Consider the following 243,946-nt stretch of genomic DNA (forward strand, 5'->3'; position numbering starts at 1 on the left):
AAGTCACCTCTATCTCTCCCACCAAACCATCCAACCAGCCAGAGCGTCCATGACGCCCAATATAATAGAGGAGACAGGTGTCTATACCATGATGTAAGTTGGCTTCTTGTCACCAGTTCACTTTGTTGGACTCTGGAAGGACGGGAGATACCTGGATAGAAAAACCGTTTTGTCAGAAGGTGTATGGGTGCTGTACAACAGGCTGAACTGATGTCCACTTGCGTCGTGCAAAAAGTACGAACACTTAACCCAAACCCAGATGCAGTGCCGTATGTCGGTCACCAATGGAAATGAAAAAGAAAAAACTAAACGAGACGAATAAAAACTAAGTTTAAAAAATTTCATTGCCTTTTTGTTTGTGTTATTTGGGTTGTTGCCTTTGTCTCCTTCCCTGTCCTCTCTCTCTTCTCACAAGGGTCAACACACAAACAAAAGCACGGGTGCTAAACTGGTCCTAACCCTTTTGATTGTAGAGGTCTTCTCCGCGTCCAGTTCTCGGTTTTGTCGACTCCGGAAGACACAAGCACCGATGACCTCCACCCGGCATCATTGTCGGGTAAGATAAGCGAAGAAAGACCGTGGGGGCACTATGTTGCAGTCGTGAATTGTTGGCCATTTGTAAAAGTACGAACATTGTACTCAAACCGAGGTGTACTTTAGGTCAGTCATCAGGAGGAATGAACTGAAAATATTAAAAATTTCCCTCTTATGAGTAAAGAAAGATGGAGAGAAAGATCAAGAGATGAAAAAAATTAATTGTTTTTAAATTCAGTTATCTGTATGATTGTCTAATTTCAGCTGTTCTTCCGTCTCATTTTTATATTTCTTTATTTCATGGAGAAAACATTTATTTGGCAGTCCTAACCACGACAGTATGTTTAGATAGAAGCCGTTTCGCCTCACCTTTCTCACGACCCTACAGCAAGTACTAGTGGGCTAACTCAGATGTTTTGTTGCCACGGCAGTCGGCGGTGTTTGTGTACCTCTACCCCTCCCACCTGTCAAGTGACCACTGCCTGTCGGCAAAGCATGTACACAAACAAACAAAACTAGAATAGACAAAGGAGAGAAGAATTAACAGCGCAAATGACACGAACATAAAAACAACTGAATTTTAAAACTATTTTTATTGCTCTTTTGTCTTTCTCTCTATCTCTTATCTTTCTTTCCTCATTAGGGGGGATATCAATATTTGGCTTGCAGTCCGTGCTTACATGCACGGTGTATGCATTCCACCCAAGTTTTGAGTGCGACGTGCATGTAGGCTAGTGTCCATACTGTAGTATTATTATTTTATTTTCCAGCTGTTATATATATACATGTACTTTGTTTTAAAATTCAGTTGTCTACCTTCCCTCGCACGGGCGAAACCATTTCAAAAACACGCCCACTTTGACTTCGGCCAATGACTTGTCGCAGCTCCACGCGGGAGGGGGAACAGAGGGGTGAGGAAAGCAGTGAATGGAGGGATGCGACACGATCACGTGCCTGGGCTGCAGAGAAAAAGCTCGATGCATACGTCACTAGCACCGCCCACAAGTCACGCCCTCTCTCGACTGTCGTCAGTTTAGCATCGCATCACACGTTTCCCTCCTGTTCGTCTGACTTCCCTTTAAATGTCCACCGCTCTTGCAGGCTGGAATGTAAGGTCCTTCATGGTAAATGTTGAAGAGTTTGTCTGTTGACAAAGTGGAGTACCAAACACTGCAAACTGCTGTCGCTGTTGAGAGCTTCTAAACGTAAGTACCCCAATCTATTTATATTCGTCAGACTATCTAAAGGTATGTAAATAAATTTGCATATTTGTGCTAGACTGTTTATTTTATTGTAAAATTACAATGCTAAACATTTTAGGGACATTGTGACATATGCAATCATTAGCTATTATTTTATATTTGCAACTCTTTGCAGGAAAAAATGATAAGAGAAGTTCACCTTGATTATAGGTCTCTGTAGAAGTGAATGCAGTAAATAAGTACACAATTCCTTAAATGACATTAATTATTTCTAGCATTCTAAAAAGGAGTGTAAAAATTACATTTCAGACATCTCACGTTATCAAAGCAGTGAATGTTTTTTACTTTCTCTTTAGCTCTTATTTACTTACAGCACATTACAGTACAGTCACTTAAATACAAGTGCACAATTAACTTATCTATAACAATAACATCCTCCCATTCTCTTACTTTTTGTCTCTCTCCTGCTCTCTCACGTTTTCTTGCATCTCTCTTGCTCTCCTCACACAGGCATGCAAACAAAACTCCACTTTCACTCCTCCTCATTGTATTCAACAACACATCAGGTTCATCCTATCTGGCAGTTTTCTTAGGACAGTGATGCCCAACCTTTTTCGGCCTGCGGGCCACATCCATTTCGGACAGCCGTGCCGCGGGCCAGGTCAGGTCAGGTCAATCCCATGCCCGGTCCGGGCGTAGGGGGGACCGTCTGGCAGCAGCAACAGACAGAATATTTTTATTAGAAGCAGGTCTGGCATCTCGCGTTCGGTCCATTCTTTGATGTTGGTGACCCAGCTTTTCCCGAAACCACGACTCCCTTCGAATTCCTTGTAGAATCGTCTTGGACAGACGTGACCGAACCAGGCGAGCTTGCGCCGCTTCACTGTTGCCAGAAGATGTGGGCCCACGAGAGAGGTTACACGTATTCGTTGGTCTTGTGTTTACGAGATGCGCAGCTTTCTCAGGCACTTGTTCTCAAAGCCTGGAGTTTCTTTTCCGTGCGGCAAGCAGCGTCCAAGTTTCGCAGCCGTAGAGTAGGATTGACACTACGAGGGACTTGTACAGGCTGTGCTTGGTACTGAAGCTGATTGAGTTGCTTCGCCAGATCCTATCCAGCCTGGACATTGCCGCGGGCCACTTCACCGCAAAAATACAAAAAGGAAAAAAAATAGAGCAGATACTATTTTTTTTATTAGAAACAAGTTGTACTTACCATTAATATGTAGTAGTTAGTGGGATATTTGAAGTTGTTTCCCCGAAACCAACTTCTGAATGTCCGGCCTCATCGTAGAGACAAATGAGCACTGAATCGAATGTTCGTCCATCGAAAAAAAGATTGGGAAACGCCCCTAGGTGGGATAGTTTTTTTTTTAAGGTCTTTTAAGATGCTCCACAGGCTTATAGTCCAGTGTGCAGATCCTGGGCTAGGCTACTTTCCAGAGCAACTTCACCCCCTCTTGCCATTTTTCTATTGTATAGTTTGTGGGTTCGTATAGTTTGTAACCACTAGGCTACAGAGGCGTAGCACACGGCCCGCCTCCTGTCTCTGACCGCCCAGCCCGCTGGCCCGCCCGCCAGTATATATATACTATATCTACAGTATTGGGTAAAACTGAGTTAACTTTATTAGTCCGGCCCTCTAAAACTATCCCAATTTCTCATGCGGCCCCTTGGGAAAATTAATTGCCCACCCCTGGTCTAGTGTTTGCTGCTGGCGAAGTATGAAGTCTTCGCTCTCATCCACGTGGGTTGCTGACGTGGCCTTGTAGATGCTCGAGGGGCGTGGCATGGTGACGGGGGCGGGGTAACCACCGCACGTGTATGCTGAATAGTTGTTTGAAATGGGATGAACGTTTAAGCAGAAATGTTGATTAGCATGTTTTATTTAAAGCAATGCCTAGTATAAAAGATATTTAATTAAAATAGCTTCAAATCTGAGTGCTACATAGAACTCTGGGGACAAAAGTAATATTATTCTACATGGGACTAGAAGATGATGATGTCTGCAGCCTTTGCATAGTTGCTAATCATTTCATGTCGTATTAAATATTGTTTTCAGAGCTACAATTAATGTGTGTCCTAGGGGTCACGTACATCTGTATGCTTACCTGTTATTCGCTAACTATTTGAAGGGAAGCAACTCTACAGAGCATTTTTTTCGAGTTGTATTAATTGCGTCCCATTTAAAATTTATATACCAGTTTTAATCAGTTTATACATACAATAATCATTCAGAACCTATGTGCACAATGGCTCTCTTTTTATTAAAAGATGATCTAGTATTTCTTGGCATAGTTCTGTACAAAATACTTATACAGTATTTTCTGCAAATGTAGCATTTAAATAAAACACCATGGAGATCATAAAACCGTGATGAAAATAAAATAAAATGGCTGACAATTTACGTTGATGATGGTAACTAAAACAAAATGAGATAAAATAAATTAAGTCGATTGGTTGTGGGTACGCACCCGATGTGAGACAGCAAACCTTCATAGTGAATCAATAAAGGAGGGTAAACTAAAGATAATGCCTCTTTCATATTTGGAAAGAAAAGAAAAAACTATATTTCTGTTTTTTATATTTTTCTTTGATTTTCTAGATCCGCATTCCAGCATGGCAACAGTATCTTGTGATCCACCTGACACAGAGTGCTCGGTGTGTCATAATAATTTCGTCCAGCCGAAGATTTTACTCTGTGGTCATCTCCTGTGCAGGGAGTGTATTGTCTCTATAATAAAGTCAGAGAACCACCCTGATTGTCCTTTATGCCTAGATCCCATCGCTAGCCCAGAGGCACTGGAATCTCAGAGTCCAGAGAGCATTGCCGACTCTCTGCCCACAGATTTTGTCATGGATGCGTTGGTGTTGATCGTCGCCCTGAAGACCCAGAGACCCGTCTATTGTGGGTGTCGTCGCGAAGAGGCCGACTCCATCTGTCTGCAGTGCTGGGAGACGTTGTGTCCAGCCTGCACCACGGCACACAACAACTCGTCGGTGACCTGTAGTCACGAAGTGAAGAGTCTAGGGACTGTAACAGTTGAAACGCTGGCTGCCAGCTGCGTTCCACTGTGTGAATGCCATGGCGAAAAAATAAAGTATTTTTGCTCAGATCATGAGATTGCTGTTTGCAGCTCATGTGTTGTGGAGACACACAAATCGTGTCCTGAGATGAGCGATCTGGACACCGAAATGAATGCAGCTAAAGAAGCAGTGAAAGACCTGAACGAAACTCTTTCTTCGGCGGAAAACAAGATGGAAAAAAGCATAAATGAGCTAAACACTTGTCTGATGGGATGGAATTCGTGTGAAAAGCTGTGCAATCGTCTGGGGACGTTTTTAAACAAGTACACCAAAACATTAAAGTCTGCTAGCTCGAAAAAGGTCTTAGAGTCAGGTGCGCGAAGCTAGTTACGACCTTCAAATGCGACTAGCGATGGTCAAATCCCACGCGAGAATTGTTTCACGCGCAGGAACACTGTGCCCTCGCGCCGAGCTCATCTACGCCAAGCAAACTTTACAGGACAGGATCAAGACTCTGGATTTGAGCACCACCTGGCCATCAGGGTCGACATGACGGCCTTCAGCAAAATGGTGGACTTTAACAATTTGTCCGACAAATAAAGTGTGAACTCACACTACAAGAGGACAGTCCTGAAGTAAGAAAAACTGTTTATTTCTAAATTTTTTTGTTAGCGTAGTTGTTGGGATAGAGGAGGAGACAAGGATTTATGGCATCTTTCACACAGTTCTTAGACTTTCTTTATTATGATATTTTTGATTTACATATGTGGCAAGTAGGAGAGACATGGTTTTGTCATTGTCATACTATTTAAAGGTCAAGTCAGGTGACTGTTTATTGACTGGGTTAACTCAGGTCAGGAACGCATTAACCCATAAATCTGGGTGAATTATCAATTTTCGTTTTTGGCATACACGCAAAGAAATATCGCAATTCACAAACTGCGAATCACTTTAGTCCACAGTCCCAATTAGCCTAATTATCACTTCTACTGTCAACCTCAACACAGCCCTACAATCCCAACATCAGTGTAGCTGACATATTTCTGTTCATGGATTTGCTTTTTAGATGGATACTTCGAGAACGGAAGGAAGACATCCACTAAGATTTAGAGAAATTGTATCTTGCATATCTTAGACTGAGATTTATAAAAGTAACTCTAATAATTTAATTAGTTATTAGAAAAAATATGACACTAGATGTTTAACAATACCATGTTCTTAAATCTCGCAGGAGATAGAACTCGTTTTCCACACAAATCGCGGCTCCAGCGTGATGCTCGGGCTGAAGGAGACGTTGGCCGAGTGTCAGGGTGCGTGTGGAGGTGTTGTGGTGTCACGTGATGCTCTGGTGTCGAATGTTTTGTATCAGGTAAAAACAACCCTTCGCTACTTAAGCACAACCGTTAAGGGCAACAATGATATTGGAGACGACTGTTGTTTAAAGGATGAAAAAAAAAACAAAAACAAAGAGACTGTCAAATAGTTATTAGTCTTCAATCAAAAAATTAATACTTAAAGTCATGGCGCTTTCATTCTCACCAGCACCATATAGCTTCCTTCGGTAGGATTTTATTTTTAGAAAACTTTTGACCCGACTTAAAGGGTGGTATAAGCCGACATAAAATGTAGCATTAATTTTTTGACTAGTCTTCTAAAAAATGCTAAAGGAAACCCAAAGCAATGGATGTGGTATCTTTGTACCAGAGCCATGGCTAGTTTTTAACTGTGCTAAATGTAAACAGATTTAATATTTGTCAACCCTTTGAATGAGTTTTTGAATTATTTTAGTATTTAAAGGTTGTGTAACTATTTTATCTCCTTCTCCAGGTATCGGTAATGGAAATGAGACGAGATTGGCAATCAGATGATATAAAATTTTGTGGAATAACACAAACATATCCCAACGATTTGAACATCAAACAGCGGATGTGTGAGATGGTGGATGTTCAGACAGCAGACTGGCCAGACAACGTTGTAGGTTTTTTTTCTCTCTCTCTCTCTTTCCTTCCCCACACTCACTCTTTTATTATCTCCCTCCCTCTCTCACTCTAAATAATGTTTTGTTAGAAATAAATGCTTGTAAAATTTGAACATCAAATAGTGAATGTGTGAGATGGCGGATGTTCAGACGGCATACTGGCCAGAAAACGTTGTAGGGACACTGTTTTTGTCTGATGGTTCAAATAATTTACAATAATAATTCCAGATTTCAGTTTTTGATTTAGATATTAAATTAGCAAAACACACCCTTTGTTCACCATTATCACTCAAATATTACCAACAGATGATTTAGTTGACGTGCGCGACGGTAAAACTGCTGAACCTGCTGCCTAGATGAGAATGTATGTGTTTTGACGATATTTGTGCCTCAGGATGAGGATGTTGACACATCAAAGGCCGTAGGATTGATGATCGACTCCACCGACAACCTTCACATTTTTCTCCAAGAACGGGACTTGGGCATCGCCTTGAGCAATGTTCAGCGACCTTGCTACGCAGTTTTCGACCTCAGCATCAACGTGTCACAGGTGAGATTCAGTCAGGTAAAAAGGTCTGAACAAGCTTTAAAGTATCTTAGTAAAGTGTGGACATAACATGTTGTGGACATAAGAAATAAAAGGATGATCGGATTTCTGTTACAGTTTTGGATAATACCACAGTCTTTTGAGGAATGACAAAAAAATAGTTTTAGCTACACTATACAGCAGCTGTTATTTTTTCTAACACTGTCCTTTCATTATTTAATGTTTACTGCAAAAATGGCTCGCAAGTTAAGATACTCGACAGTTGGAGTTCTTAGCACGTTTTACATCTATTTCTGTTCTTAAATTTCTATATTTAAGATTAAATTGTTTTGAGAAGTAAATGGAGGAGAAAGCGATGAATAGAGAGAGAGATGCCAGCCACGTTTTCTACGGTAAATTAGGCAGCATTTGTAGTAAACAAACAAACTCTTCTATAACTAGGTCTTTTTCAGGTTGTAACTATTGTAAAGGGACATAAATCTAAACTGAATATGCTGACAAAAAAATTTCTAATGAATGTCATCAAGTAAAAGGAGTTCTGTAAAAAGAAGTATACAATGCAGCAAGAAAGAAATTCTTAATATTTTACTTGTAGTGTGGGTGAAATGAAATCCAAAGCTGCTGTTCTAAAAGTTCTGTTTTCAAACTCTAATAAGTATATGACAAAAAGTAGTCCTTGTGAGCATCCCCGTTTATGTGAACTTGTACAGAGTGCACGAACAGGTACCTAGCGGGCAATCGAACGCTGCAAACCGGAGAGTGGTCCATTCGACCCAATGGATTAGGCCAAACATAATTCGATTTAACCATCGATTTGCATACAGCCAAGGAACTATTTGACGACAAATTTCAAAGCTTTTTAGTAATATCAGCATCCTTAAAACATGTTTGTGGTAGATAAGTTCTTTATCGTATGATATCAATTATCACCATTTCTTATTTAGCACACGAGTAGTTACTTTGCTGTTTTAATTAAATTTGTGGAGCTTCACGTGCATTGTTTCCCTTTGCTGTGCAGGTTCTTGCACTTTCTGCAATTATAGTATGAGAAAATGTCAGCCAGGGCACAAGCAGTCAAGGCACAAGCAGCCAGGACACGATTTTGACATGATCACAGTGGGATATATTTTACCTTTGCATTTGCCCTAACATACATCTTGCCGTTCACCTCTCCTTTCTTGAGCCTTACTCTTGCTAGTGCGCTCTCTTCCTGTTGTTTGTCCGAGTTCTTGGTGTCTAGCAGGTGTGACAAGCCTACATGGGGGTCTACTGCGATAGTGCCCCCTTTCCTGCTGTGGTCGTTTGCTATGGGTGCCTAGGAGGCCTGCCTAGTGGGGTTGTGTTGAAGTGGTTGCCAGACCCTTATGTAGCCCTATTTCTACACTTAAACTGTAATTTTGTTGTTGCTTTTTTTAGAGTTTTACTTTATGTAATGGGCTTTGCTTCTAGTTCTAGTTAGAGATGGAGAAGTTGAACAATTTTATTAACACATGTATGTAGTGTCTATGGCTATTATTTACGTTTTTAGAGGGTAATTTTATCCAGTTATTTCCCTTTACCCTTCTTAAATCAGTCTAGAGCAGCGGTTCTCAACATTTTACTTGTGACGCCCCCCGGACGAACAAAGGTACGTCCGCGCGCCCCCTTTAGCCAGCAATGTAAGCTAATTTCACCTGATACCGGTATAAGAAACTTTAAAAATTTTAAATGATCACCTTCGCGGCCCCCTTGTAAGCAAGTCACGCCCCCCAGGGGGGGGGCGCGCCCCACCGTTTGAGAACCGCTGGTATAGAGTTTGGGTGGCTTGTCACCATTGATTTTATCAATAATATTATTCTATATTCTAGTTCTTTAGGTGAGTTGAGGCAGTTATTAATGCTTCGCCCAATCTTTATTTATCCTAAAAATGTTTTAATTCTTCTGTTTCTGGTTTGTCTTAATTATTAAACTCCAACAGCACACGTGGGATACTAAGTCTGTCCCCACAGGTACATGACGGAGGGTTAATATTAAAGCTCCTTTTTTTTCAGAAGATAATGATTGCCTTTAACCATCGTTACTGACTGGTTGTTTTACATATTAATGTTGTGCATAGTTTTAATGAATTAATTATATGTTATAGTTCTGTATGGGTAAAGTCTAAAAGGAATGCATATCCCATACCTTAAATTTTGGATTATGAAGCGCTCCTGTATATAAGCCGCATCTATTAAATTTTTACAACTTTCTATTTTTTCCATAAATAAGCCGCAAATATATACAACATGAGAGTTGCATCGTACGCATTTCCTCTCGTTTTTTTTTTTTTTTTTTTTTTTTTGTTGACATGAGTTTTTGGCAACTGATCTGAATGCTCCAGTTGTGTGTTGCTTGATTTAAAAATGCGAACAGTTACCACTGTAACAACGTAAACAATTAACATTAACAATGTAAACAATTAACACTCTGATTAATTTTAATTTTTAATTTAATTTTAATTTTTTTAATTTTTAGTTAATTTAGTTAATTTGGAACTCATCGAAAATGTAATCAAAATATAAAAAACCCGCATCGCTGTGTTAACCTGTATATAAGCTGCTTCCATTAAATTTTTACAACTTTCTATTTTTTCCATAAATAAGCCGCAAATATATACAACATGAGAGTTGCATCGTACGCATTTCCTCTCGTTTTTTTTTTTTTTTTTTTTTTTGCTTATTTTTTTGTTGACATGAGTTTTTGGCAACTGATCTGAATGCTCCAGTTGTGTGTTGCTTGATTTAAAAATGCAAACAGTTACCACTGTATCAACGTAAACAATTAACATTAACAATGTAAACAATTAACACTGATTAATTTTAAATTTTTAATTTAATTTTAATTTTTTTAATTTTTAGTTAATTTAGTTAATTTGGAACTCATCGAAAATGTAATCAAAATATAAAAAATCCGCATCGCTGTGTTAACCTGTATATAAGCTGCTTCCATTAAATTTTTACAACTTTCTATTTTTTCCATAAATAAGCCGCAAATATATACAACATGAGAGTTGCATCGTACGCATTTCTTCTCGGTTTTTTTTTTTTTTTTTTTTTTTTTTTGACATGAGTTTTTGGCAACTGATCTGAATGCTGCAGTTGTGTGTTACTTGATTTAAAAATGCGAACAGTTAACACTGTAACAACATAAACAATTAACATTAACAATGTAAACAATTAACACTCTGATTAATTTTTAATTTCAATTTTTAATTTAATTTTTTTAATTTTTAGTTAATTTAGTTAATTTGGAACTCATAATTAATTTTAATTTTAATTTTTAGTTTTAACTTTTAATTTTTAATTTTAACTTTTAATTTTCATTTTTGATTCGGTTTTAATTTTTAATCAGTTTAATTTTATTAATTTGGGACTCATCCAAAATTTAATCAAAATATAAAAAATCTGCATCGATGTCTAAACCTCAGGACATAAATCTTGGGGGAAAAGTATCAGCTTATAGCCTGAAGTTTCGGTAATTAAACATCACTAGTTACTCATCTAATGTTTGGTAAATAATTCAACAGCTCTTACAGTATCGTGCACCCAAGGACATGCTTTTTCTTTGTGAATTATATAATTCATAATCAGCAAGTTAATCTATAACATTTTACATTTTTCTTTTTTCTGCATTATTAAATTTTTCGCTTTTATTTAAGTATTTGTTATTTGTAGATGGATGTATGGAAGGACAAGTCGAGTGTAAGATGATGATGTGGACAGGAAGACTGGTCAAAAACGCACATTATATCCAAGCAAGTACTCATACATACACGTCTATACGTATCTACTTTTCTACATACATGCATGTAATACTTTCATAATAATAATAAGAAGAATAACACAAAAGGGAATACAGATCCATTAAATTAAAATATAAAAGTAACTAAAATAATTCTAAAATTGGGAGGAGGACTACATCGTGGAAAAAGGTGACCAAATCCTTGAGGTATTCCAAAGAAGATCTGAAGTCCATCCTTATAAAGATCACTGGAGTACACAATAGGGTCAAGGCTTTCCACGTGCCCACATTTGTCTCGTAGACGGTTTGTGACGTACCATTCGAACTGCGCGCAGCTGAGCACAGACCACACAACAATGACAAAGACAAAATTCACGGTACCAAACAGATTTATTAACTACGTAAAATAATGCAAGAGAAACATCTTATGCATCTCTAACACCTACATAAAAAAAGGACTGATTAGAATAAATAAACAAAAATAAATAAATAAAATAAAACAGTTGCCCTGTGCACAGGCGAGATACAAAGTAATCACAAAGAATACACACCACCCGCACGCACTGCGGGGTAGCAGGTCAAGTGTCCGCTGGGCGGATGCTCGCCCTCTGGCCCTTAGTGCCGCCCAAGCGCTAACACCTACCCCCCCCCTCTTCCTCTCCTCCAGCTGGCCCCCAGCGCTCCCCCCTCTTCCTCTCCTCCAGCTGCCCCCCCCTCCTTCCTCTCGTCCAGGTACGAGGTGTGGGTAGGCCGCTGGTCACGTGTCCACGCGCCGATGAGACGATGCAGGGTAGACGGTTGACACAATGGCGGACGGTAGAACGAAAGAAAATGAAGAGACGACGAGAGGGATGTGTAAAGAAGATTTTAAACAAACACAGTTTGGCAGCTGTATGCAAGCAGCATTATCCTCTCAGACACAGTCAGGTCACCTGTATCAGTCCTTACAGCACGATAGAAATTCTCCTTTACCTTCAGTCATCTGCAAACTATTTACCACAATTCAAAAAGTCTTCGAGCGGAAGAGAAAAACATGTAACACTTTAGACCAGACCTGGGCAAGGGGCGGCCCGCGGGCCGCATCCAGCCCGCCTCCTGTCTCTGACCGGCCCGCCCGTTGCCCCCCCCCCCCGGCAGTATATCTACTATATATACAGTATTGGCTAAAACTGAGTTAACTATATTAGTCCGGCCCTCTAAATAAAAATATCAGGCAGGACTGTTGACACATACATATATATCTTATTAAAAAGAAACCCTCCTTGTTTATAATCCTTACTTCACCCTCCTGTAATCTCTCATCCTCAGACATTTCTTATTAAAGGTGGCATCATCCGTAATGCCTTTCAGCAAGCAAACAATTTCAAAGTTCAACCCCGGATCTTAAGTCCGTTGAAGCCACGTTAAATATTATAAAAAAAAACTGACCTTTACACTCGGTATCATGTGAAATCTCTCCTGTAGCTTGTCGGCTGCTCGAACTACACCTGTGAAGAGTAAAGTCCACTCAAAGATCCTCTTTGGTTATCGTGGGTCTGGCTGAAATTCTGCCGTGTCCTTCGTGTTGGAATACACCACCACCGGGAAATCATTTCCTTCTCTCCTAAACACTAGAAGAATTTTTCTCCTTCGAATCTGTAGTCATGATGCGAGGCAGTCATCCACAGTTGGTTTTAACAGACGACTGGAGTTCATCTTGTAGACGTCCCTAATTCTTGCACGTGTGGGCACGTAGTAAATTCTCCCCTAATTAATTCCTAAAAAATTCATCCGTGTTACTTCTCTAAATATAAAATTCGTTTCACTTTCGCGCCTCACTCAACTGTTTATCTCCCATCACAGTTTTGCTAGGAGCATAATACTAATTCGTTGGTTCAGCCACACATTAAATAGTTCCCAGTTACGAAATAAGCTATAAAAAATAAATAAACAGAAGTTTTATAAATGTTTCCTTGGCTAGGCAAGAAATTACTTCTCAAACACTGACCTCAGCAATGCATTCTCACTCACCTATTCACATGCTCGCAAGAGTGAACTCCCTTGACTAGTCCTCTCTTCAACTTTCACGCTTTCCATTCTGACCATACACGCTCATGTATGCGTCTAAACTTCATTTCTGACAGTCAGTATCTTTAGGAAATGACAATGAATACAAACTAACTCCATCTGAGTGTCGAAGAGAACATTAAACATCAGCACATCGTGTCCCGGTAGACTGCATCTTTCCTGTTCACATTCCACTCATGCAGACATACCCCGTGTTCGTCACTTCCTTTACGAATCCAGGTGTTATTAAGAAAAAATCTACAAAATATTTCGTGCCCCTTCGTCATAAAGTACCACCTAAATATGTTTTGTGATATTTTCTTCTCTATTTCCAGGGATTTTCGCTGAGCGCTCGAGTTAGCATTAATGCGATGTCTAAAGGACATTTCTGAGACCATTAACTTCTTTTAAGACTTTTAGTAGGGTAAAATATGTAACAATTGTTGGAAATAGCTCCTAAACTGTTTACTGGCATTTTACAAACCTTTCAGGAATGTTTTAAGATAGATTTTCTCTTTTAAAACCACTTGAATCTGTTTTAAGCTGAATAAAATAGTTTGAAAATCAGCTTAGTTATCGGAATCAGTTTCAGAACAAAGTTCATTCAAGCAAACAAAAGAAACTATGATAAAGTAAAACGCCAACGAATTTGTTTAGTGATTTGGATTTTAGCAAATCAATCAAGTTAGAATTATGAAAAATGACAAAGATTACCAGCAAAAGCACTTATCAAACCGCAATTTAAATAAAAATTTGGGTTTTGAGACACTTGAATGTTCATCGATCAACATTTGTCTTTTCAAACTTTAGACAATCGTATATCATGGTATTTTTGCACACAAAAAATTACTGTTAAGGCAGTGGTCGAGTCGTCTCTTCATGGTAATCATCTCTTGACACTGGTCGAGCTGGGTTCTCATGTCGCTTGGTGATATGGCTACGTGGTTCATATGACACAGTTCACACAGTACAGCTATACTAATCATATATGTAAGTGTACTTGTTATGATATTGTTGAATTTTCCTAGTAAATAAATTCAGTAATTCTTTTCTCTTTGTGCCAAAGAAAAATTATCCTTTGGGTAACTTTTGTACACTAGTACCTGCTGATGGTAGCAGATAACCATTTTAACAGTTTTATCCAATGTAAAAAGAATTAACTTAAAATTTGGGTCCTTTCTATAAAATTGTTTAACTCAATCAGAACTTCACGTGTTTTGAATTCGAAATGTGTTGAAGAAATAGTTGCTGCTTTTGTTTTCTTTGTGCTGTATAGTTTTAAAGTATTCCAATGGGAATAGAGCCCCATATTATCTGACCAATACCAGCCAGTGCCTATAAAAACCTTCATGATGAACACATATACGTACTCAGTCCTGAAGGGAAGAACTGCTTATATACTGAGGTTAAAACAGCTCAATACCACATCTTCTTTACAAAGGCATTTATTGCTGGTTAATTTTTTTGCCACCTTGTGTGGACATCTATCGTAAAAATTTCTTTCAATGAAGTTTTACTTTTTCATTAATTTCTTAAAAACACACACTGTGATCAACATTAATAAATAACCTACTGGCCGACTCTGATTTAGCAATCAACACTGGTATTCATTAATAAATCTGGTCACTAGACACTTGTAAATAAAAATACAAAAGGGTCAGGGCTATGAACTTTAGGTTTCATTGCATTTGATAACCTTACCTGATAACACTGCAAAGTTCAGTTATATCAAAGCGAAATGGATGACAATATTCTAGGACTGCACTAATCCGCGATTTGTTGACAATGTTTGGCTTCAGAGAGTGGCTGTGTCCGAGGAAGAGTTTATTCGCTCAGTAATGATGAATAATGATGAGATTAGACAGCAGCTAAACGGAAATGAGACTGCAAAAAATCTCCTATACTTATTTATGTATAGATAACATGGTGATTAAAGGATGCGTTGTAAGAAAAAATGGTTGAAACATCTTACTTTTCCAGCACTGACCGCAAAGTTCAATTATAGTAGAGCAGACATCACCAATGAAGAAATCAAATTTGGCCATTTCTCACTGATATCAGATTTCACAATATTTTATATCACAGATACATTCCCATGAATCATATCAAGGAAATTTGTCACTCGGCATTTCTCAGGTGAAAATCTGTCGCCTTCAGCAAACTTAAAGATAGTCAACAATAACTGTCAGAAAAACCATGAAAAGATGTAAACTTGTAAATGGTTGGGTCTCACACTTCATTGTGTCCCACTTCAGCACAGTGAGACTAGAATGGAAGGTTTTCTCTGGTCAAATCAGTTTTCTATCATGTCACTGAGAACGCGTTAGGTACAAAGGACTAATTATATAATTGCAGAACATGATAATTTATTCTCCACCGCAGCTTCTATATCTGTTAGATCTTCATGTGATCCTGAAATTCATAGTTATACACTGACACTTGAAAAAAAAACCTGTACTTTAACATTCATTTGTTACTAAACATATTGTTACCGCATTCTTAGTGGCAGGAAGTCTGAAGAGTTTTTGGAAATGTTTCCTGAAACGAGAGGAACGACAAAAATATATAAAGCACGGAATGCAGCTGTTGATTCCTGTAAGTACGTTTGCAAGTCCAGTCAAAGCGAGGAGCAGAAAGCTTTGGTAAACATAAAACAGATTTGTACCCTTGAAAACCAAGACAAATATTTCCCGAGCAACGAATGGCAGCATGGTTCCGATGTAGACGCAGGTCACTAAGACTAACATTACCGTCAGCGCCCTCTCGCGCCTGGAACTCTGATTATCTACAGAACTCGACCTTTGGCGCCACCTGTGCGCACCTTTCAGTTTAATTACAGTGACAGCTGTTGCCATGGTAACAGTTATGAATATGCCAATGGGAAATGTAAATCCCAATACGTTGTTAATAAAAATGACAACAAATTGTTTATTGTCGTAAAAAAACTGTGTTGGTAAAACAACTCTATTCATCTTTCCATTAATGATGGTCACGTCACCGTAAAATGACAGGGGCAAAGTCACGTGACCAAGCTGAAGACCGAGGAAAGTCAAAGCAATCAGTGTACCCATGGCGCGCGTGCTGAGAAGTGTTGAAGCTCGAAGAGGAAACATTACACAGACACACCGCTCCACCGCGATCACCATGGTGATGAAGGAGGAGGTTGATCGAAGGCCGTAGATGATGCCTCCCATAGCTATAAGCGCCTGGTTGTAGAAATTCCTAAAGACCCACTCGCTTACCCACTCAATAAAATAGGTGAGTGGATAGAGAGTGAAAGTTAAAACAAGGTAGGCGCAGTCGACGAGTGCCAGGATGAAGAGGCAGAGGTTCATCCGATCGTGTAGACTCTGACTCCAGAACACCAGACAGTTGATGACATTTGCTGGGATGCCTATGAGACACATCAGTAAGGGAAGAGCGACCTCTAGCACAATGTTTATTAATGTGCGAGTGTCCAGTTCTGTGATATATTGTGTCGTCCCTGTCGTTAGTCGCGGTGAGGTCACGTTCACGAAGACCATCATTCATGACAGTAACAAACCGAAAAAATTTCAAACTGTGTGATAGACTCGCCAGTGAAACTGGTCCATCGATTAATTCGATTTCGCACAATCAGGATGAACGGTGATAAACACTGATGGATGACACCCGGAAAAATAATTTTAAAAAAGTACGCCTCAAGAATTTGTGTAAATCGACGGGTATGGACTTCTTGTTCTACAGGTAACGACAAATATTTACTACTTGTGTTCTTAACGAGATTTATCAGAGAGTAGAAACTGTTTTCGTCCAGAAATTGTTTTCTAAGACAAATTTAACACTAGACGAGGATGATAGTAATGAGAAAAAAAAACTACAGAGACGATCTTACGAACGGTATAGCAAGTAGGTGAGACAAGTTCTGTTCTGATACCAAATCATCCTCAATGTATGACTCACAAGGCGGTGTCTTTCTTCTGTTCTGTAAAGTGACCATTATCTGTAGACAGTGTTTCCTCCTGCTATTTATTGAGCACAAAATAACATTAATTAAGGAGTAAGTGGTGAACCTCGATTTTTAAAACCCTAAAATTTGCTTCAAATCAGAAAGAAAAACCTAACAATCCATTAAAATAATTTTTAAATGTGGGATTCTTTCACCCGTTTACAATACGAAATTCTTTTTCTTATCTTAAAAAAAAATTTAGACTGAGAACGAATGAACAGGTAGATATTTTTTCTATACTTGTCTATTAATTTTCCTTTAATTCGCAGAATACTTTGGATTATTTGATCAAATTTGTCTTCTGTTGACTGTATTATTTTTATCTGTGTACTTTTATGACTTAATTACAAGTACAACTGTTAAAATAACACAACACGTAATAAGATGATTTAAAGTAGTATTTGTTATTATTTATGATGCATTTTTACAATCAATAATATTTCTTTTATATGTTCGCAGAACAATTTGTTATAAATATTATAACAATATTATATTATAATTTTTTTTATTAAATATTGTTTCTACGAGCTTAGTATAGAACCTGAACTTTAGGAAAATATAAGAAAAATGTTGTGATCCAATTATTTTGCAGGACTTGAGAAAAGTCAATAAAACGTGACTGCAACTTGCTAGCTTCTCAGTTTACCGTCGCTCACCTGGCGGCAAGATTCTTCTGGAATCGACATCTTGCAGCCTCCTTGTCCTCTTGACTATTGCGTGGCGTCTGTGGTACTATTCAGCTGTGACTATACATATTGTCACGAACTAGTCGTATCTAAACCAGATTGAAGCACTGCAGGTTAATTGAGAGAGGGGGAGAGTGATCAGTCACGAGAGAGAAAGAGAAAAGGTACTGCGGGTGCAAATATCTTTTTGTCCTTACCTTGATCTATGCTCGCCTTGATCTTCAATCTCATTGGTCCAGGGGATTGGAGTGTTATGATAAAAATGGGTTGTCCTATGAAAAAAAATAAATTTTCGGTGAGACTCCTTTTCCAAGGCGCTGTGGCCACCTGCCCTCAAGGACGACCGGCTGAGATAGAGAGAGAGGGAGATAGAGAAGGCTACAAAAATTCTTCAGATCGCCTTTGAATGCTTGTCCCCGATCACATGACCAAGAGTAACTTCTATCGATTTCAAGAGGTATAACAGGAAATAACAGCTAGTAAATACCGATACAATAATTTTTTTTCAGTTTTATCATGAAGTCACACGGGACTCAAATAATGTTTGTTAGTATTGAAGTGCATTAGTAGAATCAACTCTCTTCTCTCATAACGGGTAGGTGTCTGAGATGGGATGGGGAAAATGAGATTATCGAGTTCTCGCCCTTGTCTTCTGTCGGCGTCTGGCATTGCAGGTGAGGAAGGACCGGGTTACCTTCTCAGCATCCTTCAGTGTCATTATTCTGGGTCCTGGACAAATCCATATAATATTAGGAAGGGGGGAGAATCGCTATCCATGAGTTTGTTACAGGCCATGAGCACGTGAGAAATGGATTCAACGTACACAGCAAGATCAGATGACTGCTGCTGAACTGAAGTCGGGGCCAAAAATTAGGCAGTAAATACAAAAATTTAATTGTCTGGAGAAATTTATGCCGGAGGGAGAAAGAGTGCTGTCAGAACAATTGCATCCTTAAGACTCGCATTATGACAGTAGTCCTATAGCATATAAATCATGTACTGTGTGTTGATGACCACATGCCATAGTAGCCATGCAGTTTTCCGCATCAAGAAAACTAGTGTCACCAGCCTCTTCTCTAAATGAGAAACTAAGCCGCCATGATGAACTTCAGAAGTTTTCCGCTTTAAACTAAACCGTAAGAGAAACAAAGGATGATGAGTAATCTTGCATTTCAGATGCTCCTAAGTAACAACACTGTGCACAGACTTCTTCCTACCGCAGTTACCATGACGACAAAAGAAAGAGTCGATCAACAACAAAATATATGTATTCTGCGATCATAGCAGCGTCCGTATTTTTAACACATTACACACCAGTTGGTAAGACCACGTAGCACAGAGGTTCTCATATGATGAGATGGATTGATCTCTTTCTCTTGCTTACTACCGTATCTCATAAACTGGCGTTACCTCCATCTTAGAACATTTCTGTCGATACAACGGGGAAAAACTAAATATAAGTATTATACATTTATACCTATATATAATATAATATATATGCGGCTGGAATACAAAAATGTAAAAGTTAAGGCTTCCACTCAAATCAGTAAATGTATTTGAATTGCTGCCGTCGTACAGACATGAGATATGATGCTTCTGTAGTGAAGCAGGTGAACAATTATAATTGTGAGTAAACCACGCCAAGTGCAATACAAGAAGGGGTCTGCCGTGATTATTGCTGTGAAATCAATTTATGACTTTTACAGAAGCAAGTAAGTTTTCTGAAAACAATGTTAAATTTGTTATTTAATGCTTTCCTGACATTTTGTGGCTGTGTACACGAATGCATCTGTAATCCTGTGAGTGTGTAATCGTGCGTGTGAAAGAGAAATAAGCGAGGAAGAATGTCTTTTATTTCTTTTTGTTACAGATAATGTTTATTCCTAATAGTTTCTCAGGAAGGGTGCGATAAGTTACTGTAATTTGTGAGGTTTCTCGTTCTTAAAACGCAGTAAACGGGAAAATAACAACTCTTTTTGTTTCGAAACAGTAACTTTTGTGGAAGTAACACAGTTCAATCAATACAGTGCATTTCTGAAGAAATATTTGGCACTGAGTTCTACCGAGTCTTTCTTTATTTCTCTCTCTATAAATATATCTCCAGCACTTCTATTCTCGGATTCTCTCGTGAACATTAATTTAAAATAAAGTAGCGGTACTAATGTCGCAAGGCACTAAAACCGTGATATTAATGCGCAACAACATCAACGAATTGTCTCTTGAAATTTTGTATCCCTTTAAGAGAGTTTACGATGGAGTAAACATTTTTGACTAAAGAACTACATTCACCTTTATGTTTCAATTGTAATTTTTTTTTAATTTTTACACATGAAAAAAGGTTAACACATTACAAGTGAGCACGAGAAGCTGGAGCCTATTCCGGAGACAAAACTGTAGGAGAGCAGCAGGTCCTGACCTGTCCATTTCGTGTCTACGTCCACCCTGAGGCACTGCGCCGACCGGCTCTCCTGTCTTCACTCACATCTTTAACACATCATTCTATTTTATTTCGGTATCTGTGCTGGCTCTGCAATGTGTGGTCGTGTCTAGTCAGTGTGGGCAGTGGCTGTGCATGTGCGAGAAAGAGGAAAAGTATGTTTGTACATTCGTATGTATGTGAAAGAAATGTAAAGGGGTGTATAACCAACAAGGCCAGCAGCAGCGTCTGAATGTATGGGTGTTTGACGAGAACTCTAAATGATCAGCACTTCTGTTCCCATAACAACGTATACGATAAAAACATATCTAACTTAGTTCGTTTTTATGTAGATTCATGGGAAGGAATTAAACAGATTATAGATAATTATAGAAATGTTATCAGAGCAGTTTCTTACCTGGCGAACGATCTCCAGACTCAAGATGCTGAAACAATCAAACACCAAACACATTAATTTCTTTGTTTGAGTATATTTCGAAGAATATTTTGGTTTTTACATATAAAGTAAGGATTCAGTGATATAAGACACGAGTACAAGATTTAAAAACAAAATCAGACAATGCCTTTGTAAAATACTTCTCAAGTGTTATGTTTATTCCGTAAACACCAAGGCGATGTCCGTAGCTACAATGGAAAGGGAGGTAAGCGAGTGATGAAGATGATTATGTTTTTGCTTATACCCAAATAAGTAAGCAAGCAAGCGCGCACACACACACACAGACACATACGTGCATACGCATACCTACATCAATAAAATATTAAAAAGAGGTAAGAAAGAAGAAAGTACTCTGTTTTAAATTTTTATTTATATTAGGATATAATATATATATAATTTCCTTTTTCAAGTGAGCTCAATTCGATTAAACAAAAGCACAAGAAAAAATAGAGTAGCTCAGATGCAGAAAGTAAAAAATAAAGATGGAGGGGAAGGAACAAAGAGATGAGGGAAAATGAATGAAAAGAAGGAGACAACATGTTGAACACAGGGTATCTTTCTAAAAGTGAGTTTGATGGAGACAAGCATCAGGTCCCCATGACTGTCTTTTTAAAACTGCCAGCACCTTTGAATGTTGTTACCTCTAGTCAGGGGCGGCCTTAGGCATGTGCAAACTATGCACCTGTATAGGGCCGCCAAATTCCAGGGGCCGCCACGTCAATATATATTGAATAGAAAATAGAAAAATGAAAAAAAAACGACACCGCTAACGGCAGAGTGGATGAAAAAGTGTTCTTTGTCTGCTGTATGTATTCATGTTGCTAGGGTCAGATCAGCAATATAAAGCTATATATATAGTAATGAGAATATTATGGGCCGCCACTTGGTTTTATTGACATTAGCGGGTGAAAGGGACACCAGATCTTCCTCTGCTCTGGTACCCTTACAGTCCCACTACTTCTAGTATTACATGGACCACAAACACCACCATTATAGTATTTCCACTACACATAGCACTGCCAAAACTATTAATGCTGACTACTAGTCCTAGCACTACTCGAACCTCCGCCACTAACAGCTAGGAACCACCATCGGTAGTAAAGCCCCTCTAGCAGCAGGGACTTCAAGCATTTCTTTGCACGACTAACGTGTAATCTATTTTTCTGATTTTGACTAGACATAGCCTGTTAACTCACACCTGAAAACAAATAAAATTTATTGAAAACTAAAAAAGGCATTATCACGCTGTTGTACGGTGCTCTTTTTCTTAGTTTAGACTTATAAAGACACGTCAAGCATCTTTGAACACATTTTCGTGTTCCAGTTTGAGAAAATCCTGTCCGAAATTTCCGATTTACAGGAACAAGGTGTTTGTTACCTGTTCTTCTGACGTGAGTCAGAACCCGGATTTCTCCTAGGAGGCCATTAAAGTAGCACCTGTTACTTTGAGAGTTAATATATCAACCATTTTAAAGGGGACTCCAGTTTTACTAAATGTAACGTTTTCTTGAGAAGAGTGTTTAATGTGTCTGCGAGCGCGTGTAAACATCTGCATGTAAACCACGCTCGCCGCACTCTTCTCACCTTTTTCAACAAAAAGGGTCGGCCAACGATTAACACATTTAATGTTTTAGAAATTAATTAGTGAAGAAATGTAGATGAGACAAAATAAAAGAACACTACTCCCTCGTCGCCAACCCTCTTTTACGGTTATCAGACGGACTGGCGAGATGTCCGACTGGACCAGCAGGTTAATCCAATGAATTATTTCACGCAGTTCGTGAGGCTAAGATGATTAAAGCCGTATCGGCGAAGATGTTATAATCCGATGGAATCAATTACACCACTCGGAATACAAACGGTAATCCTCCACTGGAAAAAACGTTGGATATACGTTGAAGGTAGTTAACACACACTGTCTACTCTCCAACTGCTTGGTCTCCACCCTCTGAAACCGTTCGACCTCACTAAGTTAACTCGTCCTCCTCTTCCTCCTGACCAATCAGGTACCCTTAGCGACCAGGTAACTAGGACGACCTCTTGACAGTCTTTCTTGGAGACTGTGCCAACCAATCATAAGTACTACAGTGGCTTCTCCCTCCATTGACTACCGTCGCCCTAGTTACGCTGTGTCGAGCTCATTTACGTCATTCCATCCATGACGTAAGAGAATGAGTACGCAGAGCAGCGTCAGCGCTCGCGCGACTGCTCTTCCCTGACCACAAGGAGAAATAAAAATAAACTGAATCTAATTAGATTCACCTGAATCGCGAATCGTTACACTAAAGACGTTTGTAAGTATCCCTATATATATATAATTATATGTGTGTGTAAGCGTGTGTAAAGTGTGTGTGTGCATTTAATAAGACTTTTAAAACGCACTGATTCCACGAAAACCAGTTTAAGGCGCTAAGGCGTGGTTCAAGTTGTCGTGAAGGGCGTGGGAGTGTTTATAGGTCATATGAAAGAGGTGAGTCTTACAAACCAGACTGAAACTTGTTAAGTAGGAAGTCTAACCTAGGGAAAGGAAAGAATTTTTAAGTAGAGGGACAACCGTATGCAAACCTATGTATGCATACATGTGCTGTTTCTCTTGTAAGTTTAGTACGAATATAGTCCTTACGTCATCATTGGTCATTATATACTAACACAAAAATGGTCAGAAATGTGCAGTAAATCATCAGTGTTCATGATATACTTACCGTGATATTTCGATGTTTTGAAATGAAGAAAACTTTTACTCAGTCAGTGATGTGTTTTCCCCCAACAGCTTTGCATTCCAACATGGCAACAATGTCAGGCGAGCCACAAGACACAGAGTGCCCGGTGTGTCACGATAGCTTTGTGCAGCCCAAGATTTTACCCTGTGACCATCTCTTATGCTGGAAATGCATTGTGGCTATGATAAAAATCAAACGGGTACATTGTCCTTTTTGTAGAAATGCCATTTGTACACCACAATCACTGGCAGGTGAAAGTCCAGAAGTATTTGCCGACTCTCTGCCCACAGACCTTGCCATGCACAGATTGGCGTGGAGCGTTAAAACACTGTCAACGGAAACCACGTGTCGTGTGTGTGACGGTGTCACGGCAGAGTCTATATGCCTACAGTGCAATGACTTGTTTTGCTCGTCGTGCACCAATGTCCATAAAAAAATGTCGATAAGCCAAAGTCACGATGTGGTGAGTCTCAGCACTGTAACAGCTGAACGTCTTGCTGCCAGTGTCACTTTAAAGTGTTGTCAGCACGGACATATATTGTCCTTTTATTGTATCAACCACTCAAACCCTGTCTGTGCAGTCTGTGCTGCCACAGATCATAAAACCTGTTCTCATGGTAACAGACCTTACAAGCCAAAGTAAGTCAGATGAAGACGAGGTTAAAGGTCTTGCAAACACCTTGACTGACGTGGAGAGAAAGATGGAACAGAATATACAGGAACTTGACATTCGTCTGAAGGTAATCGATTCCTGCCAGAATCTGTGTGTCTCTCTGGTTACGATTTGTAACGAGCAAAAGAAATTATTAACATCACTTAATTGTAAGAGACTCATGAAGTCTATGGCAGACGCAAAAAAAAAATTTCGCGAGCGACTGGCCAGAGTTAAATTACTTAGAAGAATCGTGTCACGTACGGTAGTAGCGTGTCCGCCACCTTGGATGATGAGGGCCAAGAGATATCTTCAAAACAGAGTCAAGACTTTAGATTTAAGCACCTCTTTGCCAGCAGACGTTGAACGGACATCCCTACCACAAATAAAGGACTTCAACAACCTTGTCCGCAGGATAAGGAGCGAGTTGAGACAGCAGGAGCAGCGACAGAAGAAGCCTGAGGTAAGATTTTTAAAGTTTACGTTGTATCCATTCTCATGCTGATTTATCAATGGGTTTCTACAACCTCCATATTCTAGTTTTTATGAACTTTAATTACAGAATGAAGACTGAAAGAAATATATGGGTGTGTGATTAACAATGTTTTCTTAAATCGTGCAGGAACCGAAATTCACTTTCCACACCAACAGAGGCTACAACGTGAATCTGGAGATGAACGGACAGTCGGCTGAGTGTCAAAGTACTGATGGGTGTCGTGGTATCCAGTGACCCTCTACAGACCAATTTTCTATACGAGGTAAATGACTTTGCTGTTGAAAACACCTATAATAAAGACGACGATTATACTATGATCGATCAAAACAAAAAATATACTCCAGTTTGGAAAGTTGTAGGGAGTAAGGCATGGTTTTCACAATTTCATCCTTTTATGGGCAGGGGATATAGTTGTACCAGAAAGACTAAAGTTTGTTATAACCTTAGACATGACTTAACATAAAGTTATAGCAACGAATACATTAAAACTAGTCAACATGCTTTATAATAAAAAGATAAATATTCGAAACAAGAATTTTGTTCGAATTTATAACGTTTGTATGTAGATAGATTTTTTTTGTCGATTCTGTGTATATCTGTGAGAGAAAAAGACCTGGTGTGCATAACAGGGATGGCCTGTTTTGCAGAGGAATATACTTTTAAATGATTGTGCTACTTTGATTTGGATGTATTTGTGTAATGTTCTCTGTTTGATGTGTATTCTATATGTGTTCTGTGTAATAAAAATTCAACGTAAAAAGACAAAGCGGCACTGTTATAACGATCTAAACGCGAATATATTAAAACCACAGATTGTAAAAATATGAAGATGCTGTTATAATATTACCCATGTTACGTAGGTAAAGGTGGTGAAAATGAGCGGAGAGTGGGGCGAGGCGATAACACTTTCTGCGGAATAACAGGGACACACCCAAACGATCTCAACTTACGAAATTGGATATCTGAGATGGATGAGGTTCATGGTATCCTTAACGACCAAAATATAGTAAGTACCTAACATTCCCCTATCTCTTTCTCTTCTTGGAGGATTTCCGTTATTGCCGAAAGCAGAGGACGTATCATTTTCATCTCTGCTAAATTCCTACAAAATTATCTATACCGCTCCAAAATTAAAGTGCTAAAGTAGGTACAATTGTATCAGCTACTATACTTTCTAAAACACAGTTTGCGATGGTTTCGTGTAGGCTTTTCAACTGCTTTTATGACAGCCGTAATGTTGAGATTCGGATGTCAAGCTGTTTTATCTCTTTACTGGGGCAGCCTTCTCGTAGAACTGAACCCTTGACTCACTGGAAAATATGACACTAAGAGACCGACTTACCTCTGATCGTTATTCTTCACGATGATGTTATGAGAAGCGGCCAAGAAGCAACCTTGTGAGATGATCTCTGTTCTGCTGAATATATGAACTTAAAATTGTATGAAATCAAAATAATATCAAATTTTTACTCGACGCCTACTCTAATCTTTAAAACCAAAGTGCTAGAGATTTGTAAACAAAACTCCAACATGATCAATGATGTTGATCATCCGAGAGACAAAAATGACCATCTACAGAAAAGGAGAGGATTCACGATATTGAGGAGAGGTCAAAGAGGAATAATTTAATATTCTTGGCACATAACAGAAACAGCAGTGGAATAATGTGAGCTTACTGAACAATATTTTACAAGGTAAATGCTAGCTTATTTAGAAAAGTGAAGTTTAAACAAAGCAAAGGACCCAAGCAAAAGTGTCTTCTCAGTCTTCTTATGTTCTTCTTCTTCTTGATCAATGAAGTAGCAAAAAAATGAAGCAAAAGAGAAAAGTACGGCACCCAACTGTTCCCTAAAACTACAAAATTCATGTTGCATTGATTTCTTGATTGATGTTGGACTGTAAAACAAACTGAATATGCTTGAACAAGAAGCTGATATCTTAAAGCTGACTGTAAATTTGAATAAATCGAATGGATTTCAGTAAAGGCAGACATCTCTCATCACTAGAAAAGATTTTCTGGTAAAATATCCAAGTGAATGTGGCAAATAAATACAAATATAGAAATGTACATTTTAGCTAAGGGGAGTTAACTTCATCTCTGTCACTTCACCTCTCCAACTTGATGTTTGGTTTCTGTTGCAAGATGGTTCTAAAGCAAAAAGAAAAAATGCAGCACTTCTTTTATTGCCTGTTGTCTGAAATGTGCATGTTTAGGTTATCTAGCAAGACTTACAAAACAAAACAAAAAAAGAATATCAAGCTAAAGAGTGTCTCTTGAATTTATTGTGCTTTGTTTTAGGCCTAAGATATGTTTTAATATTGAGGAAGTGCATTATTTGAAAAGCAGACTAATTAGTAAATTCGTATTTTAGTAAATAAGACAATATACATAATATAAATAAATGTAAACATATTTATGCTATTTATGTCATTCAGCAGGGTTCAAACATGCAAACGGACAGCACAGTAGGATTGATGCTAGACTCCGGAGGCAGTCTTCACATTTTTGTCAATAAAGAGAAGTTGTATATTCGTACGAGGTTTCTCAACCCTGCTACGCTGTTTTTGACCTCAGCTTTGAGGTGAAAAAGGTCAGAAATAATTAACAATATTAAAGTATTTTAAAATCTTATAGTAGTCTGTAGTGTAAATTAGTTTGAAGACGCCAAATGAATAGTATACATTTGTCTAGCAAAAGTAAAAATGAGTCCCTATTGGGACTTAATGGAGTTTTAGGGTCGTTTTTTAAGAAAGGATGTGACCAATTGGTTATTACAAATATCATCATGATGAAGTTTAAATCGCGAAACAACTTGAGATGGTAAGTAGAATAGTAAAGAAAATGGTAGTAGGAAACATTATGCTATAATAGTGCTATTTCATTTAGTCTGTTTAATTTTGAACACAGATGTACAGGTTTCTTTCAACTGTTTGACAAGTAAAGTTACTTGAAGATAAAAAAATAACTTAGCAAGAAAAAAAGTTTACTGAATTTGTTTTCACACTAGGCAATGTGCTTTGTAAAACTGTTTGTGTATATATCAATAAGTGATTTCTGATTTTTGTTTTCTTTAGTTATGTTACACAACACATAGTGGGCCCTCCAGAAATTTTTACCCCAAAAATCTGTATCTATAAAAAAGAGATGGAAACTTAGATACACAAGATGAATCTTATCATGAAATATCACGCTAAATGTAAATATTCCACAACACAATGACATTATTGAGACCAAGAGAAACTATAAAGTAAGAAGAATAAGCAATTGTAGAAAAGACTAAGACTCTGATCATGTCCTGGTTTGCTCATGCTGGTGGTATAGTAAGCTTAACAAAAAGCTTAACTTAAGCAACTGTCATTTGACAAGAAAGTGTCTGTATTAACTGTATTTTTATCTTCTGGATTAAGTTTTGTTTGGGATGGATGATAAAGTTCTTGATATTTTTCTTACTGAACAGGTTCTAGCACTTCCTACAAGAAAAATGAACTAATTTTACGGATGCTCTTAAAGGAGATGGATGCCTAGCTCGTCGGCATCACTAGTCCACAAACAACTTTTCTTACTTACTTGATCTGTCCGCAGGTGATCTTAAAGTATAAGTTTCTTAACACTTGTTAAACTTTTCAAAAGCTGGTGACTTTCTGATGAGCCTATATAGTGTGTTGTCGTTTTTAAGGTTAGTCTTTCAGTATTTCGACTAGGAATTGTAGGATTACAGGAGTGGAAATGCTATGGTTGCTTAGATATTGACTTAGGAACTGTAACAGTAAGTATAAACTGTTGTTAGTTGGATAATTGGACACCTTGTAATAGTACCTTGATGACTCCGAAGAAAAGCTAGAAGTGCATTACTTATGTGTGTAACTTTGATCATTATTTCCTAACTAGAACTATTTGAGGTATACTCAATGTTTTGAAACACTACAATTAGCATCTACTGGTATATAAATCAATTTTAAAAGCTTTTGACTTCAGTGTTCTTTGGTTTGAGTATTATTATTTAATGTTTGATTATCATAAACAGGTGTCAATACTTGGGAATTCATGTAGCCTGGGCTTTGGTCGACTTTTGGTGTTGTTCAAAGTGGTTTTATGTGGAACAATATGGTTATGATGGCGTCCATTCGATTCGGACGTAAGGTTGATATAGTTGGGACGATATGGTTTTGGGTCGACATGACCGCCCCCACCCTCTCGTTTATTGTAGTCTTTGTCTATGACCGAATATCAATCAATTGTGCTTCATTGGCAAACTTTTGCACAAGTCACGTGTTTATAATAAATAAGACTCGTGTGAACTATTGTTTGTACTTTGCTGAAATGTTTTGCAGAAATCATATAAAATTTAGTGCATTTTAAGAAAGCGGTTTTTGTCGACCAATGTACACATGTATTTCAACAAATACTTTAAACTGTACAGTGTAATATAACAAACACACACTTACCTTGCAAATTCACGAAGTATTACACACACACACACACACAACTTAACGCACGACGAACCCGCAAATGACGATGGTGAAGAGATTTTTGGAGGTGAATCGACTCGAAGAGGCACAAGTTCAAAGGAATGTAACTGAGAGAGCAAAACGGCAAAGAAACACATTATGTGTTTTTTAAAGAACTTTATTTCTCTACCGTCAGACATTACAGACATTAAATCGCAAGGAAATAAGTAATTGTCTGTCTGTCTGACTGTCCTGTCTGTCTGTCTGTCTGTCTGTCTGTCTGTCTGTCTGTCTGTCTGTCTGTCTGTCATTTCTCATAACATGTGGCCATGCAGACGACAATCTACCCGCTACGTCATTCGAGACAAATAATCTTCAATTCCTTTTGACGTCACGTCATGATGCAATATTGTGAATTGTGTCACCAAGTCACGTGACTTCCAGGCGACTGCCCTAGATCATGACCACAGATATAATCACTAAAAATTAACACATGACAATAAATAACACATAGCAGCGTGTAATTGAGTCGCGAAGTCTCACAAAGACTTCTAGTAGGATTTCTATCACACCTGTCCAACTCAGGTGTGTCTTTTCAAAAATGGGGGAGGGACAGGGTAGCGTCAGTACGTTTCTTGTGACAAGGGCGTTGTCTTATAGACGCTATCAGTAGATATATGGTACTTTCGTTTTCGCTTTACTAGGGTATATAACTTGATTGTAAATACCTGGCTGACACGATGCTACTTTCGCTTTCGCTTTACTAGATGAGTTTCCAGTTAGCTTGACTCGAAATACCTGGAATACACTTACTACGGTGGCGTGTACTGCTCACCTGGACATCAATCACGTGAGAGTGTACCTGACGTGTCAACTCACATTGTAAGTGTAAGGAACCATTCCAGTTACTTAAATCACCAGTCATTTCAACCAAACTGAGGCTTTAAAGTGTACCTCGAGGGATAGTGAAGAAAAACAGTAAGTAGAGGTAAATATGTGTAAATGCATGTGTGAATGAAGGCTAGGATCTAGATTACACAGTGTCAATAACAGAAAATAATTTTCTGAGAAATAAATTTGATTTGAGTTTGAAGTCTGATTTCATTTGAAAAGGTTTATTTATGTTGATAATTTCTTCTTAATATTTAATGGATGATAGGTTAATATTTCGTCACAACTATCGAGTCAGAGAAGGGAGGCTACCCTAAAAGGCACTTTACATGTTTCTGGATTACCTCCCATTTTAACATGTTTGTACATCTCATACTATTTTCACTTTCATTTCAAGTACATCGCAATTTTGGAAACATTGTTAATCACTGAGGGATAAAATCAGTCGTAGAAAAGGAAGGGTTTTGTTCAGCAAGGAATGTTGTCTAAAACTTTGCAATGACACAATGTACGTGGTGTCTAATTTACACGCTTTACACATCAGTCATTTTGGGAACGTGTCAGACACATTTGATTTTTCACAAGCAGAGATACAATTTTAGCTGTTTGATACTCTTTACATTTCTTTTTATCTGATACCTAAATACAAACACGTTTAAAGCTGTATGATCTGTATAATTTTTAAATTTTAGAAATTTATTTGCTCACTGTCATGTTTTTTTCAGTTGATCTGAATTTCAAGATGGCAACGACATCAGGTACTCAGGAGCCTCATGAGACAGAATGCTCAGTGTGCCGAGGAAACTTCGTCGTGCCCAAGATTTTACAGTGTGGTCATATCTTCTGCAGGGATTGTATTGTCTCTGTTATAAACTCCAAGCGACAGCCTAATTGTCCTCTTTGCAGAAATGCCATCGTCGACCCAACAGAACAGGAGGCAGGAATAATTCCTGAAAGCATCGCCGACTCTCTGCCACAGGATTTTGCCATGGATGCACTAGCTGCAAGTGTAGAGGCACTGGCTCAGGAGCCCGTATGTTGCGTGTGTGATGACGTCAGGGCCGACTCCATATGCTTGCAGTGTCGCGACATGTTGTGTCCAGTCTGCACCAAGGTTCATAAAAAGCTGTCTGCGACCCGCGGTCACGATGTGGAGAGTCTCAGCACTGTCACAGCGAAACAGTTGGCCACCAGCCGCCCCACACCATGTGCTGATCACGTGGACCAACAGGCAGGTCTCTTCTGCACTCATCATGGCGTCGCTATTTGCGCCACCTGTGCTATCGCCAAACACAGAGCATGTCCAGATGTGAAGGACCTTGCAAGTAAAGTGCAATCAGCCGAAAAGGGGATCAACGGTCTGGTAGACACGCTTACTGCCGCGGAGACGATGATGGAACAAAGTATAGATCAACTGGACTTGTGCCTGAAGGAATCGGCTCCTGTCAACTTCTTTGTGACAGTCTGTTGACGCTTTGTAGCAAACAAAAGGAATTATTAACATCCCCTGATTCGAAGAGGTCCTAAAATCGGTTTGTGACACCAAAGAAAAAGTTCGCGAGCGCCTGGCGAGACTCAAATTACACAAGCGTGTCGTGTCACGCACCAAAGAAGTATGTCCGCGGTCTGCTCTCATTTTCGCCAAGAAATCTCTAAGGACAGAATAAAGACTCTAGATCTCACTGTCACTCTGCCTGCAGCTGTGACCACGTCATCTCTGAACACGTTTATCAAACGGATAAGAACAGAATTGAGACAAAGGGAACAGCAAAAGAAAATGTCTAATGTAAGAGCATTTAAATTTTTCAATGCTTGAACGTTTTTGATATTGTATAATAAATCAAGTACTTTTAAGATGTTGCATACAATACATAACTTTGTTATCTCTTATCTTGGTAGTATTTATATAACATTAGGGCCGATGAAATGTGTAACAATGTTAAACTCTTGAATGGCGCAGGAAAAGAAACCAACTTTCCACAAAAATCGCGGCTGCAGTGTCTTGCTGACATTGGAATGATACTTGTGCGGATTGCCAAGATCTTCTGGAGGAGTTGTAGTAACATCCTGCGCTCTGGAGTCACAAGTGTATTACGCGGTAAAGTTAAATCTTTGTTTTTTTCAACATTCAGAGCGCTATGGTAATGATAAGACAAAGATGGGAATCAATCAAAGCAAAATAAAAATGTAGCATAGCGTCAATATTTTGACTGTCATTAAGATTTGTTACTCAAAGCTTCACTTTAGTGCTAGGCGGTGTTATAGTATGGAGCAGAAGGCTAGTTTAAAAATGAGCTTAATGTAAGAAGTTTCTGCTTAAATATGTATGCAGTGGCGACCTTAACTATTGTTTCTCTTTTTTCAGGTAGTAATATCGCACATGAGACGAGAATGGCAGCCTAATGATATCATGTTTTGTGGAGTAACAAGCACACATCCAAACGATCTGACCATAAAGAGTTGTATATGGGACATGGAGGATGTGTTGACAGTGTGTCCTGAAAGAGACTACGTAGGTAACATCTCCGTGGCAATGGCCTATAACCTTTCCAATCTCTTTTTTTTCTCTTGAACTCTTTCCCCCACATTCTTTCCTTTTATTACTATTTATATCTCTCCTTCTCACTTAAGAAATTTGGCACTTTGTAAGGTTGTTCTGGAAAACATGTGAAACGTTTGCTTTATCTGGGCAAGTATCCGACTTTGTTTTAGATTCCCACCTGTACGTATAACAATAAACAGCAACCAATATGACAGTTTCCTTCCAAACGCTAGCAAGTTCTCATATACTACATAACACCAACGGTGAACACAGCTCTACAAAGTTAGCGGCACTAGACACCAAGTTCAATATAAAAGCAAGTTCTGCTCAGATACGTGTTCTCTACAGTGGCGTTCAGATGAGATAATAAAATAACACAACAGCAGTTAAATTTAAAGATAAATATAATTTGAAAAAAAATTAACCACCAATAATTATAATATCACAAGTTAAAAAATGAAATCTAAACTCATTAATGAACACCTAGTTCAAGCGCACTAACAATTCCCTTTCCAGTCAAGTTTCCAATGTTCATTCACTTCCGACAACGCAGTCCCTCACACGGCGTCCACTTTAACAGAAATACTCTCCACTTCTGCCGCTGCCGTACCCATAGCTCAGTACGATCCAACACCGACACCCGACGAACACAAATGGAGAACCGGAGGAAGAAATAAAAATAAAATAAAAACCTGGCATACCAGTCTTTAGAATCAATGCTTACAAAAGCATCTCCCCAACCAATAATCTACTCTCTCTCTAAAAACAAAAATTCCACCACTAATTCACAACATTCAAAACTACATCAACGACAGTCTTTAAATAAAAATTGACACAAACTCACCTGAGCAGGTTCAGTTTGAAAACTTTTCTCGGAACGTCTGATCAGGGTCAGCACTTTTACAATATCGAGGAGACTTCGCCGACCCAAGAAAGAGAGACTACTACACAAATGAAAAACGAAGTACAACAAAACACATTTTTCCATTCCTCCTTTTGTTTACACTTTCCATCTATTAACAGCCCTGAATTAAATTGTCGGCCCATCTTATGAGTTACAGGCAGACGCACACTCCGGTTGTCTCTAAAACTATTACACATAGAGCAGCAGTTTAAGTAAACACTTAAGTTGAATATATTGGCGTGTGTTGTCTGAAGAATCTTGCCTAATCAGGCTTTTCTTATCGCTATACAACAGTGTCTTGAGGAGAATGTACGAGACTATAAAGTCGTACACATCATGATGGATCTCACCAACAACCTTCACGTTTACCTCGACAACAAAGTACTTGGGTATCGTTTTGAAAGATGTTCCTCGACCCTGCTACCCCGTGTTTGACCTTTGCGTCAATGCAGAAATGGTGAGAATCATTCAAAGTGTGCTAAAGCTAAAGGGTACGGATACCCCTAGGTTTGTCTGACTTAAAGAAATTTTAAACTTCAAATGCCTTAATATAACATATAAAATTTGCAAAGAAGCACAAACAGACATCTAAGGATGAAACGCAATCTGTATATTTTAACTTGTGTGCTAAATCTAATGTTTGATGCGCCTTGGTTTGTCTCACTGAAGAAGAAATAAATTTTAAACTTCAAATTAAATAATACAAAATATTTGTTAAAAAGAAAAAAACATTTCGCGTTCACATTTCCAGCTACCATCACAAACGTCATTTTCTTCTTAATAGCTGTTACATCTTCACATTTGGTTTGAGGTTGTCATAGATTTGTCGTAAAAAAAACTTTCACACTAGAATACTGCACGTAGGGTATCATGAGGTTTAGAAAAGAGTACTAATAATGAGAAGCTTTTACTCAATTCCCAACGTTTAAAGCTATGTTTTATGACCGAAGAAAAAAATGCCACATCAATACATGTGACAACACCAGGTTTGAATTCAGCTGAAAGAGGAAACTGGATTCAACTTCTCAAAAATAAAAGACAAGTGTTACCCTGCTATTTAATTATTCTCCTTAAATGTATTGAAATAGTTGTGAAGAGTCTTCTGCAAGTACATCTGGATTGCTTGTCATTGTTACATTTATTGTAAAGATTATACCTACTGCAAAAGCTCAATAAGAAAGCGCCTGCATCTGTGACATTCTTCATTGACTATCAACTGTGTTTTTGTTTCACGTCCAATTATCTTTACAAAATAGTGAAAATATTAGAAATTTTTATTTATTTTTTTATTTTTTTTTCCTGGCAGATATTGTCTTCTTCTGTCACCAAAGTATCAACTCGATAATTTGAAGATCAGAGAAGGGAGCAGCCAGCAAGCAGTTTACCATTTTCTGTCTTGCATTCGCTCTGAAATTACTTTATTATGAACGCTTCTTGCGGTTACACCTGTGAATAATATTGGTACCTTTTTTATCTAAAGTTGTCAGTGTTTAGTATAGCACCTCTTCGAAATAGGAAATTATTCCCCTTTTCCATCATTATCGTTTGCACCCTTTTCCCATCTTTAGCACGACCTGACCAGGTATACAGAAAGTTGAGATGACATAGTAGAGCAGGGTAGTGTCCATCGACGCTGGATGCGGCACGGTACTGACCCTTTGTGGATTAACCTCGTCTAGACGAGGTATGACATCTTTTGGGGTTTGTGCTTATGGAATTGTAATAGAACTCACGTAGGTTTCAAAGTTGTAAACACAAATATATGAGAGAAAGATGTGAGGATTGGAGAATATGGGTTAGAAAAGTAGTATTGTGCAAACTCGGGTTACCAGTTTCTTCCGGTGTGGGATAATTGAATTGGAGCCCTTCTGAAGGAGGAACAATCACCTCCACAGACAATTCCGTCGGCCTAGTGACGTCACCGTGGAGTACCTTTGCTTTGACCCCGTGAACCTCCTCCCCGACACGGCAGAGTGCCATACGTCGCTGAGTTACACAGAGCGACCAAAGAGTTTCACGAAAAACCACCTCTAGTGGATTATAAGTGTATTTTGTGTTATTTATATTTAAGCTGACCGAGATACGAAGGGTGTCAACCCTACTCTAGTCAGACGTCGTACTGTGAGTATAGTTATAGGCGACTGATATTTTGAAAAGAGATTAAGATGAAGCTTAGAGAGGGTGTGATGGTGAGTCAGTGTACATGGTTAGGAACTGATTCTTCGAGGATTCGAACATTGGAAACTGTTTTTAAGTTATGAACTGAAAGATTGATATATATATACAATTACGAGTAGATGCTATTGCATTATCAGATGTTTACTAGTCATAGATGGTTTTGAGCTTCTTCTCTAAAGAACTGTACGTTGAGACATTTTTGTATAAATATATTTATCTGTATTGAAATATATTATTACGAGTAGATGCTATTGCATTATCAGATGTTTGCTAGTCATAGATGGTTTTGACCTTCTTCTCTAAAGAACTGTACGTTGAGACATTTTTGTATAAATATATTTATCTGTGTTCTATGTCGTAAAGTCCTGAGCAGCTTGATGACATGATGTGGACAGACTCAGGCAATCGTTGTATTGTGCGTTAAAAGACCGCGTGTGGACGTCGTGTGTGTGATGCTCTTGTGAAAGCCGGCGTCCGTGACACTGGTGACCCCAACGTGATTGCGGGGCTGTCTGCGCCGTGTGAAAAGTTGTTGTGTGGAAGGATTGTTTTTTGCCGAGTCTTGTATTTAACGGTTTAGCGGTCCAAGCATCGATGTTTTTGTTGATTTTCACTTTTTTCCCCATATCTAGTTCCACGGGTCTACGGGTCTGTAAAGTTCTACCCGTAGTAAGGGCATAGCCTCTGTCTCTACTGTATTCTGTCTTTCTTTCCCAGCTACCATTTCCTTACCACTTGGCATTGTGTTTATTGAAAGAGGGTTGTTAGTGTCTGAGTGTGTGATTATTTCCCCCTTTAGTTACCCTATTCTCTTGTTTAGAAAAAACTTGTGGCTGTTCCTCATATCTTTTTTCTAACTTTACACCATGGATATTCAGTAGTGTTGATATTGCATTTAAATAATCTGACTGCTCTTTGTTTGCTCGTTGATATTGGTAGTGTGTTTATTGCACCTTTAGATATTAGAGATTGGCATTGTGGGTTTTTTGGGTGTATACCTCTAGATTTGGATTTGAGATATGCTTATGTACACAGCTTTGATTGATGGTAAAGGATAGTTGTTTTTTGAATAACCATGAACTAGGGATTGCACTTTGAAGTGTTTGCATCTGTATCTGACCCAAGGATTGCTATTCTCTCTTTGAGTTTGAGAATCACTGTTAAGGCACATTTTGACATTGTGATTACATAGCTATCTGCTTGTATCTGGGAGATAATTTTATGTGAAATTTATTTTTTTTTTTTTTTTTTTTTTTTTTGCTAATTTTGTGGGTACATAGCCCGCCATTGTCACAAAAAAGGCTCATATAGAAACTAAAATTAACTTAGAAATCGTCCAGCTGTGTGTTAGAAACTTTGAGAAAACTTTGGAAGTGGGAAAAATCAGCTAACGATGTGTATTACGGAGCAGAGGAGGGTTTGACAAAACAATTCAGAGAACTGGAACAAAAATACTATGAGATAAAAGGAAGGAAATTTTATCTGAGAACAAAGCGTCAGTTTGAAGAGAAGTCATCGGCATCTTGTTTAAAGTCCATCAGAAGAACTTCATTAAACTCAAGACTAAACCTGGAAAGGTCCAGAAAAAAACAGTATTTCTAGCGAATGTGACTGCTTTCAACGAATTAGAATACCAGCTGCTGGACTTTTGTGGAAAATAAGAAATGGTATAGTAAAGCAAATATGTGAAAAATTTTTTAGGAGGGGAGGAGTGTCACGGACCTCCCGTTATCTGAAGTCTTTGTGACTCTTTTGTGGGTTTAATAAACATTTTACGGTGAAAACAAGTATTTGCAAGTTATGTATAGATAACAGATTTGTTGATGAATGGAAGGATTATTCGCTGCTGGTAATGATGAGGAAATTATAAAATGAGACTGAGAATGGCAGGCATGTTTACGTCGGTAGTACGTATAAAACCTTTTACAGAACATTTCAAATTTACTTTAAAAATTGTATGTACGGTATGTAAATTATATCCACACAGAAACACATAACCTAAACACACATATACACACATACACCCCTGCAAATACACATATATAAGTGCAATCGCACACATAAAATGTATACAAACGTGTTTGCATACATGCACACATATGCTTACACTTACATACGCGCAAATATGCATACAGAAAAGCGCATACAAGCACGCATGCGCAGAAAATGTGGATGGTAGTGTTGGGGAAGATAATTGCTCATAAAAGGACGTAAACTTTGACAATCCACCTTGTAGATTTACTTTCAGGCCATAATGGTTATGGCTATAAGTGTTTGAGAACCTCGAGCAGAAGTTGTTCTCAACAGCAACGTGAGGACAAAGTAATTAGGGAAGTAATCACTTTATTGTATGCAGGATTAACATTAACATTTACATTGTGTGGCTGGCATTTTTTTTCGTAAGCCCACGTATCAACATGTACATAGAAGATAAAGCTCGAACCACATCTTATCATCTCAAAGGGATTCGTGCTTGTGCGTATGTGTGTGTGTGCTCACTTACAAAAAGGAGGTCAGAGATGTGCTCCGATAGAAAGAAGGCAGCAAACAGGTCAAGACGGTGTTCGTTAAATGACAACCGCGGCACAGGACCAGGTAAGCTGCTTCAGGACTGTCATGTACACAGCTTATAACAGTCCATACGCTTTTCTGAACTCTAAAGTAAAAGAATGTTTCTGAGCAGAAAAATCCGGTGGAAGCGTGTAGATTGTGGGAATGGATGGAAGAAAGAGATAAAAAATTAAAGGGATGAAGTATGAACACGTATCCATTGTATATATGACCGCACATTGATAATGCATCGTCAGACTACAGACGGTACTGTATACCAACATGTATTAAATGCCATGAAGACTTTGGCCATGAAGACGACAACCTACCAGCTACGTCATTCGAGACAAACAAAATCTTAAAGTCCTTTTGACGTCACGTCATGATGCAATATTGTGAAATGTGTCACCAAGTCACGTGACTTCCAGGCGACTGCCCCAAGATCATGGCCACAGATATAATCACTAAAATTAACACATGACAACAAATAACACATGGCAGCGTGTACTTGAGCCGCGAAGTGTCACAAAGACTTCTACTAGGATTTCTATCACACCTGTCCAACTCAGGTGTGTCTTTCCAAAAATAGTCCCCAAAAGTGTAGCAGCAGTACGTTCCTAGTGACAAGGGCATTGTCTTATAGACGCTATCAACAGCTATGATGTACGAGGGTATATTCCAACTAGCTTGCTTGTAAATACCTGGCTTACACTATGCTACTTTCGTTTTCGTTTTACTAAATGAGTTTCCAGTTAGCTTGACTCGAAATACCCGGAATACACAAAAGACGGTGACGTGTGCTGCTCACCTGGACAACAAACACGCACTGAAAGTTTACTTAAAGTTTACATTTCAGTGTGTAAGGAGCCATTGGAGGAGTAGTCTCGTTAGTTGGACATCAATCACGCGCTGAAAGTGTACCTGACGTGTCAACTCACATTTAAGTGTGTAAAGAACCATTGCAGGAGTAGTCTGGTTATTTAAATCGTCATTACAACCAAACTGAGGTTTTAAAGTGTACCTCGAGGGATAGTGAAGAAAAACAGTAAGTAGAGGTGAATGTGTGTGGATGCATGTGTGAATGAAGTAACTCTAGGATGTAGATTATACAGTGTCGATAACAGTAAATAATTTCTGAGAAAAATATTGAATTTGATTTGAAAGTTTGATGTGACTTGAAAACGTTTTATAAGTTGATAACTTCTTCCGAATATTTAATGGAAGATTGGTGTATATGTCGTCACAGCCATCGTGTTGGAGAAGGGAGCCTACCCTAATGGGCACTTTAGATTTTTTTTGGACCACCTCCCGTTTTAACATATTTATGCATGTATGATTTTTACTTTTCATTTCAAGCACACCACCATTTCGAAACGTTTTTAATCACTGGGGATAATAAAAGTCGGAGTAAAGGGCTCGTATCAGCAAGGAATGTTGTTTAAAATTTCCTATGACACAATTCATCTCTGCGTGCAGTCTCTAATTTAAACACTTCACACCTCAGCCATTTTGTGGACGTGTCAGATACATTTGATTTTTCACAACCAGACAGACAAATTTATGATACTGTTAACATTTCACTTTATCTGATACCTATATACTTAAAGCTATATGATCTGTATAATTTTTAATTTTAGAAATCTATTTGCTCACTGTGCTATGTTTTCTTCACTTGATCTGAATTTCAAGATGGCAACGACATCAGGTACTCAAGAGCCTCAGGAGACAGAATGCTCAGTGTGCCAAGGAAACTTCGTCGTGCCCAAGATTTTACAGTGCGGACATATCTTCTGCAGGGATTGTATTGTCTCTGTTATAAACTCCAAGACACAGCCTGGTTGTCCTCTTTGCAGAAATGCCATCGTCGACCCAACAAAACAAGAGGCCGGAATAATTCCTGAAAGCTACGCCGACTCTCTGCCCACGGATTTTGCCATGGATGCACTAGCTGCAAGTGTAGAGGCGCTGGCTCAGGAACCCGTATGTTGCGTGTGTGATGACGTCAGGGCCGACTCCATATGTTTGCAGTGTCGCGACATGTTGTGTCCAGCCTGCACCAAGGGTCATAAAAAGCTGTCGGCGACCCGCGGTCACGATGTGGAGAGTCTCAGCACTGTCACAGCGAAACAGTTGGCCACCAGCCGCCCCACACCATGTGCTGATCACGTGGACCAACAGGCGGGTCTCTTCTGCACACATCATGGCGTCGCTATTTGCGCCACCTGTGCTATCGCCAAACACAGAGCATGTCCAGATGTGAAGGACCTTGCCAGTGAAGTGCAATCAGCCGAAGAGGTGATCAACGGTCTGGTAGACACGCTTATCGCCGCGGAGACGAAGATGGAGCAAAGTATAGATCATCTGAACTTGTTTCTGAAGGAATCGGACTCCTGTCAACAACTATGTGACAGTCTGTTGGTGATTTGTAGCAAACAAAAGGAATTATTAACATCCCTTGATTCGAAGGGAGTCCTAAAATCGGTTTGTGACACCAAACAAAAAGTTCGCGAGCGCCTTGCGAGACTCAAATCACACAAGCGTGTCGTGTCACGCACCAAAGCAGCATGTCCGCGGTCTGCTCTCATTTTCGCCAAGAAATCTTTACAGGACAGAATAAAGACTCTAGATCTCTCTGTCACTCTGCCCACTGTGACCACAATATCTCTGAACACGTTTATCAAACGGATAAGAACAGAACTGAGACGAAGGGAACAGCAAAAGAAATTGTCTGACGTAAGAGCATTTAAATTTTTCCATGCTTGCACGCTTGTGTTGATGTATCAATATATAATATCAAAAATCAAATACCTTTTAGATGCTTCCCACAGTACGCAGCTTTGTTATGTTCCAATCTGTGTGTTATATAGATATAATGTAATATTAGGCCGGAAGAAATGTGTAACAATGCTAAACTCTTGAATGGTGCAGGAAAACAAACCAACTTTCCACAAAAATCGCGGCTCCAATGTCCTGCTAAGATTGAATGATACTTGTGTGGATTGCCAAGATTCTTCTGGAGGCGTTGTAGTGTCATCCTGTGCTCTGGAGTCACAAGTGTATTACACGGTAAAGTTAAATCTTTGTCTGTTTTTACAACATTCAGAGCCCTATGGTAAAGTCAAACATGAGAATTATTCAAAAGCAAAAAAAAAAAAAAAAAAAAAAAAAAAAATGCAACCTAACGTAAGCATTTACACTGTCATAGAGAATTGCTCATCAAAATTTGACTTGAGTACAACCTAAGTGCAGTGGTATAGGATGGAGAAGAAAGGTAGTTTAAAAAAGGAACTTAATGTAAGAAGCTTCCGCTAACAAAGCAAGGATGTGTGTGCAAACTTTTTTTCTCTCTTTTTCAGGTAGTAATATCGGAAATGAGAAGAGACTGGCAGCCTAATGATATCATGTTTTGTGGAGTGACAGGTACACATCCAAACGATCTGACCATAAAGAGTTGTATATGGGACATGGAGGATGTGTTGACAGTGTGTCCTCAAACAGACAACGTAGGTAACATCTCCGTGGCAATGGCCTTTAGCCTTTCTGATATTTTTTTCTCGAACTCTTTTCACCACATTCTTTCCTTTTATTTATTAATATTCATCCCTCCCTCCCACTTAAAAAAAAATTGGCAATTTGTAAGTTTCGTTTGGGAAACATATGTGAAATTTTTACTTCATCTAGGCAAGTATTTCACTTCGCTTTGGATTCCCACCTGTACATATAACAATAAAAAAACGACCCGAATGACAGTTTCCTTCAGAAGTCCAGCAAGTTCATCGATGTTGGAAAGTTATCTCTAAAACTAGTACATATCAATCAGAAGTTCAAGTTTAAGCTAGGTAGGTATGTGTTGTCTGAAGAATCTTGCCTAATCATGCTTTTCTTATCGCCTGTACAACAGGGTCCTAGCGAGAATGTGCGAAAGTTAAAATCGTACAGTTCATGATAGATCCCACCAACAACCTTCACGTTTTCCTCGACCACAGATACTTGGGTATCGTTTTGAGAAATGTTCCTCGACCCTGCTACCCCGTGTTTGACCTTTGCGTCAACGCAAAACGGGTGAGAATCATTCAAAGTGTGATAAAGCTAATGGGTGATACCCCTTGGTTTGTCTCACTGAAGTAGAAATAAAATTTAAAACTTCACATTCATTAATATTGAAAAAAACACTTTCGCGTTCACACTTCCAGTTATCAGTAAAATCATTACAAACTTTATTTTCTTAATACCTGTTACACACATCTTGACATTTGTTTTCTCATTGTCTTTAAACTTGTCTGTAAAAACATTTTTACATCAGAGTACTGCATTCGGGTATTGAGAGGTTTAGAAAAGAGCACTTATAACGAGAAGGTTCACTAACTTCTGTGTTTTTGTTTCACGTCCAGCCATCTTAAAAAATATTGTAAAGAATGACAAATTTGTATAGTTTATTTTTTGTGGGCAGATACGGTCTACTTTCGTCACGAAATTATCAACTGGATAATTTAAAGACCAGAGAAGGGAGCAGCCGCACGTAGTTTATCATTTTCCTTCTTGCTTTAAAATTACTGAATTATGAACGCTTCTTGTGGCTCCACCTGTGATTACTATTGTTACCATTTCTATCTAAACTAATCAGCAGTTTTACACAAGTATCTAACATATAATGCTTTTTTGTTGAAAACTTAAATGTAATCTTTGATCTCTTAAAATCCTAGATTTTGCATTTAGAAAATCATTTAACATTAATTATTGTTTATGCTAGCGAAATATAAAAAATAAAGGGTTTGCATACAAGTGGAAGAGATAATGGATACTACATGACACTTCACGATGTTCCATATGTGACATCATGCCCCACTGTCTGCAGAAGGAAGTGTACTTTGCTAGATACTTTTGTTTTCTTCACTGTATAATGCGTGATCCTGGTATAACCAAATATAGTAAATAGTTTATTAACATTAGTGAATTTCAGTGTAGAAACGTCTATGGCACTAGGCACTAAAATGTATTAAGGTTGTTGTAAGAACCAAAATATTTTTAAATGACTGAGAATACAAGATATTTTCCCCTAAACACGAGTGAATAGCTGCCCACCCCTATCTGTCTCCCCCTTTTACAATTCACAGCAAGAAGTTGTATCTGTAAGATTGAGGGACCACGGACACACATTAATAAGATATGTCCCCATCTCTCCCAATGTTATAACTTATCGCTGTACAGTCTTGATGTCTGTGTTTTTATCTCAGTGTGCGGGCACTTGTAGACCTCTATCTTTATTTTCATTTACATTTGCAGAAATGATCATTTGCAGTTGATTGTGAGTGTAGTAAGTTTTATCCACTCGTAAGGAAAACGCTTGCATTGAAAACTGTAAATATTCTTGTAGAATTAATTAATATTTTGTGTAGTAGATTGTAATCATAAGAATATTATTTACGGTAACACAAACGATGTTATTCTTCCTTTGATGTATTTTGACTATTTTGTGTTTAATAAACTTTTCACTGTGAATACAAGTATTTGCAGTTTATGAATAGGCTACAGGTTTGTTGCTGAATGGAAAGATTATTCGATTATTCGATGCTGGTAACGATGAGAAAATAATAACATAGGACGGAGAATGGCAGCCATGTGTACGTCGGTAGTAGGTGTAAAACATTTTTATAGAACATTTCAAATAATTGTATTTTTAAAGACGGTCTATAACTATAAACACAAACACATAACCTAAAACACACACAGATACACACATACACCTTGCATATATATATATGTCCAATCATATACATACGATAAAAACGTGCATATACATCTGCACACATAGACTCACTAACGCCCCCTTAACTATAGCTTTAGTGGACCGCTCACAGTAGAGAGCTTGTTCAGACAGAGAAGAAGCATCAATCAGGTCAGGAGGTGTTTCAGCAGCCGTCCCTACGATGCAGGTAAGCTGCTTCAGGACTGTTATGTACACAGTTTATAACAGTCGATACGCTTTTCTGAACTCTTAAGTAAAATAATGTTTATGAGCAGAAAAATCCGCCTGGTCATAACAACATAACAACATATTCATAACAACAACGGTCTCCCCGTGAAAGGTGGAACTGATCTTCGTCTGTGTAGTTTCTGAGAAATTCAGGACTCGTGTTCGGCAACCAACACACCCACTGCTCCACAAAACTTCTCTGTTTTATTTTCTTACCTGGAATTTGTGCTTGCTTGGCCTTTGTGGACACACAGGTTTATTTATCAGGTTCAGATCATGTGCGACCGCACCTGGAAAAAGTTGTTGTCTACACGTTGTAAAACAAGTGATTGATAACATTCTTTTGATAAAAGGTTATCATTCTGATAAAGATATCAGTTAACATGGGGAAAATGTCACCTGTATTCCTCTTTGATGTCATTTAGATGGATGATGTTCGTGTTGATATTTGCAGTGTTATGTATAGGTGACTGGGATGGTGGAAGCGTGTAGATTCTGGGAATGGATGAGAGAAAGAGATGACAAAACTACAGGGATGAAAAATGAATACGTATCCCATTATATATATATATGACCAAACATTGATAAAGCATCGCCCGACTACAGACGGTACTGTATATCAACATGCATTAAATGTTGTTACATAAAGAGAAGGACATGTGTAACTGAAAAGCTTGTTGCTCTAACAAATGCAGTTGCTCGTTAAATTACAGTTTCAACAGCAACAGTTCTCTCTTGTGTTAAATAATATTGAGAAAAAAAGGATGTAAAAGGTGTCCCAAAGCAGTCTAATATATAATGTGCTTGTCATGCTGTCTGAAATCGCTCTGACGGGTCAGGAGATTACTCATGGGCAACACAGAGTTTAGTCTTGTCTCTGTATTATATAGGTTACACAGTGACTCATGAAAAACGCAGCATGTGACAAACTGTTTCTGAAGAAGTGGGAGCTTTGTGCATTGTGTGGAGCTATTTCTGCTGTATACAGTGTCATTCAACTAGTCTCGTGACGGGAAGATAAACTAGCTGACACCATTTCCACTTTACAATGATCCCCCTTTTCATTTATTTGTATGTTGCAAAGCTGGGCTCATGACATATTATATACATAAAGGCACTTTTTTGGAACTGAATGCACAAACATGCACACAATGGCAAACCGGTGTACCCCCCTCTGGTCACTAGAGTACCTCGATTTACTAATATGAAATGTATGCATCAAATCAGTGGTAGTAGCAGTAAATGCATCATCATCATCATCATCATCATCATCATCATCATCATCATCATCATCATCATCATCATCAGAGTAAATAAAGTTAGGTATAGTTCCTGTTATGGCATGAAAATCTCCAATTAGAAGTACACATTTATTATCCCAATTTGTTAACGTTTCTTCAATTTCATGAAAAGCTGATCTGCTAGCATAAACTGAGTTTGTGGATGACAACAACTCGTTGTAAATAAATCTCCGTTTCTGTATCTAAAACCTTTTCTATTTTTCCTATAACATGCAAAGCCAGGTCAACCTCATCCAAATCGTCTCGTTTAGGTCGACTCCTAGTATAATGGGCAGAGGGTTCGTGCCACGTGATCTTCGCGTCGTTGTGTCTGTCCTTGTATGGAGTCTTTTCACCTCGCCACATACAAGGCTGTCGGTGCATGGTCAGTAATATTTTGTTAAGAAACATGCTGAGTATTTTCTGAGAAATTTTTATGGGGATTCTCTAATGTGTTTTTCGGAACAACTTACAGCGATTTCAGTTGCTGAGTATTGGAATACTGATATAAAACACAGCCTTTGTGAACTCTGAACTTATTGAGACTAAGGAGTTGGTGGATCGGCTGCATCGATAAATAAATGGATGTATGTATGGACGAATGAGGGAAATCACGTACACGATGTAAGAGAGTGATGCTACAAGAGTAACGACAAACATGGTTGTTTCAACATTCCTAAGGTTGAGAATCTTTCTTGTTTACTTTTCGATTCCAATTTGCAGCTAACAAAATAAACTGTGATGTTCCTTCGTGGCACTAATGGCAAATACTTTGCTGACTTGTCATTTTCCCGAAGATGTTCATCACACGAAAAGAGACTTCACCGTCTACAAATACAGCAGTGATCGAAATCCAGGTGTGTGTTTGTTTGTTGTTTGTTTGTTTGTTTGTTTGTTTGTTTGTTTGTTTGTATGTGTGTTTGTGTGAGCGCGCGCACGTTTACTGTTTAATCGATTGTCTATTAATTAACTATAATGGATGATTTTTTTTTATCGTTGTTTGATCAACTGTAGCGTCACAACAGACAGCAAGACAAGAAATAGTGTATAATTTCAAATGTTTAATTATAGAGGGTAATTTGAAATAGATATTGCCATCCATAATATTTAATTTAAAATGCTAAAATATGTACAGCTGTTTGCTATCCGTCGTGATTTGAAACAGGGACATAACGTATTTACAGTTGCTTTGTATACATTAGCCAGGGCTTCTGCTTACGCTAAAAATTCCGTACAGTACGCATTAAAAGTTCGGAGGACCCGTTCAGTTTTCGTCAATGGGGTCCCATTCAAATTTGGGCGAAGAACAGGGACCCCTTAAAAATCTGAAGAAGGGGTCCCTGGGACCCCAAAGAATTTAGCCTTAGCAGAAGCCCTGCATTAGCAATCTGTCTAATAAACAACTGCGAGATGTTAGAATATTTTTTTTAATGGCCGGTACTTCTGCCCCATTCTGCTCTAATATTTACGTTTCTCGTGTTCAAGATGCTGTTCTGGACTGTTGGTGGTTGATGCAAAAATTAGAATGCTTCGTCGGGCAAGGATACAAATACGATGGAAGAATATCTGACAAACTGTCGCTAGAGATTCCACGAGTGTCAGCATCACACCTTGGCACGTACGCCTGTCAGCTCTCTAGCTACGGGTCTAACGCCATCAACACCTGCGATCTTACACTCTCCTCAGGTAAGACTTTCAAACGAAAAAGACTATTTTACAAGATAAGAAGTTCTTATAAACACATACTTCAACGGAAAACAATGCAATGATCCATAAAACATATTATTTATATCTCCTAGCCGTGGATAATGTTAATTCAGTAGCCATGCCAGCTAGGAAACCTTTTCTAAAATCTGTTTTTAATTTTTCGTTCCTAAGTTTTTAAATATGAATTCTTCACTTTCTCTTTGTTTGAAATGTTACTTATGTTAGTTGTGATACTTTGTGCGACAGTACAGCATAATTAAATATTATTGTTTACTGTTGCCAAATGCATCACAGAAAATGCTTACGTAAGAGGAATGGCGCTTACAGTTAGACACGGTTAGTAAAATAAACATTCCTTCAGAAATTATTGGCGCTCTAGATATGTAAAGGTATAAATAAATATCGGCTTACACATTTCAGTGGGACGATCAGTCTGTGAGGTCTCGTCTGTCAAACTAAAACCGCAGACTGAACTCGTCTGCTACTTCCCTGAGGACCTCAGCAAGACCAGAGCAGACCTCACGGTCTACCATTACTCCAAGGGTGCACAAGGTTTGTGTTCAACCATCATTTATGATGGAAATCTGTTGTTTTCTTATCAATGCAACAATTAAACTTAAAAGGATCTGTGAAGATTTAATTTTATTTTTAACTTTATGTGACCTAGTAAGGAAAGCCATCAAGGATGATATTTTTTCCCCCATCACATCTAATAATGTGGTGACCCTGAAAGAGCTATTCTAGGGCTCTAGAATAACAATTTGAAGCTGTCATTGAAGAATGGACATGTTTGAATGTTAAATATCTACATGACTGCAGTATGGTTTTTCAAGTGTTTGTCGAGTTGCCTCAACGAAGATCAAGTTTCAGCTTACAAAAAAAAATTTCTATGTAAACTTAAAAGACTCAAAAGAAACTTGACTGTATAATCCTATATCTGACAAGGTAGGTCTACGCTAGCTTGCATTTCTTTACCCTATACTTTTAGCCACTTTGACTGACGACTTACACTACTCGCCATTCCATCATATTTCATGTGCTTAGCTGCAAATGGGAGAGAGACGATGTGAACTGTAACACAACCCAAGGTTTCCAGTTCGACAGAAAAGTCTCTGATCATCTCACTCTAAGGATACCTCACGCCTCAGAGGCTCATGAAGGGACTTACAGCTGTCACCCCGGGTGTAAATATTTCACATATGAAAAATGCTACTATACACTACAGGAAGGTAACATAACAGTATAAACAAAGATGATTACCCTCTTTAACAAACCTTAACTCTTAAAGTTTTAAAATTTCTTGTGATGCACGAGTTCTACTTGAAAAACAACATTGAATCGTTTCCTAGTGTCATCCAAGACACTAATTAACCATATGTCTTAATCATTTCATTTGCTACCGGTTTTCCTAATTGATAATATTTTTTTCATCTTTTATTATTTATCTGTCAGTCCTTATTCATCATTATTCATTCATCTTTTATTATGTATTGCTATTGCAAGTTATCCCCATATGTTCTCTGTATTCAAACAGCTAAACTTCATCCTGTACAATTCCTAGTGTCAAGGAGATGGAACCTACAGAACTGACATGCATCTTAGTGTTGATGTCAGAATGACCAGACAGGACTTCAAAGTTGTCCGCCTTGATGATGGAGTATCTCTTTCGATACATAAACTCAGTTAAATGCGGTTGCGAGTGTACACATTTCGCATGCTTACCCCTCTTCTCAAAGACCACCACCACCACCACAACCTTCACACACACACACATCTTAAGCGAACGTGGTGTTGTCGTGTCCTAGGTACCATCGTTGTGAGTTGGCACCTGGCCAGACGACAAGCCTGTGTGCACCACTACACTGGATATCACTTTAATAACACCGTCACGGATCGTCTCGTCGTCAAGATTCCCCAAGCCACACCTGAACAAAGGGGAACATACTCTTGTCACCTGCAAAGCATTGATGTCCAGAACTTTGAATCGTGTGAATTGGTCATAAGTACAGGTAAATGTAACAACATATACAAATTGTTTTAGTTTCATAGTGTAATTGTTAGATTCTTTTTAAAAATTAATTGAGCTATTTTATTAGGATTTGAAGTATTTGCGCATGCTGTAACTTGAAATAAGCATGGTACACATAAACATGTTTTGAGTATTTTCACCAATAATATTTGATATATTCACATACAGGACTTTTTGTAATTATATTTTAGTCTAATTACATTAATAATTCAAAAGTATGATAGTTTCATTAAGGAAGGGATTACTTTAGCATTTGCACTGGCAGTTGCACAAAATATACACAAATATCAATTTTAAAGAACAAAAAAAAACCCCACTGATCTACTCATAATGTCTGCTGTCACCCCAGTCATCTGTCAAATAATAAGCATCCTGTGTCGGCTATTCACCCCCTCTTCTCCAGAAGGTAAAGATAATAATTGAGTGGATATGGATAATACCTGTATGACAGCAAACTTGCTTCAGTCCATCCATGTGACTGCCATAGGTACCTGAGTCAGCAGAGCGTTTGAGAGGGGACAGAGTGAGGGAGAGGAGATGGTCAACCCACCCTACCCTTACACATTTAACTGACCCCAAGAAAAAAGGTCCCTAACATCACTTCCCAACATCCTAGCAAAGAATAGATGAAGTCCTTTACCTTTTTCATATACTTCTTCCAACAAAACATATTTTAGTTTTAGCTATTCCTTTCTTGACTTTCAGACTTGGTTAACGCAGGTGTAATCGTAGGAGTAATTATTGGAGTAGTGGTCCTGATAGCGCTGGTGATCGCAATCATCATTCTTCTTCGTAAATGGGTATATATATATAGTTATATGTGTGTGAGAGAGAGAGTGAGAGTGTGTGTAGGAGTGTTTTTGCGGACGTTTAAGTGTGTGTGTGAGAAAGATTGTGTACGTGTTTGTGCGTGTGGTGTGTATGTTTGTTGGTGTGTGTATGAGTATGTGTGCATGTGTTAGAGTGAGTGTGCTTGTGTGAAGTGTTACTTAGCAACAGTTTTGTCTATTATTACTCTCTAATAACGTTTACTGTAAAGTCTTACATTGAAATTATTTGAATAAAAATACATTAACAATCGATCATGAACACATAGTACATACACACAGAAGCAAATAAAAGAACCACTTAATATTCAGAAAACGACAAAGTGATCCATGTTAGTTACACGTTTAACATGCCCCGTGTATGTGCAGAATATGTTCAAAGAAAGTAGTTTCCGAAGAGGAGTATGGGATGCTTCCACGGAAGGTAAAATAGAACCTTTGCAATTTAAATGCAATAGTTAATGTATCAGTAATGACCTGGTAGCCACGCTATAAAACGTAGCAGCTGGGCGACAGAAATGCCTGGATGAACACAATACGGGGCAGCAACACCATCAGCTACCATGTACAAACTGTCCAAGTCTCTCATAGCTTTCTTTATTGTGGTATTTTGTAAACATCAGTATACAGTTTTGCTTTATTTTGTTTGTTTCAGAACAAAGAGATCAAAATGGAATTAATAAACTTCTTGTCAACGTCTTGCAAGGAAATGTACGAGGACATTATGACAAGATTCTATTTTGTGCCTTCCCTATATGTCAATAGAAATACATACAAAGTCGTTGAGTTCGCCGGTAAAAAGGTTTTCATAACACAGGAATGCATTAAACCCGTCTTGAGTCACGACAAGGCAATGCAGACGATCTTACACAATCTTCACCTTTTGGCAGAAGACGAGAAAGAGGCCATGTTTGTGATTTCTCAGTTCAAATATAACAGTTACCTGACTACTTCAATAGATTCCTACCACAGTCACCAGCTGCCCAGGCCTGATACACTTAGAAAACGTGTTAAAGACTACGGGGACTTTGACCTCCTCATAGTCCATCGCCAGTACGGGCTTGTGGTGGCAGTGGTCGAGGCTTGTGTTGATGAGTCTGGAGACGAAAAGAAGACGACAGATGACACGAAGTTACAGGAAGAGATAAGGAATGGCGCTAAACGACTAAAGAATGCGGAACACATGATTCGGCATCTTCTGTCTGATACACAGTGGGACCTGCCTGTGCGCAAAACACTGATGTTACCGAATGTTTCACAGCAGACAGTGGAAGATGTGCTGAACAAACAGAATAAAGGGAAGACTAAAGGGAAAATAGCGCTAACCATGTCTAGTACAGACATGTCAAAGGTACTGGCACTAAGCTCTCAGCTTTTTATATTTCTTTGATAATGCTTTCTCTGTACCACACACACTCTCTCTCTCTCATTAAGTTTTTTCACAGGCTGACAGAGTTAATGATAGAAATGTGTTCTTGTCATTATATTTCATCCTCAAATCGGTCAACGTAGTCCATTTAGTCAAACGATGACCTTTAAACAAGTTAATTATAGAATTTACCTGCTAAGTTATCGTGTTTGTTTTCTTACTAACAACATCACAATGTCAGACAATATTTTCTCCATTGGTTTTCAGGATACCTGCTTGTGCAGTGAACAGCTGACTAGCGCTAACTCCACACGACTCTGAAACAATGGCTGCACGGTGCATTTACTAAGGACTTCACTGATGAGCAGTATCTAACAGTAATTTCCAGGTAACTGAGCCGTCGTTGAACAAAAATAAAACCCCAGAAAATTTATACTTTCTTCCTTTAAAAGTACTTTTACAAAACAGTTACACATAGACCAATGTAATAAAGACATAATTTCTGTAGGAAATGGTTACCGATCAGTCAATTTATTGCATAAATTAGTTTACTAACGCATACAGCACACCTACTAATAGTGGTAAAATATTAAAATATTAAAATATTAAAATCACATAAAATATAATTTTTCAGTATTAGGTCCTAAACTTAATAAACTGTTAAGTTCTGTATACCATGTAACGAAGAAACATCCCATGCATAAGCTAAAGGGGAAAAAAAGCTATACGAAATAGGGCATAGACTGGTAAGGAAAAACCGAATTAAGACCAAAACCAAATTTTCGGACCAGACTTTTCGAAGGAATTTAAGCTTAATAAATCTTTCAAACTTGTTTCCAGATTAAAGTTGTCAGATATTTCTAAAGACACTTTAAAGACGTTTTAAAAGTCAGCTGTCTGATTGAAGAGATATGATGAGATTACTTTTCATATGTGAGATGCAATATTTCCAGTTAAGGTGATGGAGTTATACATTGCCTTGTACACGATTTACATGGTATCACTATGTTTGCTTAACCATGCTATAAGAACTACTAGATTACTCGTAATAAAATGTTTAGCCCACTGAACCTCGTACAACTGTTGTCGTCACATGAAATGTGACCCTTCCCGTTAAGACAACAACGCAGAACTCTGCAGTCAACGTTTCCATGTCTTCGGGCTGTTACAGATTCTGTAGTCCAGCCTCAAGATCCCCACTTCCTGTGCCCAACACCATACCACGTGACATCCTGCCAGTAACACTGGAACATGCTGTGTGTCTCACTGGTGACCTCTTCACCTCCACAATACTTCATGAAGACCACATGGCTGTGTTAGGAGAGGCTCCACCTCGTGAACTTCTCTGTGGTCTGCCAGGTACAGGAAAAACTAGAATGCTCGTGCTGATAGGCAAACGATGGCGATCTGAGGGTCATCACGTGCACGTGGTCTCCACATGGGAAAATAGTCGCGCGGCGTCTCGCCTGCTGTTCGAGATTCTCAGCAAGGGCGTGAAGACAACAGGGTCAGAGACAGGGCGCGTTACTCTACACGACGTAGATATCAAGTCACAGAGTATAGCAGACGTTGTTGAAGAACTATTCCGACTGCAAAAGGAGGAAAGTTGTTCATCCTTTGCGACGAAGTGAATCCTGAGAGGTAAGATATTTGGTGTGACATCCAGTAATGGAATTTTCCAATCTTTTCGTACTCGTGTGTTGACATATTGACTATGCACCTATTTTCATATTTGATGTTCAGGTATGGTGGAGGTCAGATAAAGGTCCTTACCCGATTATTTTAGGGTTAGAGATAGAGATGTTAGACACCACATTTATCTCCACGAAGTCGATTGTGTTAATAGTGTAAAAGCATCATGTCAATCTGTCATAAACGTTTAGTAGATTTTTGTTGCTGAATTCGATCGACCCGAGTGGTGTAGGCTTGTAATTGTTAGGTTTGTAACATTCGCTCACAATCTGATTTTACAGCGGCTTTTATTAATACATACACTAGATGAAAATATAACGACGATTTCAATATTCTGTGTAATATGCCAGGGATTTTTTTCAACTTTGCAGAGATACTTCGTCATTGATTTCTGTGTGTGAGAAACTTGTGGAAAAAGTACCAAATCTGCATCTATGGTACGCGAGTTGTTTTCATTCAGATATGCCAAAAGGATGGACAGGAAAAGTTTTCACGAAACCGATCAGCATTCCACCCGCCATCTTGCAAGAGAAGGAAGTATTAAAAGCAGTCACTGACTGCCAAATCTTTGAGTGGGTATTCGATTCTAGAAGTCCACCGCCAACAGACGGGCCGGCAGTCAAGCACGTGCTTCACTGTGGTGTCGGTCATTCTGCGGGTGACCCTCATGACTGTGACACCTGCTCTACCCAAGTAGTCACATATCTTCAATCCTTGATTACAGGTAGCTGCTCTCTCTTTCAAGAAGTCATGAAACGAGAATTCACACTTTTGAAAACAAATAATGAATACAAATTGATCACCAGCTAACATTGTTGTATCTACTACCTTAGATAAAGCCATCACTCCAATCTCTTTGGTTTTGGATAAAAAAATTGGTCGATTACTTCTGTCTATTAAGATATGAAATAGAAATGATTGATTTAATCTAATAAGGTTTGTGGTTTTATTTATTGGTTTTATGTCATAGATAAAGCCCCTTCCACCTCCACGTCTACACCAGTCGCTGGCAATGTCCACTCTGTCTTTCGAAAGAAAACTAGACTTCCAGAACTTCGCCTTTGTGAGGGAGACGTGCTGGTGTTGACAGAAGGCCATTAAAGAAGGAGGCGAAGTTCTTAAAGAAACTGTCGGAGTCTGGTTTCAAGACAACAAAACTACAGGAGGAAACTTTTGATACTCTTTTTGAAGACAAAGTAACTGTGTGTTGATAGCAGAAGCGAAAGAACTGTATGGCTATAAAAGAAAAATTGTGATTTACTTGGAGGCCAAGTGTGTTCATTCAAAAGTAAAGACAGAAGGAAAGCAGGGACAGAGTGAATACAGCTCAGTGAAGCTGAACAGACTACGTGGTCTAACCAGCTGCACTTCCCAACTGATCTGGGTTAAAGCGCCATAGAACTCTACCTCATGCCTAAATAGTTTGTATTCGAGAATGGCTAAACTTAGAAGTGTAGTGAAAATAAGTATTCAGAAAGCTCATTTTCCTTTATATTTTACTTTAGTATTTTAGGGTGACTAATTCTAGCTTGGAAACGAAAGCGGAGTATGATGTCGCGTAAAAATCTCTGTTATCTTTATATTGTTATCATCGACTTCGTCTCAGTTTTTAATGATTGTTAGATAAGAGGTTTACTTTTAGACCTTCGTGTTGAGCCTCGATGTGTGTTGATATGGGAGACTGTGAAACACAAAAAAAAAGAAATGTCAGACTGGGGTTAATGGCAAAGAAATTATATCTGCTTTTTGTGCATCATCCGTTCATTCTGCAGGACGAAAAACCAGTGACTGCCTTTAATCTCGGGCGTCTCCCTTCGTTTTACTGTTTTCAGACATCAACCTTCTCACTCTACTGTGTGCAATATTTTTCTTCTTCTCATCACTTAACTGTTGCCCAAGTCGCCAGTCGTAGGGAAGACATGATGTTACACAGTAGAGGTGAACTCACGCCAGCGAGGCCGGTCATTCGGTGGACAGCATGTCCACCTTCACTGTCTTAGTGTTGAGTACAGCCCCCATGCTGTAAACATCTGACACTAGTTGGTTTAATGCTGTGCGAAAAAAGCATACACATAAGGAATAGAAGATGTAAGTATAAGAAATGTTGATAACATTGCACATGTGTGAGGAACAATATGTGTGAGTACAAATTGACAGAAAGCAAATGCTTGCGGAAAAGCACTTACATAAGAAAAAGATATATCACTTAATGCACTTTCCATTGTTTTCAGCTTTGACCGTCAATGAGCAATCTTTTTATATGTTTATCTGAACTGTGAAACGACTGTAAAACAGACATAGAACTCGTAATTTATGAACAGATTTGTACAATGTGTACAAAATACATGCTTTCCAGGCAAACCTTACTTTGTAAATGCGGAAAATGGTAAGAAAATTAGGATCAATACCTTGTGTTTGCCTACTTTTCTAACTGTATTCAGTTCAGTCACGTCCTTAAAGAAATATACTCAAGTTATTTAACAATGTTGATGTTTCGAGTTCATTGCCCTGCTTTACTACTTTTAATAAAGAAAGTCAAAAATAAATTCTTTGTAAACATTTCTCTGAGTAGTTTTTGGAGTAGAAAGTGTACATAATTGATTATTGATAAGAGTATGACATGAGAGTGGATAGTAAGTCAAGACAGACGTCAGCATTGTAGATACATACGATTACTTTGCGAATGCCTCAGCCAATCAGAGATCTGGACACATAAGTGTTGTCATGTTCGTGAAGGATGACTTTCCCTCAAAGTGTTCGTCACTTGTGCGCGGAGCTTGAACTGTGACCATCAGAGTGCAGCTTTGAGTCTGCGAGATACAAGTAATCCTCTGTATAAATGCAGTATAATCCACGTGTCATCTTTTTTTAAACCGAGATAAAATCATCTCAGCATGCAATGCAAAACACATGGACCTCTTTGTTCTTGAAGTCGATCCCTATAGTCAAGGTGGGACAACTCTGCTACTCACTGTGTTGCCCTATGGTGCACGTCCTCGAGCTCTCTGGGTTTCTTCTTGAACATTGATGACTATGCTACTGCCACCACTTGAGACCAAGCCGAACGACAATTGCAATTGTCTAGTTAAAGGAGCGCCTCTGAGACTAATTAGGCAACTGGCATAATTCATTAACCGCTTTTACTAAATACTGAGAGAACTTCAGCCACGCAGCATCTTTAATAGTGATCTTGGATTGACCGTCTCTAGTGTGGTAAGTGCAGTAACAAGCTAAATCTGTCGGGTAGTATACCGGGTATTCCCAAATGAGACGATCGCTCTCTAAATATATAACTGACACAATTAAATGACACTCACCTGACTGTCGCGGCCTGTGCATAACCTGGAAGAGAACTTCATAATCTGGTGACTTGAATCTCCGATCGCTATTGGAGAATTAAATGCGTGGTTACGCATTTAATTATTGAAAAGTAAGTAATAAGTTTGTTGCATTGTATATGAAGCTGATATGTACCACTCAAAAACAATTACTATGCTTCCTACCTTTACTTCATGCTCGAGATTTCTTGTTATAATAATGACCTTGACAACTTGGTAAAGCGAAACGTAGTTCGGAAATGAGTTAGTAAGGGGTTCCTTTACTTTTAGGTTTAAAAGTGATTTGATATCGTTTGAATAAGTTTTGCAGTATGACTGATTAGTGATAAGTAAAAAGAGAAGATACGTTGCCTTATATTTTCCGGTTATATGGCAAAACCCGGCTTCTCAATGGACTGAGTGGATTAGGACTATGCCCCATGTTACGATGGCGGCCTGCGCCTGTTATCAAACCTGCCAGGATTGGGTGTCGGGGTCAAATCTCTCTTCAGACACACTGTTGTTGTTTTTTTTTTTTCCTTTGCATGTATCATCTGTTATCATGGTTGCTTTGCCATGACATAGCCTTAAATGCTGGTTCGACAGAAAACACCAGTTCGCCCCTCCCACTTCATGATACTAGTGTCCACACACTTTTCAGTTTTAAAGTAGTTTGTTTGCTCATAGCCATTGTAAAAAAAAAATGACAACATGGAACAAATAGTAAATAATGCTAGAGTGAGTGAAAATGTCGGTCTGATTGTGCAGGACCTTGGATGGAGTCTCAAATATGACAAATTGCCTTCAACATCAAAAGTGATGCCCCATCGGGGTCATATTCAAACGAATGAAAGAAACAAGTCACCTTAGACGAAATAGCTACACATTTGCATGCCTGTATGCATCTGCGAGAACGCGTGTAACCTACACATAAAATTATGCACAAGAAGCACACAATCATGCTCATGCGTGCAACCTACTAAGATATCTACACGGGTACACACGCACTTTATATAAAATATCAGAAAGGGAGAGAAGCACAGACCTACACGTTTAATGTGTCTGTGCTTCCCTCCCTTTCTGATATATATATATATATACGTTATATATATATAGACGTATACACAGGAAAAATAATTAAACAGAAATTCTAATACATTTTCCTTAAACAACAAATTTCATGTTACAATCTTTTACTATGCTAATATTAACCACAGTTTCTTATTTTCTTTGTCAACTCAGTTTTCACGTCTTTCAAATCAAGATGGCGACAACATCACGTGATCACGAACCTCAGGAGACAGAGTGCCCAGTGTGCAATAACAGCTTCGTCCTACCCAAAATTTTACCCTGTGGGCATGTCTTCTGTAGAACTTGCGTTATTTCTTTAATAAATGCCAGGAAACAGCCTGAATGTCCCATGTGCCGAAGCGCCTTTGCTGACCCAGCCAAACAGGGAGAAAACATTGCTGATGCTCTGCCCACAGATGAGGCCCTGAACTCACTGGCCACAGTCGTCAACATACTGACTCAGGAACATGAGTGTCATGCTTGTGATGGTGTCAAGGCTGAGTCCATCTGCTCACAATGTCTCGTAAAGCTTTGTGCAGCATGTACTCGAGCTCACAAGAAACTTCCGGTGACCCGTAACCACGAGGTTGAGAGTCTCACCGCTGTAACTGCTGAACGTCTGGCTGCCAGCGGTCCAGGACTGTGTCCTCAACACGACCAACAAATATCGTACTTCTGCTCCGATGATAATCTTGCTGTTTGTGCCTCCTGTTGCATTTTGGACCACAAGGCATGTCGCCGCATAATACGTCTCGACAGCGAGATGAAGTCGTCAAAAAAGGAGATTTTAAACCTCGAAGACAAACTTACCAAGGCGGAGGCGAAGATAGAAGAAACCATCAATCATCTGGACATGCGGCTGAAAGAATCTACTCACTGCCAAAGCCTGATGGACACGGCGCGTGAAAATCTGATTAAGTTCTGTAAAAGAGAAGAAGAAAAGTCTAGAAACTTTCAAGAAGTAGTAAGGTCCGTGCAGAAGGTCAGACTTAAGCTGAGGGAGCGCCTGGCGAGGGTCAAATCCCACAAGCGCATCGTGTCACGTGCTGGGGCAGTGTGTCCGCGGCCAGGACTGGTCTATGCCAAAAGAGCTTTGCAAGACAGGGTCAACACTCTCGATCTCAGCGACACTTTGCCAGAAGATGTAAATGTGAAAGCCTTGTTTAGACATGCTGACTACAGTGACTTTGTCAGACAAATAACAAACCAATTACCGAGACAACTGGATCAGCAGAGCAAAAAGCATGAGGTAAAAATAAATCGTGCCCTTATTTTCTCATTCTGTATCTTTTCTTTTTTTTATATTTATTTATTTGTCTTTTTTTTTTTTTTTTTGACACCGTTCGAATGTTTATTTGTTTCTCGTAGAAAAGAGATAATAAATTTTCGATTTCTTATTATCCGATTGATGCATTTGGTGTAGGCTAAAAGATTATTAAACCAGTGGATATCAATAACCATGTAAATAAATATCTCTTGAATCGTGCAGAAACCAGGATTTACTTTCCATACAAATCGCGGCAGCAGCGTAGTGCTCACCAATAATGGGAAGTGGGCGGAGTCTGTAGGTCCAGGCGGCATTGTTGTGTCCAGTGGACCTCTCGAGACCAATGTCATGTATCAGGTAACACAAAAATTGAATTTTATTTTATTGAATTTTAAAATATCAAATCAATGTAAATGTCGACATGATTTTATAAGCGAGTCGCCAGCATTGCAGGAAGAGATATGGAACAATTGTAAACGAAGTTTTGTTTGTACGTGCGCGCGTGTCTGTGTATTTATATATGTTTGTGTTTCTTATAGATAATGTTGGTGGCGCTGGTTCAAGAGGGAAACACCTTTGGACGCATGGTGTACGGAGTAACTGCAACACACCCAGACAAGCTGCACATCAAGAAAACCATTGAAGACATGAAGGAGCTGTCACCTGTGCGCCCGGTGAGCAAAACGTCCTGTAGCACCTGCAATACACTCCGAGTACTCTGAGCTTACACAGTACACCCCAGTACACGGAAACATGTTCACTTTGGGTGGATTCTTAGCGACGGGTGTGTAGCAAGTGTACAGTCCAGCTGTCTGTCATAAAATGTAATTAAAGAGATTAAATTATTAATGCATGTCAGTCCATTGTCCTGCACTCGTGCGTATCACATTGTCCTTTGCCTGAACAGAGCTTACCGCGCATGAAGAAGTACAACACCCTGGGACTGGTGCTGGATTCCATGAACAACATCCACACATTTTCCAACGGAGTGGAAATGGTTATAAGCATAAAAGATGTTCCTCGGCCTTGCTATGCCGTCTTTGACCTGGGCTGTGATGTGAGAAAGGTAGGAAGTTTTATCACGTGACAAGCACGAATCACTTCCGTGTCACAAACCCTGTCATCAGCCCACGTGCTCAGTGTTTAAATACTGTGTTTATTCTCGTTCGGGACGCCATCCCACAAGTCACATTTATATCTGCAAGTGCCTATCATTGTAAGCATGCAAAGTAGTGGCTCAGCCAAATAAATGTTAAAAGTCAATAATAACATTGTTTTTGCCCAAAATTCCATTGACTTTTAACGATCTGCCACTGCGCATGCGTGAAAGCAAAGTACACAGGGTTTTGTTGACACTGTGCACGTGTTTTCCTCTCGTGAAAGATTGTGTATAACTTGTAAAAAATTGTATGCATTTTTAATATTGTATATTGACTTGTTTGGTTATTTATTTGTCTATTTATTCCTTGTTTAAACTGTGCAGATAAAAATACTTCCCACAAGAAAGTGGCATCAATCGAGGTAATGCAAGGGAGAGAAATGTGTCTGTACACCTACTGTCAGGATTCAGATCATCACAGCACTTTGCTTGAATGTTCATAAAAAACACAGAGACCGGTGATTGTAACTAAAGTATGTATAAATTAACTCCAAACAAGAACACACACATATACACATATATAAACTAACATAAAAACGTAAAGATTTTGAATTTTATTAACATGTCTTATTTACGTCTTTACATTTCTTCCAACAAACTGGTTCAAACGAAGAACATTGTTCTCGGCAAAGCAATGAAACTCTGACATCAAATTTTTGTGTTTTATCGATATTGACTGATATAATTTTCTCTTTGCCTTCATGATTAATGTGGCTTATTTACACAAGCGGCCATACTTTGTTGATGGAATGAAAGTGAAGACGAGATATTGACGATGCTGACGAGGGAGTTGGGGTAGTTTGTAATGCAACACATGGATGCACTGCTCCTCCTGCCTAAGTGTGTGTGTTACAAGCATCTTAATAATTACACTGGCATCCAGAGCGCGCGCGCGCACACACACACACACAAGCAAACCAAATGCATTTACACAATTGGTGGGACAACTCTATAGTCAAGGTGGGACAACTCTGCTACTCCCTGTGTTGCTCTGTGGTGCACGTCCTCGAGCTCTCTGGGTTTCTTTGTGAACATTGATGACTATACCACTGCAAAGGAATAGGTGCGTGTCTGTCTAGTTAAAGGAGCGCCTCTGAGACTAAGCAGCTGGCATAATTCATTAACCGCTTTTACTCAATGCTGAGAGAACTTCAGCCACGCAGCATCTTTAATAGTGATCTCGGATTGACCGTCTCTAGAGTGGTAAGTCACCGTAAGTGTAGTAACAAGCTAAGTCTGTCGGATAGTATACCGGGTATTCCCAATGTTACGTTTTCAGTAATGTTAGTAAACGGACACAAAAATATAACTGCTTGTTATCTCTCTTTCTACTTCAACGCTGCACCGACTCGCTATCTACAACCAACAGATAAAGCTGACTCCTGTATTTCCTTGTCGTCCGCCCGACAAATCCTGTCTTTCTTCTTCTTCAACCCAAACTTCCAGATGTTAACCACCAACTCCATGACACAACGCGTCTGACGTCAATACCTAGTTTCGTAACATAATGACGTCAATACTTAATTTCGTAACATACCCCCCCCCCCCACTTCAAGAAGAAACTCCTCAGGACTTTCTTCCACAAACATACGAAATTAAATGGACATTCTTAAGATATCATCCATCTTCCCAACCAAAAACCAAGTTAAAGCAGTATCTACCCTCACATCAAATACTAACCAGTTTCTTAACAATAGAGCTAATCAACAACACCAGAAACTTCAAACAGGTAGTTGCTAACCACAGTTTATCTTTCATCGAACTGTAGTTATATTCAGCTCAGTTCTGCTCACTGGGCGAACAGCCGTGGAGACTTTTTCCATCTAACTATAGCAGGGTGTGACGAAGTAACGCCTCCTGCCTTCCTCATCTTTCTCCTTACAACAGCCTGCTTCCACTTTGTTCGCTTCTTCTTTCCTATACTTCTAGCTATTGAGTCACTTCTGGAGGTTTCTGCACCTTCTGCAAAGACTATGGCGCTTAACTTGACGATTACCGTCTGCATATCTACCCCAACCTCTCCGTCTGTATTCGTTGTCGGCACTACAGGTCGTGTAGTCAAACTCGGCCCACCGTCTACTTTGATAGACCGGTCATAACTGATAGTATTCTCTCCTCCACTCGCACTAGTTATATCAACTGCCTGTGGCAACCCACAGACAACTGTCACCAGCTTTCCAGGACCACCATTGTCTCTCGCCAAGAATGGCGCTTCTTCGACAGCTAGTTTCTTTTCCCATTGCTCACTGCTGTTCCGTACCCTCACCGGCAATACCTCAACAGCTAGAGTCTGCACGTTCTCCGCTTCGAGCGGTCCTCCAGTTGCAATTGGCGTCCGCGTCTCGCGACTGCCATTGCCCCCTGCATATTGCAGTTCCGTTTCAGTACTCCGCGCTTGCGTCGAGCGCTCGCCACTAACACCCGTCTGCGGCGGTTCCATGGCAACACTTGCTATGCGCCCTTCACAATAGCTGTCACCACCCACCCGCTTCGGTGTCTCCTCGACAGTCAGCGTTCGCATCCCGCGATAGCTGCTGCCCTCCGCTTGCACAGGTATAACCTCGACAGCTGGTTCTCGCCACCCGCGATGGCCACTGTCATCTACCTGCAGCGGTTCCGCCGTGCTAGTTGGTCCTCGCATCTCGCGATCACTACTTTCAGCACCCTATCTTGACCCAGCACCTATACCCAGTGCTCGCGTCTTCCCAAGACTATGGTCATCTACCTGCCTTTGTTTACTTCCCTCGTGGCTTCGATTAGCCTGGCTCCCCAGGAGATCAGGAATATCTCCATAATCTGACTCTCCTCCAGCGCAAGTCATCAGTCCGTCGATGGCTCCCGCCCCCTCTCCACCAGAATCACAAACGCTAGTCTAAATCGCTGAACTCATCCTCGCTATCTATCCTGCACGCCTCATCATCGCTCTCGTCTACATCATAAGCCACGCCCTCGTTGGTTTCGTAGCTACTAATGCCTACTTCGCTGGCTTCCACGTCACTAACATCCCACTCTCTAGTGTCGCCCTCGCCAACATCTAATTCGCTTAATACCTAATTTCGTAACATAATGACGTCAATAATTAATTTCGTAACATACCCCCCCCCACTTCCAGATGTTAACCACCAACTCCATGACACAACGCGTCTGACGTCAATACCTAGTTTCGTAACATAATGACGTCAATACCTAATTTTGTAACATAATGACGTCAATACTTAATTTCGTAACACCCAAATGAGACGATTGCTCTCTAAATATATAACTGGCACAATTAAATGACACTGGATAACCTGACTGGCGGGGCCTGTGAATGACCTGGAAGAGAACTTCATAATCTGGTTACTTTAAACTCCGATGTCTATTGGAGAACCACGCGCTTAATAATTGAAAAGTAAGTAATGAGTTTGTTGCATTGTATATAAATCTGATATGTACAACTCTAAAACAACTACTACGCTTCCTACCTTTACTTCATGCTTGGGATTTCTTGTTATAATAGTGACCTTGACAACTTGGTAGAGCAACGTTGTTCGGAAATGAGTATTAAGGTGTACCTTTACTTTTAGGTTTAATAGCGATTTCATATCGTTTGAATAGTTTTGCAGCATGAATGATTAGTAATCAGTAAAGAAAAAAGAAGATACGTTGCCTTATATTTTCCGGTTATATGGAAAAACCCGGCTTCTCAATGAACTGAGTGGATTAGGACTATGTCCCATGTTACGATGGCGGCCTGCGCCTGTTATCAAAACTGTGAGGATTGGATGTCTTGGGGTCAGATCTCTCCTCAGACACGTTGTTTTTTTTTTCTTTTTTCGTTGCATGTATGATCTGTTATCATGGTTGCTTTGCCGTGACATAGCCTTAAATGCTAGGAAAACACCAGTTCGCCACTCCGATTTCATGATACTGGTGTCCACACACTTTTCAGTTTTAAAGTAGTTTGTTTTCTACTGGCCATTGTAAGAAAAGGAAAAAATAGAACAAAGAATAAATAATGCTAGAGTGAGTGAAAATGTCGATCTGATTGTGCACGTCCTTAGATGGAGTCTCAAATATGACAAATTGCCTTCAACATCAAAAGTTACGCCCCATCGGGGTCTCATTCAAACGAATGAAATAAAGGTCTCCTTAGGCGAAATAGTTCCACATTCGCGTGTATGTATTCATCTGCGAGAACTACGTTTAAAATTATGCACAACAAGCAAACAATCATGCTCATGCATGCAACCTACGAAGATATCTACACGGGTGCACGCGCACTTTATATAATTATATATATATCAGGAAGGGAGAGAAGCACAGACACACACATACAAAGAGGAAGAATACATGTAACAGAAATTCTAGCGTATTTTACCCAAACAGCAAAGTTCATGTTACAGTTAAACCTTTTACTACATTAATACTAATTACAGTTTTTTATTTTATTTGTCTGCTCAGATTTCTCGTCTTTTAAATCAAGATGGCGACAACATCACGTGATCACGAACCTCAGGAGACAGAGTGCCCGGTGTGCAATAACAGCTACGGCCTATCCACAATTTTACCCTGTGGGCATGTGTTTTGTAGCACTTGCGTTATCTCTTTAATAAATGCCAGGAAACAGCCTGAATGTCCCATGTGCCGAGCCACCTTTGCTGACCCAGCCAAACAGGGAGAAAACATTGTTGATGCTCTGCCCACAGATGAGGCCCTGAACTCACTGGCTACAGTCGTGAACATACTGACTCAGGAGAACGAATGTCATGCTTGTGATGGTGTCAAGGCTGAGTCCATCTGCTCACAATGTCTCGTAAAGCTTTGTGCAGCATGTACTCGAGCTCACAAGAAACTTCCGGTGACCCGTAACCACGAGGTGGAGAGTCTGAGCGCTGTAACTGCTGAACGTCTGGCTGCCAGCGGTCCAGGACTGTGTCCTCAACACGACCAACAAATATCGTACTTCTGCTCCGATGATAATCTTGCTGTTTGTGCCTCCTGTTGCATTGAGGACCACAAGGCATGTCGCCGCATAATACGTCTCGACAGCGAGATGAAGTCGTCTAAAAAGAAGATTTTAAACCTCGAAGACAAACTTACCAAAGCGGAGGCGAAGATAGAAGAAACCATCAATCATCTGGACATGCGGCTGAAAGAATCTACCCACAGCCAAAGCCTGATGGACACGGCGCGTGAAAATTTGATGAAGTTCTGTAAAAAGGAAGAAGAAAAGTCTAGAAACTTTCAAGAAGTAGTAAGGTCCGTGCAGAAGGTCAGACTTAAGCTGAGGGAGCGCCTGGCGAGGGTCAAATCCCACAAGCGGATCGTGTCACGTGCTCGGGCAGTGTGTCCGCGGCCAGGACTGGTCTATGCCAAGAGAGCTTTACAAGACAGGGTCAACACTCTCGATCTCAGCGACACTTTGCCAGAAGATGTAAATGTGAAAGCCTTATTTAGACATGCTGACTACAGTGAATTTGTCAGACAAGTAACAAACCAATTACCGAGACAACTGGATCAGCAGAGCAAAGAGCATGAGGTAAAAATAAATCGTGCTCTTATTTTCTCATTCTTTATCTTTTTTTGGTTTATATATATTTGTCTTTTTTGACACAGTGCAAGTGTTTATTCGTTTCTCGTAGAAAAGAGATAATAAATTTGTTGTTTCTATTTCTTATTATCCGATTGATGCATTTGGTGTAGGCTAAAAGAGAACAAAACTAGTGGATATCAATAACCCTGCAAATATCTCTCGAATCTTGCAGAAACCAGGATTTACTTTCCATACGAATCACGGCAGCAGCGTAGTTCTCACCTATAATGGGAAGTGGGTGGAGTCTGTGGGTCCAGGCGGCATTGTTGTGTCCAGTGACCCTCTCGAGACCAATGTCATGTATCAGGTAACACAAAAATTTCGATTTTTTTTTTTCAGTGACTGTTATGACATGTGTCTAAGACGATTCCTTAAACCACGGACGTGTGTAAGTGGACTGATGTCTGTCTACCGAGACCAAGCTTAACCTCTTGCGAAGCTCTTCGTTGTTAGTCTCAGCGATGCTGACGAGGGAGTTGGTGTAGTTTGCAATGCAACACATGGATGCACTACTCCTCCAGCCTAAGTGTGTGTGCAGCAAGTATCTTAATAATTACACTGGCATCCAGAGAGCGCGTTCACACACACACACACAAGCAAACCAAATGTATTTACACAATCTCTTTTATGTCGACTGACTGGCAAACAGCGAGCTACACAGGCAGGCACAACACAGTAGGAGAGAGAAACTTGTGCAACTCTCACTTCTTACTCCGTCACTCCGTCAAATAAATTCTCCTTTATGCTTCTCAAAACACAGACAACAGAGTCTGTCCTTGTGTCCCATTAACACTTCTGTTCCACATGCTCAGTCATCCTTAAACAAAAGTTGTATGATGACGGACAGTTTCACATGGCAGGTGAATAGCAAACAAGACAATCCAGACTTTGCAGGAAGAAGCACCTGGATGCACAGGTACATTCATCTGAAGAATGTGCAGATGTTTTTGTTGTTGGTGGTGTTTTTTTTTTTGTTTTTTTAAAAATTATTTACATACGTCCTGTGGAAGAGCAAAAGTTCCGGAGACTGGTTTACCTGTCGAGTATGTGGTTCAGGCAAGCAGTGTCCGGTGTCCGCGGGGTTTCTACTTGGCTGTCCTTGATGAAGAGGATCAACACAAGACCTGGAAGCCCAGAAACCATTCTGTTGATTACTTTCCAATGAACAGATACAAACACACAAACAAAAGAGTCGATCCACACCATTTCAAGTTCTAAAAATTACCATGAATATTATTTCGATATCATCACTGCATTCACCGCAAGAACTATCATTAAGACTCGTTTCAGCTTAAAACAAAATTTTTCGAAGAGCCGAATCAGACGGCAAAACAAAATGAAAAAAAAAATAATAAATTGCAGCAAAATGTGGTCTATTCAAGTGCTTGCATAAAGGTGATTACAATAAACAACAGACGGATTCCGAAGAAGGACAGATGGATGAATGGGCATCTATCATAGATATTCAAGCTAGGAAAGTAAACAGTAACCGATGTTTATATCTTATATATATATAAGAATAGTGTAATCATATAGGTGAGAAAGATTGTTCAGACAGAAGGAGGTGTGTTACTCTTATATTCTGACCAACAAAGTTGGCAACAGCCATGACCGTGAAAAGCGTGAACCAGTCTCGGTTCATGCCCATCAGCAAGCTGGTTAAGGATGGAGCTAAAATCCCAGCCATCATCTGCAAGAAGTGGAAGATGGGTGAAAGTAAGAAAGAATAAAAAAAATTTTTAAATAAATAAACGGCTCAAAAATAAACAAAGATGGATAAAGAGACAATAAAACGAAGAACAGATGTTCGTTTCAGAGCATGGGTGAGATTGTGCATGCTTTCACACGGTCATCACTACAGGAATAACAAACAATGTGAACACACCACAGCAGTGAAGGCCACAGCGATGTTGGAGAGGTAGTGCTTTAATCCAAAACTGCGCCCCACGGCCAGGGGAAAGAGCAGGTAACTCCCACTGACGGTCAGCGCCAGGATGCAGGCCCAGATCAAGAAGACGAAGCTCGGCAGACCGGAAGTCAAGTACCAGGAGCCGAACGTTACGCAGGACACGGCGCACAGGGCAATGCATGCTGTCTGTAGACACAAGGACAAAGGACAAGAGTAGACACAGGAACAAAGGACAAGAGTAGACACAAGTTAGCATGTCTAGCGTAGACGAATATTTCACAAAGAAAGTAAAAAAAAATAGAAATACAATTATAAGAAAGAAGAATGCCGGAGTTGTTGCTGCCTGATTATTTTCATCTTTCATTGTCTCTTAGAAATCATTAGTCTTCCTTTATCTTTACTGACGATTCTCGGACAGTGATTACAACAGACAACAGGGTTTTATCCAGATTATCCAGTGGAGACTCACTTTGAAAGAGGAGAGGTCAGCCAAGACCCCCCAGGCTGGCCGAAGTACTGCCCAACGAGGTTGGACAGGGTGCCCACGTGCGCCAAGAAATGATCATCCTTGATAAACCGCTGCCCGAAATTCTGAACATGATCGTGATAAAATTAGCATTATACATGCTTGCATTTTCATTAGCACATCGTCAAGACTCTTGACTGTGCCTCGATATATGAACATATGTCCTTGTACAAATCAGGGGGCTGGGAGATGATTTGTATTCTTGTGGGATGGTGCGATTGAAACATAGTTTATAGAAAAAAATGGAAAGTCTAAAGAAACAAAACTAAATTCACCAATCGCAGGAGTTAAAATGTTTGTGACGATCAGGCAGAATAAAACATTTATAAGCATTATAAATCCAATCCACATCCAATGACGATACACACAATGTGCACACACAAGACTTAGAAGTGAAACTCCCAGTGACCAGACGTGCATGTCTTGACCTCTCACCTTATACTCGGCCAGCGCTATGCACGTGCCAGTCGTTGACAAACAGAAGGTCAGCCAAATCAACAGGAACTGGCGGGTACCCAGCATGGCGCTGGGGTCAAGGTCTTGCACTCGGTCGAACATGTTGCAGGTTCGAAGTGTATCCCTTTGAAATACGCAGGGTTAGGGTTAGCTAATAATAGCGCTGACAATACCATGATACATGAACAGACAGACAAGTTAATCAACTCATTCTGCTAAATTCATGCCTCGATGTCTATACATCTACATTTCTATATCTATATGCAAATATACATTGAATCATACAACGAGCCTGAAGAATGAGTCCTGTGGGTGTTACTTGTCTGTAAGTTAATTTAATTTCAACGTGTCAAATGCCAAAAAAATATGGGATGGACTAAGAAATTTAAAAAAAGATGATGACCCGGTACTCCGAGAGGGGTTATCTCTCTTCTTAGCATCGCTTTCGTCACAGTACTACTTTTAGTACAACCAGATCTATCTTTCTGTACATTGCTTTACATACTTGCCGCCTTGTCTTGAGCCCAGAGGGATGTGGACTGTGATTTCCGGCTGCTTCGGCAAGCCCACTGACTTGGCCATCTACAAACACATTTACACGTACCAGAAACTCAAATATACTTAACTTCAAGCATTACTTCACATCTCCCTCGCACAAATTTTCATTATTTTTTTTTTTTCAGGCGCAGACGATGTAAAAGAAGATTTCTTGGTTTCTCTGCCCCTGCTATTTCATGGAGAGTGATGTCCCTTCGCCTTACCGGCTTGAGGGGACTAGTTCTCCGGATATCTTTGGACCTTGTCTTTGTTTGTTATTCTAAGTTAATTTTTATTTTGGAGCCCGTTGTTTGACCTGTCCTGATCCTAGTAATATACTGGACTATGTTTCTCGATTATGACATTTTGATGTACTTCTACGGCTTCTGCTGATTTATTGACTAACAGTCATTTGTTTTAATTTAATAGACTTGTTGGATCACGAACTACTATATTCGTTCAGTTGTTAATCAGATACTACTGCTACCACTACTACTACTACTACTACTACTACTACTACTACTAATAATAATAATAATAATAATAATCCCGTTTCCATGAATTATCACCTTTTATTTCCTGTCATCTTGGTGGTTTTCTTCATTTTCTATCATTATTTTCACTATTGTTATCATTAATATCATTTGTAAAGCGCCATGAGCTTTCTCATATGGCGCCATAAAAATAAACTTTATTATTATTTCTTGACAACTAGCCTACCCTGTAAAATGCATTATATTAGTCGACGTTTCCACCTACAATCGTTGATTACTACAGTTTTAGTGGGATTATTATTACCATTTGAGATGGGGAATGTAAACCGAAAGTATCTTACCTTGAAGCCACCGAACAGTGCAGCACAGCCTACGCACTGAAAGGCTAAAGTTATGCAACCCAGGATGATGAACATGCGAGGAGTCCGCTGTAAAACCACGGGATCAGTGAAATACCTGAACAGAAAAGTATCAGTACACAAAAATACCCGTGCAGCTAATTAACGGTACACTATAATACATATACAGTAAAATGCAAATATAATAAAATGTTTTATGCACACAAGTAAAACACAGAACACTAAAATAATTGAAATTACCAATACACTAAAATACTTGTACACTAAAATATATTTACATTAAAATAAACGTAAAATACTAAGAGTCAATAGTTTTACACTAAGCAAAATTAAATTTTAAACAGATGTGATATGTAGAAAAAGGACAGCTTGTCTGGGAGGAGATCCGAGCCCAGGATAGGTGATCTTCCCTGAAATAAGTTCAAGCTTGTTAACCGATGCGCCACCGCGGACCGCCCATAAGCAGACAGAAAGACAAAGAGACTGGAGGATGTTCTATACCAGTCTGCCAACCATTGATAATGTTTGAGATGGAAAGCTTATTGTACCGCGTGACCTGGAAGTTGTCTTACTTGCTGCCGTCGTCGCTGAAGGTGGTGACAGCCGCATTGTGTGGGTTGACGTAGGCCGTGGCGGCCTCGTTGTAGATAACAGCGCCGATGCCGTAGCCAGCGGTGATGATGCCACTGTTGAGGCCAGCTCGTGCAGGCCACAGCTGAAAGCACAACACACGAGAAAATACTTTTTTTTTTCTTCCATCTTTCTTGCTCCTAAAGCTGTTATACATATGCGTCTTAACAGCTCGGTGTTAGGGCAAGTATCAGCTGGATCTGACATTGTGCGACAAAGAAAAGCCAGTCCGCCACCTTTCTTGATTCATTGGAATGTTATACATTTGTTACTCAGTGGCCGTGAGCATGAACAGGAAGTAAGTTTAACGTGGAGGTAGGTAGCTAAGTGTCATGTGCTAACCCAGGATTAAAAGTCTTCAGGCATAAAGCAAGTGTATGATCCACAGAGAAGCCATACTTTGACTGAATGGATTTGATTGTGCTACCATGGCCAACTCCATCACCTACCTTAGCTACCATGGCCATCGGTGAAGCGTATGCAAGCCCCGTCCCAGCACCACTCAGCATCCCCAATGTCAAGGCCACGGCCCACACGTTACGTGACAAGGACACAGAGGTCAGAAAGAGGCCAACGCTGCACAATGTACATTATCTCCCTTTCAGTTTTTACAGACTCTGTCCCATCTTCTACATTACACACACACCTATTAACCAGATCGTCTAAAGAAACAATACACCAATAATAAAGCACACAAACAAACAAACGAATCCAAACAAGAACAAAATCCCGAATAGTGTGAAGCTTCACGTTTTCAGGAGTGAAAAAAATCCCACAACTCTTCAAAAGCGCCGAGAATGTTCGGCTACTACTACAAGCGAACATTGAAATTATATCTTTTAGAAGGGTTGAATTGGAAGCAATTTATTATTGTTGTTGTTGTAAATAGAGTAGAATCAGTAGATAGTGCGGCGAGGTCACGCATATAATACCTGCTGAGGGCGCAACCAGTCATGGTGCACGTGCGAGCACCCACGCCGTCGTGCAGCCAACCGGCGGCAAGCATTCCCATCACCTTAGCAACGAAGAAAAGCCCGAGAACCCACTGGATATCGGACGAATACCTTTCGCTGTAGGTGTCTTGGTGTTTCATGTACGAAACCATGTACGTCTCCAGATTGCCTGTCAACAAAGCTGTGAATGTATCGGAAATTGCGCGGACAAGGAGCATCACATACCTAGGTTACACATTACATCCCTGGGTTACAAGCCAGAGACTTTTGCTTCAACCCCGTGATTGTCTCCCCTTGTGTTGGAAGTGATAATGAGAAATTCATAATCTCACTTGACTGAATACATTGCTTGGCACTGTATTCCACAAATTCCGGTTTTTATTAGCTCGATTATACTGCCAATGCAAGCACATTATCATAAATAAGAGATAGATTGACAAAAAAGTAGATGGTGATTTTGAGGCAAAAGTCCAAATAGGCAGACAAACACCCAACCACCCAGACATTTCTCTGAAACACTTTCAAAAAAATTTTTATAAATAAATAACTCTAGAAAGTTACTAAGAAAATATAGGGTGTATAAAGCAGCCAAACAATGCCTTGGTTATATCGGTTTCACTTTCTAATTAATACTGAGCACTTACCGTGAGATTTTACGATTTACAGCAAATGTTTCGCAATATAGCAAAGTGAAGGACCTACCGAAGGTGTATGGCAGACACAGGGACACATGCACCAGAAATCCTCCCACAACCGTCAGCACCAGAGAGAAGAAGTCGGACCTTCTGGCCTGACGCCTCGCCATGGCCATCTGTCCAGGGTCCTCGGAATATCGTCTGGCAAGAAGATGAGCCTTCTGATCCATCGACACAGAGATCTGCTTGTCACTCCAGACTCGATATCTTACTAACAAGCTCAGTAAACGTTTTCTGTTACCGTGAGCTATCCCTCGAGGCAACTGCAGGTTGTAAACGGAGGATCGAAAAACTTCTGCACGAATACAACAGACGCCTCAATACTTAGTCCGACGGTTTGAGCTTAGTAGGAAATGTTGACTACTTCATGCATGATGTTGTATTGCTGTGTTGATTGTCAACAACGAATCTTACTTGAGTATTTGTACATCCAGGGTACTGATGTATCGCTAGGTTTCTGTGTCACCAGGTATGTGTACCGCTCTCTACAAATAATCACTCCAGCAGCCGAAATAACAAACTTGATTGTCGACATAGGTTTTAAAGAAATCACAAATCACAAATGAGATTTCAGTCCTGTATTGCCTCGAACTGGTTAGTGAGGAAACTTTCCACAGACATTGCCTTCAAATCCACAATATGTCGCCTTTGAATGATCCATAGTAAATGAGCATGCTCTTCGTGGCCAGTCTGGCAGCGCTAGAAAAGTGTCCAAAAGTATAAATTAAACTGAAAAAAGCAGATCGAATAATTATAAAAGTGTTTCTAAACCTGACAAGTTTTCATTTTCTCTAATTAGCAGTATATTCAAAATTTAAGTCAGAAAACTGAGATAATAAAACAGAAAATTGAGATATTTAATTTTGGAAAAGGAAATACAGATACACAAAAGAATGAAAGGAAAAAAAAAGAATGAAGAAATATTTCTCAAACATTAGCACTCACCTAGCATTACTCTCAGGTCACTGTCTGCTCTGAAGCTTCGCCACCTGACTGTTATGAGCGATAACCGTGGCCATGTCACAGGTGGCGCGTGGCAGAGAGTCTGACCTGACGACATCAGCACCGGCCCCCGCACGTGTGATGCAGCATCTAGGCCGGTGTCGTTACATCGCCAGGAAAGTTTTAACTACACCTCCCACCCTAACAACAACAACAACAACCACTTGCATTGAGTGTGAGTGCGAGCGCGAATTTCTTTTTAAATATTGATGATTTTCTCGTTTCCTTCAAACATCTTACTATAAAAACAAACAAACAAAAAAGAGGATGTTTGAAATTTGGTGCTTCCCGTGTTTCAAGTTCAATACACTCGTCGAGAGAGATATATATCATCTAGTAGTAACATTATTTAGTAGAATCGAGTGTAGAATTCGGCGTTTCTATTTTGGTTAAGACATAAAATATACCAATAATTCTTCGGCATCTTACATCAGCATGGTGAAAGTTAGGCGAAAGGACATCCCTTTCATGCACAAATTTGCGTGATTGTGTGCACATGCACGCGCTCGCGTGAAGGCAAGACAGAAGAAAGAGAGAAGGTTAGCATACAATGGTTGCCATACCATAAGTTACTCTGAGACCCGTTCATGGTGATGAGGCTTCCTCAGCTGTTGGTGGCAGGCTGACAAATGGCAGACATTCAGACACCTCGCACAACGTGTGGCGATTCCCGACACAACACATGGCGGCTATGATTAATTCTTAAAGACCCACTACAGCGCAAGCAATTTATTATTTTTTTTTCAAGTGACTGGAAATTTCCCCGAAACTATGGTGCATTCCTTCAAACGAGGGGAGGGGTCAACTTGTGAGGTCAGAAATGGGATACAATCAAAAGAACCTAGAACTATGTTCTAGCATATTTTCGCAAAGAGCACTGCGCACAGATAAGAAGACTTGAAGACTTAAAGCTTGTATTTTGCAAACGGAATTTTAGGAATGAACTTAAATCAGGAAACTTCTTACACTTTTAAGGAATTACTTCTCATTTAATCATTTTCTGGTCTAATACCTTCTGCAACACTCACATCCTCAATAATATAGCCCTCATATTTCTATCTTTACTTGACTAGTACCTTTTCTCACCACTTAAGCAGCTTCAAAGTGCTTTGTGTTAAAGTCCACACTTTAAGCGGGTATGAAATAAACCTCATTATCGTTCAAACTGAGCCACACACTCTGGCAGAGGAAACTGAAGTACCCTGAAAAAACCACTGACAACTTTGCAAACAAGTGTGAGATCGAGAGACAGACATAAAGGAACCCAGGTGAATACATCTCACCCGATTCTCGCGTTAAGCACACCACCAACCGACTCAAACATTTTAAAAATTTATATTAAACAAAATTTTTTTTTAAAAAGCGCACATTGCAATGGGGTGGGTCTTTAGCAACTCGTAGTCTGATAAAAAGTTTTCGACACTGATTTGTAGTTAGTGGAAACATCACATGCACTTTTTTCTCCTTCAGTTACATTCTTCGACTTGTGACACAATTATTGTCTTCATACACAACATTCTAGAGGAAAAGTGCGCGTATACGTGCACACTCTCTCTCTCTCACACACACAGACAGACCCCATTTACACAAACACACAGACCCACAATGGCACCAAAAGGAATTTAAGCACGTTTATTTCCCCTGATAAAGAAATGAACATGACTGAAAAGACACATGGAGCTCCTCCTCATAGAATACTGCTGTTTGTCATCTGTACAACATTGGACAAAGCCTAAATTCTCCATGCAGAGGACAAAAAAAAAAAACAACAAAAAACAAAAAAAAAAAAAAAGGCTTTAAAGTCTTGGAAGCTGGTACTTTATACAGAACCTACAGTTAAAATGTACACACCATACCAAACAGATCTGTTGAGAAAAGCAGAATGCCCTGTTATTATTCTCAACCCGTCACAGATGTTAATGCAATTCACACAAACAAGCGCACGCATACACACACTCTCTTTCCCCTTTCTCCATTTACTTTCAACAAAGTCCCTCGCTTTTCGTCGGCACAAAATGATTCCCACGCCAATAACTGTTTTTCATTCTATTCCTTCTTTTTGAATCGATCAAAAATGGCGTCACTTCCTGATTTACGATTGCCGTTTTTCGGGGTGAACTTCCGGTTCTGAGTGTCTCGCACCTTCTCTCTCATCTCCTGTTCCTTTTCTTTCTTCCCAAGCTTCTGTGCAGAAGAAAAATCAATCGACTATCAACAAAGCTATCATTTTTTTTTCCCAAAAGTATTTTTTGAATTTACAAGTCAAGCACTTTACAGGCATGACAGAAATATTTGTGACGGCACAATGCTATGGGTTGTTCTTAAGCAGACGAATATGGACAAAGGTTTGATCAAGTTTTGTATAGTTTCTACATAGAAGCAATACAGCAGAGAGGAACCTGCACACACACACACATATGCGGACAAAGCAAGCCTTAAGGGATGCCCTAAGGATCTTCGACACGCAATATTGAAATGTACTCACTTTATGTGTTGGCACCTGCTTCTGCCCACTATGAGAAGGCTGGCTGCTAATTTCCGTGACTTTGGTACTCAGGTTAATCATTTCTGGTGGGATCTGAAATTGTTAGTGAAAAGTGCTGCTCACATCATCTTTCTTCATAAACCTGGATCTTTCATTTATACACTAACTGCTCTTGTCTGTTAAGTGCATTAGTCTGTTGTAATGTAGGTACTCCAATGGAAACTAAATTTGTTTTCCAAATACACTTTTGACCATACCTTGTAAATACTATTTATGACATCTCAAGCTATTCAATACGGTATATGTGATCTACTATTTGATAATAAAGGAACTGAATAATAGGATGCAGATTTAGTCAAGTTAGATAAACATCATCACCATTATACTATATAACTCATGGACTTCTCTTTATATTTTTGTGCTGCTGCTATCAACATGTAATAGATGAACAACAACAATTTCAAAATCACACTTACCTTGTCCAGCAACATTCTGACTTCTGCATTTGCCCGCTGTTTCTTTGTTGCATATGGATTCACCTCCAAGGCATCAATGTTAGCTTCACCAGACCCTGCAGAGACCAGCATAAAGTTTATCTTCACCTACCTTCTTAACTTGTATTTATATTCTTACATTTACTACAAAAAAAACTTGTTCCAGTTCCACAACCAGTAATTGTTGCTTTTTAATTTTATGAATCACAAATATTACATTCTTGTCACCCACCCCACTCCTTTTGTGCAAGTGTAAAAGCTAAACATGCAAATCAGTTACCTGGTACTATCAAGGAAGAGAATCCCTTCAGATGACCCACACCAAGCACATCCTCAAAGGGACAAAACTGCACCCGCTGCACTGCTCCAGAGCATAAGTGGTTTAGGAAAGGCCCCTCAGAGTTTTGTAAGATGTCATTGTACATCTGTGGATCAGTTATGACTATAGTTTATGACTAAAAGTAATTATAATTACATTTAGAAGATAAAACACTTTTCCTGCCAATGAAATAAAAAGATATATAAAGGATAAATAAAATTGTATGGCTAAAATTAACAGAATAGAAGTCTTGATTTAAGACATATTCTATTGTACATTTACCATAAACAGTGATCTGAAAAAATTGTCTACTCTAAATCAAGCCTTAGCAAAATGTTAACATTTATAAAAAGTTAGCTATAACTGATTAAGGGCATCTGATATATGTCCTGTAATTATTCTAGGTAATGCACACACTTTAACATCACTCTGATGGTTCCGTTGTTGAAATTCAGATTTGAAGGAGAAGGGGTTAAAAAAATAAGAAAGAAAAGCTTTACAAACAACTCAATTTTCTCACTTGTACTAGGCTACCAGTAGACAAAGCAAGACATCCTCTCTGGCTGAATGCTATAGACTTGGCACCAATGGACAATTTGTAACTGTGAAGCATTTTATAGGTCCGAAGGTCCCAAAGACGCAGCTTGCGGTCTATGGCTGACGTGGCCATATAGCTGCACATAATTCAGGCTTTCTATTTATAATCACAGTAAAACAAATCAGCATACCAGTTTCATAAACTTTCCTACATTCTTGTCTTCTGTTTGGGACTGCAAGTGTTGGCAAAACCTGCACTTAAAAATTGTTTTGGAAAATGTTGTTTTGCATTAAAAAATATGCTTTGTTCAAGATTTCTCTTATGCCAAAACTAACAGCATAAAATTATTTTCATAATGTAGACATGATTTGTCCTGTTAATGAATACTTACTTTCCGGTATTGTCCACAGCAACAGATGTCACGCCAGATTTATGACAAAGCATTTTGACAAGAGAACCTTTTACATTAGGTGACCACATTGTTACTGTTCCTAGAGAAGAAACAGAACAAAATAAAAGCTCAAATATCACATGCTATTTTACACTTCTTTTGTACAAGAAAAAATGCATTCTTAGTACCTTAAAACTCATATAAATATATAACACAATACAAGCCAAGCTGATCCAAATCTAAAAAATTATGGATTTCAACTTTGGTTTTAAAGATTGTTAAAGTTAACCTTTTATATTGCCCTAACCTGGCATATACCTATGACATTCATAGATGAATGAAGCTTCAGATATACCTGAGAAGTGGCCTAGGTGAATGATGGCATTTGCTGGATTCTGGCACATCACATTCAGCCTACCCATTCCAGTGTTGTACCCAGAAACCTTTGTTCCCATTGATACGTCTGTGTATGCCATGTATCCTTTTGCATTCTGGAAGATGATGATTATCATTCATAATGTTGTCTACCACAGGTTTATTTTTGCTTTTCTTTCTCATATTCCAAAAATACAGGTACACAGTTATCTTACAAAGAGTATCATTTTAATTATTTAACAAAATTAATGAGTTGTCCTTTAACGCAATTTTTGTAAAGTGCCAGTTTCAGCAGGGCTTGAACATTTCCTGTTGACCAAAAGCTAGACTTACTGTTATCATAAAAAGTTTATACACAAGAACTATCTGTTGTTCTAATGAATGAACTTTTACAATTAAAAGGAGGGATCAATTTCTTACAGAAATATCTTATAATTAATTTTGTTCTCTGATATGATTGAGTAAAAGTTTTCTGATTATTAGATGTGTAAATACAGGGTTAGTGGTGGAGCACAAAGAAAGTGAAAACTTTTTTTAAAATTTCACATACTGCTGTGCACAGAAGAAAATGATAAGGCAGAAACTCCATGTTCAGTACAGAATCCAGGTCAGTAAGTGCATGCAGTTCGATTCCCTGGTTGTCGTATATATAAACACCACTTTTCTGTGCTGCAGCCAGCAGAGTCTCCTGGTGCAGCCACCTGTGAAAATGTTTCAAATTTCATATCTACTGGCATATATTGAAAACCTGATTAACTTTTTTAGAATACACTTTTCGTCTTTAAAAAAAAATCAGCTACTACATTATAGATTTGACTATCTATCGTCAACATAACAGAAGAAAAGTATTCACACCACTGTTACCCCCTACACAAACCCACTGGTGACTCTTACCTCACATCATGTACTGTTTCCATAGCGTTGAACTCACACAGCAGCCTTTTTGTCTGCCAATCAAAAGCTGCCATGTGGCCTTTAGCACCTCCAAGCAGCATGTGCCTATGCAAAAGAAATGAAAAGCAAGATAATGGTGATGTATAGCAAACTGATGAACAGACAGTGCTCATTGGAAAGTTCTTTGTACTGATGTTGGGTACAGAGTCATCAAAGATCCCCCAAAATAATAATGACCATGAGGATGATAATGAAAATGCCACCAATGACAATGTTGTTAGCAGTCATGATAATATTCCTACCTGCCATTGCGTGAATAGTTGATGTTGTATGGTCCAAACTGTGGAAGGTTGAGCTCAAAATACTGCAAGAAGTGGAAACATCATATTTGTAAAAACAAAACACAACAACAACAACAACAACAACAACAACAACAACACCACCAGGGAAAAAGAACTTGAAGACAATGTTGCTGTAATCTATGTGTGCATGTGAACACCAGGTAAATGGCCCTCTAGTTTCAAACTGACCTTCGTAGCACTTGTGACATCCACACTTTTGGCAATCTCATGCTGTGACAGACGAGAGGCATCCTCGCCCTCCTCAACCTCTAGGAACCTGTAACAAGCGTATTATTTGATATTGCGAACACTGATAACCAATTACAAACTTTGAAAAATATTTTAAAATAAACACTCAAGTATTGTCTATAAAAGATGTCATTTCTAATTAGTTAATCTTAGAGAATGTTATTATTCATAAGATTTTCCAAATAATATCAAAATCTGTTACAAAAAGCAGCAAAAGAAAATCAAGTAGCTTTCAATGAATGGAACTACCAAAGCAATATTTCCATTTAGCAGGGACTAACACATACCCTGCATCATCATTTAGTTGTTCTGCTTTAGCTGCTTGTATCTGGGCAAAATGGCTGTCTTCTTTAATGTGTTTGAGAACAGTAGCACCCAGGCCTTTGCGTGGTACCTGAAATATGTTGGCCCAGCCAGTATTTATTGTAAGATGACATGCAGTGCCAAATAAAAACTGCATTAAGATTAAACAATGAGTATAAGAGAAATTGAAAACACGACATACACTTGCATTTTTAATCTTTTTAACACATTTCCTTTCAAAGGATGAATTTAGCTATCCTCACCTGAATACTTCCTGCTCCATGATCATATTTTACCATTTTCTCCTTGGGAACAGGAGCATCGTCTGGATAAGGATCAACCTATAACCAAATAAATGTAGCAGATTGTATTTCCTGCTCACATCCTTCACATACATTCTCTTTTCTAATTTACCCCATTCTCAGTCTCAAATAAATCAGTTCTAAATGAGCACACTAAATAATAGTAATTCAAAATCAGAAAAGAGAAAATAGAGAAAACAGCATAAAATGCAATGTAATACTTAGCATGAGAACTGGACATGAGAAAATTTTTCTAAAAATCAGCTGAAATTTAAGATACATGGCCTGTCATGGCACTGTCTAACCCAGAGTTGGGGAACAAAATCCTTTGATCTGGCCCAGCCAAGCCAACCGCAGGTGAAACTTGAAGTTCAATAAATCTATAAGCTTGTTTTATAGTGACATAAATTGATATATCAAGCAAATCATAATTCTAACATAAATTTCGAGGACAAGCAAGAAATGTCCATTACAGTACAGAGAGGATACATACAAATACATGACGCAACAGACATATGCCTCTGGTGGGCTGTGGCCTACATGGATGATTTTAGAGAATTATGTGTGCATGTGACATTCACCCCAAGATGATGGTAGACCACTTCTGGTTTCGTGTCGGCCATTGATATGTGTAGGGTTCTTTGATATGTTAGCTCTTACAATTAAAACAAAAATGATTGTCAACGTTGCTGTGTACCTCAGTGTAAAGTTCAGGCCTCCAAATGTTCAATGTTATCTTTTCATGAATTTCCAAAGGATAAGCAATTGATAAAGCTCTGGGTGGTAAAAATTCGTTTGGTTTTATTAGTCTATTTGTGCATGTGCATGCACATCTGTGTGTGTATAATTTGTGAAGATACTTCATAAATGACATTAACTCCTCCATCAGTAATAAAGATAAAAAGGCAGTTGTGATGATGGTGACTTTGCTGTATCTTTATTTTTTTTTTCTAAGGGGTATAACTACTGACTGTGTCTATTCTTTCAATTCCCAGACTCTTTGGCACAGAGCAGTGAGGGCATTTGTTCTTTCCTCCCCACCACCCTACTTGACCAGCTCAGCTGGGGCATTATCAACACTGGGCAACTTGTTGATGTTCAATTATGCAGTAGTCTAGCTAGTACTGGTATAATTAGTTTACAGCTATTCAAGTTACTTTATTGTTTTCTGGGATAAATAGGAATTTATATTGTACTAGAGAGCATGAATACATGCATTATTTATGTTCTTCTGGCTACATAGACAAATTAATGCTTTCGCAATTTTTAATTGTTGTATGGGTGGCAGGACTGTACCTTTGAGGGGATTCCAATATAAAAAATAATAATAAGACTTTTTCGTGAAGAAGGTAATGTAAGCTGTAACTAAACATTGCACTAGAAATAATTGATACATGCAAAACACAAAGGTACCAACAAACAATCAAGAAAAACAACTCACATCTCGAAATCCATGTTTCCACTGTGCAAATCTTTTCTTTGCTGCTCCTTGGGAGAAGCGTTCAAGATTAGGGGTGATTTCCACCACCTGTGAGGGGGCATCTTTTGCCCCATCTTTCTGTGTCGCCTCTTCTGCTTGTGAGTTGTAGTACCTTTGCTGCAGCTGCCGTTTGACTTTATGATGCTTCTGCAATAACATACACAGTATGTGTGTTCATTTTGAAGATTTCCTCCCAAAAAAAAGGATAATTTAGCACACATGCAAATATATGCATGAACACACACACACACACACACCATAAAGATGAAAGTTTTAACGCTGACATGAAGATTAAGCACATGTAAAGACATGTCATTATATACTACCAAGAGTGCACAGACACACACACAATAAAGGTGAAAATTTTAAAGTTGACCAGAAGATTAAGCACATTTAAATGCATAATATCAAAAGTCATGACTCTCCTATATCAAGCATTTCACTCCAATTTATTAAGACTGGTAAAAAATGTGTTTTTCTGCAGCACTGTCTGCCACGAAATCACCATTTCTAGTATAAACCTTTTCATGGCACCTCTGACACCAGATAAAGACACAACACTTGGGTAGTCACAGTCCCCCACTTTGGTCATTAATTTACCACTTGCTAATTACATTCTTTTTATTCCAGGTTCATCTCTTAAATTAGTTCTAGGAAAAAACTTCCTTTTGCATTAATCACAAGTTTAACAAGAACAAATCAGTTACATAAAAAAATCAAGTTTATTTAAAGAGAATTACTGATTGTAACATCAGATAAAAAGATATAAAATATAATTAGTAGTTTTCGTTTTACCATTAGAAAAGGAACACTCACATAGCCACATTAGCTGCACAGTGGGTGTTAAGCATAATGGAGGTATGTTCTATTTACTTCTCATGCGGCATGTTTCGTAGATTGAAAAAAAAAGTGTGCTAGGAAATGTGATATTATTATTGTGTGGTTGATGTCGCAGCTGCGGCATAAACTTAACAACTCATGCAGATGCACTTCTTAAGCACATTTATCACAAATGCTTTCGAGCAAAGCGAAACAGACAAAAGTGTGTTACTCCCATTATACACTGTAGTCCTTGGAATCCTTGTACTTAAAGTATTCGTTAAAAAAAATGTTACTTGAAAGAAAGAGAGAGCAAGAAGAAAAAAGTAGATCAAAAACGATTGGTAGAGCGAGGTGGTATTCGCAGGTGAGAAACTAGAATGTTGCTAAAACCCTGTCCACACCTTGCTTCTTGCTCCTGCTGCTCCGCATGAAGAAAGTACATCTGACCTGATACAGCAAGTCTTCTCCTCACCTGCTGCCTCTCTTTCTCCTTCTCTCTCTCACATACACACGTGTGCACACACAAACACACATACATACACGCACGCACATAAGAAAAGAGAGCATCTACTTCCGGGCAGTAAGGCTCAGTATGGAGTGGTGGAGGGAGAAACTTTATTCTTCCATACTTAATCATTGTAATAAGTGCAGCTCACTCTTCTCCAGCCATCACTTTTCATTTCACACACTCTTGAGAGTAGGACTGAGAAAGTTGGCGTGCATACAAAACCAGCACTCATGTTCCTACAACTACTTTTTCTTAAGCTGACACTAAACCAGACTGCCCTCAGGACATGAATTAAATGTATAATTGCATGACTGAGGCTGTTAACAAACCTGCACTGCGCAGTCACTGGCAATTTTTCTGATCTCTAAAATGCTCATCGGGGTGGTGGGTGGGGAGGGCTGCACAGTTCCACACCCTTATTTATCGAAAAAGAAAGCCTGACATGTATGCCGCAGGCAAAATCAGCCACCCATCTCCTTTCTCCAAACAAGTGGGGCAAACTTTCATGTGCGTGCACGCCCGCTAAAGTACGGCATGACCGGTGAACGACCTCAGTAAAAATAGTCAGGTGGTGATTTGCGAGGCAAATATTTGCAACTGATTTGACAAACGTACAACGCATACACATCTGAGTGAAAAACATTCTATGGATATTAAGACGTTCGCCATTGACCGAGACACTGAACACGTGTCACCAGTCTGTCGAAAATGAAGAGAATGTTGTTCAAAATGTGTGAGGATGGAATGCAACCTTTATGCCATCTGTGCGCACAGTCGTACGAGTTCACGAACGCGTATGTGTGAGAGAGAGAGACAAATCTTTATTTACGACGGCAACAGTAAATAATCAAAAGTTATGCTTTTTTACATAAAGCACTGGGACTAAGTAGCTAAAATAAATAAAAACATTAATTAAAAACAAGGCAACAAAAAACATAAATTATGATATGTAGAAACACGGTGGTTGATATCTAAAACTGACATTTTTTAGTGTTGTTGTTGTTGTTTCTGGCTAGAGAGGTGTTACATGTGTTACATATTTGTTTTGTCGGTGTGAGTGTAGATGATTAAGCTAGATAGCAAGCCTCTGCAGGTAATCACAGGGTTTGGAAAAGGCGTTGTGGAAGTCCCACTTTGAACTTGTACAGACTGGATTCTGTTCTTTGAACATCAGAGGGAAGGTTGTTCCAAAGACTACGACTAGAATATTTCAGGCTCGTCTTGAATAGGTCAATTCTCTGTATAGGAATGCTGAGCTTGAGAGAAATGTTAAGGACGAGCATACTTTTGTTGACTTTTAGTCTGGTTAGTAGTAGAGCCCCTAGAGACAGAGTATCATGAGGGAGAGACTCTAGACTAGTGTGAAGGTCTAAGAGGCAACAAAAAAGAAGTGACAGCAAAGGACAGAGACAAAACGGGACAAAAAGACAATGACAATAAGAAAGCCTAGTTTTCATGTCGTTGGTAGACAAAACAACAGCTAAGCATGAATAGAAATCACTTGTCTTTCGCCTTAAACTTTTGACAACAGCCTGTCACAAAACCGAATTAAAAAAAAAAAAGCAAAAAAAAACAAAAACGGAAGAGCTTGACTAGCATTTTAAAGTTCACGACCACCGACGTGTAGCGGGGAACTAGGATAGAGGCACTTTACGAGGCCAGGTACTGGGGTCGGTAGCATAGCTGCGGCTAGCTTACATAGACCACATCACAAACAAGCCTCGAAGCTCAGCATCACAGCCACATAACCGGTGTTAAAATTCGGGATCACGTGTACTGTTCGTTGGAGGCCTTTCCTCGCACACCAGCGACAGCTGCCGCGACTGAGACATGGTCTACATTCTATATATGGACGGCGCCTCCATGACGATCGTTACAACACTCATTGCCACTCGCTGGGCCAATTTCTCGAAAGGCTATGAAATCATCTTGAGGTCATTCTTTGTTGTGACTGTCATCACCACACTCGTGATGGTCCCCTACCCAACTCTTCAAACAATTATGTAAGGGAAAAGATTGAAAGTTTCGGGGTCGCGCGCAACTTCTACAACTGCTCATGCATGACGGTCAGGACAAAAAAAGAGGAAATTATAAACTGTCGAAATATCTCCTGTCAAAAGCACTTTTAGAGAACTGTGATAAACAATGTCCGTTTGCATTTCATTATGAGCATTTGGCAAGTACTTCTTCACTTTCGTGCATATGACAACATGGTATTCATTATTTGGTTTAGGTTGACAGTCCCGATGCAATTTTATATCTTTCTGCAGTGACACTGTGTTTAATCAGAATGAAAAGTATGCCTACATAAGTATGTAAACGCATGTCTGAACAGCGAATATGTGGCAGGGAACTGGGCTTGAAGTTGGGTGTGATCTAAATTTGTCAACGACCGTGTATCAAATACTTAAGTTTTTATTTCCTTTCGTTTTGTTATTTTAACATTCAGTTGTTGTGCTCTGTGCTGTGACATGTCGACGTTTCTAATACCTTGAGCTGAGAATGAGTACAGATCACCATAATTTAAATTGCTGGAGCTTATTTTCGTAGCCTTGGTTATTAGACTATCAGGAAAATACACTGCTATGTTAAAATAAAATTTAGAAATGGACTATAAATATGTTTTAATCGAGGTTCCCTACTGCGATCTGTACCTATTTCAGACGAAATTCAAACCCTGTTTTGGATAGTTTCCCTGTCATAACCCCATCGTGTTATACCTTGCCAGAATGCCCGGAGTCTGTATGTTCAACTTCTTTAAAGAACGATTCAAATATTATGATGGGGACGAGGGTGAGCCAACTTGTCCTTCTCTTGGTCAGTCAGCATGTAGTGATCCAGATTTGCCCTGTGGTTCAGGGTTAGGGTTAGGGTTCATCAACCCCACATAAAATAACACAGAAAGAACTAGATGACCTGTTCGTGATTTGGACTTATCCAAGAACAAGGCAGAATTCCTACGTTTAATACTCCAAAAATGGAGCAATGGAAACCATCTTCCATTTCTTCCAGTAGCACCTGCTGTCCACATGAAGGAGACTTAAGATAACTTAAAGCCGCCACTGAATTCCATTGAGTATAACAAGTACAGCTGGCACCTCTGTGGTTATTTGAAGATAGTTCCCCTTTTAAAGGGACTGCAGCAGGGATATACAAAATACTGCTTATGTGCTTCTTATGTGAGTAGGATAGCCGAGCAAGGGAAATGCATTACTTGCGGAAGGAATGGACTCGCAAAACTGTAGCAGTTGGGGAGAAGAATACCCAGCACCAGCTCTGGTCGAGGCTCACAAAATGCTGCTACCACCCCTTCACATCAAACTAGATATGATGAAGAGCTTCGTGAAAGCCATGGACCGGACTTTGCCAGCTTTCCGATACCTGCATAAAAAAAAATTCCCTGGACTCAGCTAGTCAAAGATTTTAGATGGAGTTTCTGTGGGTCCTCAGATTCGAGAGCTCTTCAAAGATGAGCGGTTCCACAACTTGCTGCAAGCTGATGTGAAACAAGCATGGAATGCTTTTCGCCTAGTCTATAAACTTTCTCGGGAATGTTAGAGGCAGAAAACTACAAGGAACTAGTAGAAGACATGAAGAAACTTGGCTGCAATAGGTCTCTAAAGATCCACTTCATTACCACCTGGACTTCATTCTTGACAACTGTGGTATGGTTAGTGATGAACATGGCGAACGTTTTCATCAAGATATCGGAACAATGAAAAAAAAAGATGAAAATTCTCCACTACCATGCTGACTGACTACTGCTGCACACTCCTCAGAGATGATCCCGAACAGCTGTACAAGAGACAGGCAAAGAACTAGTCGTAGTCTATGACTTGATTTTTGTACAGGTGTTAACCAGAGGTCAATTACTATTAGCATGCACTTCGTAATGTTCACAATAATGATTGCATATTACAAAAAAAGCTACTTTTGCATTTTGAGTACATAAAAATTGATATGAGTTTTATTTCAGTAGCATGACTCTGTGCCAGCTTATTTATTATTTAGAAAAATTTGTTGACCAGAGCTATTTTTATTTTGTTTTTTTCATCTTTGCGATATGCTGCTTTGTTTCGGGAATCCTTCACCTTTTACCTTTTCGGAGGCTGGGTTTTCAGACGTCGAAACGGCGGAGTCAGGGAACTGCTCGTGGACAACAGTTCCCTGCTCACATGCCAAGCGAGTCGCCGACTCACTTCCTGAACTGTGTAACGCTGTGGTCGGCAGCTGTGACGTCGATGTCAACTGCTGTAACGCGGTCGTCGACGGCGGTAACCCTGTCGTCGACAGCTGTGTGGTCGACGTCGACTGTTTTAACGCCGGTGATGGTGGCTGTCGCATAACTGAAGTCTGTTCTTTAAACGATTGTTCCGCCACAGAAGACGACAGCATCCCAGAAACTTGTCGACAAGGCTGCGTGGCCTTGCCCCAAGTGTTCTTGTTCATGCCACTTAACCTTCGACCCTCGTGCTTGTCAGCAAAGCCACGAGGTGAGCTCACAGGTGGGACACTCTGCACCAGGTGTCTCTTGACTAAAGAGTCCTTGTCATTTCTCTGGACCTCGTACTCGTAAACACACCGCACGATGGTGTTGTCGATAAAATCGCCGAGGCTTCCTTCGATTGCCTCCATCGCTGCGGCGGCCATGGACATCGTGGTAAAAGGTAGGGCAATCTTTATAACGTCAGGAGACGAGGGCTGTAACAGAAATATTACCTGTGTCAATGCTGATATAACAACAGCGTCCTCTTTATTCTCCTTTTTTATTATTTTTATTTACTGTCACGTGACTGACACGGTAAAGGTCTATAATTTCAAGGCTGGCTTATTTTTTTAACCGCTGTGCCTTTTGGCTGAGCCTCCATAAAAGTTCCCCCATAAAACAGGACAAGATCATTTTTAAATGCTGCATAATTATGCAGTGTCAGTCCAAACTTAATTACAGTGACTGCAACAGGAAGACTTCTTTGTCAATAGAATCTGTTAACTAAACTTTGCATGAAAATATCTTAATAAGAACGTATTTAAATTATAAAGTTATAAATAACAAAAAAAAAAAAAATTAGTATGAATCCCCTCGTTAACATATGCCTAACATATAGCCCTTCTCAAACGCACAGCTGCGTCCGTTGTTTGACCGTAATATGCTGCTGCAAATCAGGAATTTTAGACAGCGGAGAACACAATAAAAAATGTGTTTGTTTTGATGGTGAGTTTCTGTTTATCCCCCTCCCACCTTCTACACACTTCTTGAGTCTTGGGGTCATCATGCGTAAACATAATGAAAAAATGTTGCTCTTAATGACCTCAAGCCCCTAGTTTACACTGTGTAGTAATCTGCTTCAAATACAATACAACTTTATTGATCCCAATTCACGATCGATACAGTCTTTGATCTGACCTTTTGACACGAGGTAAAATCAAGGCGTGACTTGAGTCGCGTGTACGTGCGTTCACTTTTTTAAATACAAAATAATGATTCCTCTGCAGCTGAGCCCCCGTTATGAGAGATCCCATATGGTATATCCCGGGAGGAGGGGGGACCGTTATCTGTTATCCTACATCTGGTTTCTAGAGAGACAAAAGGAGACATACCAACACTCACCTGTTATCAAGAGTAGGCCGAATCACTCCTGCCTGCAACGCTCGGCGACTCCTCGCACACAGCCACGTGTGCAGCTGAACAGAATCATGACGGGAAGCCTAACAAAAATCCTCTTTGAAGTCGTCTCCGACTCGGTTTTAGCGATGCATCAATGTGCATGCAGCATGCGACGAGCGCTTGACGCAAAGCGTCGACAAGCAGGAATGATGAGTGAGCGAACGTGAGGGAGAAACGTGCTGGAAGCCGCACACACGCACCCACTGCCTGCCGCGCAGCCCAGCGGGAGTACAGGGGCGACAGACAGCTTGGCTGGCAAAAATAGACGAACATGAGCTTACTTTTTGACCTCCGTTTGTGACGAGAGCTTTATCTCTTTGTTCGAGTCGTTTTCTTGAATGAAAACACTGCACTTATTCACACGGTGAACGCACAAACGTGTGTGTGTCCGTGCGCGTGCATATCTCTCTCTCACACACACATATATTTATGCAGCGTGTTGAATGTTCTCGCTGTGTGTGAGAGAGAGATATGCACTACATATGCATCTATATATGTATATGCAGTGTGTTGAATTCTCTCATAGTGTGTGTGCATATGAGAAAGAGGAAAAATGAGAACTGAATACCAACACTTTAATTTGGATCTACCACAAAGTCAACTGGTGATTAAATATGGCACTGCAAAAAATTACAAATAATAAAAATACTTCATCCCTATGTTGTGCATGTGCTGGATATGCCTGTGAACCTGATACAGCAATAAGAAGCTGTGACTAACCATCTCATAGCTGGCTTATTTCACAGATATAATTATAGTTCCGTCTTACTCTGAAGCATAATGAAGCAGCACAGCATTATCTTGCAATGAGTGAAGTGTAACACGCAGGCTGCTATGTCAAATTTGGGCTACTCACTGACATATAATGGTGAAACACAAAGCTAAACGAGGAGGGGGAAGGATTGGTGTTTTAGGCAACTAAGGCTATATCAAGGCAGCAAGCCCTCAAAACAGATGCTACATATAGAGCTAGAACAGCATGTTCAAGACGAGCGCTGAACCCAGGACAGCCAACCCTAACTGTATTGGTGACAAGCGCTAATTGTTGCGCCACCAGACTGCCCTGGATAAAGTGGGAAGAAAGGGACATACCCAAAATTACTAATAACTTATCATTTCAACAGCAATGCAAAGTACAATAAAGAATGTTAACATCCTTGTCAATGTATATTAAAAATTTAATGAACCTTTAATATATCAGGACAATAATTTAACGCTGTGGATGATGGCTTTTCAAAGCAACTCTGATAACAGAATGATGGCAAGATAAAGAAAGATAAGCGTGTCACTGTAACACTTTTCCCCTGCTTATCTCCCATTCACACAGCTGATGGTTCACCCAGTTAAAAAAAAAAAAACTACACACCTCTTCTGACAGAGATAAGAGAATATTGAAACACCAAAAGGTTAGTGTCACAATCTGTAGACGTCCAGTTCACGATAAACACAGAAAATGATACAAGCCAAAATGCATATAAAATAATAATAAATTTATTTTTGTGTAATATACCACACAGAAAAGAGTCTTTTTCCTGCTAACAACAAAACAAGAAGTCTCACAGGCATGTTCCCTGGAATGTCGAAGAAGAAGAACTGTGTTCTAACACAGCATTAGTGTCAATCTTTCAGCATTAGTCAAGTTTATGAAGAATGAATGGTGAAAACTGTACAATAAAACTTCAGAAGAAAATAAATGGGGGGGGGGGGGAATTGGTGTTTTACGCCGTGCAGCAAAATTGGCTATAAAATCAGGCAAGCAGCCAGCAGTAAACAAATGCCACGTGCAGAAAAAAAGAAAGAGGAATGGGGCAGCCACCTTCAAGACTGTATTGGTGACAGGCGCTAACAGCGCTAAAACCGTCATGCAAGCACCGAAAGCTCAAAATAAATGGGGTCCATTTTCATTGAAATTGGGGAAAGGAATAAATGATTTTAAAAAATTGAGCAAACCAAAATTTTTTTCTGAAATTGAAGCTATGTATGTACTTATCCTTCCATTCCTAGCAAGGTGCTGACCAGAATCATCCTGGAGAGACTAAAGCAGCGGTTCTTTTACTTGTGACGCCCCCCTAACGAACAAAGGTACGTCTGCGCGCCCCCCTTAGCCAGCAATGTAAGCTAATTTCACTAATACCGGTATAAGAAACTTTAAAAAAATGACCACCTTCGCGCCCCCCTTGTAAGCATGTCGTGCCCCACAGGTTGAGAACCACTGGACTAAAGCATGCCCTAGACAAGAGACTGAGGCAAAAACTGGCAGGCTTTCTGCAGGGAAAATCATGCACAGACCAAATTGCTACACTTCGAAATATTATCAAACAGTCCATCGAATGGCAGTCGCCACTATGCATAACTTTTGTGGATTTTGAGAAGGCCTTTGAATCCGTAGACAGGGAAACCATTTGGAAACTGATGTAGCACTACGGATTTCCACCAAATTTCATTGCCATCATCCAACAGCTATATGAGGACTCGACATGCCATGTGATCCACAAAGAAAGTTGACTTACCCCTTCGCAGTGAGGACTGGAGTGAGGCAAGGTTGTATATGTTCTCACCGACAATCTTCAAGGTCGTCATAGACTGAATCATGAGGAGAACAACCTCTAACAGCAACACAGGCGTTCAGTGGACCTTTGCCAGGCAACTTGAGGATCTCGACTTTGCAGATGACATCAGCCTGGTGTCCCACAAGCAACAACACGAACAGGTAAAGCTCAGTTGGCTCGCAGAAGAAGCAGTGATGACTGGCCTGATCATCAACATCAAGAAGACAGAGGTAATGCTGGTCAACAACAAGCAAGATTGCCCCACTCCAACTACATGGAGAATGTATTACAGAGTCTGGCCGTTTCACCTACCTTGGCAGCATAGTCAGCAAAGAGGGAGGTACAGATGAAGATGTGAGAAGACGAATAAACAAAGCCAGGTTTGCATTCCACAACCTACGACCTATCTAGAACTCCAGGGCTTTATCTTTACACACCAAGATCCGCATCTTTAACACAAATACTCCGCAGAGACAGCTGGCATGACATGGTCCCAACTGGAAAAGGATGCTCAGAACCAGGGTCCAATTGCAGGCAGCGGTTATGTCCCTATGATCCACTGGGGGTGAATAGGAACAAGAATGTACTTATCCTTAGTAAAATTCAGTAATGGTCACAGACACAGCATCGTTGAACCAGAGTTTATTATATTCATATGTGGAAATGCAGAAGTCTGCTATTTTGGAAGTCCAAGACCCAAGACTTGTTTTTGCCAAAGATGCAACCGCCTAATAAATCATGCTAACAAGAAAATGAAAGATGCAAAGTGAGGAAAATTATGGAAATTCTTATATTAGTCTTAATCAGGTAAAAGACTGACACTTTTACTAACGTGTCAAACGCTAAAACCTGGTTGTTAGTAAACTTATATCAATTTAGAGCAAACAGTTTTGTTGGATTTTCCTAAAATTATGCTTCACTTGATTGTTGTAAAATGTATACATTTTTTTATGTTTCTGCTTTGCAATTTTAGTTGTGTGTGTGTGAGTGAGAGAGAACTGAATTATTTATTTGATGGGTTGACGACCTTTCAAAGCAAGGCGTGGTATACATTTCATCATCGGCCTTAGAACATACACAGGCAGAAGATAAAAATTACATGAAGTGCATAAATACGTTCGTATCGTTTCAACCACTCATTGCATAGCACTTACACTCATGCCAACCATTCTTCGTTTGCCCTTTCTCTCTCTAACTTCCATATACAGATCGCGGGTATACACACACATATTATGTGCATTCGTGCAAACTCCACTCACATAGAAACCATTTTTCATTAGCCCTCTCTCTCATCTTCCACACCTACACCTACGCATGCACCCATGTGCTCACATACGCACATTATTAGGCCATCGACCCAAGCCTGCTGTCCATTTTGGCCAGTCCTGTGAGTCCAACCACATGGGGTCACAGTGTTTGTCCAGTACTTCCAACGTTCCCGTTGGGCTTATTTAAAGCATAAAAAATGAACATGGCTACATTTCTGATATTGTTTTCCCTCTAGACAACAACACAGTGAACGTCGTCTGCTGGTATGCCCACTGTTTATCAGGGGTGCGAGATACTTTGCCCTGATATCAACATAGTTTTGACACTGTAGCAGAAAATGGTCTTCATCTTTTGCTTTGTCTTGGCAAAAAGGGCAGTTTTGATCAAAGTGTTAGAATATCTGTAATTAATGTTTATTTTGCTAATTCCTAGTCTAAATCGTATTAGAGTATTTCTGAACTTTTTATGATTAATACTGAAAGATATTTTTCTGGTTCAAATTCCTTTTTAAACTGACTGTAGGTTGAGTCTAGTATATCACTAGTCTGCATTTTGTCTGACAATTTTTGTACAAAGTTGTCTTTCGGTCTTTGTTTGAGCTTTAAGATAAAAGCCCTGCCATCTCCTACCCCACCTTGTTCCCACACGTGCCTAAATCCGTAGTCACGGTGCAGAGTATCTTCTATTGTCTTTGCCCAAAGTAATCCTAAATTTAGCTGCATGTTATAAGCTTCGTTTGGGAATCTTGACCTGTCCATGGTATATAGTTTTGACCAGTATTTTACAGCTCTTATTATGCTATTGATATGCAGAGGGCATCTCCCACTCTTGCTGTATACCATATGGTTGGGAATTGTGTGTGAGAGAGACTGAAAGCGAGAGTATGCATGTCATTTTCTGTGTATGTGTTTCTTGTGTTTGTGTGTGTGCTGGGTACAAAGATTGTAAAGGGCATAAAGCCTTAGTGGGAATACACTGTATGAGTTACAACTAAAAGGGACAAAGCATTTTGGAAATGAGCCAGTCAAGCACTGTGATCATAGAAGAACTTCTAGGGCTTGATGGCAAGAAAATGTTTTCTGTACAATATTCATACTTTTTAGGTAATGCACACATCTTTAAGTTACCAGAATGACTAAACATACCTCTCAGCTGTACATTATCTTATCTATAATATAAAATAGATAGGTACACCCTAACCCAATGACCCACAGCAACAAGACAGGTGTACCTGTGAATCACAACAAATACAACAAATTTCTTAGTGAACAACTCAAGAATCTGGAAATGTGATAAAAAAACTAGTTTAAAATTCTACGAACAGGACCACAAAACTTTGAACAGTATTCTCAGAAATATAGCATGTAACAACTGTGAACATTAAATGGTACAAAATCCGACTCTGTTGTCGGCAAGTGTGGTTGTGTAACTAGCGTTTATCGCTGATGTTACAGTACGTGACTTTATCAAAACATTTTTTTTTTAATTATTATTTTTTTACTATGGCTATATTTACTATGAGAATGCATAGGAAAAAACTTTAGGTATAGGAATGAACGATTTTTCGGCTGCAGAATCAATTCTGTGATCGGACATTATATGGTTCAATGAAAGTAGTTTATTTCATGTCACAAGCTGGCAACTACCTTAATCTGCCATTGCTCAAATAACGAACGAAAGTCAACAGACGAGATGAAATAGTCTAGATCGTGGACGGCTAGAAATAAATTAACTTTTAAAAGTTCTCACCTTTTGTGGTTTCCCCTTCTCTTGTTTCTGATCACTCATTTTCGTCGGTTGAGATCCGGAATGATTAAAATTAATGAAAATAATAATAAACACACAGTCCTTAACTACACGTGTAGTTCAGCCAAGTCGTCTACATCCGGTCGTCAGACAAAATCCCAAACACTACGCGTTAGCGAAATATACAAAACTAATCCGACGTCTGGTCAAGTTTTGTACAAGTAGATCAAAACCCGCCAAATTCGTCCTTTTGCCAAAGTAAAGAAATTTAAACTAGAGCGAATTTGTTTTAGTTAGAATTGTTTTAGCGTTCATTTCCAGTACTTTGTGAGCTTACGGACAAATAGTGCAGCATTTGATGGTCGGACTTGGATGTAAGTTTTATTTTTCGATGCTTATTCAGCGATACTAACGCAATGTATTATTTTATAGTTAAGTATGTGTATTGTATTGTATGTATACCTGCCACGATATCACCCTCATTGAACATTGACATCAAGAGTGTGAAATGGAAAAGGGAAGGGTGATTAGAGTGGTTTTTTAGAGATGAACAGCTTACGAAGGTTCGTATATTCAGGGCATACAAAGAGAAAGTGCTGTTGAGTTGCAACTGTGTCAGGGCAGAAGGAGAAGTTCAAAGATTCCAATAACGCTGCTGATGGCATTTGAGTACAGTTATACCCATTCTAAATTTTATGAAAGTATATGAATCTTATGCCTCTTTGTTTCAACCAGACAAGGTGGGACACTTAGGAAAACAATGAGGCACAAAACACCTGATGAAGGGTTGCTTACATTCTGTGTAAATGTTACACAATGGCCGCAAAATGAGAACATATAAGATATATTAATGGTATGATCATTTAGTCATATGACTTATTTTAGAAACCATACTTTGTATGTTTTTCCAAAGAGGACGTTACAAAGTTCCCACTTCCTGGATATGGATACAGATACGGAACAGATATCATCGACGATGGAAATGGAAAGACACAATGAGCAGGAATCACTGTGTAGGTATCGGATGTTTAAAACACAATCTCTCCTCACATTTCGGAAGGCAAATCATTTACCAAACAAACATTCTTAAAATATTTGTACATGGTCTTTTGATCTTAATATTACTTGAAAGTAATGTTCTCTCTTTATCATGTATTACATGATTTTCAGAATGTAAAAGAACACTGTAAAACTACTAAGTATTTTGTACTGTTTCTTTATTAATATCTGACCCATGTATATTAGGTATCTTAACTGCAATTATATGTAAAGGTGATGTACACTTAAAACATTCTTTTTTCCACATTTCTTTTAATGATATGATTGCTTGATATCAGGTGATGTGAAAAAAAAACAACAGTAGATGTAAATTGTGTTTAATATGCTGTGCAGTTTTTACATCGATTCTTTTGTATTCGCTTTTTCAGTACCTCTAGATGTCCAAGAAGAAATAGATGGTCTGTATCACCATGTACCTGAAGTCCACCAGCACTTCAAGATTCTCAACAAAATTGGAGAAGGTGGAGGCTTAAATTTACTTGGATGCATTACCATTATTTTAGGCTAATAAAATACATGCATTTCTCATGTTTGCACTGGAGAACATAAAAAACCTTTTTTTGCGTGCAGTTAACTATATTTTGGGCTTACATAATCTGGGCAGCGTAAGTAACAGCAATTTACAGCATAATGTTGACCATATTGATAGAGAAGAATCAACAGCAAGGTGCAAAAGATGGAAAGAATAACTTATAAACCAGAGAATACTGAATTGAATAAGAGTTTTTATTTTTCTACAGGCACATTCAGCTCAGTATTCTTGGCACGGCTGCGACATCATCCAGAGGTCCAAGATTTGTTTGCTCTGAAACACATTATTCCAACTTCACACCCTTACCGCATCTTGGGAGAGCTGAAATGTCTTCAAGTCATTGGGTGAGTTTTCGATTAATGAGATCATTATATGTATACTTTTATCCTACTTATCAGTTTTATAGAATGTATTCTAACTGTCAGCATTTTTAATTTTCTGCTCATTGGGTTTTGACACATTTGCCATATTTTTTATAAATCTCGGTTGTAATTTATAATTAGATTTAAGAGAATGCTTCCATTTCAAAGTTTGCGGTAATGGAATATCCAGTAAAAGATAAAATGTAAATAAAATTTGATCATGACTTGGCACATTTAGCTGTAATTTGGCCTCCTTCCTTCCTACAAAATAAAGGTGCTCATACCTCATTTGATGCAGCGCTATGCTTCGCTGGGGGTGATTAGGAAAAGAAGAAGAATACTTTCTTTGAATGTTCACATTATGTCAAGCCATGTAGTCATGGCAGTTTTTTGTTGCAGCATCGCAGGTAAAATTGTTAGGGGTTAGGTTTATCATTTGCATGAAGTCAAATTAATAATTTTTTGTGTCTACAAGATTTGAAGAGTTTTTAAAAAGCCCAGTTCGACTAGGCCTTGCCATGCAGAAAAAAAACAGTTGAATAAATAGGGCTTTTTTCTGTACATTTTTTATTTTGACATTACAGTAATGTAATTTATACTAGTATTTTTGGCAAAACAAGGGCCAAAATTCATGTTTTCTTTTAACTGTCCATGGCAGGGGCACAGAAAACGTAATGGGCATGGAGCTGTGTCTGCGGCACAAGGACCACATAGTCATTATAATGAAGTATTTTCCACACCACAGATTTCAGGCAAGTCCATCAGGATCACTTCAACCTCATTAACTCATAGCATTTCTGCTTTCCTGCAAGAATATTATTTAATAGCATTTATCTTTTTATTTTCCAAGCAGTAGTCGTTACAGCTGCTGATAGTACATAATGATGGTAGATATGTTAATTATGATTGTTACCTGATTTGCTGGACTGAGTGTGAGGTAATTAAATATACTATAATGTTTATACAATACAGCTTTTTTAATGATGAACATGAAACTTATTGCTACATTGGTTTTGAAGGACTATATAGTAAATTTTGAAGTCGGTGATGTTCAAGACTACATGCGAAACCTGCTGGTAGCTCTATGCCGTGTTCATCAGTTTGACATCATCCACCGAGACGTTAAACCCAGCAATTTCCTGTTTAACACCATCAGTAAACAGTAAGCTTCTGATTTGTTGTTTGATTTACACTTGAAATGCCCTGGACGCTAAAAAAAATTGTCAGTGGAAGAACATAGAAAGCAAGGTGTAGTGGAGTAAGAGAGCAAATCTGTGATCATATACGAGCATCAGGAAGTGAAATGTGCCGTAGAAATACTAGCTGAAGTTTTTATTGAGATTCCATCATTTTTTTAGGTACTCTTTAGTAGACTTTGGCCTGGCCCATGAAGCACCTGTCAAGCTGTTTAAGGTGAATATAAACAGACCTCCTATTGTGATGGATCTGCCTATGCACAAAACACACCTTGGGGAGAAACGAAAGGACTTCACAATGGTGAGTTTTTTTCATAAGCTCTTTGTTTTTCAGATTCTAAGAATAGCAATGAATTGTGGTCTTCTTAACACGAGACTTCTTAACAAGATGTGATAAAGATATTTTTTAAAGAATTTGTCTTGCATATCGCAAATTAATTTTTTCCTATTGGCTTGTCAGCTGATGATTTTGATCTTTATTTTGTATCATTCAAATATGGTAGCTTTTTTTTATCTTCTTTGAAGTCACTGCTTTCAGTAATGACCTTGGCATTCTTAGTTAGCAACATGAAATTCATTACGCATACAGCAATTGAACTGATTTCTAGCTTCAGGCTGGCATTTTCAGCAGTCCATAGTGGGTTTTTTTGTGTGCATATTTAATAATAATGAATTCAAAATTTTTAAAGCACATACTCATACTCCTAAGGAGCATGCTCTTAGCGCATGAAAACAAGAATGAATCTTGGACAGCATACGAGGGACACAAAAACAAATACCGTATTAATTATAAAAGAATAAACAACAGTAGTAACGAAGAAAGTAACCAAATACAGAAAATGCAAAGAGGCGCCAAATAACAAGAACAAGAGCTGAGAAGAATGTGATATTGCAAAACTAGCATAGTGTGAAATGGTTTTAGGAAAGGTGCATTTTTAGTGCACGTTTACATTCTGATATACCAGAATCTGGAATACTTGAAGAGTGATATTAAATTGTCACTTGGAAATGGGATTTTGCACTACTGCTTTACTTAAGATTACTTTTTTAATCTTACATCAGAGGCTTACTGTATTGCACACAGTTTCTTCCTTGGCATTTTAAAGAAACGAATGTCATTGCCCATCTCTTTTTTTTCAAATTTTCAGGCTAAATTAAAAATAAGTGCACTTAGTGTTCCTGAGAGCAGCAGTATGGAGCAGCATACTGAAAATGCAAGAGCAGCAAAAGAGGAGGGTTTAAATAAAAGGTCTCCAACCACATTTCCAGCGAAAGTTCTTGAAAAGAGCCAAGAGAGGCGTGTAGTCTTGTCTCCGAGCAAAGCTTCTGTTATTTCCCCGAACAAGAAGGTATTGTTCTAACATTTTCATACGGTAGGGTTTTTGTTTAATTTTTCCTTGTAAATGTTAATAGTTTTGTTCGCTACATGGTTTAAGTGCAAAACAAAAAATGATGGCTAAATCAGTAGGGCATTTCATTATCGAGACAAGAGACAGCAGTATGCTGAGATGTAGATGTTAGTCATCTAAACTTGGAGCCTTTGGTTACTGATAAGTATTGTCTTTCTTGCTTTTTGCACTACAACTGCTCTCTTTCATCGACAGGTCAGAATATCACCCGAAGAAAGCCAAATGAAGATGCACAACTCCTTCCTCCACCACCGCCTCCATGGAGGCTACCTCCAAGAAAAAGGGGGGTAAATCCAGAGCTGCCTCCAGCATCTAGCAAGCTAAGCCTTACCTCGTCATTGTCACCAAAGCAAAAAATGTCAACTGCATCTCATGGGTTTTCGAAGTATGGACAGTGCGTTACACTTCCTGACCAGGCCAAGAGGCTACATGAAGAGGCAGGACCAAAAAAAAAAGTCATCGGTAGTATCAACCATCTCCCTCTTCCAAAATCTAGAAAGCACCGACCAGGAACTCTGTCTTTGTGCCAGTGCTTTGGCCGCCCAGTAATCTGCAGCATCTGTCTGGCCAGGTAAGGCACTGCCAGCCATATGTGAATGGAACCATCATCTTGTGAATGAAAATTTAAAGAAATGGAAGACAGTAGTGACTGCCATGTGTCATTGTTTTGATATGTACTTTAAAAGATAGAGAATGTGATTGACATTAGATATGTTGGTTTTTGTATACAAGTACTGGTTAGTATTTTAGCAGTAAAATACAAGCTGTTATTAAAATGTTGCTTTCAAACTAGGACCAATATCATCGTCATCCTGTAGCAGAGACAATGCAAAAACAAAAAAGTGATTGCTGAGGTTAAGAGGGGATATGGGGAATAATTACACTTATTTTCAAGGATAATCAGAATAATTAGATTGTTTCAACATTTATGTTAGTTCCTTTAAGCATGGATGTATAGCGTCTGTGGCCGCTTGTGATTGTTGCCTTACTCTTTGCATTCTTTCTCTGTTTCACAGGGCCCATCAGTCGGCACCAAGGGCAGGTACTCCAGGCTTTCGTGCTCCTGAGGTGCTGATGAAACATCCTCATCAAACCACAGGTGAAGATCCTAGCTCGATCATTGATGACAAGTTTTATGCAAAAAGAAGGCTAGTCAAATAATTGCTGTATCATTATTTCTGCAAAATTCGAGCTTTCAAGAGCAAAATTTAAAAAGGATATTACATTGAGGTCATAAATAAGATTTATCAATTATAAAGACAAAGCGCTCGAGTGAAAAGTATAAACTAATTTTTTTTAAAGAAATAACACATTTTTGATAGAGTTAAACGTGCTTTTAATTTTTATTAATTGTTTGTACTTTTTTTTTTTTTTTTTTTTTGCAATGACTGCAGCTGTGGACATTTGGTCAGCTGGTGTTATATTCCTGTCTTTGCTGTCTGGGCGGTACCCATTTTTCAGAGCTTGCGATGACCTAGTTTGTCTTTGTCAGATTATAAGTCTTCTTGGCACAGAAGAGATACATCATGCTGCAAGAGAGTTTGGTAAGAATTGTATTTGAAAGAGTGAAAGTAAAATATGGTCACTTTGTCAAATGCTTAGATACATGGCATTTGGATGCAATATTTGGCTAACTTTCATGTGCATTTAAATGCAAATACATGCATATGTATAAGAGAGTTATGGAAGTAGTGGGTTAATAAAGGCCTTTCTTAACCAGACAAATGTGTGACAAATTTGGCAGTTTATTTAACCATCACGTGAAAAGTTTGGCAGACTTGTGGTCAACTGGTTATCCGGGGTTTGTTTTGCTTTACTGACTGTATTTGGAGCTGTTCTTAAAATTTCACTGCATTTTATTTATTCAGGAAAAGTTGTGACATGCCGACCAGTGACAAGAGCGCTCGATCTAAAGCGCCTTTGTACCCACCTTCGGAGCTGCCCAGACCATGGAACGGAGAACCCAGGCACGAGGTTCCCCAGCAATGGCCGGAAATTCCAGACGCTGCAATCGATCTGCTGAAGCGTCTGCTTGATCCCAACCCTCGCACTCGCATCACGGCAAAGGATGCCTTGCAGCATAGCTTTTTCTCGTGCAGTTTTAATTAGTCTGTGGTGGGGTATCTTGTTGGAATGTGAATGATGGGGAGGGAGAAGGTAAAAATATGAGATATGGATGAGTGAGTTTGTGATCGCGCGTGTGTGTGCTCATCTAGAGGGACTGAGGCTAAGCTTAAAAGTTTAGGGTGAGGTTGGGTTCAGGCATGTGGCTGGAAGGTGGATATGAGTTTTAGCCACAACAGCAGGGAAGCTTAATACATTTCCTTCGATTTTGTGGGAAAACTGGAAAATAACGTTTATCAGGAAGATTTTGTGTGGGGATCGAGTGAATGGAAGACCTCCAGTAAAAATATAAATAGTCACGCGTAGTGAATTACGCAGGTGTATAGCTCCAGTTGTTTGGTTTTTTTTTTTTTTTTGTAATGTGTGCGTGGGTTGTCCATTGGATGCTTGTGCCTATATTTCCTGGGTATCTAGGAGGCACAAGAACTTCGTGTGATTTATAAATATATTCTGGTCAGCATTTTAAAAATATTATGCCGTTCATAATTACAGTTTTTTTTAACTGTTTATAAATTTCCCTTCTTCAAATAGCAATTTTGATAAAATTGAATGAAGCAGGTGACCAGGATCTTGTGGCCATTTGCAGCAAGAATTTAATCTAGTTAAAAAAAATTATCTTTTTCGATGTCGGCACATTAGAAAGGTGGTGCCCAGATGGAGGCTAATATAAATTTTAAAGCTTCCACCGAGATGTGCTGAAATTCGCTGAGCCATGTGTGTCTAGCATTATTTATCCATGTACTCTCGGCAATTTCATTACTTGTTTTCATTAAATTTTGTAATCCAAATAAATCGGTTTATTTCAACTGCTCAGCTGTGTGTTTTTTGTTTTTTTTTGTTTTTTTGGTATTCATGCTTCTAGGTGCTTTTAGTAGAAAAAAAATCGCTGCCAGTAGTCCAGTAATACAAGTTTGTGGTGTGATATACAGAGAGCCACGTGACGAGAAACGGGCTGACCAGATAAAAAAAAGCCAGTATGATCATTTTCATGTTTTCCAGCTCTGATATTGCAATCGATGAACCTACGACATAAAAATATAGCTCTGTGTATGTGTGTGTTTGGTGGTTGCCATGTTTGATATTTCTCTTTAAAGAGTGCATTAGTTAGACGGCAAAATAGCTTTCGGCATAATCTGGAATCGTTGCCGAGAACTGACTGGTTTCGGACTTAGTGAGATACCCATGTAACCCATAGAGTGATCAATAGAAAGGGTAGACACTTCTTGCACAGTTAATAAACGTACGATTTATGTAGCGCATAATGACGCTCACTAAAGACTTGTAATTAGACTGGACAGAATACAAAGGACGGAGGAGAAAAGCTATGCATACAGGTAAGATGTAGAAGACAAAGTGAAATCAGGGAACAAACAATAAGGATGGAGAGTCATAATCTGCAGAGGAAGAGGAGTCACGTGATTATAATCACAACCATTGACAGCTTTGTTGATTGGTGCAAGTAGTTACCCAGTCATAGTATGACGTGATAATGCATTAATACGTAATCACAATGACGACTTTTTTTCTTTCAAAAGACGTGGACAATGGTTGAACATTAGCTTTTTTTTACCTTCACATGTCGTCTGATATCGACAGGCAAACTTTTTCAAGGGAACGATAAATTGAAATTTCGGACTTCGCACAAATGTGAGTGTCTTTTTAGAAGTGCAGCAAGCATCTATATTCTCAGATACCAGCCATAGCTATTTCTCAAATGTCATGTAGGTTTGTCCAAGTTGACTTTCAATCTCTACACGGCATAAATAAGAGAAATAATTCCTTAAAAGCTAACCCGAGTGCAACATTATTTTCTTTAGGATCGGGTTAAGTTCAATCTAAAAAAAAATTCCAAAATATGAGTGCATAATTATGCTTAATTTTTGATACATAAGCCTTCAAACATCGGCATTCTCACCTGCCACTTAAAAAGCAGAAGAAAATGACTTTCCTACACTGGAGAGCTTCGTTTCGTGTAAATAGTATTTGTAACAGCGTGTGGCTCAGTTCAGGAAATCTCTGCATGTTTTCGAGTCTGAAGACGAAACATCGCTCAGGCTGTAGTGGTCAAGAAGCGATATTTTGCCCAGATAATGAAAGAGCTGATTTTGGAATAAAGCCATATAGATTTGAACTTAGAATTTAGAAGTCGAAGATGATATCAAGCTTCGACTAAATTTTTAAAAAAGGTCCAATCCAAATTCACTCGACAGACTTGTAGGTAAATCTTCATCAGATCGTAGTGATCGGGTTAGCCTTTAAATCCGGTCTTTATTACTTGGCGTTTGTGTCGAGAATCCTTTCTCGTGCTTATGTAATTCTGGCACTCGAAAGTCTCACTCGCACACACACACACCAGTGTTCGAAATACCAAACCTTATCCTTAACCCTGAAGGTGCCTCAAAGCAATACGTTATTTATTTGTTTTCTTTTTTTTTTTTTCCCTGGAAGAGAAGTTGCCATGGATATGCGCAAAGTCCGTGTCTTCCCGGAGGACAAATCATTGGCATTCCAAAGCCCCGCGAACAATGAAGTTGAGTCTCCCCCACTCCTGGAGAGGTGCCGACGCTCAACCATCCGTAGAGAGACACAACACTCAATCACCAGCACTTACAAACCGCCACCACCATGGCAGGTCAAAATCATCATTTTCATCATTGCAATCGTCGCCTTTCTAGTGTGAGTTAGGCCAAAAGCGACAGGTTACCTTACTTTCTGTCTTACTATTTTTTTTCTTTACTTTGTTTTCTTTTGGGTTGTTTATTTCTTCCTTCCTTTTTCTGCTCTTCCGTTCTGTTCTATGTTTTCTTTTCTTTTTTCTTTTCCCTCTTTCTCTGTTCTTCCTTTTATTTTCTTTCTCTCTTATTTTCTATTTTTACTAAAGGTCTTTTTTCTTAATGAACGAAAGATAGGTCTGTTATTCACCCGGATTTGAGAAATTAGCATTTTCGAATGAACTAAATCCACTCATTTAAAGTAAAATATTGAATTTGATATGTTTTTCATTCTGTTGTCTTGCTCTTGTAAATGAATGAAATATTTTTGAATGATAGCAAAAACCGTATTCGTCGTCGCATAGCCTTGGCGACCAAGCAGTTAAAGACTGCAACATTGCAGTACCACAAAAAGCCAAGGTTCCTGACCAATTTAAATACCACGTCAGCTTTACTGTTTGATGGAAAATGGATGTTGCAGAACAGCTGTTCTCCCAGCCCCATCATGGTTTGTTATAAAGGACGGAAACTGCACAGCACGTGCTACCCTGTGGTCTATACAAATCAGCGGAGTTTTGTGCAGCAGGGAAATAAGAAATTTGTCGTTTACTGGTGAGAACTGGACCTACTTCCCCAAATCTCTCCTAACCTTCGTTATAAACTATAAATATTTACTCTTACAGGTAAAAACGTCATCGACTGTCAAAATTCCACCTACCTGAGATGCCATCCAAAACGTACATCAAAGGAAATAATGCTTGTCTACTGCTCAACATTCATTATATTTGTCATCTTTTATTTATCAACGCGAGACACTGATGGTTTCGAGTTCACTAGGTTCAGAAAAAGTAATATGATTTACAAGACCACATTTCATCTGCAGAAAAAATGTATTTCTGCAATGTATTTCTCCTCAGGCTAGATGATGTAGCCTGTCACCACGGTTTGTTATTTTGTTTTTATCCATCATTTATCGGTAGATAGCACGTTATCTCTTGTTTAACATTGGTGATTATTTATACCATTCGTTAATTACCCTCGTATACATTTGAATTCACGGTGAGTGTTGTTTTTCTCTTTTCTTTTCTAAGTATACATCTTGTGTCATTCTTGTTTTTCTTTTGACCTGTTTGCACATCGGCCTGTAAGTCTGTATACTTGATGCCTGTTAGATTACATCTGGATCTCCCGAATCCTCATCTCAGTGGTCGCGATACAAACTGTGATCACATCCCTGGCTATGTACTGGTACGGAGTACGCATGCATAACATCTCCATCCTGGCGGATGCCAACGACTCCGTCTCCTGCGCAGGTCACTTCAATATTTACTTTCGTTTCCTAACCGCTGCCAACTCTTTTATTCCTGGGATTATAATAGCTCAATTATTCTTCCTGTTGGGTACATCTAGATCAGGGGTCTCAAACTCATATTAGCATGTGGGCCGCAGTGGAAAGTAACAGCCAGTCAGCGGCCGCACCACGAAAAGAAAATGTTTTTTCATTATTTACGAACACTACTGTCACTGCAGTTAAATGCTAGTTTAATTACATTTATTACGGCAGTTCAGCTTAATCACCAAGCACAACATTCGCGGACGTGGCCGAGGGCCGCACAAAAATGTTTCGCGGGCCGCATTCGGCCCGCGGGCAGCGTGTTTGAGACCCCTGATCTAGATTATGTTTACTCTCATCTTTTGACAGTTTTGTGCTGACCTTCGGGGCTCGTATTCTTGGGTAAAACTCCACTAACATTGCTCGAGTGCCAGTGATCACCCAGAAGACAAACAATCACCCCAATTAATGGTCTTCTGTAGGTGATGTGATATCTAAAAAATGTAAATTTATTTATATCGCATATTTGAGAATGGAAATTTATTCACGTAGTATCAAAGAAAATGTACTTTTACTAATGTGGTATCGAATAAAACGTAAATTTATTCACGGGATATCTAAGACAATGTAAATTTATTCACATGGCATCTACGCAATCTAAGCAAATATGAAGTTATTTGCTCTAACCAAATAATGTCTCTCAAGACAGCAAAAACATTGTTTCCATTCGCAACGTAATTACCAAATTACAAACGAAGGGGTGGTTGGTGTAAGACTATCCAGTTTCGTTATTATATGAGTGTTCGGTGACTTTTAGCAACTTTTAATAATACGAAAGTTTTGAGTCACTGGTATTGCTGTAGAATCCTACAAATGCTGATAAAGCAACCCTGTAAATGCAAAGCGACGCTAACGCATATAGTTTGGTTTTGATACAACTTTGTAAACAATAATTTATCACAGTTTAATGTCTATAGTTTTTATTTGATTATGGCTTTGTAAACAATTATTTACACGCTCTATGGCAGTATGCCAGGGTCATAGTGAGTTTACCCTTAAAAGATTTTAAATAATTTTCTTCCCATTTTTCTGTCTTTAAAGTAATCATTCCTCCATAACATTTTCCTTTGTATCATGCAGCCAGGATCACTTATAGTAATTCTTTGCTCCCTTATCTGATCCTTTCTGGTTTGTTTTTGTCATGGCGATATCCGACGATCGGTTGTTTTCTGGTTTTGTGTTTGTCAGCACTGTATCTGCTGGGCTCACTGGTTGAACTCACTGCCTCGGAGGGTCAAAACTTCAGCCTTGTCACCGACACCTCGGTCTACGGAATCACCTTCCATGTGTTTGTTGTAACCACCGGAGTAGCTGTCTTTGCTGCCGTGCTCTTTTCCTTTTCAATGGACTGGGACGACTTTTATGAAAATGCCTACGACTGAAAAATTACTTCTTTCTTTCCTTTTTTCTTTCTTTCTTGTTAGCTTTTTGTAATCTTTTTGTTGCAAATCAATTTTGTTTTGCTATACGTTTAATGAATTTATATAATATCTTGTAAAATGTTAGTTTTAGTGTAATGTATTTTAACAAATGAAACAAAACAAACACTTAAAACAATCAAAAATCCCGCAAGAAACGAGAGCCAACCATTCGTTTCTCTGATCTAGATATAGGGATATCGAGCGGTGGGGCTGGTTGCACAACATATTTATAAAACTTAAAACTGTTCTAAAGAAAGATTCTTAGAAACTTTTTTTTTTTTTTTACCAAAATTGATTCTATGTCACAGAGATGCGTTGCACAAGAGCATTCAAAAAACTGTACTGACGGGAAAGTCTGGAATAAACCTTTTTATTCATTTTCTTGAAACAAGTTTAGTTTTAAAACGTTCTAAAATTGTTTTGTTCACTGAAGCTTCATAAAATTGATTATCTCAACATAGTTAAGGCCTAAACTTTGTCAAAGTTTGAATGCTGTTGTGTAGCTGGCCCCTGAACTTTTTAAGCTTTGTTTGTGTGTGTTCGAGAGAGAGAGGAGAGAGGAGAGAGAGCATGAAATCAGAAAAATAATACAACTGATTGATTAATTAATTAGCTATGGGAGAAAAGAATAGGACAAACGTAAACAGCGAGCGACACGAGGAGGATTGAAAGAAATAATTAAAATAAACAGAACAAGAATCGTTGTCTCTTCATATCTGTATTTCTAAAACTATTGTTACCTTTAGAAATATCAATTCGTTTATGGGTGTTTTTGAATAATCAATACATCATCATCATCATCATCAATCATCATCATCATCATCATTCTTCTTCGTCTTCTTCGCTTCTCTGGTTGTTTCATTCTGTTAAAGAATACTTTTCATCTAGTTAGCACTATAGTTGCTCCAATGGTTCTTTTCTGTGAGCATATCCGTGAGTTAGAGAAGCTGTATGAGTATAGATTTTTGTAATGGCCTTACCTGATCCGCCACAGGCTCGGTAGCAAGAGATCGAACTCACCGTACGAAACCGAAGATCACTGCCGCCCATTATAATTGATTTGAGAGCTTTGATGGCGGCAGCTAGATGAAATAATTTAAAACGTTCAGCTAAAATGCCCATTGTAAGATTTGTAGTTGGATTGTTAAACGCCATTTTAACTGGTCTCATTGTCGAGTACTTGAAATTGTAGCAAAGTCAAAACAAAAAGAAATTAGTTCGCACTTCGTTACAGTAAAAAAAAAAACAAAATAAAACTGACTGTATGTGTGCAGCCTTAACAAAACACACATATATTTGGCGTATTATATAACTGCTTGGCGTTAACCATCCTGCTATGGTTTAGCGACACGTCATGCAACAGGCCCATAGACGAGCCTTACTGAAGCTGTAGGAGACAGTTGACTCTTGGACTCAGTGTGCCGGCGAGATACAACTCTGCAGACGTGAAGGACAACAGCGACAGCAGCAACGGCAGAGGCGGGCGGAGAAGATTTATTATTGACGATCATGCTCGTGGCGCGCCGTGGTGGTGAAGGTAAAACAAATCGTTTTGTGTGAAAGAGCATTCTGGGTAGAAGAAACTATGCTGTTGATTGTATCACGAGCACGATAAACGAAGGACAAAGCAAAATTAGTTGGTTTTCAGAGGATTCTGACTGTTGTAGATAACTTTACAGAAGTTGCATAAACACACATGCATCTACGGTTGTTTTCGTTGTTTTCCAGAAAGTCTTACTATCCCAATGATCAAAATTCTACTGCCACTTCTTTTGCACCAAAGTATGGCTTCTGGCGTCGGTCTTCTAAGCCACAAATTCGTCAGATGCCAAGAAATTAGCTTTGAAACCGTGCTGACGACTGCTGTCGGAGTCTCTACCGTGCAATGTGGCGTGTTGTGTGCGCAAAATGACCTTTGTACAGGAGTCAGCGTTTGTCCTCAAACCGACTCTTCGAAACAAGCTGTTTGCGGTCTCCTTGGCAACAACATTTTCGGGTCCACGAACGGTTCGTCAAATACAAGTTTCCCCAACTGCGTTGTGATGAAAAGGGTGAGTTTCTGTCCCCTGTGTCCTTGGATTCTGTTTCTGTAGCCTTACCGTGGGGTTATGTGCTATGGCTTTCTCATGCTTGCCATTTCTTGATGATTCGTATACCCTACGTCTAGGGAAGTGTGTAGGAGATAAGAATAGTCTTTGGATAGGATAAAGTCTTTGAATGTAGACAGCATGAAAGATCCAAACTGAATAAAGAAACCATAAAAATATAGCATGTTGAAGACTAAGTCCTCTTACGTTGCAATTCTCCTGAATAATCTTTCAGTTTTTAACCAGCCAATTAAAGTTGAGCTTTGTTAATACCCAATGGGAGATGGAAATATGTGTAATGATATTACTGTAGCACCTCTTCTTCTCCTTCGATACATCAATACAAACTATTTTGGACTTAAGCGGGATTTCTTTTATGAACTATCATTTTTGTTCGCGCTTTTTCCTGTTTTTAGGTAGAACGGTGTGAAAATGGCGGCACCTTCTTGAATGGACGGTGTCGATGTCCTATGGAGTTCGCAGGAGAGACCTGCCAACGACGAATCAGAGGTTTAGAACATTAATTTTGTAGCTTACAATAGTTTTTAATCTTTTGAGTGCAGATATGATCTTGTACGCGTGCGCATGCCTACCTGAGTTTCGATGTCGTTTGGACATGGATGTGCATGAGTGAGAGCTGTCTGTCAGTGATTTCAATATATAAAGTACCTAATATAACACGTTTTCTTATGGTATTTTTGCATGTTTCAGACTGCAAAGAAGCTTTCGACAATGGCTATTTCGTTACGTATCCCGGACGAACACTACTCATTCAGCCTGTAGGTACTTCGACGCCTTTCTGGGTAAGTAGCGAGCAGCTCTTACGGGTGCATGACGATATCATAATATGTCAAATGATTTATCAATTCACACAATAAAATATTAAGAAATGCAAAGCGGTGACGTACAACTTTATTTGTCTTAGAGGACAATTGTGCAGCTAACACTCTAACACAGTCAGTTCAGCCCCTCGATCGACATCTGTCGTTAGGGGAGGGGGAGAGTACATGGATAGACACAGCAGCTGACATGGTCCCATTCTTCCCTATTGTGGGTGATATTCAGCAGGTCCTGTACAGGACGACCACTCCAGTTTTTGACGTTCGTAAGCCAGTTCCTCCTATGGCCATTGCGGAGTTATTACCCTCCAATGTGCCTCGGAGGAGAATTTTCGACAGGTGTTGTGCCAGGTTACATGGCCAAAAACAACCTTCTGTCTCTTGACCGTTGAAAATAGAGGTTCCTGGTTTCCTAAGAGAGTTGCAATCTTGTTTCATACACTAGCACAAGAGCACCAGCAATAAGAAGCATATTGAACCAACAAAATACGGCAGTAAGTTGTGTACATCTGGTATACATTTACCACCTACATTCCGAAACATCCATCGACTTCTTAAATCCATGTAGATTGTCTTTACAACCGTCTTTGCTTACAAAAGTAGTGCTTCCGTGTTTAGCTTTTTTATTACAAGTTCCTAAGCCTTTCATTCGTTTTCAAAGATAACCGGATATCTTACAGATAAACTGTGCCCTTGACTGGGGCGGCGTTGGTTACCCCTTGAAGAGAAGCTACATCAACTCCTTCAACGTCAGCTGGGCGACAGCTAAGACGGGATCGGCGACAACCTGTCGGTGAAGAACTCATCTGAAGACTACTTCATCGGCCTGGAGAACCTCTACCACTTGCTGCGTCAAGCGAATTATTACGCCAACTTGTACATCCGGTACACTTTCAACCAATCCATAAGTATCGGGAGGATAACCTACGGTAACTTTGTTATCGGTCCCGAAAGTGCTAATTACTCTCTTACATATACTGGGGCCTGGCCGTCATCCCCAGAGCCTGCGGGAAATGGCTTCATTGGAGCGCAACCTTTGCCTTTTTTCACCTACGATCACAACACAGATTCCTGTAAGAAGGGATACCCTGGTTGGTTTAGTGCCAACTGCACTGGGTACAGTTTCTTTGCTGACAAGATAGTGTGGCTGATAAATGGTTCAGCAACAAATATTGACTACATAAACATGGCAGTGGGCAGGTCCTCAAATATTACTGAAATTTGATTGGTCCTCCTGGTTCTCTGGTTGGTTCCATCGTCTTTTTTGCCCGCCTTCATATCTAACCAGCCTATTTGTCTGTTTTTGTAGGTGAACATCTCCTGGTAACTTTGTTTGTGAAAATAAAATTAATATTTTTGTCGTCTAATAATTGATTTAGGGACAACAATTTTGTCAAAAGGAACAAATTTTATTTTCAGCAGCTTCCTGCTTGCTTGTTCGATTGCTTATAGATTGTAATTTGTGTATTATTTTCTTTTAAGTTGAGGATTTCCTTCGTGAATCTTGGCGCTAGCAACGCGAGCTAAATCTCACATGTTTTTCGGAAATTGTCTTTATTGAGGTAACTTTACCTTTTCAGAGGCTCATAGAGAGTTTCTTGGCCGTCGGGCTTCTCGGATGCGTGTACCGCGACATAGGGGTGAAAGTAGGGGCTGGGGAATAATAGCAGTGAGTAGCTCGTCAGTGAATGGACCATGTTCTACCATTGAAAACTGTGTTATCATCGTGCTAAATGACTTTTAAAAAAATCAGCATCATCATCAATCAATGATCAATCAATCATCAGCAATAATAAAAATAATATTTTAATACACGATTACCGAAGGGCAGTACTTACATTTGTAGTGTTTCGTTGTCTAAGCCCCATCAACAATATCGTGATATAATCTTAGTTGCTGGCACAGCGTAAAACACAACCAACCCAGCAACAATATATGTATATACGCCTTTAGGCGATTGCTGTGTGCTTTGTAGAAAGAATGCGTGAGTGTGTGCGTGTGTTGTACATCATCACCACTTTAGGGTTCTAACACAGTGGTTCTTATCCAACTAGCGTCTTACCCATTTTTACCCGTGATAAAATTGCCGATGTTAATCTATAGAGCTTTGTAGAATATCTGATTTTTGTGCAAAATGTTGATTACCGACAACGATGTATAAATTTATAGCTAATTTTATGAATTATCATTGCGAAATTAAATTTCCTACTATAAGTATTGTATTTGTATTATATCTAGAAGTAGGTGAATATTTTTTTCTATTAATCTCGTAACCATTCGGTTGATTAAATTTAAATTCTGTCTCCAGTGAGCTTCAACACTAATTCATCTTTTTGCATTTGAAATCCTGTATATATGTTGCCTCTTGTGTAAGCGTGGTATGATGAAGAATTCCTAAGTACAGAAGAGTTTGAATGCTTTGTTTTTTCCCCTTTCCTTCATTAAAGTGCTGCGTATATCTCACTGTCATTCCAAGTTATCAACTTTGCCGCTACCCCTGTAAGCATAATTGTGTTTAGAAATCTGCTTCGTCTGGACCTAAGACTGCGCAGTGTGAGGGAGCCCATGATGTTTGTTAGTTGCGGATATTCTACTTAGTTTCATAATGAAGCTATTGAGTATGAAAAACTAGTAATTGTATTTTAGGTGAAAGATCAACTCTGTGTGATCCTTTTAGATTATGTTCGTGTCGAAAAAAGAATGTGCTTCAATTGGCCTTGTCAGATAAGCGAATTGTAGGCATATGTCCATAATCAGCATTTTTAAGCAGATAGTTTTGATGTTTAAACGCATTTTTAGCCGCACTTTATACCATGTCGAAATGCATTTTATTCACAATAATTTTAAATTATTACTGTGACAGAAGAACAATAAAATATTTACATCGCTTCGAGGCTTTTAGACTTTCTTGGAAGTGTGAATGTGTGTGTGTGTGTGAGAGAGAGATAGATAGAGAGAGAATTTAAAATTGAAGGAGAGAGACGAATATCTTGTCCTTGTCTTTACTCTGACCTACAGGAGTAGACCAACATTGTAGTGCTAACAAGAGAAGGCTATAACAAATTAACGAACTGTGACTTAAGGCATAAACGAGAAAAAAGAAGCAGAAGGGAAACGTACAGAAGGACAATGGACGGCTTGGAAAGAGGGGAAAAAATAAACAAATAGAAAAAGACAACAGGTTTTCATCTGTCCTCTACCTCTGGAGCTTACAAACAAATGACCAATCGCTGCGATGATGGCGTCACAGATTCAATTAACCTTGACCTAAAATGAGACGCGACCGCAATGAGCTCATAAGAACTCTATGAAGTGGTGGGACACATGAGCTTTTAATTGGAGGGGAAATGTTTTTTTCAGCTGATCAAACCGTGATTGGTATGCAGCTTTGACCAAATATCCTGTTCACAGTTACCAAGGGTGAGGTAATTAATGCAGATAATAACTTTACAGGGATTGGTACGTGACATGGAAAATAATTTATGAGGCTGGAAGTAAAAAAATCTGTGTAAAGATATTCTCTAGCACTACCTTATTCTTCCGTTCTCTGCTTCTGGTTTGTGTTGGGTTTATTACGTTCTTTTCTTTTTAAAAATTTGCCTTAGAATGTCTTCTTTCTTTCTGACATTTGTTATTCATTAATTCTAATAATTTTTACTTTTTAAAAAACTGTCAGTTTTAATTTTAATGTCACAGTTGTGATTTTTTTTAATTGTTGTTTTCATTTTCAACTTTTTTCTCACTTCTTTTCTTTCCTAGAATGCCCTTTTGCCATCGTGCCATTTTCATCTCATTATTTACAAGATTTCTCAATCATTCCCCTATAGTGTCGTATTCCTTCCATTGTCTTTTCGATCAGTGTGTGTATAGATTTTCTTCTGTGCTTTATCTGATTCTCATGAAAGCACAATGGAAGCAGATCGAAGTCCCAATGTTACGAAATACAGATCATAGCCGTCCATGTTGATACTGGAACCTTTGGTCGCAGTGCGTAATGAAGGGGAAATAACTATGGAGCAGGGGCCAGCTGCACTGCGTGTCTCTTAGGCGACAGCTAATGTGATGAAATCTGCAAAAATACTATAAACATTTTAACTGACTCTTGCAGCAATGGATACGGATAATTTTCTTTTTTAGCCCTCAGTTAAATGCTATTCAAACTGAAGAAGTCGAGCGGTCTGCGTGCGTTTGAGGTCCAGTGAGTTCCTTGGTGATTTGTTCTGTAGCTGACACTTCTCTAGCATTCAACTACAGTTCTTACTGCAATAATATTTAGTTAGATGCTTACAGCCATTTTAGATATAGTCAGTCCCATATTGTTAATTGTGCAGCAATACTTGGGAGCATTTTGTGAAAGAAAAACGTGCACTAAAGATAGTCACAGATTACAAACAACTGGAAGCTGCTTACCACGAAGCACACACAAGTAAACGCCGTCATGGATTCTTTGGCCTTTAACCTTTTGCTGAACTTAACAAGGAGCCGTGCAACTGGTCACATGACGTGCGGAACGCGTATCTTCTCGCTTTCCTTGGCGCGACTAGTTGTCTTTCTATTTACAGACCATAAACAACACTGTTGAAGTAAACAGCAACGGCCAAGGCGAGAATCGAACGGCAGTCGTACTATCAGTCAGGATCCCAATGCACCATGGTTACCAAGGTAAAGAAAATAGCATTGTAACATCAATAGTAGATGTAGTATTTGGCCGAAGTCTCCCGAATAAGCACATTTGTCTGCTTAGACATCAATTACAAGTTTAGTCTTGCTTCTTCTTCTTCGCCTCTTGTACTTCGATCATTTCATGGTACTCAGAGATATAAGGACGTCAGCACCTAACCTTATAAATCAATCATTTATTTTAAATCAATCAAGTTATCAAAAATTATTTTATCCCAACACTTACTGATCATTTTTATAAATCAAAGCACAATGGAAACAGCTTCTTACTTTATCTATAGAGATACACATGGTTGCCAGCAAAAAACCTAACTAAATAGTGAAAATAAAGAAAATCTGTTGTTCAGAATGTGTGGGGTGGAGTGAAGTGTGTGTGCACGTGCGTGTGTGTGTGTGTGTGTGTGTGTGTGTGTGTGTGTGTGTGTGTCCATGCGTGCTTGTGTGTGACCAGCTGAATGAAAGTCCTTTGGCGAAACAAGTCTAAATTCCAGAATTAATGTTCATCTCATTAATATTTATGTCCAACTCTTCCTAAAGTATTCCAATATTGCAATGTTGCTCATCACCAGAGAATCCGTTGGCGTGTCAGCTGTAGCACATTGTTTATCCCAAGTGGCTGAATATCAATACTCAGATCAATTTTATGGGTAAAATGAAAGGGCCACCTAGGGTGTATCGACAAGATGATTCAGTAGCTGTCACACCTGCTTTTATCCTAATGCAACTTTGGGTTTTAGTTTACAATGTTTTTCATTCTTTTTTCTAAAATGTTTCATTTTAGATAGCATCGGCCTAGAAACGCTTTCCCCCTTTTTATCATAATATCCACTTTTTTCTGCGTTGCCGTTGCTGAGAGTAAACTTTGTATGACAACCAGTATTTTGGATTATTTTAATTAACAAAACAATTTTTCGTCTACACCCCCCAGGGAGAGACAACGTGTGAGATCAGAAACTTGTTTTCAGCTATTGCCGACGATAATAATAATAATAATAATAATAATAATAATAATAATAATAATAATAATAATAATAATAATAATAATAATAATAATAATAATTGTTCGTGGACATCTTTGTATTTAATTAGAATGCCTTCTTTTTTCTTCTTTGTTCCTGTGAAAAGGGACTTGTATATGATAGACACATTGTGTGGCTGGTGTATTTTTATCTATTGCTAGTCTTTCGAACTCGCTTTGTTTGGCAAGAAAGTTGCTTGTCACGTATGGTATCTGGCAAGATACTCTTTCACCAACAGTGTCTAGCAAAAAGTAGTCTTCTTTGTTGTGGTCTTAGTTTCTTTGTCACACACTTTTGTTCCTCACTACAGATACCTACGAATTAAGAGGACGGTTGTCGTACGAAAGGTGTTTGACCTGAGGTTTACACGTCTGATAAACACAGATAACAATACAGGATATCCTGAACTTTAAGACAGAAAGCGGGCACAGCAAGATAATAAAGAGACTGAAGAAGACAGTCCTGTTCTCAGCTTATTTGTGGGCAACAATATCATGCATCTTCAATGATACACTTGAAATAATTCCCCGACATTGTTAAGAAAATAATGGCGAAATGTAACAGGCAAGGGTGGTATTCTTGTCTGGACAGCGTTGGGTTAAATACTTTGTTTTTCTTGTTTAACTGAATGGACGTTCGTGCGTGAATAGAACGAGATCGTCTGCAAAAAGAACAGAAACTGAGGAGTAAAGATGTTTAACATTGAAAAAAATACAGAATATTGGTTGTCACATGCAGTTTGCTCTCCACAATAACAAAACAAAAAAAGTCATTAACCTGCTCTGAAGCCAATTCTAAGAAAATGAAAAAGATCGACTATAAAGCAAAAGTGTGTGAGGATAAGAACATGTCTGACAGCTACTGAAGTGCTAACCACGACTTGTCGCTACACTCTAGGTGGGCACCTCGTTCACCTGCCCAGTGGTAACACAGGTAAAACAAACATTTTATGTCTATAAAAAAAATGTCTGCATGGTTGCAGTATGTTCCCACCTGTTACACCAATTCTGGTGTCTGCAGTCTGTGTTTACGATGTCTCGATTGACTTCCCCCTCCCATGGGTGTCCATCATCACACTGCCTCGCAGCTCTTGCGTTCAACTCCATAAAAATGATATGTTTATTATAAACTTTATCTCTTTCACCAGCTCTCTCTCTCTCACAATAACAGTGACAATAGGGGACAGTTACTGATACACTTGCAACTGACGACTCCATATTATATCAACTGTGTGTGAGAGAGAGAGAGAAGAAAAACATCCTGTTTACTGAAGCTAAGACAGCGTGTCCTGTTTATCTGCTATACGGATCACTACATTGTAACAAAGAGAATTCCCTAATGGTCATATCTCGCAATCTGATTTTCAGGCAGGTTAGGTACAACCGGATGCTGTCAAAACCTGCTGAGCTGGTTCTGTCCGGACACAGGTAAAACACCTATATAAACTGAGACGCCGCGTGGCCATGACAAAAAATCATTTTGTCCAGAACATTCTAGTCGTAAACCTCAACATGGGCAACTCTTTGAGAGAACTCGGGGTCCTCTTTGCTGTACTGTTGTCCGCGATGATTCCTCTTGTGATTCCGACTGGAGTGACGGATGGCCCCGGTCAGGGAAGAAAGGACTTGACCGAAAGGGCCGGCTTGGGCGGGTGCAGAAGTATAGAGACATCTATCGGCGCCCTCGGCAACTCCATCCAAGCCGTGTCCAACGCCGTGGAGACCACGTCCGCCATCACTAGGGGTCAGCAAGACAAACTCGCTGCCCTGGAGGCGAGGATCGCGTCTGTGGAGGGAGACCTGAGGGCGAAGACGGAACAGTACGGAACGTTGGAGAGACTCGTGGCCGGCAACTTGTCTTCCCTTGGCGAGAGTTTGAATGCCGCCAGAATAAAAGGTAAGGATCGGTATTTGTCTTTGCAACGATTGAAGGGCAGCGCTGACGATACGTGATGTCTCGGTGTTTACTCAATCGTTTATTTGCCGTTTCTTTTCCTTTCTGTATTTCATTCATTTCTTGTTTTTTTTTCTTTTTTTTTTTTTGTTTTTTGCTTTTTTGTTGTGTTTTTTTTTTTTTTTTTTTTTTTTTGTTTGTCTTTTTTGTTTGTTTATTTGATTCTTATCTACTTAGTCTTCTTTGAGAAGATACATTCTTCTTCTATTCATCTTTCCCTTACTGTTTTGCTTTTATTTATTTTTTCCTTCCTTCCCATATCATTATATTTTTATGGACTTTTTCTTCAATTTTTTTATACTTGCGGCATTCCGATGTACACTTTTGTCTGCTTCGATCTGATCTCCCTCTGGTCTTGTCGGTCTCTCGACCTTTCTGTAAAATTTTTATCTGCTAGTGGTCACGACCTTAGAAAATCGCCCCCTTTATTGCCTTCATCTTCATCCCAATGTCTACGTCCTTTGCCTGTTTGATCACGAATGCTCACCTGCTTGACATTTTCATTTTGTCTCTCTAGTGGGGTTCACGGTCAGATACTCCAATGATCCGGTGACCGGCATCCCAGCCAATGGCATCTACAAGTTTAACGAGATTGTGACCGACGTTGGTGGCGGCTACAGCACCCTGACCGGCATCTTCACATCCCCTGTCACAGGCATGTACGCGTTTCACCTCAACGTCATGTCCACCAACGACAATTCGGCCATCCACCTGGCCATCATGAAGGAAGGGACGCCAGTGGGCAACGTGTGGGCCGAAGGAACAAGTGACGTCAACGACCAGGGTTCCACGACTGTGGTGGTGTCCATGCAGCAAGGGCAGCAAGCGTGGGTGGCGCACCGAGCGGGAGCAACTCCCATCAGAGGTGGCCCCTGGGGGGTTTTCAGTGGCTTTCTTGTGCAAGGGTAAGGCTACTTCACACGAAAACCAAAAAGGAAAAAAAAACGATTTGTTGCAAGCCCGCTGCCATCGAGTTTGTAAAATCAACATTATCTCATATAAAGTGAAACAAATTATAGCTTCTGACGGCATTTTTCAACAGAAAAAAATGAAAGAGTATGAATATAACAGAGGAACTGCCTTTTAAAATAAATAAATAAAAAAAGCTCGCCGTGTTCATACAAAAGTGCCACAGGAGTGTATTTGTCTTATAATGAAAATAAATACTGCTGTAACTGTATATCGTGTTAAACGCCTCGTTTTTCTATTATATTGACAGGTTTGAATTTTAAAAGTTGTATTCGATTATTTAATACTAAGTTTAGAACAACTACCAACCTTTAATACTATTCGTATTTATTTTTTAAAGTAGAATATTATTACTGAAAGTATACTTACCGAATACTGTTTACTTTAGGAAGTGAGAAAATGGAAAACAGTCCCGACTCTTTCTATCACACACACACCACCTTTACATGCTCGCACACGTGGTTAAATTCAAAAATGCACATGTTGAAAATATTTTTATAGACATCTGTATATAGAAGAAACAAACATTTTGGTACTTGGAATTATCTAATCTGATTTATTTTTATATTACCCCAACAAGCAATTTTATTGATTATAATTGATTATAAATCTGAAGATCCTAGCTACTCCAAAGTATAGATAGCTTATATATCCTCCAAGCGGTGTACAAAATATGTCTGCAAAAAGGTGTATCAGTAAGGATTATATCTAACATAGTGCAAAAATCACTGTAATTTTCTGGATTTTCCCTGGATATTAGATAATCAAAAACTTCTTTCTTAGTTTGAAAGCAAATCAGGTCTCTATGACACGACAGTATATCCCCGAAATGCTGATAAGATGGGTAGACAAAAAGTTGATAGTAACATCAATTTACATTAAAATTAGAACTCCTGAACACTTGGATGAACAGGTAGTCGACATTTTTAGGTTCTCCATTTACTGGCCACACCACCGAGTCAGCAAAAGGAGGAGACTCGGCGCAATCCGACCCAAACCACCCCGGGTACCCTTTTTTACAGGAGTTCGGGTCATGATCAAAAGTGGAGAAAAGAAGGGCAGAATCATTGAAAACATTGTCCAGGAACTCAGTCTGTGCTGAGTTGACTGACTCGTATGAGAGGGCGTAGGACGAGCTTTCTGGTCCGACAACAAAACTTTCGTAGGTCAACCACCCTTCAGATGGATTGCTGTCGAAGTGGCAATACACTGTGGCAAAATAATCTGCCTGACTCAGCAAGTTGTGGAGGTTCTCCAGTCCGATGAAGAAGTTGGATGAATCGGTCATTGTCGTGTCTCCGATTCCGGTCTTTGCTGTCGCCCAGCTGACATTGGAGCTCATTATGCCGTTTCGTATGAGAATATAGTTGAAACCCCCGTTATTGAGAAGACATAAAATCTGCAAGATTAACGATCTTTGTTTGATTTTATTCTTATAGAAAAGCTTAATTTTATCACTTGTTCATTCCAGGAAAGAGAATTCAGTTCGCCAGTTCTATGCAATTAACTCATTTATCATCTGCAAAAATAAAATAAATAAGGACGATGATTCTCGCTGTTTAACAATAACTAAAATATTTTACAATCTTATGTTTCTAAAACTGTTAAAGAAAATATTATAAGAAATGTGGCAATTTATTTAAATCTATTTTTGAAAAATATTTTAAAAAGTAAAATGAAGCTTTTTATTGGAAAAAATTTCAAACTGTATTTTTGGATTGCCTAGGATGAACTGGTTGTTCAGTCTAAAGTGTTTCATTCATTGTAAAGGCTGCACTTAATGTACGGCTTTCACTTATTGTGAAAGCTCCTCTCATTATGGAGGCTTTCTCTGCTCATTGTACAGGTTTCATTTATCTGTTCTTCAGTAACTGTCTACTTTTTGCTGCTTTAGTCTGTTCTTGTTTTCCGTACCTGATTTTCATTTCTTTTTTGTTTCGTCTGTTTAATTATTTTTTTTAATTTATTTATTTATTTCGTTTATTTTATTTTCCATTTTTGAGTTCCGTTCTGTTTAATTTCTCTCCTGTTCACCACTTACCCAGAAAGGTGTTATCGCCCCTGCAGGTTGTATTAGTAGCGGAACACTCCGAGATGTTCTGTATCCATTATCATAAGGTTCTGTGCAGTCTGATACCAATGATTAAAAAAAATTAATGTTGTAGGTAGTAAGAAAAGAAAGAGAAAAGTTTAAAAGACAAGAAAGAGCGAAAACAAAAGAAAGAAAAAATAAAAAGAAGAAAAGACAGAAAGAAAAACAAAGAGGAAATGACAGATATAAAAGACGAAAGAAAAAAGAAAGAAGGAAAGAAAGCGAGGAGATGCCAACTACATATATTTGTATCTTAATTCTTTGTTACATCTTTCTATCCTTCCATTGAATAAAGACTCAGAAAGGAGAAAAATCACAAAGAAACAATTTTCAGTGGTCACGTACACACCACTGTTAGCATGCTAGTACACATTATGTACCTCTGATTAGTCGCTGGCATGTTGTCCCGCCATATTGCCTGCGACATTGGCACCGTCCTCCCACGAGAGTTCCTCCATTTTCACACTGCAGTTCTTCTGTTGTGTCTACAGTCGGAGTTACTGTAACCTCGCTTATCTCTTCCGATTGAAGCTTGAGACAGAACAAACGGGAAACATAAATCAACTAAAGATTAGCTTAAACCCAAACGCGACTGTTGTATTCTATTAGTATACTTAAATTAACTTGTTTTGGTTTTTATTCTATTTGTCTACAGTTATTTTCTGTCCAAACTGACTTTTCCGCTATTTTCTCAAATAACTCTCTTATGCCTACAATCTAGTCATCATTGAAATCTGTGGTTAAAGATTAAAATGATAAAAGATTAGACTACAAAATTAATTTACAATCTACAGTCGGCCGTCACCCTTCGCAGGTTCCGCTTTCGTGATTTTGATTATTTGTTGGTTTACCAAGAAAAATTTACGAGTATTTTTTTTTTCTTTGTCTGTTTTTTTTTTTTTTTTTTTTTTGTTTTATGGTTACTGTAGAAAATTGCAGACATAGACTAGAAAGTATAGTGAAAACGTTTACAAAAAGAAAAATGGATAAAGTGACAAATATCTAAAATATAGAGTTTTAATCTCTTGTATCGTTTACTTAAAGAAATACGCTCACACCTTTTTGGAAAAATTACTATTGTTCGTAAAGAGTTTATGTGCACCGATGAACTGATGACTGTACTCTCTTGGGAGGATGAATAGGCTCTTGTTACACACTTAGTTTTCCATTTAACTCACTATCGTTGCTTGTCTGTCCATGGAAGCTTGCAAGTGATTTTTTTTACCCACTCGAGCTGCTCATTTCCGGTGACGATAAAATATAAAATCATTTCCAGAAGTCCAGAAGCAGTAAAGTATTTTTTTAAAATGTATTATTAATTTGAGAAATTCTTGGTCGAAGTAGGGGAGATAGGTAACTACTGCTCTAGAACTAGTAATATGTAGGTTATTTCCCCTAGTTCGGCCTTTAAGAAGGGAATAAAGTCACAAAGTAAAACGAAAAAAAAAATCAATAACAAAATTCAAAAATATTAAAGGTCTTTCCTCTGGATGATTGCATTTAAGAAAACATAAGACTGAACACGTAGTCCTTTAGAGAAGTAAAATAACTCTGGCCTGCAGACTTGCATGTCCGTGCGTATGTTTGCTAGTAAAGTTTCCGTATTTGTCACACTGTCCGCTGGTCAGCTTAGAAAATACAGGGGCGCGAAACTATTGTGCAAATATTTTCTTTAATAAGTGTGTAGTTTAAAATATAAAAGTGTGAGGGGCACACCTATTAAAAGTCTGATCATCACAAATTTTAGAACTATCTATATATTCATTGATAAGGTTATTAATGAAAAATAATTATCATTTTTTTCTAAGAGTTCCCCTTACACTTTTATATTTTAAGTTAAATTTATTATAGAAACTTTCAAGACCTAAGTAAAAACATTATCCCCTTTTCAGTGCATTTCAAATAAAAGTGTGTTTTAATTTTTTTCTTAAGGTACGTGTGTGTGTGTGTGTTAGTCTACAGTACTGACGCTGTAATTTTAAATTTAGAAAACATTGTTGCACATCAGCATGCAGTATACCTAGATTTCTAACGATACTAAGAAAGCCGAAACTGATGATGTGATTTTGCAATCAATTTTTGTCTGCAAAAAAAAAAAAAAACTAACCTTCTCCCACAGGAAGCAATTCTGTAGCGCAACATCCTTCAAGAAATTGCTGACCTCGAAGCTTTCTTCGTCATGGAGACTGCACTCAACTTGTCGAGGAAAACCATCACACGGACAAACGTTGATCACGTGACAGCGGTCGTTCCGGGAACACATTGCGGCGCAGGTTAACGTCGACCTCGCAACAACAGTGTTCAGCACTGGACCGACGTACAGGTCGTCGTCGGGCCGTCTGATGTACCTGCTGGTCGACGCACTGAGCTCGGAAGACAACGTCAGGCGAAGAAAAACAGGTGTGAGGAGAAATAATGCTGTCATTGGGATAGGAAGGCGTGCTAAAAATAGAAAATACAAATAAGATCATCGTTAATACATTACTCATCATCTGTCATCTTTCTTGTTGTTGTTGTTGTTGTTGTTGTTGTTGTTGTTGTTGTTGTTGTTGTTGTTGTTCTTCTTCTTCTTCTTCTTCTTCTTCTTCTTCTTCTTCTTCCTCTTCTTCTTTCTTTCTTTTTCTTTTTTTTTTCTTTTTTCTACTTTCTTCTCCGTTACCACCATTTCATCCTCCACGTTGTCACAGCTACTTTACCCATCTTAAACGCTGCTACGACTGCTGCTGCTGAGAATCCAGTATTTTACGTCTGTGCTTTGGCAGAGCTCTCTAGTGACTGAGCATGAAACAGTCATCTGACTCAAAGCAAGTGCAAACGTGTCTGACTCGGGTAAGTGCAAGCCATCAGTCGGGTGCATGCATTGACCGGTCCTTCCAAAACATCCTCACAACCGCCCACTCAACATAAAATATTCCTCCGCTCACAAAACTTCATCGTTCTTAATCTTACCATGCTGGTAATAAATAAATGAATGTGTTAACAATCTACTCATCAGCAGTTACACAAAACCGAAATATGTTGACTCATTTGAGCATGCTTGTTCAGCATTCAAACACAATTTAACAGCAAAATGCCTTCAGATCTCACAAAACACAGACCCGCGCGAGTTTCCATGAACTTAATGTGGACACGAGCATATCAGATTACTGTAGCAGATATCTGTTGTCAAAGTATTTCACCAGGAGGAAATTACAGCATTCGAAAACCTGACTGGGAACTGAAAACACCCAGAACTCAATAAACGAAAAAAAGGAAAAGAACGAACACGAACTGTTCGAACCTGTTGAAATTAAAGAGTATAACTTTCAGTTCAACGTGACATTTGCGTCGACACCTGAGCAGGTGTTTGTTTACCCTTATTGAAATTGGGATATGGACACGGGGTATGATGATATCTGTTTGTCATAGAAGTCCTAGAGATAAACTAAAAAAATAAACTGAAATCAATTCAGCATCAAACAGCAGTCTCCAGCCCTTTTTGTCATTTTTATCTCTGTGGTCATTATCAACATTTTATTCATTTAGTTCACTTCTTCATTGATGCCAGTTGATCAACAGTTAGATTGGTCCTAGGGTATTGGTCTTTGGAGAGAAAAACTAGAAGGGTTGACAGAACCCTCCAGGAAGCACTGTTCTGAGCAAGGGTGACCAAGGCCGACAAGAAACGACCGGTCCAACTCTTGGATCTCAGGATGGCGTGTAGAGCAGGATTGGAACAGGGAGGGACGTGTGAAGTCTGTAGTCGGTAACAAACCTATTCTCTTGTTGGATTCCCTCAAGTAATGAGGCTGTTGGTTTCGCAAACCTCAGGGTAACCACAAAGAATCTGTTAAAGATCGAATAAACCTCCGAAAAAGCATGGGCTTTCACTCACACATGGAAGTCGGCAAGTATACACTAAGAGTTAAAAAGGTATGTCCTATTATTAATAATTATCTATCCTTATATTAATAAAGAGGGAAAAGTAAAATATAATAATTAATAATCATTATCATCATCATCTAATTAAAAAGAAATTTGTCCGAATGTTAATAAAGAACTAAAACATAAAAACAATTCGTCCTAATACTAATGAAGAGCTTATAATCTTGTTCTGTAAAGGATTTGGTAGTGTAAAGATCTTTCCCATTTATTTCAGTGTCGAACAATTAGCAAAGCCACGAGAAAATCTCGCATGATTATATAATAATATATACTAACTATATAGATAGAAAGCAGTAAGTGTGTATTTATACTTACAGTTCGTCTGGGTCTTAAGTAAGTTTTAACTCTTACCATGTTTCAGTATGTGCTGCTCTTCAAACGTTTAATAAGTGTTGTCTTAAATAAATATGTTCATGTACTTTGAGCTCAGAATTATTTAATTTTGATGCTTTTCATTTTGTTTTGTCTTATTTCCCTTTCTTCCTTTTTCTCTTTCTGTCTCTTTTTTTTTTTTTTTTTTATCAATCACTTCTCACTGAATAAAAGCTTTTAGCTATGTTCAAAACAACTTCTGCATTTTCACGGTATCTCCGTTAAAGTGTTATAAAAGAACAAAAGCAGAAAGCAAGAGAAAGGACTGAAGACCCGTTGGAGTTATTGTATCAACAGGACAATTAACAAAATGTTCACATAGGAAAAATACAATCCAAAAGCGGTTCATTAAAATATAATAAACACATTTTTTTTTTTAAGAACTCTTTTTTTCTAAATAGATAACAGTAACAGAATGGGGAAGCCGAATTTCGTAAAAGGGAACGAACCCAGTCATCACTGAACGTCTCATTTGTTATTTCCCTTTGCTATCTAAGGATGTCGCAACAAAGGCACTCATGTGAGTTGCTGAAAAAAGAGATTTGAAAGAAAACTTCATTCCTTATTCCCACTTGATATATTAATTAGCATTCACACAAATAAGAAATGATGAGCATTGGTTGTCCACTGTGCAAAAAGTTCTAACATCAAAACCAACTTTAAATGTCACGTTCCACAAACAAAATTCTGTTTTTGCATGTTCATGAGCTAGTTTGCACATGGGAGTAGCTGACCTCTGATTATTATAATACATTACAGAGAGAAAATCAACAAGAGAGGAGCTTCTAGGAAATGAACGCACCAGAAGTTCAATGAAAAGAAGGAAGATGAAATGTTTAAGCCTGTCGACAGTGAACACCGGTGTAGCGCTGTTTGAACAAGAGCCCGTCATTTGCCAAGGAGATGATAGTTGTTTACTTTTATTGACATTTCGATTTTGTCGTTAGAATCCATGTTAAAACAGCTTTTTACGTATTTATGCTAAACTAGTCACTACTTGATACAAACGCTAGTAGTTGTTGACTAGCACCTGCTACCACCGGATATTCCGAGTGGGTAGTAACTGCTGATTGCTATTCTGAAGTCACAACGAAATTACCGAGAGAAACACTTGCTCTAACGACAGTCACTGCCACTCTGGCACTAGAGTCAGGTGACACACGATGTCACGTGACACTCGACTGGGAAGATATTGATTTCCATCATTGATTCTGAGCCTGTACTCCAGTTATATCATCCTCTATTGCTGGAAATTAATTGCGCTAAAGAGAAAAAAAAATTAAAAACCTCCAAGGAAAGTTGTTCATGACAATTAGGAAACGAAGACAAATCTATTTTACGACAAATTGAAATAGTAAAATGATGTGCACACTCAAACGAAGCTAATTTAGAACTACCACCTCTAAATGTATTTATATTAAAATAAAATATAAATCTGAACATACTAAAGATGTCCTCAGCCTGAAAAATTACGTTACAAAAAACTAATTCTGTGCTATTACATGAGTGCAGCTTGACATTTACGCGAGAAATATTCGTTAATTGTGAATTGCCAAAAACAAATACCAGTACCCACCCAACCACCTCACACACACATGTATAGGCACGAGCATGAGCACATTTATATGAATATTATTAAACACACAGCTGCAAAGTAAAAAAAAAATATTACAGCAGATTTTTATCTTGGAGTTGGGAGATGAAATATTTTTATAACATCCATTATCCTCTCAAACGACCATTTGGGAATTTTCAAATTGGAGGAGGATTGGTGCAATATTGATGCAGACCTCCTTACATATATCGGTCTTCTTCCAATGAAAATGTGTTTTTCAGTCTGAAAAGATTCGTCTTGTTCACGGTAAGTCGTTATGTCGTCTATCCTTGGCTGGTAGTAAATATTTCTAACATACAGCGAGCAGTTGAATGCATATGACTGTAAATCAAAATTTCTCTAGAAAACTCATTTATGTGGAGGCTTTTAATGCCAATGCTGAAAATCATTTTCCTTTGATTACAAGAAAAACACTGCAGGTAATTTAAGGTAGCAGCACGCGCACAAAGTGAGAGTAAGAGTGAAGGAAGGAGAGTTGCGTGACTTCAAGAAACGTTCGTCTGCTGATGATGTAAAAGGTTAAACTCGGAACATTTGTTTATCGTCCTCGGTACGCTTCTCAAAACAAACAAAAAAAACAACAACTAACCAAACAACAACCAACCAAACAAATCAACAAACAAACCAACAAACAAACCAACAAGCACAACAAACATGTAATTTCTGTAGCGCATGCTCACGCTCGTGTAGAAGCATGCTATCCACGCTTGAGACAAGCACAAGACATGGACAACATACGAAGAACGGAAGGATAAACAGTGCCAATAAGTAATAAAAGACAAATATAGAAGATGCAGAGAGGAATCCGGTAACAACAACCAGTAAGGACTGAGAGCTTGAATATTGGAGCCAGATCTCTCCCTTCCTCACTTATGTGATAGTTCAGAAATTCAAATAAGAATTTACAAGATCGTCTTTCTCTATGTACTATTAAAATGATTAAAAGGATTTTTAATATAAAACTAAGTACTCATAGCAAAGGAAGAGAGAAATTTGACAAGATTTTCTGCCATGAAGTGAGAAATTAGCTTCATAACCAAGAAAGCAGGACAGTCTCTAACATTATCAAAATTATATTGTTGTTAATCTTAGCTGATGATTTCATATTTCTTGTCAGAATGAACTATCACGAAACTTCGCTAACCTGACCACTTTGTTAGCTGGACACCATCTGAATTTATTAATGCTCTGCTCTTGCCATGCATGCCATCAGACCACGATGCTAAACGTGAGCACAGCTCAGGACAAACACTCATTCTCTCAACAAGAAGAAGGACCTTGGCCACTGTGTCCTTTCCCGTGTCTGTGCCATATGCTCCTCCAGGATGTCTGGTGGTGCCATCTAACGGTTACAAGCCTTGGGAAAACCCATACGACCTCGTCACCCACAGGGTATGTTGGCTTGGCATGCTGATGAAAGTTGACAAGCTTTTACTTGATAAAAAGGACTTTTGGTACTAGAGTTATACTTGAATCTGTAAACAGTTTTCAACATTTATTCGTTTTTTATTGTTTATCTTTGGTTATTTAAATGGAGTTTTTTGTTTGCTTGTTTGTTTTGTTGGTTTTTGTGGTTTGTTTGGTTTTCTTTTTGTTTTTGTTTTTGTTTCGTTTTTTGTTGTTTTTTTGTTTTGTTTTATGTAAGAACAATCTGAAGTTGATATGAAAATGTCTTTTTATCATTTTAATGGTTGTCGCCTACTGAATTTTGTCAGCGGAAATCACAGCCTGAAGCACACTTTTATGCACTAAGTAGAGAGAAAAATAACACATGGTTAACACAACCAACTTAGCGTCCTTATATCCTGCAAGCAGCAGGCAGGCCATAGTCTCTCAGTATTAATATTCTAACAGTTCGTTATGTAAATACCTTATACCACATCAATGTACATGGATGACAATTTAGCAAACAGAGTGTAACAAATGTACGGATGATGTACCCTAAATAAACAAGAGCAAAGCCTCTAAAGTGCTGGCAGGTCGATTCTGTGGCCTTTACAAAAATTGCAATGTCAATAATAAGCAAGAACTAAACAATTAAACCATTAATCAGCTCATCGAGATGTTTAACTGGTATATAGAGACGTTGAGAGTGCAGCTGCAACTTATTGCGACAATTGTCAAGCAGCTGTCCGTGTCAAAGCGAGCAGCTGCTTTGTGAGCCAAACAGATGAAACAAGCTTCAGTAAATGACATATTATACCTGACAGACATGAAGTGTCCACGTGTGTTGAAGGTTGCCTTTTGGGTGAACAGGCTGAGTTCCTCTTTAAAGTCATCGTCAATGCCACTGCCACTCCGATTCTCTTCCTGTTTGGGTTTCCCGCCAACATCCTCAACGCCATCATCTTCTATCGTCAAGGGGCTTCGAGAGAGGATAAACATGTGTTTATTCACTCTGTCTCTGGCTGACCTCGTGGCCTTGACAGCACAGTTTTTCCTCAACTTGGAACAGATGTACAGGGCCTTGTTCAACGTCCAGGCTGGGTATTTCAAGAAAACATTAATAGGTTAGTATAAAATGCCTTTCATCTTACTTCGCATATTTCTTGTATTAGATGTGTTTAGTATTACATAGGATGCAAGCGCACAGAGAGTGAGAACCCTGGGTTCTCAGTTAAAAGTTTGGTTCTTGAACATGTAAATCCTCTTTGGCTTACAAGGCTAGACTAGCTTGGCTAAATAAAATATCAGTTGTTGTCTCGGCGAGAAAAAGAACAACCAACCATCCATTGATAACACAAAAGATGATTATGCAATTACTAACAGAACATCTAATTTATAAATTCTTCCATTATAGTAGTAGTAGTGTTGTTGTTGTTGTTGTTGTTGTTGTTGTTGTTGTTGTTGTTGTTTGCTGTTAAAGTTATACTTGAAATGAGAAGCTTAATACTTATTTTGCTAAGTTACTATTTTATGCTCGTTGTACCACCTTCATCTCTCTCTCTCTGTCCTTTCTTTCTCTTACACACACACAACGAAACAAATAAACCAACGTACACATACACAAAACACAAAGAAATAAACATAAATCTCAAAGTTGTACACATGCACCTGCTTACGTATCATAAGGGAAAGAAATGCAGTTTCAAGTCTTACCCTTCGAAATATTTACACATTTGGGAAGACTGAAAGAACAAATACCTCATTTTAATTTATTTTTTTTTTTAAACTGTCAAAGGTCGAATAGCTGTGAACAAAAGGGAATCTATTCGTGGTGTCTCATGACAGGGTTCACAGGGTTCATGTGGGTTTCTCAGTTCATCACGTGCATCATCGCGTGCGAGCGGTGTTTCTGCGTGTTCAGCCCCTTCAAGGCTCAGAAATACTTCAAGACCTCCACCATGGCCGCCGTCATCGGCGTGTCCAGCGTCCTTCTGGTGGGCGGCATCACCCTCATCGCCGGCCACAAACACACTTTTACCTGCGTCTTTGATCCGGTGACTAACGAGACCGGCATGGCCAACAGCTATACCAGGTAGCCACCCTTCTTTCTTTTTTTGTCATCTTTCCTACTTATGATTGTTGATGTAGGGGTGTCAGAGGAAGAAATCAAATACCAGTTCAAAACCTTTAGTTACAGTTGAAAAGGTAATCCGTTTCGTATATTTTTGCAGTTTTTATTTGGATCACAAGTATGTATTTGACATTATCGACGTCTTTATCTACGCTGTTATTTTCACCATCGCTCTCCTCTTCGTCATCATTATCACCTCTATCGTCACTGTCGTCAAACTGTACGAGGCGTCCCGGTGGCGACAACAGAACGGCATGGGGTTATCGTCGACGAGCAAGGAAACGAAGGACTCGTCGTCACGCCTCTCCATCAAAGAGGTGGCCATCACCAGGATGCTGCTGGCGTCGTCGCTGTTGTTCATCGTCTGCTTCTCGCCCGTCGTCTTGCTACAGCTCTCCATCTTCCTCGTGCCCCAGCTGAGCATGTCCGGGCGCTACTATAACCTTCTGTCCGTAATGTGGAGACTGGTTTCGGTCCTTCGTATGGTCAACTGCTCTCTGAACTTTATCATCTACTACCTCATGGGATCGCGCTTTCGCACAACACTTTGGGAACTTCTAGGTGTTACAAGTCGTCTTAAAGGAACAGGCAACTGAGCAATTAAATTTCCCTTAAATATAGAAATTGAATTATATCTGACCAACATATGACTACAGAGTTGCCAATACGTATGTCTTCGGTTCAAATAATCTTAAACGGGAAACACGTAACCTATTTGTCTATATGAGTCCGTTAAAAACGTTTTTATTAACTGGGCAAACAGCCAAGTCAGATCCAAGTTCAGAGAATAAAAATGAAAACGAATAAGAATTTTTATCAACGAATGCAAAATGCCTGATTCCTACTAGATGCTCAGGAGATTAGTTGTTTTTTGTTTTGTTTTCTGTTTTTTTTTGGAAGTGGGGGGGAGGCGATAATTACTGAAGTAAAAGGTCTGCTTAATTTGGGGTCTTTGCTCCATGTAAAGGATAATAAATGTTCATAGATGAACTCTGAGAATAAGAGATGATGACAGCCAGTTAAAAATACTTTTGATGATGCACAAGTTATCAACAGTCGCTCACTTACACTTAAAGCCATCAAGACTTCCTGCTACCTCTTAAAGTGCAGCCTCCCCTCAAAAAAGCCAAAATTCAAGGTAAAAGATTGAAACAACTAGAATGTAAAACCTCATTAATATTAACTCAAACTCAAATTTCTACTTCATTTATTTAATGCGAAACTTTTCTTCAGAACCCTGGTGAAAATTGCAATTCGTAATACCCAAGACCAAATTTCTGCTATTTGCTCAGATTTAAAAATTAGTATCTTGTTGAGAAAAAAAAAATTATTTATTCGAAAATAATTTTTCTTCCAAGTGGGTCTATAAAGTATCTAGAGGCAGTGAACCGTTTCAGCTGATAGCTTTCATTAATCTTCACTTGCAAGAATAGTTAATAATTTTTTACCATAAAACATTATGATATAGTGTGTGATAAACATTGGTATTATTTTATTATTATTTGTTAGAACCAGCATTAATAGTAAAATCAGAAGCAGAGGTCCGTTTTGGAGATGGGCAATAATTTGCAGTCTAATGGACAGTAAAGGACACTCATCATGCTAGTTGACCAACTTAAAAATCCTTTCATACTGTGTTCTTGGATCTGGTTTAAGAAGAATCACTTAAAAAGACAAAGTTGTTTGTAACAACTTCAGCTTTAGCAGTAGAACCAGAAGCAGTATGATAAATATTGGCATCTGACTTCAGGGAAAGAAGCCACAAGACTTGAATGAAAGTGACCTCACTCATGAAATACTTTTTTTTCCAAAGATAGAGCTTAGTTTCTGAGATTTTTAGAAGGAAAATGCATTTAATATAAAAATAACCGTTTATCTCTAAACTGATAAAAATATTTGACCATGCTAATTGGATGTTCTCAATAATAATCATCATCATAATCATCATCATCAATCATCAATCATCAATCATCAATCATCAATCATCATCATCATCAATTACTGCTATTACAGGTATCATTCCCTAGTTAAAATTACTCCTACATACCTTCCCGACTTATTATTATTTCACACAGAGATTAATCAGCTGAATATATTGTGTATAAAACAAACTAATGTTCCTAAAACAAAGGCTGCAGAGTTAGGAAGATCGGCAGATGTAGAGGTGGCCATCAGAAATATGGTTTCCAGCCAACTCAAGGTCAGTTTTATCGGTGTGAAACCGCTTATAAATAATACAATAATATTGGAATGTTTTTCTTGCATTTATGTTGAAGAAAAGTTGCCTAGTACAATACATATGCACTACCAAATTAAAACAGTATGCCCACTCTGAAAGAAGCATTAAATTTTAATCAATTAAAGAAATAAAATAAATTAACTCTGCTACTAATAACATGTGTGGTAAGTAATGCGATTTCCTTTTTCTCTTTATTTAAACAATATTTTTATGACACTATTCATCGATGCATTTTTTTACTGCCAAGTGTGCCATAACACTAAACTAATTTCTAGGCTTCAAAGTTGAATCTGTTTTACATTTCTTAAACCAAAAAAAAAATCTTTGCAATTGTGATAAAAAAGAATTATTCCTTCTTCTCCTCTTCGCGAATAATCTTCAATGACACAGTCAAGTATGTGATTGTCAATTTAATCCCAGTATACTCCTTTCATTATTTTAATATATAAGTTGTCGGGCTGTTACCATCTTAGCTTTATCAGATATTGTAAAAAGGTAACTATTATCGTTAGATTATTTTAAGAGTGTGAACTCACATTTATTGCAGGTGCTCTACTTTCCTAAAACGGAAAATGCTTACAGTTGTGATGACAAATTACTTTTATTGTTAGATTTTAATACTTGACCGGTCATCATGCTGTATAGAGTTTTTAATTTGGTGTTTATACTGTTTTACACTATTTGCACACAAGATGATACGACTAGAGCTGATGTTTTTACATGGATTTAATAAATAAGTAAACAGTGCAAGTCTAATATATTCTTCTAATCTCGTAACATGCCAAAATGTTATTCAAGACAAAGTCTAGAAAGCTAAAGTTATATATTTCGTGCAATAATTTGTTAAACCATATCTGACAGGCCACACGATGTAGGGGAGAGAAGCGCAGTTATTTTTTGTGTAAGCCTATTACGTAGTTATCTATCCTAACTGCGCAAACTAGAAATATTAACAGTTGTACATAATAAAACTAGTCCGCGACTGTCTAAATAACAAATAAACTGCTGAATCGTGTTACTCAACATTACAATATCATATTTTGAAACAGATGGGCAGCACGTTCAGTAAACACAGAGTTTATTGTGATAAAATAGATAAACTGTTTCCTGTGGGTATTATTTATTATTCTCACGATAATATCAGTACCACAGACCACGCTTACCACACACGCTAACCCTTGATAACTTTCAAACTGTACTCACTGCAAAAGTGAGGGTGGGCAGTTCCGGTTCATGAAAATCCAGCAGCGAGGACTGTAGCCAGCCAACCGACAGCCAATGAGTTGCTTGTGGTCAAAGTTTGAATATTTAGCCTGAGAAATCTTCTGTAGAACAGATGTAGCAGTTGTACCTAGAAAAATGCTTAGTGCTGGTGCTACATGGAGCATGTAAAGATCAGTTACTCTTGTTAAAATATCATATTTGACCTTAGTACATTCCTGTAATAAAGTAGGTTTAGGACGTCAGTATTGTTGTTGTTGTTGTTGTTGTTGTTGTTGTTGTGGTGGTGGTGGTGGTGGTGGTGGTGGTTATAATAATAAATGCAAATTTGTAAAGTGCATACTCACACTCCTAACAAGCATGCTCTTATAGCGCTTAAGAACAAAAATGAAACATGTACAGCATACGAGTGACAGGAAAACAAATAACATATGAACTATAAAAGAATAATCAACAGTGCTAACGTAGAATAAAATCAAATACAAAAAACACAAAAATAAACCAAGAACAATAAAAGAAACAAGAATTGAGAGTAACATGAAGCAAAAGGAAGGGTGTGACAAAGGACTAGCATTATGGGAAAGGATGTTAGAGTCATGTTTACGGAAGAGGTGTGTTTTTGCAGCGCATGTTTAAAGGATTCAATAGTGGGTAGGTGGCGGATATGGCAAGGGAGAGAGTTTCATCGCTTCGCTGCACGATAACTAAACATCCTGTTGTTGTTGTGGGGACAGGAAGAGTAATGGCCCAAGAAAAGCAGACGAGGAACGGAGTTGTTTAGCTGGGATGTAAGGGAAGATTAGTTCAGAGAAATAATCAGGGCAGTATAATAATCATCACCAGTATAGCATTTAGTTTGCTCGTACCCGCGCACCTCTGTGTTTGTCTCTCTGTATTTGTGTCTGTGAGTGTCTATGTGCGTCTGTATGTGTGTCTGTGTATCTGTTTCTGTGTGTGTCTATGTCTATGTGCGTCTGTGTCTGTGTATCTCTGTGTGTGTCTGAAGTATTTCTGTGTGTTTCTATGTGTGTCGGTGTGTGTCTGTCCTGAAGAAAACATTATGAAAGCATTTACTTATTTAAAAGCAATATCATTTAACATGGGAAAGGGCTTTCTGTGTTGCCAATTACTGATGGAGTTTTTGATCACCTATTTTTAGTGTAAACTGGTTTTAATGAGATGAATGATAAAAAAGTTTTTTTTCATATTATATCGACCTATAACAATATATAATTAAATTGTACTGATAATTGGATCTTCAAGTTTTAAAAAAAATGTTTCTTCCTTATGACAAATATTTAACTGTTGGTTGTTATTTGTTTCATTAATCAAGCCATGCATTACATAAATGTCACATGGAGTATTATTTAGTATTTATCATAAAAAAACAATGAAACGCTGCAAAGAGTCGCGCTGTCCCTGTTATAAAAAAACTTGCAGAACTGTTTTTAAATCAGGTGGCTGTCTATCAAAAAACAAGCAGAAATTATTCAAAAATATTAGTAAAGATCCATAAGAGAAACAAACAGTTTCAATCCCATAATTATTTATGGGATCTACCAGATAATGGTACAGTAATTGTCCTACATTCATTTGAGATGTATAATGGAAAATTTCATTGTTTATCAAAGAACGTAGATAACATGACTCGTATGACAGGCATATGAGCGTTTTGTGCTTTTTTATCATAATCTTTGTAAATAAAGAGTAATTCTAGGATTTATTTAGAACAATGATTACTGAAAACTGCAACTTTAATGCTGTTTTACCAGTAGTAGATAAACAACAGACTAAAGTGTCCACGACAGAGGATAAATTGTTACCAAGCTGCCACGCGAGGTCTTCTATGAAAACAATCACAACGACTACATGCGCTACAATCCTTGTTTCACAAACTACGATGGCTTGGAAAACTCTCTCCTACAAACATGTAAGCCTGAAGACTGTAAATATTGGCCTATAAAATAAGTATTTGATCTGTCGTCTTAAAATTGTAGCCCTTTACCTAGTAGGCAGATCTCTGGGTATTTACCAAGACTGATCTCTAACCCGGATTTTGCAATCGAATATCATTGTTTTTACATTGCAGATAATATTTGTACATGCACAAAGATAATCTGTCTGTTGTTTTTCTTTCTTTCTTTCTCTCTGTCTCTTTCTCTCTTTTGCACTCATCCACACACCTACACCCACTTTATACAAAAGCGTTACAGTCAGAAACTGCCACCTCTAACACATAATGATAACGAGTGTCGTCCTCTCTCACGAAGACACCTTAATGATATATGATTCTGCTTTAGGAGAACCATAATAGTATGTAACCCGGATGCTCTGTACATAGTTCCATCTAAGCAGGATCTAAAAATCGATTGGCTGAAGCGGAAATAGGACGAAAGCTACTGACGTCACTAGCCAGCGGGTATAAAAATTAAGACAAGACTTCAGATGCAACGACCTCTCGTCTCCAGCTCTAGAACTGCCTGCCCTGTGACATTACAACTGCCAAGTGACAGAATGGGTGACCTTTACAGACACGTCTGCATTCTGTCTTTCCTGTGGACAGTCTGTATGTCTGTGGCCGTGCTTCTAAAGGGAGCTGCTGGACAGACTGTCTGTCCTCCTCAGTCTGGTTGCAGAAACGCTGCATCTTCTGTGGCAGCTCTAACCTTGGCCTTCGACTCTGTGTGTGCTGCCGTGGAAACCACCAACAGCGCCCTGGAAGCGAAGCTGGCGGCCATGGAACAAAAGCTGAAGACAATCGAAGACAGTCTGACAGCTTCCAAACGTCAAGGTAAGTATTTGTAATTAACATTTTTATTATTTTATCTTATCATGCTGCTGTCCATCCCCAGTGAAGTTTTTTCAATTCTAGAGAGACTGAAGAAGGCACTAGACAAGAGACTGAGACCAGAACAAGGAGGGTTTCGCCAGGATAGGTCATGCACTGACCACGTTGCCACCCTCCGTATTATCATTGAGAAGTCTATTTAATGGCAATCTTCATTCTACATAACTTTTGTGAACTTCGAGAAGGCATTTAACAGTGTATACAGGGACGTCATCTGGAGGCTGATGATCCACTTTAGCATTCCACCTAAGCTCTTAAATATCATCCAAGGGCTGTACGAAGACTCGTCCTGCCAAGTTATTCACCATGGCAAACTCACTAAGCTTTTGTAGCGGAGACCGGCGTAAGACAAGGTTTCATATTATCACCTACAATCTTCCTGATGGTCATAGACTGGATTATGCGCACGACAACACAAGACAACAACATCGGTATCCAGTGGACCTTCAACAAACAGTTAGAGGATCTGGACCTTGCAGATGACATCAGTCTTCTAACTCATCGGCAACAACATGCACAAACCAAACTGAGTAAGCTAGCTGAGGAAGTAGAGAATACTGGCTTAAAGGTCAACAGAAAGAAGACCGCAGTGACGAGAATCAACAACAAGCAGGAACTCCCAATCCAACTTTAATGAGAGAGCATCCTAGAAACAGACCGCTTCGCGTATCTGGGGAGCATTGTCAAAGAGGACGGTGGAGCGGATGATGACATCAAAAACATCATCAACAAAGACAGTCATGCTTTCAACAGCCTACTCCCCATCTAGAACTCCCGAGCATTACCTTTTCGCATCTTCAACACTAATGTGAAGACAGTCCTATTGCATGGTTCTGTAACGTGGAGAGTGACAAACACCATCAACCGCAAGCTCCAGACCTTTACTAACCGATGCCTACTCCATATCCTGGGAATAAGATGGCATGGAAAGATCTCCAACAGCAGCCTGTGGAAAAGAACCAACCAGAATGCCACTAGCCAAGACATCAAAAAGCACAAATGGGGCTGGGTAGGACACACCCTGCGCAAACCACCTGACACCAATGCCAAGCAGGCACTTGACTGGAATCCTCAGGGGAAGAGGAGAGTTGGGAGACCGAAGCAGACTTGGAAAAGAACTAGAGAAAAAGGCAAAGGACATCGGAACCATCTGGGCCCAACTGAAGGGGGGCTGCCCAAAACCGGGTCTGCTGGCGAGGTGTTGTTGCGGCTCTATGCTCCTCAAAGGAGCAACAAGGAATAAACTAACCCTCACCTCCTTTTCTGCTAATCGTTATTTTTCTACTGGTCTTCCTTCGCAACATCACCATACTCTCAGTCCTTGTAACCCGATTCCTCGTTGATTTTTCTATATTTGTCTTTTATCAGTAGTCAGTACTGCTGTTTATCATTCCGTCTTTCGTATGTATATATCCATTAATTATTTTTACTTATTTTTCATTTTATCTCCAGTGGGGTTCACAACTGGATTTTCTCTCGATCCAGTGACCAACGTTTCAGCCGACGGCATTTATATATTCGACAATGTTGCGACTAACGTTGGTGATGCTTACAACCCGCAGACTGGCATCTTCACAGCACCTGTTGCTGGTCTCTACACCCTCCACCTGCGAGTCATGGCCACGACCAGCCCGGGATTCACAATGCTCAAAGTCGAGACGACCGGGGGAGAACTGGCGCGGTATGGGTCAAAGGAGCCCCCGACCGTGATGACCAGATCTCCGCCATGGTAGTGACCTTAATGAGTCGAGGGCAACAGGCTTGGGTCCGATACGTGGGAGGAGCCACACAAATCAGAGGTCATCCCTGGACCGTATTTAGCGGATTTCTCGTTGAAGCTCAGTAAACGCTTGGCAGGCTTCTCTGTATCTCTAAAACACACACACGCACGCGTATGCATAGATACAAAGAAAATCAGACACGTCGCTAAGCAACAATTCTGAAAAAAACTCACAGCGGCAAATGCAGAGACCAAGAAACAAAAGAGAAAGGTTTACCAAGCTTTACAAATTATTTCATCTCATTAAAATAAATAAATGAAGATGATATTTTCCATTTATTTCTTATTACTTTATTTTTAATTCCAATTAATCAGTATATAATTCGAAAGCTATTCAGTAACAAACCCACATGTTATCACTACATGTAATACAGCGATCAGCACAATTGTCACAAGCTTCTGCAACAATAGGTTGATCAACTTGAGCTTTATTGTGTATAAGAAAGATTGCAAAGCGAAATAAATTTTTTTTCTGTCCTCTATTCATCGTTTTATTATGTTATAAAAATTTGTTATGTAACCAATTAAATAATGTATGATTCTTTAATAAGGTCAAATATGAAATTTTACAATATTAAATAATTCAATTTATTCAACTACACTTTCTCGTTAATTTTAATTTTTAAAAGCAAACACATCCCGCAAAGCACAAAAAATAATCGTCAGGGTTAGGGTTTCGAAGAGTCCTCGGGCTAAATATTCAAGCTTCGAGGAACCGCCAAACTCTGATCTTTAAGAGGTGTAAACAGGTAACAATCAGAAAGGTTTCCGTACCTTTATTATTGATCTTCCCCAAGAATTATTGGTCTGCCAAAGCGACTGTAAGCCATAATTATGGTTAAAACAAGTTTTACAACTAGGATACAAGAACAACTTTCACAGTTATAAAGATAGTTAACAAATTACTTAGAAATTAGTAATTGTTTTAAATGATCCGTAAACAATGTATCTGTAAACAGACAAGAGCAAAAGAGTGACACGAAATTAAAAAATATTGTTTCTATACGGCTATTAAAAACATATTGTGCATTAGGGTAGATTCTAATAACAGTTGAAATTTTTATTTGGCAAGCATCTATAAGAAAATAACTTACATAAGGTGACACAAAATATCCTAACATAGACTTCAACATTCAGAATAATCTGACAGACGTGGCTCCTGTCGCAACCATTACTTCGTATATACAACCAGAGTTTTTTATGTGTGTGAGAACGGGTTATAAAATTGAAAATTAAATTCAACATCCAATGCTTAGTGAATTTTTAGAAACTTTCTACATGTTGACATGCAAAAATAAGTGAATGTCTTGATCCAACTGCATCCAACTTTTCCCGGATAATACATATCAGCAAGTACATTAATTTCAACAAAAAAGGGCTATTTTTCGGATTTAGATTACCTTGTGATCGTAAGTCACTGTAAAAAATAGACACAGTGGGGAAAGTGGCAAACCACGAGGACAAAAATATCAGTTGACAACAAAGTTCGAAACCCTGGTCAATGCAATATTAAGAATATTAATATTTCTATCCAATCCGCCCACTGGCCAGACTACCTTGTCAGCAAACAGACTGTACCCGCCACAGTCGGAATCATACCACCCGGGGTATGAGTGGTTACAGGAGTTCGGGTCATGATCGTTGGTAGAAAAGACGACTGGAGCGTTTTTAGAGAAGCCGTTATCGAGATACTCATAGTTGTCAGGACTTGCGTAGGAATAAGTGAGAGCGTATGAAGAATATTCTGGAGCAACGGAAAATTGACCGTAGTATATCCACCCTCGACTGTTGGAATTGTTGTAAATGCAGAACAGGTTGGCCTGGTACTCGGCCTGCCTTAGCAGGTGGTAGAGATTCTCCAGGCCGATGAAGTAGTCGACGTCGTACAGCTTGACAGACAGGTCGTCCCCGATCCAGGTCTTTGCTGTCGTCCAGTTGGCGTTGAGGGAGATCATTCTGTTCCTCATGAGAACGTAGCTTACACCATTCCACTCCAGGATACATACCATCTAAAAATAGTCGAGATGCTTTTCTTTTCTTTGTTTCTTTTTTAATTTTTTGTCTTTTAGTTCCCTTTCATTGTTTTGTTCGTACGATTGTAGTCATTTAATTTTTCATTTTTTTTCCTTCTTCACATTTTTTCATTCTTTTCTTTCTTGATTTCTTTTATTTCTCTCTCTCTCCTTATTAAATTTGTTTATCTCACATTCTTTAATTTTAAAACTTACCCAGAAGGGTTCGGTAACTCCAAGAGGCTGTATAAGGAACGGCAAACCTGGATTACCCAGTCTGTGTCCATTGTCATACGCCTCCTTGCAGTCTGGTGCAAAAAAATTACTTTTCATTGAAGAGTTATTCAAGGTACAGCGCCAGAAAGGAGAAAGGGAGATAACGAAAGATAAAGATTGAAGGAGAGTTGAGAATAAAGAGAGAAGAACGAAAGGAGATACAAAATGAGAGAAGGAAGAAAACAATAAACTGAGGGAGAAAATGGAGAAGCCAGTATGCCTTTACATGAAATCATATACACGCACACTCATATATGCACACAGCAACACACACACAGTGTACGTTTAATACGTTTTGTCAGTGTGTACCTCGAATCAGCCGCTGACATGTTGTTCCAGCGAACTGCGCAGGACACCGACATCGCCCGTTCTCGAATGTGCCACCATTTTCACACCACATGGATGCAGTAGGGTCTGCAATCTGAACACGTCCTGTCGTCACTAAATAATTTATATCTTTTTTGTCTATTTTCCTGTCTGCCTGCCTGCCTGCCTGCCTGGCTGTCTCAGATGTATACGAGCATTCTGAGTTCGTGAGATGCGCAGAGTAATTAGAGATAATAAGCTAAGTTCCATGGGAGTTCAAAGAGACAGATGGTCGCTAGCAAGGACATCATTTTTCTATTCATTCTTACTGCCGTGCAGACATTATTTTTTTTCCTACAAGACCTAGTGATACCAAAAGTCATAATTTTCCTGAACTCAACAGTAGTTGGGATCGAGATAAAGATAGATCAGCACAGCATGATGGTCACCAGAACACAGAAAATCGATGACAGTAGGTTAGGAAGAATACATCTAGACTAATTCGTTGGACAAGTCACTAACCTTTTTCATGCGCAAGCAATCCTGAGATATGTCATATTTTAGAGAGTTTCCATCCTGGAGGTTGCTGTCGCCATGGAGATTGCAGTCAACCAGTCCAAGAGAACCGTCACGTGGACAAATGTTGATCTCTTGACACCGAGCGTTCCATGAACACACTGCGGCGCAGTGTAATGTTGACCTCACGATGACAGTGTCCAGGACTGAGCCAACATACAGGTCGTTGTCGCAGCATCTGATGTACATGTTGGTCAACACACTGAGTTCAGAGGTGAAGGCTGTTTGTAGGAAAATAGTCGTCCACAAAAGTTCGAGGATCATTTTGATAAGCAGGCACCTTGTAAGGAAAGAATAATATGTACACTCGGCTCTTGCCAGCATCACAAGAGTTTACAATTGCCACCTTCCAAATACCATTTCCGCTTCCACCACCACCAGTTCCACCATCACCAACTGCTTCTAATGTTGCATTTACGACTCAGTACCACATCACCATCGTCACAAACACCAGGCCCTCACTGCTCTTGCTTCTGCCAGTCCAGATTCTTGCCGGTCCTCCAGTCCCTGATGTCTGTTGGTGGGCAGTTCTTTCCTCTAAATATGAATGCAGCGGCCTTCGGCATGCTAATTAAGACGGATAAGACTGAGGTACGTTCAAACATGAAGGGGTGGGCATCAGGGACGTAGCAAACCCGACACATCCTTTGATCTCTTTATGCTATGGCATGTGTGGCGCGGTTCTAATCTTCAATTTACAATCTCGCAATCTTTAAAGGCTATCCCGAGAGAAAGAGTTTTGTGATGCGACAAGGATTAGATGTTTGCAAACAAACAAAAAATTCTTTAAAATATCTGAGCGGATAACTGCACTTTTACGAGCCACCACAAGCCACAGTATATTGGAATTCTTAAATGGATTTGGACCTCGGAAGTCAAAATTAAGGATAGTCTAAGTTTAAAAACATGTAACAAACAAACCATAATGCATATTTCTTGCAAGCTGTCGGTCTTACAGACCTATCAGCTTAATTTCTTGTGAGACTCAGGTTTGCCTTTAACAAGAACCTTTAGTAGCATAACATAATCAGAGATTTTCATAAACAAGCTCGCCCCTGTTTTTGTCCTTGGGACACTTGATCAACCACCATACATAAGTATTTTAAAGACTAATTGGGAGACAGACACGGACACAAAAGCAGAGAAAAATTGAGGACAAATAGACAAAGAGGTAAACTAAAGATATCAATGCAAACAGTTTTAAAGAAATTCTATTCATGAAAATAAAGTAAGCAAAATAAAAAAAAGTACAAAGGCTTCCTTTTAGTGACTGAAATTCTAATATTTGTAGCATCCAGCTGTGAATAATGGACAAAAGGAGGGAATGATAGTAATTAGTGGCTATATCTAGCTATATCCCAGTAGACCGGGGTTAACTCTGGGTTCTTCTCTGAAGATCGTTCAAAAAACTGAAGTGATTATCTCCCACAAACACCGCGAGCAAGACTATTACTAGAAATGACAAAACATATTGTCATGCTGAGCGGTAGTCACTTCATCAAACATTGTTACATCTGTGGATGGTAATTTTTTAAGGGCGGTAATAAAAGAATCCTTTTAATCCAGAAATAGTTGATTATTTCCCATTGCAATATCATTCTCTAATATAATCATCCGTGGCTTAATTAATGAATAGCTTTTTTAATTTATTTGGTTTTATTTTTTTATGTTTTAGATGTAAATTGATTAAGCAAACGAAATCCCTCCACCACTTCAATACCATATGTTTGCGATATTAAAATTGTCTCCCTTGTAGAGGCCCTCGCGCCACTTTGAAAATACCTGACATTTATGTACAAGGTACATTGTACTGGTACTCAGATATTGGACTTTTTAATATTTCCATTCTCCATACGGAGTGAAAGAATAAAGTAACTTTAATTTATTTTTTAATCACTTCACCTCGCAGTAAAAAACTTTGACCTCTCTACCACTTTGTAGCCTCAGTTTCGCTGAGAACTTTGACCTTACAGATGAAAAGTACAGCTGCGACACCTGGACCAGCGCTGTTCAACTAAGCAGTGTTGGTCGTGGGACTGATGGTAGTGGTGCCTATTCATCCAGCATTTTTTTTTTTTTATCTTGTGCGTTGTTTGTCCGGCGTGGCACACGTGACTGGAATCTCAGAGAGTGTACACGATAGAAAATGGAGATAAGGCAGACGCATGCTGTAGCCGTGTTGATCTCAAATCGATTTCCCTCACGTTCGCAAAAATGTTTTTACACTTTAATGACATCCCAAGGTGCAACACTGACGTCTATCTTTCATCTGCCGAGGAAATGCAGATACCGCTAAAAACCTCTTCCAATGTCACGAGCTCAGCTCCGCTCCTCGTGCTGTTAAATATTAAATAATGCATTGCAAATTACAAATCGTTTATTTTTAAATAAAAAAGACAAAACTATGCTTGTCAACGTAGACAGATAGATAGCAATTCTTACCTGTTATTCTTTTCTGCATTCATTTCTTTCTTAAAATTAATTTAAATTCGTTTCTTCCTTCTGTCTTCTGTCTTTAATTTTTTTACTTTTACTTATTTATTGATTTTGTCTATGATGATATGATTCTGGATTTCCATCATCATCATCAGAGTCATGTGCCCCAGAAAGAGCTTAAAACTTTCTGGACTGCAAGGCGTATATTTTTTCTCTAACTTTTCCTTTGTCTCACAATATGCTGGGTCTCGATGCTTTAAAGATGCATGTAAATGTATTGTAATGTATTGTAAACTTTGTAATTGTCTACATTTTTGAGCAAACACTTTGCTGTCAATATGAATTGTTATACTGAATAGATGTCAGTTGATTTTTATTTTCCTTTTCTTTGTTCTGTTCCTCTCTCTTGAAAGTGTATGTTAATGTTCTATTACCATACTAATTATTTTGTTTATGTTTGTTAATAATTTGTGCGTATGTGTGTAAAAGTAACACATTCGAATTTATTTCTGTGAATGAAATATAGAGCAAGTAACAACTCTAGGATCAGCTTTTGTCGAGAGATTTAAGCCACCTATTTAGGTCTGATTAGAATCAGAATTCTTTTAGTTTTGACACATTATTAGTGAAACACTCATGCGAGATGAGATAAGAGTAGCAAACAAAATATTATCATTCAATTTTAATCATCACTGGACTTCGATTTATTTCGCGAAATCCAGACAATGTCGCACATCTCTCCTTGCAGTGTTTGAAATTATCTCCCTTGTATGAGCGCTAATGACTGCCGCAAGGAGCGCTGGCCTCGGTCTTATATACGGGACCGTGCCTTATCATGCATCATTCTAATCTGCGGTCTTTGGTGACAGCAAGTTGCATTTTGTTGTTGTTATTGTCGTCGTCGTCGTCGTCGTAGTAGTAGTAGTAGTCGTCGTCGTCGTCAGCAGACACAATGTTGTATGACGTAGCTACAACGTAAAAAACAAAGACCTATGATCAAATAATGTCCCACAAAGCGTACGCAGCGCCCTCTGTCCTGGAAACTGCTTTTTGAACTCCAGGCTCGTCGATACTTTTCATTTCAAGTGGCTCTTTCAAAGTTTACAAAAAGAACAATGAAGAACGTTTCCACGACGAGGCCACATGCAGGCTGTCGCGAAGTTGGCAAACTATGTGTCCTTCTCGAACAGGAAGAAACCATGAGAGCAAACATCCTGTCCAACAGGCATTCCTGTGGTTGATTTCTTTCCCAATGTCCTCCAGTGTTCTATTTTAGTTTCTGGGTGAGTCTTGCTTCCTTCCTAGCCTTGACTACCTGAAACTCTTCAACTGCTCTCGTGTTGAAAGGACCTTGTTCGAGAGGCTGAGAGAGCAAATACAGGAAAACCTCGATGTCGTTGTAATGAAGATCAGAGCCGTTGACTCAAGAGGACCTGTGATGTATGGCAAGCTTTTGAGTGGCACAGATCAGTGTCTGAGATAATCAACATGCAGTCTTGTTCAATTGTCAACTTGATTGTAGTTTAGAATTTTTATTGGTCCTGGCTTTACATCAAAGACGAAAATTCTGTACAGTTGAATATTGATTAGATGAAACCCTCCTTTTATTTTTTTATCATCTTTGTCATCATCCTGTGTCCAAGTTCCTTCTTTTTTTGTTCTTGTTGTTTTACCTCTTTTCAGATTTTTTTTTTCTTTTCACAACTTTTGCAAACTTTTATCTGTAGAGTTGAGTTTGTGACCAAAACAGTTCAACTTGCCACTTCCGAAAGCTTCTTACAGACTCTGAAGTTAATGAGAGTGGCCCCCGGTATTGTGTGGCTAAAAAAAATTCTCGCTTGCCATCCCTGCACTGAGAGGTCCTCGGTTCAGATCTCGTCTCTCTGTATGTGACAGCTGTTCACAGGGTTGGACATTGAGGTTTTTCCTTTCCCTACAACCAACCAGTTGATGAGACATTTCGAGTATGATGCTGATTGGCGAGTTTTGAACCAAAAGGCGTGTCTTAGACACCAACCAAGAGACTCTTTCAACACATCGCGGAACAGCCCGTCGGCCCTCTGTCGCAACAGTCGCAGGCGGCAACATCGAGCAACTCCAAGTTGCTGACAACAAGACAACTGCACGCGCCACGTTTGTGAAGTGCTGGCCTTTTGTTGACAGTGTTAGCACTGAAGCCGCATTCAGTGAGTTCTTTGTTGTGAATTCAATATTTGTTTATTAGAAGAAAGCTCTAAAGTTTGCATTATGTGCACGTGTGTGTGTGAGCATGCGTGCCTGCGAGCCCAACAAATAAGTCGGTAACTATGGGTTTGATGGCCGGCTGGATGAAGTTAGGAGAGCTGAATATTCATACCTACAGAATAACTTTACTAATACTTACCTTCTCTGCTGCTTTCCAAAAGCATAAAATCTTTAGAGTTCAGAGTTTCGTGATTAGTCTCTAAGTACGTGAGCTTTGAACTTGCAAGAGTTAATTAAGACAGAATGTTGTTGTAATAACTTGATTTTAAATTCCAAGTGTGGGTTTTAATTTCAGGAGAGAAGTTAACAACCAGGATGCGCTGCCATTTCTCGCTGAAGGTGCTGCTGGAGTTCATTTTACTCCTTGAGTTCCACCTCACGTGGAGTCTACGGTTCTCTCGCTGTCCCGTGGGTCACGTGTATAACCCTCCTGAACTTACTTTCTTTGCTGGGTATTCGGGTGTCCACTGCGCTGTCCTGTGTTCCCAGACTGCCCAGTGCCGGGCGGTCAGCGTGTGTCCAGGCGACAGCCGGACTCGTGGTGGTGGTGGTAGTCGTGGTGTGAGGTGTGCCCTTCACATGGGTCAGCAGGTGCAGAGCTGTGATGCCCTCGATGCAGCCCCGTCGCCCTCCTGCTTCTACATGAAGAAGGTTGGTAACACTTTCCGTCACTGAGAACAGCGAGTGCACAGATAGGTGTCTGTCTGTCTGTCTGTCTGTCTGTCTGTCTGTCTGTCTGTCTGTCTGTCTGTCTGTCTGTCTGTCTGTCTGGTGGTGGTAATAATAATAATAAATCATTAACGTTATCAACAGATGTCGGATGAGAGTGAACAAAACTTTGATGCGGAAATCAGCACCCACACTGTCGCAGTGTCCACAGAAACGCCATTTTGTTTAAATGGCGGAACCCTGGTTGACGGGAAGTGTCACTGTCAGATTCAATATTCCGGATTTAGATGTCAGCGTTTAATCAGAGGTAAGGGGTTCGAAACTTTGCTATCTCTGCTGTTGTCTTTCACTATTCTCATCGCTGGCTCTGTCTGCCTGTTCGACCGTCCTTCATTCTCTGGCTCCAGTATTTGGAATGATCTGCCTGTCTCTCCCAAGAGGACGGTACATGACTTCCGGTCTGAACTTTTAAATAACTTTTGGTAATACTTACTATAATCTGCTTCCCTTGACTTCCTTACTCCTATGTCTTACTCTTCGTGCTCCAAGCAATGCTCACTCATATCATCACCGGCTCCTCCTTTTCTCTTGCAAGACGGATTGATCGTCCCTCAGTGTGGAGAAATGCTCTTAATAAATTTTATCAATAATATTTTTTATTATTTCCAGCACTATTTCATGAAGTAACTTGTGTAGCTTGCCTACACAATATTTTAAATGCTCCTGTGCTTTCAATACTTATTTTTACTGAAGCAACAGAAGTTTAGTAGTTTTTTTATGAATGGCCTTTAGGATGTTAGCTCTTCAGTAACTTCATTATAGTATTTTAGTATTTAACCAACATAATTGTATTAATCAACCGAGGATTATATAAAAGTTTCATTGTGCCTGTGATGATTGCAGACTGCACTGAGGCTTTCAGCAACGGGTATACAAATGACAGTCTCAGTGACGTCTACTGGATCCAGCCTTTGCTAGCTCCGGCACCTTTTCTGGTAAGAAAGCCTCCACCCCAAGTCGGCAAAATACAGAATAATAGAGAAACACAAAAATATCTTTAAGGGAACGATGAATACTCTCGTGAACTCTAGTATTTTTTATATCGTTGCTATAGTCATTGAAGAGGTTAGTGTCCTGTAGAACATTAGTGTACTGGTTCGAGGCTTGCTCCAACATATCTAATAAACTAATAAACTTCTCTTGCCCACCCGACAACTTTCCAGAAGAAATGGGTACCTGATTTATCAGACATCAGGAGGGATCCGCCTCTACCTTCCTGACAAATCACATACCTTAAAAATGGCGAAACATATTCAAACCCTCTGCAGCCGTTTTGCTTCGAAGTTATTCGTCTTTAATGGTTTGAAGATTTTACACTTGTTATCAGAGAACAAGTAAGAGTTCTCAATAGTCTGAAAGCAGATTACTGATTACTGAGTGTGACACGCAACACAAACGACTTACATTAATCAGGAATTACTACTTTTCCTCCTCTTTCGAACATGTACGCGGCTGTCATACAACGGTAACGATCCCCTGCTCTGACGTCACAGACCTCCTCATCTCTGAAAGTTATGTAACTGGAGAAGCGGCAGGACATACATTTCTGTGGAGAATCTACCCGAACCCTACCCTAAGCCCATACACAAACCCCAAGAGAACATGAGTGACAGAGATGTGTGACAACGGAAACCTGCAGGAAGAGTGCCGTTAAAGCATGTGGCACTAAGTATTGTCTATTGACTTCTTGGGGTCAGATGTCATTTTATGACAAACGCACGTGCTGTCGTGAAGAATAAGAGACTAAAACATGCTCTCTTTCTCTCTTTCACTTTCTACCTTCCTCCCTGTCTCCCTTCCCCCCGGGGAAAACCATCGATGATCAGCCCTCTTAAATGTTGTCATAGCCATAAAAATGTATGGTAGGGCCTAGATACGAACCCTCAACACCCGATTCTCAGTCGTGGTGACAGGCGTCTTAACTGCTGAGCCACGATCCGTCCTTAAGAAATATCACTGCTTTCTTAAACAACAAATACATGAAGCTGTACATTAGAAATAATTTTCTTTCACCATTGACAATGCTTATAACAAATAACTAATAACTAATAGCTAATAGCTAATAGCTAATAACTAATAACTACTTTTCTGGATTTTTATTATGGAAAGCGCAATACTATTATAGTTTTATTCTAGATAGAAAAACTAATTCTGCACTGTTGGAACCAACTATGCACTCTATGTAACAAACGGCCAATTTTTTCCCAACAAACACTCAAACTCTTGATGCACAATACAATTCCTTTCTAGGCTTGAATTTCGGATGTTATTAGATGATGCTTTTAAGATGTTCTCTTGATGCTCTCTGCTGAAGCCATTGTTCTGGACTGAACACCATCCTCTCCATCAACTGATAGTGAATCTGGGAACCTCCCGAATCAGCTTCGTATCGTGTCTTGCATGAAAAGAATATTTTACCAATCAGGCTTGACATCTTGCTTGGATAAACCTTAACGGAAGTCAAAACCGTTGTTAATCTCTACAAAAAGTTCAGAAGTGGGACTTAGGGTTGTTGCGGCCTACACAAACATTTTTTTCTCTCGTGAAAGCAATTTAGACTTGCAAGGGTTGTGTCAAAGATACTGCGATTAGCACAGAGGTTGCAGAAACAAAGATAAACAAATAAAAGTGAGAGGAAGAGACTTACTGAGTGGACCCATTTAAAGAGCTGTTTTTGTGTTACTTTCTACCGTTCGTGCGTTCCATTTCCTGAACTTCTCTGTTCACACAGGAGTCTGCTTATGTAACATCCATCAACGCAACCTTCACGATAAAAGATATCTTTGTAATGTTTTTTTTACTTTTTTTACAGATTCACTGCGGCCTAAACAACGGTGGAGTATCTCACCCCTTGAAAATGACAAGCTGGGTTAATCCCAATTTGACTTGGCAAGAACTGAAATCTGGGAATAATCTGACTAATTATCCACATAATTATTTCATTGGTCTCGAAAACCTTTACTACCTTGTCAGCCAGGCCGACTACACAAACCACATGTATTTCATGTTCAACAACTACCAAGGTTGGGCAAGCAGTTTCTACCATCGCTTCACTATCGGTCCTGAGAGTAAAAACTACTCACTGTCTTATACTACCCACGACACTCTTCCTGACCATCCATCGGACAACAATTTGATGTCCTCTCCTGTCTTCTGCACTGTGGACCATTGTCCCACAACATGCGCCCAGCAGATGAACTCGTCCGGCTGGTACAACAGTTCTTGTTCTGGCCTCACGCTTTCCACAAACCAAACTCTGGCCTTTCAACGGCAACATCAGAAACTACGATTTAGTGGAGTTTAATCTTGTACGGGAGTCGAACTTTACGGACTAGCCATCACGGCTATGAGTTAAAGTTGTGACTTCCTTTGGTACATTTCTAACATAAATCCAAAGATTAAGACAGCAAACTTTTTTATCAAGAAAGACATCTATGGACAAAAAATACATACTCTGAACATGTATATGAACTAAGAACTTATACAATGGTCCACATACTACAAATTGGCATGCTGGTATCTTTTAATGTCATTGTTGTCCCTTGATGCATTTTTGAAATACATTTTTTAGTAAAAAAAAAATTGGTATGCACTAAAAACGGTGCGATGTGCTCAGAAAAAGAAAACTAGTCAAATTAGTTTATTTTCTTATTGTACTTTAGGTGCCCTTTTATTACACTTAGTCTACATCATTTTCATAATTTAACTTCTTTTATCAACTGTTCAAGATATAGTCAAAAGACTTTACAAAATTATGAAAATGCCTTTGAAATTGATGTGTATCACCTTGAGAAGTATTTTACAGTCTATTTGCGGCCCAACTTTTACTTTAAGCATGACAGGAAAACTACATTCCATATGTATATAGTGTCTATTGGCAAAAACAAACAAAAACAAAACAGGAGCTTGGTAATGTTTACTGCAGCTTCACTATTTATAGAATGTTTGGACATGCGTTTTGTTTCTCTTTTTTTTCTTCAAGGAAGAGTTAGTAGCAATGAATAGTTTTACTTATTCACTCATATTGTATGGTTCAATGCATGTTGTAACAAATGGACACTATAATCTGTAACTTTACAATTCATGTTCCTCTGTGTAAGTTTATACTGTAAATGTCAATCCATATTAAAATGTTATCGTTAGGAAGAAATTCAAAGTTTTCTCACAACCTAGTCATTTTTTTCATCATGATCATTCAGAGGTAATATCTAATTTGACATTAATCACTTCTTTAAAAAATTAATACGGTGATGGTCATTCCAGCTGTTAGATGTGTCTGCCCTTCTGCTCTGTCAGTCATTCAAAGTAATGCCATAATAGTTGTGAGTCTTTGTGACAAACTCTGATGTCTGCACACTTCAAACACTGGATGCAGTTCAGTAAAAACTGTCCTCCAGGTCTCTTTGTGTGACACAAAAAGTCTTCGCGGAATTCCAGCTGCTGCTGTTGGAGCAAAATGAACACTGTCTCCTTCGATCTCATCCCCCAACAGACTTTCTGACGAGAGAGAATTGTCTTTGAAGATTTTGTCAATAAAGATGTTGATGTCAAGAGAGAGTTGTCGGCCTCTGTAGTTCCATCCATCGATTGTCTGCGCTTTGCTTCTGAAGAGAGAGCAAACATTGCTGGCTTATCTTCCATCCCTTAATGAAAGAGTTAATAGGACAGACAATCGGACGGTCAAACAAAGCGTGAAAGCAGGCAAACGAGCTGAAAAAGGTCTTATTTATGTTTGGATGGTTGAACGGTGGATAGATGCATGTTGGTGCTGTTTGTGTTTGAAAAAATACGCCTATAATCTCCATGGTAAAACCCTCAATACATCTATATTAGTACAAGACATATTATTATTTTCTTTTATATAATTATACTTAAAAGTCAGCCAGATACAGATCGACTTATCCAACACTTTAGACCCTAAACTGAAACAATACTCTCTTAGCCTGCAAAGTAAATTTTGCCATTACGACATAAATGAAGAAAAGAAAGAAAAAACAGAAAAAAGAAAGATAACAGACAAAAGAAGACAGCCGGGAGGTCTCCGCTAAAATCATTCTGTTCAAACAATGTAGGTCTAAATCGCCATTGTCACAATGCAATGCTTGAAAGTTTTTGCTTTCAGCAAATATTTAAAAATATTACTATAGATACTTTGCGTTCTCCAGCATCTGAACGATAATTTCAACACTCATTTACTTCTTCACTTGTATACCATCGTGTACACGGATCGTGCTTCAAAGGGACAAAGAGAATATCCCGGGTGGTTTGGCTCTGATTGCGCTGGGTACAGTCCTTCTGCCGAGTGTGAAATGACAGTAAATGGTTTGGTGAGAAATGTTTACTTTCGCTTTCAGAGAACAGAAAATCCATTTTCACAGTTATTTTATGTCTACCCACTTGTGTATTTGAATGTCTAACAGTTTGTTTGTGTGGAGCATTGATAAACAATCCAAAAATTTATTAATTGCCACAAGTTCCACAAATTCTATTCAAGGGAGGGGAAGGGCTTGCGTGTGTGTGTGTGTGGACCTAAATTCAATTTCCTTGGTCAGTTGATGAAAATCTATTTGTATACTTTGACACATTGCTATATACCATGTGTTTATATGTCCCGTTTGTAAATCAATGACAATTTCTGTAAACGGTGGAAAATAAAGGTTAATGTCAATGTATTTCATTACAAGACTGAGTATTGATAAGTGTGATGGAAGTCAGGTCCAGCGGCTGTAGCTCTCGTGATGTTGCTTAACTACGCAGTCAGTCCCTGGGCTTCTAGCCAATAAAAAAGTAAAATAAAATTGAAAAAAAAATAAAATCATCCTTTAGTCAAAAAACTAGTGTTTGCAAAGCGGAGACAGAAAAGGGTCCTGGGTGTAGAAGGGATGAGTACTGTTTGCAAATGTCGATGGAATTGAAGTTCGTACCAAAGGAAAATTGAGCGGATGAACTCTGCATTGTGTCCTTCTTCGCTAATGGTAGCAAATAGTGGATGTTTGCTAACTCCCAGGCGTTCCTACACTTTAAATATGTGTTTGTGTGTGTGTGTGTGTGTGGTTTGACATTTTTTCATGCAACAAACTGACCTCAGCTTCTAGTTGCTTCCTCTTGCAAACATTCGCAGCGACTGGAAAGCTGTGTTACATCGTTAACCGTGGACATATTGTCCGTAAATGGATCTGATTCCCCAAATGTTCTATGGCAATGACAGACGGTGGACGCCATAACCACTCGGTGTTTGCAGTGCTAGCAGGGAAAGCTGAAGAGCTGGTTTAGTAGTGGAGGAGAATTTGTTACCATTGGAGACAACGTTCTTATGACTCAATTTTAAGTTTTTTGCTTATTGCTAGCAAGATTACAATCGCAATGGTTTCCAGATTTTTCCTGACGTTTGTTTTTTTCCACTTGACGTTGGCGTCCGAGCTCAGTGTGTCTACCAGCCTATACATCAGATACAACGAAGACAACCTCTACATCGGTTCAGTGCTGGACACCGTTGTAGTCAGGTCCACCTCACACTGCGCCGCAATGTGTTCGCAAGACGATCGTTGTCAGGTCATCAACGTCTGTCCACGTGAAGATTCTCTACAACAGGTTGACTGCAGTCTTCTCGGCGATTGTAGCTTCCAGGATCAAATGTATGTGGAAAACGGTGTGCTTGAGGACTGCCTGCAAATGGTGAAGGTCAGGCTCTTGGTAAACCTTTGTTTCCTGTTTGTTGTGTAAGATGTGTCGTCGCAGTCAATGTCTGAGGCTGTACTGGCTGATGCTGCTTTGTATTTTAAAAGCAGTTGAAAGGACTTTAAAGCATAAAGAAAGCTGAACGTTTGTATTAATATACTTAAAAAAACAAATTTCAATTTAATTGTATATTTTTATCGTGATGCTTTACACTCAAAACGTGGTTGTACACTTGGTCACTCTGCCATAGGATAACTAAAAAACAGGTAATAAAAAATTAAAGTCAGAAATTTATTACTTTGAAATTTAAAAAATGCCTTTGACTAGTTAAATACGATTTGAAAAATTTATCGAGACATAATGATACCAAAACGACTACTAAAAATAAAATGAACCACAGATTTTTTAAACAAATGTATTTTCAGGGATTGTTTGAATACTGAATTTGAATTAGAACAGTTATTGTGGTGTGACAGAGAGTTCTATTGTTTAGTAGAGAACAGATGTTGTCTATATCTGATGGTCTTTGTAGGCGGATTGGGCAAAATCATAGAGTGTCGGATGAGGATCGAAGAATTTTAGCAGGAGTATGAACCGACAATACATTAGAATAAAATATAGAGGGGAGTAGACAAAAAAGAATCTATTGAAAATTGTTAAGAGCTGATAGTCGATTCTTGGTTTAATAGCCAGCTAGGAGAAAGCAGGAGTGGTTTGGTTTGCTCATATTTGTGAGAGTGAAGAACGAGACGAGGAGCGGAACTTGTGGATGGGACTGTTGCTAGCTAGCAAGAAGCGAGTTGCCCTAGTCTAATAATTAGAGATTCAATTACTTGAATACTTGAATAGAACTAAAGAATAAACGAGTATCTTGGTAGTTAGGACTGAGAGAGGATAGTCAATAGAGCTGATTTTACGGCAAGGCAACGGCCATGGTATCCCAGGGCAACGACTTCCTCTCGCTTCATAACTACGGCTCCCGGAAATCTCAAGTATTCTCTTAGCATCCAGATAGCTGTAACTGTGTACCCGACTGCTAGACGAAAGCTTTAGCGTTTTGTATCATGAGTACATAACAAATAAACATGCAGGCAGACATTTTTGGGTTGGGAAAGCAGGTTTCTCTGATGTAGTTCTATAACGCCCCGTTTTACGATTAGTCCGTGGACTATATCATTTTTCCAAAACAAGTGTAAGCATAATTTTTTTATATGAACACAATGAAACACTCCCACTTGCTCTTTCTTTTTGTCTCCAAAGGTTTCACCAGAAATAGTAAGTGAGGCCACATCGATGTCCACCCTAGACACAACGGAACCACTGAAGTGTGAAAATGGCGGAAATCTTGAAAACGGACGATGTCAGTGCCCCATGCAGTATGGTGGAACAACATGTCAGAGACTGATTAGAGGTATGGAAAGACATTTTTTTATCTGAAAAGTATTACTACTTCCTGACATCGTGACCATGGACGGTTCGAGATGTTTTCTGTGCCTTAGATACATTAAGAAAGTATATTTTGCATGAAAGTATATTTTGCATTTTTCTCGATCTGATTTGTAGCTACTTTTTCTTCCTCCCTTTTCATAATTTTTTTCTTTATTTTCCTCTCGACTTTGCAGTAAGGACCTGTGCACATTCTGGTCCTTGAATCATTTTCATTGTTGACAGACTGTACCGAACCGTATGAAAGTGGTCATAGATTATCCTCTCCAGGAAAGGTGCTCCTGATACAACCTGCAGGAACTGCTGTACATTTCCCGGTATGTGAGGACTAATTGATATTAGTACACGAAATTAGTTTCCATTTCTACTTTTTGTAAAACTTTAATTATTAATTTGCATTAACAACAATACCACAATGAAACAGATAAAGATACATTTCTTTTTGCATCTGAAACTTGTTTGAACATTGAACATAAAGGTAAAAGTTTAACATTTTGTTTCTAATTCCTGCCAACAAATAGCTAATTCAATATTTGTGTATTCTCTGTCTTCGCATGGTGCGTTGCTTATTTAAATCAAATTAAAATGTAGAAGACTTACCAATGTGTTTACACAAATGTAGGTTTTTCACACTCATCAGAAATTTTTACAGATGATATGTATCCTCGACTGGGGAGGCGTAGGGTATGCTCTAGCAAGGAGCAACACGATCTCTTTCAACGCCAACTGGACAACAGCAAAGACCTGGATCGGGGACAACTTGTCCTCGAACGAATCGGATGCTCACTACTTCATCGGATTGGAAAACCTCCACAACTTGTTGAGCCAGGCGAACTATCAGGCCAACTTGCACTACACATACAACTCTCTCCCAGATCGAGTCACCATACCTTACACTAACTTTGCCATCGGACCGAAAGATTCATGTACGCAATGTCCTACACCTTCCCCCAGCAGTCCTACGACGACGGTTTCAAGGGACGCTATCCAATTGTCTTCTCCACTTGGGATCACGACTTAACTCCATGCAATAAATCATACCCCGGGTGGTTTGGTTCGACTGCGCGGGGTACAGTCTTTTTGCTGACCCGTTGGTGTGGCCGGTGAATGGTTCGCTTACTCGTCTCAATTATGTCAATATAGGTTTGGTCAGGGTTTCAAATTTTACTGTCAGTTGATGCGCCAATGGAGATGTCAACCTGATAATGTCAGTCCATCAAGTGATATGTCAACCTATCTTCTTTTACTTCCAAAATACAATCTGTTACGTGTGTGTCAGGTTTTTCTCAACCCGTTCAGAGTTTTTCTTGTCTTTTATTATTTGGCACTGCTCCACGGATAATCTTCCTAGTCAACATATGAATCAAAGGGCCACAAATTAATTACTTTTGGTTAGGGGTAAGGTTATGTTTCCTTATACAAAAATGATAATTTACTCTGGAAAACAAAATATGTTCAAACCGTACAATCACATAGATGTAACTTAGTGACCTTTATGAAGTCTGATTTAACTCCGAACTGAACAAAGATGTTTGGGGACCACATTCAACTCTCGTTGACATGGCAACTGACATCACCCTAGTTCCTCGGATCAGACAAACCGTAAAGGATCCCAGGTCTTCATCTGTCTGGTGCCTGGATTTTTTGGATCATGGTCTGCGTTGCCTACGAGGTGACATAAATCCATTGGTAACTAATTATGTTCTCTCGTCCACCTGACTCCTTCACGACCTAAGTGCTCGAGACTACCAAGAAGTCGCTCAGAAATCGTCGACTTGCAGCATCCTCGAGGGAATCTCGAATTAATAAGTAAAATTTCGTATGTTTTTACATTTAGACACACTAATAGTCTCATAATACTGTTTCTGTCAGCTTTTGTTGATAGAGCTGAATGTTTGTTAACTGGAGCATCATCTAAAACTGTTAATAATTCCAAACATTGTATTTATTACTTGGTAAATTAGATTGCTCAGAACTGTGTACTTAATGTTTTTTGACAATCTTCGTAAAACTTTCCCATTGATACTTTATGTTGCTATGCTTTTCATACTGCAGAAATTTCTCTCGTAATAAACATTTTGTGTTTGTGTGTGTGTGTGTGTGTGTGAAATTTAAATATTTAAAAACTTAAAATATTTTTCTTGGTTGTTTCTATTTTTTCTCAAGAATATTTTGTCTAACCAATAAACATTCGTCTACAGCTGTGCATACCCGTCATCTTAAACTTAATTATAAAACTGCGGTGTACTTACGATACGGTGGTTGAAATTTTCAATAAAGAAATAAATAAAAGAGTTCTTCGCCATGTCTGCTTTAAACTATTTTTTTATGTGCACGTGGGATGGAGGAGCTACTTGTCAGGTCTGTATGTGTGTACGGGTACATGTGTACACGCGCGCCTCAGTTCATGCATATCACCGAACATTAGCAAAATAACCCCACCACCACAACCAACAACAACAACAACAAATTATATATATATATACAGCGGCTTAGTGTGACCTTCACACACAACTTTGCCAAACTTGGTTAAAAGTTTAACAATTTGCCCGGTTAAACATAGCCTGAGGTAAATGAAATGATCGCATTATGCACACAACATTTTGAAGTAACTAATAAACCCTGGTATTTCAAGTATATATATATTAGCAGGATTTATATATATTAGCAGGTTAAATATGAGAATTAAAAAATAATGTCAGAAAATATTCTTGACATATTGCCTTGTTTGGTTAGCTATAGGATTTCGTGTGGGGTTTTTTTTTTCTTTTTTTCTCTACTCTAAAAGCAGAAATGAAGAGTCAAATATTTTGTCCACCACAAAATGAAATTTTTTTTTTTTTTTTACTTTTTAAAGGTGATATTTTTTTTCGACTTTTATCAACTCTTTCATCACCGGTTTGAATATTGATCTTTTCTTTTTATTCCTTTCTATAGCATCTCATCTTATTTGTAAGCAAGGTAAGTGCAGCGGACAAGTACAGCGGAAAAATACACTGTATGTGCCGTGTTTTGAAGGCGGCAGGGCCAGTCAACTGTGGGTGAGTGTAGCGCTAGTTACCTCCCTTCTTAAAAGGTGGGGCAACTGTTCTTCAGCTGAGCCAATCACTGATCAAGATGATAGCAGTGCCGCATGTCGGCTTTGACAGTCGTTTTCTAGCCAATCAAGATATGCTGCCAGGTACCCGGGCTCTCGTCAGCACCACCCGCATGTTTGATGACCATCTCTGTAATCCAAAAACTCCAGACGTGCAGACACAAAGCAGTACCCTGACTGCACCGGGTAGAAACTGCTGATGGTGTTAACTGTGTAGTTCAAAAAGGTGAACAGTCATTTCACTGTGTTTGTTTGTTTGTTTGTTTGTTTGTTTGTTTGTTTGTTTGTTTGTTTGTTTGTTTGTTTGTTTGTTTGTTTGTTAGTGTCGAGACAAACGAAGACATAGGTAGCTACTTAAGTGATTGAGGTGGTGATGTGAGTAGAACTCGTAGTCGTTGTGAGGTCCTTTAATCAAAAAAATATCACCTTCACAGACCTGCCATCACAATGATCTCCGCATTTCTCCTGACGCCTGTTTTACTTCGTCTGACGTTCGCCTCACAAGCCAGTCTCGCGACCAGCAGGTACATCAGATGCTGCGACAACATCTCATACGTCGGACCAGTGTTGGACGCCATTTTGGCGAGGTCCACCTCACACTGCGCAGCAATATGTTCGCGGAGAACCAGTGTCACGTGATCAGCTTGTGTCCACGCGGAGGTGGTCCTGGACAGGTTGACTGCAGTCTCCATGGTGACAGTACCCCAGGGTTGATGACTTTTGAAAAATGACACTCGACATGTGGCTGCTTCCAGATGGTGAAGGTGAGTTTCTCTGTCTTTTTCGCTGCTGATGTTCGCTTAATTGTGTGACACATGTGGTAATTGTAAAGAAATATACTTGTTTATTGCTAGAAAGGATTTGAAAATCCATGTAAACAGTTAAACTTGGAATATATGCACGTCTGCCAAATCATATTTTCATGATAAATAGTTTTATAATTTCAATAATAACTAACAGTTTTAATATAAATAATAACGTTTTAAATTTTTTTTAGATATTTAATGAATACTTTAGCTGTTATATATATATAAATAAAGCATCCAAATATCCGAGTATAAATTTCAATTGAGACCAAGTGCTAAGTATTGCTATAAGTAACACGTGGGTATAACTAAAGTACAAGAGAAGACTAAATATTCTTTCCCCACGATTTTTTTTTTTTTAATATGGTCTGGATCCGATTTACCAGGTAGTAAATGTCCATTTTAAAAGACCAAAATGCCTTTGCGCTCAGTGATGAAATAATCTGTTATCACTATTTATGTTGGGCTAAGGTACAACCGGAAGTTATTAATGAGGAGACAACCACCACACAGACAGTAGACTCGACGGAGCCATTGTGGTGTGAGAATGGCGGAACTCTGGAGAACGGACGGTGTCGATGCCCCATACAATATGGCGGAACAACATGCCAGCGACTGATCAGAGGTAAAAGATGTTACAGGGTACAGTTATAAGTTCATTTGTTTCTTGTTCTAACGCCACCTACCCTTGCGCCTATGTATACCTGTAGATACACATGAAGATGAGCGAATACTTGATATTTTTATCTTCCGTTCGCTCTACCGTTTTCCTCTCTAATTTTCTTGTCTTTATTTTCTTTTTCTTTTTCTTTTTCCTTTTCCTTTTCTTTTTCTTTTTTTTCTAGGTTCTTCCTTTCATCAATTATTTTTTCTTTAGTTCACTTTTTCATTTTTCTGTCTTTTTTTTATTTTTTTTTTTTTTGTCTTCATCTCGTTCTGAAATTTCTGTCTCTTTATAAGGAGATTGATAAAGTAATATTTACTTTCTCACTCGTATCAGACTGCTCCGAGCCTTATGAAAATGGCTACAGAGGTCAGGTTGTTTCATTACTTATACTACCGGCAGGGACCGTCACACCCTTCTGGGTAAGTACCGAACAGCAAAAGAAGCCTATGCAAACGAAAATTAGATTTTAAAAAATATACAAGCGAGCAAAAAAGAACTATCGAAAAAAAGTATTAAAAAAAAGAACAACAAAAAGTAAGTGAAAAACATGGGAAAAACAATCCGGTAAAGATATGCTTGAGCAACCGAAAATATCTGTCAATAAATCACTCTGTTTTATTTGTGTGTGTATATATATATATCGTGTGCATATATATATATTGTAAAATGAAGAAGATTTCTTTTCATCATCATCATTTACAGGAGCATAGGGCCGCAACAAAATAGCAAAATTATTATTTCACATTAATTACTGGATTATTTATTATAATATTTATTTAGACACTAAATATTTGACAAGAAAATTCAGCTTTGATGTTAATCCCACCTTAAAAATCCATATTGAACGTACTTTGGATGTGTCATCGATAGAGTGAAAGAAAGGAACAAACACACTTTTTTTTTCTATAACAAAAATTGTACAATTGTGATGTCACAGAATTATCATTTTCTGATCTCTTTCGTTATAGCATGCTTCAGTATACTCGTATAAAATGTTTTTACTTCCGATAGTCTAATATAAGAAAAATTTGTTTCTTCTGATTTTGGAAATCTATTATTAATATTAACTGTTAATATTGGTTTATTTTTAATATCGCCTTCCCAGTAAGTACATTAAATCGTCTGGAGTTTATTTTCCTCACCTATCTGATATTTCACAGATTCTTTGTGTTGCTCGACTGGGGTGGCCTGAGTTACGTGCTCCTGCAGAACAACAAGTTGTCCTTCAACATGAGCTGGTCAACAGCAAAGACCGGAATCGGAATCAGTTCCTCAGAAATCAACGTGTATAATTCTGACTACTTCGTGGGACTAGACAATTCCACTACTTGTTAAGCCAAGCGGACTATGAAGGCAACGTGTATTGCTTGTACAACTACGGGAAAAATCAAGGATGGATCTACTACAGAAACATTGTTGTGGGACCAGAAAACACATCCTATGCCCTATCCTACCAGTCAACCAATTTTGTACAGAGCGATCACCTGGATAACGGCTTTAATGGTTCAAACCCTATTGTGTTCTCTACTGCAGACCATGATACACATCACTGTAATAAAAAATACCCCGGATGGTTTGGTCAAGACTGCCAAGGATACAGTCCTTTTGTCGATGCGGTAACATGGCCTGTAAATGGATCGGCCATAAGTATGAATCATCTGAATATTGGAGTGACCAGAAAATCTAAATTTAACGTCAACTGACATTTCAGACAATTTTTCTTTATGGCGGTATTGTTGTCTACTTCTTTTAATAAATAACAAACTGGCTAGATATTAATTGATTTTAATTACACAAACTGTGGTAATGCCATCTAACAAGAACGGTTGACACCTACCTCCACAAAGAACTAAAGCAGTTTATGAAAAAATAAGGTGATTTATGACAAATACGAATATTCAGTAGCAGGGCATAGCTAGAACCTCATTGCGAGTATATTGGGACAAGAACAGCCATCCAGCCATACGTTATTTTATAGACATATGAAAATATGCCCTGTCTATTTAAACTAGCTGGACAGCAGCAAGACCTGGATCGGGGACAACTTGTCCTCGAACGAGTCAGATGCTCACTACTTCGTCGGATTGGAAAACCTCCACAACTTGTTGAAGCAAGGCGAACTATCAGGCCAACTTGCACTACACATACAACTCTCTCCCAGACAGAGTCACCATACCTTACACTAACTTTGCCATCGGACCGGAAGATTCATCGTGCGCAATGTCCTACACCTTCCCCCAGCACTCCTACGACGATGGTTTCAAGGGACGCTATCCAATTGTCTTCTCCACTTGGGATCACGACTCAACTCCCTGCAATAAATCATACCCCGGGTGGTTTGGTTCCGACTGCGCAGGGTACAGTCTTTTTGCTGACCCGTTGGTGTGGCCGGTGAATGGTTCGCTCACTCGTCTCAATTATGTCAATATAGGTTTGGTCAGGGTCTCAAATTTTACTGTCAGTTGATGCGCCAGCCAATCAATGGAGATGTCAATCTGTCAACCCATATGTCAACCCATCTTCTTTTACTTCCAAAATACAATCTGTTGTGTTTGTGTGTGTGTCAGGTTTTTCTGAACCCTTCGAAGTTTTTCTTGTCTTTTATTATTTGGCCCTGCTCCACCAATAATTTTCCTAGTCTAAAGATGAATCAAGGGGCCACAAACGCGTTGATGGTAAATGAAACGCAAAAATAGGTTAATTACTTGTGGGTTAGGGGTAAAGTTATGTTTCCTTATGCAAAAATGATAATTTACTCTGGAAAACGAAATATATTAAAACCGTACAATCACATAGAAGTAAATTACTGACCTTTATGAAGTTTGAATAACAAAGATGTTTGAGGCCTGTATGTGAAGTGTTTTTGACCACTTTCAACTTTCGTTGACATGGCAACTTCATTGTCGCTGACATCACATTAGTTCCTCGGAACAGACAAACCCTGAAGGATCCCAGGTCTGCATCTGTCTGGTGCCTGGATTTTTTGGATCGTGGTCTGCGTTGCGTACGAGTTGACATAAATCCATTGGTAACTAATTATGTTCTCTCGTCCACCTGACTTCTTCACGACCTAAGTGCTCGAGACTACCAAGAAGTCTCAGAAATCGTCGACTTGCAGCATCCTCGAGAGTGTCTCGAATAGAAAAGTAAAATTTCGTACTGATTTGCATTTATAGTGTCATAAATTTTAGCTGTTTCCTGTCAGCTTTTGTTGATAGAGCTGAATGTTTGTTAACTGGAGCATCATCTAAAACTGTTTATAATTCCAAACATTTATTTATTACTTGGTAAATTAGATTGCGTCAGAACTGTGTACTTAATGTTTTTTTGACAATCTTCGTAAAACTTTCCCATTGCTACTTTATGTGCTATGCTTTTTATATTTCAGAAAATTCTCTCGTAATAAACATTTTTTTTTTTTATGAAATATAAATATTTAAAAACTTAAAATATTTTTCTTGGTTGTTTCTATTTTTTCTCAAGAATATTTTGTCCAACCAAGAAACATTCGTCTACTGCTGTGCATACCCATCATCTTAAACTTAATTATAAAACTGCGGTGTACTTACGATACGGTGGTTGAAATATTCAATAAAGAAATAAATAAAAGAGTTCTTTGCCATGTCTGCTTTAAACTATTTTTTGAATGTGTCATGGGAGGCAGAGCTACTTGTCAGGTCTGTATGTGTGTACGGGTACATGCGTACTCGCGCCTCAGTTCATGCATATGAGCTATAACAAAGACTGTTGTATATACACATGCGTTTAGCCTGGTTAAACCCTGGTATTACAAGTATATATATATCAGCAGGATATATATATTTAAGCACGATAAATATGAGAATTAAAAAAATTATGTCAGACAAGATTCTTGACATATTGTCTTGTTTGGTTTGCTGTAGGATTTCGTGTGGGGTCCTTTTTTTTTTCTTTTCTTACTCTATTCTAAAACCCGAACTGTGAGTGAAGTGGACCGGACAAGAACAGCGGAAAAATACACTAGTATGTGCCATGTTTTGAAGGCGGCAGGGGCAGTCAACTGTGGGTGAGTGTAGCGCTAATTACCTCCCTTCTTAAAAGGTGGGGCAACTGTTCTTCAGCTGAGCCAATCACTGATCAAGATGATAGCAGTGCCGCATGTCGGCTTTGTCAGCTGTTTTCCTAGCCAATCAAGATATGCTGCCAGGTACCCGGATTCTCGTGAGCACCACCCGCATGTTTGATGGCCATCTCTGCAATCCAGAAACTCCAGACGTGCAGACACAAAGCAGTACCCTGACTGCACCGGGTAGAACTGCTGATGGTGTTAACTGTGTAGTTCCAAAAAGGTGAACAGTCTTTTCACTTTGTTTGTTTTTGTGTTTTTGTTTTTTGTTGGTTTTTTTTTTTTTGGTTTGGGTTTTTTTTTTTTTTGTAGTGTCGAGACAAACGAAGACATATGTAGCTACTTAAGTGATTGAAGTGGTGATGTGAGTAGAACTCGTTGTGGGGTCCTTTAATCAAAAAATATCACCTTCACATACCTTGCAACTAAACTTTAATGCCTTTTTTTTAACTAGACCTGCCATCACAATGATCTCCGCATTTCTCTGACGCCTGTTTTACTTCGTCTGACGTTCGCCTCACAACCCAGTCTCGCGACCAGCAGGTACATCAGATGCTGCGACAACATCACGTACGTCGGCCCAGTTTTGGACGCCATTGTTGCGAGGTCCACTTCACACTGCGCAGCAATATGTTCGCGGAGCGACCAGTGTCACGTGATCAGCTACTGTGCCACGCGGAGGTGGATCTGGACAGGTTGACTGCAGTCTCCATAGTGATAGTACCCCCAAGGTTGATAACTCTCTGAAAAATGACACTCGACATGATTGCTTCCAAATGGTGAAGGTGAGTTTCTTTGCTGTCTTTTTCGAAGCTGAATTTACTCATGATGTTCACTGCTACAAAGTACTCCTTAACTTTCGAATGAATGATTTAGCTGTTTAATATATATATAAAGCATACAAATATCCGAGTATATAATTTCAATTGAGACCAAGTGCTACGTATCGCTATAAGTAACACGTGGGTGTACGTAAAGTACAAAAGAAGACTAAATATTCTTTCCACGCGATTTTTTTGTTTATTTGTTTTTTGATATGGTCTGTATCCGATTTACCAGGTAGTAAATGTCCATTTTAAAAGACCAAAATGCCTTTGCGCTCAGTGTCGTTGAAATAATGTATTATCACTATTATGTTGGGCGAAGGTACAACCGGAAGTTATTAATGAGGAGACAACCACCACACAGACAGTAGACTCGACGGAGCCACTGTGGTGTGAAAATGGCGGAACTCTGGAGAACGGACGGTGTCGATGCCCCATACAGTATGGCGGAACAACATGCCAGCGACTGATCAGAGGTAAAAGATGTTACAGGGTACATTTATAAGTACATTTGTTCTTGTTCTAACGCCACCTACCCTTGCACCTATGTATACCTGTAGATACACATGAAGATGAGCGAATACTTGATATTTTTATCTTCCGTTCGCTCTACCGTTTTCCTCTCTAATTTTCTTTTCTTTCTTTTCTTTTTTTTTCTATATTCTTCCTATTTCATCCGATTGTTTTTTCTTTAGTTCACTTTTTCATTTTTCTGTCATCCTTTTATTTATTTTAAATTTTTGTGTCTTCATCTAGTTCTGAAGTTTGTCTCCTTATAAGGAGATTGATAAAATAATATTTACTTTCTCACTCGTATCAGACTGCTCCGAGCCTTATGAAAATGGCTACAGAGGTCAGGTTGTTTCATTACTTATACAACCGGCAGGGGCCGTCTCACCCTTCTGGGTAAGTACCGAACGCTATGCAGATGAAAATGAAATTAAAAAAATATACAAGCAAGCAAAAAAGAACTATCGAAAAAAAGTATTTAAAAAAAAAGAAAAACAAAAGGAAGTGAAAAACATGGGGAAAAAAAGAATACGGGTAAAGATATGCTTGAGCAACCGAAAATATCTGTCAATAAATCACTATGTTTTATGTGTGTGTGTATATATATATATTGTGTGTGTATATATTGTAAAATAAGAAATTTCTTTAAAGATTTTGAAATTTCACAATAAAGAAGATAGCAAAATTATTTTTTCACATTAATTACTGAATTATTTATTATAATATTACAGCTTTTTCATATTTAGACAATAAAAGTCTGACAAGAAAATCCAGCTTTGATGTTAATCCCAGCTTTAAAATCCATATTGAACGTATTGGATGTGTCATCGATGGAGTGAAAGCGAGAAACAAACAATTTTTTCTTCTAAAACAAAAAATTGTACAATTGTGATGTTGCAGAATTATCATTTTCTGATCTCATTCGTTATAGCATGGCTTCAGTATACTCGTATTAGAATTTTTTTTAACTTCCGATAGTCTAATATAGGAAAAAAAATTGTTTCTTCTGATTTGGGAAATCTATTATTAATATTAACTGTTAATTTATTTTTAATATCGCCTGCCATGTAAGATATTAAATAGTCTGGAGTTTTTTTCCTCACATATTTAATATTTCACAGATTTTTTGTGTTGTCGACTGGGGTGGCCTGGGTTACGTGCTCCTGCAGAACAACAAGTTGTCCCTCAACATGAGCTGGTCAACAGCAAAGACCGGAATCGGAATCAGTTCCTCAGTAGCCAACGGGCATAGTTCTGACTACTTCGTGGGACTAGACAATCTCCACTACTTGTTAAGCCAAGCGGACTATGATGGCAACGTGTATTGCTTGTACAACAATGGGAAAAATAAAGGATGGATCTACTACAGAAACATTGTTGTTGGATCAGAAAACACATCCTATGCCCTATCCTACCAGTCAACCAATTTGTACAGAGCGATCACCTGGATAACGGCTTTAATGGTTCGAACCCTATTGTGTTCGCTACTGCAGACCATGATACACATCACTGTAATAAAAATTACCCCGGATGGTTTGGTCAAGACTGCCAAGGATACAGTCCTTTTGTCGATGCGGTAACGTGGCCTGTAAATGGATCGGCCATAAGTATGAATCATCTGAATATTGGAGTGACCAGAAAATCTAAATTTAACGTCAACTGACATTTCAGACAATTTTTCTTTATGGTGGCATTGTTGTCTACTTCTTTTAATAAATGACAAACTGGCTAGATATTTAATTGATTTTAATTACACAAATTAGTGGTAATACATCTAACAAGCACGGTTGACACCTACCTCCACTAAAACTAAAGCAGTTCAAGAAAAAAAAAATAAGGCGATTTATGACAAATACGAATATTCTGTAGCAGAGCACATGTTAGAACCTCACTGCAAATATATGGAGACAAGAACAGCCAGCCAGCCAGCCAGGGTCTATCCAATAGTTCATTGCCACATGTCACATGACAAAGGTCATGGGACTACCTTTATAAGTTAATAGGTAACGAGACACACCACGCCTAGCACATGCTCCCAGCTCTTAAATGACTGAGGCCTTCACAACACAAGCACATCCACGTACAATCATGACGTCAGTCTTGTTGCCCGGATGATGAATGCCATTGACGATGAACTCGTACAATGTTTACGCAAATACTAATTTTATACGTTATTTCAAGAAAATATGCCCTGTCTATTTAAACTAAGAATCCTGTATTGATTTCAAGTTTTATGACTTGTTACTAGACTTTGTCAAAATTATTTTATTCTGATTTTTATTGATCTTGATTTTTTTTTTCTTTCTCGTAATCAACCAGAGCAGCCTCGAGTATGCTTCTGTACAGCGAGGTAGAACTATGTAAATGTAGTTGATGAACCTACTCTTAGCTAAGAGAAACATGGCGTTAGAGAAAGAAGAGAATTGAACTATTAATAGACAAATTTAAAAAATACCCATTCTTCCTTTTTTGTCATTTCTTTCCTTATTAAGACTTGCTTGAAGTGGCCTTGGTGTTGAAGTAATAATAAAAGTGAAATGCTTGATTAAAAGGGATTAAAATATGCAAATTATTCCCTTTCATTGATTTATTTCTTTATTTGTTTTTCGCAGTGCATACACATATTCGTTATGTTCCTGTGTGTGTATATATGAGACAGTTGAAGTGGAATGACCAGTTGTAACCACTCTTCTCAGCTCTACCTTCACATCACTATATTATGTTGACACACAAACACACCAATTAATCCATCTCCCAGTGGTGTACTGTCCGACCTCGGTCTGCTGCAATCACATTTGATGGCAGGTTTTTGCTCAACACTCAAGAGAACATGTAAAATATTTACACAGAGAAAGTTTCAAACTGCATGCACATGAAATGGAATAACACAACCCTTGGTTTCGGTGAGTTTTTTAAATTTAATTTTTACAAAGCATATTTTCCTTGAATAAAAAAAAGGGTTATTTTCTCCCGGCACATCAATGGGTTCTAGGAAAGGTTGAGTGAGGAAATCTCGAGTGGTTTTTTAAATGGACACATTGTCGTTTATTTGACAAACTTCTTATGTGGCTGTCACATACACGATTTGCCGTAATCACATACTCGACAAATAAGTGTTCAGATAAAAGACAAGGAAGAAAAAACTTATCATATATTTATTTATATACGCTTTCCATATGCATGGCTGATTTCACCTAAACAAGATCTCTCCACAACAAAAGCAATTCCTCCACACACATACAGACAAGAGAGAAAGAAGGAAACAAGTATTTACTCACTCCCCTTCCCCGAAATAAACCTGTTTATTTCTAACATGACCTGGACCCTAACACAATAATTACACTGGTTTACGATGAGTGGCTTCTGTGATACTTTATCTCTGGCTTATTTCTCCATGGATGTGTATAGGTGGACTGCTGTCTGTCTGCCGAGACCAACGCTTAGCCTCTTGCGAAGTTTGCTGTTAGTCTCGGCGAGCCTAAACAAATAATGTAAGTAAACCGGAAGCTGTGTACAAACCTGCCTCGTTTTAGTAGTTAACTGGAAAAAATCGTCTGCCAGCAGTCCAGTAACACAAGTTCTTGATTTCTCGTTGTTGTTGGTTTCCGATGCTTCCATGTTACACAGAGAGAGACAGAGAGAAAAAAATGTGCCCGTATATTTCACGCACGTGCGGCGTGCTGAAGACACAAGAGGAAGCAGTCGCTTGTTGGTGCATGTCTTGTTTAAAGGTCTGGCGATTGCTTATCAAAGTCGGAACTGAGCCAATCGCATTTCGTTGCTCATGTCAACGGCATTGCATTGGGTCGCCTTCGCCATTGTACACAGGGTCTGCCCCGGCTTGTCTTCGTGAACTTTAATGATTGATTGCCATCTTGTGCCTATTTGAGTGTTCCGTCTCTTCCTCCCAATAAACACTCGATTGCCGCAGAAGTGGTATATAAGTTAGCCCTACTCGAATTCGCGTCAGTTAATAGTGACTCCTGCTCACACTCATGCTTTCAAGAAAAAACTTTTTACATCTCTGTTGTGCCTGTGATTCCAAGACAGCAGAACGAATGGAAGTCGTTGTGGCGTTGAAGTTGATGGTTTTATAAGAGATGGTGAAGACCTAAGAGAAGACACACACACACACACACATTTTAACGTACAAAATTTCTTCTCACACGTCCTCGCAATGATCCTCGTATTACTCCTGATGCCTGTTCCTTTTCCGTCTGACGCTCGCCTCCCAATCCAGCGTCTCGACAACGACCAGCAAGTACGTCAGATGCTACGACAACAACCTTTACGAAGGTCCAGTACTGGACACCGTTGTCGTGAGGTCCACGTCGCACTGCGCTGCAGTGTGTTCGAGAAACGACCGCTGTCACGTGATCAACGTTCGTCCGCGTAACGGTTCTCTGGGACAAGTTGACTTCGACTGCAATCTCTTCGAGGAAGGTGCTTTGCAGCCTGAAAACTCTGTGAATAATGGCACACAGCGAGGATGCTTTCAACTGGAGAGGGTCAGTTTCTAACCATTGCTCGTGTGTGCGTGTGTGCGTGGCTCCAAAGTGAATGTTTGTGTGTTATGTTAAAGAAACCATGGACTGTTCTTTCCCTCGACTTCCTGTAAACACAGTTCACCAAATGGTAAAGCTACTCCTTTAAAACGAAGTACAGCGAACTTTGGCTAAATTTGGTGGGATACAACAATCAAGAAAAAACTCAGTAAATGAAAGTCGGGAAGTCAGTTAACTCAATCGCACAGTCAGATGTCACATGTGTCTCCAATCTTATTTATTTCAGTTATTTAATGACTGAGTTATTTTGAAAATAAGAATTCCATCAAGTTAGCTTTTGAATCAGTTTCTCCAACTTCCATTTCTCAGGTGAGACAGGAAGCGCTTAGTGAAGCCGCGACGACCACCACAACTGTCGGCACAACGCAACCACTTCGGTGTCAAAATAGCGGAACTCTTGTGAACGGACGGTGCCAGTGCACCAGACAATATGGCGGAATAGCGTGTGAACGACTAATAAGAGGTACGTAGATATGTTGCGAATATTTCAAAAGAATATTATTAAATTTTCTACTACCTCTCCAGTTATGGTGTGTGTGTGTGAAACTCATACAGCATACAGTTTAGAGTATACTTGATACTTCCGTCTTCCCCACAACTCCTTCCTCTTCCCTACTGCTCTCTTTCTCTCCCTCTCTCCTCCTTCCCAATATCACAGACAGTTTACAGCATGCATTATCGTTCTCCTTTCTTTCAGACTGCACTGAACCTTACGACAATGGATACCGAACTAATTATCAGGGTAACTGCCCTGCTTGTACAACCAGTAGGATCGCCTGCGCCATTCTGGGTAAGTGTTGGGTAAACAAAATGGGGTTAATAAGGGGGAGGGAAAAATTTATGTTTTACGCGGAGCCAGTAGCTAAGTACTATATCATGGCAAAGTAGTCAGCCTTTGTTAAAAGATGCCACATGCAGAGAAAGAACAGCGTGCCCAAGACGAGATCCGAACCCAAGACAACCTATATTTTCACAGGCTAACAGGACTGCCCTGAAAGAAAAACAAATGCAGAAAACATGATGATGATGAAATATGCTTAACTCTGGTAAATTTTAAAACTGCTTACTTTGCAATTGTTGAATTTAAATTGATTTCTTTTCCCTCGCAACATTCCGTACATTCCGCAGATTGTTTGTGTTCTCGACTATGGCGGCCTTGGATACATTCTTCTACGGAACAACATGGCGACTTCCTTCAACGTGAACTGGGCCACAGCAAAAATTGGGATCGGAGACACCTCGTCAGCGATGACTTTTTTCTCTAACTACTTCATCGGACTCGAGAACCTCCACCACATGCTCAGCCAGGCGGACTACATGGCAAACGTGTATTGCCAGTACGACGTGGATGCTAAAGGATGGGTTTACTATAATAACTTTACTGTGGGACCACAGAACTCCTCTTACGCCATGTCGTACCAGTCTACTTTCATCTCTTCCACTGACTACCTGGACGATGGTTTCAATTCTCAAGGCCCCATACTTTTCTCAACCACAGATCATGATCCAAACTCCTGTCACAAAGGACACCCTGGGTGGTTTAGCTATAGCTGCAACCGGATACAGTCTTTTTGCCGACTTGGTTACATGGCCAGTAAATGGAGTGGCGTAAAAGTATGTATTATCTAAATATTGGCGTGACGAGAAAATCCAATTTTACTGTCAATTGAAATCAACCCGAATATACCAACATAGCTGCTAGGTGCGGACAAAAGGATCATAATTTAGACATTTTGTCTCTGTTTAAAAAAAAACCCAGAAAATTCCGTCTGCCTAATTCTCCGTTAAGTTTCAAAGGTTCCTCTCTTTTTGTTTTGTTCTTTTTTGTTTTTTTGTTTGTTTGTTTGTTTGTTTGTTTGTTTGTTTGTTTGTTTGTTTGTTTGTTTGTTTGTTTGGGGGGTTACATTGGTGTCGTTACATTGGTTATCAGCTGATAATAATTTGTTGGAAAATATTGTGCATAACATTTTATTACGAAATTTCATGTCACAGGGCTAAGCTTAGATTATAAAACCACTTGGTGTTTATTTTGCAATTTTTTGCCATTTAAGTGTGCTGCATGCATGTCAAGCGAGGGAGGGAGCACTCGCATTCCTTTAGTAAACGCCATGTGAAGATCGCGAAGAACCCAAAAATGGCGGCGTAGAGATTGACATCAGCGACCATTTTCCTGTCAGTCTTGTACTTTCTTTTCCATCGTTTACAAAAGTCGATTTGTATTCAAAATACATACACATTTGCTGTCGTTGCCATAGCATAATGGGTGGTTGTGTTGAATATACACGACTTGCAGTTGTAAAATTTATTACTCAACATGATTTGCCAGCTTCTTCTATGAACTTTTTCGAAGATTTTGTGAATTAACAGATCACCAGGAAATGTCGTTGTCTTCAACTATTTCATCACCAGATACACCCACTGAGCTTGCCTTTTAAGACCTGAGTAGAATTAATTTTTAAAAATGTTAACAAAATTATTAATGGAGTAAAGATATATATATACCTATTTCCTTTGACTCCATGGAATATCTTCGGTAATCATATATGCGGTGTGTGTGAGACAGAGAGTATCCCGCTTTATATACAAGTAAGTATTGTGTGAAAGAGAAGTCACAGTTACGAGAATCATATACTGTACTCGGTGGATTGGTTGTAACCACTTTTCTCCTGTCTACCATCTCATCACCTATGTAAGTCGTAATAAACAAGTAAAAAGACAACCGCATCTTCTCTCAAGACGACATGTCTCCTCTTCTCCGGTTCTGGCTGTGCAAACTAATGCCCTGAACGCATAATCTAACTGGTTTGCAGTTTTCTTTCCTTAAAGAATAAATGCAATGATGCACAAACTATTTTTTCCCGAATCCGAAGTCGAACACATCAGCCGCTCCGATACCCGTTAGCGCAAGGTTATTTCCCTTGTTGACTCAGCTATGGAGTGAGTTATCTGACTTTGTAGAGTTTGGGGAAGGTAAGGCAGTCAGGTGAGGAGATCTACTAACAATTCACGTTGCTTTCTGCATCTTTTGTCTATCTACAGTATCCATTTCGCATCAGTGTTTGTGCGTGCTGAAGGGGGAAAAGATCCAGCACCGTGTGCGTGTTGGTTGCTAGGTAACTTGTTTATCAAACAATGTGTTAACTGTTCGTCAAAGCCGGAAATGAACAAATCGCTTCGTTGGTCTTATTGTTAGTGCTGGAGCGCGTGGGTTTTGTCGTTCAACTGAGGACAAGTCCTGACATTTCTAAAAGTACTTAAAAAAGCACTTTGGTCGGTTCTGTCGGCATGTTTAGCGGTCCTTTTGTTTCTCTCCCAGTCCAGCAAATTCTAAACACAACTTTAGATGCGGCAAAATGAAGTGGTATTTGTGTTGTAGGAAGTGATGTTGGTGCTTGTAATCAACATTTCTAATACTGGTCACCTTCAAACTGAAAGGCTATTCAGCACTGTTGAGGTTGTGACAGCTGAATGAAATCAGACTGTGGTGGTGGTAGTGATATTGTGGTCACAGAAATTGTGGTCTTGTGCAAGACATAGAACAGACCATCACCAGTTTAGACAAACTTTCTTATTTCTATATAAAAAAAAATTTTCTGCCACCAGATGTCATCAAAAGGATTTACCTATTTCTCTGTATGCATGTTCTTCATCTGACGACCGTGTGTTGACCAATATCGGTTTCGCGACAACATTGGCTCAATGCTGGTCTCAACTCATTTGTGACCAAGGCGACCTCACACCGTGTGTTTAAGGAACGATTTCAGGAATGCAGTTTAGGTGCGTATGTGAGTTTATGTCGTTAAAGTAAAAAGTGTGAAATTATAAATAAACATTGGTCAAGGGGAGTTCACTCTCGCGAAATAAAAAAACGCAGACGACACTGGCCGACATGACAGTCGAAGGAAGCCGACGTGTGCATACAGAAAGAAGCTCAGAAGTCAGCGATTAAGAAGTAATTCCTTGCCTGGCCAAGGTAACATTGGTAAAACTATTATTTATTTATTTTATTCTGTTTTTGTGTTTTAGTTTTGGCTTTTAAATCTGTGAATAGATAAGACGTAGTTGGCTAAGTTAGCTAGTGCGTGAAATCTGAGCAGTTTAGTGGATCACGAACGAGAAGGAAATTGTTTAGAGAATTAATAAAGATGAATGAAGAATTATTTAGGGGGAGGAATAAGGAGCTGCTGCAGCCCAGGCGTGCAGGATGTTGGCGATATGCACTGAAACTGTCTGAGGTGATCAACGGTAGATCTAGGATTTTCTACCCCATTCAATCTGCTGCTCCCGTATGACGTCATAGAAACTATTCTTAGTAACGCATATGGCAACAGCAAACGAATGGGAATCCCGTCCAAAGAGGCCAAAGAACAAAGCTTCAATCTCTGTGGGCTAGAGGTAGAATGTGCACCCGGCTCTACAAATTAATTATGGTTTGTGAAAATGAAAAGAATGAAGAAGAAATACTTTAGAGTTCTGCATCGAAGAATTACAATCTTCCCACAAAGCATTAAGAGTGCGTTTTTAAAAGAAAAGAAGGATACAAGACATGCTTCCCTTCTTCGTTTGGTTTCTGAAGTTGAAAGGGGTTAATTTTCAATCGATGTGTGGTATTTAAAATACATTTCTATCACGGCCATTAACGTGTTTAACAAGGGACACTATTTCAACCTCTAAAATAACAGTTTCTCTTTTCAGTATTTGTTTTCGTATTGGTATAGTCATTCTTCGTGTATGTCTTTCTTGGCTTTTTCCTGTCACGAGATCTTTACTTGAGAGTGAGTGAAAGCTCTGGTATAAGAAACTGAATGTATTGTGGGGTTTGGCACGACACGTGATGTAACTTAGTTCACGGCAGTTATTGCAGATCAAAGTCGGAAATGCAGGTACGCGTGTGCCGTTGAAATCCTTTTAATCATGTGTACTGTAGTCTCTCTGCTGGCCATTCCTGGCACGTTGACAAACCACTTGAGTTCTCGGCAGTACCATTCTTAAGTGCGATGACCTTCTAGTGGCCCTTCACTCGTAAAATCTCTGCCTTACCTGCCACGAAACAGAAAAGGTAGTCATATTGTTAGTGATTGTAGTAGGTATGCTTATGATTGTGATAAACACGGATTGCTTTAAGAGTGATCAAGAATTTTCCAACTGCTGTCGTAGTGTTTGTGGCAAGAAAACAAATTTGGAGCTACTGATGATGTTTATCACACGAACTAAGAAACACCTCACGTCTCTCTAATTTTCTCTCTTTGCTTTTATTTTTTATCCAAGACCTGTAGTCGCGATGATCTCCGGATTCCTCTTAGCGGCTCTTCTTCGTTTGACGTTCGCCTCTGATCTCAATGTGTCGACCAGCAAGTACAGCAGAAGCCACAACGACCTGTACGACGGTCCAGTGCTGGACACCGTTGTCGTGAGGTCCACCTCACACTGTGCCGCAGTGTGCTCACGGAACGACCGTTGTTACGCGTTTGATGTTTGTCCACGAACAGGGTCTCTCAAGCAGGTTGATTGCAGTCTCTTCGGCGACAGCAATTTACAAGCTGGAAACTCTCTAAAACCTGGCACAGAGAAAAAATGCTTCCAAATGGTAAAAGTTAACTTTATTCTCAGTCTTTGTAATCGCGACATGAGCATGGACGTTGTGATATTATGTTTAAAAGAATATTTCCCTTATAATGAATTAAAATAAAGCATTTTTCCCCATCTTGCGCTGGTTCAAGGTGCGACCAGAAGTGGCTAGTAAAACTTCAACCACTTCATCTGTCGGGACTACGGAACCCTTGCGGTGTGAAAATGGCGGAACTCTTGAGAACGGACGGTGTAGATGTGCCATACAATATGGGGGAACAACATGCGAGCGACTCATTAGAGGTAATTAGACTAATTAGAGGTACAGAAAGATCATAATTATTTTTCAAGTAGATACCTTTTTATGTATTTGGTTGTGGGTGGGTAGGTGGAATTAAGTATTATGTGTTCCACATTTCTTCTTTCTTTCCTTTCCGCCACCCACTCGTCAGTTTTCATCCTGCATCCATTTATTTATTGTTTCTTTTCCTCTCTTTTTCTCACCTCACCCTCCCACACACTTTCCTGATTACTGATAACCTACTTGTCTACCATCTTTCTTGCTTGTACCAGACTGCACGGAGCCTTATGAGAATGGATACAGAAATTCTTCGACAGTTTCATTACTTATACAACCTGCAGGAACGTCAACACCCTTCTGGGTAAGTAGTGAACAGGAAACAAAGAAAATCGAACACTAAAGAAAATGAGAAAATAAATAAACAACAAAATACAAATGAAAGAAGGAATGCAAACAAAAGAAGACAAGAGAACAAAAGAAAGCCATTGAATAATGTCATAATCTGTGAGGAAATCACCAATACAACGGTAATGCAATTCTTTGTTTAATTTTAAAAGAACTTTTTTATTGTTATAAGATTAAAAATAGTCGGAAATTTGTTGTTTTTCCTGAAATTAGTTTTGGTTTATAGAAATTATTCTTTTATAATTTGAACATGCCCTTTTGGACAAAAGATTGAGCAGTGCAGCTAGCTGCTCATCTAAAGATGAATTGTCAATTGAATGATGATGTAGGTCATCCTTAAGAATGGTCTAGATGAAAGAATTAATTTTGTAAGTTTTCTATGATGTGCAACCTTATCCTTGTCGTGTCCTCTTTGTTATCTTGTAACTAGCACTTGTTTTGTTTATTGTTTTGCTTATTTTATATCTGTGTATAATTGAACATTGGGATTAATTAAGTTACTCATTGTTATTTTCATAAACTAACTGAATGGTGGTAAACTTTCAGTCGGTCCTGAAGTACCGAAATACTAGTTTCAGTAGTGCCTGCTTATATTAAAATATGTTTAACTCTGGTAAATTTTAAAACTTCTTTCCTTGAAATTATTAAATTGAAGTTAGATTTCTTTTCCCTCGCAACATTCCGTACATTCCGCAGATTGTTTGTGTTCTCGATTATGGCGGCCTTGGTTACATTCTTCTACGGAACAGCCTGTCGGCTTCCTTCAACGTGAACTGGGCCACAGCAAGAACTGGGATCGGAGACACCTCGTCAGCGATGACTTTTTTCTCTAACTACTTCATCGGACTCGAGAACCTCCACCACATGCTCAGCCAGGCGGACTACATGGCAAACGTGTATTGCCAGTACGACGGGGATGCTAAAGGATGGGTATATTATAATAACTTTACTGTGGGACCACAGAACTCCTCTTACGCCATGTCGTACCAGTCTACTTTCACCTATTCCACTGACTACCTGGACGATGGCTTCAATTCTCAAGTCCCCATTCTTTTCCACACCATAGATCACGATCCAAACTCTGTTACAAAGGATACCCCGGGTGGTTTAGTTCTAGCTGCACCGGGTACAGTCTTTTTGCCGACTGGTTACATGGCCAGTAAAGGGAGTTCGTAAAATTATGTATTATCTAAATATTGGCGTGACGAGAAAATCCAATTTTACTGTCAATTGATATGAACCAGAATATACGAACATAGCTGCTAATAAATTAGGTGCGGGACAAAAAGATGATAATCTAGAAATTTTTTCTGTTTTGAAAAAAATCCGAAAATTCCATGTCTGCTCATTTCTCCGTTAAGTTTCGAAAGTTCCTCTCTTTCATTTATTTAATTTTTTTTTTAGGGGAAGGGAAGGATAAGTCAGTGCTGAGAAACTTTAGTTGATTTACCAGCTGATACTAATTAGCTCGAAAATTTTGTGTATAGCATTTACCCCACAGCAAATTTTCATGTCACAGGGATTAGCTTAGATTATAAAACGACTCCGTGATGGCGTTTATCTTGCAACTTCCTTTTAAAGGCTAACCCGAGTGTGACTTCTTTCCAAAATAATTGGGCTAGTCAGACACTAATTTGTATAGCTTCAACCCAAAATGAAACTTATTCAGGAGATACAATCCTTTAAACAGTTCTCATCTGGGTTTTAGAAAATGGTCTCGACATTTTTGCGTCGTCAGAAAATTATATTATCAACGCCTGATTAGTAATTTTTATCTCTGTTTCATGGCTGTGGACATAGGCGACCTCAGTAATTAAGTAAGTAAGATCAAGACAAGAGTACTTTTTTCATACAAAATGAACTATTGACTGCGCGTATTTATTCAGAAGGTTTTTTTTTCCTATTAAAAAAATAGTTGGCGACATATTGTATTAATTGTAGCAATTTTAAGCCTAACTTTATCTTGGGCTCTGGCTAGCCTTTACATCCATTTTCTCTCGTGCATCAAATGCTCTCCATCTCCATTTTACGAAATATCAAAACGCCACCATAGCAGAGGTCCTTTTCAAATCACAGCAAATGGTAAGCAAAAGATGCTGTTGACATAACTGGACCTGCTCAGTCGCATTAATATCTCCCTGTTTACTTTTGTCATTTTCAAATCCTTTGTGGTTTGCGGAGTCCCTCGTGCATTTTTCTGCTTTGTCGAAGTCGATTGTTGGTCACGGATAACGGAATGTTCGTCTTCATGGTTTACAGTCCACGTATAGTTTTACACCGCGCGCTTTCGGCAAATATTTGTACGTTAAACACTTCGCCGTTATGTGTGTCCTGTGGTCTTCTTTGTGTGTACACGCATGCGCACAACCTGCCTAAAGATTCATTCGTCGCTTCAGCGAGGTGCCTACACAGTTTATTTTTGCAGTTATGGCAATCTTCTGGATTATGGTGCAGATACCCTATCCTAACCTTCTAAAATGGTTTTAAACGTTCTAGATTATTCTTCGAGTTAATAATTTGTTCTCGAATTTCTGAACATATGTTTTTTAAAACTAGTGAACGATTAGAAAATCACAACTGTATGTTCATACGTGACTAAGGGAAAAAATGTAAATATTTTCTCACATTCTCTTTTCCCTTGTGCTCCTTCTTTCCTTTATCCACTCGTTCATACCTTTTCTCTTTTCTTCTTTATTAGGGAGAATAGGCTACCTCCTTTACAAAACAGTTCCTACTTTTATTCATTACCTCTAAATAAACAATGTTGTATAAGATCCTACTACACTGCTTCTTTTTTAATGTGAAAAAATAAAATATTTGCGAAAGGTTTAAGAGCTCGGTAACTGAAGATTTTTTCAATGTTTGTTGTAAAGTTACAAACGAGAAAATCAAATGCACTAATTGTACAGTCTGGCATGATTGTTACCTTCACTCTCACTTGGAACTTTTCTGAAAAAGAAGCTAGAATAATGCTGTCTCTGGTATCTGATAGCAGAAGCCATGGAGAAGGTAGCTCTTTAACTGCTGCCTTTGCGGACCTCTTCATATGTGTCATAATTTACAGATTCTGAAGACCGCTACTTAGCCTTAAAAGTGAAAAAATGCATACATCAGTGTTTGTTGTACTTTAAATTTTAGGATAATTTAAGTGTATGTAACTACTCAGTCTCAAAAACATTAAGTTGGCAGATGGGGAAGAAGAGAGAGACTGTCAGCAGTGTCACTTAAAAACACATTGTTTATTAACCATGCACTGCTTTTGACTGTAGCCGTATTGTATTATTAGGGTTAGAGCTACTCTCTGGTGGCTTCCTAGTTTTCGACTTGGGTGTTTCAGTGGTCTTTTTTTGGGGTATAAAATCCGTGGGTAGACTCGTCTCTTCCAATCCGTCATCTCCCTTACACGCTCTCTCTCTCTCTCTCGAGCACGCATGCAATCACACACACACAGAAAAGAAATCGGGAAATAACTTTACCAAAGGACAACAATGTTCCCTCTTATCGATTCGTCCCAGCTTTCTCTCCTTCCTCTTCTGACATGGTATCTCTACATCACAAAAGCAAATGCAACGGAATGCGTTTTTTTTTAAAGAAATATTTGCTGAGAGCTGTTTTCTATTGACACACTTCACCATGATAGGACATCCAGCCAGGGCAAGCGAGTCTGTAATAACAGAGGTGTTACATTGCCTTGACAACAGCATTTGGCGTGCATCCGTCATAACAAAACTTACATTACCTTGACCACAGTCTTTGACATCCTTAGGTCAAAGCTTATAGTATTGCCATGACAACAGGATTTGACATTCTGCTCGTATCTTGTCATTGCACGTCCCTCATTTTCTTTTTCTGATTCATGTACGTCGAGTTCTTTGTTCATTTTTTCTTTCTTAGCACAGGCATTCGGATTATATTCAACATTTCTTCCCTGAGTGCATAATAGTCATATTACCTTTACCTCCAGTGTATGTTTGTATCGATACACCGTTTCTGAATTTCATTTACACGTACATTTTCATTTAGTTGGGTCCCCCTCCCCCTGCGTCTTTTAACTATCAGTTGTAGCATTAGTGCTTTGTCTTTATAATCATCAATGCGTGCTTTTTCAAGTTTTGAAAACATGTATACCTATTTTGCAAAAGAATAAAAGCTCTTTTATACCATTTTGATGTATGTAAAATGCTTCAATTTCTGCATCGTGTGCAATCCCCTACGCGGTCATTAAAAACTTCGGGCTCGAACGCACACACTAAATCCAAAGCATCTCCTTGTTTGTATTTCCTGCTGTGGCCATTCTTTACCTTGTGAATCTAATGTTCATATGGGCTGTGACATTACGGTGAAAACATTATCACATGTCGCTGGAATTTACCAACATCCCGGTGGTGGAATCGATCTCTTGATTGCGCGGAGCCAAAACTGGTGACGTCATTTCCCGTGACCCTCTGTCAACCTTTAAACGGGCAAACCAAACGATGATAAAACAGAATGTGTATTCACATCGGCCGTCTTATCTTTTAGGAACTTTTAACCTTGCATCTAAATCGGATCTTGTCCGATTTGCACGTGCAACTTGTTCAGCAAATGACAGGAGTGAGTGAATGCACAGCGTTGGATATCCTCTCTGGTCGCGTGTTGGGCAACACAGCTTTATTTTCCTTTTTTGTAAAAAGTCGTTTAGGGACGATATTCGAAATCTATTGAACATTTTTGTTCTAAAACAGGAGAGTGGTTAAAAACTATACAGACTTGCTGCAACATTGTGGCAGTCGTAAACGCAGTCATCTAGTTTATGTTTACTCTGGTTACTTCTATTTCCAAGACCTTGCTTCTAATAAAGTAATTTAAATTCTTTTAGGGCACTTGCGACTCCTTGTCCACTTGAGCCACATCTTTAGAAAGCTACTTTTTTTAAAAAATTTCATTCTTATTACAAAGAAGAAAAAAGATTAAAAACTGAAAAAATCATCCAAATACAAGTACCACTCTATAGCTTATTTATTTATTTGATGTAAACTATTTGTTAATCTTGATTACATCTTAGCATATTTAATTTGAAAGCTCGAGGTTTTGTTAAAGAACGTCAAAAAGCAACTGTGGCCTCTGGTCAAGATGAGTTGCCATGCTCTGCACGCCCGTTACTGGATTAAGACACAAGTAAACTGTGTCTTCAACTGTGGATGGAAACATACACTATTATTAAGGTCACTAGCTGTCTCTCTCCATGCTTTTTCTGGTGAAGGGTTGGGAAGACTGAATAACGCTGATCATTCCGTTTGCAAATACTGTTGTATAGAAGACTAAATGCAATCAAGATAGAACTAGAGGTCAAATACATTTACTATGAAACCAATGCATAGAAGAAAAGCGGAATTAATTCTTCATAACCTGTTGATCTCAAAATTATCCTTTCAACGCAACAGAAAATGGTGAAAGCAACTAGTTCCTGTTTTCTTAAAAAGCCGCCAGCAACAAGATAAATTTCAGAAATGTTTGTGTGAGCCAAAAATAAAGAGGAAAAGTATTTTAAAAATTGTAAAAGAAAATAATATAAACACTCCTTATGCTTGCAGGCGCATGCATGTGCACACGCACACTCACATATAAAGAGAAACAAAAATGTAAAAAGTCAAATCAACGTGTGCTTCATCACAATGAAGGGATAATAAATACTATATTATGACAACTATATTCATGCATACTAATCTATTCACTAAACAACAAAAACCAGCAACCTAACCGTGAAAGATACCTAGAATAAAAATAATGCAAATCATTCAATCAAACTGCTCTTTCCCTAAACACGTTACTCAAATAGTATAATTTAAAGAAAGATCTTGTTTCACTGAACCTAATTGAGAAATGTGTCCCATATTTTGCAGGTATATTTCATTCTTTAACAAAAAAACAGTTTGCTACTGAACTTCAATACAAGACACTTATGCACTACACATGTAATTTATCCAAAATTCAAGATTTTCAATTTACTTATTTCTGAAGAGTGTGGGATGGTGGATAAATGATTTTTGTTTTCGTTCAGTGGAGTGGAGGAAGCTGTAGGTGGTCATGGGGCATGCTGGAGCATATTTCTACCAGATCATAGTTCAGCATCAATAAAGTAAGAAACACTTTTTTTTTAAAAAAAAAACTTTTGCTGTGACCTACTGGAAACACGTTCTGCCAACTGTTGTCTAAAACAAAACTGTAGTTTAAATAGCATACACTTTACCCTAAGCTTGACAGTTTTTAAACTCTTCTGTACGAGCTTGAAGGTTTCCTTTATCTGTTTTATTCATGACAGCCAAAACGCCTGATAGGAATGGCACTCTTGAATATAAACACTTTTTTACAAATCATTTCTAAAGATATAACCAATAAACAACAAAGTCAAGAAAGCAGGGGTTTGTATTTTTTCTTTTGAAAGATCAAGGTTGGGAGTGATTTATAGTGAAGGGACTGGTCAAAGATCTCAAGAACAGCCCTCTCCTTTCATGCCGGCTTCATATAATAATCCTGTGTACCCATGCATAACAGTGTAATCGGTCAATTCAAACATGATCCATAACTGATTTGTTCTTACCCAAGAGTCAATTCAACCACAGCCTGAGCTGATTCAACCAATAGCCTAAATAACTTCGGTGCATGTTGTATGTAAGCAAAACTACATTTTTTAAATGCAAATTAGTCATGTGATGCATGTAGATTAGCCACTATTGTCATCATGGATATATATATAAGCAAGGAGAAAATAGATTCCTGCTTAGTTTAATTTATCCAAAAGCAGAGCAGTCAGCATGGCAAAGCCATATCACTCATAGCCACAAAGCAGGCCTGGAGAGCGCAACTACAGTTTGTAAAACTACACAACATATCTTAAATCGGCATGTGTCTGTGTGAAATAGAGGCCACCAGTGTATCATCCAATATTTTTTAAAAATGCAGGGCATACTGAACTATATTCACATGAAAGCTACATATATTGTTTTACAAAACATTACTTCTTCAAGGCAATATTTCCACAAGCACATAAACAATGAAAGACCGAAGTTAACGAGCAATGATAAAGTAGACCACATTAAAATTTCCTTATTTTGTGGCCAAATCACATGGATTATGATGGTGTGGTTGAATTAACTAGGGGCCATGGTTGAATCGGCAACTGACTGAATCAAATGTACCCCCACCAACCCTGCTGCATCTCAAGGAGCAGGTAACATCTAAAGTGGCCATTACACTCACTGCCTGCTGTGACTGTATTAGCCTTCGTTACACACTCAGCTCCCAACCAGTGTGTGCAAGCATGCTTTTTCCTGTGCAAATTCATGTGTGAATAAAGCCTTTTTATCAAATCTAACATATTCTAATGAGTCTGTTTTCCTTTAACTCAACCTCTTCTTCATCATGACACTGACACTGTGTTCTGTTATTAATGATCAAAAGTCACTTGCTGCCTATTCACATGAACTGTGTGATTTGAAAAAAAAATTTTTTTCAATGCATGCACTTGAAGCAGCCTATACCAATACATACTTTTGATATGGGTTACAGTTACTTTTTCAGCCAAGAGGTAACAGTGAAACAGAAAGTACAAATTAGGAACAACAGACTCAGAAGAATTACTAACATTCAACAATAAATTTAAAAAACAATTGGCAGCAACTATAAGTAACATCATAGCCATCATAAGACAACCAATCTTAAAGACAAAATAACTTTTGAAAATCCCAGGCAAGAGAGATTAAACCAATGACACATAAAACCAAGAGCCACTCTTATCATAACAATACTTATCTGATACATGGCGATCTTTTTAAGGCAGTCCAGTTTGTTCTAAACAAAAATATTCTCATATGACAGAAACACAGAGCAAGATCACACTGGTGGTCTTGAAACTTCTTTTAAAAGTCAGTAAATTGCTTTCTTTTGATGCATCAGAAATTCGGATGTAGCCTTGAAGCATAAATTTGATTTCCTGCCTTGTCATTTCCACTCACCCACCTGGTGTCCTTTCTCCCTCTCTCACTTTCTCACACACACACCCCATACTCACATACAACAGACATAAACTAGCATGTTTCACCTAAAATTACAAGTGCACAGAAACAAAATGCTTCAAACCAACAAAATTCATCGAGATCTGGCTCTTATCTAATAATAATAATAATGATGATGTCAAAAATTATTAAAAATTGCACGCTCTAAAACAAAAAGAAAAATAACCAACCAACCAAGCAATCCTGTATTAGCAAAAGCTCCAGGAAAAACACCCCCCAAAAATCTTAGATTTGCTGTACTGTGTATTGTGAAAAGAGTTCCCCCTAAGTGAATCTGCAATCTATGCTGGCACATTTTGGGCACATGCAGCATTAGTAAAACCTCAGTAAAACCACTGCACTTAGCCTGTACTGCATACACTTAGCTTGCTATTCCAGAGACTGCATGTCTCAGCAGCAAAATGGTCTGCAGTTTATGATAAGCAGACTGCCAACCACAGCATTGCACTTTGCACGAACAGAATTCCATTAGAAGAGAAACAAGAAAAAGGACAAAGGCAATGAACTACAGTCACTAGACATCATCTTGGCTCCTGAGGCGGTGATGACTTAGATGAGGTGCAAGCACGAGAGTTAGCCTGTGAAGAGGGTGCTGGTGGCGAACTGCTGGATGTTCCTGTTGAGGTGGTTGGGGATGATGCTAAGGTCAATGATGCTGCAGGAGAGGCCACAGGAGGTGGGTCTGTGGTTGTAGAAATCTGATTTCCATCAAGTCCGCATCTGATAAATGCGTGAAACTTGCATAAGAATGGGTCCTGTCTCGGGGTCATTCAACCACTGGCTAGCAGCCAAAGGGTTTTCCAGCATCTGCAAGAAAGCTACAAATCCATGCACAGGACACACACACACACACATGCATGCGCGCGCACACACACCCAACAGTCTTAAGCTTTCAGTTTTTCATCTGATACTACTAGCCTTTAAACTAAGTTATAAGGCGGGGAAGGAGCAGCTGCAAATGGGAAAACAACCAACTAAGTTGATTTCCATAGAAATGACATCTATAATGTGTTTTTCATGCAGTTTTTCATGATTTTTAAATTTCTGGCAAAGGCTTGCTTAAATGAATCAAACAAGCACAAACATTCTCTACTATGTTAAGCCTTGTTTCAAATATTTTTAATTATAACATATATGATTGTGTATCAATTTTTAATCGTCATGTATGCTTTTGCGAATAAGTAGGTGTAACCCAAATCTGTAATATACAATTAACCAACAGAAAATAAAGACACAAACAAGCACCACAAAACTAATAGAATCTGCCCACCACAAGTGAACCCCATTAAACACCTTTGGGCACAACCTAGAGGATCGGTGCATTTATGCTAAGCCTGAAAAGTTACAAAAGGTCACAAATCTACATGAAAAAAAATGTTGAGATGTTAAGAGGGCCTTATAACTTTCATAGAATATCTCTGCAAAACCAAGTCTGTAGTACCTAGCAAGCATCTTGGATTGTTAAGACCCAGCTGTACAGTGGGGTTTTGCATGATGGCCTGGTACACAGGAGATGAGGGATCAAGGCCTTCTTCCACCATTGCAGATTGCTCCTTCCGATCACCAAGCAGCCAGTCACACTAGAAAGATATATTTAAAAAAACATCTATGATTTTACTACAAAATTTAATATTTGTCCCAAATCAAATTTAATGATGACAACATAGTTTTATTACTGTGCACCTGTAGCTTCCTAACTACCTAAGCTAAGAATCTAGTGTAATTAGTGGTATGTTTCATATGACAAAAAAAGATTCATTTTCTGTAAGTTTGCTGTCAGCTAGGTATTTAAACTATTGGTTGTTTTGTTGGTTGGTTTATTTAGTGGGAAAGTGCTTCAACCTTGTGACACTTTTGCACTATCGAGGGAGAGGGAGGGGAAGAAACTGGAGAAAAACCCCCGACTCCCAGCCCTGTGGAGAGGTGTCACATAGAGTATACAGAAACAAGTTATGAACCCCGAGCTGCTCACTGCAGTGTTGACAAGAGAGTGTTTTAACCACTACCCTACTGGATGCCACCAATATTTAAATTGTGCTCAAGTGGTTCTCAATCACCTAGCTACAATTTTCTGAAAGACAGGTGGAGTATATGATAGAATCAGTCTTACAGAGGTTTCAGCTAAGTGTTAAATCATTCTAGGAGGGACTAACTTGTTTGAATTGACATATTTCTCCTACAAAAATTGAGCTGCTGATAATCATCAAAAACATTCTTACTACTAAATGAGCAAAGGGGCACAGCTTCATTATTTTTGGAAGGAAAAGACTTTTATGAATTACTTCCCTTTGACCATAGGCTCAGTCCTCCAGTGTTCTTTCCTCGAGTACCTGCTATGCATTCACCACTTACTTTAAGGAAATCATCCTTTATGTACAATTGGAAAGCCTTTTATGCAAGCAGAAACATATTTTAATGATTTAAACTATAATAATGAAGATAAACATTTGAGAGACAATGAACGGATTCATAAGATGACACTTAACTTTTAAGTCTGAGACAGACAAATATGTCCTGCTCCATTAGCAACTATTAAGACCAGGCTGCCCACCCATGTCCATCATATTAAATAATTTTTTTAAACTACAAAATTGTGTAAAAAGAAGGGAGGAAATGCAGTCATTTAGTTTGATGAATCCTATTAGAAAAGAGTTACATCCCTTAACATAGGAATAGATGACAAAAACTATGACATGACAGTTTTCCTCATTTTTGAGAATATTTCTAACAACAAAGTTGGTTTTTTTATCCTCATGTTTCATTATTTCTACTCGAGATGTAACCACTAAAATATACTGAATCCAGGACTAAATATTACAGTGATCATCAACTGTGTGTAAACTTGTATCAAAATTTTGGAAAATACTCATATACCTAATTTCCTTGGGTTTCACTAGGAAGCACAAATTCAGAATGGAATTTGATAGAACAGTTTCATTCTCTGAACTTTAACTGTAATTCTACCTTCCTGACAGAGCTGGCTGGCATGCAATAATACAGCTTTAGTTGCTGGCTCGTAAAACACCAATAGCCCTTCTTCCCATCCTGACATTAAGTTTATATGATTTTTGAAAATGCTTCATATTCATGCATACCTGGGGAATCAGAATGATAGGTCAAGGCCCTAATCTAAAGTGGTAAAAGACCTCAGACTGGGAAGTACACTGAATGTCATGTTGTGATTAAACAACTTTTCAAAAATATTACTTCTGATATCTTTGCTCCATGTTTTTATCTTTTATAGTTCTTCCGTAACTTCTTTTTCAAATGTAGAAATTTGTTAGTTTTTAAATGTAAAAACTAAGCCCAAAGGTTTTCCTACAATGACTTTAAACACTAACCATCAAAAAGAAGGGGTGGGGGAGTAAGTGAGAGATGCAAACTTTCAAAGTGGCTTACTGCTGCATCTTGGTCATTACGAAACATACGCAAAGACTGCAGTGCTTCATTTTCTTCAAATCCCATCTCCAGGAGCCGCTTCAGTGCCTGTGCAGACCAGTTGAACAACAGTGCAATAATATATCTAGTCCATACCTCATTTAAAGCTTCTGACACCAAACTCGTCTAAGCTCACTTTATTACTGATTTATCTTTAAGTGCTAAGAAACACCAACCTTCAACCCTCATCCTTCTATTTAAAAAAAAAACAAACCAAAACTGCTATGTAAACTTTTAAAAATGTTTTATTTGACAGCAATAAATAATTAATTTTTATTTTTAAATTTAAATTGTGTAGAAGTTCCTACAAGTCAAGGTCAGGCTGCTATCTAATGATCTATCTGCCAGGAGACTCTTGTCAGGGCAGTCCAGCGATGTAACAGCAAAATACTTGTAATCAATGCCATTTATGACCATGCTGAGTTTGCACTCAGATGATGGCTTGGCCATTAACACAAATCCTTACATGTCTCCTGCCTCTCAACAGCGACTCACCTTAGGATTAGGATGAAACTCTCGCTTTCGTAAGGCACGAATGGTGTCTAGGATGCTGGTGTAGCGTGGGAGACCCCCTTCAGAACCAGCATCTATAGGCTCACCTCCTGTCTGCAGCAAACCACCCTCCGCACCTTGAAGTTCCTGAAGCATAGCAAAACTAAAAGCAGTAAAATAGCAGTATTTTTGGCTTAGCAACCCAAATGTTATAAAGTCACATTAGAGATTTCTTCTTTTTAAATATAGGTGTAATAAGAGAATACAAAAAGACGAGAAATGAAAAACTATTACAAATGAAAAACTATTACAAATCCAATCTATACAGTTTTTTTCAAAGTGTATCTGAGAATGTGACCTATTTCACTAAGCAAGTTAACTTGCTTCACTCACGACAGGATTTCTATATCACACTAGCCCCTAGCAACATTTTCTGATCTGGCCTACATTGCTGACAGATGCAAGATGATTTTAGCAATGACATGATCTTTCCCCCAAAATCCCCCTCAAAAAAAAATAATTAAAAACTGAATATTTCTATATTTTTCTTCATTCTCTGAAGGAAATATGGAAAGTTATACACTCATTATATTGTTACCAAAATCACATACCCTGTCTTGACTAGATGAAGTGATTGGTTCCTCTAACTCTGGAAGAGGCATGTCAACATCGGATTCATTTTCATTCTGAAATAACCATTCCATTGCTGCCATCACTGCCATTCTGAAAAATAAGCACAACAGGAGCAGTTTGAAGATCGGGTCAGTAAAGGTCCCATTTTTTTCAATTCCTTCTATCTGCTGGTTTGGTATTTCATGTTTTGAATTCTGTGGCTTCTTTCAACTGGGCACATTCCATACATTGGTACACGGTTTTTCAAATACTATGCCTAGATAACTATGACCAAATTAAACTGACATTAGTTTAAAAAGAATAGTTATTCTTCTTATATATCTATATTAAGGGAGCCAAGACTTTTCTTTATTTCTGTCATAAAATGGGCAATGAGAACTAATTCAAAAAGTTCTCAAGATTTTAAAATATTAATTGCACTTAACTTTGATGTTGTCTTTACGAGTTTCATATATATAGAGATAAAATATTTGTGTTCCCATGCATGCCTCAAACACTAACAGAATAAATCACTTATTCCATTTCTCATTATTTCAAAAACAGGCCAATTGATTGGTTGCTGGAGTTTTATGCAGTGTCAGTATCCAAGGGTATATCCCGACAGGAGACAGTTTTATTACAAGGTAAGTTTGAAAACCAAGAGCCTTACGTGATACAATACTACCACCACTAAAACCAACAAAAGAAATAAGGACAAAATAAAAGGGTAAATAATATTTTAAAAAGTGTGTCATGGCCAAAAAGGTCACTACCAAACCAAAGGTTGTAAATAAAACCAAAAACTTAAATCTGATGGTAAAGCCCTACCAACTTTGAAAATAATAAAAAAAAAATCAGCTGGGATGGACCTTCAAAAAACAAAAAGCTAGCCGTTAAAAATGTTAAAAACTGCTGGCAGACCCTCTGGAACCCAGGACAAATGATTAAAACATGTAAAAAAGTAAAGTGTCTCTGACACTATGGACAAACTGGTGGGGGTTCACCTGGTGAAAGGTGGAAATATGTGGCTTAGGGGTGTCCCATTTTAAGTCTACTACTACTTCCTTCGGCCGGACAAAAATGGCCTTGCAGTGGATGGTCAGAAAGACAGGAAATGATTTTATAAAACTTGTTCTGGCCCAAAGTTTCCCAGTGGCAGTCCCATAGGGACTAAACATAGGCATATTTCAAAAACAAGATATACAAAGCTATAAAAGTAGTAAACTAATCAATTTAATTAGTTCAAACATAGTTTGCAAAAATACATTTTAATTAAATCTTTTAGCTTGTGGCAAACTGGAGCGGATTAAATCTTAGTGAATGTATATTCCGATTTAAGACTATGCTTACAAGACAAATGAACTAAAGATAAAATGAAACAGCAGAATGGCAGGCCCCTTACTTGTTAATTACCAGCGCTTTCTTGGCACGAGCCTCTGGGAAACCCATGTCAGTCAACTGTTTGAGTGCAGCATAATCAATTTTGGGTTGCTGCAAAGGTTCACTTAGCATATCTTGCAGCACACACATAGTTCATACGAACACATTTATGCACACATGCAAGAACACACACACACAAATATATATAAATACACACACACCCAGAGGTGCAGACTATTTGATAATAGTGAAATAATATCTTCTAGTAAAACTATGACTTTTGCTTTTAAAAGAGTTATTGGTATAGTGATTGCCATCGTAGGACCTACTTAACAAACTGCCCTTTGTCTCTTGCATGTCAATTTCCACATGCTAGTTAACAATGTATGCAAGTTCAAGGAAATGAATCAAATGTGGTTACTGATGGGAATGATATTGAAGAATCAACATAGCAAAAGATACCATTAGTAAAAGTTTATACAAATATAAATTTTTGCAAACACACCTTCAGCCTGCTTGAAGATCTTGGCAGCTGATGGGTTGAGGCAAAGAATTCTTTGAGAAGCTTCTATAAGAGAAATAAGGATTCGACGCAGCTCTGTCTGAAACTGAGCACCAATGGAAAAAGTGGCTCATTTACTAATTTATTGACACAACCATGTTTATATGGTAAGATTAAAATCATATGAATGACCAGGCAAAACTGAAGAATGAGGGGAGGGGTAAAAAACGAGTGACACGAAGAAGTCTTAACATGCTAGATCTGGGCTATTTACTGCTTAATTTTAACTGTTATTGCTTTAATAAGCAATGACTACATGCCACATAACAATTTTAGTCAATAGATGGACCCAGTGTAATAAAAAGCAGTATCAGAGCATTGTCATATTTTTCTTTTACTCATGAGGTGCCCAGTGCATCTGTGAAGAGATCTTTTAAATAAATCTGCAAGTTATTCACATTTTTTGGTCAGAGAGGAAAATAATACCTGTTAATTCGATTCTTACTTTACTTTAATTACAATGCATCAAAATTCAAGTAAACAGAAACTGCAAAATGAACATATTTATGTAATGCCATATATACATCTACTGAGTTTGTTGGTTCCTCTTCTTTAACACTGTATGGAATTTTGGGAAGGTGTGACGTCAATTTTCGTATTGTGCTGAAGTCTGGAGTTCGTCGATCATCCTTCTGCACAAAAAGAATTTATGAAAGATATCAAAACACAACCAAAAGTCTGTGTGTGTTTTTGAACCTTTCAAAATAGTAGTGAACATTTATACTATCAAAACATCAATAGTATATTTAATACAGTCTAAAACATCAATATTTATTCAAATGTGAAAGTATACTGAAAGTTAAAAATTTTATTATGATAGCGCTGACAGATAGATGACAACATACGGTAGGTGTAAATAAGTATCATTGCCAGTAACTTACGTGTTTCTCTGACCCTTCAAATGCTGGTGGCAAGCGTCTTTTCAGAAGTAGAAGTTCATCTGAAGCAAATCAACAATTTATGATACCTGGAAATATGTAATATGACTGCTTTTTCCCCTTACATTGGTTAGTCACTAAAATAATATGAAAAGATATGAATTTTTATTACATTCGTGTCTTAAAAGCGATAAAAATAGTGTAATCTCTAAAATGTACAAATTCAATGAAATATTACCATTTTCTTTGACGCCCTCTTGAGAAATAGTCATAGATTCACTTAGTGTCTTTGCAAGACGCACATTCACAAGTTTATGATACAAAGAAGTCTTTACACTGTCTCCTGAACGTGAAAAATGTTCCATGGCGACGATCTTAACTTTATCTACAGTCCACTCGCGCTGAAGATCGGTGATAAAGTCTCGACCGTCCCAACTAGTAATTCGGACCTTCATGTCGTGGGGTGGAAACAATTGCGTATCTGTCACCACCATTTAGTGTCCCTACTGCGTAGATCCCCGTAGTTCGAGGAAACTCTGGCACACATTTGCCTACAGCCAAGGTCGGAACAAGTCAAAGTTTACAGGGATAACTTGCCAAAACTTCGACTTTTCAGCCATGTTTGTGTAGCGAGACTCAAGTGCCATCTGCTTCCTGTTGAAGTGATAAGGGGCTTCACTCTTTCAGCATCGACGGAAGCAACACTTTTAGAATAATTTTCCAGAAAAATATTATTTGTGCGGCGATCCATATTATACCGTTTCTTGAGGTCAATGTTACTAATGTCTTCGATGTTTCCTTTGCCTTACCTTGTAAACAGTCTTGTTTTAACATCAATAAGAATAACAAAGTTCGGACCCTGGTTACGCAAAAGCGTGAATAGAAACAATATGGCGGAAAGACTGGATGAGCGCCACTGACGCGATTCTTGGACAAAAATAAGGGAAACATTGTTTTAGGTAAGACCTTACATCACACGCATATGCTTGTTTTAAATTAAGATATGGGCTTTATTTTTACACATCTATGTCAGAACGTTCGAAACTGGGTCTACGTCATATAAGTAACATTTGCATGACTGTGGCTAGGGACGACCTTTACCTTTTTCCTTTTAATCGTGGTTAATTTAGTCGATCGTTGTAGAGATAAAGCTAATATGGTACACGTTGTTTCTGTTATATTATTGTCATGAGCTGTTTGTGAATGCATACGACAATGCAAAGCTTGGCGCAATCGAAAGAGACAGGTGGGAAAGGGGTCTGTATGGGTTTTGTGAAAATGTGATCTGCACGTTGTTTTTTTAAAGAATGAACGAAATATTGTAAGCCTTAATTGCCTTAATTGCTCCTAATTTCTGCATCTGTGTGTGTGTTCCAAATAACTGCGTATGCATATTTTTATACGCTTTCGACGCAAGATTCTCATTGAGCTACCTCGTGGAGGGGTTGCAGCTATGTGAAGGAAAAATTGTAGACATGTCCAGTTGTAGCTTAAATCCTCAACCTGTGTATCTGCATGGCTGAGTAGGGGATGCGTAGGGGTGGTAGAAAGGGAGAAGAGATGATGCGGCAGCTGAGAGAACTCACCGTCTGTCCTGTCCTCTGCTAGGCTCATCAAGTTTGGAATGTCTAGATGCATGGACCTCTCTTTGATGTTTTATGTTTGTTTTTACAATGGAACTGCATAATCGTATCATGGTCAGGCCCTGTTATCTCATCCGTCACGCTTTCAACCTGTGGTACTTTTAATACATTATTTTAAGGGGGGGGGTTTGTTTTTGTTTTTTGTTGTTGTTTTTTGTTTTTTTTTGGGGGAGGAGGAGAAGGAGTGTAGCATACTACAAGAAGACTTGCTATCACACAGCGCTTTAAAAAAATCATTCTTGGTCTTTATATACAATGATGACGCATCCGCAGTGACCAGAACTCGTCAAACAAGGATCCCTGTTAAAGGCTGATCACTATTCTAAATGCTAATTCTCACTGAGTCACAGAAATCCTATCTCATCGGCCCATTACTTAGCTACAAGCAAACACACCTGTATAAATTTCTTCGTCGGTAGCTACTCGGACAGATGGTTCTAGTTCAATTCACACTGTCGACTGCCAGACGATATTGATAGTGGAATCAACTCTTTCAGGATTAATTGTTCTTTTGCAATGAAGCGTCATAACCTTGTAACAGTAAAACTTCCATGCCTGTAACGCTTTTGTGAGACGATGCTTGACGAGTTGTTGTATGTTCTTCTAAATGTTGGGTGGGGAAATACGCAATAGTTGGTAAAAATGTAACATTCTTTAGTTTTCTCAGCGAGTTTTAGCATGTTGGACTACATACGATAACTGAGTATTGGCGTCCAAGCCAAAGACGCCCAGGTTCGATATCTGTGTGGCGCAACTAACATTTTCTTAATATGAAATGGGTACTTGAGTCCATTGAGGGTTGGGGAAGGTAAAGAAGCAAAACTCAATCTCTCTCTATCTCTCTCACACACAAGCACGCGCGCGCACACACACATACAAACACTCGAGAAAACCATTTTAGGTGTCGGGGGGTGGGGGGAACCTTTACCCACGTTCGTAACTTTGACTGAAAAATACCACCCGTTACGTTGGATATTTTTACCTTCTCAGGTCGCAGAAGCAGATTCAGGCGCCGACTTTTTCAACTGACTCATGGCCGACGCTGAAGAAACACTAACCTCCCTTGTGAGAGACACATCCGAACGTTCCGTGTCCCCAGATGCGACAGACAACGCTGTCACGATTTTGGGTCAAGAGATCGTTAACGATGTAGTTCACGTTGAAGCCGAAGGCAGGAGACGCGATAGATGTAATGAACGGCACAGAAGTAGACAAGAAGATGAAGTCAACGTGGCGACAACTTCGACGGTAGCCGACGTGGACAGCTTATTTCCAGTAAAACTCGACAACAACGATGTGCCGACAGCATACGAGGAGACCGACACGGCAACTGGCGCTGACCAAATCATTTCGGGGAAGGCGGCCAGACAGCACCGCAAACTGTGGAATCACTATCACGTCCGACACCAGTCAAATGAAGCAAAAGAGGCCGGCGACAGCGCCCTCGTGGACGAGGACTCTGCGAACTTAGCAGGTCTGGTAACTCCGTCGCAAGAAGAGAAGGGCGAGGCGCAGGAAATGGCGGCAGCCGAAAAACCGGAGCTACACAAGCCCGATATTGGACAAAAAGAGAATATCGGGGACAATATCGGACAAGAAGAGGATATTGGGGACAATATCGGACAAGAAGAAATACCTACGGAGAGCCCGCACACCGGAAACGACATCATCAAGACGGAGCTTGATGTCAGACCCAAGGAGATGCCTGCGGAGAAACCCGAGACCGGAAATGACGTCACCACAACCCAGGAAAAGGAGGAGGAGGCTGCACTGGTGCTGGGCGAGGTTGACATTCAAGGCGAAGCAAGTGGTCCTATGCTCGACCCGCCCACTACTCCGGTCCTGAGCGAGGAGGAGTTGGAGAGCTACGATGACATTGCTGCTGATATTGCTGCTTCTTCTTTTGAGAACGGTGGCGAGAGGCTGTCTGCCAGGCGCCAGGTTTGACCTTCTGCCATCGGCTCGGCAGGTTCCGCCTCCCTATCCGGCGTGGCAATGAAGCGGTCGAGCGGCGGACGTGTCCTCCCAGCGGCCCCCAACTCCACAACCCCGACCTTGGCGGCGCGCGGCCAGGCGTGCGTGCAGCAGATGACGTCGTCCATCACGGAGGCGGTGAAGGGGGAGTCGCTTCTGCCTCTACGTCGACCCGTGAAGCTGCGGCGACCGGCCAAGTACGCCAGCGCCGGCACTACCACCGTGTCGTCCGTGAGGTGAGTGCAAGTACCCGAGATGCAGCTATCCGCATCCGTCTCTCCATTCAGTGGGCAGAGCCATGCATAGACCTTGACTGCTTTTGTTTACGTGAATCACGACCTCTGAGCATCCCTCCTTCCCACAACAAAACACACACCATGCCTCCCACAATGCCAGTAACATCATTGTCTCTCTGTTCTCGCAGAGTAAGGAGGTCTCTTTCTCACGGTCCCAGCCTTTATTACGAAGAACGAAAAGCCCAGAAAGTGATCACATGGTCTGAAGCGACCAATGCGCGTCCACCGCTAAGGATTGACATGGAAGGCCCCACTCCATGCACATACTCTCCACGTGTCAAGCCTTTGCAGGAAACCAATGCTCCTGCCTTCACTTTCGGCTCCAGGTGCCAGCCCGAGAAAGGTAGCTTTGTTACTAGCACGTAAATGTTTTTATTTGTCTTTTATTTGTTTATTTTTTTTAACTTATTACTTTCTATATTATGAGTGCTAGCTTGTTTTCAGTTTAGAGCATCGTCAAATTTGTCTCTTCAGATGGAGGCTCTCGCACTTCCTGGGCCAAGACATGGTTCCAGACACCGCATGTGTGGCTCAACAAAGTGGACTTTGGCAGAGAGGAGCTGGTCAGTGATTCTGGCTTATATTTATAACTGTCGTATATTTGATAGAAGAAGATGGAGCAATTTTATGGATCAGTAAATATTAAAACGTTTCAAGACTGAAATTAGACAGTCCTTCGCGAACTAACCCATTTTTTTGCAATAGATTATTCAATATTTTATGCATTTCTAAAAATTGAACTTTCTTGGTTTGCTGAGTGTGCACACAAAACGGAATGTTTTCCTGTTTCTCTTGAGAAATCCACTTTCGTGTGGTGCAGTTGTTTTTACCAAAATCCATCTCACGAAACAATAGTGGTTGAGCAATCCATTTAAATGAAGTGATATCACTAACCTTACTCAACTGTCTTTAAACATAGGGAGATTAACTGAGGATTTTTGTCTCCGTTGGAAACAAGATGACTGCGTTGATAACATGCATTCTTGGTGTTGTAGTGGCCTTCTCCTGCACAGTATCACAAGCCTTCGTGCCTGGGACCACGACAACGCACAATGCCAGAGGCACCCAGCTACACGTTTGGGCACCGTTCTGAATACTCGATCGTTAAACAAGGTATGTATATATTATATGTATATATCTCCTCTCTTTTCATATTGTCTCATATCTTTCTAGCTCTCTCCTCTTTCTATCTCTTGACTCACTCCCTGTTAGCCTGGCTGGCTGGCTGGCTGGTACTCCAAAAAAAAAAAAAATCATGAGTGAGTGGCTGATGACAAACGGTGAACAGTCCATAGCATCTTCTATCTCACATCTTCTGTCAGAAAGCATCACGAAAGCAACAAAAGACCACTAACATCTTGCTTCTCTTCGCATTGTTTTATTTGTCTGTGTCCCTTATATTTGATATCATACTTAGAGAAATGTGAGTTGGAAATGATTACTATGTAGTAGTAAATGATTACTATGTAGTAATGAGTAAAAATCTCAACTATTGATATTTCAAATGCACCTTCGTTTTAAGGAGCAGGTAAGGAGCCCTCTCCCAATGAATACCAGCCACACCTGGCGGACAAGATTGTCCTGCGCCGTTCTCCGGCCTTCACTCACCAGTTGCGTCGGGAAGGGACTGTACTCTGGGGGGCGAGTGGTACGTCTGCTTTTTCTATAAAGGATGGGAAAATGGAACTGAGATGATGATGATGATTGATGATTGATTGATTTATTGATTGATTGTGATGATATGGAGGATGATGATGGATGGATTGATTGATGGTTGATTGATGGATGATTGATGATTGATGATGATGGCAATGTGAACAATACAACAAAAAGATGTGTTTTCCCGCTCCGCAGAAATTACGCCAGGCCCAGCCTTTTACAACCCAGTTGTTCCGAGCAGAGAAGCCCCTGCCTTCACTATACGAGGAATTCGCCGGGAAAACACTCACTTGCCGGGCCCCTACAGCCTCTGACAATGTGTCTACCGAGTGCAAACTCTCCCATGGAAACTTCTAGAGATACGAAACGCTTTCCCCAGCATTATAAATTCAGTGTGCGTGCATGAGTGGGTGAACTTTTATGCATGTATGTGCGTGTGTGCATGTGTGTGTGTTTGTTGCTGTGTGGTGGAAATGTAATTCTGAGATACCCTGTTCCTTGTAAATATGGGTCTATCGCAGGTTTTTTTTTCAGAATCATTGTGCTTTCATTCGTTTTGTCCTTACCTACCCATTTCATATCCCACCCTGTGGATTGGTCGGTTATCTGGGACATTGTAGCTTAGGGGCGACATCTTCCACTGGGATTTGAATAATCGCGCCTCACGTAGCACAAAGGTGTTTCACTTTCGTTTAATCACCGGAGATACATTCCAGCATACATTGCTGTGGTATCATTTGCTCAAAAGTGCTGTGTTTATTGCAGCTAATTAGAACTGGATGCTCATCAAAGATGACTGTGATAGACTAGACTTGTTTATATGATCTGTTGTTCATGCTATTGTTTATTCTGTTTACGGAACTTGTTTATACAAGTTTGTACAGTATTTGTAGTTGCCATTATTTCGGCTTTCCTGTCAGTGTGCCATAATTTCTCCTAAAATTGTACAGAACTTGTATTTGCATTTAGTGTTCTTGTGTGACACTCAAACCCTTTTTTAATTTTTTTTTTTTTGGAAAAGAAAAAATTCGACACCGTGCAAACGTTATATTATTATGACTGCCTGATGTTGTCTTTATATGTTTATATTTGTTGTATCAGCAAAAATCGGTTTTGCCAAGTCTTTGTACTGCTGCTTCGATTGCAAACTTTCAATTTCTGTAAGACGTATATTTTCTGAATGGAATATTTTTTCAAGATCTCAGTTTTTAAAGTGAGAAAAATGTAAAGACAGTTATTTTTATATTGTGTCAAGGGTCACTCTGTAGTCTAGCTTCCTATATTCCTGTTTTGCAATGATGGAGTGCTGAGATATAAGAAGGCCATGATGTTTCTTTTGAAGCAAGTTGAAGTGCTTAACTTAATATCTACTTGGTTTGCTGCACTACTAATAAGTGCACTATTTTGGTGCAAGTTTATTTGTGTGATATAGTATTTGTAATCAGCTTGTATTCAGGAATGCATTGCTGTTAGAATACATAAAACTGTTTTGGTAAACTCTTTGTTTTGTTGTTTGTAAAAAAGAGCATGGAGATGTTGAACTAACACACACGCACAAAGGATGGATGGGGAGAGTGAGATAAACTGAGAAAATCTTTAATTCGTCCTGCCGGAGGAAAACAACATTAAGCATTGCAACCCCTGTTTATCAGTTTACATGCCTGTCTCTCTGTCTATATCACTCATTCACTTCAATCAATCAATCAATCACTGAAAGAAGCACAAAATAGCGGAAAATGTGTGTACATTCCTTTTGTGTAAACGAAGGATAGGCGGGATTTGGCAGGATGGAAACCAAAGAATATTAGCGGCATAATTATAACATTCATATAAAATGGCGACAGGTTTCTTTTCCTCTTTTGAATACAAATTTATGTACGTTCAAAAAAAGAATATTCTGAGTAAGAAAGCAATTATGTTTTGCGGCCTACCTGAGACAGCAATTTGGGTTTGTTTGCTTGATTGTTATGTTTTGTTTAATTTTCACGAGCATGCTTTCCAGCAAAGCAACTAAGGTTGGGACCAACTTTTATAAGGTCTTTGCATTGCCTTGTGATTCGTGTTTTTCTTCTCTTTGTGTTGAAGATTCAATATAAGCTACAAGACGATGCGAAAATATCAAGTTTGCCACTAAATGATGCAAAGACTTGGTCCACAGCAGCCGTCGCACACTAGAAGGACGCTGACGTTTGTTGTGATGTGACATTGGAAGAACGTTGTCTTGGTGTGTGACGTCGCAGCAGAAGATCGCTGTTTTGTTGACGTGATCGTAGGACACAAAAAGGCCCTGATTTTTACGTCATAGTAGAAGACCGTTAATTGACTGTAACCTCATGCAGGAGGCCAGTTCAAAGCGCAGCAACCGAAGGATTTCTACCACTCCCGCCCCAACCCCCTACCCCCATCCCAGAACGATGTGCCTCTGATTCTTGAAAAAAGGTTGGGAAGTTGGAAGAAATAAGAGTCTTAATCGTCGCCATCTATATCGACGCTACACTCACTGGAACTGCTATCGTTGTCGCTTCTGCTGCTGTTGATGAGTACGTGGGTGACGGGGCTCTCGGACGCGCGGCAGTGGTTGTGGTTGCCATCTCCTACCAGCCTCTCGATGGAGGTGAAGGCGGAGCACTTGCTGCTGCTGCTGCTGCTGCTACTATTATTACTGCCCACAACCATCGACTTCGCTTCTGGTTGTGCATGCGAAGAGGCGCCGGAGAGGCTAGACACCTTAGTGGGTGATGTCTCCCGCACGGGAGGAGCGTGCAGGAGGAGGGGAGGGTTGCTCGTCGTCGGTGATGTCTTCAAGACCGACGTCGGTGACGGAGGAGCAAGGAGTGGGGAAGACGTCATGGAAAGCAAGGCTGGGGGCTCGCAGGGAGTGGGCATGAAGCCCCGGATGGAGTTGGGATGGATCTGCGGGGTGTGGAGGTCAATAGGCGAGTAACGAAGGAGAAACGGGGTGGATGTGTGCAACAGCTTCAGTCTCTGCTGTCGCCGCCACTTGGCCCGCCGGTTAGAGAACCACACCTGGAAGGTAGAACCACAGCACACAATGTTAATAAGTGTCTCTTTGAGTCGTTCGCTTTTTAAATGCTTTGAGCTCGCTATCCTGTGAGAGAATACATTTGTACGTGCTATAATAATAATAAAAATCATCATCATCGTCGTCGTCGTTGTCAACATCATCATTGCCGTTGTGCATATATGATTACCACCCATATTCCCAAGTCCACGATCCTAAGGAATCAGCACCTTTCCGTTTCAGACATGCCTGCTTACAAATATTATCATGCACAGAGGGAGGTCAACAACATTGAAGTCAGGGCTGTTTAGTTAACCAACTAGTGGACTAGGCGTTGGACCGGTTTACTGTGCCTACCTGAACCCTTGCCTCGGACAGTCCAGTCCTGCTGGCCAGCGCCTCGCGGACCGCCACCCCGGGGTAGTGGGTCTTCTCGAACTCTTTCTCCAGCACCTGTAGCTGCTCCGCCCGGAATGTTGTCCGTGACCTGCGCAGCTTCTGTGGGTTGTCGTCATATTGGTCACAAGTGCTGCCGATGGGTTCTGCGACACGCAGGGGCAGACAACGCGTTAGGATGTGTTGATGAGTAAGATGCAATAAGGCGCCACTTAAAGACCCTTGTTTATCAATTTTTTTTTTTTTTTTTTTTCCCTTTATTTTTTCGTTTGTTTTTTTTTTTCTTTATTTTTTTTTCGTTTTTGTTTTTTTGTTTTTTGTTTTTTGTTGTTGTTTTTTTTTTTGTTTTGTTTTGTTCACTTGTATTCTTTTGTCCATTTTTCTTTTTTGTTTTCTTTTCCGTATCTAGGGGGACCACAACAAGACCATCAAAGGTATAGAAATATAAATTGTAGACAATTTGATTGTCATTAACAGTATGTCATATACATTTTTTAAATTCACACTGCTTTTTTACAACTACAGCAGATAACAAAGTTACATGAGGTAAATTTACTGAAAATACAAGTATAAAGAGAACACGCATACACACTATTTTAGGAACTTATCTCTCCCTCTAACCTTTGAGGACAAATAGAACTGTGCCCCTATTGGGAAATACGTTATTGCCCACGTGATTATATATTCAACATACCGTCATCCGTGTCTACGTCCTTGTCACTGAGAGAGATCGCGTGATCTTCGCTTGGACAAGAAGACGTAATTTCGGCGTTGCAAGAACTCTGTAAGGGAGGCGACTTCAAGAAGGGCGTGCCAGGAAACGGCAGAGGAGGGGCGGTAACTGGAAGCGCTGCAAGCCAAGGGCGGTAAAAAGGATGAAGAACTTGCGAGGCCATTTTGGCGTACTCGGAGGCTGCGCGTTCGGCGGCTCTGTTACGTAATATCCGGTTGATAGAGCTGACGCTCGGCACGTTTGACTGGCTGCATACACCTGTGAAAGGGAAAACACTCTGAGAATAGAAAGAAAGAAACAAAGAAAGAAGCGGAACTTGACGATTCTGATAGAAAGACAGAGAAGAAGGTCAGGCGACAGGACGCATGAACCTCTCTATTAAACAGCATAATTAAACGTTTTTGTTTGATTTTTTTTTTTTTTACCTTCAGAGAGAAGTCTGTCTCGAATCTCCCACGCAAACATCGTCGGGTTGTCTCTCTTGAGCTCTTCGATCTTCGCCACGACACTAGGGGTCGCCACTTTGGGTTTGCTCCCGCCAATGCTGTTGCAGCGTAACGACAGTGGGTCATATAGTCTACCTGCAGAGACAGAGTCAGGGAACTCTTAGGTCACATCCCATGTCAGACACCAAAGAGGGAGGACTGAACAATGTTCGTAGACCAAACTATTGAAGTAACAGTTCGTTATTTTATCTGTGGTGAACTGCATTTCATTATGAACTTAAAAAATCTTCAGGCTGTCTAATTAAAAAACAAACACAACGACTCTTAGTTCATCAAACAAGTAGAGCTGTCTAAAAGTTTGATACACGATTATTTCGCGTTTAATTATTAATGATTACCACCAGAATTATAATCAAATTAGTCGAAAATTATCTCAAAAACCTTGATCAGTGCACCCGACAAGTTCATTAAAAACATGTACGAAAATTAAGCAGCAGCAGCCACGTGCATTGCAACTGTTATGACCGTTTCTTTTTTAAATTCTACAAATATGGAAATAAACAGGAGCAAGATGAAACGATAAAGCAGAGAACCGTGACGTCGACACGAAGCATGCGCACGTGAGGGCGTATCAATTGCAGCTACGCGCATTACTTGCTTGTTTGCAAAAGCTCTCCTGCTCTCGCCACCCTTATTCTGCTGTCTCTTTTCCAGCACTCACCCTACTCACCTTCCTACCCCCCTGACCCCGCTCCCAACCTCTCATTCTTCATCCGTCTTCTCCCTCCCTTTCGTCCTTTCTATGCATTTTTTTTTTCTCTGTTTTACTCTGTTGCGGCGTAAACACCCACCCACCCACACATACCCGTTTTACCCTCCCCTTTTTTCTCCCACACCCTCCAAATGTTTTTCTTCACGCATGCGCGTGATTAACCCATTCCAGCCACTTGTTGCGCGGTCTATCTTTTTTCTCCCTCCCATCCCCCCACCTTGCTTTTTTGTAATCCCGCTCTGGGATCAGCGGCCGGTGCAATCCGTTATTGACACTAACGTTGTTATTCCGTCATTAACGGGAGTCTATCAGCCAGGCAACAGCTCATGCCTGATCGACTGGGCGCATCCCGGGCCCTGCGGTGAGCAACGTGGCGAAGCCGACATCAGGCTCTCATCGGGGGGACAGCGACAACATCTCTATTTCCTCCATCGCTCGCTTTGGGCGGCTGGGGTTGAACAGGAAGTGGTTGTTGGGGTGGGCAGGTCGGGGGAACCGTTATTGGCTGTAAATCTCTCGGTGGCAGGAGCCCACTGCGCTCTGTGCAACGATTGGAACCAAGGCATAGAACCTTGAACCTTTTGCTCTAACATGTAACACTTAAAAGGTGTTCCAACAGGAAACACTAACAGGTGTTCTGAAAGGCAACACAGTTGCGCATTTCGGCCAGGTTAGATGCTTTAGGCTGAAATATCGCAGTCCCTGCCTTGACCTTAGTACTGACCTATATCTACACGTAGTCGGAGATGTAGTAGACTACTTAAGATAGAGAGAAACTACTTTTTAAGCATCCTTTAATGTAAACATATGTTGTCATCAAATTTTCATAGCAGTCTCTCTCTGTGTAAAAGAATGAGATGTAAAACAAAAGAAAGAAGAAATATTAGTACAGGAAAGAAGGGAAGAAAGGAGTAAAGTAGAGAGATAACAAGAAAGTAAATGTAGATGAAAATGTAAATCTATATATATATAAACAAAAAGAAGAAATAAATTTTTGAGAACGTGAGTGAACATGCAGCCTGCGATGAAAAACAGAAAAAAGTAAAAAATAAAAGGACTAATGGAAAACAAACAAAATGTGGGGAAAAAATAGAAATGTGGTATCGACAAAGAAAGAAGAAAATACAAGAAAGGTAAATATAGAAAGGTGATGAATTAAGAAACAAACAGGTCAAAGAAATCATGAAAAGAAAGAAAGCCGACGAAATCAGTTATAAATTATTAGGAAAGAAGGAAGGAAAGAAAAACACTATCCTTAACGTTTTGTGTTCCTGTCTCACACTAGCGGACCAACTAAGGACAAGTGAACTCTTTCTCCAGTTCCTACCTTCCCCTCTACAAATATAGTTCTAGTGGTTAATGAACACTGCATATGTCTTCCTTACTACAAGACGTTAGCTGCCGTCGTCGTCGTTGCTTTCCTTCTTGTTGTTTTCCTTGTTGTTGTTGTTGCTGCTGCTGCTGCTGCTGCTGCTGCTGCTGATAATATCCGATGATGTGGATTTTTTCATAATTATAATGTTTGTTATCGTCGAGGGTATTAAGTGAGGCCACTAATATCGAGACTTGGCCGCGGGCTAATCTGATACGCCAGACGATAAGGACGATGAAAAGAAGGTAAATGGCTCTTTCTATCTGTGCACACGTGTGAGAATGCGCATGCGCGCGTGAGTGTGTGTGCACACGTGCCTGTAGCGCTGACGGAGCGAGGGGGAGACTGTTAAAGAAAACATCACGGGAGGACGAGGGGAGTATAGATGCTCCTCCCCACCGAGAAAAATGGCGGTAAGGTAGACTGGAAATGCCACTCTGATCGTTTTTAATTAAATCCGAGGACCGCAATGGCAACAGCGTGAGCCCGGGGGACGATGCTGCCATAAGTGCGGTTTTATTAGCCACGCTCCGTCAAGCAACGAGAGGAGTCCAGAGTTTCACCTGTAACTGTCACCGGCAACACGGCCCTAGTACGGCGTGCACGCTTGCACAAATATGCTTCCGTTTGCCACCCCATCCACACGCACGCACGCACACACACACACACAGGAATTAATTTCCACACACAACAGTTGTCGCTGACGAATTACAGAGTCGGCTAATTTAAGTGTTTGTTGAAAATACTTTTGTATAGCAACCGCTATTGTTGTGATAAATTATTTTCGTTCAACCCTTCAATTTCGTCTTCTTTCTTGGCATCAACCTTTACTTTGCATTTGCGTAATATATACCCGTCGACAACTTTTCTCCTATGTCCTTCTCTCTCTCTCTTGTCCCTCCGCCACCCTCTAACAAAATACTTTAATAAAGACATTCAAAGAGACAATAGCAAGTGAGAGAATAAATAACCACTTAAAAAATAGATTATTCGCAGAGCATCTATGCATTTCAAACGGAAATTGCTTTTCCGATTCAGTCCATTCTGCTTCCTTCACCTGCGTGATTGTAGAATCCTCATTTTGCATAAAGAAAACAAACACACAAAAGGCAGAACTCTAAATAGATGGGGAAACTTATTATCATCACGCAAATCGATTGGTTTTTTTTTTTTCCTTTTAGGCAGGAGTGCGGAAAAAATGGAGAGCGAACCATCTGTGTTACTGTCATTTCTCTTCGTTTACTTTGTTTTCAAACTAACATGTGTCTCTTTGGTTATCTGTGAAAGCGAACGGGATGTCTCGCATGATTGGCTGAAGGGATTTGGCTGGCTAGCAAAGGCGTCTGGCACTGATAAATGAATTGTTTTGTTGAACTTACTTAATTGATAGTAGGAGCAGAGAATAAATGGAGACACGCGGGGGAGGGGGTGGGAAGAGAGAAGAGACTGGAAGGAGGGAAAGAAGGAGAAAGAAAGATGAGTCAGCAATGGAAAAATAAAACAAACAAACAAAAACAAAACAAAACAAAAACAAAAAAACACACACACAAATACGAAAGTAACAGAGACTTCACGGACCCAGAAATCGATATGAGAAATGTTTTTCCAACACGTCCTTTGTTGTTGTACCGCGTTACTGCGAAGCCTAAACACGCAGAAGCTATTTAATCAGTCGATTTATTTTGTCTTCCCAGTCATCTCCATCCACCGACTCTCTTCGTTCTACTGTTTGTCCCTAGTATCACCTTTTTACCTTCATCCCGGAGATAGAATTTCGATATTTGCATAGATAGTTCAGGCACAGGTGTTCGGAGTAAGAGCTACTTTGTTGATGCTGCCTCTCCTCCTCCAATTTCAGTCGTGCCTGCGTCTATGTGCTTCGAAGACCCTCTCCCCGGGTCGCATTCAGGGTGCTGGGAGCACGCGCGGTCACCCGGCGCCGATTGGTTCGAAGAGAAGCGCGTGCCACGAGCCTTGCACGCGCCTCCGAGGCCAACAGGTGCGAAAGCTGTCCTCCTGGCCACAGGTGGTAACAGCAAGAACTGTCGTCGCTGCGTTTAAACCGTGGGAACCGCGGATGTGAACCGGCGAGCTGCTACTTTTGAGACTCATTATTGACTGAACAAGTCTACCGTTCCTAATTTTCTCTTCTAGAAAACTCTTTCAGAGCAAAGGCAAGATTCATGACAGTGACTCAAGGCACAAACTAAAGAGGTCTAGAGTCTTTTAAAATTTAACTTTATCAGTAGAGTTGACAGCAACACGTAAGCGATGAGCATTTAGGTACCTGTGTGTGAGAGAGATAGAGAGAGAACGCTTAACCTAACAATAATGAACCTGGCAATTACAATGACCTTTGTTAATGACATGTACAGCTAAAATAACACTGGCAACAAAAATGTAATTGCAATTGGCGTAGCAATTATAACAATTACAATGGCAATTATAATGAGCATGACCATGACAATTGTTCATTAACAAGGGTAGCAAACAATGAGCTATTCTTTATTCTCGGCCTGAAGAGGGAGAACCATGTTTTCAAACTGAGAATATGAAAGAGGCAACGGGTTGAACTTTTCACATTTCTGGATCTTTGAGCGCATAATTTAAATATGACCCCAGGTATTGTAGACACGACACCTCTCTCTCTCTCTCTTCCTCTATGCGCCTCTCTTTCAGTCACTCTTGTCATGCATGGGAAGAAGAGGCGCCATTTCTCTTTCAGTATGCGGGTTTCCCCTCGCGCGTGTTCATCCACCTGTGACCGATTAAAAGCTTTCAAGCACGATCGTGCATGCTAATTAGCGAACTCTCCTGTTCTACCCGGCCCATCCATCCTACCTCCATCTAACCGCCATTCCACCCACCCAACCCTCGGTCCCTTTGGTGTGTGTGCGGACACAGCTGTGACGCGGTCGTTTTCGAGCCTAGCGGACGAATCGACATGCGTCAGCTTGGCAATGACGTAGCACGATCGTGACGACTGACTTTAACGTCACAATTGGGAAGCTGTCCTGCCACTCTCCACCCCCAAGTCCCTGGCGCGCTTCTAGAGTTCGAGAAATTTCTTGCGAGGACGCTAACATATTTAGCACTAAGTTTGCTATATGTAAGTATGTGATGATACCACGAACTGTACATACTTTCAGATTTTAGCGGTAAATCTTGGACAAGAATTACGAATGCTAAAAACATAGAAACAAACAAAAGCGTCAGATCTCTCAAGAAAAGCACTTACCAAACAAAAGATGAGAAACATTTATTTACAACTCACACTTATAGTCTTTAGGTCAAGAAACAATACAAATAAAACAGAAACAATGCAAAATAAGTCAGGGATGACGTTTACACAAAGATGGTGATTGATGCACAAAACTAACTCACTCCACAGTCTGTTGAAGTAGTCACGTGGCACTGGAGGGGCTCTTGGGTCAATCGCCGACCGCAGAAGAAGTGACGGGGGCAAAGGTAAGCCCAAAAGGGACGCCATATCCCGACGTCCTGACGTGAGACTCAAAGATGAAGGCAAGAGGTCTTCCATCCTGAAATGATGCCAGTAGGGTAGCCATTCTTCAAAGCAGAATGAGTGAGTCAGTCGGTGAGTCAGTCAGTGAGCGATTCAGTTAATCAGTCAGTCATTCTGTCTCTTTCGATTTTTAAGCAGAGTAACACTTCACTGTCTCATAGACGCTAAAAATTAGCTAAAATATTAGCTGAGACAGAATTGCACACTAGAGAGATGACTATTTTAATCAGTTTGATCACCTCGCTGAAACTCCATAACTTCATTTTTCTGTTGTCTCCTCATATTACTTTAGTTTTTCTAGTTCAAAAATAATAAAAAGACAAACAAACAAACAAACAAACAAACAAAACTGTTACTTATGCATAGAATATCATTTTAGGGATCATTTTAGTGTTAATTCTGTGACAAATTTTCTTGCGTTTGAAGCTTAGGTTTTTCCAAGTTTGGTATTTCCAATTTATCCTTTTATTTTGCTACATAACGCGATGTAAAATGTTTATACACGTGTTTGCTGTGGAAGTTAGTCCTTTTGAAACGGAATAAATCGTATCTCCGCATTGAAGTGAAGCATTCCGGTCCGCTCCACAAGCCCCTTTGTTTCCGACAAGAGTAGCACCTGTGACATATTTTGTATCCAGGTTTCTCTTCCCACCTATGTTCCGAATTCTAGTTAAAAACTACCTCAAAAAAGATTATTATTATTAATTCAAACTCTAAAGACTGAGTTTTTTAAAATCTATTGTCATAAGAGATATTAGCATATGTAAAGGTGTTAGGGGGCATTTTATTCGTAATTTGATTGCATTAACATATATCCTATCAAGCGGCAGATGTATTTGACAATATTCTCGAACATTTTTTTTTTTCATTTATAATCTGGTTATTCTGATAGATACCTTTTTATTTTTAAATGTTCTCAGTTCAAATCCATGCCATAATGATACAGACTGTCTTAGTTGCTATTTTTAACTGAAGTAGGTATGCCAGTCGATCTGGTTTCGTATTAATAATTTAGGACTTACCACTGTTTCGCTACACCTACCTCAGTTTATTGCTCTTAAGACTCTTTGACTTGAAAATGTTGGATAGAAAAAGGTTACATAAATTAAAAGCTAGTTTTATCGGAATTTATTTCGCTGCTAAACTGAAATTTGTGATCAGCCCTTCGCACTTGTGGGAAAGTGCTTGGAAAGTACAAGATGACATTTTTTGTTGTTAACTATTTGATTTTGAAGTTACTGTTGTTGTTTCCTTGTTGTTGACTACGTTATTTTTATTTATTTATTTAATTTTGTTTAGTTTCGTTTCATTTTTGATGTTTCATGATTCAATAACTGAAAACACTTTTTCTATCTTTAATTTTATACATATATATATATGTTTTCGCAACTTTAATATGCTATTTTTTCCTCTTAGATAAGGTTTATTTTCGCCAAAGAAAAAAAATCAAGAATAGAAAGAAAGAAACAACCAAAAGAAATAAAGAAACAACAAAAAAGAAACAACAAAAATTAAGAAACGAAGAAAAATTAATTAAATTTAATTAATCATATAAAAAAGTAAATGAGCCAACAAAGAAAAATCAATTAAAGAAATAAAATAACAAGCTCACAAATAAGGAAAGAGTCTCCTTAAGATGACATTCAGACTGTTGACATGCATTTCAAATCTTTCGACCCTCATTCCTAAATATTGAGGCTAATTCGTCCTTTTTTTTTTTGTAAAAAATCGCTTTAAGCTTCCATCACCTAAGGAAAATTTTAATCATTCTAGAACACAAAACAACTGAACACGAACATTTGAGTATTTAAACAATTAACTTCCTATTAAATGATCCCCAAAAAGGATTTAATTTTAATCCTATCCTAATTGAGACCTAGGTTTTCTTTTTAACGCGAACTATAGATTCATTATTCGAAAAAAAAAAAGCTTAAAATTCATTGCAGTGCCACACGCTTACATTTTCGACCTGTTTCCAGGGACAAGAACAGATAAAACGTGAGCGCAGGTTTTAATATTTGTGTAATAACATAAATACAAAGGGGCTTTTCGAAAAACAAGGATTATACATCAGTGATATGTGCCTACCTGATGTTGCAGAGTCAACGGCACGAAGGCGCAATGCACAAAGCTTATTGTTTGAGTGTCACTAAGTTCGCAGTGCTTGATGAAGCTGTGAAGTTGAAGGAACCCCAACTAATTAAATTAACTCACGCTTTATATACTCCCCCTCCCTTATCATCATCGGACACCCCTTTCACGGCTGTGAGTTGCCACAGGCAAGACGACCACGTAGAGAAAATTGACACTCGAGTGATAAGAACCACTACTACTGTTGCCCACGGTTAACCCTACCCCTGACCTGGCGGACCCCGCCTCCGAGCGAGCGGCCCACAAAGCAGATCACCGCCATCCGTAGACACGCCCCCTCGGTTAGGAAACTAATTGCCGATGCAACTGACAATGACGTGGAGAGAAGGTTAAGCCACGCCTACTTGTTGCGCGCTGCTGCTGTTTGTGCGGTGATGGAGGTGGTGGGGTGTCCCTAAGACACTTTATTTAAAGTACGAACTGTTGCCACCACGATCTGTTGCATATTTTGGTGTTCACTGATTGTTAAACGCTCGTGAATGGTTGATGAGCTCGGCAGTCACCCTGTCCCGTCTAAACAAAATGTTTGCCGACAGGCGGCGTGGCGTGCGTCACCTCGCACGCGCCTCGGGGTCCGTGGCACGCACGCTGCGACTCGGCAGGTGCCTCTATGCAAATCCTTCGTCCGGTGATAAAGTTGGTCTGCCATTTGGGAGCCCAGTGGTCACTTATTTATCTCCCAGGCTCGTGCGGCCAGCCTCCGAACCCCGCTCTCACTGCGCATGCGTGGTGCGACGCTTTCCGGCAATCTGACGTCGGGAGGCGCTTTGATCATGCGGCTCATGCAAAGGTAAAATAGGGCGGAACTGACGCAGTAATAAAATTGTTCGACATTATCGTGTTCCTTGTGTTGACATAGTTTAAGTCACGCGCATGACGTTAAAGTGAGAATGACGTAAAAGTGAGAGGGAAAAGGAAAAAAATGTGTCGTCTGCTTCAGTCACATGTGTGTTCTTCATTAAAGAACGATTGTTTATGCCTTTACCTGTAAGGTTTAGTGAAATTTGTTTCACTGAAGGATGCAGTTTATATCTCTAAAAGTAGTTTATTTAATATTTGTTACCTGTGAGTTCCGCAAAAATAAAATACTGGCCAACAAACAACTCTGGCTAGTTTCAAGTCAGACATGCGTTACATTCTGACGACATCATCAGTTCAATCAGACTTGAGTCCAGACTTGATATTGTGACATCAAAGTAATTGCTCCTTGCGATTCTGACATTTGGAAAGACTACCATCGACCTGCTGTACTGATTATGACAGTTAGTTACCTGTTATCACGAACAATATCGGCTCACAAAATATCAGTAGGGTGACACCATGCTTCTTCACATAAAAAATAAATATGTGCACTGAACTTTGCTGTTTTATTATATTAATTTATTTAACCTCTTTCACCAGACACTTCATATCTACTTTTTATTAGTTCTAATACTTTCGATCTTGTGCAGCTATCATTCGTTATTTATTGTTCTTTCAGCGTTATTGTTCTTTAAGTACCCCCTTATGTGGAAAATTGTTCTCGTGGGGTGACCACACATAAGTTCATGTTTTAATTAATAAATAAATACGGAGGGCAGTCCATTTGTTTAAGTTATTTCCATCTGCACCATGTTTACGTACGTACGTGTGTGTGTGTGAGAGAGAGAGAGAACGTGACGAGGTCAGTTCGCGCATGCGCGCTTTGCGGCTCTGGAGTTCGACACACATTTATTTAGGGAGGATTTTACTCGCAAAGCCCCTGCATAATAAATACATTTCTCACTTCCCGTGCCATCGTGTCTGTGCAGATGTGATCATCAGTAAACGATGCACGTGCGACATTGGTTGCTCCACCCCTTTTCTCCTTCTCTCCCTCACAATGGCGCAATCTCAGACAAAGAGATTCCTTTAAGTTTTAGAGTCCAGCCTAAAAGTGCAGACGAAACAAATGGGTTTTTTTTCTTTCTTTCGCTTCTTTCTCTCCCTCCTCCTTCTCAAAGAGATTCCTTTAAGTTTTAGCGTCCAGCCTAAAAGTGCAGACGAAACAAATAGTTTTTTCTTTCTTTCGCTTCTTTCTCTCCCTCCTCCTTCTCATTCCATTTCCCCCGCTCATTAACAAAGCAAATTGTCTGCAAAATTAAAATGGAGGTGAAAGCACAGGTTGCAGGTATTCCCCGACAATGCTGTGCTTTTCCATTACGTACGCCCAACTGAACACTAGTCAGTATAGGTGAAGATTCTGTGCAGCATACGGTACAAGCTAATTTTTTTTTTCTTCTGTGTGTGAGAGATAACCCACCCAAACATTTTCGCCCTCCCCCCCTACGCCTACACCTTCCAACTGCTCTTGTTATGTGTGAAGTGCGCGAGGTGTCAACAAGGATATCCCACGACGCGGACAGTCACTTGAGGGTAAACAGTTCCGGGAGGTTGAGACGACGTGTCGTCTAAATCAGACGACAGGCCCAGCACAACGCCGGCTTGGGTTCAGGTCTCTCTAATTGAATTTTTATCCACCTGCGTGGCCGCAGTGGCACACTGTATCAATAGACCTGCAACAGGCGAAGGATAAATCGGCCTGAAACGGGAATGAAGCTGTCACTTTGATATCAGGATGAGGCCAGTGACTTCCTCCTGCACTTTCTCTCTCACACATTCATTGTCTCACCACTACAAGCTGGTAGGAATATCACGCATCAAAGATGCTGCTGCACTGTCTGTCTGAATTTTATCCTCTCTCCCTCGCTAGAAGCTTCTGTCTGTCCGTCCTTGCAACAATCTGTCTGTCCACTTTTTATTTTATTTCTTTTGCTCCTTCATTCTATCGCTCCTTTCTCCTCTCCTTTCCCATTCTCTGGGTTCAAACATTAGATTGTTTGTCAGATCGTCTTTTACCCCGGAGAAAAGTAAGAACTATTCTTCCTCCGTCTTATCCTTCCTCCCTGGGTACACGACACAAACATGCACATACATATAGGCCAGCATACTTGTGACTGTGTATGTGTGTAGGTATAATTATGTGCGTGTATGTGTTTGTATGTGTGCACAAAATTTCCAAACACATTCCTAGGCACACACATGCACACATACACCATATTTGTCTGTCTGTTCATGAATTTATACATTTATATATATACACACAAACCTATATAGACACGCGAAGATATAGGTAACACATATACTTATGTACAAAGATACTTACTTGCCAATACGTACACAATGATAAAATGCATAACACAATATATACATGCAAAGATACAATAATTACACAAGCATATAATGCGTTGCAGAATAATACCAAGTATGTATACACATAATTTTAGTGAACTGGGGGTTGCTTATATTGCTTGTGTCTCCAATATAACCACACTTCACGCTCCACACACACGCGCGCGCGCGTATCCATTGTATTGTACACTTCACAAAGAGAAACAGTGTAATCAGTGGAAATCACGAGATGACGTTCCATAGTTTATGTACCGTTTTACCATAGTTTACTCATGTGTGCAAGTAATTAAACAAGTGAAACATTGCATGCAGGTTCTATCCGTTATACCACACCTGGTGTGCCTGTAGGCCTGTCGCATCGCCCCTAACCATGCAGCCTCTCGGATATCTTTCCTTGTGACAAAATGATCTCCATCACAATCACTATAGCTACAAAGAGCAACACCTGACTACAAAATGGCGTCGGAAATAATATCAACTAACAAAGAACATTAATGCAATGGAACAAAAAAACCACGGACAGTCAGCGAAAGGTGTAATCACAACTGTGTGTGGTGGGGCGGGGAGGGTAGGGTAGGGGAGGGGCTAGATTGTTTGAGTAAGAAAATATCTTTCCCGTGACGATATGAACGTGACGATGTAATTTTGCTCACCCGCTCTCATGCTACAACCATTTATTTTGGGGAATTTCTCCCACAAAGTACGTTTTGACCTGACCAACAATTCATATTCATGCTCAGAAATAAATGTAGACATACTTTTCACGCGCAAGAACTCGCGCGTGCGATCGCACACGCACATACGCACTTACGCACACTACCAGCTGTCTACCACGAACTAGACATGTGAAGGTAAACAGCATGTGGGTTCGAATGCTATGAACCTCTCATCTCCCCCTAAAGTTGTATTCACCGCCCCTAGCAATTCGGTGACAGGAAAAAAAAGGAGTTCAATTAAGCAACTTCCGCAGTCTGTGCGTTGACATCACGAAGAGCCAGTTAAGTTTTTAATTGTTGGGACTGGATCATTTTGTGCTCATTATAACAGTAACAGATGTTTATTTCCATGCTCCCATATTGCCAATGGTTATGCAGGTTAAAAGGCTATAATCGTAAAAAGACACATTAAGATAAAAGACAGTGTGTGGCAAGCACGCGAATGCGTCGGTCCAAAGCAAATACAAGGGTCATGTCTTGCATTGAGAGGTTTCAGTTCATAAAGTGTAAGCTCCCCGAAACCATTAAAGTGAACTGTAGCCGCCACACAATGCGACGCCATCTTGTGCAGGTAACCATTCTGTGACGAAGTTGCCCCGCGCGGTAACCTTTACCTTGATTTCTAGGCAGCAGGTGTTTAGTAAACATGAACACACTAGAAGGGCATGTTAATTACACATTGTAAACAGCTGGTATCCCAAACTAGTGTCAGAAAATGTTACATATCTCAGATTACATCATGCTAAAGTTCCTCTATAGAAACGCATTAAAAAGATATCCTAGTCTTTCTGGATTCATTCATTTTTTTCTCCCTCTTTCATCTTTTTTTTAATTTTCTGTATTTTCTATCTTTCTTAATTATTTTCTTATCTCTACCTTCTTTGATGTTAGATGCAAGCTTAACTAATTAATTAATGGAATTATTTATAAGTTTCCACGACGGGATGATACCAATGACTGAAGTGAACTTTAAACCAACGTCGAGGTTCATGTACGGAAGTATAAAGAACTGTACCGATGAATATTAATAATAAAAGAAAAACAAATACAGAAACGCAAAGAGGAACCAAATACACACAAGAATGAAAGGCCATGTTTCCAGAGCACTTATTGGTTGATCTTTGACCTTCTTGCCCCATATGCAAATGAGCCAAGCCTCGTTCCGTATAATTTCAATTTTGTAGTTACGGAATGGAATTGTTTATATAAAATGAATTGGATTGCAGCTTCTGAGTGTAATATAAATGAATTCTAAAAGTATAAAATACATTTTACAGCTAGAGAGAGAAAATTGGAGAAAATTCCCCTCTTGGCGCCCCGTAGCTCACCATTTCTTTCCAAGCTCCAATGACCCGTGTTACCATGCACACAAGGGAATCAACTCGTGAAGTCATGTAGGCGTCTGACTGATCTATGGTCTCCGCTGTCCTACTGGAGGGTCTTGCCGTCAGTGTACCCGTGTACATACACATACTTTGCTTGATGGGATCTCTTTCTGAGCATTTGATTTGTTTCTGTGCATGTATGATGTTTGCAGGCTTGTATGTCTGTATGCACGTGCTTGCATATTCATTGTGGAGTTTCAAACTGTTGTTTATTCTCGGCATAGTAGTAATCATCCTTACCACCAGCGTCGTTGTCGTCGTCGTCAGTATCATTATCATAGTTGTCTTCCTCTTCCTTCTCCTCCTCCTCCTCCTCATCATCATCTGAGAAGATTATTTAACTCAGACTTGCGGGAATGGTAATCAAATCTCATCTACAAAAATTTTTTTATCAACGGTTTCATACACCCCAATCAGATTTTCCGACTGGTTTCTCTGGTTTAAAACAAAAGGTACCTATGTTACTGCAACACACTCACACCCGACGTAAAAAAAAAAAAAAAAATCCCACCCCACCTCCACCCCAAAATAAACACTTCCTCTTCGGCTGGAGCTCGGACACGCTCCCAGTGCGCATGCGCGGAAAGCCGCTATGATCAATGGCTTGTCAAGAGTAGCGTCACCCTATAATAAATTGGTAATTGAGGCCTTGTCGTGCAGCAGGTGCTGCAGTGGCACTGCGGCAGCGAAAGCAGAGAGAGAGGGAGGTGGGCTGAGCGGAGTGGGGTGGAGTGGGGCAGACCGAGCTGCGTTGTCGAGGCGGCAGTTATCTTGATGTGCGCAAACGCTGCTTAAAGATCAGTTCATCAGCAGAGGATGTTTTCTGATGTTACTGAATTGCTAATTCGTGGCGTTAACATGCTATCACTCACCGGTGTGTGTGGTTGTGTGCATGCGCGTTGGTGTGCGTGCGTGCGCGTGTGTAAGGGTGTGTGTGTGATGGATGTGTATAGGTTGGAACTGTATGTGAAGGTCGTGTGTATATATGTGTGCGTATATGCGAGAAAGTCATCTACGTGTGTTCCAGCGGTCGAACGGCAGTGTTAATATGAATGTGTGTGTGTGTGTGTGTGCGGGTGCCTGCGTGCGTTTATGTGTGTGAATGTTTATGAATGAAGTTTCTTACATTTTTTCATCATCATCATCATCATCATCATCATCATCATCATCATCATCATCATCATCATCATCATCATCATCATCATCGTCATCATCATATTGTATGTTTTGGTAATGGTGGTGGTAGAAATGGTGTATTGCTGCTCTTGTTTCTGCTGCTGTTGGTGTAGCTGATGTTTGTGTCGAGGAAGATGGCGGTCACAAACTAAATGATGGCGGCAGTTTTGTTTGCTGACAACGAAACAGCTACAACCCGATGTCATTAGAATAGAGACAGCTAAAGAGATTTACGAAATCGTTCAGCCTCTTTTATTATTTCCCCCTTTCCCAGCACTGCTCAATTGCGAGGAAGGCACGTTTCTGGTGCCCATCAATTTTTAGACGACGTGAAGTAATTAATTAATAAATCTCATCAGCAACTAACGGTTATCAGTGGCGTAATTATGACTGTTTGACGAAATATAAACTCTTAATTAAACAGTCCTCAGCTAGCCGCTTCCAGGAGCAGATAATCAGGCAGGAATGCTAGGGTTATCACGCTTGGGCTGTTGGTGGCGCTGGCACGAAGGCCCGGGTGTGCTCGTTGTGGTTCACAATCTCCCATTTGCCGATCCAAGGGCCCGTAACTCTGGTGTCGAAGTCGGGATCAATCCCCTGTAACGTAAGCTCACGCGCAGTTAAAGGGCAACTCGAGGAATTTTTTTTAAAAATCAAATGATTTTAGTATAAGATATCAATAGTTCAAATCTGAGCCAAAATCCACATTCCGTTCATAATATTTGTGATATACAAGCCTTTGAACTTTGCGATTCTCACCACGGTATCCGAAAATATCGAGACTTCATTTTTGTCTGACGTAACACAATTATTTTTTATGCAATGCTTTAATAGCACTTACACTTAATTCACGAATGGGTCGCGGAGTTCAGTGACGTCAATATTTACAATTTAAATCAATCCATACATACTTTCTCGAAAACAACTTATTTAAGAATATCACAATCCTTCTTTTGTTGGCGCTATATTCTGTCAGCCTGTAAATTTTCTGACTGCTTGGGTTAGCCTTTAAGCGCGGGTACAGGCAGACAGGACGAAATCAAATCTACCTTCCTCGGGGAAGGCCGTGTGACTTAGGTCGCACTCACCTCGTCCTTCATGTGACGTTTCTGCCAGACGGCCTTGCGGTCCACTTTGAGAAAGTCCTCCCAGTCTGGCTTCAGGTCCGGCAGGTCTGGCGTCCTCATCAGTATGCCTTTCTGAATGCCGTAAAAACCAAAGTTGTCCCGCGGAGACTGCCAGCGAAGGTCCACGCTCCATCGCACATCGTTGGAGACGTTGGGCAAACTGGGAAGAACAGAGATTTACGTGCTTTGGTTTATCTGTCTTTCTGTCTAAATGTGTTAAACACAATCCGTTGGACCCACCAGAGACCGACCGTTGAATGAATAAATAAACTGTGTGGAATCCAGCTAATGATCCACAAAAATATCATCTTTAAACTGTTAAGAAGACAAAGGCAGAGTGCTCAAAATGAAAGAAAGAAAGAAAAAAAAAAGAGGTGATCTTGACAATCTCAAAACTACCTCCTCGCTAGAAAGACTTAAACCATCTCTAAGCCATGAAGTAAGCGTTCTGTTATCAATTTGATTGTGTAAAGAAGAAAGATTAAACTATTTGTCAGTCTCTAGTAGAAGCTGAAAGACTTTAATAGCAGTTATTTTTTGTACCTCCGATGTGGAGTAAGGTTGTGGAAAAGAATAAATCCGCCGTATTCCACAGGTTCTACATGAATGTCTTCTTCGAGGTCAACACCTGAAAATTGTACCAGCATTGATAAAAAAAACTTTGTTTTGTGGTTTTCTTTTCTTTTCTTATTTGTTTGCTTTATTTTTGTTTTTATAGTTCTTTTTGTTCTTATATTGTGTGCCAGAACTTTTTTACCTGTGGACAAACTAAGGAACAAACAGTACAGGTATATAGACAATAAAGGGATATACTTGCAGCTGTACAAGGATAATTACTCTCTCTCTCTGTGAACGTGCGTGCGTGTGTGTGAAACAGCCGGTGTACAGCAAATGAGTGTGTATTAACCATGAGCAGTGAATTAGAAAGGAAAACGCACCCAGCGAATCCTTCATGTCTTGTTCGTCCAGCATGACGTACCACGTGGGGCCTTGGCAACACGTGTGCACAGCCACCTTTCCGCTTTTGTGGCCGTTCTTCGCCATCTAAAGTAGGTCATTCACACGTCACCAACACGTTCTGAACACGTCACCACATACACACAAGTCTCTGCAACCTCCCCTTTCTATCTGGTCATACCTTCTCTATGATGGCATTGATGTCTCACAGGTAAATTATGTCATCCTAGATAACTTTCCTTCTGAAGCAGTTAATAATTATAATACAAAAATGCCTTTAAATAGTGTCTAGTAAGATCTAGATTCAACGGAGACAAATAAATTAACAATATTTGCCACACTGGACCAAGTGATACAACCAATTTGTTGAATAATACATTTGACACAAATTTCATGTTCATTATCACCTTTTTTTAAGTCTTAATTTACACAATTTATGTTCGTTTCTGAATACTGAACTCCATTGTTCATTCACTGTTTGTTATAAAAATAAAATTTATTTTTAAAAAAATGTTTATGCCTGCCTGCATGCACCCATTTTCCGGTATAGCGTCAAGAAAGGGTATCCACGCCGTGGCAATCAAGTGGTCATATGACTCATTACTCATGTAGGCGCTGTCTGAAAAATGAAGAGGTCATTGATGAATATGCCCACGTCAATCTTGCATCCATATAAAACAACGTTTGTCCTAAATTGCGCTCGTTTTGTTGGCATGTTTGTGTGTGTGTGTGTGTGCATGATCTTCGCATAGCAATTATCTTGGCAATTACTCCATCCACTTATTTTTATAAGTAGTTTTTACAACATTTTAAACACACGCATCATACATGTATGAATGTGTCCTGCCACTCGTATATCCAGGGCTTCTGCTTACGCAAAAAATTGCGTACAGTACGCATTAAAAGTTCGGAGGACCCCTTCAATTTTCGTCAATGGGGTCCCCTCCAAAGTGGGGCGAAGAACAGGACCCTTAAAAAATCTGAAGAAGGGCTCCCTGCCCCACCCCAAAGAATTAGCGCCTTAGCAGAGAAGCCCTGATATCCATAAACAAAATACATATATAGTTGTGTGCAATTTGTGTTTGTGCGTGTGTGAGGGAGTGGGGGTTGGTAGGTGGGATGGAATACGCGGGAGCCCATGTTTGGATATGTGTATGTCTCAGAATGTATTATGTGTCCGTGTATGCTTGCGTGCGTTTGTGTGTGAGGATGATAAAGCTAGCAAACATCTTGGCAATTATTACGGCAGCACACCTTGGTGCCAGGGAATGTTGACGGCCTCGCTAAAGGGTGTCTTGGTACGAAGGTTCCACGTCGGGTGGCCGGCGATTTCTGGCCCCAGGATCTGCTCCAGGAGGTTGAGAAGCCGCTCGTTGCTCCACAGGGCGCGAAAAGACTACCAAAAAAATAAATTAATTATTATTTTGGGATTTTTTCCTACAGTCACCCTCCAGCGGTTTATATGTTTTTGATGATGTGTAAGGAATGAAGACAACATACAATTGGTTTTCTCGTGTGCGGACGTTTTGCCGACGGACGTTTCACCGCCGGACGTTTCGGAGCCGGACGTTTTGTCGACTGGACGTTTCCGCTGGACGTTTCGGGTCGGACCGTTTTTGCCGACCGCGTTTCGCCGCATTATGTCAGAGAGAAGAGAGAGAGCTTACTTACTTCTCAAAGAATGAAAGTAACTACTAGATACACAATAATTCTTTATTTCAAACAAAATTGACACACAGACATTCACAGACAGTTCACTTTGATTGTCACAGATTATGCGCAAACTAGCTTTGAGAAAAAACATTGATCAATGCCGAGAGAAATGTGAGCTAACGTTCACATGAGGAGGGATAGTGAGAGAAGAGTTCACTGATACATTGAATCCAATGGCGAGAGAAATGTGTGAGCTAAGGGGCGTCCCACACTTGACTTCGGCTAAAGGTCCCGCGTGAAATGCCCCGAAATGAAGTGTCCCGCGCCGAAACGTCCGGCGGTAAAGCGCCGTCGGCAAAAGACTCCGACTCCGAAACGTCACGGTGCGAAACGTCCGATCGCAAAACGTCCGGCTCCGAAAACGTCCGGCAGGCAAACGTCCGGCGGCGAAAAGTCCGTGTACCGGTTTTCTGATGTATATAAATAACGCAGAGTATGCCCAAGAAGTATGTCCTGACGTGTAAACATTGTAGGGTGCACATAAGGGATACTTTATGATGTGTAAAAATATTGGCTACGCATAAGTGATACTTGCAGACGTGTAAGCAACACAGACTACATACGGCAGGTATTTGCTGGTATTTAAACATCAGGATGTTGGCGCCTTTGAACTCTTCTTCAAGTTTTGTAAGCCGTTGAAACAATCCGTACTCCTTGTACAGATCTGTCATCGAAAGTGGATAAGCATTACAGTCAGTGCACACTTGTAAACACTTACATACACACACAGAACAGCAGTACGTTAAAGCAGTAAATGCTGAATTCAAACTGTACCTACTTTTCACTTTGCCAGCTTTGTACAGCTTCTGGGCCAGCTCCTCCACCATGACCTCGATGTCCCGCCGACATGGCTCCAGTTCTTCCGGTGTGAAAAAGTTACGGACTACAATGTAGCCCTACAGCAATCAAGGGAAGAGAAAGAAAGAAAAATAAATTGTAGAGATGACTCTAATCAGTTTCATTAGTTTCCTCCTTACTTTTGCCTAGATGTCCTCCTCCTCCTCCTCCTCCACCACCTCCTCATCATCATCATCGATCGTCATCACCATCATCAACAACAACAAAAACGACAAAAACATTAGCAATTTCAACATCTTATATTTTATACACTTATTACGCCGTCGTGTGAAGCCTGAAGTAGTAACTTTTACAAGCAAAATATTCCTGCACAATAACGTAAACTGAAATGCAAAAATGCATAAAAATAAACAGCAAACTATATGCAAGAGAAATCTATCTGCATAGTTTCAAAATATCATTTTGTTTAAAGAAATCTCCACGCTAGGAAAGCGACGAAACATCAGTTAATAATATTGCTCTTCTCATGTTATTCGACGTGACAACTGTCATCGTAACTTTAATTTCTGCAGAGCAGAAATGTGACAATGGCTAGTCACGCTTAATTAATACACCGCTGGCTTTTTAATGTCAACCAGGGCTCGTTGCAAATTGCCCAGAGGCAAATCATCCTCCGCGGGCTGAGTATGTGCATATCGGTGGTTACGATAGTTATGAACACGGGACAGACACGAGCAGCTGCCTCGTAGCCATACAGTTCAAGGACGAAAGGCGACCCTCGCTATTTTCATACCTGCATTTCCTTGACTACTGCGCATGAGCATTTGAACACACAACGACAAATCTTCAAAAAGAAGCAGAAATAACTAACTGCTTCGAAAGGAAATTGTAAACGCGAAAAGAGAGCAGTGCAGTCCAATTTATAAAATATCATCGCAAATCAAGCAAGGAGTGTTTGGTGGTAAACAATCACGAGAAGGTAAATGAATGCCGGCATGCAAAGCGATCCGCCGCAGATATGCACCCTAAAAATAAAAAAAGAACACTTTTAAAAATTACATCCCAAACAAGATGTGGCCGCCTTCCCAGACCACGAATTGAAGTCATAACAATCATCACCTAATCTACCAGCAAAGACGAAAAATAACTGCGACCAGTCACACTCTAGATTTGGGAGCTAGAGTCAGTTTCAAGCAGAGCCAGCCAGGATCCGTCCATTAGATCAGTGACTCACTGCGTTCGCAACTGCATACATAAAATAAAGCGTAACAATCTTGCAATCTAACAATCTTAGATTTTAAAGAACTAATTTATCAGTTTACCAACCTCATCGAAAGATTTCTGATTTCCCGAGTTAAGGGGAAGTTGACCCTGCCTTGGGTAAAGTCCACGGAGACTGCGTGGGGGCTGTTGAAAGGAGACAGTATGCCTTGTCACGAGCCGGAATGCTGGATTGACTCTTCGTGATCAGGAGAGTTTACTGTTGTGGCAAAAAATGAGTGCTTTTAATTATTAAGGCAATGACCTTAGATGTCGTCCTTATTTAAGTATTAGAGAAGCTAATTAGTGCTTTAAAATGATAATATAAATTATAGCGGACAATGATCCAGCGTGAAATGAAATCGCAAGAAACTGAGACCGTATTTTAGGGTTTAGAGCAGTGGTGGGCAATTAATTTTCCCAAGGGGCCGCATGAGACATTGGGATGGTTTTAGAGGGCCGGACTAATATAGTTAACTTATACAGTTTTACCAACAATACTGTATACTCATCGATAGTGTTTATATCTACTGGCGGCGGGCGCGGCCAGCGGGCGGGCCAGCGGGCGGGCCGGTCAGAGACAGGAGGCGGGCCGGCCTTTGCACAGGTCTGGTTTAGAGAGTTATGACGATGTTTCAGAAGACGACGACTGTATTAAAAAAAATTATATATATATATAAATATAAAAAATCATCTGAAAATAAACCCTAATACTTCTTTTGGAGAACAAGTTAATATAGTTTAGTTTATTCGTTGCTGCTCCTTTGAGGAGCATAAGGCCGCAACAAAAATTAATATAAGAACTAATCTTATTTTCAAGTCATAAATGTTACTGCAAAATAGTAACTCTTCAGTCGCTCCAAAGACTGCTTAAAATAAGATAACAGGCCCCAGCTCTCGCTGACATTCATAGTGGGAGACATTTGCAACGAACATGGCTTCCCGTTCCATTTTCTGAAGACAAAGTAGTGCAGCTGATAAAGGGAACTTACCTTCCCTGTCTCCTTCTTGAAGTGAACAGCTTATTGGGAAACTTTCGAAATCACCGAGTGGGTCCTCTAGGATGCTGTCGTCCTCGCTGTAGCTGTAACTGTAGCTGGACAGCTGTGACGTCTCCTGCAGTCAAAAACCGTGTTTCTACGTCGCGTTGTGCTTAATCTGTTGACCGTCTACACAACTAGCGTGTCGAAGATAACACAAGTCTTCCCTCAGTGAAGACCTACCTTGACCTGACCTCTTGTGTAAGACATCTGTGACCATAGTTCTAAAAATAATTTGGGTAAAAGATTTTTTTTAAATAAGCCATTAAAGTAGAGATTGGAGAGTCAGTGTCAGTCCAAGGCACCCTGATGCTGTTACTAATCTCTGTGTGCGTGTGCGTGCGTGCGTGTGTGTGTGTGGTGTGATCTTATATCATTTGTTATGTTTGCCATTGATAAATGTTTGTAATAATTTCAGTCATAAAATTTCTCTAACAGCTATTGTAATGAGTGGTGCTATAAATTCACCTCGAATAGATAAGCGTATTCCAGTGTACAATAAACAGCAATGCTGATCTTTAAAAATGTGTGTTCCCGTTTGCTTGTGTGTGTGTGTGTGGTGAGAGAGAGTACAGAGAAAGAGAGAGACATTTGTACATTTGTCTGTTGCCTATGAGGAAGTTGAAATGGTTGGCATCTGCACGCAGAGACACAGACATTACTTTTTTTTTTTTTTAAAAAGAAGATTTTTGCATCATTCTTGGATTTCAAACTGTTTTAGAGTTTTGACAGCTAGTTGTGTGCATGTACTGAAACCACCAGATTTAAACCTTGATTTGCTCCCAGCATACCATTTTGAATAATAAACAAGAAACACCAAGTTCAGGGAACATGTTTATTTCTTAAAGTGTGGAAAAGCAGCGTATTCAATGGATTATGTATTATTTAAAAGCCGATAAGAACGAGATATCCCCTTGCCAGCACTCTTTGATATGTTATCGCCTAATAGCGATACGGTGTATCGAACGAGACAATGTTTTTCCCATCATTGGGTGGATCATGCACTTAAAAAGAAACATGTGCATTCCCATATTACCACAGATACATCCCCCACAGACGTCACAAAATGATCATTGCCTTTTGTCATCGATAGTTGAACACTCGACTTCGGTGATGACAAGGGCTACGTAGCCTTCACAGTGAGTAAGTCGGGTACAGTGTGAGCAAAGAGCGTGAGGGGCAGGGTGAGAATTACCTGCCGGGCTGTTGTCAGATCTCAGCAAGAAGTTTCCAGCTGTTTCCAGCGACATATCCATTCTGGTTCTAATTGCCGAGCTCTTTTTTTCTGGTCAAGCGCAGCAGAAGCTACACCAATCGTACATGTCACTGATAAAGACTAGCGGACTGTAACCGTTCCCTTTGCCTAATGGAAAGTCATGTTTTTGATATAACTTTTAGCATCTGGATCACCTAATTGCTGTGCCGAGCTTTCTAGTGCCACCTCTTCACCTCACCCAACACTTCTTCACTCTCTTCATTGACTACCAGTTAACAGTAGAATAGACTGCAAGCTCACACCTCTATGCTAAGGATTCTTTAAATTCTCCTCCCCCAACTACTTTACTGAAATCTTGTCTGTCCACACTCCTGCCCCAAACCTTCGCTCCTCATCAGACTCCTGCATTCTATCCTCCCTTCCACAAAGTCACATGGACAATGGATGTTCTCCCTCTGTGCTGCTAAGCAGTGGAACTCTCTTCGTCATCACATTCGCCTCTCGGACTACAAGGCTACATTCAAACTTTTTCTGAAAACATATCTGTTCATTAAGTACTGTTCCTTTACTTAGTATTCTTAATTCCCTGGCAATACTCTCTGCCATGCTAACCATCATGTAACGCTTCCATCTGACACTGTTTATAGTATCTACATCCCTTCATACCTTCATCCATTGCTTAACGATCTACTCTTGTACCTGATCTTTATGTTGTTCAGTGTGTCTACACGTACCTCACTGTTTACTTTCATTTATCAGTACTGGTCTGCACAGACAGTGTGATCTATCTTGGTCGTGATGCTGCGCGTTAATAAGTTCCCATTATCATTATTATTAAACAACTTGCAAAGGATAAACTAATCCAAGGTAGGTAAGCCACATAAAAGAAGGAGAGCTTGTTATCTCCCGTTTATTGTGTTTCCGTAGTTACGTTATCCGCAAAGTTTTTCTCAATACAGATATAAAAAATTAAATCTATGAAAAACAAACTGCAGGTTTATCACAGTTTTGAATTGTTTATTTAATTTGTCTGTTTTTGCTATCTTTAGCAAAATGCATCCTGAGGAAACGTTTAGTTTCCAAGTAAATCACACTGGAAAAAGAAGCATGCACGGGTTGACTTTTTCTGTTCATTTAGACTTCCTAGTCTTTCCGTTTCCGTTCTCACGCTTTTCCTTTGAAAGATCAAGTTATGTTTACACCAGATACAATGCTGACATTAATTGTAATATTTCTTTTTGCGATATCGAGTCAGTTATTAGCTGTGTGTGTGGAATAGCCGTTACGACAACCTAGATACTTAATTGTAATATATAACAACACACAAACACGCACGCACGCAAAGAAAAAATAAAAAGACAGAAACGGGAGAAGAACTCACAAGTTAAAAAGACATGAAAAGATTTTGTTTCGCTAGAACCCCTATGAGGATGACACAGCATAAAATTTTCTTTCAATGGAAAACATAAGCAAAATAGGGTTTGTTTACAAGTCCTTTATTTTACAAGAACATAAGCTGTAATAATGTATCGAACTTAAAATGATTTCATTGTAAGATATAAACTCAAAGCTGTTACATGATGCCAATAGGTCAAGTCACTTTTCTACGGCTTCAGCGGATATGTAAGTAAATTCTCTTCACGTGCCTCAGCTTCCATCAAGTTCGTGTATCTCAGTCTCAACGCGAGAATCATTGGTGGCGAGGTGGTTCTCTTTCAAGGCATCCGCTGGTATGATGGCCAAGCCAAGTCCGAGCGGAAACGACCTGATGGCCGTGGTGAGAGGATGATGGCAGGGGGTTTGGGCCGGAGGGCCGTGGTGGGGAGTCGGACTAGCTTCACCACTGGGTAAGAGCACCACCACGGGCCTTTCCTTAGAGAAGCTGCGAGCGGACTAAGCAACGTCGATATAATTTTTTAAAACCTAAAACTATTTTAAAACAAAATTCAGCATTTAAAAATGCTCTTTGTTTAATTTTTAAAGGCAGACTGAAGTGACAGAAAAATTACTTTATTATCTGTCATAAAAGGCGAGATCGATATATGAAGCCGACAGAGAACGAGGTCTCGGCTAGCCAGCGTGCACTCTCGACACAGCAACGAAAGCGTTAGAGACGGTTTATCACGCAGAGAAAAGGCAGACTATGTCTTTGTTGACTACCCCTCGGAAGAAAGAAAGGAGAGAATGATAGACTTTAATGGCTGAAAGACGTCTTTGAGGATCGTGATCTCCATGGCTAAACTTTATGTCGAGCATGCATGCAGTCTTTGAAGCACATGCGGCTATAAGCGTAGACATGTAAAAGTTGACTTATTTGTTCACCTTCAGTACGAACTCTGAACAATGTCATCATTTAATTGTTTCACAATGCTCGTCCAGATGCTGAAAAACCAGTTGTCAGCAGAAATATAGCCAGACAGCTTGCTCCTTGTGAATCGCGTGGTTAGTTGGTGGTTGGTTGGTGGTTGTTTGATGAGAAATAAAAGTATACTTACACCAAGAAGTGATTTCGCACTAATCGGGGGAAAGGAAGGAGGGAGGAAACTGAAGTACTAGGGGGGGGGGGGGAACCCGCAAAATAGGTGTCACCTACAGAGAGTGTCTCTAGATGAGATCTGAACCAGGACCACTCACTGCGGTAGTAACATTAAAGAATTGTTTTAACCACAACACTACCGGACGCTCGATCCGTGACCTCGTGCGAAGGTTATCAGATGTTTAAAGATGTCATGCGCTGTTTTGTGATTTGGAATGACATGTTGATCCATACATTTGGCATTAACCAATAAAAAGAGCCTCTTTTTGTTGCACGGTGATTGCTTTCACATGCCGCTGTTTGTACCGATTGTGTGCCCCAATGACTGGTGATCTGTAGCTTCTTCTTGAACTGAGCACAATTACTCAATGGGGAAGGAGGTTCGAATCCGCTTGTCCTTATGATTGAGTAGACTTAGACGCTCACAGATTAGTAATACTTGAAGAAGGTTAGGGTTAGGAACTCCATCCAGCTAAACTGGGCGAAGGTTTTCCACGGTGAAAATACCGGTCACGGCTTGGGACCATCGTGTTCACGAAAACGACTACCCATCATTGAAGGGTATAGGCTGTCTCACTTGGATAGGATCGAGATGGCTATCACTAAAGACGACAAGCCAACAGACAGCTTAAATAAAATATCAAGCCTGATCTGTCGAGCGTTTACGACGCGCGTGCTACTGGAAAGCTTCATACTCCGCACGCGCTTTTGGGCGAAACTTTATGACCAAAGATTCGGATGTGTGGAATCTGGCCGTTTGGTCTTGACGGTTCCACCTTCCTGCCAGATATTACTGTAACCCCAGACACTTGACGTGTTTTGTTCAGTCATCTTCCAGGCAGTCAGCGGTACCTGCAAACCGATTTTCTTCATGGATTGTTGTTACAATGTTTTATCTCTGTCACTGCCCAGGGGCGCACACTTATTGTAATTATAGTCACTCGTGTTTAATGGTTTCAACAGAATTTTGTGCACTAGACAATGTGACATTGTAAGAGACTTTCAGTGAAGACGGACGTGGAAGGGGGGAGGAGGCGGCTTAAATTAATAGCACCGATTGTGGACAAATTTGATCTTCTGATGCCTCTACAGGTTTTCTGTTTTCCGCTTCACTGGGTTGAATTTTTGTTTAATTGATTATCTACACTTCACTATGTTTTTGTTTTATAGGTGAAAAACTTTTATTTTAATTTTTTCGTAATGCACATACACCAGAAACATTAATACACAGATAATACACTAATTAAAACATAGAGAGATAATACAGATAAAAAATATAATACCATAAATTTCGGTTTACAAGCCGACTTTGTGCCCTGCGGTTTATAACCACAATGAAGATTTCGCCAAATCGTATTAATTTTTCGATGAGCCCCATATTCACGTTATTACGGTGTTAACTGCTTACATTTTTAAATCAAGGCTGCATAAATTAAATAGTTCAGATAATTTGCTCAACCACACACCCTCATCATGCCGGAACAACGAGACAAAATGCGTACCAGGACAGCTGACCTGGCCATTGAAAAATTGATAAAATTGAGCTATAAATCAGTGTGGTTTATGTGTAAATAAAGTAGAGATTAAAATAAAAATTAATGGATGCAGCTTATTTACTTAACAGACAAAAATTTACAAAAGGCGGTGTGGGGAGTCGGCGTAGTAGCGTTTACACCAGATACAATGATGACTTTAATCATTTTTTTTCTCTTTTCGATATCTAATCGATCATTCACAATGATTGTGCAAGCGATGACCGTCACAGCAAACACTGGATATCACTTGTAATACACAAAAGCAGCACACGCACCGCTGACCACTCCCGCTCTTGATAGCCTAGCCCTGTACACGCAGCCAATCGGCATGAAAGGTGGTGGGTCGGCCAGCTTACCACTGGGCAAGAGCACCACCCAGCTGCCTGGGGTGGTGCAAGTTCAGAAAGGCGGCCCTGGGTGCAAAGCAGTGGTGGTCGGCCTGCTTTACCACTGGCAAGAGCACACCCCTGCTGCAAGCAGGGTGGGTGGAGTGGGTGGGTCGGCTAGCTTTACCACCTGGGCAAGAGCACCACCCTGGCTGCAAGGCAGGGTGGGGGTCCTACTTTACACTGGCAAGAGCACCACCCTGGCTGCAAGGCAGGTGGTGGGTCGGCCTAGCTTTACCACTGGCAAGAGCACCACCCTGGCTGCAAGCAGGTGGGTGGGTCGGCTAGCTTTACCACTGGGCAAGCACCACCCTGGTGCAAGGCAGGGTGGTGGGTCGCTAGCTTTACCACTGGGCAAGAGCACCACCTGGCTGCAAGGCAGGGTGGGTGGGTCGGCCTAGCTTTACCCACTGGGCAAGAGCACCACCCTGGCTGCAAGGCAGGTGGTGGGTCGCCTGCTTTACACTGGGAAGCAGCACACCTGCTGCAAGGCAGGGTGGGAGGGTCGGCCGCGGCAAGAGGCACTAGGGCAAGGCAAGGGTGTGGGTCGGCCTTTAGCTTTTCACTGGGCACCACTGGGCTTCTGTGGTGGTCGGCTAGCTTTACCACTGGGCAAGGCACGTGGCGTGGGGGTCGGCCTAGCTTACTGGGCAAGAGCACCACCCTGGCTGCAAGGCAGGTGGGTGGGTCGGCCTAGCTTTACCACTGGGCAAGACACCACCCTGGCTGCAAGCAGGTGGGCAGGTGGGTCGCCTACTTACACTGGCAGAGCCACACCTCTGTGCAACACGGCCTAGCTTACCACTGGGCAAGAGCACACCCTGGTCTGCAAGGCAGGGTGGTGTGGGTCGGCCTAGCTTTACCACTGGGCAAGAGCACCACCCTGGCTGCAAGGCAGGTGGGTGGTCGGCCTAGCTTTACACTGGGCAGGCACCACCCTGGCTGCAGCAGGTGGGTGGTCGGCCTAGCTTTACCACTGGGCAAGAGCACCACCCTGGCTGCAAGGCAGGGTGGTGGGTCGGCCTAGCTTTACCACTGGCAAGAGCACCACCCTGGCTGCAAGCAGGGTGGTGGGTCGGCCTAGCTTTACCATGGGCAAGAGCACCACCCTGGCTGCAAGGCAGGGTGGGTGGGTCGGCCTAGCTTTACCACTGGGCAAGAGCACCACCCTGGCTGCAAGCAGGGTGGGTGGCGTCGGCCTAGCTTTTACCACTGGGCAAAGAGCACCACCCTGGCTGCAAGGCAGGGTGGGTGGTCGCCTAGCTTTACCACTGGCAAGAGCACCCACCCTGCTGCAAGCAGGGTGGGTGTCGGCACTTTACCACTGGGCAGAGCACCACCCTGGCTGCAAGGCAGGGTGGGTGGGTCGGCCTAGCTTTACCACTGGCAAGAAGCACCACCCTGGCTGCAAGGGTGGGTGGGTCGGCCTAGCTTACCATGGGCAAGAGCACACCCTGCTGCAAGCAGGGTGGGTGGGTCGGCCTAGCTTTACCACTGGGCAAGAGCACCACCCTGCTGCAAGCAGGGTGGGTGGCGGCCTAGCTTTACCACTGGGCAAGGCACCACCCTGGCTGCAAGGGCAGGGTGGTGGTCGGCCTAGCTTTACACTGGGCAAGAGCACCACCCTGGCTGCAAGGCAGGGTGGGGGTCGGCCTAGCTTTACCATGGCAAGAGCACCACCCTGGCTGCAAGGCAGGGTGGGTGGGTCGGCCTAGCTTTACCACTGGGCAAGAGCACCACCCTGGCTGCAAGGCAGGGTGGGTGGGTCGGCCTAGCTTTACCACTGGGCAAGAGCACCACCCTGGCTGCAAGGCAGGGTGGGTGGGTCGGCCTAGCTTTACCACTGGGCAAGAGCACCACCCTGGCTGCAAGGCAGGGTGGGTGGGTCGGCCTAGCTTTACCACTGGCAAGGCACCACCCTGGCTGCAAGGCAGTGGGTGGGTCGGCCTAGCTTTACAACACTGGGCAAGAGCACACCCTGCTGCAAGGCAGGTGGTGGTCGCCTAGCTTTACCACTGGGCAAGAGCACCACCCTGGCTGCAAGGGCAGGGTGGGTCGGCCTAGCTTTACCACTGGGCACAGAGCCCACCCTGGCTGCAATGCAGGGTGGGTGGGTCGGCCTAGCTTTACCACTGGGCAGAGCACCACCCTGGCTGCAAGGCAGGGTGGGGGCCCTGCTTTACCATGGGTGGCTGCAAGTGCCGGTGGTCGCCTAGCTTTACACTGGGCAGAGCCCACCCTGGCTGCAGGCAGGGTGGGTGGGTCGGCTAGCTTTACCACTGGCAAGAGCAGGCTGCAGGCCCAGCTACTGGTGGCTGCTGGCTAGCTTTATGGGAATGCTGACATGGCTGCATGGCTGGGCTGATGGCTGATGTCTGATGGTGATGGTGATGGCTTGCCTACTGACTGCACCTGAAGATGGCCATGGCCCTGCTGGCTATGGCTCTGATGGTGGCTGATGGTGATTTGCTGATGGTGCCTATGAGCTGATGTGACTGATGGCTGATGGCTGATGATGCTGAGATAGGCTGATGGCCTGATGGCTGATGGCTGATGCTGCTGATGGCTTGATGGCTGATTGGCTGATGGCTGATGGCTGATGGCTGATTGGTGTGGTGATGCTGATGGCTGATGATGGCTATGCTGATGGCTGATGGCTGATGGCTGCTGGCTGATGGCTGATGGTGAGGCTGATGGGCTGATGCTGATGGGGTGATGGCTGATGGCTGATGGCTGATGGCTGATGCTGATGGCTGATGGCTGATGGCTGATGGCGATGGCTGATGGCTGATGGCTGATGGCTGATGGCTGCTGATGGCTGATGGCTGATGGCTGATGGCTGATGGCTGATGGCTGATGGGCTGATGGCTGATGCTGATGGTGATGATGGCTGATGGCTGATGCTGATGCTGATGGCTGATGGCTGATGCTGATAGGCTGATGGCTGATGGCTGATGGCTGATGGCTGATGCTGATGGCTGATGGCTGATGGCTGATGGCTGATGGTGATGGCTGATGGCTGATGGATGGCTGATGGCTGATGGCTGATGGCTGATGGCTGATGGCTGATGGCTGATGGCTGATGGCTGATGGCTGATGGCTGATGGCTGATGGCTGATGGCTGATGGCTGATGGCTGATGGCTGATGGCTGATGGCTGATTGGCTGATGGCTGATGGCTGATGGCTGATGGCTGATGGCTGATGCTGATGGCTGATGGCTGATGGCTGAATGGCTGATGCTGATGGCTGATGGCTTGATGGCTGATGGCTGATGGCTGATGGCTGATGCTGCTGATGGCTGAATGGCTGATGGCTGATGGCTGATGGCTGATGGCTGATGGCTGATGGCTGATGGCTGATGGCTGATGGCTGATGGCTGATGGCTGATGGCTGATGGCTGATGGCTGATGGCTGATGGCTGATGGCTGATGGGCTGATGGCTGATGGCTGATGGCTGATGGCTGATGGCTGATGGCTGATGGCTGATGGCTTGATGGCTGATGATGCTGATGGCTGATGGCTGATGGCTGATGGCTGATGCTGATGGCTGATGGCTGATGGCTGATGGCTGATGGCTGATGGCTGATGGCTGATGGCTGATGGCTGATGGCTGATGGCTGATGGCTGATGGCTGATGGCTGATGGCTGATGGCTGATGGTGATGGCTGATGGCTGATGGCTGATGGCTGATGGCTGATGGCTGATGGCTGATGGCTGATGGCTGATGGCTGATGGCTGATGGCTGATGGCTGATGGCTGATGGCTGATGGCTGATGGCTGATGGCTGATGGCTGATGGCTGATGGCTGATGGCTGATGGCTGATGGCTGATGGCTGATGGCTGATGGCTGATGGCTGATGGCTGATGGCTGATGGCTGATGCTGATGGCTGATGGCTGATGGCTGATGGCTGATGGCTGATGGCTGATGGCTGATGGCTGATGGCTGATGGCTGATGGGCTGATGGCTGATGGCTGATGGCTGATGGCTGATGGCTGATGGCTGATGGCTGTGGCTGATGGCTGATGGCTGATGGCTGATGGCTGATGGCTGATGGCTGATGGCTGATGGCTGATGGCTGATGGCTGATGGCTGATGGCTGATGGCTGATGGCTGATGGCTGATGGCTGATGGCTGATGGCTGATGGCTGATGGCTGATGGCTGATGGCTGATGGCTGATGGCTGATGGCTGATGGCTGATGGCTGATGGCTGATGGCTGATGGCTGATGCTGATGGCTGATGGCTGATGGCTGATGGCTTGATGGCTGATGGCTGATGGCTGATGGTGGTGATGGCTGTGGCTGATGGCTGATGGCTGATGCTGATGGCTGATGGCTGATGGCTGATGGCTGGTGATGGCTGATGGCTGATGGCTGATGGCTGATGGCTGATGGCTGATGGCTGATGGCTGATGGCTGATGGCTGATGGCTGATGGCTGATGGCTGATGGCTGATGGCTGATGGCTGATGCTGATGGCTGATGCTGATGGCTGATGGCTGATGGCTGATGGCTGATGGCTGATGGCTGATGGCTGATGGCTGATGGTCTGATGCTGATTGGCTGATGGCTGATGGTGATGGCTGATGGCTGATGGCTGATGGCTGATGGCTGATGGTGATGCTGATGGCTGATGGCTGATGGCTGATGGCTGATGGCTGATGGCTGATGGCTGATGGCTGATGGTGATGGCTGATGGCTGATGGCTGATGGCTGATGGCTGATGGCTGATGGCTGATGGCTGATGGCTGATGGCTGAGCTGGCTGATGGCTGATGGCTGATGGCTGATGATGGCTGATGGCTGATGGCTGATGGCTGATGGCTGAATGATGGCTGATGGCTGATGGCTGATGGCTGATGGCTGATGGCTGATGGCTGATGGCTGATGGCTGATGGCTGATGGACTGATGGCTGATGGCTGATGGCTGATGGCTGATGGCTGATGTGGGCTGATGGCTGATGGCTGATGGCTGATGGCTGATGGCTGATGGCTGATGGCTGATGGCTGATGGCTGATGGCTGATGGATGGCTGATGGCTGATGGCTGATGGCTGATGGCTGATGGCTGATGGCTGATGGTATGATGGCTGATGGCTGATGCTGATGGCTGATGGCTGATGTGATGGCTGATGGCTGATGGCTGGCTGATGGATGGCTGATGGCTGATGGCTGATGGCTGATGGTCTGATGGCTGATGGCTGATGGCTGATGGCTGATGGCTGATGGCTGATGGCTGATGGCTGATGGCTGATGGCTGATGGCTGATGGCTGATGGCTGATGGCTGATGGCTGATGGGCTGATGGCTGATGGCTGAGGCTGATGGCTGATGGCTGATGGCTGATGGAGGCTGATGGCTGATGGCTGATGGCTGATGGCTGATGGCTGATGGCTGATGGCTGATGGCTGATGCTGATGCTGATGGCTGATGGTGATGGCTGATGGCTGATGGCTGATGGCTGATGGCTGATGGCTGATGGCTGATGGCTGATGGCTGATGGCTGATGCTGATGGCTGATGGCTGAGTGAATGCTGATGGCTGATGGCTGATGGCTGATGGCTGATGGCTGATGGCTGATGGCTGATGGCTGATGGCTGATGGTGATGGCTGATGGCTATGGCTGATGGCTGATGGGCTGATGGCTGATGGCTGATGGCTGATGGCTGATGGCTGATGGTGATGGCTGATGGTGATGGCTGATGGCTGATGGCTGATGGCTGATGCTGATGGCTGATGGCTGATGGCTGATGGCTGATGGCTGATGGCTGATGGCTGATGGCTGATGGCTGATGGCTGATGGCTGATGGCTGATGGCTGAATGGCTGATGGCTGATGGCTGATGGCTGATGCTGATGGCTGATGGCTGATGGCTGATGGCTGATGGCTGGCTGATGGCTGATGCTGCTGATGGCTGGATGGCTGATGGCTGTGCTGATGGCTGATGGGCCTGAATGCTGAATCTGATGGCTGATTTATCATGATGGTCTGATGTGCTGATGGCTGATGGCTGATGGTGATCATTCTAATAATCCAACAAACATCATCATGCATCATCAAAACAACAACATCAATAATCAACCAACCATCAATTCAACATTAACAACAACCATCAACAACCTTCATCAACAACATCATTAATAATCATCAACAACAATCATCATCATCATTAATCATCATCATCATCATCAATCATCATTAATTATCAACAACATAATAAGTACTATCAACAACTATCATCATCAACTATCTTCAACAACAATCATCAACATCAACCATCAATAACAACCATCATCAACAACCATCATCAACAACCATCATCAACTATCATCATCAACTATCATCATCAACTATCTTCAACAACAATCATCAACATCAACCATCAACATCAACCATCAATAACAACCATCATCAACAACGATCATCAACTATCATCATCAACTATCATCATTAACTATCATCAGTGTCGCGTACCACCCTCAGCGTCCCCAGAAGCATGCGTACGGCCACTCGCACAGCCGGCCAAACACACACTCAGCCGGAGGCGGGACTCAACTTACCTGTCGAACCCTTGCAAAGCGAAGACCACGACAAAGACGTAAGGAACGACACAAATTCGAAGTTTAATCAAAAAAAAAAAGCCTCCTCCTTCTTGGCAATTATATTAGCTTCCGCTTTCTTGGCTATTTCTAAGCTGTCTGCTTGTTTCTTTGCAATAATTTCCACATTTCTATCATAACGATGGATACTCTGCATTATGTATGTAGTAAAAGCTTTCATGGGATCAAATACTAATACTTGCACACAAAGATAGCACATGATAATAAAATAAAATCTCCTAAAATTATCTCACAAATACAGTCGGGATAGAAATGTAATCACAGCATCAAAATGTGGCTTCACAATGATTCGCAAAATGAAATAAGTAATAAAAATCCCTAAGTCAACTACAGTTGTAAACACTTCAAGGTGTAAGCCCTAGTTCAATCAAGGCTAGTTAGGAAACAACTATACTTAATCATCAATCAAAGCAGTCAGTGTACACACATCTCAAATCCAAATCTCAGTAAACACAAAGCCCACAATGGCAATTTCTCTCTAGAGATGCAATAAACACATAAGCAATCCTAACGAGCAAACAAAGAGCAATCAGATTCTTTAAATGTAATAATGTGAACACTGCTAATCATCATGATTTAAAGTTCAATATAGATTTGAGGAACAGCCAAAATTTTTTTCTTAAAACAATAGAAATGAGTACCTAATGGGGAAGATAATCACGCTCTCAGACACTACCAAGCTTCTTCCAATAAACACCACGGACAATCACAGATGATGGCAGATAGATGATGGCAGATGGCAAATGTTTTTATAAGCTGGTTAAGGTCGGATCACAACAACACAAATCCTCTGCCCCAATACACGTTCAAACACCAAATAACTCTCGCACAGAGAAAACTCAAAGCTGTCTATACCATCTCGCAATTCTTAGCTCCATGCCACAAATGTAAAGTTTCTTATATTTGTCCTCACGTCTGTCTACTTGCTGATTAGAAAAATGGGATATCGTCATGGAACTATGTCCGATGACTAGTGGTCACACTGAAAAATTAGAATAAGTCGAAGATAATACTTACAATTCCCGTCATCTGCCATCTGCCATCCCGATGTAGGATGCTCTCCCAAACCTCAGCGCCAGGAATGCTCTTCCTCCACCCAGTCACTGCCAGGCAGGTGCGATGTCACACTAGCAACTACACTAACACGCCACTGCACACATTTCCATGGAAACATAAAGGCTGGTAGACACTTCTATACTCCTTGGCCAGGACATTCGTGGAAACGTCGACAGGATGCTCGATTCCACGACGATCCACAAGGGAAGAAACTCCAGGGCTACCCGGATCGGTTCCAGCTACCCAGTCCTGCCTCGGTGTACAGTCACCCCTGGGTGGGTCCGGTGTAGGAAGAAAGCTCTCAGGCCCTCCTGTAGTTAGGGATCCGTTTCAGCGGGTCCTCCTTAGCTGTTCCTCCACATTAGTTCCTGTAACTTAATGATCATTCACTGCTACTATTAGTCTCCCTGAGTTAAACTCATCACGTGATTTCTTATTGAACGTTAGGATTTTTCTCATGAAACAATTTAACAATACTTTTGCCGTGAAATCAGAATATAGAATTCAGGACAATATAAACAGATATTTGTTTAAATTACCTTTACTCGGCAAGGCACTAAAAGCACAGATTCCCCTGTCTGCATTCACACCTGTACAGGTAGGACCAACCGTCTCGGCGCCTGCGTTGGGAATGTCACACACTGTTCACTGAGCGAAAAACGTGGAGGTGAGCTGTCGTTACTAGTGTCACGTGTCATCAGTCATGCTCCTGCACGGGGTTTACGACTTAGACCCCCCCCCCTTTTTTTTCTTTTTTATTCTCGCGCGGTACACACACTCGCACACACTCGCGAACTACGCTTACACTGGAAATAAGACATTTCCCTGACACACAACATTATCCTTATCTTGTGATTAGCACTTGTTTTGCTTAGTTTATTTTTTTACTCTTTTGTTTAGTTTTATATGTGAGCACACTTGTTAGTATTCCTGCAAGATGAAAAGCGTTTAAGGTACGTTGTCAGTCCAAAATACAGATATAAAAAAATTAAAATATTAAAACAGAAGAAAAAATTGTTAGTCTCCCATTGTTTTAACTTGTTTATTTTAATTTGTCTGAATTTTTATTATCTTTATCCTGAAGAAACTTTGTTTACAAGTAAATCGCACTGGAAAAGGAAGCATGCACAAGTTGACTTTTTCTGTTCACTTATTCCTCCGAGTCTTTCCGTTTCTATTCTGACGCATTTCTTTTGAAAGATGAACTCACGTTTATACCACATACAACGATGTCTTTAATTATAATAATTTAAATTTTTTGATATCTAGTCGGTTATTAGCAGTGAGAATGTGTGGGATAACCGTTACCGACAACCCAGGTTCTTAGTTGTAATACACACATACAGACGCACGCACACACAAACAAAAAGAATAAATAGACAGAAACGGGAGACAGAAGCACGAGTTAAATAGACATTAAAAGATTTTCGTTTCGCTGAAATCTTTACGGACCAGTCCGTGTCCCCTGTGTTTTTCTTAGTGTTTAACCCTTTCGTGGCTCACGGACTAAACGTGTATGTAAAGTCCCAGCAACCATGCAAGATTCGGCCAAGCTTGACCGACACAGCCAGTGTGTATGGCCAGTGTGTACTGCTACTGTATGTGTGTGTGTGATTACTCTTTGTTTGCTCGTTGGGATTGTTTATGTGTCTATTGCATCTTTAGAGACAAATTGGCACTGAGCAATTTTGTGTATACTTAGATTTGAACGAGATACATAGTGCAGTGTAATGATAGACAGATAAGAAAAATTTGAGATGTTTTTGATGGTTCAGGATAGTTGTTTCCTGAATAGCCTTAATTGAACTAGGGCTTACACTTTGAAGTGTTTACAACTGTATTTGACTCAGGGATTGTTACTCCCTCTTTGATTTTGAGAATCACTGTTAAGGCACATTTTGATGCTATTACATTTCTATCCCGATTGCATCTGTGAGATAATTTTTAGGCGATTTTATTTTATTATTATTTGCTGTCTTTGTGTGCAACATGGATCCCCAGCTAGTATTTGATCCACATAAGAAAGAATAGCCAGAGAGAAAGAAGCTGATAGAATTGCCAAGAAAGAGGAAGCCGATAGGATAGACAAGAGAGAAGCGGACGAACTAGGAAGAAAGCAGCAAAATAATTTTCTTTCAATGGAAAACAAAAGTGAAATCGGATTGGTTCACAAGTCCTTTATTTTTCAAGACATGAACTGTAATATTGTTTCAAATAATCCCAGTTGAATCCCATTAACTCATCTTCACCTCCCCCTCGTCCCAGCTCCGGCAGCCCTCTGAAAACATTTAACACACCTTTCCATGATAAGTGTCTTGACGAACTGCATCCCACATCTATTAACTATGCACGTCTGACGATATGGAAGGTATTTATCAAAGTCAAGATAGACTTTTTTAAAAAATGAAAAAAAAGCAAGTATTAGCATTCAATAATGAATTTAGCCAGCGCACAGCATGGTAATGAATTCCACAAAAGCTTATAACACTGACCATATCCATAGATATCTATGATATCCAGATAATGAAAATAAAATGATTGCCAGCATACAGTTAACAAATAAACGACAGTTTTTGTCTGGTGTCTACATGGATCAAGATGCACCCAGACACGCACGCATGTACACATATGCACATACGCACACACAAACACAAGTTTGACTAGGTGTCGATGTCACGGCAGCACGGATCCTTGTCCTCAAAAATGGCTAAGATCGGCAGGGGTAGGTAGTTATCAAGGGAAGTAATTTCTTTCAACGGATTGTTGTAAAGGGAAGTAATTGCTCTTACCTTTTTTTTTTTTCCCCCAACAGATCATTGCGAATAATTTTTTTTAGTGAAATACTTTAATCAGTGTGTTTAGATAGATTAACAGAGACAAAAGAATGATTTAGTAAAACAAACTGTGATAAAACTCCTTTAATTCAATGCATGAAGGAAAGAAGCGGCCAATTACAGCACGCGTATTATAAATAATGACATGGATATATTGTGCCATCCCTTTTCCTCTTATACCCAGAATTTGTAGACTTCATATACAAAATTTCGTTCCTGTTAAAAATAGTCAGAATGGACGTCCATAAATCCCTGCCGGATAGTTTGAAGTCGAAATGCCGAGAAAGAATAAAGAGATGTTTGTCTTTGCTTAATAATAATAAATCTCCTTTCCATAACATAACAATCTCCTACTGATTCGCAACTAAGAGTAATGCATCTCCCATTGTTAATAACTTCATAATAACAATTTCATCACCTTTAATATACAATATATAACAAACAGTGATGGGAAATGAGCGTAGCACGAGGAGATTGATACCTGAAGTCTCAGAAATTTCGAGTAAAGACTATCGTTAGTTACTTGTTGCCCCCACTATAAACATGCTCTGTCGGCATTTTTCGATATCTGAGATGAAATGTCGATCCTTTTGTGAATTCAGCCTCAGGGCAGGGCATGGCATGGAGAGGGGAAGGGGCACGTGACCTCACCTTGGTCTACTTCTTTGACGCATCGAGGTCGGACAGGACGTGCTGGATCTCGTTGCGGCGCTGCACGGCACGCTCAATTTCGAACTGGGCACGTGACAGCTGATGCTCGTACTGTGAAGCTAGCATGTACAACAGTACACTCTTGCTCTCGGCTGAAAACAAACATGTAATCAAGGGTCAAAAAGAGATTTTATTTTTTCATAAAAGACAACAACAGCATGTGAACACAACAAAAAAAAAAAAAAAAAAGAAGTTTCCAAAATCAATCACCTGAGGGTTTTTTAAATTTTTTATTTTAGTCTGGAAAGTGTTTGGGGGTCAGGCTGTTTCTCTAGGGTCGCAGTTATGAAGGCGAGGTCGTGTTACCTCAAGGTTATAGTTATGTACCCGAAGTATTCCAGGGTCTTGCAGTTAAAAACAGGCGCAGATATAGTAAGAGTAGGCTGATGATCTAGAAGTTGTAGAAATTTGACTTTCAGTCTCTCTCTCCACTGCTGACCCCTCAAGACTGATATCATTTCGTTTTAAACGTTAAATTCACTGTTCTCAAAGTAGTGAAATCTGCTTCTGCTGCACGTTTCCGTCTTTGGTACGGTCTACAGCTAGCTATGCCTACGGATGATTCTAGAAATGCATGCATCGAGCAGACCTGAAGCAAACTCGACTGGGTTTACAAGAATGGCCGTAGGAATGGGAAGAGGGTTAGCGTTCTAGGCATCGGACCATATACTTTTAGAATTGTCTATGCTGCTTTGATTGACACATCAATGTTTTGGATATCCGGTAATTAGCGTTTTATAAGACAAGAAGTTATCATCCAATAGCTTTGAGCGGACATACACTGTTAACTCATTTTATATCTAAAATACCTAAGTGAGAAGTACAAGATACAGACTGACAGTACAACCACACCCTTTAGAGAACGACCCTTGATATAAATAGACTAGAAATCTACCGGTAAAGGAAAATACTTTAGTAACTATAGCATGCAGCATGGTCCTCATCCTTTAAAAAAAATGTTAAGAAATAAAACTAGAAATACCAATGTCCCCAACGAAAGAGCATAATAAAGAGTTGAACACTCACCTTAAAAGGATGACAAAAGAGGTAAACGAATGAAACAAAATTGTGTGGGAGAGTGTGGATGGGGAGTGAGAGAGGTATCTCGCAAAATCAATTTACAATTAACTTCGAAGCCTTTATTTTATTCTAAAGAATTGCGAAAGTTGACATTTACCTGACAGGTGTTTGTAGAAGTTACGTCTTTCTTCTTGTGAACTGCGAGTCAGCTCAACGCCTGTAAAAAAAAAATTAATAAAATAATAATTAATGATTGATGGTACTAGACTAGACCTCGTGTATTCAACACCCTATGGGCGAGTAACTTTGATGGCTGATTTCATAGAATCGTGCCACCACCTATAAAGAGGTATCTTTGCAAAATGTGGAAAGGGATGCTCACAGAAAAGGGGAGATGGAGAGAGAGTGCGTGTGCCCGAGATCTTTCCCGTACTTTCGACAAACATTTCACTACTAGTAAGCCATTTATCGAAAGCTGATGATGATGAAGAAAGAAAGAAACAAGCAAATAATTACTGTGCTACCGAAAACTCCTCTGCACCAAAACCTTTAAATCGAGAAGAAAATCGGGTGACTACACCGTAATATCGCTGAAGCTCTATCAAAAACTCAACAAACCCAGACTGCAGTCGCTGCCCCAGAATCCATCCATGCATCCTTCCAGACAGACCCCAGTCTGTGGGTTGCATTTTTCCTGACGGCAATTGGTGGAGCAGGGGAGTAGGCAGTTGGGCCCATAGAAGCCTTTAGAACATTCTGTGGAAGTATCGTCATTGTTTAAAATTTATGAATTCATGTATAAGATTAATTTTGTTAGTCCAGTCCAGTTAATAATTTGAAACAATTAATTAAATAGATCCAAATAATTATCTATACTTGTTGAATTTTTAGAAATAAAGTTTAATGATTTTTTTTTTTAGTTTGAGGAAAATCTAGTTAAAATATTTTTGTTCCGGTCTCCTTGCTGGTGAGTCAATGCAAACAAGAAAGTGTAAAGCACACCTGTATTGCAGTCCTCTCCATTATAGCCAATCAGGCAGCCATGTGTGCACTGACCTGTGTCCATCTGACACGTGCTATTATGACAGTTGGTAGGACATGTCTTTCCACACTCGTCTCCGTAAAACCCATCCGGGCATTCTGTTTTATCTAAAGAGTTTGTGAAGACATAGCAGAGTGAAGCTGGGGCAATAAACAAATCTAGAATAAGTATGGTTTATTCCTGGCTTTTCTATTTTGTTGTTTGGAGATTTGTAGCCTTTGTTTATTCATAATTGTCTCAGATGAAGAGTATAATAAGATCTGCTTGTCTAATATTTTCTCACAGTAGTACATTGACATTTATCACAATTACTCAAGTTTACCCTCTCAAAATTCGGTCCAACTTCAAATGACACGATTTTCCTCGACAAAAGTAAGCTTTATATACAATCCGTTTCATGTTAATTGTCAAGACGCTGCGCTGTGAGAAGGGCAGGTCCCTCGTGCTTACGTCACGAACACAAATGTAGGTAGTTTTCCGTTACTTGCCTGTGACCAGCTTCAAGTCTCCGGAGGCAATCCACTCCACTACACAGTTTCCGGTGACGTTATCGCAGTTTTCTGGAGGACAAGTGGAAGGACATTCCACTGCGCACAGGTAAGAAACAGGTAACAGCTTACTACCGCGTATGGAACTCTTACGGGTACGATGGAATACATAGGCAAATATCTCCCTGGTTACAAATTATTAATGAATAGCGATAAGGAAAACCGCTATTTCTGTTTAAAATGAGGGAGAGGACAGGTTTATACAGACTCCATCCTCCACCTCTCTCATCCCACTTACCTCCTTGCACGTGCAGTCCGAGATTTGCAACCAGAATCACTGAGATGCAGACAGCATCCATCTTAGCCATTCGTGACGCCCGCATGTCATGGCGACATCAACAGTTGCTTATCCCTTTGTCTGGCCAGTCGCTGCGTAGGAGACACGTGGCATTTCATCATCATCACTACTACTAGAGTACTACTACAACCCTAATTGACTGATTTCCACATTTGCCCAGATGTCGAGAGAATTTACATCAGCTTGTCATCTGTAAACTGTTAAATCTTTCTTCATTCAATTTTTAACACATTCTTTTTACAGTTAACCCAAAGTCATACTTGAAAATTGGGCTTGAAGCTGTGGAAAGGCTTTAAAAAAAGGAGGACGGGGGTGAAGCGTCAAAAATCATTGGAGTCATTTAAATCGCTAAATAGGGTAAATTGTCTTTTTTTTATTTATTTATTTTTATTTTTGAAGGACGGAGTGTTGATGGACGGCATGGAAGGCTGCATTATTGACCTATATTGTAACCTCTAAACGTCACTCGAGTCTGCAGTGAGTACGAGAAAGGCAAACACTTGTTAATAAAGCATTGTAATAAATAATTATCATGCCTTTGTGACGTGGCAGGAAAGTGCATTTTGACCGCTTTCCAACATCGCGGGCGAAAATGCTAATACTACAGCCTGCGTACCTCCTGAACCAAAAACGCGCATTCGCTAAGATTTTTTTTTAAAATAACAATCTTATCATGAACTAATCCCAATCATTTGAAATAATTTAATTTCCTAGATGATGAAAACGATGACTGCAACATTTAAAAAAAAATTGTCATGAGGTAACTAAATGCGAAAAAGATACCCGTTCAGACTTACCTAATGACAGATCCTGTACCTTGTGAACGATAAGTCTGATATCACAACAGTTGTCTCATATGATCAAAGGTTTGGCGAAATCTGTGAATCCCAAGCACATGTGATTTTACCTCATTCTACTTCCTGTCTGAAATCTTTAGTACATTGCGTGTACTGTGCATGAAGCAAAATAAGGGCAAGGGCGAATTTTCAACCTGTCTACGTCATCGTGTCCTGCAGGGACCAAAACTTTTCAGGCCTCTTCCCATGTCAGAAATTGCAGCAGTTGATAGAGCACACATGAACTGATATTTACAGAAATTTTGAAGAAAAAAAAAAGGTGGGGGTGCTTTAAAACTAGCTTCGTCTTTTTTTGCAAGACTTTCAGAACTTAAGAACGTAATTTTGCATGCTTTAGACAATTTAGATCGTTGATAGAAAATTTCCAGTACTGCAGCTAATTCATCAATCTATGTTTGACCAGGATTCCTCCTCCCCCAGACCTTTTTCTTTATATATAAAATAATGCGAGGCAACGACTTGGTTGTCAGAACCGCCCCGGAAATTACGAGCACGAATACCAAGAGCTAAGGGGGTCAGGGGTGAGCAGTTCTCTAGCGCAGGCCCCTTGGTCTGTGCACCACGGTGCCTTCGATGGCCATCTTGCTGCTTGCTTCCGGCACTTATGCTCTGCGACTCAAAAACCGGACGAGGGTAGAGTTGTTGACAATCAGGTCTCCTAGCACCAGCAGCAGAAGACAGCTCAAAACGAATACAAATGAACTGCCGACTTTCGCTTGACGTCACTATGGGATATGGTGAGGGTGAGCAGACAGTCAGGAGCAATGCCATAAACCTTACTACATAATAATTATCATGTAAGATATTTATTCTAGCGCTTGTTTCTAAAACAGGATGGTTTAAATTCTTGGGGTTCTTCTCATTTCATTCAGCTTATTCCTCATCAAAAGTTGTTTGTCATTAAAAAATACACCTGCGATGTTGCGATACTATCGCACGTGACTACGACCTTTCGCACATCCATGCCGACTGCACGCGCGTTGAAGAGGCTGGCCCACACTAAGACGGGAATCCGTGATAGCGCTATCTTTCAAGTCCATGTAAAGGCAGGTGGCTTGCCGAATACATAAATTCTACCTGTTACCAATCAAACCATCAACCCACATCTGCCGCTCAACTAATAGACGATACATCGCGATGTCACAGCAGCATTTCAGTGAATAAAAGAGCCGTTTAGTGCAATAGGAAAATTAAAAAGTGAAATCAGGGTCGCTTTATCGGGTTAAGCTGATCTGACATGGGCTTGCATATTTACACGTTAACAGCTTCACTTCCACGCCCAACATCTTTCCCCTGCTGCTCGTCACAATAGCACTCGTTTAAAGCCTAAGCCATATTCACTGCATGGACAAAAGTGTGCTTGTGAACAAGACTCATTTTTATTAGTGTAAAATGTAAATAAACATTACATTGCCCTTTTTTAACACTATCATTTAACTTGCTGTCTGCGAGCAAATCCAGTTTAAATTTTTCGCCCACTACGAGTCTGAAATTTTCACCAATAACTCCCTTCCACCAGTTCCCCGAGTAGTAGAATAATTTTTCCAAGTTTTTTTTCCAGAAAACTGAGCAGATATTCCACTTCTGTGTGCAAATTTTTTCCCTTGGATGATTGCATTTTTAAATCAACGTGCCCCTCTCGCTTTCCGAGACCGAAGGAAATTGTTTTAGTAGTGCTGATTTTTTCTCTCGTTTTGCTCACGATCTATTTGCTTGGTTTCACTTTATACACTATCTTGTTTGTGGGTGGATGAACATCAAGCCAGCAACTACACAAACAGGTACAATAAAAAGATAACCCTATTCCCTAGGACAGTTTTGAGAACAGGTACCTGGAAGGATGCTCAGATTATTATCAAATAATAAATGTATTAAGCACTGTTATCACACGTAGGGTGCAGGAGCTCTTCGAATACTTAAATTTCTATTAGAGCTCATTTTCCAAACAGTGAATCAGCTGTCAAAAGACTGCAAGTGTGCTGCCCCCTATCCAGCCTGTAGTTTGATTCAAC

At 39.9% G+C, this 243,946-nt stretch overlaps 26 protein-coding genes and 2 long non-coding RNA genes across 40 annotated transcripts; 20 read left to right on the forward strand and 8 right to left on the reverse strand.

The window, feature by feature from the left end:
- Positions 1-4,352: 4,352 nt before the first annotated feature.
- Positions 4,353-5,147, forward strand: LOC112575726 (probable RING finger protein 207 homolog). The gene has a single exon (XM_025257727.1). It carries the CDS (start codon positions 4,353-4,355, stop codon positions 5,145-5,147), a length of 795 nt encoding a protein of 264 aa, XP_025113512.1.
- Positions 5,148-5,997: 850 nt separating this feature from the next.
- LOC112574687 lies at positions 5,998-8,423 on the forward strand. The gene is made up of 4 exons (XM_025255916.1): positions 5,998-6,129; positions 6,588-6,734; positions 7,133-7,288; positions 8,304-8,423. Exons 1-4 carry the CDS (start codon positions 6,034-6,036, stop codon positions 8,331-8,333), a joined length of 429 nt encoding a protein of 142 aa, XP_025111701.1. The 5' UTR covers positions 5,998-6,033; the 3' UTR covers positions 8,334-8,423.
- A 14,470-nt stretch (positions 8,424-22,893) lies between these two features.
- LOC112576360 lies at positions 22,894-24,767 on the forward strand. The gene is made up of 3 exons (XM_025258744.1): positions 22,894-22,931; positions 23,408-24,472; positions 24,632-24,767. Exons 2-3 carry the CDS (start codon positions 23,972-23,974, stop codon positions 24,737-24,739), a joined length of 609 nt encoding a protein of 202 aa, XP_025114529.1. The 5' UTR covers positions 22,894-22,931; positions 23,408-23,971; the 3' UTR covers positions 24,740-24,767.
- Positions 24,768-25,375: 608 nt separating this feature from the next.
- Positions 25,376-28,950, forward strand: LOC112576361. The gene is made up of 3 exons (XR_003101810.1): positions 25,376-25,511; positions 26,942-27,096; positions 27,964-28,950. It is a non-coding gene; the product is annotated as an uncharacterized LOC112576361 (long non-coding RNA).
- An 862-nt stretch (positions 28,951-29,812) lies between these two features.
- Positions 29,813-43,518, forward strand: LOC112576138 (E3 ubiquitin-protein ligase TRIM56-like). 2 transcript variants are annotated; one of them, XM_025258406.1, is made up of 6 exons: positions 29,813-29,932; positions 39,692-40,752; positions 40,948-41,085; positions 41,376-41,522; positions 41,921-42,081; positions 42,470-43,518. In XM_025258406.1, the coding sequence occupies exons 2-5, from the start codon at positions 39,709-39,711 to the stop codon at positions 41,963-41,965; spliced, it is 1,374 nt and encodes a 457-aa protein (XP_025114191.1). In that variant the 5' UTR covers positions 29,813-29,932; positions 39,692-39,708; the 3' UTR covers positions 41,966-42,081; positions 42,470-43,518. The 2 variants fall into 2 exon arrangements, with proteins under 2 accessions (XP_025114191.1, XP_025114190.1); XM_025258405.1 differs by lacking the exon at positions 29,813-29,932 and adding an exon at positions 38,799-39,064 and having other exon boundaries at positions 39,709-40,752.
- Positions 30,588-31,316, forward strand: LOC112575727 (E3 ubiquitin-protein ligase TRIM56-like). Its single transcript, XM_025257728.1, has one exon. The coding sequence runs from the start codon at positions 30,588-30,590 to the stop codon at positions 31,314-31,316; it is 729 nt and encodes a 242-aa protein (XP_025113513.1).
- A 2,008-nt stretch (positions 43,519-45,526) lies between the features above and the next one.
- Positions 45,527-47,724, forward strand: LOC112575728. The gene is made up of 5 exons (XM_025257729.1): positions 45,527-45,658; positions 45,997-46,130; positions 46,759-46,959; positions 47,401-47,532; positions 47,648-47,724. The coding sequence occupies exons 2-5, from the start codon at positions 46,034-46,036 to the stop codon at positions 47,722-47,724; spliced, it is 507 nt and encodes a 168-aa protein (XP_025113514.1). The 5' UTR covers positions 45,527-45,658; positions 45,997-46,033.
- Positions 47,725-48,022: 298 nt separating this feature from the next.
- Positions 48,023-54,004, forward strand: LOC112576050. The gene is made up of 10 exons (XM_025258273.1): positions 48,023-48,209; positions 48,515-48,638; positions 48,786-48,989; positions 49,715-49,809; positions 50,204-50,260; positions 50,492-51,187; positions 51,473-51,593; positions 52,377-52,846; positions 53,269-53,621; positions 53,868-54,004. The coding sequence occupies exons 2-7, from the start codon at positions 48,572-48,574 to the stop codon at positions 51,524-51,526; spliced, it is 1,173 nt and encodes a 390-aa protein (XP_025114058.1). The 5' UTR covers positions 48,023-48,209; positions 48,515-48,571; the 3' UTR covers positions 51,527-51,593; positions 52,377-52,846; positions 53,269-53,621; positions 53,868-54,004.
- Positions 54,005-56,225: 2,221 nt separating this feature from the next.
- Positions 56,226-60,621, forward strand: LOC112576049 (E3 ubiquitin-protein ligase TRIM56-like). The gene is made up of 6 exons (XM_025258272.1): positions 56,226-56,327; positions 57,457-58,534; positions 58,775-58,909; positions 59,092-59,226; positions 59,460-59,618; positions 60,036-60,621. The coding sequence occupies exons 2-6, from the start codon at positions 57,479-57,481 to the stop codon at positions 60,075-60,077; spliced, it is 1,527 nt and encodes a 508-aa protein (XP_025114057.1). The 5' UTR covers positions 56,226-56,327; positions 57,457-57,478; the 3' UTR covers positions 60,078-60,621.
- Positions 60,622-62,994: 2,373 nt separating this feature from the next.
- LOC112576198 (E3 ubiquitin-protein ligase TRIM33-like) lies at positions 62,995-69,246 on the forward strand. The gene is made up of 4 exons (XM_025258479.1): positions 62,995-63,102; positions 64,155-65,232; positions 65,459-65,593; positions 68,861-69,246. The coding sequence occupies exons 2-4, from the start codon at positions 64,177-64,179 to the stop codon at positions 68,873-68,875; spliced, it is 1,206 nt and encodes a 401-aa protein (XP_025114264.1). The 5' UTR covers positions 62,995-63,102; positions 64,155-64,176; the 3' UTR covers positions 68,876-69,246.
- On the reverse strand, positions 65,895-73,941 carry LOC112576199. Of its 4 annotated transcripts, none has more exons than XM_025258481.1 (13): positions 73,411-73,941; positions 72,791-72,988; positions 71,853-72,574; positions 71,130-71,319; positions 70,647-70,773; positions 70,140-70,282; positions 69,550-69,664; positions 68,683-68,759; positions 68,157-68,301; positions 67,665-67,786; positions 67,172-67,381; positions 66,874-66,976; positions 65,895-66,410 (listed from the first exon to the last, which is right to left on the reverse strand). In XM_025258481.1, the coding sequence occupies exons 3-11, from the start codon at positions 72,013-72,015 to the stop codon at positions 67,345-67,347; spliced, it is 1,119 nt and encodes a 372-aa protein (XP_025114266.1). In that variant the 5' UTR covers positions 72,016-72,574; positions 72,791-72,988; positions 73,411-73,941; the 3' UTR covers positions 65,895-66,410; positions 66,874-66,976; positions 67,172-67,344. The 4 variants fall into 4 exon arrangements, with proteins under 4 accessions (XP_025114266.1, XP_025114267.1, XP_025114265.1 ...); XM_025258482.1 differs by lacking the exon at positions 73,411-73,941 and adding an exon at positions 73,277-73,293 and having other exon boundaries at positions 71,853-72,544; XM_025258480.1 differs by lacking the exon at positions 73,411-73,941 and adding an exon at positions 73,277-73,293.
- A 522-nt stretch (positions 73,942-74,463) lies between these two features.
- On the reverse strand, positions 74,464-93,738 carry LOC112575814 (WD repeat-containing protein 46-like). Of its 4 annotated transcripts, none has more exons than XM_025257843.1 (16): positions 87,957-88,249; positions 86,447-87,049; positions 80,980-81,165; positions 79,500-79,577; positions 79,221-79,327; positions 78,874-78,961; positions 78,646-78,707; positions 78,344-78,448; positions 78,000-78,150; positions 77,430-77,565; positions 77,075-77,174; positions 76,666-76,819; positions 76,107-76,251; positions 75,809-75,903; positions 75,333-75,425; positions 74,464-75,031 (listed from the first exon to the last, which is right to left on the reverse strand). In XM_025257843.1, exons 2-16 carry the CDS (start codon positions 87,002-87,004, stop codon positions 74,894-74,896), a joined length of 2,196 nt encoding a protein of 731 aa, XP_025113628.1. In that variant the 5' UTR covers positions 87,005-87,049; positions 87,957-88,249; the 3' UTR covers positions 74,464-74,893. The 4 variants fall into 4 exon arrangements, with proteins under 4 accessions (XP_025113628.1, XP_025113629.1, XP_025113630.1 ...); XM_025257844.1 differs by having other exon boundaries at positions 87,947-88,249; XM_025257845.1 differs by lacking the exons at positions 86,447-87,049; positions 87,957-88,249 and adding an exon at positions 93,581-93,738.
- Positions 93,739-93,801: 63 nt separating this feature from the next.
- On the forward strand, positions 93,802-101,072 carry LOC112575729 (cell division cycle 7-related protein kinase-like). The gene is given in 13 exon segments (XM_025257730.1): positions 93,802-93,951; positions 94,493-94,590; positions 95,005-95,097; positions 95,377-95,512; positions 96,189-96,282; positions 96,550-96,692; positions 96,889-97,027; positions 97,875-98,075; positions 98,282-98,706; positions 99,152-99,234; positions 99,530-99,679; positions 100,004-100,102; positions 100,105-101,072. Coding segments are annotated over 13 exon segments (1,803 nt in total). The 5' UTR covers positions 93,802-93,949; the 3' UTR covers positions 100,245-101,072.
- A 652-nt stretch (positions 101,073-101,724) lies between these two features.
- On the forward strand, positions 101,725-107,831 carry LOC112576216. Of its 2 annotated transcripts, none has more exons than XM_025258512.1 (6): positions 101,725-101,906; positions 102,713-102,935; positions 103,452-103,582; positions 104,143-104,283; positions 105,552-107,321; positions 107,513-107,831. In XM_025258512.1, exons 2-5 carry the CDS (start codon positions 102,718-102,720, stop codon positions 105,743-105,745), a joined length of 684 nt encoding a protein of 227 aa, XP_025114297.1. In that variant the 5' UTR covers positions 101,725-101,906; positions 102,713-102,717; the 3' UTR covers positions 105,746-107,321; positions 107,513-107,831. The 2 variants fall into 2 exon arrangements, with proteins under 2 accessions (XP_025114297.1, XP_025114296.1); XM_025258511.1 differs by having other exon boundaries at positions 101,727-101,906; positions 102,708-102,935.
- Positions 107,832-108,286: 455 nt separating this feature from the next.
- Positions 108,287-111,592, forward strand: LOC112576218. The gene is made up of 3 exons (XR_003101783.1): positions 108,287-108,381; positions 108,583-108,674; positions 109,391-111,592. It is a non-coding gene; the product is annotated as an uncharacterized LOC112576218 (long non-coding RNA).
- A 4,261-nt stretch (positions 111,593-115,853) lies between these two features.
- LOC112576174 (collagen alpha-2(VIII) chain-like) lies at positions 115,854-117,542 on the forward strand. The gene is made up of 2 exons (XM_025258450.1): positions 115,854-116,305; positions 116,880-117,542. Exons 1-2 carry the CDS (start codon positions 115,873-115,875, stop codon positions 117,269-117,271), a joined length of 825 nt encoding a protein of 274 aa, XP_025114235.1. The 5' UTR covers positions 115,854-115,872; the 3' UTR covers positions 117,272-117,542.
- A 105-nt stretch (positions 117,543-117,647) lies between these two features.
- LOC112575504 lies at positions 117,648-121,903 on the reverse strand. Its single transcript, XM_025257415.1, has 4 exons — positions 121,531-121,903; positions 119,804-119,954; positions 119,373-119,461; positions 117,648-118,730 (listed from the first exon to the last, which is right to left on the reverse strand). Exons 1-4 carry the CDS (start codon positions 121,846-121,848, stop codon positions 118,200-118,202), a joined length of 1,089 nt encoding a protein of 362 aa, XP_025113200.1. The 5' UTR covers positions 121,849-121,903; the 3' UTR covers positions 117,648-118,199.
- A 6,629-nt stretch (positions 121,904-128,532) lies between these two features.
- On the forward strand, positions 128,533-129,562 carry LOC112575947 (putative P2Y purinoceptor 10). The gene is made up of 2 exons (XM_025258101.1): positions 128,533-128,812; positions 128,952-129,562. Exons 1-2 carry the CDS (start codon positions 128,559-128,561, stop codon positions 129,445-129,447), a joined length of 750 nt encoding a protein of 249 aa, XP_025113886.1. The 5' UTR covers positions 128,533-128,558; the 3' UTR covers positions 129,448-129,562.
- A 5,130-nt stretch (positions 129,563-134,692) lies between these two features.
- Positions 134,693-137,421, forward strand: LOC112576166. The gene is made up of 3 exons (XM_025258445.1): positions 134,693-134,829; positions 134,890-135,102; positions 136,612-137,421. The coding sequence occupies exons 1-3, from the start codon at positions 134,757-134,759 to the stop codon at positions 136,890-136,892; spliced, it is 567 nt and encodes a 188-aa protein (XP_025114230.1). The 5' UTR covers positions 134,693-134,756; the 3' UTR covers positions 136,893-137,421.
- Positions 137,422-138,408: 987 nt separating this feature from the next.
- Positions 138,409-139,661, reverse strand: LOC112575732 (fibrinogen gamma chain-like). Its single transcript, XM_025257732.1, has 3 exons — positions 139,537-139,661; positions 139,168-139,259; positions 138,409-138,948 (listed from the first exon to the last, which is right to left on the reverse strand). Exons 1-3 carry the CDS (start codon positions 139,625-139,627, stop codon positions 138,409-138,411), a joined length of 723 nt encoding a protein of 240 aa, XP_025113517.1. The 5' UTR covers positions 139,628-139,661.
- Positions 139,662-144,187: 4,526 nt separating this feature from the next.
- Positions 144,188-150,295, forward strand: LOC112575424. Its single transcript, XM_025257293.1, has 5 exons — positions 144,188-144,731; positions 145,085-145,440; positions 145,603-145,765; positions 146,362-146,453; positions 148,331-150,295. The coding sequence occupies exons 2-5, from the start codon at positions 145,105-145,107 to the stop codon at positions 148,820-148,822; spliced, it is 1,083 nt and encodes a 360-aa protein (XP_025113078.1). The 5' UTR covers positions 144,188-144,731; positions 145,085-145,104; the 3' UTR covers positions 148,823-150,295.
- Positions 150,296-153,491: 3,196 nt separating this feature from the next.
- Positions 153,492-155,482, forward strand: LOC112575724. Its single transcript, XM_025257725.1, has 3 exons — positions 153,492-153,607; positions 153,868-153,959; positions 154,295-155,482. Exons 1-3 carry the CDS (start codon positions 153,568-153,570, stop codon positions 154,661-154,663), a joined length of 501 nt encoding a protein of 166 aa, XP_025113510.1. The 5' UTR covers positions 153,492-153,567; the 3' UTR covers positions 154,664-155,482.
- A 16,568-nt stretch (positions 155,483-172,050) lies between these two features.
- LOC112575300 lies at positions 172,051-179,998 on the forward strand. 4 transcript variants are annotated; one of them, XM_025257054.1, is made up of 5 exons: positions 172,051-172,198; positions 173,485-173,803; positions 173,937-174,087; positions 174,358-174,446; positions 175,187-179,998. In XM_025257054.1, the coding sequence occupies exons 2-5, from the start codon at positions 173,498-173,500 to the stop codon at positions 175,664-175,666; spliced, it is 1,026 nt and encodes a 341-aa protein (XP_025112839.1). In that variant the 5' UTR covers positions 172,051-172,198; positions 173,485-173,497; the 3' UTR covers positions 175,667-179,998. The 4 variants fall into 4 exon arrangements, with proteins under 4 accessions (XP_025112839.1, XP_025112838.1, XP_025112840.1 ...); XM_025257053.1 differs by having other exon boundaries at positions 172,056-172,189; XM_025257055.1 differs by lacking the exon at positions 172,051-172,198 and adding an exon at positions 172,317-172,611.
- Positions 179,999-180,633: 635 nt separating this feature from the next.
- Positions 180,634-190,542, reverse strand: LOC112575299 (ubiquitin-associated domain-containing protein 1-like). The gene is made up of 10 exons (XM_025257052.1): positions 190,145-190,542; positions 189,910-189,968; positions 189,553-189,660; positions 188,972-189,074; positions 188,489-188,600; positions 187,086-187,197; positions 186,478-186,621; positions 185,944-186,030; positions 183,986-184,124; positions 180,634-183,362 (listed from the first exon to the last, which is right to left on the reverse strand). The coding sequence occupies exons 1-10, from the start codon at positions 190,398-190,400 to the stop codon at positions 183,253-183,255; spliced, it is 1,230 nt and encodes a 409-aa protein (XP_025112837.1). The 5' UTR covers positions 190,401-190,542; the 3' UTR covers positions 180,634-183,252.
- A 59-nt stretch (positions 190,543-190,601) lies between these two features.
- Positions 190,602-196,975, forward strand: LOC112575302 (protein STPG3-like). Of its 2 annotated transcripts, XM_025257058.1 has the most exons (7): positions 190,642-190,865; positions 192,540-193,759; positions 193,948-194,162; positions 194,294-194,382; positions 194,815-194,932; positions 195,342-195,467; positions 195,674-196,975. In XM_025257058.1, the coding sequence occupies exons 2-7, from the start codon at positions 193,545-193,547 to the stop codon at positions 195,790-195,792; spliced, it is 882 nt and encodes a 293-aa protein (XP_025112843.1). In that variant the 5' UTR covers positions 190,642-190,865; positions 192,540-193,544; the 3' UTR covers positions 195,793-196,975. The 2 variants fall into 2 exon arrangements, with proteins under 2 accessions (XP_025112842.1, XP_025112843.1); XM_025257057.1 differs by lacking the exons at positions 193,948-194,162; positions 194,294-194,382; positions 194,815-194,932; positions 195,342-195,467; positions 195,674-196,975 and having other exon boundaries at positions 190,602-190,865; positions 192,540-193,527.
- On the reverse strand, positions 196,480-208,560 carry LOC112575298 (paired box protein Pax-6-like). Its single transcript, XM_025257051.1, has 6 exons — positions 207,834-208,560; positions 205,604-205,761; positions 200,055-200,210; positions 199,591-199,887; positions 198,858-199,042; positions 196,480-198,505 (listed from the first exon to the last, which is right to left on the reverse strand). The coding sequence occupies exons 2-6, from the start codon at positions 205,758-205,760 to the stop codon at positions 197,945-197,947; spliced, it is 1,356 nt and encodes a 451-aa protein (XP_025112836.1). The 5' UTR covers position 205,761; positions 207,834-208,560; the 3' UTR covers positions 196,480-197,944.
- A 6,058-nt stretch (positions 208,561-214,618) lies between these two features.
- On the reverse strand, positions 214,619-219,496 carry LOC112576133. The gene is made up of 9 exons (XM_025258392.1): positions 219,461-219,496; positions 218,959-219,076; positions 218,744-218,844; positions 217,722-217,863; positions 216,992-217,086; positions 216,449-216,554; positions 216,054-216,138; positions 215,472-215,670; positions 214,619-214,980 (listed from the first exon to the last, which is right to left on the reverse strand). The coding sequence occupies exons 1-9, from the start codon at positions 219,479-219,481 to the stop codon at positions 214,861-214,863; spliced, it is 987 nt and encodes a 328-aa protein (XP_025114177.1). The 5' UTR covers positions 219,482-219,496; the 3' UTR covers positions 214,619-214,860.
- Positions 219,497-236,786: 17,290 nt separating this feature from the next.
- Positions 236,787-242,088, reverse strand: LOC112575375 (multiple epidermal growth factor-like domains protein 10). The gene is made up of 7 exons (XM_025257197.1): positions 241,875-242,088; positions 241,018-241,148; positions 240,720-240,818; positions 240,192-240,338; positions 239,808-239,945; positions 239,347-239,406; positions 236,787-238,261 (listed from the first exon to the last, which is right to left on the reverse strand). The coding sequence occupies exons 2-7, from the start codon at positions 241,100-241,102 to the stop codon at positions 238,116-238,118; spliced, it is 675 nt and encodes a 224-aa protein (XP_025112982.1). The 5' UTR covers positions 241,103-241,148; positions 241,875-242,088; the 3' UTR covers positions 236,787-238,115.
- Positions 242,089-243,946: the final 1,858 nt, after the last annotated feature.

Source organism: Pomacea canaliculata, linkage group LG11 (assembly GCF_003073045.1).
Source record: "Pomacea canaliculata isolate SZHN2017 linkage group LG11, ASM307304v1, whole genome shotgun sequence".
Lineage (NCBI taxonomy): Eukaryota > Metazoa > Mollusca > Gastropoda > Architaenioglossa > Ampullariidae > Pomacea > Pomacea canaliculata.

What these genes read in the sequence shown, in the direction of transcription:
- LOC112575300 (XM_025257054.1), top strand. Translation starts at nt 173,498, where the DNA reads ATGATCTCCGGATTCCTCTTAGCGGCTCTTCTTCGTTTGACGTTCGCC. An exon ending in AGAAAAAATGCTTCCAAATG is followed by an intron (nt 173,804 to 173,936) that starts GTAAAAGTTAAC and finishes CGCTGGTTCAAG; the next exon opens with GTGCGACCAGAAGTGGCTAG. An exon ending in ATGCGAGCGACTCATTAGAG is followed by an intron (nt 174,088 to 174,357) that starts GTAATTAGACTA and finishes TGCTTGTACCAG; the next exon opens with ACTGCACGGAGCCTTATGAG.
- LOC112575728 (XM_025257729.1), top strand. Translation starts at nt 46,034, where the DNA reads ATGGCAAATACTTTGCTGACTTGTCATTTTCCCGAAGATGTTCATCAC. An exon ending in CAGCAGTGATCGAAATCCAG is followed by an intron (nt 46,131 to 46,758) that starts GTGTGTGTTTGT and finishes CTCGTGTTCAAG; the next exon opens with ATGCTGTTCTGGACTGTTGG. An exon ending in CGATCTTACACTCTCCTCAG is followed by an intron (nt 46,960 to 47,400) that starts GTAAGACTTTCA and finishes TACACATTTCAG; the next exon opens with TGGGACGATCAGTCTGTGAG.
- LOC112575298 (XM_025257051.1), bottom strand. Translation starts at nt 205,760, where the DNA reads ATGGAAGACCTCTTGCCTTCATCTTTGAGTCTCACGTCAGGACGTCGG. An exon ending in CTACTTCAACAGACTGTGGA is followed by an intron (nt 200,211 to 205,603) that starts GTGAGTTAGTTT and finishes CTGTCTCTGCAG; the next exon opens with GTAGACTATATGACCCACTG. An exon ending in TGTCCGAGGCAAGGGTTCAG is followed by an intron (nt 198,506 to 198,857) that starts GTAGGCACAGTA and finishes TCTACCTTCCAG; the next exon opens with GTGTGGTTCTCTAACCGGCG.
- LOC112576360 (XM_025258744.1), top strand. Translation starts at nt 23,972, where the DNA reads ATGGTAACAGACCTTACAAGCCAAAGTAAGTCAGATGAAGACGAGGTT. An exon ending in AGCGACAGAAGAAGCCTGAG is followed by an intron (nt 24,473 to 24,631) that starts GTAAGATTTTTA and finishes TAAATCGTGCAG; the next exon opens with GAACCGAAATTCACTTTCCA.
- LOC112575302 (XM_025257057.1), top strand. Translation starts at nt 192,582, where the DNA reads ATGGCCGACGCTGAAGAAACACTAACCTCCCTTGTGAGAGACACATCC.
- LOC112576133 (XM_025258392.1), bottom strand. Translation starts at nt 219,481, where the DNA reads ATGTTTCGTCGCTTTCCTAGC. An exon ending in AACCTTACTCCACATCGGAG is followed by an intron (nt 215,671 to 216,053) that starts GTACAAAAAATA and finishes TGTTCTTCCCAG; the next exon opens with TTTGCCCAACGTCTCCAACG. An exon ending in AACGTCACATGAAGGACGAG is followed by an intron (nt 214,981 to 215,471) that starts GTGAGTGCGACC and finishes CTTACGTTACAG; the next exon opens with GGGATTGATCCCGACTTCGA.
- LOC112576199 (XM_025258481.1), bottom strand. Translation starts at nt 72,015, where the DNA reads ATGGATCAGAAGGCTCATCTTCTTGCCAGACGATATTCCGAGGACCCT. An exon ending in CGATGGCCATGGTAGCTAAG is followed by an intron (nt 70,283 to 70,646) that starts GTAGGTGATGGA and finishes TTGTGCTTTCAG; the next exon opens with CTGTGGCCTGCACGAGCTGG. An exon ending in CTGACCTCTCCTCTTTCAAA is followed by an intron (nt 67,382 to 67,664) that starts GTGAGTCTCCAC and finishes TTGTGTCTACAG; the next exon opens with ACAGCATGCATTGCCCTGTG.
- LOC112575947 (XM_025258101.1), top strand. Translation starts at nt 128,559, where the DNA reads ATGACAGGGTTCACAGGGTTCATGTGGGTTTCTCAGTTCATCACGTGC. An exon ending in ATGGCCAACAGCTATACCAG is followed by an intron (nt 128,813 to 128,951) that starts GTAGCCACCCTT and finishes ATATTTTTGCAG; the next exon opens with TTTTTATTTGGATCACAAGT.
- LOC112574687 (XM_025255916.1), top strand. Translation starts at nt 6,034, where the DNA reads ATGCTCGGGCTGAAGGAGACGTTGGCCGAGTGTCAGGGTGCGTGTGGA. An exon ending in CAGACTGGCCAGACAACGTT is followed by an intron (nt 6,735 to 7,132) that starts GTAGGTTTTTTT and finishes TTTGTGCCTCAG; the next exon opens with GATGAGGATGTTGACACATC. An exon ending in TCAGCATCAACGTGTCACAG is followed by an intron (nt 7,289 to 8,303) that starts GTGAGATTCAGT and finishes TTTGCTGTGCAG; the next exon opens with GTTCTTGCACTTTCTGCAAT.
- LOC112575375 (XM_025257197.1), bottom strand. Translation starts at nt 241,102, where the DNA reads ATGCGGGCGTCACGAATGGCTAAGATGGATGCTGTCTGCATCTCAGTG. An exon ending in TGGAGAGGACTGCAATACAG is followed by an intron (nt 239,946 to 240,191) that starts GTGTGCTTTACA and finishes ATACTTCCACAG; the next exon opens with AATGTTCTAAAGGCTTCTAT. An exon ending in CTTCTACAAACACCTGTCAG is followed by an intron (nt 238,262 to 239,346) that starts GTAAATGTCAAC and finishes GTTTGTTTTCAG; the next exon opens with CCGAGAGCAAGAGTGTACTG.
- LOC112576166 (XM_025258445.1), top strand. Translation starts at nt 134,757, where the DNA reads ATGCAACGACCTCTCGTCTCCAGCTCTAGAACTGCCTGCCCTGTGACA. An exon ending in ACTGCCAAGTGACAGAATGG is followed by an intron (nt 134,830 to 134,889) that starts GTGACCTTTACA and finishes GTATGTCTGTGG; the next exon opens with CCGTGCTTCTAAAGGGAGCT. An exon ending in GACAGCTTCCAAACGTCAAG is followed by an intron (nt 135,103 to 136,611) that starts GTAAGTATTTGT and finishes TTTTATCTCCAG; the next exon opens with TGGGGTTCACAACTGGATTT.
- LOC112575424 (XM_025257293.1), top strand. Translation starts at nt 145,105, where the DNA reads ATGCGCTGCCATTTCTCGCTGAAGGTGCTGCTGGAGTTCATTTTACTC. An exon ending in CCTGCTTCTACATGAAGAAG is followed by an intron (nt 145,441 to 145,602) that starts GTTGGTAACACT and finishes CGTTATCAACAG; the next exon opens with ATGTCGGATGAGAGTGAACA. An exon ending in TAGCTCCGGCACCTTTTCTG is followed by an intron (nt 146,454 to 148,330) that starts GTAAGAAAGCCT and finishes CTTTTTTTACAG; the next exon opens with ATTCACTGCGGCCTAAACAA.
- LOC112576049 (XM_025258272.1), top strand. Translation starts at nt 57,479, where the DNA reads ATGGCGACAACATCACGTGATCACGAACCTCAGGAGACAGAGTGCCCA. An exon ending in AGCAGAGCAAAAAGCATGAG is followed by an intron (nt 58,535 to 58,774) that starts GTAAAAATAAAT and finishes TGAATCGTGCAG; the next exon opens with AAACCAGGATTTACTTTCCA. An exon ending in AGCTGTCACCTGTGCGCCCG is followed by an intron (nt 59,227 to 59,459) that starts GTGAGCAAAACG and finishes TTGCCTGAACAG; the next exon opens with AGCTTACCGCGCATGAAGAA.
- LOC112575814 (XM_025257843.1), bottom strand. Translation starts at nt 87,004, where the DNA reads ATGTCCATGGCCGCCGCAGCGATGGAGGCAATCGAAGGAAGCCTCGGC. An exon ending in CTACTGGTAGCCTAGTACAA is followed by an intron (nt 76,252 to 76,665) that starts GTGAGAAAATTG and finishes ACTGATCCACAG; the next exon opens with ATGTACAATGACATCTTACA. An exon ending in TCAGAATGTTGCTGGACAAG is followed by an intron (nt 75,426 to 75,808) that starts GTAAGTGTGATT and finishes TAACAATTTCAG; the next exon opens with ATCCCACCAGAAATGATTAA.
- LOC112576050 (XM_025258273.1), top strand. Translation starts at nt 48,572, where the DNA reads ATGCATCTTAGTGTTGATGTCAGAATGACCAGACAGGACTTCAAAGTT. An exon ending in TGTCCGCCTTGATGATGGAG is followed by an intron (nt 48,639 to 48,785) that starts TATCTCTTTCGA and finishes GTCGTGTCCTAG; the next exon opens with GTACCATCGTTGTGAGTTGG. An exon ending in ATGGGATGCTTCCACGGAAG is followed by an intron (nt 50,261 to 50,491) that starts GTAAAATAGAAC and finishes TGTTTGTTTCAG; the next exon opens with AACAAAGAGATCAAAATGGA.
- LOC112576174 (XM_025258450.1), top strand. Translation starts at nt 115,873, where the DNA reads ATGACAAAAAATCATTTTGTCCAGAACATTCTAGTCGTAAACCTCAAC. An exon ending in GAATGCCGCCAGAATAAAAG is followed by an intron (nt 116,306 to 116,879) that starts GTAAGGATCGGT and finishes TTGTCTCTCTAG; the next exon opens with TGGGGTTCACGGTCAGATAC.
- LOC112575299 (XM_025257052.1), bottom strand. Translation starts at nt 190,400, where the DNA reads ATGGTGGTGACAGATACGCAATTGTTTCCACCCCACGACATGAAGGTC. An exon ending in AACCAACAAACTCAGTAGAT is followed by an intron (nt 189,075 to 189,552) that starts GTATATATGGCA and finishes ATTGGTGCTCAG; the next exon opens with TTTCAGACAGAGCTGCGTCG. An exon ending in CAATCCAAGATGCTTGCTAG is followed by an intron (nt 183,363 to 183,985) that starts GTACTACAGACT and finishes ATGGATTTGTAG; the next exon opens with CTTTCTTGCAGATGCTGGAA.
- LOC112576198 (XM_025258479.1), top strand. Translation starts at nt 64,177, where the DNA reads ATGGCGACAACATCACGTGATCACGAACCTCAGGAGACAGAGTGCCCG. An exon ending in AGCAGAGCAAAGAGCATGAG is followed by an intron (nt 65,233 to 65,458) that starts GTAAAAATAAAT and finishes CGAATCTTGCAG; the next exon opens with AAACCAGGATTTACTTTCCA.
- LOC112576216 (XM_025258512.1), top strand. Translation starts at nt 102,718, where the DNA reads ATGGATATGCGCAAAGTCCGTGTCTTCCCGGAGGACAAATCATTGGCA. An exon ending in GCAATCGTCGCCTTTCTAGT is followed by an intron (nt 102,936 to 103,451) that starts GTGAGTTAGGCC and finishes TGGATGTTGCAG; the next exon opens with AACAGCTGTTCTCCCAGCCC. An exon ending in AAGAAATTTGTCGTTTACTG is followed by an intron (nt 103,583 to 104,142) that starts GTGAGAACTGGA and finishes GATGCCTGTTAG; the next exon opens with ATTACATCTGGATCTCCCGA.
- LOC112575727 (XM_025257728.1), top strand. Translation starts at nt 30,588, where the DNA reads ATGGCAACGACATCAGGTACTCAGGAGCCTCATGAGACAGAATGCTCA.
- LOC112575732 (XM_025257732.1), bottom strand. Translation starts at nt 139,627, where the DNA reads ATGTGGTGTGAAAATGGTGGCACATTCGAGAACGGGCGATGTCGGTGT. An exon ending in ATGTCAGCGGCTGATTCGAG is followed by an intron (nt 139,260 to 139,536) that starts GTACACACTGAC and finishes TTTTTGCACCAG; the next exon opens with ACTGCAAGGAGGCGTATGAC. An exon ending in GAGTTACCGAACCCTTCTGG is followed by an intron (nt 138,949 to 139,167) that starts GTAAGTTTTAAA and finishes GACTATTTTTAG; the next exon opens with ATGGTATGTATCCTGGAGTG.
- LOC112575726 (XM_025257727.1), top strand. Translation starts at nt 4,353, where the DNA reads ATGGCAACAGTATCTTGTGATCCACCTGACACAGAGTGCTCGGTGTGT.
- LOC112576138 (XM_025258406.1), top strand. Translation starts at nt 39,709, where the DNA reads ATGGCAACGACATCAGGTACTCAAGAGCCTCAGGAGACAGAATGCTCA. An exon ending in AGCAAAAGAAATTGTCTGAC is followed by an intron (nt 40,753 to 40,947) that starts GTAAGAGCATTT and finishes TGAATGGTGCAG; the next exon opens with GAAAACAAACCAACTTTCCA. An exon ending in TGTGTCCTCAAACAGACAAC is followed by an intron (nt 41,523 to 41,920) that starts GTAGGTAACATC and finishes CCTGTACAACAG; the next exon opens with GGTCCTAGCGAGAATGTGCG.
- LOC112575724 (XM_025257725.1), top strand. Translation starts at nt 153,568, where the DNA reads ATGCAGTATGGTGGAACAACATGTCAGAGACTGATTAGAG. An exon ending in ATGTCAGAGACTGATTAGAG is followed by an intron (nt 153,608 to 153,867) that starts GTATGGAAAGAC and finishes CATTGTTGACAG; the next exon opens with ACTGTACCGAACCGTATGAA. An exon ending in GAACTGCTGTACATTTCCCG is followed by an intron (nt 153,960 to 154,294) that starts GTATGTGAGGAC and finishes AAATTTTTACAG; the next exon opens with ATGATATGTATCCTCGACTG.
- LOC112575504 (XM_025257415.1), bottom strand. Translation starts at nt 121,848, where the DNA reads ATGACAGCATTATTTCTCCTCACACCTGTTTTTCTTCGCCTGACGTTG. An exon ending in ATTGCTTCCTGTGGGAGAAG is followed by an intron (nt 119,955 to 121,530) that starts GTTAGTTTTTTT and finishes TTCTGTCTCAAG; the next exon opens with CTTCAATCGGAAGAGATAAG. An exon ending in ATGCCAGCGACTAATCAGAG is followed by an intron (nt 119,462 to 119,803) that starts GTACATAATGTG and finishes CATTGGTATCAG; the next exon opens with ACTGCACAGAACCTTATGAT.